General features: G+C 41.1%; 4 protein-coding genes and 1 long non-coding RNA gene across 21 annotated transcripts; 1 reads left to right on the forward strand and 4 right to left on the reverse strand.

Moving 5' to 3' along the window:
* Positions 1-7,223: 7,223 nt before the first annotated feature.
* On the forward strand, positions 7,224-78,902 carry EVA1C (eva-1 homolog C). 2 transcript variants are annotated; one of them, XM_050959710.1, is made up of 8 exons: positions 7,224-7,666; positions 39,258-39,454; positions 43,039-43,162; positions 46,070-46,222; positions 63,173-63,316; positions 72,108-72,179; positions 74,069-74,158; positions 78,412-78,898. In XM_050959710.1, exons 1-8 carry the CDS (start codon positions 7,540-7,542, stop codon positions 78,813-78,815), a joined length of 1,311 nt encoding a protein of 436 aa, XP_050815667.1. In that variant the 5' UTR covers positions 7,224-7,539; the 3' UTR covers positions 78,816-78,898. The 2 variants fall into 2 exon arrangements, with proteins under 2 accessions (XP_050815667.1, XP_050815677.1); XM_050959720.1 differs by lacking the exons at positions 39,258-39,454; positions 43,039-43,162 and having other exon boundaries at positions 78,412-78,902.
* Positions 78,903-94,948: 16,046 nt separating this feature from the next.
* On the reverse strand, positions 94,949-109,376 carry CFAP298 (cilia and flagella associated protein 298). Of its 4 annotated transcripts, none has more exons than XM_050961404.1 (8): positions 109,267-109,376; positions 108,633-108,815; positions 107,210-107,377; positions 105,783-105,850; positions 100,730-100,888; positions 100,016-100,147; positions 96,711-96,806; positions 94,949-96,597 (listed from the first exon to the last, which is right to left on the reverse strand). In XM_050961404.1, the coding sequence occupies exons 2-8, from the start codon at positions 108,769-108,771 to the stop codon at positions 96,487-96,489; spliced, it is 873 nt and encodes a 290-aa protein (XP_050817361.1). In that variant the 5' UTR covers positions 108,772-108,815; positions 109,267-109,376; the 3' UTR covers positions 94,949-96,486. The 4 variants fall into 4 exon arrangements, with proteins under 4 accessions (XP_050817361.1, XP_050817389.1, XP_050817371.1 ...); XM_050961432.1 differs by lacking the exon at positions 109,267-109,376 and adding an exon at positions 109,224-109,245; XM_050961414.1 differs by lacking the exon at positions 109,267-109,376 and adding an exon at positions 109,212-109,235.
* Positions 109,377-112,968: 3,592 nt separating this feature from the next.
* SYNJ1 (synaptojanin 1) lies at positions 112,969-233,094 on the reverse strand. 13 transcript variants are annotated; one of them, XM_050956166.1, is made up of 34 exons: positions 233,029-233,070; positions 231,335-231,480; positions 203,539-203,625; positions 201,860-202,127; positions 199,653-199,878; positions 198,291-198,374; positions 197,500-197,561; positions 196,912-197,008; positions 193,730-193,899; positions 191,869-191,950; positions 188,259-188,411; positions 184,858-185,023; positions 183,575-183,598; positions 176,518-176,709; positions 176,303-176,387; positions 171,572-171,712; positions 170,999-171,191; positions 169,597-169,755; positions 167,238-167,394; positions 166,726-166,843; positions 166,062-166,277; positions 158,615-158,693; positions 156,823-156,982; positions 145,894-146,106; positions 144,722-144,760; positions 144,461-144,598; positions 143,826-143,864; positions 136,422-136,469; positions 134,656-134,694; positions 134,487-134,557; positions 128,845-128,953; positions 126,448-126,671; positions 118,461-118,481; positions 115,957-116,053 (listed from the first exon to the last, which is right to left on the reverse strand). In XM_050956166.1, exons 2-33 carry the CDS (start codon positions 231,456-231,458, stop codon positions 118,464-118,466), a joined length of 3,981 nt encoding a protein of 1,326 aa, XP_050812123.1. In that variant the 5' UTR covers positions 231,459-231,480; positions 233,029-233,070; the 3' UTR covers positions 115,957-116,053; positions 118,461-118,463. The 13 variants fall into 13 exon arrangements, with proteins under 13 accessions (XP_050812039.1, XP_050812058.1, XP_050812049.1 ...); XM_050956158.1 differs by having other exon boundaries at positions 118,461-118,484; XM_050956082.1 differs by lacking the exon at positions 118,461-118,481 and having other exon boundaries at positions 112,969-116,053.
* On the reverse strand, positions 207,913-209,207 carry LOC127055771 (uncharacterized). Its single transcript, XR_007775616.1, has 2 exons — positions 208,296-209,207; positions 207,913-208,187 (listed from the first exon to the last, which is right to left on the reverse strand). It is a non-coding gene; the product is annotated as an uncharacterized LOC127055771 (long non-coding RNA).
* Positions 233,095-242,967: 9,873 nt separating the features above from the next.
* PAXBP1 (PAX3 and PAX7 binding protein 1) lies at positions 242,968-279,531 on the reverse strand. The gene is made up of 18 exons (XM_050957232.1): positions 279,064-279,531; positions 278,087-278,215; positions 275,459-275,635; positions 272,654-272,875; positions 271,907-272,010; positions 270,295-270,515; positions 269,155-269,344; positions 259,015-259,138; positions 255,844-255,943; positions 255,197-255,312; positions 253,056-253,255; positions 251,519-251,663; positions 251,244-251,365; positions 250,346-250,422; positions 249,959-250,025; positions 246,646-246,792; positions 246,034-246,188; positions 242,968-244,416 (listed from the first exon to the last, which is right to left on the reverse strand). Exons 1-18 carry the CDS (start codon positions 279,452-279,454, stop codon positions 244,299-244,301), a joined length of 2,805 nt encoding a protein of 934 aa, XP_050813189.1. The 5' UTR covers positions 279,455-279,531; the 3' UTR covers positions 242,968-244,298.
* Positions 279,532-288,358: the final 8,827 nt, after the last annotated feature.

A 288,358-nucleotide genomic window follows, 5' to 3' on the forward strand; every position in this document is an offset into this window, starting at 1 on the left:
ACCATTCCCATCTGTACTTTTGGGTAAGCTCTCCAGCTCCTGTAGCATACTGGGTGAAATTCACCCCCATGAAGAAGCCCCATACAAGCCCTATGTTAAAGATGATATTTTTAAAAGTGCCCACTAATTTCAGATGCCCACATCAGTCACCTAGGTGCAGATTTTCAGAGGTACTGAGCACCTACAATTCCAAGAAGAGCAGTAGCTGCTCAGCCTTTCTTAGCATCATGCCTGAGATAATTTTAGCCTTGCCCTGCACTCAGAAGTCATTTCTGAAAACATTGGCCTTGACACAGGGCTTAAGAAGTGCATAAGGCCTTGTGTGGGCCCAGGAACTTGGGTAAATCTCACTCTTTGGGAGTGCCAACCTGTAATTACATCCTTATTGTGTCTCCACTGCTGAGCCAATGCAACCAAGCTGCGTTTTCTGTTATTGACAAAGATAAGCAGCTGCAGCAATTTAGGTAAACCACCACTTGGTTTAATCTTAAAAAAAATCAGTCTTTTAGCTGTTTCAAATTGAGCAGCACTTTTCTAAATAGCTAAAGGACTACATTTTAAAATACAACTTATGGGGGTTTATCTTCCTCACTGTCACACTCGAGCTATATCAGTATCAAAGCAACTAACTTTCTGTGGTGTCAGCAGCAGTGGACATGCTAGGCTTTCAAGCCAGGACTCAGAGTGGTTTGGGAATTGGGCTGCTTGCTCAGAAAACAGAAACTGGGGGAAAGATCAGGATAGGGGAGGAAGATGACAGGGGACCAGCAAACAAAGTGAGCAAACCTGGAAGAACGGGGAGCAGTATAAGATGAATCAATTGTAATTACTTGTAATTAATAGAATAAGTCCCTCTGCCCACTGGCATCTTCTGCACTGTAGTTAGGTTACGAAGGAAAAGGAAAAAGGGTAGCTTACACAAATACCAAAATCTCACTCACTTTATTTTAATAGAATAATATTAAATTATCATTAAGCTTTAGCTACTTTGACTTTATAAAGTGATTATTTCCTCCAAATTCATCGTTGAACCCTTGCAGACCAGAGGGAAAGAGCATCAGTACAGGCATCAATACAAGCAATGACAAAATGAGCATCAACATGTAGGCTGATTTTCATTTTCATAGATACTAGCAGCTCCTATTGATGTCCTTCCAGAACTGGTCTTCAAATCACATTCTCTCCCTGCATTCTGATCCCTTCTGAAAGACCACTGCTACTGTGGCACAAGAACTGATTTGACTAATAATGGCTAGACTGAGGAGCAATTGGGGATGATCTACACCAGGGATCAGCAACCTTTGGCACATGGCCCGCCAGGGTAAGCCCCCTGGTGGGCAGGGCTGGTTTGTTTACCTGCCACATCAGCAGGTTCGGCAGATCACAGCTCCCAGTGGCCACAGTTTGCCACTCCAGGCCAATGGGGGCTGCTGGAAGCAGCACAAGCTGAGGGATCTGCTGGCCGCCACTTCCTGCAGCCCCCATTGGCGTGGAGCGGTGAACGTGGCCAGTGGGAGCTGCGATCAGCCGAACCTGCGGATGTGGCAGGTAAACAAACCAGCCCTGCCCACCATGGAGCTTTTGCCTGGCAGGCTGTGTGCCAAAGGTTGCCGATCCCTGATCTATACCATCAATGCTCTGAATTATTGAGATATGGATAATTAAAATGTTGACTTCCCTATGTTTATGTTTTACACCTTTCTTTCTTCCTTTTTGTTTTGCTTTGTTCTTTTAGATTGTAAGCTCTTTGGGACAGTGGTTGTGCCTTTCTTTCTGTTTGTACAGTGCCTTGCATGCTGTGGGTGCTATCAGAAAAAATATCTGATAACAGGAGAGCTGCCAATGACAGTGGCAGCATGATGGGGGGTGGGGAGGTTCCCTACAATGAGGGAGTAAAGATGGAATTTAGAGGGGAACCGAAGAGAAAGTGATTGGTTTAACTAACTGATATGAATGCACACCCTGTTCTGTCTTACTTCTTTCTTACAGAGTGGGCATGGTCATTAGAAAGTTATGTTTAGCTGGGCAAGAAGCTGACGGTGCAGGGAACAGTTTTAACCACAAAGTGCAGAACTTTTTAGATCAGTGGTTTTCAATCTTTTTTCATTTGTGGGCCCCTAAACATTTTTGAATAAAGGTGCAGACCCCTTCGGAAATCTTAGACATAGTTTGCAGATCCCCAGGAGTCTGTGGATCACAGATTGGAAACCACAGTGTTAGATAACTTTGTCTTTTCTATCACATCAGAGATTATTACTTCTGTGAAGGAGGAGTGGCGGTGGGGGTGGTAAGATGTTTCCCCTGCTTTTAAACACCCTGGGCCAAGATCCACTGAAGTCTATCAGAATTTTTCTTGAGTAGAGCATGCAGGATTTGGCCTGTTGTTTTCAAAGTCAAACTGTTGCAGACTTGAAGACCTTGTTAGATCCTACAGTCTTTAGTACTATATGAAAAGTAGAACTTGAGCATTCAGAAAACAGCCACAGATGAAATATACAAGAAAGAGTTCTCCCTTACTGTTTACCTTTTTTATTCTTGTTTCCATAGAATTGGAGGTTGAATCAACAAATATGGGACACGTTATTTTAAATAACCACCATATAGTCATTATTTTCAAGCACTTACTTTATTTTAACTGGTCTGACATTCATTGCCATAGAAACCCAATTGACTATGGCAGTCCAGTTGTTAGAACTCTCTTGTAGATTTCATTTGTGTCAGAGTGCAAGAAAATAAAGTGTTTAAAAATGTCCTAAGTGGTGGGAAAATATTTTTTTTTAATTTTTCAGGCTCAGAATTTTCTAAAATAACCAAACAAAATTTTACTAAACATTTCAAAACCCTCACTTTTGCAGTTGAGAATGAGCATGAAAAGATTTTTTTGAGGGGAGAAGAGTTGTATATGCCTGAAAATAGGGGTTTTAGAACTAAAATATCTCCAGTGCAGTAACTATGGTGTCACTGTCATGGTGCTATAAATCTGCCTGGTTGTGATGTTTTTACTAATAGTCTAATATTTAGTAACTGACTCAAGATTCTTCTATTATTCCACACTGCTGGCTACTTTTCTAACTGACAACACTAATTTTATTTGAGTTTCCATACAGGAAACTGTGATATAAGTTTCAAATTGGCAGAGGTTCAGAGAAAATGAGTAAAACATAGATATAGTATGGTATGTTTCTTGCCTCGCCATTCTGAGACTTCCAATGGTAACTTCATACAAACAGCAAGTTTTCCACATTTCTGACATTATGAAATTATTTCTGTTCTCCTCAGTGCAAAAGAAAGTAAATTGATTTGAGCAGAGTACCCAGCTCAGATGCTAACTTCTGTACTCCGGAATAAATAGACTCAAGTGTTGCTGCTCCTAAGGAATCACTTAGGAAAGCAAAAGATGATGTCATTCCACTTGTATGGGTCTAGATTACAGCATCATGGGTTTGGGAAGTGTGTAAACAAACACATAAGCTGTGTTCTCCCTCTGACTAGTGGATTTTGTCAGCTGGCAAAAACTGCTCTCATAGGCAAAGGGCATACCAGAAGTGAAAGGAGAAAATACATTCTGTAAATATTACATTCTAACTATCTGTGTTAGGGTTTTATATTGCCATCAATGCAGTATCTGAACTCCTCCAACATAATGATGAAGTCCTACTAAAAAGGTTAGAGGTAAACTCTGACAAACTATGGCCCTGATTCAGGAAAGACAGACACTTAAATACATGCTTAACTATAAGCATGTGCTTAAGTCCCATTGACTTCAGGTCCTAAAATGCTTTTCAGAATAGGGATGCTTTCCTGACCTGGGGCTTATATATGTATATTTGTATCTGTCTGTCTATCTAGACAGATAGATTCCCCCAAACACATCTGGTAGTGATATCCATATGATAACTTGCACAGCCATATAACATAGATATGAAGTTATCATACGTCTTTGACTACCTCACCTTGCCCTCTGCCCACTCATCCATCTTCTCTAAGATCACTTGCAATATTCCAAACTCCTAGCAGTTTCAAACAGCTGCAATATTTAAAAAGCAACCTTTCAGAGAATTGTTTCCTTCTCCCTTCATACATAGAATCATAGAATATCAGGGTTGGAAGGGACCTCAGGAGGTCATCTAGTCCAACCCCCTGTTCAAAGCAGGACCAATCCCCAACTAAATCATCCCAGCCAGGGCTTTGTCAACCCTGACCTTAAAAACCTCTAAGGAAGGAGATTCCACCACCTCCCAAGATAACCCATTCCAGTGCTTCACCACCCTCCTAGTGAAAAAGTTTTTCCTAATATCCAACCTAAACCTCCCCCACTGCAACTTGAGACCATTACTCCTTGTTCTGTCATCTGCTACCACTGAGAGCAGTCTAGATCCATCCTCTTTGGAACTCCCTTTCAGGTAGTTGAAAGCAGCTATCAAATCCCTCCTCATTCTTCTCTTCTGCAGATTAAACAAACCCAGTTCCCTCAGCCTCTCCTCATACGTCATGTGCTCCAGCCCCCTAATCATTTTTGTTGCCCTCCGCTGGACTCTTTCCAATTTTTTGACATCCTTCTTGTAGTGTGGGGCCCAAAACTGGACACAGTACTCCAGATGAGGCCTCACCAATGTCGAATAGAGGGGAATGATCACATCCCTCGATCTGCTGGCAATGCCCCTACTTATACAGCCCAAAATGCCGCACACTGTTGACTCATATCCAGCTTCTCGTCCACTGTAACTCCTAGGTCCTTTTCTGCTGAACTGCTGCCTAGCCATTTGATCCCTAGTCTGTAGCAGTGCATGGGATTCTTCCGTTCTAAGTGCAAGACTCTGCACTTGTCCTTGTTGAACCTCATCAGATTTCTTTTGGCCCAATCCTGTAATTTGTCTAGGTCCCTCTGTATTCTTTCCCTACCCTCCAGCATATCTACCACTCTTCTCAGTTTAGTGTCATCTGCAAACTTGCTGAAGGTGCAGTCTATGCCATCCTCCAGATCATTAATGAGGATGTTCTCCCCAAGATCATGTGGATCTTCTCCCAAAAATTTAATCTGCCTGAGGGCTAGTGTGCACCAGATTCAATCCTGAACCACTGATGGATTTAAGGTCCTTTTTCTCATAACTTTATAGGCAGGGCTTACACTCTCAAAGTATTTCCTGAGGCACCCCATACTTTCCCCCAATATGCTATAAAAACTCCAGGTGGGTTGAAAATATTTACTGAAGCTCCACTCCAGACAGCTCCGGCTGAATTTAAGCCCTGCTGATAGGGATAGAAATATAAGCGTTATCTCATAGGAAAGGGAAGATTTCCAGCCCAGGAAGGTCCCTACATATTAAATCATAAAAATGTGAATGGTTAAATATAGAAAAGCTATTTTAGGTCATTTTAGAAGTTTTTATGTCTCCCTCTGAGTGTACATTGGACTCATGATTGCTGAAGCACCTGGCTTAACAGGCAGAGGGATAAAAAAATATGGTACTTAAAACATCAGTGTCTGCTGGTGCCTTGCCTATCTTATCTCTCCCTTCATTGCTAACAGCAGCAGAGCTGAACCAGTGCAACATTTTAGGGAAAAAATCCCAGCATAGACAAGGTTGTTGAGTAAGTCAGTCAACTGAAAGAAAGGTAGGGAGTCAGGCAAATTCCACAACATATTAGGAAAACTGGTTCAGTTGCAAGTAGTTGCTTCAGAACCAACCACCATCAATGCCTTTCATGCATGGCTACCACTAACATATTTTTATCTTATTTATCTGAATTCAGTAAAAATTAGTGGAGTGCTCACAACCACAAACAGGTTAATGCAAAATTTAATTTGCTTTTATCTGCCTAAGACCAGGGAAGCCTGAATATAATGTATGTGGTAATCAACTGGTGTACTCTGTATGTGTGTAAGAAAGAATGAAAGAAGGAAAGAAAGAAAGAATTTTCTGTTAAAGATGGGCCTGAAATTAGGATACTTATTCAGAGCCAAATACAAACTCTGACAAAGTTCAAACTGGTCAGAAAAGATGTTCCAGTTTGGCCCACTTCAGAGAGATGCCAGAGCTGGGAAATTCAATCTGGATCTGGTCTGAACTCCTGCAAATATTGAGGTGTGGGATTGGAATACAATCTGCAGTGCTAGTTTGGTCCCATCTCCTATTACATACTCATCAAAGTCATCTAAGAAATAAGTTGTAGAGTGTGACTGTGCATACTAAGCTACAAACTGTGAAATGCTCATGCCTTCCCACTTTCATATTTATCTTTGAACACAACCTCAGTGCAGAGAGTTGATTGCAGATGCTTCCTTATCATATTTCCAATATTGTTTCTATTCTCCCTCATGGTGGCAAGCCTTAAAGGGGCTGGGGAACTAGTTCCCTAGCTTAATTATTACTTAATTAGTCCCAATAACGTCAAAAGGAGATACACACAGACTAAGCGATTTTCAGCAATTCCCTACTGATGGGCTTAAAAGAACTGGAAAGAACATTTGAAGGTAGTATAGAATATTGTAAGGGCAGTTTTTGGATCCCTTACTGTCCACTAGTTTTTTTTATTCCTGCAAAAGAGACTGCAGTCCCCCTAATATTTTCCCAATGCTCATTTAAAACTTTAATGGGACAAAATGGGGGGGGGGACTCTATCTGCGAAACTGGATATTAAATGAAGCAATACAATATTTGCTAAGAGAAGGATCTAAATTAGCAGAGAAATCAGGGAAACAAGATTGTTTTGATACGTGTGTTTGGTATTGTTTCTTAAAACAAGATACATTTCAGCTGAATTCCTCCCATCCTGAGTTTGGAGGAAATCTGTAGATTGGTTGGGTTTTCCTCAGAGACCCATAGGACAGGCTAAAGAGCAGTGATCTGCTGGGTTAGACCAATGAATCTGGCACATTCTGCTTTGCTAATGATCGTGTCAAAAAGTCTGAAGTAGAGAAGGAAGAAAAGTGTGGTGCCCGCTTCGGTGCCAACTCCAAGGGGGGGTTCTGGGAAGGCTTGATTGAGCTCTGTGAGGTAACGCGTGCGCGGGCAGGGGGGCTCCTGTCAGACACACCGGGACGCCGCGCACGGGAGTTTCCGAGCCCGCAGCTCCGTGGCTAGGAAGCAGCGCTGAGCTCAGCGCGCGAGGAAGAAGCGATGTGTGGGAACCAGGAGGGAGGTGCCGGGCCCTAGAAATGTCCAGCCGGGGGTGGAGAGAAGGGCGGAGGGGGGGCACTTCGGGATTGACTCCCGCAGGCTCTCACGGGAGCCGTGCCCTGGGGAAGGGCTCGTCTCTTCCCCTCACACACAAACACGCACACGCAGCAAAGCGCTGTGCCAGGGACTAGTAATTGCTGGGACTTCCTCTTGGGGGAAACTGCGCGGAGGCGCGGGCTCGGTCACGGCGGCGCTCGGCTCCCTCCCCGCTGGTGCTGTGGGCAGCGCGCTCTAGTCCCGGGAAGGACGGGGCGCTTGCAGGGGAGGTGGCTGCTGGGGAGGACGCGCTGCCAGCTGGGGGCCGGGTTCATCATGTGACTCCCCCGGGCTGCAAAGACCCCCCCCCCCTCCCCGCACCATGAGTGAACTGGATGCTGGGCAGCATCCAAGCCGGAGACAGGTAGAGCCCGGGCTGCTTCTCAATCTCCTGTACTGCGTGTTCCTAGTGGGGACCAAGGAAATCGAGGCTCTGACAGACTTCTCAGGTAAGGCAGCGTGGCCATGCCCTGCCCAGGGCTGGCAGAACCCGCCTGGGGCTGGGAGGAGACAGGGACACTGAGTAACAGGTAGACACCTCACTAGCATGCACTGGGGGGAAGGGACTAGCTTGTCTGCCTGCCCAACAAGCAGGGTGCATGGCCAGGATCGGGGGTGTGACTAGGAGGGGCTCCTCAATACAGTGCGTGCCCAGCACTGGCTCATCAGCAAGGTGCATGTCCAGGATTAGGGTGCCCAGCTCTCAGCTCAGCGGGATATGTGCAAAGGGCTAGGGCAGGGTGTGTGCCCAGCAGGGATGTGTGCATAGGATTAGGGTGCATGTCTAGGAGTAGTTAGGTGAATGTCTGGGAGGGGCTCATGAGTAGAACATGTACCCAGGGCTGTGGTGCACCCTGGAGTGGTTCCTCACTAGGGTGCATGCTGGGGATTAGGGTGCATGCTCTGGTATAGAAGTATAATGATAGATAGATAGATGAGAAGACTGGGACATTTTACTTTGGCTAAATTTCTGATTTTGGAATCAGTGAAGCTTCTGTTATCATTGCTTTGGAAATCACATTTAGGGGTTCAGTTTTAGCCTTTGGGCCTGCATTGGACATAGATGTTAGCTGTACAAAGCTCACATTTAGACACAGAGCAAAGATTAGTCAAAGGGAGAACACTGGCTACCTCTTCAACACAGATCACTTAAAAGGAGAGACCCATTAACTGCAGCATCGAGCAAGATCATGCCCATCCTGACAGGCTGTTAGGCCAACACCACAAAAGTTAATAAGACCATGATTCAGACCTTCTAGTGCTGTAGAATTACTTAAAGAGGAGGACATAGGAAGAGGGAGTTAAGGGTTCCAGGGAAGTGGCATGGGAAGCAGTGTGACAACTTTAACCATTCAGTACGATCAATCTTTTTTCAAATAAAACTATTGAGAACACAATTTGGTAGTGAGTAAAGGCCTGTTCCAAAGTCCATGGGAGTCAATGGAAAGACTCTCACTGACTTCCATGGACTTTGGATCAGGGCCTAAGTGAAGATATCATACAAGGTCAGTTCTGAGACCAGTGGACACACCAGTCCCCCATCAAAATGACATGTGGCTGATAATGCAAGGGAACTATTTCATAATGCAAAATTTAAATAGCTTTGGAAATTGTACTGATGCTGCTGCTTATTTTCAGCAGAAAGAAAGGACAACATTTCTATTGAAGATTACTATTTCTGTTTCATTTCTTTTGTTATATGACAGAGAACATTTCATTGTTGTTATGAAAGTACTTAGAAGATCAGCTGTTTGCCTTTGTATATTTAATAATATGCTTAGTGTTCCCCTCATAGTTGCAGCCTTATCAAACTGTAAGCCAGTGTTTTCTCCTATGGCAGAAGGTAAACGTCACAATTAAAAAGCAGAGTCCAAATCCTAATCAGATGCACTGGGACAAAGTTAATACATCATCAATAATATTAATACATTATTATAAATATTAACATAGTTAATGTTAATTCTCTTTAAAATGCTGGTGGGTGGTTGTGCAGAGGCTGGATGTGTTTATTTTCTCAGATGTAAGAAAAATAGTTGGTACTATTGTTTTAAATTGAATAAAAGTGAAAATCCTTTTCCTGAACAAGCATTCCTAAATTGTAGAGAACAAAATAACAGATTTATATGTTATATTTCTACCCTTAGATTTCTTTCACATGTAAAAGGCTTTTAAATACTTGTTATCTTACTCTTAGCTGTTTTGTGGCTTGACTCCCAGTTATTGGTAGTAGTACTGGAGTTACTAACATAACTGTCTATAAGTAAGAAAAAAAAACAGAGTTCACATTTTCCATTTCTAATAGCAACTGAATGCAAAAATATCCCTAGATCCTCTCACAAAAGACTATTCAAAACTTGAAATTAAGTTATTTAGATAAGGAAATCCAAGATAAATTTCAAAAGTACTTATGTATTCAGTATTTCATTGTTCATAGATCTATCCAAATAAATGAAATTAATCAAGACAATTCCCCCCACCCCAAACCCAGAATCCAGCATTACAAATATGCCATACAGACAACTGTGTAAGTAAAATGTAGATTAGCCTCTTAAATTGCAATCTATTGCCAACAGGAACTGGTGACATTTGTAGGCATTACTATTTGCTCACATTTTTTCTTAATGCAGGGATGTGATCCATAGTGATAAAGAAAAAAATCAAAATGTTAGCGATCCCTTTAAGGGAAAAAAGAATGCTATCCAGAACAATCCAAGCAGGTTTTTCACTAACTCTGAATTAGTGAAACTTACAACAGGTAGTGCAGACCAAAAGCTGTCAGAAAATTCTCAAGAAGTAAGATGAAACCTGTAAATGCCATCCTGAGTCTGCTTAAAACTAATATACCTGTTAAGGAGCTGCAGGCTATGCAACAGCAAAGGCAAGTACTGAGCTTCTAAAGTTGCTGACTTTCCTTATACTTTCCCTTCCTTCCTCAGCAAAAGCACACAGTTGATTTTCTTAAGCCTTGTTGAGTTTGTGAAAACAAATCTACCTCTTTTAAAGAGACAGTACACTATTGGCACAAAGACTTGTAAGAAACAAAACAATCTCTCTCTGGTAGAGGTGACCTGTGCCTGCTGATAGGGCCCCCACCCGGCCCACATGTCCCCTCTGCTCTCAAGGACAGATGTTAAAAGAAGTTGTGCTGATTTACATCAGCTGAGGAGCTGGCGCTCAGTGTTTTGTAATCCACATGCATGTTCACTTTTTGGAGAAGGTGAATCTAACAGCAAAATCTCCATGCGGCCTGGTGTGCATTTCCTTTTGAAAACCATGTCACAGCAAAAGAAACTGAAAGAGTCAAGGGGTCATTTAAGTGTTCCGTACAGCTGGATCCAGTAGTGAGAGATTAGTGATGCACATGGAGTTGGAAGGAAAGTTGCTTAAGCTTTTTCTCCTCTTCACAGATCTTGAGCTTTTATACTCTGATTATCAGGTGGCATACTTTCTTGGTTCACTGATCTTTTCACTCTGTGTGATTCTAGCATCAGATCTCTACCTCAGCAGCCCCAAACTGAGCTGACTCTCTCTCCTCCTTCTCCTGGCATGCTGATGATTTCCTCTAATCACTTCCCAGCCTGCTGTGAAAGCCTGCATGAAACAACAGTACATTTACCCTTTCCTTTTTTAAATACATTAAATTATGCTGTCAGTACTAACCTGGAAATTGTTTAGTCCTTTGTTGGTCACAGGACCTAATTCTCCCAGCACATGCAAAGGTTTGGAGCATAGAGTTAGACTTATACAATGGAGAGATACACAGAAGAACAATAAGAACGAGGAGTACTTATGGCACCCTAGAGCCTAACAAATTTATTTGGGCATAAGCTTTTCTGGGCTACAGCCCACTTCATTGGATGCATGCAGTGGAAAATACTGTAGGAAGATATATATGCACAGAGAACATGAAAAAATGAGTGTTGGCATTCCAACTATAATGAGACTAATCAAAAGGCTCTGGGTGTAGCCAGACAATGGCCCGAGTACACCTAGCCAGGCTGGGAGACAACCTACACACCATCTATCTACAGTATATCCATGGACATATATGCCCATACTCCACTAGGGAAGTGCAGCTCACGATAGGTGAACACTCGAGGAAAGTGTGGGTCGGGGTAGCCTCTGCACTAGCTTACGCAGTGATTCTGGGTCAAGACGTGGAAGATTTTAAGAAGATTATGAAATCCTGGGATAATGACCTGCTGAGGGAAGAAGACCCCCAGGGAGGGACCCCCGAATCCCTGGGGTCAGGAAACCTAGCTTGAGTCAGGGATAAAGAGGACCCCAAAGAGAACCTGTCACAACTGGAACCACCACCAGGGAGGCAAAAGGCCCCTAGTCTCAAGACTGGGATTTGCTGATGACCAAAATAGATTTTATAAGTGTGCAGAAGGAGGACCTGACTCTGAGACGGGCATATGAGCATCTCACAGGCATGAACTGGGAAGTGGCAGACCCATGGCTGCTGCAACTATGTTCTCACTTTGAGCTATGGGAGGAGAGAATGTACTGGATGGCCCAGAATGCCCAAACAGGAGAAATACAGGTGCTAGAGCTGGCACATACAATACCCTGTATGGGTCAGATTCGGCAAGAGAAAACCTTCAACTAGGTAGCCCTTAGGTTTTACTGGCTGGGGATGGAGAAGTGAAGGATTATTGTGTGTCATACCCCGAGTGCCTCCCAGCCAGGTCCACAATACTCCTGAAAGCCCCGTTCGTCACCCTCCCAATGGTTGGGACCAACTTCAAAAGAATCGGCATGGGTCTGGTGGAACCGCTCGAGAAGACAACAGCTGGGTACCAGTACACTGAATGATAATGAACTATGTCAAGGCCATCCCTCTTTGAGCTAGCACAGCCACTCACATCATCCCCGAGCTGCTGAAGCTATTCAACCGGGTCAGGGTACGAAAGGAGATCTTAACCGATCAGGGGAGCAACATGATATCAAAATTGACAAAAGAACTACGTGATCTCTTAAGGATTAAGACCTTAAAGATGTCAGTCTATCACCCTCAGATGGACAGGCTGGTGGAGTGCTTCAATCAATCCCTAAAAGGGATGCTGAGGAAGTTCATCACCTAGGACCCACGACATTGAGATCAGTTGCTCTCCCTCCTTTCTACTATTCATGAGGTGCCTCAAGCTTCCATGGGGTCCTCAACATTTGAGCTTCTGTATGGGAGACTACCCCATGGGGTGCTAGACCTCCTCCAGGGGATGTGAGATGAGCAGCCACCACTTAAACACAGTGTGGTCCAATACATCATCTGCTTGCAAGAGGATTTGGAGAGGTTAGGGGCATTTTCCCTGGGAAAACTTGCTGCAGACCCATGAGGAACAAGAATGAGCCTACAACAGAGGGGTCCAGATGAGAGAGTTCAGGCCCACAGATAGGGTCCTGCTGCTCCTTCTGACTTCAGAGTCGAAACTGATGGCTCAGTGGCAAGACCCATTCAAGATGCTAAGGAAAGTAGGGGCAGTTAATTATGAGATATGTCAGCCCAGAAAATGATGGGAAATACAAATTTAACATGTCAACCTGCTAAAAGCCTGGTGTGAGTGGGAGATCCTCCTCATAGCACCTCTTTGCCCAGGCTGGAACTCGGCTCACGCATGCCCCCAGAACAAGACACTGGACTGATTCCACTGGGAGAAGACTTTCAGCCAGAGCAAGAGCGCCAGCTGCGACAGTTGATGAAAGCCTTCCCCTCGGTGTTCGCTGCGCTGCCAGGGCGTATGCACCTGGCACAACATCACAGACACCAAGCCAGGGGAAAAGGTCCAGGAGAACCCCTGTCTCCTGCCAAGGAAGATGTGTGAGGCAGTCCACTAGGAACTGCTGACAATATTGAAGTTGGGGTAGTCGAGGAGTCCCATATGAGTGGACGAACTCCATTGTGCTGATACTGAAAACCAACTGGTCAATCTGCTCCTGCATCGATTTCTGGAGTATGAATGTTATATCAAAGTATGATGTGTACTCTTTGGCCCGGGTCAATGAGCTACTAGACAGACTGGGGACCCCCAAGTATACATTTACCCTTGACCTAACAGAGAGTTACTGCCAGATTCCCCTAATTGCCTAGTCACAAGAGAACACTGTCCTCTCCACGCTGTTTGGATTATACCAATTTAAGATCATGCCCTTTGGCCTACATGGGCTGCGGCCACCTTTCAGTGCCTAATGGATTAGGTGCTCTGCCTGCACGGGCAGTATGCTACTGCATACGTTGACAAAATTGTCATTTATAGTCAGGACTGGAATGACCATCTAAGCTTAAGGCATGTGATAGTGATATTGCAGGCCCTCCAGGAGGCAGGGTTAACGTCTAACCCAGCCAAGTGCAAGCTGGCCAGCTGGGAGGTGACATATCTGAGCTACCTAGTTGGGGGCCGGCATCTAAGGCAGCTAGTCAGCAAAATGCAGGCCCTAGAGCAATGTGCTATACCATCCACAAAAAAGCAGGTGCATCACTTCCTGGGCCTTGCTGAGAACTACAGATTCTTTGTTCCTAATTTTGCCACCATTGCAGCACCCCAACCGATCTAATAAAGGACACTAGCCTGAAGATGAGGTGGTCTGTGTCCTGAAATAAGGCATTCTGTGAGCTCAAAGAACAGCTAAGCCAAGAGCCAGTGCTCACACACCCTGACTTCACCAAGAGGTTCATGCTTCTAGCTGAGGTAGGGCTAGAAGCAGTTCTTTCCCAGGACATTGATGGAGAGGAGCACCGGCTGTACCTCAGCCAGAAACTGTTCCCACGAGAAACATCCTACTCGGTCATTGAGGCGGCGGCTCTGGCAGTAAAATGGACTGTGGACACCTTAAGATATAATTTGTGGAGAAACCCCTGTCTCTTAGTGATGGACCATGCACTGCTACCGTGGCTGCACTGTGTGAGGGTCGCCAACCCCAGGATCATGCATTGGTACCTCTCCTTACAACCTTCCAGATATGTCACAGGGCTAGGAAGGACCATAAAAACACAGACTTTTTTTTCCAAGAGATGTGTGTGTGTAAGGGGGAGGCCTGCAAGGTCTGCAAGACAATACCCCAGCACCGGATCTGAGGGGGGAGGCTGTGTGACAGTGTGTATAAAACTCTCTCTGGACAGAAAAAGGTTAAAGAGCAGCTCTGAGCTCAGGAGGCCTTTCCCCCTCCGCCTTTGCTGAGAATGCTCCATTGGAGGTGGGGTTTAAAAGAGAGCCGGACAGCTCAATTGGGCATAGACAGGGCAGGGAGAAGGACCCACTCTGTGAGTTGTGGAGGAGGAGGATGTAGCCAGATCCAGACCGGGAGAAGGCATGCTGATGAGTGACAGCTTTTATGGGTCAGAGGTGGGTAGGCAAGCCTTGAGATAGCGCTTGCAGGGACAAACTGCCAAATGCCATGGGAAAGAGGAGGTAAGAAGTGGCCCAGGAAGTCTAACTTAGGGCACGCCAAGGTAAAAAATGCTGGACTGGCCTCACAGGGTCCTGAGTTGACACCTGGTGGAGCAGGAGGGCCTGGGTTCCCCTATCCATCCTATTGCAATCACTAGGTGGGGTGGCAGCCAGTGGCGGTAACCACTAGATGGCAGACAGCGAACCCATTCACCACCCTATTCTCTCGAATTCTGCTCATGTAATATTTTTACTGGATCACCTCACAGTATGAAGGCAATATAATTTACACAGGATTTGTCCCTTTCTTTTTCATAAGAGTCACATTGGCCTCTATGGCTGTGGGTGGAATTTTCAATTTCCACACATTTTGTTACCACAAATCAAGTTTAGACATGGTTTTGCTTTTTCTGTAACCCCTCTAGGGTTACGTAGTCATATATGCTTGTTCCCACACTATTCCTTAGTCTGGCTTTCAAATACAGAAATAGGGTTTCTCTAGGTATCTCTTCATTTTGTGAACAGTGTTATCTGAATAATACATGTTGTGAAAATCCATGCCCCCAATGTCAGGGTTCTAAACCACTTAATTGGGTAGAGAAGGTTGAGTATCAAAAAATTTAATGTCACATTTTGGAAACAGGACATATCTCATGTAGAAATTGTCCATATGGAGATGTCAGATACATTGGTTTAAAGATCTACATAGTCTGTACTTCTTTAACAATTGTTTGATGCAAACATGCTGCATCCTGTATGTAACATGAACTGCAAAATAGAGAATATTTGTTCTGATGTCTGCTATCCTGATGTCATTTTTATTTTAGTGAAATCCCATCCATATATTTAAATACTGGGAACTGAATGCCCAGGCTTGAAAAACAAATGTAGGGTCTGATCCAATGCCCAGTAAATATAACAGGACTCTTTCTTTCCATTGACTTCCACGGGAACCAGATTGGGCCTGTGGCTAGAGAGCTCTTTTCTTCCCTCTTAGCTATTCACCAGAGGAAGTGTAAGGCCCCAGTTCTGTAAAGCATTTAAGCACATACACAAATTCATCCCCATTCAGCAAAACACTTAAACAGGGGTTTATCTTTAAGCCCATGCTTAAATGCTTTGCTGAATAGGGATGGTTTGCTGAATCAGGGCCTAAATCAGAGGTCCCCAAACTTTGGGGCACCTCCCCCTAGGGGGACACGTAGGAATATTTGAGGTGGGACCTGGGCCAGCCTCCATGAGGGGCGGCAAGGGAGCACCACCAGCCCCACTCCGGTCCCAGCTCTGCTTTGCCCCCAGCCCTGTTCCGGCCCTGCATCCAGTCGTAGCCATGCTCCCAGCCCCAGACCTGCCCCCATCTGTGGCCCCAGCCTCGAACCCCTTACACCTGTTGTCCCCCACCATCCCTAGGAGCTACAGCCCTGCTCCTTGTCTGGCTCCCTGTAGGGGGGTGCAGACAGGGATAAGGGGTGTCTGTGTGACTGTGAAGAGTTTGGGGACCATTGGCCTAAATGCCTATTATTTCATCAGTGGTAACGTGCAACTTTCATATCTGAGAATGGGTCAAAATCCACTTAGAAAAGCGAAGACTTCTATTTTGCTAAACCATCCCATTTTTGAGAGCCACCATCACAAACACTTAGTTCTTTGCTCATTAGTGAATGCTGGAATTGTGGTGGGTCACAAGGGTTTCAAGAAGGTTGTGGGCATCTGACCTTTATATACGGAATGATCTCCTTACCCTAGTTCATCAATCAACCACCCTCTCTTCATTCAAATTTATTCTGGAAACCCATTTCTTCTGTGTAGCCTCCAAGAAATAAGTCTGTAATAGAAAACCAAAGGAATCTTAATGGAACCTCAGGATGTGCACACATCGAAAGGGAGTAATCATGGGATCTTCTGTCTGGGTTGGATAATTATTTGGGGGGTGGAAGAGGCAAAAGAAGCAGTCTAGTTTTGCTAGCTCCAACCTTTTTGTCTTAGTTCACTCACAAAGACATCTGTTTTTTCAAGAACAGTTCAGGCAGAAATAATCACTGCTTTAACAAATTAGGCTTGGCCTTCTACTCCAAGAATAGAGAGCAAATGGAGTCAATGAAAAGTAAACAAAAACACTCAAGAAACATCAGCTGACCATGCAATCTTCCTGCACAATAAGTTTCCATTAATTTCCATTAATTAACACAATCCAGATTCTCCAAAACACAAAGAAAGCAAAAAGCGACAAAGAGTCCTGTGGCACCTTATAGACTAACAGACATAGTGGAGCATACACTTTTGTGGGTGAATACCCACTTCGTCAGACGCATGTAGTGGCCTACTGCATGTATCCGATGAAGTGGGTATTCACCCACAAAAGCTTATGCTCCACTATGTCTGTTAGTCTATAAGGTGCCACAGGACTCTTTGTCGCTTTTTACAGATCCAGACTAACACGGCTACCCCTCTGATACTTTACACCAAAGAAAGCAAGTGAATGACATTTTATTTGGTGCTTTTAATAAAGTGCTAAGAATTTCAATGGCCACATTGATGCAGCATTTGTTTTGTTGACTTACCGTGTTAGCAGGAGATAGAATCTTGTATAAATCCACTGAGTAAATTCTGTTGACTCATTGTGGTAAGTGATGCTTGGATCTCAACCAAAATATTAAGAGAGATAGTAAGAGATGTAATTTCTTGATATTGTTTGAAAAGGTTAGGTGCAAATGTTGGTTGCTATATTTAAAGGAAAACATTTGTTCCATGTCAATAAGAAAGGGATGCATACTTCAGAGTTCTGGTCTGAGATGGTCTGAGGTTGTGGGATGTCAGATTTGGTTCTGTGAAACGTGAGGGTTTAGTTAGATGTGGGGGTTTTGTGTCAGGCCCATCTCTATATTTTTTGAGTCTGCGTTTTAGATTGTTAATTCCTTGAGACAGGAACTTGCTTTATTTTTGTGTCTTCTAATGCATTGAGCAGATTGTTGGCACATAACAAATTGTATATTCTGTAAGTCAAAGGAGAAACAAATTTCATAAAACAAATTTGTTGATTAGCTCCTCCTGCCTTTATACTACAATTCAAGCTGATAAACTTCTCAGTGGGATAGGACTTCCAGGTGACCTCAGCTTTATTAAGGAAAGTGGGTACTAATTCCATAGAAATACTAATCCCATTTCTTATGCAATATATTTCACATTTCTCAATAATGTTCTCTAGGTTTATAACCAACCACTGCCCAAGAAAATGCACTTCAATCAGTCACTAACGATCAGACTTTTTTAATCTTCCAGCCAATCAACAATTATAATTAAAATATTTTTCTTTGTCACCAAATAGAGAAAAAATATTATATTGTCTTAGAGAGAACTGGAGAGGCACGGTTGTGCCTTATTTGTTCAGCATTGTGAGTCACTTCATCTGAATTTCTGTGCATTTTAAGAGAGTTGTTTAAAAGATCTATTGTGCAGCTTTTGGCAACAAAAAGAATACTAGCACTGTTTGGACATTAATTTAGAATTAATTTTAAAACATAAGTTGTAACATAAGGCCTGATGCAAAATCCATTGAAGTCAGTGGAACAATTTCCAAGGATTTCAGTGGGCTTTGAATCAGGGCCCTAAAGAACTGTAGAATATTTTTTTAAATTTATATTTGTTTTATTTGTTCACACGCTGGAAGACACAAGTTAGATTTTCAGAATCACTTTGCATTTTTGGACCACAGCAGAATTTTTAGTCTTTCAGTTTATCCAACCTAAAGTTGAATTGAGTAAAAAAATGTGAAGCCAATTGCTATGCTAATGAAAGTAATTCAGCCATGAAGATAGCGTTTCGGCCTTGATCTAGTGTACTGTTAACTGACATCTCCTCTGCTGCGGGGACTGTAGGCCACCCTTGAAAGGGAATGGATTAAGTGATCCCATTCCTCACCTCTAACTCATGTGATCCTATGTCATGTGAATTTTAGAGGGTCAGATATAAACTAGGTCTGTTTAAACCCTGCAGGGTTTCGTTCACAATGGTGTTTGCAAACTGAACCCTGCATTGTGTTTCTTGAGGGATTGATCCCTGCAAGATTGCATGGAGTTTCAAGTTCACAAACCCAAATTTTCAAATAAATATTTTCCTCCAGACTCTAGGATCCACCTACTTAAAATCTTTTGGGGTGTAGTGGTTTCCTGCTATCTCCTGGACATGGTTGCCCCCTTCCTCAATCTTCAGAAGATGATGTCACCAGCTATGTATTTCTTTCATCTTTTATTTACCAGGGTTCTAGCCAGAGCTACTGCCCTCATATACTTGAGGGTAAGATTGAGGTCTTGAGGCAAGTTCATTCCTGATATAACTCCATTGGATCCTCTATTTTGACTTCAGTGGAGTCACACCCATGATGAATTTGGCCATCAAACTTTGACATGTAATCAGAGTTATGATATGTCAGATAATTATGATCCACAAGACATGTTCATGAAATAAAGGAGGAGAAATGTTTTCCTTTAGGAAAATGCACATTGATAAAATATTTTACTGTAGCTAGTGACTATAATCTTTATTGCTAGAGTTGACTTGGATTGCTGCACCTATGGTAAACCACTTATTTTTAATATTTGCTTATGAACAGCCTGCTCCTCCAGCTCTCCTTGAGGTCAATGGCAAAACACTCAGGATCTGGTCCTAACAAAGCAACAGAGTCAGAACGTAAGATCTGGAACTAGCATTTGCTGGTTGCAACTCTGCTGAGTTCTGGACTAGACATCTGAGAACAGAGTATTCTATGGTCACCAGTTTACCATTGTGCTTTCAAAGTGAACATCTGCCTGTTACAAAGGGTTAAGATAACACCAACTGCTGGCACAATGCCTAAAATTAAAAATAAGACGATTATACAAGCATTCTTTCCCTTGCATGACAACACAGCCTCTCATGTTGCCACTGTGGGAATGGGAATCTCCAGCCCACGCAGCTCTGAGGGACTCCATAGGGATTCCAGAAATGTTTACAATCCATGGTGAAAACAAAAAGGATAGCGTTAGCTCCGTGTTGCAAGTTGTGGAGAGGCGGGGGGAAGAATCGTATCTTAAAAACTAAGGACATGGGAAAACTTAAGTAAAGCTAATGAGTATATGCAAAAATAAAATCTAGCAGAGTGGGCACTCTGGCACTATGCTCAGTGCTGTACAGAATGTGGAGTAGACAAGGTCCCTTTCCAAAGAAGATTACCATATTAGACTAATACTTTTTAGGATGACTTGAATTATGCATCCTGGAAAACTGCTTTGGGGAACTTGGGGGAAGAAAGAAGCAAATTATGGAACAGACAAATCGGAGTGCTCTGAATTCCTGGAAGTAATGTTTTTCATGGAGGACTTCCCCCTCTGTCCTAAGCATTAATATTGAAGAGAATCCTCTATATCTATAGAAAGAGCCTAAAGAACCCGTGGGTGATGGACTAATAAGAGTTACATTGACTCTTTACTAGCTGAGAGGTCCCTTTGTGAAGAATATTAGCTAATTTATAGGCAATGAGAAGGAAGGTCCCTTGCTACATACATCACAATCAAAAGAGTTAATGTACATATATAGATCCTGATTCTCCTCTCACTTTTCCACTTATACCAGTGTAAAACTGATCTACACTGGCATAAGTGAGAGATGAAACAGGCCCTTTATGTCTGCCACTACTAATTTTTTTTCCTGGAAACAGAGCTGATGAGAGGAGCATTCCCATTTTACCTGCCAAACCTGTACTAGACAAAGCTTTCTTTTATCACTGGACACACCGCTGCCATCTCCAGCACTCTCTTCTTGCATAAAGCCTACTTCTATAACTGGTTCTTTTTAATTCGGGGGGGAGAGGGAGGAGGTTTTACACTGCACACTCAGTTCCTCTTCGTGCCTGGCTGTTATCTTTCATTATTGTTATTAATATATATTATTTGTATTTGCAGCAGTGCCTACAACATGCTAGGCTATCTAGACCAATATGAAGACATCACCGTTCTTAATGAGAACCTTAACTTTGCTTTGATGGGCAGAAATCTTGAAGCCATCTCTAACCCCAAACTTTCTTTCCCTCTTGCTTTTCAGACCAGGATTGCATGCCAGTTTCAACCTGCTCAATTGCCACCTACTTTGCATATGTACAACAAGCATGTGCATGCACAAAAGCAGGGATTTTCATGCCCACAGAGTTAGATGGCAACTATCCATATAGCTATCCAGTGCACACGCTCAAGTCTTTGATTTACACATGTGTATGTGGTAGTGCCTGCCGTAAACTGTCACGCACTTGAACACGTAATCTCAATCTGAAAATCAGTACTCTAATGTCTTGAGTATGATAGTTCCTTCTTTTACATTCTCCCTAAATGCCTGTTCTTCAAACTTCAGGTGTCCAGAACTCTGCAGCCAAATGACTTTCTCACTCCAGGAAGCAGGAACACTGTAACAATCTAACCCTCTGTCATTTCTAGTGGCTTTGTAGTTTTTTCTAAATCCAATATATATTCTCTCTCCATGGACATGTTTCATGCTACCTCTCTGTTTGCTTGCCTATTTCTTGTCTATTTCACTCATCTCCTCCAATATTGTCTTCCTCTCTCTTACCTCCAGATGTAGGGAATCACTCATTCATTTATGCTGACCTTTTTACGGCCCTTTTCCCCTCATTCATCCCCTGAATTACTTCCCCACTTCAAATTTCACCTTAAATCCTTTGTTTTATTGTAATGAAGATTAACTTTCTCTGAAAATGGTTTTATGACTTCATGAGTGGAGATCACTGTATGCTACAATAGTACTGTCTTGTAGCACAGTGAAACCGAGCCAAGTAAACCTTAGCCACTTTCATTTCAGCACTGCAAAGGGATGAAGCTGCAGCACAAAGTCTGTGGTGTTAGCTAGTTAGAGCCACCAGAAATGGGCAAGCAGCCTGTACAGAAATTATAATTCTTGGAGCAATATTAATCGATTATCTTAACACTGCTAAACAGCCCTGCACAGTGTTCCTTGTGGGGCAGCAGTTGCCACTGCAGACCAGCTGAGAATCAGTCACTTTCTGGTAACTTAGTGGGAAAAATCCTGACCCCTTTGAAGTCAATGGAAGTTTTGCCATTGACTTCAAAACGGGACCAGGATTTCATCCTATCTCTCTGCATATCAATAACGGAAATGTCGCTGGGTAGCTTTTGCTAAAAATTCACCCACGGAATAGCAAGTGTCCAGAGATAATTCTTCAAGAACTCATTAATATTTCAGTTGTAGTAGAGCTTATCAGTGGCTTAGTCATCACTGGGAGAGTTCTCCCCTTCTGAGTCTGTCAATCCTGCCCATACAATTTTTACTGGCTGTTGGCACAATTCTTGGAAAAACTATAGGGTCTGATGGAGATTTATAAAATGGATTAGCTTTTTGGGACTCCAGCAATAATATGTGAGGTATTTCAGTCTATTTTGATCTGAAATGAATTAGCATCTCTTAAAAAATGGAGAACAAATTACTACGCTAATCAAGCTACATTTAACTATGAATTATAACCAATATAATAAACTTACATAAAGGCCTGATTGAGAGAGCTACTAAATGCTGTGGGCCTTTCATATTCAGGCTCTAAAAATAAATGTTTGCAGAATGCATTCTTGATAAAAAGGCATTCTATTAGGAAACAGATTACTTTTAATATGTGCCAGGTATTGTCCTCAGAACTCATGATTATGTTCTGACAGTGCCATTCTTCACTAAGAGGGAAATGCACCCCAGTGCAGTGAGCCTGCACAAAGCTTATGCATCACTTTAACCTTATTTCAAGAGAGAGAGGTGGTGCACAGGTCTTATGCTGGCCACCTACACAGAGGTGAATTAATTCCAAATGGAATGATGTTGTTCTGGATAAGAACAAACTATTGAATTCCAATGCTTTGTATTGTCAATTACAGTATTGGTGCTATTTTATGATGCACTGGATTTGTAAGTGAGTGTTTCCAGACTTTCTGATGTTTACATTTGTAAACTACAACATTCCAATTTCCAGACCTTCAAACTTAAAAATAAAGTTCTCCCTGAATTTCCTGACTTTCAAAGTTTTTTAAATTAACTGCTACAGAAGTCTAAGAATGTTATTTTAAATTGAGAGATCTATTTACAATCTTAATTCTATTTAAGCAAGGTTGGTGGTTTTGGGCTGGTGTTGTCTTTATGGTTGATCAGTGCCATGTCCTCTTTACAATAAGAAGTGACAGGGAGGGGCCAACTTGTCAAATCTCTTCCTAGCTAAAGCTCAGACCCAGTATCTCACCTTCATTCTCCTCGACATGCCAGCCACCTTTGACACTGTGCTCTTCTTGACATCTTGTTCTCTTAGCTTGTATAACTCTGTCCTTTCCTGGTTCTCCTTTCACCTCTCTAGTCACTCATTCAGCATGTCCTTTGGAGGATCCTCCTCATCTACCCTCCAGTTGTCTGTGGGAATTCCACAGGGGCTGATCTTGGTCCTTTTTTCTTCTTCCTCCAAACCTTATCTCTGGTCATTTTATTTGTAAACACAAATTTAACTACCATCTCTATGCTAACTTGTAGATCTACCTCTCTACTCCAGAATTGTCTCCTTCTGTCCAAACTAAAATCTTGGCCTAGTTACGTTCACAGCATACACACAGAAACGCTTAGTTACATTCACAGCATACACACAGAAAAGCCAAACAAAAAAAATACTGCTTACAAAACTATAACACTGCTTTATTTCTTAGAATGCAGGTAACATATGAGAACCCAAAACCAAAGAGTGACAAAGCAGGCTGCTCCCTAAATCAACTCAGCTGTCTGGCTGCAGACTGATTGCTGCTCCCAGATCACACACTTCACTACAGAGTTCCCTAGCCTGCAAGCAGGACCATTCATTCATTCCTCACACTCTTACAGTGATAGATTGCAATTTCAACACAGTTCTCAATACACCAGAGGCCTCTCTCTCAGACATCCCCTCATGGGATGTCTAGCCATCAGATCAAGTTCAACATGGCTCAGGTCAGGTGGAGCTTTGAGACTGCTGGATGTGGACGCAAGAGTGTGACTGGGGGTGCTACAGCAGCTGTTGCAGCACCTGGCCTTGGCCTGGGGAGCAGATAGGAACCGAGGTGATCAGGCCAGGGGTGGGAGCAACTACCCTGGCCCAAATCCCCAAGACCCTTCTTCCCAACCTAGTGCCAGCTGTCTCCCTCCTTCAAATCTTCAGTAGCTCCCTTCACATGCCATGCAGAGCACCACTCTGCTCCCCCTCCTATCCCTGGCACCCCAACTGTCCCCATCTCCCCACATGGGACACCCATCTTAATGTTCCCTGACATCCCAACTTCCTCCCATTCCCTCTGAGTCTCCCTGCTCCCCATGTTGGTACATTTAGGTTTCCATGTGCGTCTCCACCCCTCCCATTCAGAGCGACCTTCTGCCACTTTTAGATGGTTTTCCTAGTCCATTGCTTTGACTATGTCACACATTTCTTTGAATCCCTCCATTGGCTCCCCCTTTGCAATTGCATCAAACATAAGCTGCTTGTTGTCTTTTTCAAGGCTCTTCACAGTCAATCCCCCCTATCCATCATCTCATCCATCATCATGGTGTCGAGCCTTGCCTCCACTCGCCCCATAATAACAGCCTTCACTGCTGACTTGTTACATTGTCAAACAAGCACCTTTGTGCTTTCTCCCATGCTGCCCTTCTTGCTTGGGAGGTGCTCCCCATAAATATTCACAAAGCTACATCATTGTCCCCCTTCAAATCCCTCCCTAAAACTCTCCTTTGCCATGATACCTACAGAAACACTGGACGATGGTTAGGTTGCTGGTGTGCTAGGACCACACCTGTTCATGCTGGCCAATACTGGGTCGTTATTTATTTGTGCTCCCTCATCTATCTGAATCCAGCTGTTGTCTCTAATCGTATACTTAGACTGTAAACGCTATGGAGCACGGATATCTTTTTGTTCTGTTTGTACAGAGCCTAGCATAATGGGGTCATGGTTCATGATTAGAGCTCCTATGGTAAAAATAATTAATAATAATTAATAACAACAACAACATAACAACATAATACTGTAGCTCAATCTGCATGTATTTCATGCTTTATCTGTGTAGTGTAGTGAATTTTAGTCAGAGTTCTTTGTCAATACGGTGGACACTGTAACTAAGCTGGTCAATTCTGGAAGAAAGGATTCAGCTTGGATTTCACATGTGCCTTTTGAGTCCTAGTAAAAAGTTGCATTCAGTTACTGACTTGTGTTACGCAGTAGGTCACACTAGATGATCACAATGGTTCCTTCTGATCTTAAAAATCTTTGCACCTATAAATCAATTTATGATGCTATGTTTCGGGCTTAACTTCTGAGTAGGTTTGTACAGGTTTTTAGGTTACTTTATACACAGTGTAGCCCATATAATGCTTATAACTGTATGCTTTGAGCCAACAGGAAAAGTCATTTTCCTTAAAGCCTAGTTGCTGAAGTCACATTATTACATTGGACTCTCTACTTTCATTTGTGAGAAGGGGGAGGGAGGGAGGGAAAGGAAATTTCTAGCTCTCATGTTTCAGAAAAAAACTTGAAAATATGAACCCTGATGTCTCAAAAACCAGAAGACAAATCAAAAGAACCCAACATTTATTATTTTTAAAAATCTTGATTTTTAAGCATATCTCATGATTTTGAGGGCCTGACGCGTGAGTTTTGTATGCTTGGGTTCTGCAATACTATCCCTGTCAGGCTGGCTATGTCTCCCAGTTTAGATTTGTTTTCAAAATATACTTTTATATAACATACGACCAGCAGAAATACTTCCATCATATTAAACAAAAAAGAGACATCTTATAACACAAATAAACATTCCCCTATAATGTTTGTAATAATTCAGACAACACTGCAGAGCCTGTATCAGAACCCAAAGTGAAACAACTTGACTCTAAAGCAACGTGAAACTAACCAGTTGCCTACGTTCATTGTCCTAGCGCAGAGAACTGCAGAAAAGTAAACAGAGATCATAAAGACTGGCAAGTCCATTTAATTGCTAAAGTGTTCTCTCTCTGAATAATCCCAGCTGTTATTAGTTACAGAGATAAGGACATTTTTTCTAACCTGACATTGCCCTTTGGTTGGAGTAGTTGCCTCTAACAAAATTGGTCTCTGCACAGGATTATGTAAACAATACAGAAGCACATTTTGTCACTGAGGCACAGCCCTGCATTAGAGGTGTCATGAAGTCACACTTCCTGGGGAAGTTGAAGGAAGCAATTGGAAACTGCTACTGTCTGCATGGCCCGCCTGGGAGACAGCAGCTTTCCTGGGAATGTTATTCCGCTCCCTGCAAGTTGCATGGGCCCTTTTTAAAGACACCATAATAGAGGCCCAACTTCAATGTATACCCCAAATTAAGAAACACAGTAAAAGAACTAAAAAAGAGCCACCGTGGCTTAACAACCATGTAAAAGAAGCAGTGAGAGATAAAAAGACTTCCTTTAAAAAATGGAAGTCAAATCCTCGTGAGGCAAATAGAAAGGAGCACAAACACTGCCAGCTTACGTGCAAGAGTGTAATAAGAAAAGCCAAAGAGGAGCCTGAAGAACGGCTAGCCAAAAACTCCAAAAGTAATAAGAAAATGTTTTTTAAGTCCATCAGAAGCAGGAAGCCTGCTAAACAACCAGTGGGGCCCCTTGACGATCGAAATACAAAAGGAGCGCTTAAAGACGATAGTCATTGCGGAGAAACTAAATGGATTCTTTGCTTCAGTCTTCATGGCTGAGGATGTTAGGGAGATTCCCAAACCTGAGCCGGCTTTTGAGGGTGACAAATCTGAGGAACTGTCACAGATTGAAGTGTCACTAGAGGAGGTTTTGGAATTAATTGATAAACTCAACATTAACAAGTCACCGGGACCAGATGGCATTCGCCCAAGAGTTCTGAAAGAACTCAAATGTGAAGTTGTGGAACTATTAACTAAGGTTTGTAACCTGTCCTTTAAATCGGCTTCGGTACCCAATGACTGGAAGTTAGCTAATGTAATGCCAATATTTAAAAAGGGCTCTAGAGGTGATCCCGGCAATTACAGACCGGTAAATCTAACATCAGTACCGGGCAAATTAGTTGAAACAATAGTTAAGAATAAAATTGTCAGACACATTGAAAAACATAAACTGTTGAGCAATAGTCAACATGGTTTCTGTAAAGGGAAATCATGTCTTACTAATCTATAAGAGTTCTTTGAAGTGGTCAACAAACGTGTGGACAAGGGGGATCCAGTGAACATAGTGTACTTAGATCTCCAGAAAGCCTTTGACAAGGTCCCTCACCAAAGGCTCTTACGTAAATTAAGCTGTCATGGGATAAAAGGGAAGGTCCTTTCATGGATTGAGAACTGGTTAAAAGACAGGGAACAAAGGGTAGGAATTAATGGTAAATTCTCAGAATGGAGAAGGGTAACTAGTGGTGTTCCCCAAGGGTCAATCCTAGGACCAATCCTATTCAATTTATTCATAAATGATCTGGAGAAAGGGGTAAACAGTGAGGTGGCAAAGTTTGCAGATGATACTAAACTACTCAAGATAGTTAAGACCAAAGGAGATTGTGAAGAACTTCAAAAAGATCTCACAAAACTAAGTGATTGGGCAACAAAATGGCAAATGAAATTTAATGTGGATAAATGTAAAGTAATGCACATTGGAAAAAATAACCCCAACTATACATACAATATGATGGGGGCTAATTTAGCTACAACGAGTCAGGAAAAAGATCTTAGCGTCATCGTGGATAGTTCTCTGAAGATGTCAACGCAGTGCGCAGAGGCGGTCAAAAAAGCAAACAGGATGTTAGGAATCATTAAAAAGGGGATAGAGAATAAGACTGAGAATATATTATTGCCCTTATATAAATCCATGGTACGCTCACATCTTGAATACTGTGTACAGATGTGGTCTTCTCACCTCAAAAAATATATTCTAGCACTAGAAAAGGTTCAGAAAAGGGCAACTAAAATGATTAGGGGTTTGGAGAGGGTTCCATACGAGAAAAGATTAAAGAGGCTAGGCCTCTTCAGCTTGGAAAAGAGGAGACTAAGGGGGGATATGATAGAGGTATATAAAATCATGAGTGATGTGGAGAAAGTGGATAAGGAAAAGTTATTTACTTATTCATATAATACAAGAACTAGAGGTCACCAAATGAAATTAATAGGTAGCAGGTTTAAAACAAATTAAAGGACGTTCTTCTTCACACAGCGCACAGTCAACTTGTGGAACTGCTTACCTGAGGAGGTTGTGAAGGCTGGGACTATAACAATGTTTAAAAGGGAACTGGATAAATTCATGGTGGCTAAGTCCATAAATGGCTATTAGCCATGAAGGGTAAAGAATGGTGTCCCTAGCCTCTATTCATCAGAGGATGGAGATGGATGGCAGGAGAGAGATCACTTGATCATTGCCTGTTAGCTTCACTCCATCTGGGGCACCTGGCATTGGCCACTGTCAGTTGACAGATACTGGGCTAGATGGACCTTTGGTCTGACCCGGTATGGCTGTTCTTATGTTCTTATGAGCAAGTGGATGGAAAGTGTGCAGAGCCAGGCCCCCCAGGAACAAATCAGTGGAACTGAGTCAGCATGAGGGGGAGGTCTGCTGCACTTTGTAAAGGACTGCAGTGACTTATTTCCTCCTGGAGTTAAGGAGAAGCAGAGAGATAATTGTGGCTTTCTGAGTCACCATCCCTTCCCAGGGTTGCTGTGTGTAGCACCCCTTACACAAGGCGAGACATTCAGTCTCAATATAGCCCTCTAAGAGGTGAAAGGCTGTGTGTGTAGTACTCTGTGTAATAATAAAAATGCACGTCTACATTGTCTACCATGTGAGTAAAACAATCCAGATACCAGTACGTCACCACTTTTCTTATCAAAGGTTAGCAGCCAGTTTCCATGACTATTTTTATCCTTTATTGTGTGCAAATATACAATCATTTTAAATGCCACTTTGAAGGCTGGAGAGCAGGATTTCTTTTTGTGTCAGTCCCTTTAACATTCTTTTCTGAGAGAAATCCACCTGCTTATATAAAATCAGAGCAGATTTTTAAAAAAGCATTTTTAGAACTGAATAGTTGTGGTTGTTGCCGAAAGGTGCTTAGATCCTGGATTAGGAATTTGCAGGATCAAAGTTGCAGTTAAGATGCCAGGGAACTCATCCAAATCACAACATCACTGATATTCTTTAGGGAATACTGGGCTGTTTTGTACACAGCACATTTGGTTCCAAGTAACTTAAAACCTAAAGGATTGAAATGATTACACTATGAGGCCAAATCTTTCATGGTGTTGAGCATCCAGGATGCATGTTGGGCCAGATACTCATTTACACTATCGCTCCTTTACACCACTCTGGTAGTGTAAAAATTCCTTAAAGTAGCAGTAAATTACATTTAAGGCCCCTTTACAATATTAGAGTGGTGCAAAGAAGCCACAGTGTAAATGATAATTTGGCCTATCCTCAGTACAAGCCCAGCACCTCTCAGGTGGCCTCAGCACCTTTTGGCATTGGGCCCACAGAGAAGTGTCTTGAGCAGGGAAGATACTTTATTTTTGTACAATTTGAGTAGAGAAAAGCTCTTGTTTAACGAGAATGTTTTAAAAGAGAATGTAGAGCCTGATCCTGACAACACTTTTTCATGTGAGCAGCCTCGCTGACCTCAAAAGGACAGCTCACACAGGGGAGGGGCTGCAATGATGGGGTGAAATCCTAGGCTCCCTGAAGTAAATGCCTAAGCTCCTGTTGACTTCATAGAATCTTAGGGTTGGAAGGGACCTCAGGAGGTCATCTAGTCCAACCCCCTGCTCCAAGCAGGACCAATCCCCAGATTTTTACCCCAGTTCCCTTAATGGCCCCCTCAAGGATTGAACTCACAACCCTGGGTTTAAGTAGGCCAATGCTCAAACCCCTGAGCTATCCCTCCCCCCAACAGGGTCAACAGGGTCAGGATTTCACCCCATGTCTTTGGTGCTATGGGAGATGCCGGACTGGCAGCCTGGCAGACTCATGCCCTCTGTTTACCTTACAGTAAAGACAGTGCAAACTCCCCCATGCCTCAGACTTTTTCTGGACTTACCAACTCTAGGCATGAGAGGGTAGTTGAGTCTTCATATCCCTACAGCCCTTGGCCAGTATGCTGATTGCCAACAAAGGTGTCACTTCAGATGTTTGTCTTTAGGAATTAGATGAAGAATGCCAAATCATTTCACATAAACCACTACACAGCCAGCGGATAGCAATCGCTTTTGCTGGCTATTAACCTACATTAGATCTGATGCGGTGACCTAGATGTGAAGGGTCTCATATCTCTTCTATAAGCCATCTATTCCCTTATGAAATCTATCCCTAGGGCAATTAAATATAGAGGTTTGATTTGTTTCTAGCCAGGGGTTTTCTACCATACGCTCTGATTCTGCTCTCACTGAAGTCACTGGAGCTTTCAGTGGAAGCAAAATTGGGCTCTTAGTGAGTTCTAAGGGTGAAAAAAAGTCAAAATTAACAAGACTAGGGGAATAAAACTTCAGAAAATACCAAAGCAAAACTGTTGGCTATTTTTAATGAGTAAAGAGATGACAAATCAAGGAAACTTGATGACTTAGAAGTTTTCAGCATATGAGAATATCTATTTTTGAGTGTAACACTCTTTAATATTAGGAGTACTTGTGGCACCATAGAGACTAACAAATTTATTTCAGCATAAGCTTTCGTGGGCTACAGCTCACTTCTTCGGGTGCATATGCATATGTAGCCCACGAAAGCTTATGCTGAAATAAATTTGTTAGTCTCTAAGGTGCCACAAGAACTCCTGTTCTTTTTGCGGATACAGACTAACATGGCTGCTACTCTGAAACCACTCTTTAATATTATAATTCCTGTCTTTCTAGAGGTGCAATTGTTAATCAGTAAGTTTTCTCATGTGTCTCAGGTCTGGCTGCATTTCAGTAGTACGGGGAATCCCTACATAAATATAGGTTAATATTTTCAAAAGCGCTTTTGTGCCTTAGAAACCTAACTCTCATTTACAAAATTGATCAAAGCATTGAAGAGCCTAAAGCTCACTGAAAGTCAGTGGAACTCTCATGGTCATAGTCCCTCCACCGCACCTCCCTGGGATTCGATGGGGTCCTCTACTCAGTCTCTTGTCATCCAAGTCTGGAAATGGAAACTCAGCCCTCTGGTTGGGGTCCGCTGGAGCTTGCGCCTTCCAGGGTTTAGGAGAAAAGGAACAAAGGAAAGGAAAAACAAATGAACAGGCTCAAACATCTCGCAAGCCTCCCTTCCTTAGAGGAGCCTCTGGTGAGCTGCAGTCAGCATTTTTGACAATCAGTTAAACAGGGCTGATTTAAAAAATGTTTTAAAATAATTAATGCAAATTTTGGAAAAATGGTCATGGAAATTAAAAACGTTAATGAAATTTGACACTAAAAAGAATTTGACTGTCTCAGAGTTGGTTGAAAAATACACCAAAAATAATAAAAAATTCCCCCCCCCAATTTTTTCCATTTCAAATTTTGATGAAAAATGACAAAATTAAACTTTGGTAAATGTTGTCCAGCTCCATCTAATATTAAAGTAGAGCCCAGATGCTCAAAGGTATTTAGGCACCTAACTCCCATTTAAATCCTTGGGAGTTAGGCACCTAAATATCTTTGATGATCTGGACCACAGGAGCCTAATTGTAGGTTCCTAGTTTTAAAAATCTTAGAATCATTATGTTTACAATATCATTGATTCTCCGTGACCAACAATCACAGTGGAAGTTTCTCCTTAGCACTCTGACCGACAACATGTCACTGGACCAATCGTTAACAATCATGTTGTCATGTTGCAACCACTATTATATATTTGCAATAAATCTTGTACAAAATGTGGCATGTAAGATATCTATAAAAAGGTTATGATTTTCTGGTTTTGATTATGCTATCTGTATGCATGTATCATTTTTGTATTTGAAGTTATGAATATTAGCTCTATAGTTGGATTTCAAATGTTTGCTCTTGGGGTAATACCCAGGAAGTAGTTAGCCAGCACATCTTGGAGGGACGATTCAAATTGAGTGGCCCATCAAAAGGACACTTAACTCACAATGGACCATGAGAGGCGCCCATCTACACTGTCTGGAATATAGGTAAAGGCTTCCTGCAAGGACTGAGCGAAATTGGGCATGAACATGTAATTTGCCAGGTGACTCCAAATACTATCTGATCTCCTGTGATTCTCAACTAGCTGGGTTGAGGTTTTTGTTTGAAACAATGGGTTTTCCTCCACATGGCAGAGAATATAAATGGCCCTGGAAACCCCTCTATTTTGCTTCTTTCTTGCCCAAACCTCTGGACTATACTAATGGGAACATTCTAACCAATGGACTGAGGTCCTTCCAATTATTTGGAAGCAACCAGAGACTTATTAATTCAGCAGTTTATTCCATAACTGCAATAAGCCTGAGCCAAGAACTTTGCAATTACTGTATGCATTTGGTAGGTTTCAGAGTGGTAGCCATGTTAGTCTGTATCAGCAAGAAGAATGAGGAGTACTTGTGGCACCTTAGAGACTAACAATTTTATTTGGGCATATACTTCCACGGGCTACAACCCACTTCATCAGATGCATGCAGTGGAAAATACAGTAGGAAGATATCTATATATATAGATATATAGATATCTGCATACACATATACACGCAGAGAAAACATGAAAAAATGAGGGTTGCCGTACCAACTCTAACAAGAATAATCAATTAAGATGAGCTATTATCAGCAGGAGAAAAAAAAACTTTTGTAGTGATAATCAGGATGGCCCATTTCAAACAGTTGACAAGAAGGCGTGAGTAACAGTAGGGGAAAAATTAGCATGGGGAAATAGTTTTTACCCATCCACTCCCAGTCTTTATTCAAACCTAATTTAATGGTGTCCAGTTTGCAAATTAATTCCAGTTCTGCAGTTTATCATTGGAGTCTGTTTTTGAAGTTTTTTTTTGTTGAAGAATTGCAGCTTTTAGGTCTCTAAATTGAGTGTCCAGGGAGGCTGAATTGTTCTCCGACTGGTCTTTGAATGTTATAATTCTTGACGTCTGATTTGTGTCCATTTATTCTTTTGCATAGAGACTGTCAAGTTTGGCCAATGTACATGGCAGAGGGGCATTGCTGGCACATGATGGTATATATCACATTGGTAGATGTGCAGATGAACGAGCTCTTGATGGTGTGGCTAATGTGATTAGGTCCTATGATGGTGTCCTTTGAATAGATATGTGGACAGAGTTGGCAACGGGCAAGGATAGGTTCCTGAGTTAGTGTTTTTGTTGTATGATGTGTTGTTGCTGGTGAATATTTGCTTCAGGTTGAGGGCTGTCTGTAAGCGACGACTGGCCTGTCTACCAAGATCTGTGAGAGTGAGAGATGGTCCTTCAGGATAGGTTGTAGATCCTTGAGGATGCCCTGGAGTGGTTTTAGTTGGGGGCTGAAGGTGATGGCTAGTGGCTTTCTGTTACTTTCTTTGTTGGGCCTGTCTTGTAGTAGGTGACTTCTGGGTACTCTTCTGGCTCTGTCAGTCTGTTTCTTCACTTCAGCAAGTGGATATTGTAGTTTTAAGAATGCTTGATAGAGATCTTTTGTTTGTCTCTGTCTGAGGAATTGGAGCAAATGTGGTTGTATCTTAGAGCTTGACTGTAGAGAATGGATTGTGTGATGTAGCCTGGATGAAAGCTGGAGACATGTAGGTAAGTATAACGGTCAGTAGGTTTCTGGTATAGGGTGGTGTTTATGTGATCATTGCTTATTAGCACTGTATGCATTTGATTCTTTTAACCAATTTTATCTCTCACCTTTCTTTCTATGAATAAACCTTTAGATTTTAGATACTAAAGGATTGGCATCAGTGTGATTTTTGGGTAAGATCTAAGTTATATATTGACCTGGGTGTGTGGCTGGTCCTTTGGGATCAGAAAAACCTTTCATTTGATGAGACTGATTGTAAAGAACCACTCATCTCTGAATCCAGTGTTTTTGGTGGTGATATAAGAACTGGAATGCCCAAGAAAACTGCTTTTATGACTTCTTGTTAGCCAGTATGGTGAAACAGAAGTTTACTTTTATGGCTGGTTTGGTATATCCTATGGGGGATTAGACACTAGCCTTGGGGTGTATCTGCCCTATTTCTCAGCAGTTCATCCTGAATTTGGCATTCTCAGTTGTGACCCACTAAGGCACGGTTACAGACGAACTCATATAGAGTACAGAAAATGCAACATGGCTTCAGAGTTCTCACCTTTTAAGAATGTTTTTAAAAAGAAGCAGATTGGTGAGAGTGGGTAGTCTAGGTAACAACATCGTCTGTGTGTCTGATAATCTGCCAGATAAGGACTCATTAGCTGTCCTCAGTCTGCTAGAACTATTTCTGTGCTTCTAGTGAATGGACACATGATAGATAGATGATAGCAGTGGCTGGGATTTTCAAAGACCCTAAGGGAGATCAGCACTGAACTCCTACTGAAAATCTAGGGGAGTTATGAATATTTTAGGGCTCTTTGAAAACCCCAGGCCAGGTGCATATAGTATCATGCTGTTCTATTTACTATAATAATTTGACATTAAACTGTTAAAAATTAGAATAATAAAATCCCATACTAAGTCTCTTTTGTTTCTTGTTCCTTCTAGTCACTTTTTGCCTCTTCTTTACTGTATATCATGGTGTATTATTTTTCCTCTGATTGTTGGTTCTTTCCTTTTCCCCCACTTCCTCTCATTTCTTGCACTGTGTTCTTTCCTTCCTGACCCTATGTTCATTCTCTTTCTCCTCTCTCAAATCTCACTGCACAAGCACATAAATCCTTTTTCTACACATATCCTCTCTTCCCCAAATCTACTCATTGTTTTAACAAACAGACACACATCCAGATCCATCCCTCTGCTTAATTTCCTTAAAGAAGTGTGAGTAAGTTGACTTAGTGCTGGCCTTAGCTGGTGTGTCTGGCTTATAAGGCTATGTCTACCCTACAGTGCTATAATGGTACAGTGCTGTAGTGTATGTAGACTTTTACTACAGCGATGGAAAAATTATTCTGTTGACCTTGCTGCTTCTAAAGCAGGGGTTAAATTGTCCTAATTACATCACACAGGGCATGCAGTTCTTCACAGACCTGTATTATGTAGCTGGGTTGACCTAAGTTTTAGGCATAGACCAGGCCTGATAGTCTGTTCCCCAGCTCCTTCTGTGGAATAGAGGGGACCCAGAAGCAGAAGATGTTTTTCTATCAGTTCTCCCAGAGAGGATGGGGAATCTTCTTTCCATCTTCTCTGGTGCTTCATCTCTCCTTCCACTTCCTCAAAGGGCGGGTCTAGTAGGGCTTTTTCTTCTCTCTTCTCTGCATGGACTAAGATGAGGAGGCCTCCAGAAGCTATGGACACTTGAACAGATTTTTCAAGTTGGGCTTCAGTGTTGGACGTTTAAAATTCCCCATGTTCTTTTTAGTTCACTCTGGAGCACAAATCCCTGGAGCACATGATCTTTGAACTGAGGGCTTGTCTACATGGGAAATTGCCTGGAATAGCTTTTGAGGAATAATTATTCTGCAATAGCTGCTTATATGGTCACTCTTATTTACACTAAAAGTTTCTTTTTATAGTTTAGCTTAATCCACTTCCAAGTCTGTTTTGGAAGTAGATTAAGCTAAACTGCAAAATGGCACTCTTAGTGCAAAGTAAATGTGTCCACATGGATAGTTAGTACAGAGTAGCTGTTGAGCTTTACATTCACATCCTTATTTATTTAGCAATAGCTTCCCCCATGTAGCCAAGCCCTTGCATGCAGATCAACAGAATTAAGGACAGGGAGAGGTGTGAATAAAGACAGAGGGAAGGCATCGGTGCAGGCCTCAGAATGATTATAATCATTGTTTCAATGTGCGTTGCTCCAGATATCTACTCACAACATGTGGGTAAATCAAAAGCAGGGGATCTCAACCTGGGGTTTGTCACCATCTTGCCCTTCTCATGTTGCTAAACAGGAGAGAGGTCTCAGCATGCAGAAGTTGAGAACCACTTATCTACAGTTTTACACCTCAGTGCATGCCTAAAAAAACCAATGGCAAAGTAATATATTGTGCATGTTCAACACATTCTGTTGAGACTTACAATTTGGTTATTCCTAAACCAGACTTCTTTAATCATGTCTTAGGTGTGTGTGTTTATTGATATCTAGAGTCATGACAAATGTGAACTTTTAAAATAAAGCTGTTTTTGAGATATAAGAGCACAGAAAACATCTGAGTAACTTTCTTAATGTGTAAAATCCACCATTAGTTGCACTCTGGTAACTCAAAAATGGCCAAACTGAATTTTACCCAACTTGAAGAAAGAAAGAAAGAAAGAAAGAAAGAAATGCTTTTGAGTTAGTAACGAAGAATGAACATTTTCAACCCAAAGGGTCATTATTTTCAGATTTATAAGCATGTGAAAATGGGCTGATAATTAAACTTTCTTCTTCTCATTCCAAACTTAGTGCTGCAAGTGGAGTTCTATAAGGGCTTAATCCTAAATTCACTGACATCCGTGACAAAGCTCCCACTAACTTTAATGGTGCAAATTCAGAATTGTAATCGGGTTTTTGTAACAGTTACTTTCTGGCATTCTCAAATTTCCCAAGTAGGACAGAACATAAAAAATGGGGCTAGCTGCTAGATGTGGCCTAAACTCACCGAATCTGTACATCATCTATGAACAACCAACCTTAATTTTAACAACAAAAAATCTTAATGTGGAAAGAAATATCAGACTGTACTAACATACAGTATTCAATTGTTATTATGGTAAGGGATTTCCTGTTTTTCCCCTGAAATTTCTTAAAAGTTGTTTGTAGATAATTGAATTGTGTATTGAAGAATTAAAATGACTCTGTTGTGCTATTTAGCTTGATTTTTTTAATTCTATTTCTCCCAGTTTAACACAAATAACTCACTGGAAGTGGTCACTCATTATTAAAAATGTTGCGGATGTTTTTGTCAGGAATATGTACTATTTTGTTGCCATAGGGTTGTAGGTTTTGATTTTTTTAGGGAGCAAATATATAGAATTTCATGTCCATATAAAGATAAAAGTTCAAATGTTAGGCTTACAAACTTCCAAGTGCTCCTTTAAATACCACTGTTGTATACACATTGACATAAGGGTGTTTTAAGACTGGATCATTAAAACAGAAGATAATTGGAAATAATTTTTAAATGTAGCAAATGGGACATTAATCAAACAACTCTTTTTAAAAAAAACAACTGTGGTTCTGATTTCTTGGCCATTTCTTTGAACGATTCCCCTGATTTTATACCATTTTCTTTGTTTAAATTTAAATGTGAGAAGAAAAATACTTAGGGGTGCTGAGTGCTGAACATGCATTAACTTTCAAATGTGTGATGTGGAAGGTTTAAAAATACAGGAGTTTACTGCATTTTAAGACAGTAGGGAATGTGATCATGCATATTATCTGAAATCACATGGTAAATGCAGCTATTATGACTAGGGTTGCCAGGTGTCCAGTTTTTGACCGGAACCCCCAGTCAAAAAGGAAAAAGGAACGCACCGCTGACTGGGCGTTAAAAGTCCAGAGGGCGACGCAGAGGGGCTAAGGCAGGCTCCCTGCCTGCTGTGGCTCTGCACAGCTCCTGGAAGCAGTGGCATGTCTTCCCTCTGGCTCTTACACGTAAGGGCAGGGGCTCCACATGCTGCCCCCACCGCAAGCACTGGCTCCGCAGCTCCCATTGGCTGGGAACCATGGCCAATGAGAGCTGCGGGGTGGTGCCTGTGGATGGGGCAGTGCACGGAGCCTCCCTGGCTGCCCCTGTGTGTAGGAGCCAGATGAGGGACATGCCGCTGCTTCCGGGAGCAGCCTGAGATAAGTGCCCCTGGAGTCTGTACCTCTGACCCCCTCCTGCACTCCTGCACCTCAAACCCCTCATCCCCAGCCCCACCTCAGAGATCATACCCCCATCCAGAGCCCTCACACACGCTCCCCCCCACGTCCCAACCCCCTGCCCTAGCCCTGATCCCCCTCCTGCCATCCAAAGCCCTTGCTCCCAGCCCAGAGCACCCTCCTAAACCCAAATTTCTAATCCTCAGCCCCACCCCAGAGCCCACACCCCTCGCTGGAGCCCTCACAGCCCCACCCCAGCACTGATCTCCCTCCCGCCTGCTGAACACCTTGGCCTCACCCCAGAGCACCCTCCTACACCCAAACTCCTAATTCCCAGCTCCACCCGAGTCTGCATCCCCAGCCGGAGCCCTCACTTCCTCCAGCATCCCAACCCACTTCCTCAGCCCAGATCCCCCTCCCATACTGTGAACCACCCCCCAGCCTGGGAGCCCCCTCCTGCACCTTAAACCCCTCACCCCTGACCCCACCCCAGAGCCCACACCTCCAGCCGGAGCCCTCACCCCCTCCTGCATCTCAACCATTGCCTCAGCCTGGAACCCGCTCCCACACCCTGAACTCCTCATTTCTGTCCCCACCCTGGAGCCTGCACCCCCAGCCGGAGCCCTCACCTCCTCCCGCACCCCAACCCCCTGAGTCAGCCCAGAGAAAATGAGTGAGTGAGGGTGGGGAGAGCAAGTGACAGAGGGAGGGTGGACGGAGTGAGAGGGGGTGGAACCTTGGAAAAGGGGTGGGGCAAGGACGGGGCCTCAGGAGGGGCAGAGAAAGGGTGTTCGGTTTTGTGCGAGTAGAAAGTTGGCAACTGTAGTTCTGACAGCAGCATATGAAATTCTACCTCTTCCTCTGTGTTAGTTATATGCTAGCAAACACAGAACTACATGCACATCAGACTAGTATATCCCACTTTTATTAATAATGTCTGAGAGAACTTAGGTGAGGTAATGTCTTTTAGTGGACCAAGTTCTAATGGTGGAAGGACCTGAAGAAGAGCTCTATGTAGCTTGAAAATGTGTACCTTTCATGAACAAGAGTTGGTCCAATAAGAGATATTGCCTACCTTTGTCTCTCTTATATATTGGGACCAACACAGGTACAACACTGCAAACAATTAATAATGTCTAACAGTTACATAGTATCTCTCATCAGGAAGGATCCTGCACTACTTTAGACTCTGATATGCAAATTGTACAGAGAGAATCACTTTACACATCACTTGGATGAAACACAGCAACCGTTTAACAGTACAGTAAGATTACACCTCAGTTTAGGATGGGAAATAGAGAATATCTTATCCAATTGAGACTGCAGGGGGAAATAGACTGGAAAACTAAGGAATAACACGTTGGACTTTTGAGAAAGTGCCTTGGAATCTTTAATGACCACAAGTTGCCATAATCTAGTATGAGGCCTCATCTGAAAAATGGCATCTCCAGCAGCACAGTGCCCCCTACTGGAGCATTGGTTTAGTACTGACTCAGTGGGAAGGCTGCCACTTACTGGATCACCAACAAGATTGCATGTAGCATCTGGATATTTTTGAGGCCTGATCTTGACTAGGCTGTAAAGGCTGATGTCGTGTGGTATGACCATGCTTACAGTCCTGATTTTATGCCCTTTCCAGAAGATGAACACAGTTTTCATATTACCTAAAGAGTTTATCATTGCCTGTACTAATTGTAACATAGCTAAATATTTTCTAGGTTACCTAACCAAACTTCTGCAAAATCACTCTGTGTATGCCTGTGATGGTGATCGTTTGAGCCTGCAATGTCCTCGACATTCAACAATAAGTGTCCAATCAGCATTTTACGGGCAAGATTACCAAATGTGTAGTACACAGCAGCCTGAAACCACGATGAAAGACCCCTTAAACTGTGTGGCGTCTACCACTCTCCAGGTATCACATATTGTAGATGGTTTTTTAAAAGCAGAATGTTTTTAGATCAGATTTCAGTTATGTGACCCATATTCTATGAAAATGCCAAGTATTCGCAATGCTAAGTGAATTCCACAATGTTTCAACTGTATATAACACAAAATGGCAAACTTGGAAGCACTCATTAAACCAGCAGAGATCTCAGGTGAATAGGTTTTATTATTCCTGTAGGCTTGTAAAAGATTTTCAGGGTTCCTTCTACACTAACCTCCCCATTTTCCCACATTTAACCCCCCATTTTCAAGGCCCTACAGCACCCATCCTTTTAACCAAGCCAATCTGGTCAGAATGGTCTTAATCAGTCTTAAGGACCACTGACATGAGGCACTCCTTACCCCAGCAGCTGAACGTACTGAGCCAAATTAATCACCCAGAATGTCAGATAACAGGACTTGAACCTGGATCACCAGCATGGCAAGGCTGAGAAAACTCTCTGGCCACAGCAACATACTTTATCATAAATTTGACAGGAATACTGAGGTTTACCAGTAATATCCTAAGAGTTGCTTCACATACAGAGTAGAGTATGGCTTACACTGCAGTTCATTACTTGCTGTCATGGGAATTTCTTTACATAAGCTGAGGAAGTCCTCCCTTCGAGTATAGTCAAGAGCTTGTTTCATCACAGTAAAGAAGGTCTCGAGTTCCTCTGTTAGGTTATGCTTCAGCAAAGCACTGTCAATGGGAACTCAATGGGATTTAAATATATGCTTAAAGTAAAGATGTGTTAAAGAGCTCTACCGAACAGGGGTGCTTTGCAGAATCAAGGCCTTAGTGCTTACAGCTGTTCCATTGCTTCATGTCAGCAGAGAATCTCCATTCCATCCATTAATAATCATATTAATAAGTGATTTAGTATAACATCCTTTTATAAAAACAGTGTTGTGACACAGAGTTTTAAAAACATGGCTTGTCCATGCCATACTGCAACTAACATCTAAAGATATTCCATGAATGACCTTGGGGCCATGTGAAAGTACAGCTGTTCACTAAAAAAATGTGGGGCCAAATGCATCCTTGGTGTCATTTCATTGACTTCAGTGGAGTGACACTCATAATTAATTTGAGTTCTTGAGTCTTGAGGGTCTCTGTGAGGTTTCCATGAACAATTTTTCTTGAGTACGCAACAAATCTCAGCTGACAACTGCTTTGTAAAATAATATAAACTTTTACAGATATTTTCCTTTTTCACCTTTCAGAACTACAGATATGAAAGTCAAGTGTCTGGCTTTGCATCCCAGAAAGTTCTGACTCTGTCAAATAGAAAAAACACATACTGTAAACGGAATTCTTGGAAAAGAGCGCTGATGATCTCATTCTATCCCTCTCTGTGGAACAGAGTCTGAGATTTGCATAATCAAGCATAGTATTATCTTACAGAAAGGAGAAAGAATAGCTGGCATTTTATACAGTAGCCTCCTAGTGAAAGGATAAAGGCAAAGTTAGATCTGTCCCAGTAGGTTAATAACCTTATTAATAATGCTATCGAATTATGATACCATAAGGAGCTGGATGTTTTTGCACAGCTGAGTCAGTGCAAAATGTGAGGACTCTTTGTATAAAGAGATACCACTATAAAGAGATTTACAGCGGATGCAATGTTAATTGAACTCAATGGGAGTCACTTATGCCTACTTGTTCAAGAGCTAAATTTCTCCTGGTTTTAACTGACTCTTTCCTAAACAAGTCCAATGAAGGTTTGCCAGGTTGGTAGTGATTATTGATTTGACTTGAAACATTTTAAAAGAAGAATTGAGTGACCAAACTAAGTTCTCAGTCCTTTTGCTTCCCTTTTAAACAATTTAATAGGAATGTAATGCTCATGAAAAATGTTGGATTTAAGCCCTTTTTCGCCACAAAAAGGAACAAAAGGGGCCAGAACTTTATAGGATCATTGTGATGTGCTGTCAATGTGCATCATTTCTGTTCTGGAGGGACTGTGTCATAAGAACATAAGAATGGCCGTACCAGACCAGACCAAAGGTCCATCTAGCCCAGTATCTGTCTACCGATTAGCGCAATTGTTGTGATTTGAACACCTGTTTTAAATTCATCTCTGGGATAAATACATTAAAGTTGGTAGAGCTATGCCAGGGATGAATTTAGCGCCTTCTGACTAGAAACTAGACAGTAATGGCCAACACATCTTACATTGGCACCTACAGCTATCAGAGAATAATGCTTTTCAGTCACTACTGTCTGGATTAAGATTGATGATGTAAGGAGAATATACCAAATATCACAATTTGCTGTGTTATTAAGTATAAGAAAGCATGAAGATAATACAGATGACTGAGAAATAATGTTTAAAAATCCCTGTCTAAATTGGGTTTTTTACCATGTTTTGAAAACTGAGTTTTAAGAATATAAAAATGGTCAAACTGGGTCAGACCAAAGGTCCATCTAGCCCAGTATCCTGTCTTCTGACAGTGGCCAGTGCCAGGTGCCACAGAGGGAATGAACAGAACAGGTAATAATCAAGCGATTCATCCCCTGTTGCACACTCCCAACTTCTGGCAAACAGAGAGTAGGGACACCATCCCTGCCCATCCTGGCTAGCCATTGAGGGACCTATCCTCCATGAATTTATCTAGTTCTTTTTTGAACCCTGTTATAGTCTTGGCCTTCACAACATCCTCTGGCAGAGTTCCACAGGTTGACTGTGTGTTGTGTGAAGAAATACTTCCTTTTGTTTGTTTTAAACAAACTGCCTATTAAACTTGGTTTAAACACAGTTACGCCCAAACGGTTTTCAGACATGATTCGGCGTGGCAGAATTGTATTATTAAAACTGGATTCAAAACCATCTTTGGCAGTGTTTACACTATCCTTTTTTCCTTAAGATTTCCCACCATCGCTTCCACTGATACAGCTCCAACTCCAGCAGCAGTAGCAAAGTGTAAATGCTACTGTAAACAGCTTCTGGCCTGCCGACCACCATGTTCTTTCAGCCTGCTCAGAGCAGGTCTAGTTGGCAACATGATTATAACATTGTAAGCCTTTCTACTCTACTCCTCTCACCCTTACAATTACTGATTACTTGCTGGAGCAGCACAAAAGGAATAGCAAGATATTATTAGAAAAACAAATCGATGTAGATAAAGGTCTGAGTTTTTTAAAAATAGTTTAAAGTAGCTTGGTCACATCTATACTGGCTAACCAAATCATGTCTGAAATGGATTTAGGTCCCGATTGAGGAAGATATTTCAACATGTGCCTAACTCTAAGGACACAAGTAGTCCCTATTGAGTCTATTCATGTGCTTAAAGTTCATCGTGTGCTTAAGTACTTTGCTGCATCAAGTCCTTAGTTTCAACTGTGTTTCAAATGAACTCACCCAGGATTTTCAGCCACCAATCAAAGCCCAGCATGGACATGGTCTTATTCCTGTAATATATCTTTTTTTAAAAAATGCATCTATGACAAAAACTCAGTACCACTGAATAATTTCTTTCATGTATAGAGCAAAATACAGCTAAGAGTTTTGGTTGCTGTATAGCTTCATATCTTGTTTTCAAGACTATCCTTTTTGCCCGTTGTTCTAGAAAGTACTGGATGAATGCCAGAACCAGAGAGCCTGCCAACTCCTTGTCAATAGTCGGGTTTTTGGACCTGATCTATGTCCAGGAACCACTAAATACCTCCTTGTCTCCTTTAAATGCAAACCTAGTAAGTAATTTCTACAACAGGCGAGTTCATTTTTGTGTTTCATTTGTTTTGGTTATAATGCCAGTGCAGAAAGCTTTGCATAAATCTACATGAAGTTTTCAGATTTTAAGATTAATAGCAAATTGTATTTTTATTTTATCTTAGCTTTCCATCTTGTCTGCAATATTCACATGCTTGCTACCAATGTAACTGCTAGTACAGTTTGTCAGAATCTAAGACGTAAAGTTAAAAAAAAAAAGCTGGAAAAGCTCATACTTTAGAGAGGAATATTATGACATTTTTCACAAAAAGTAGTTTGGATTAAAAGCATACAAATGTCAAAAGGCTAGATACCATGGTGATGAGTGTGGGAAAAAATGCCTAAATAGCTGGAACAAAACCTCAGAATCTTTTGAAGTTCAGCCATAACCAGTTTTTGTGCATAACAGATTTGTTTTCAGTGGACATGTAAGAATAAATATACACAGTAAACTATTTATATTTCAGTAGAACCTCAAATATCATGAAAGAATAAATATTCATGATAAACTATTTATATTTCAGTAGAACCTCAGATGCGGGTAGGTTCTTACAACAAATGTAAAGGGACAGTCATTGCCTCAATGGGCACTCATTGTACAAACACAAGGGAAAAATAGGAAGGGTGGAGAACAGGGAAACAACAATCAAGAGTTTGGATTTTTTTTTTAAATTTTATCTTATTAAATATGAGAGTGAATTCCAACTTCCCAGCACCTAGCTATTATTTGCTGCCTAATTTTTTATATAGTGGAAATGGTTCTTCAAGAAGGTATTTGCATTTTCTGAGAGTAGTGACTTTGCCACGCAGAGAAGATATTCCATGTATAGAGGGAGTATCATCAAAGCACAAGGGGGATAGTGGAAGGAGCAAGGAAACAGAGCATCAAGACTGGCAATAAGGAACAGGAGGGAGGAGGGAGGGGGTGACACAAGATACAAATAGGTGGAGAGAGACTGAATTGTGTAGGACCTCAAAGTCAAGGACAGGAAGCTCAGATAAGGAATCACTAACTTTGAAATAGCACCAACACACTGACTCCCATCACTGATATTAATAGGTGAACCTGTCTTCAGAAAAATAAATATGTGCCTGCATACTTACTTTCTAGGATTTCTATCTGTTATATTTGTATATATCCTGGATATTATATTTAGGTCTATGTCATTAAAAAGCTTTTTCGTGTTATGGATCTCAGTGGATTGGGATTTTCTTTGTTTTTTTAAAGTCACTTGATATTTTTCATCTACTGTAGCGCAGATATTTCATATGTATGATTGACTTTGTGATTTCACTTTTACAAAAGCTACCCAAAGTATATTTAATGGAGTTTCCTGTCTGCAGAATTACTTTAAGTAATAGGTTTTAAGGTGAGTGCGAACAATCTATCTCAACATATGATTTATATTTCCCAGTATGATATTAACATTCTTAGTTAGGCCTGATTTTGGAAAACATCTCTATATTCAGGAAAGCTCTTGTGCATATGCATAACATCGAGCCAGTTGCTCTAGACAGGGATAAATAACCTCCATCTAGCCCAGGTCAACTGACTCAGGCACCGGGGCTGCAAAATTGCTGTGAAGCTGTTTGGGCTCAGATTGGAACCCAAGCTCTGGGACACTGCAAGGGTGGAAGGTCCTGGACTTCGGACTCCAGTTCAAGCCTGAATCCGAATGTCTACACAGCACTCTTTAGCCTCGCAGCCCAAGTCAGCTGACCTGGGCCAACTGCAGCCATGCCAGGAATCTTTTATCCCTGTGTAGATGTACCCATTGTCTTAAAGCGTGTGCTTAAGTACTTTTCCAAATTCTTAGATTTCAGCTTCATGTAGTTTTTAGGCTCATTAGGAATGCTATTTTTTCTTTATTAGTATGGTATAGCAACAAAAGTCTTCATTATATTCTTATCCTAGGCAACTGGCTTGGCTTGTCCTGTAGTATAACAGCTTCTGGTTTCTTTATTATTTGTATTGTGGTAGCCTCTAGGAACCCCACTCATGGACCAGAATCCCATTGTGCTAGGTGCTGTACAAACCCAGCACATAGTTTTAGGCTGTTAGCCTCCCAGATCAGAACATTTTTTGTTTGCTTCACACGACTTTCCTGTTGTGCAGCAACATTTGCACGTCTATACAATTAATAATCAGCGAGTCAATACAAAGAATGTTTAAAAGTAACTACTTTCTGTCTGCTCTTGTGTGGGGAACTGGATTATTCCCAAGGAAATCAAAGCTATGTCTCTTGTCTTTCAGATGAAATGTTTAAGTTTGTTTTATGAATAGATATAAAGTTTTCCTCTCTCCAGTCTGATCTTAGTACTTCTTATCAACATCCCCAATAACAATAGGGTTTCCCTTCACCCCTTTTCAGCTGTGTAACCCTCTTTTCCTGTTTTCATGACCCATTTTGAAAGATGTTCAACAGAATGGGCTAACCTCTTCTCTCAGTCAGACCTGTGCAAACCCGTTGCCTTCACTGGAGTTAAATGGCTGTGGCCATTTATACCACAGTGCCTAGAATTCTTTGGTGCTCACTTCAGCTGCATGTGGTGGCACCAAGTGATACAAACCATTTGTATTACTAATGCGTGGGCTGAGCCACTCAGCAACGAAGCAGTGGAGAATGTGGCCATGTCCTTTGGAGAAGCAAAGAGAGATTAGATTTATTATGAGTATTTTTATAGCCAGCCATAGAGGATGAGCCAGTGGGAGAGAAGACTTGGAAAATTATTTTTTAATTAATTTAAAATGAGGGAACAATCTTGGAGAAGTTAACTTTCCCCTCTGCTATTTGGTTGAGTTCCTCCTTGTAGGTATGCCACATTTCATTAATTAACCATTAACAGTCCACCTCATAATATAGCATTGTTATTGGTTTCTATTTTAGCTGAACATAAAACCAAATCAGCGTGTGAAAACGAAGAACTGAAACTCCACTGTAAAGAGTCAAAGTTTCTTAACATCTATTCTGCCACATATGGCAGATCAGCACATGAGAAGGACATCTGCTCTACAGAAGTGGGCCATGCCCCTCAGTTTGGTAAGTTTTAGTGTGTTTATACAGTCTTAAAAGAAATGTGGAAATTTAGAAAACAGATAGAAAAGTTGATATGGAAGATCCACTGTTCTTTGGAATAGCATCTGATCAGCTGTTAATGAGAACTAGTGTTTTTAAAACACAAAGTGTCCAGGCTGAAGAACAAAAATGAGATCAGAAGTGTAGCTGAGATATAACACTTGCAGTCTAGAAAGTGGTCCAGCAATAGTTTTAAAAGTTCTGCTCCTGATGTCTGTTGTGAATGTAATTAACTTGTAGTAAATATCCCTGTTTGCTTTCCCTTTCCCCCTAACCTCTATCTGCTTCTGACAATGGTTAGGCAGCCAATGTGCTGTGACAGCTGCTTATAATGCTTGTCTTATCCTTGCCTTGTGCTCCCTGTCTGTCTGTACTCACTGCTGGCTCTTGTCTTATACTTGGATTGTAATGTCTTTTGGGCATGGTCCGTCTTATTGTTCAGTGTTTGTATAGCTCCTAGCAAAACTGAGTCCGGGTCCATAGTAGGGGGTTATAGATGCTACTGTCATACAAATAAATAATAGTATTTGTCCTTAGACTGTGAAATTCTTTCAGGTAGGGACTATACCCTTTTCAAATGTATAGAAAGAAGGCAAGCTGTCGGTGCTACTATAATTAATAAATAATAACCAGTCAATAACAAATTCATAAACTTAGCAGATGCATGGCAGGAAATAGACCATTTAAAGTATATTTACTGCAGCTGCCTTTATGTTAGATAACCTTAAACTGTAGCTATGTGAGTGCTTAAGCCTAGTACAAATCACTGAATAAATGAAAGATATTCAGTGGATGACATTCAAGATGTTTGGAGAGAATTTCACTCTGAGGACTAGCACAAGATCTGTGCACCAGTCGAGTCCCACTGAAGCCCTGTATTGAGGGGTTCAGTGGGATTTAACTGATGCATAGAATTTGAGCTGACCCTCTACACAGAGGTGTATTTCATCCACTAGTGAGAAATACTTACAACATTAAGAGGGGATCAATAATTATTCTACAAAACCATTTGTCTGCAAGCCAATATTTCTATTTAGTTTTATATATACTATTAAAAAGTGTATTAGCTGAAAATTATATACAAAAACTCAGTAAAAAGATCAGTACCAAAAAAGCAGATAAAAGCTTATGATTATTTTTATGCAAATGGTTCAGATCCTCTGGTGGTACTACAAATCGGCAGTGCATGCAAGGTCATACTGTGTGAAGGATGCCATTTTGCTCTTCAAAATGGCATCGTCTGTGCTGTCTGGGATTCTGGGAGGAAATAAAATAGTGTCATGCCAGCAAAAAGTCTGGGAACCCCTGGTCTACATGCAAACTTGCACCAATGTAATGAAATTGATTTCCTAAAACTGATTTTGTTCTGTCAGTGCACAGCTGTGTGTAACTACACTAATGGCAGAACAAAAAAGGCTACAGTCAATTTAGCTAAAGTCAATAACAAAATGATTTTGGCTCAATTAATTTTTGCTGTTTTTGTTAGAAAATAAGAGTGCCTGCAGATTGACTTGCATCACAATAATTAAATTAGTTTTAATTCACACCTGTTATCTCTGTGCGACTTTGTGTGCAGATCAGCCCTAAGACCTTTGAATCCTACAATCACTTTCTTTGCCTCACAGTGCAGACATGAGAATGTTTTAGTTTACATCAGGGAAGAAATTAGCTGAGGTGAAATGCTGCCCCTCCCCCAAAGTCAATGGCAAAACTTCAGTTGATTCCAATGGAGCCAGGATTTCACCACCGTTCAGTCATTCAGTACTGGGTCAAATTGCCGGTGGTGTTGGGTACTGAATTAATTAGAATCTTTTCTAGGTTTTGGTGACCTTGTATCCCATTGAATAGAGTTGATAAGTAACTCATTACAAGAAGCAGCTTAGAACGGACACTATTATAGAACTATTCTAAATTCTCCCTAAAGTTGTAAAGCCGATTGATTGATTTTCAGAGGCTTGATTCAAATGGGGCCCAGATAAAGTACATAACACTTTAAGAATTAAAAACAGATGCAAAAAATGTATTATCTCATACATAAATACAAGCTAAGAATCCTCTAGGCCATGCTGAATGTTCTGTTATTGTTTAGTTTCCCCAGCCTGGAAGGATGAACATGAGATCTAAAGCTGTTCTTGTTCCAAAGTTTGAGATGTTATTGCCCTGATTCTTTGAGTTGCTGAGCCCCTTTATTGATTCTGCACTGTCACGTCTGCTTCTTGGAATGAGCTGCCCTGAGAGCCAGCTCCAAAGGCACTACTTGAGCAGGAGTGGCAGGTGGTCAGGACCTCTGAGGATTTGGCCCCAGCTGAGTTGATGGGAATGCTCCAAGTCGTGCTTACCAGTCCAGTTTAGCTTCTTGTGCCTTTAACAAGGGAACGTAGGATTGCCATAGGTCAGACCAGTGGTCCTTGAAGGTCATGGTCCCAGTGATTTCAAGAGGAGCAGAGTTAAGTTAGCACTGAGTGCTTTTGAAAATCCTACCCTTCATGTGTTCCAGGAGTAGAGTCGGTTCAGATATGAGGGAGGAAAGCAGTGCTTAATTTGTAATGAAAGAGGTGCCTGGGCTCAAGCAATTTTTTTTATATTCATAACTGATGCAGCAAGCCCAGAAGTGCCAGGGCTACAAACTGCCAAGCCTCGAGGTGCCACACAAATTAGTCACTGGAGGAAAGGGCACAAACTCCAGTAATATTTGAATGTTGTATCAGAAAAAAAAAAAGATTTTCATTTCTAGCAGGACTATTCAAACTCTATATTGACGGCAGTATTTAACTTAGATACCCAAGGAGCATGGTGGATGCATGGTATAAAACCTAGACAGATATTTTGATTTAGAAGTGTGTGTGAATGTCTATATCTTCAGATGAAGACGTGATTCTCTCTCTTGTATCTGCATACATATCAAAGCATGTGAATTGACAGAAGAAAGTTAAATCCTATTTTGTGAAGGGGTGGGGAGTAAGAGTGCATGAATGACCTGCTCCCATTGAAATAAGAGTCCTGCCCTGGATCGTGGGTGGAGCAATATCAGGCCTTTATTTTTTTTTATTTTTATTTTTTTAGAAAAAATGACAAGTCAAAAGATATATAAGACGACAATTACTTAGAACTTGTGGGCCCAATCCTGCATTCCTTGCCACCCCAACATTTCCACTGATTTCAACAGGAGCTTTGGGGATACAAGTAGGGTGAGCAGATGTCCCGATTTTATAGGGACAGTCCCAATTTTTGGATCTTTTTCTTATATAGGCTCCTATTACACCCCACCCCCGTCTCGATTTTTCACATTTGCTGTCTGGTCACCCTAGGTGCAAGGAACATAGAAGTAGACGCTATATATGATGCCCATAACAATGGGGAGGAAGGATGGTCTAGTGGGGTAAGACACAGGGAAATGAGAGATGTGTGTTCAGTCCCTGTCTCAGGTATTGTGTGTGACCATGGGCAAATCACTTAATCTAACCTGTTCCTCAGTTCCCCACCTGTAAAATTAAGCTAATACTTCCCTATATTATAGGGGTGTTCTGACAAGACAATCCATCTGTGACTGTGAGGAGGTAACAGATGACATCATTATCCAGACAGAAAAGAAATGTCTGTGCAAATGTGTTTTAATTGTCTTTAACATGTTTCTACATTGTATGGCAAATATATATTGAAAGTGACTTCCTTTTTGCGCTAAGATTATCAAAAGTATCATAATAGAAATGAGAACTTGTTGAGCTCAATTTAGTGAGGCACAATTTTGCTTAAAAATTCATGGTGCCAGATATTTTTAAGATACTCTAATCGGGCTCAGACAATCTAGACATTTGTAGCAGTTTCTTTCTGTATACAGCATTGTCTTTTCTAACATGTTCTGTTCTTTCTTTTTTTAAAATTCCTAGTAACATGTGAATGGGAACAAGATGTAATAGAGAAAATTTATTAGCCAAAGGAAAATAAAGCATTGTGCCAAAACATAGGTTACCATAGAGAGTGCAAGGAAGCTTCAGGTCAACAAACACTCCTAAATTCATAAATTACTCTTATTAACACATGAAAGTACTTGAAAGAAGGGTTGGTGCATAATAGATAGCCCCTAGCTGAAATGTTCAAGGTAAGATACTAATATGTACTTCTACACAGATTACATCTATTCTCCCTTATTGATCATACACATATATTTCCTGAAGCACCAACAACCTAATTATGACCTTGGATATGTGTGCTCAGTTCCCACTGAGGTAAGTGGGAGTTGTGTGAATGTTGCTAAGGGAAGAACTTGTCCCTAAATCATTTATTCATTAATAATCGTCAAAAAGCTTGTGGCTTACATAGTAAGGGGTATGTTGTCCTCTTGGTGTGAGGGATTTCCACATGTAGCCCTCTGTGCAGTGAGAGGAGAACACACCCTAAAGAAGTAAAAGTACAAATCACTGCAGGCAGCTCAAGGAATACACATACATTGTTGTAATTATACCCATTATTAACTATACACTTTTAATTTCCAGAAATCATGAACAGTTTAATGCAACCAGAATCTAGGAAATTGCTAGGCATTTAAATACCAGCAATTCAGGGATCATTCAATGTATTAAAGGAAATCCTCAACCATTTTGCTGCAAATTCAAAAGCGCTTCTTGTCAAGAGCTGATGTACAGAGCTATGTAAAAGGAAGCAATTTATAGTACACAAGTCTTATTGCTCCTACAAAACCCAGGGACCATGCTACCTATTTCTGAGTGCCATCTACTACTAATTTATATATTAACTAATTATTTGCATACACATAGACTTGGAACACTTCTCACCATGAACAAACTGGGAAAAATACTTAATGCTCAGGGCTTAGTATAGAGACTGCCACGAACTGCTGCATGCCCACAGTCAGATTGTTTCATGGGAAAGCTGTAAAAAGGGAAAGAGATTAAGAAAGTTGTGAGGAGAGAGAGATCCACAGTACTGGAGGGAGATTAGTGGTGTTATTTAAAGGCAGGAAGAGCGCAGTAGCTGTTTTTGAATCCTCTTCCACCCTCTCAGTGCTGGGAGTTGGAGAGGGAAAGAGATGAGGAATTATTAACCAAACTTTTTGAACCTCAAAATCAGTTTGAGAGAGAGGCAAAAATTGGGGGCCAGTTTTCCTTTTATGTGAATCAGTTTGCACATCTCTAGTTCTAAAAGAGATATTGTTTCTTGTTTTCAGTTGGCTATACATGTATTTCAATATGTTTCCCTTCAAAAAATACTGTCATTGCAATCCAAGCAGAACTACTGAGAGAAGGAAATCCAATCCACACTCTTTCCTGTTTATTTTCCAGACAGTTCGTCTTTGATCTGTTCTCCCTCTGAATTTAATTATAAAGTCAGGATTTGCACTTTTTGAGGTGAGAGCACCTGGTTAACTGCTCTTGCTGTAAACCCAGGTTACAAACTTAACTACCGTATATGAATGCTAGCTGTGCAGTAATGTGTTTCATTAATATATCAAGGCTTTCACTAGGAGGAAATCAGCTTGAGATTTTGTGAGGTTACAACAACTTCCTCCAGTGACTACAAATTTAAAGGAGTGATTTCCTTCAGTAGCCTCCTGTACTAGCCTAGGTGTCTTGGTTTATGCCTCCTCCAAGAAGCAGCAGATAGAGATAGGAAAAGAACTTGCTTGCTGCATCAGCACCGTTGTTTGCTGTCTCCAGCAGGTGGAATCAATCTTGATGCTGATTTTGCTGTAGGCAGCCAATGAAGGTTAGGCTTTGGGACTAGCACAAATCTGCACCATGTCTCAAGAGTGCTGGATTTTGCATTTGAATTGCAGCACTCTCCAAGATATATGAGATCAGAAATATGAAAACAGCTTCCTATTGCCTATGCTGTTTTGTGTGGCTCATGTAGTACATTAGATGTGAATTTGCCACCAAAAGGCAGGAGAGACTTTTGATATGGGAAGGAGATAGATCTTCTCTTTCCCTTCCTCTTTTGAGTACTGGAGTTGACTTTACTTTTGGAAGTTGCAGCGAAGGGGAATGTATTGAATTTGTGTCCCTTCCCACCCCAGCAGTCATAGCCTGTCCCACTGCAACTTGCCCAAATGCCTGCTGGTACATTCAACCACTGTGGAGAAGTTTCTGCTGAAATAATTAGCAGTAAAACAGTTAACAATTATAATATTTAAAATGTCTCATTAGGCTTCAGAGTTGACATCCTGTTGAGTTGAATGGGCAGATTGCATCCCTCAGAGCGATTGTTTCAAGTTGTCTACAGACTCAGGCAGACATAGATGTATCAGGTAATGTCCATATCCTTGCAACCATAAAGATTAACAACTTAATGTAGGTTGGTTTGGGTTTTTTTTAATGGAAGCTTAGATTTCAGAACTACTTGAAAATGTATTCTGGGTACTGTAGTTTAAAATAAATTAAGAAATCCCTTTAACCAATCTATGTACATATGGAGCTGAATTCTGAAAATTTTAGTGATAAGCATTTAAGAAGTTTGCAGCAAACAAATTCTAGTTTATCAGTACTCTGTTATCACCCTATAAAGAATGAGGAACTCCACGTGTCTGTCCTGCACACTTGTGCTGGTAAACTTCTGTGTGTCAGATAGATAAAAATTTTGCTAAATCCGTAATGGCTGGATTCTGAACTCGGGTCCACTTAAACATAGGACCAAAATGTTGGAAACTGATGCTGTCTGCACAAGCACATAAACTGTTTCTCTGCAAAGAGAGAGATCAGTCTTTCAGTATTGTACTTACATCCAAGGAATGGTTTGAGTCATAAGTGGTATTTTAACCTGATTTAGTGCTTTGTTTACTCACATTCTTGGATCTGAAGCTGAAAGGTATCAGGAATATGTTTCATGCAGCGGTGGCTCCAGGCCCCAGCAAGCAAGGCATGGGGGGTGCTCTGATGGTCACCGCGAGGGCGGCAGGCAGGCTGCCTTCAGCAGCGTGCCTGTGGAGGGTCCACTGCTCCCGCGGCTTCCTGCGGGAGGTCCACCGAAGCCGCGGGAGCAGCGGACCCTCCACAGGCAAGCCGCCGTGTTTGGGGCGGCAAAATGCCTAGAGCCACCCCTGGTTTCATGAACACATTGTATTCCATGTATTTGCTACAGTTAGCAACCTAACTGAGTGTCTTCTGATGCACAAGCTAGGCCTCATGTAATATGCTCCTGCATAAATTACCATGTAAGTGTCCTTCTTTTTGAATTTCCAGCATTAATGTGATCCTGAATTGCATTGTTTCCCTCAGTCAATTCCTATCCCCAGAGTGACCTTTGGGCTCTGCAAAGCATGAGCCATCCTGATTTGATAAACTGAAAGCAGAGATTTCACACTATTTACAATGCAAGTCCTGACTAGCTTTTTTTATTGAGGAGACAGCCTTGAAAACATAAAGTCATGAAAACCAATGATCAGGGATGAAAGGAACAAGCAGCTGGGCTCTATTTCTGCAGTAGGAAGTTGGCAAGGACCTTCTCTTCCCATACACACATGTATTAATTATTATTATTTGTATTATCATAGCACTTAGCACTCCCTATCATGAACCAGGAACCTATTGTGCTAGGGGCTGTACAAACACAGACCAAAAAAGACAGTCCCTGCCTGCAAAAAGCTTACAATCTAAGTAAAATGGGTGTATGTTTGAGGTGCATCCCAAAAAATCATCTCATTAACCCTCCCCATAATTGTTAGGCCAGCTCTGTGCAAGGCAGTGGGATAGTACTGGACAGCAATTAGTAAGGAGTGACAGAACATTGTTTCACAGGCTTGGCTAGAATTGCTGCTACAGCCAGCTCTGTCCATTCCATTGAATTGCGTTTTTGTGTGCAAGGCAAAAGAGACTACAGGCTGAAATGTGAGAAGCTTTAAGAAATCAGAAGAAGAATTGCCACTAATTAAATCCTGAATAATTTATGGCTACGGCAGCTAGATGTAATTTGCAAGCCAAAACATTTCTGACTGAAGCTAATTACGAGCTGAAAGAGCCCTTCCTCCGAATACAAGACTCTCTAATTCGTTAAATAACTGAGGTCAGAGCTGATATTTTCCTCCCTTTTTGAGGCACCATATTCCTCAGTTCCACTCAACTAAGTGTCCGCTTCACAAAACGCACCACCCAACACTATTGGCACTTAGTTGGCAATCTCAGCAGAGAGGCCTGGAGAATTAACTGTCTTCTCTCTCTTGAGAGGGACCCTTCAGAGAAGAATGAGGTAAACTAGCAGTGTGGGGATGATTATACTGCTACTTTTTATATTGTCTGCGTTCTGTGGATAGAAGACTGCAGCCTCCAGCTTCATCGATCAGCCACCTTTCACAAGCAATTCATTTCAAGCATTTAAGTACCGGTTCAGCAAGCTATGCAAGCATATATCTAATTTAAGCATTAAGACATTCCAGAAAAAAAATAGTATGTGCTTACCTTCAAACCTTAGTGTATGCTTAAATTCAACTCTGTTCAGGAAAGCTCTTACACATATGTTTAGTTTTATGTACACACTTTAGTCCTGTTGAGTTCCTGGGACTATTCACTCGTATGCTTAAAGTTAAGCACTTGTTTAAATTCCTTGCTGAACTAGGTCCTCAAAGAAAAACTCTTTTTAAAGTAATGCTATTTAGCTGGAAAACAGATCCTGTTTGCAGAATACAGTCTACTTACTGTGTTTAAACCATTGTTGCCAGAAATATCATAAGGTTTCACAATCTTGTATTAATCTCTCTCATTTGAAGAGTGCGTTATTCTCTGCTTTCCATTATTGAAGGAAAGTTGATTTATTTTTCTTATTAAATAACATGGACATAGAAATGAATTTTTCAAGTATAATATAATATACAGGTCAGATGAGGCAGAAATATTTTAGACTGTATTTTACTTTATTAAATGTTCCCTTTAAATGACAAGTGGACATATTTATTTATACGCACACCTACCCATCACAGATGTGGTAATATGATAAATTGCATTTATTAAGTATCTTTGACTGACTCACCTGCACTTTGCCCACGAATCCATCTCCCCTAGGAATACTTCTCATATTCCAAACCTCCTTTAAGCTATGCTTGTTCTTCCCCTCCCTTGAGTGGTGCTAGATGAGGGTGATCCCTGTAGTGTTTGTGACAAGAGACATACTGCAAAGAGCCCTGTAGCACTAGTGATTCAGGGAAAGAGAGGACTTGTTTTCACTCCTTAAAAAGGTGTTTTTTACCTCAGGATAGCTAACACTGTGACATTTGGGGGTTCACACAGGCCAATGAGGGGTTCGGTCACCATTTGTCTTGTAACCCTGGGTGCCTTGTGGGACTTACTGGCCATCACTTCCAGCAGCTCTCATTGGCCTGCAGTGGTGAACTGCGGCAAATGGGAGCCGCAATCAGATGGACCTGCGGACAGGGCAAGTACACAAACCAGCCCAGCCCACCAGGGGCTTTCCCTACACAAGCGGCGACCCCAGTTTGAGAAACACTGGTCTAGGACAGAGCAGTTTATCACCTTTTACCTAGGCTAGGCTGTCTGGTCTTAAACATGTTCTAGTAACGTCATGCAGACAGAATTCTTAACTTTACATATAATGTTAACATATGCATTGTAAAATTATATTAATAACCAGCATGTTATTAGGTTTCCTATTGCACCTTACAAGGCATATTTTGCACAAATATTATTGCAGTAGTGTGGAGGGTATGAAAACAAGGGGTATCTAGAGTCACAAATGCATATGATCCAAGGGTTCCCACAACAAATTTTGTGGTGGCCTCAGAGTGTGGCCACCAATTCTTGCTGGTGGCTGCTCTGACAAACTCGTCTCTCTGTCCCTGCCTCCCTTATCCCTTCAGCAAGAGCCTGCCCCAGGGAAGGTGGGTCTGGAACTCACTGGCTGCCTGTGGAATCCCAGACTCCCAATGCCCTGGCCAGGTGGGAGTGGGTGAGCTGCCAAGGGAGTGTCCCAGCAACCAAACACCATAGCCACCTCCTGCGCTGTACACACCAGCCCCACGTGTATGCAGACATGCTACCTGGAGCTCCCAGGGAGGCTGCGTGGTGCAGGGCACCAATCCCTGCTGGTGATGCCAGCACAAACACCAAAGCAACAAATCTCGCTGCCCTTGGTAACAGCGGGGTGCTGCAGGGAGAGGCTGTTGTTTTGTCCCGCCCCTCCAATCTCCACCCAGGCTTTGGAGGCTGTTGTAGCAGCAAAAAAATCTGCAGCTACAGTGGCCTCATTTGAGAAATGCTGATATGAGTTATCCTGTAGTAAATGCACAGTGAAGACCATGAGGTAAACTAGTTGAGGGATATAGAATTAGGGATATAGAATTGACTTCATCAAGTTTACCTCACAGTAAAGCTAAAGTTTCTGGTCTCTGTGCTTTTACTTTAGGATAGTGCCTACAAGTTAGCTACCCTGAGGTAAAAAGTATACCTTTATTAGCAGTGAAATAAGGCCTGAGAGAGAACATATAGCAGTGGCAGCAGAGAGGGAGAGGAAAAATGGCAGACTGAAGTCGGGGAACTTGGAGACAAGAGGAGGACAGAGTGGAATGAAAGGGCTAGCATGAAAAAATGAGGTAAAAGACAAAAACAAAAATGAAGAGTAGAAGACAAAACTACTAGAAATATAGAGGGGGGGAAAGAACACAGAGAGAAAAAGGCTCAGAATGAACAGTGGAGGGAGAGAGAGAGGAAGTAGGTGAGACAAGCAAAATACAGTGTGATAACATGGCAGAAGACGAATAACTAGGCACCAACTCCTACAAGTTGGTGCTTCAGTGAGGAAGAGGGTGGACTCACTCACTTGGGCCAGATTTTCAAAGATACCTCATTCCAGTCCTATAATTTGCACCTGCTATTCCATGTATTCAAAAACCTGAATTTGAATGTGAGAACAGCAACTGCATATTCAGTTCACCTGGTTAGGCATCTCTTTGTTTTTCTGTGTAATTTCTGCTTGAGGAGGTTTGCATAAGCAAAATTGCAGGAGCACATTTTGAGCCTATTCTTGAAAATGTACTCTTTAATATTAAGTATACAGACTTCCTGCCAACTGAACCACATGTTTGCCAGCACCCTAACTGTGGGGAGTTATTGGAAAGATTACAAGCCCACACAAAAAGTATACATGAAGATGTAGAACATTTTGAACTGAATTGTTTAGCTGTTAAACATTGGAGAGCCTATAGGGAGCAATTAAATAGTTTTCTTTAGTCATAACACTGTGCATGTAAGGCGTAGAAAAACTACACCTTCCTGTAAAAGAAAAAAAGGACAAATAATTAGCATGAAAGGTTGGAATGGATCCACCCAACATGAAACCAGGCAGATTCTGGAATTTCCTCCAAAACATTTAGATGCCAAGAGCCTATCAATCTATGTGATGTGCCAAGAATGGCTCAGGTAGAGGAGCCTAACCCAAAGTCAACATGAATATGGACTAAAAGGAGCTATTAACTTGAACAGCAACATGAACCAACACCTAAAAAAACTGAAATAAAACATGTCCTCATTATATCATTGTACTTGAATGAAATAATCAGGCCAACAGCTTGAGCCTTATATAAGACACGATTCATATAAATAAGATTAACAGCAGAGCAAGAAAGGTAGTAGAAAATATAATTAAACTTTCAAGGACAATATTATTATCATGATCAGTTCCTGTATGGATCATCTGATAACTCCTCTACAGAATGTTCTTTAGATTCTTTCTTACTTGCCAAGATAAACTATTTCGCTGCCAAAGAATCCTAAAAATGTCCACCTAATCTACTCAAAGGGTATGTCGGCATTATGAAATTAGATCGAATTTATGGAAGTCGATTTTTTAGGAAGCGATTTTATACAGTCGATTGTGTGTGTCCCCACTAAGTGCATAAAGTCAGCGGAATACGTCCATAGTACTGAGGCTAGCAGCGACTTTCGAAGTGTTTCACTGTGGGTAGCTATCCCACAGTTCCCGCAGTCTCCGCTGCCCATTGGAATTCTGGGTTGAGCTCCCAATGCCTGATCAGGCAAAAACATTGTCGCAGGTGGTTTTGGGTACATGTCATCAGTTGCCCCTCCCTCCGTGAAAGCAAAGGCAGACAATCGTTTCGTGCCTTTTTTCCGTGCAGACGCCATACTGCTTTCAGCAGACGGTGCAGTAGGACTGCTAACCGTCGTCATCCAACCACCACTTCTGCTGCAACTCTGCTCTCCTGCTCTCCTGGTGCCATGAATCCACCTCGCAGGTCTTCCCATCGTTCTTTATAAATATCTATTCTCATGACATCCCGTCATCATCCACTGCTTCTGCTGCAACTCTGCTCTCCTGCTCGTGTATCGATAGTGAATTTCTCCATGTTGTCTGTCATGGGCTCCCAGGAACATGTGTTCTTCCTTGGGAAATGTGCGCAGTGCTAACCGTTGTCCTCCACTGCTTCCTCTGCAACTCTGCTCTTCTGCTCTCCTGGTGCCATGAAGCCACCTTGCGGGACCTCTCATCGTTCGGTATAAATATCTATTCTCGTGGCATCCGTTGTCTTCCACCACTTCCGCTGCAACTCTGCTTTCCTTCAGACGCCATACCACAGCAAGTATGGAGCCTGCTCAGCTCACCACTGCTGTTGTGAGCATTGTAAACACCTCACGCATTATACTGCAGTATGTGCAGAACCAGAACCTGCAAAAGCAGGTGAGGAGGCGACGACAGTGTGATCACGATAGTGATGAGGACATGGACACAGACTTCTCTCAAAGCATGGGCTCTGGCAGTTTGGACATCATGGTGGTAATGGGGCAGGTTCATGCCGTGGAATGCCAATTCTGGGCCCGAGAAACAAGCACAGACTGGTGGGACCGTATGGTGTTGCCGGTCTGGGATGATTCTCAGTGGCTGCAAAACTTTTGCATGCATAATGGCTCTTTCATGGAACGTTGTGATTTGCTTTCCCCTGTCCTGAAGTGCAAGAATACCAAGATGAGAGCAGCCCTCACAGTTGAGAAGTGAATGGCGATAGCCCTCTGGAAGCTTGCAACGTCAGAAAACTACCGGTCAGTCAGGCATCAATTTGGAGTGGGTAAATCTACTGTGGGGGCTGCTGTGATCCAAGTAGCCAACGCAATCACTGAGCTGCTGCTATAAAGGGTAGTGACTCTGGGAAATGTGCAGCTCATAGTGGATGGCTTTGCTGTAATGGGATTCCCTAACTGTGGTGGGGTGACAGACGGAACCCATATCCCTGTCTTGGGACCGGACCACCTTGGCAACCAGTACATAAACTTCAAGGAGTACTTTTCAATGGTGCTGCAAGCACTGGTGGATCACAAGGGACGTTTCACCGACATCGATGTGGGATGGCTGGGAAAGGTACATGACACTCGCATCTTCAGGAACTCTTGTCTGTTTGAACAGCTGCAGGAAGGGACTTACTTCCCAGACCAGAAAATAACTGTTGGGGATGTTGAAATGTCTATAGTTATCCTTGGGACACAGTCTACCCCTTAATGCCATTTCTCATGAAGTCATACACAGGCACCCTGGACAGTAGTTAGGAGCTGTTCAACTATAGACTGAGCAAGTGCAGAATGGTGGTAGAACGTGCATTTGGATGTTTAAAAGCCCGCTGGCACAGTTTACTGACTCGGTTAGACCTCAGTGAAACCAATATCCCAATTGTTATTGCTGCTTGCTGTGTGCTCCACCATCTCTGTGAGAGTAAGGGAGAGACATTTATGAAGGGATGGGAGGTTGAGGCAAATCGCCTGACCATTGATTACGTGCAGCCAGACACCAGGGCGATTAGAAGAGCACAGCAGGGTGCGCGGTGCATCAGAGAAGCTTTGAAAACCAGTTTCATGACTGGCCAGGCTACGGTGTAACAGTTCAATTTGCTTCTCCTTGATGAAAACCCACTCCCTTGGTTCACTCTACTTCCCTGTAAGCCAACTGCCCTCCCCCCTTCAGTCACCGCTTTCAGAGGCAATAAAGTCATTATTGTTTAAAAATCATGCATTCTTTATTAATTCGTCACTCAAATAGGGGGATAACTGCCAATGTTGCCTGGGAGATGTGAGGGAGAAGGGAAGTACCGGCTGGGGTGGTGGATGAGGGGAAGAAGGGAGGACAAGGCCACACTGCACTTCAAAACTTATTGAAAGCCAGCCTTCTGTTGCTTGGGCAGTCCTGTGGGTGGAGTGGCTGGGAGCCCCCCAGTGTTCTTGGGTGTCTGGGTGAGGAGGCTATGGAACTTGGGGAGGGGAGGGTGGGAGGTTACACAGGGGCAGCAGGGGCAGTCTGTGCTCCTGCTGCATTTTCTGCAGCTCCACCAGATGCCAGAGCATATCAGATAGATCCCCAGTAGCCTCAGCACTGCATCCTGCCTCCTCTCATCACACTGCCGCCGTCTCTCATCTTGCTCCCGCCATTTCTTATCTTGTTCGTCCCTCTTGTCCTCGCGTTCATTTTCTGCTTTCCTGGACTCTGACATTGTTTGCCTCCATGCATTCTGCTGAGCTGTTTCAGTGCAAGAGGACTGTATGAGCTTAGAGAACATTTCATTGCGAGTGCAATTTTTTCGCCTTCTAACCTGCACTAGCCTCTGGGACAGAGATGATGGGGGAGCATTGAAACATTTGCAGCTGTGGAAGTTAAAAAAGGGAGAGTAGTATTTAAAAAAAGACATTTTAGAGAACAATGGGTAGGCTCTTTCATGGTGAACCAAGCTGTTAACATTACATAGCACATGTGCTTTCGGTACAAGGTCGCATTTTGCCTCTTATATTGAGGGCCTGCCGGTTTGGAGTGAGAGATCACACACGCAGGGTTGGGCAACAGAATTCGGCTTGCAGACAGCCATGATATGCCACAGTCTTTCGGTTTCTTCAACCTTCATAACAGGTGGGAATGGTTTCAAACAGCAGCACCCTCCTTTCCCATACCAAGCACCTGTTGGATTGGTCATTTAAAAGAAGGAGCTGTACTGGCCGAGAATGCATCCCAAGTCTTCAGGGCAAATTAATCATTAAACATGCTTGCTTTTAAACCATGCATTATATTTACAAAGGTACACTCACCAGAGGTGCCTTCTCTGGCTTCATGGTCCGTGAGCCAGCTTGGGAGGGTTGGGAAGGTATTGGCTCCAGGGTGATAAACAGTTCCTGGCTGTCAGGGAAAATGGTTTCTGCACTTGCGTGCTGTGTGGTATCCTCATCCTCCTCCACCTCATCTTCCTCATCCCCCAAATCCTCATTCCTGTTGCATGAGACTCCCCCCTTGCAGGTGTCCATGGACAGGGGTGGAGTAGTAGTAGGGCCCCCCCATAGAATTGCATGCAGCTCATCACAGAAGTGGCATGTCTGGGGCTCTGACCTGGAGTGGCTGTTTGCCTCTTTGGTTTTTTGGTAGGCTTGCCTGAGTTCCTTAATTTTCAGAGGGCACTGCTGTAGGTCCCTGTTGTAGCCTCTATCCATCATGCCATTGGAGATTTTTTCAAATATTTTGGCATTTCATCTATTGGAACGGAGTTCTGATAGCACATATTCGTCTCCCCAAACAGCGATCAGATCCAGTACCTCCCATTTGGTCTTTTGCGATTCTGGGACTGCATGGTCACCTGTGCTGATGAGCTCGCCATGCTGGTCAAACAGGAAATGAAATTCAAAAGTTCCTGGGGCTTTTATTGTGTACCTGACTAGTGCATCTGAGTTGAAAGTACTGTCCAGAGCGGTCACAATGGAGCACTCTTGAATAGCTCCCAGAGGCCAATACTGTCAAATTGCATCCACACTGTGCCAAATTTGACCCGGCAATGTCGATTTAAGTGCTAATCCCCTCATCAGGGAGAAGTACAAAAATTGATTTTTAAGAGCCCTTTAAGTTGACAAAAATGGCTTTGTCAGTGGATGGGTGCAGGGTTAAATTGATCTAACGCTGCTAAATTCGACCTAAACTCGTGCTGTAGACCAGGGCTAAGTCTTCCAAAGTTCAAGTTCATCAAAGGGAGACTAAAACAGCTGAGTCATTGAATCAAAACTCTTCCTTCTCTTTGTCAGCTTTAAGTTTATAAAATTCCACTATGACAGATATCATATGTAATGTGGTCAGAAGATTTTGAAAACTAAAGTATTTTGTTTCTTATAGTTTTCTGACTCGCATCAAAAATACAGTGCTGGAGTTAAGAGTCACCAGCTTTTTCTTATAGCTAAGAATTGCTTTCCAGGGAATAAGTATCTCAAGATTACCAGTCACTAAGCCATTTGCCAAAACCAAACAAATAATGCAGTATCCTCAGACTGGCTACTCAAGTTTACAAGTAACTCATTTTTGCTCAAGTCTAGTCTGCATTTAAAAGTATTAAATCTATAAATTTACACATTTGTTCTATCTCTGGACTTCACATTTAGAATTTTTATTTTTGTCAATAACCTCAATATGAAATCTCTGTTTTCTTTTCAAAGGTGACTGATTTTTGCCTTGTGTTAAATCTATTGTGAATCCTATTTAAACCCATTGTGATCATTAACATGTTTCTTCTGAAGTAGCACTAGCCAACCCAGATGGAAATGAAGAGGAAGAAGATAATGAGCTGCCTTATTTGTCTGATATTTGTGATCAAAAGGAGTGAAATATATTTCTTAGGTCTTAAAAGTCTCCAGCTGGTGACTTCAAAAAGAAAGCATCCATCATTCATGGAAAGCCATGAATGTTGACCTGCAACAGATGTATACAAATTCCATCTTCTAACAAATGCAAGGCAAATGTAAAAGTTAGCAAGGTAGGTTTATAGTCAATGAACAAACCTAAGACCTAATTCTGCAGTCCTACTCAGGAAATCAATGGGAGTTTTGACTGACTATGGATGACAGGTTCAGGTTCATAAGTACACATGTAGTAGATATTGTCTTTGATAACATAAGTATATGTATATAATCATTACAGATTTTTTTCTTTCAGACTGTTTGTCCTATACAGCTTTAGAAGTATTATCAAAGAAGTGTTATGGGAAACAGAGGTGTAAAATTATTGTCAACAACAACCATTTTGGAAGTCCGTGCCTGCCTGGTGTGAAAAAATATCTTAATGTCAGCTATGCATGTGGTAAGAGCAAATATGTGATAATTTTTAAGATCTCATTCTACTTGCAGAGCATAATAATGCAAAGTTGTGTATACATGTATAACACACACGCCCAGAGCTGGATTCTTAAATGTGGCCTTCCTGTTAGCATCTGTAACCTATTACATTTACATGACAAAATACCTGAGATGTAGGTACAATCACATAGCTAGAGATCTATATAACATAAATTGCAATAATTAAAATATGTGCTTGACAAATGCTCTAGATATTAAATAGTGCTCCACATAATTCATCTATAGCAGAGCTAAGTAAAGAAAATCTATTATTGTATTGTGTTAGCCTCTATAAAGCACTTCAACATAATCAAAGCGCTGTATAAAGGCCTTGATCCTGAAATATGATCCACAGGGGCAAACCTAAGTTCTTCCCTCTACAGAGAATTTCCTTACTCTGGGTAAAATCTCAGGCCAGGTCTACACTACAGACTTATATGGGTATAACTGCGTTGCTCAAGCATGTGAAAAATCCACCCCCTGAGCAACAGTTATACCAATCTAACCCCCAGTGTAGACAGTGCTATGTTGACTAGAGAGCTTCTCCTGCCAACATAGCTACTGTTGCTCTCAGGGGTGGATCAACAAAGCTCTCCTATCGGAGCAGTAGCATCTCCACTAAAGCACTACGGTGAAGCACCAGTGCAGCTACACCCCTACAGCCAGAGGCGGATTAAGATTTAGTGGGGCCCTGGGCATAAAGAACTTTTGGGCCCCCCTACACCTCCCACTGGACCCCACCCCCTGTTCCTCCTCTCCCCCTCAGCTCCCACCCCTTGACCAGGCCAGAAGCCAGAGCCGAGCTGTGGTAAGAACCACCTGGGGGGCTGGGCTGCTGTAGGGAGATGTGGACCCTCCACTTGCCCCAGGGAGTGAGGACTCGGGCCCAGGGCTGCCCAGGGGATTCCGGGGCCTTGGGCCGTCGGCGGCAGGCAGCTCCGGTGGACCTCCCGCAGGCGTGCCTGCGGAGGGTCCGTTGGTCCCGCAGCTCTGGTGGAGCATCCGCAGGCACGCCTGTGGGAGGTCTACCGGAGCTGCGGGACCGGCAAGTGGCAGGGCGCCCCGTGGGCGGCGAAATGTCTAGAGCTGGCCCTGTTTGGCGGTGGAGGGCCCCCGCCGCAGGTCTTCGGGGCACTTCGGCAGTGGGTCCCGGAACGGAAGGGCCCCCCCGTCGCCGAATTACTGCCGAAGACCGGGTTGCACTTCGGCGGTAATTCACTGGTGGGGGGTCCTTCCGCCCTGGAGCGGAAGGACCCCCCCCGCCGGCAAAGACCAGGAGTGGAAGAAGCTCCAGGGCCTGGCCCCGCAAGAGTTTTCCGGGCCCCCTGGAGCGAGTGAAGGACCCCGCTCCAGGGGCCCCGAAAAACTCGTGGGGGCCCCTGCGGAGCCCGGTGCCTGAGGCAAATTGCCCCTCTTGCCCCCCCCTCTGGGCAGCCCTGCTCGGACCAGGGGCTGCTCACAGGCATTGTCTTTCTTACTTCTCCCCTTCACCCTCACAGTATGCAGTAGCAGTTCTGCTGTGGTTGCTGCTCCCTGTTCTGTTGTGGAGATATAGTTTGAATTGTTGAACTGTTTGCCAGGTTATGGGATTAGGAAGGAATTTTTCCCTCAGGGCAAGATTGACAAGGTTCCTGGTGAGTTTTTCCACCTTCTTAGCAGCATCCTGGAGGCCTGGTTTTAGGTAAATAGGGAGAAAAGACAGGATTTAAAAGTTTTAAGTTTATAAATGAGTTTGTAATTTTGACACAGCTTGTGGCCAGTGTCCAGTGTGGATGAGAGGCTCCGAGGGGCCAGCTCCCAAAGGTGAATAAGAGTATGAGACCCATGAGATAACTGGGGGAAATTATTAGGCTGGTGAAAAATGGGGAGACCATAAGTCTTCACAGACAGGTGCCTGTATGTGTACCTTCATTCTCCCTCACAGGGAAGAGAGTCAGAGGATAGGGAGGAGGGCATGAAGCCTAGGGAAGAGGCTAAAGAGGTCCAACCCTGAACATTAGATATTTGGCATAAAGGTCAGTTAACACCACATTGAACCCAAATACATTTTTGGTATTGGGGGCAGAGGGAGTTAGCCCCCTCCATTAAAGTTAAAAATGAATAACGTAACATCCTTCCACTTTAAATTCCATCCCTGTGTCTGTGTTTTCATTCTCCTGTATGTCCTGATCAATAACTGCTTTTGCCCAATAATGGTTTTTTTTAATGGTTCTGCTCACAAAACACCAGAGGCTCCCAACAGTTGGTCGGGGTGCTGGGCAGAAAAGCCCCCAGACCAGAGAGGGAGCATGCTCTGTGCCCCCTTGAAGCCTGCACATGTCATTCCACCTGAGCACCAAATAACTGGGGCTCTGCATTTTTGGCAGCCGGCTAAAGGTGGCATCTAGCCAGAAGGGAGGTAACTAGCTCCTGTAGGCAGCCTACATGTAGTCTGAGCCAAGTCTTTCCAATGACTTCTTCAGAAGGCTTTGGATCAGGCCCCTATTGCTACACTACAGAAACTGCAATAGTATCAATAACTCCTCCTAGGCCTGCTCTTTCTTACCCCCTGGCCTGAGCACTGAGGTAAGACACTAGTATAAATGGTGAAGCCAACAGCAGCAATCTGTGCTGCCAGTCGAAAGGAGGTGTTAACTCTTGGCAATATCACCAGAGATCCTTGCGCTTCATAGGCTTGACAGCTGTGCACCATGCCCGTTCCTCTCTGTGCAGCTACAGTCTCCTCCCCTCCCTGTGAGGAATATGCTGAATTAACTCTATGGGGAAACACGGTGGAGTTTTCTGAATCTACCTCTGGCAGGTCTTTCCATGGGAGTGGCCCAAATAAGCAGTACTTGGAGTTTACTTGCATGGTTGGTAATAAGTAGCCATTTTGGGATTGATTCTTATCTTAGTTGTACGGTGTCATATCTCTGAAGATCAGAGAAAACGATCATCTATGGATTATCTAGAAGGCAGGTTCCTTGTAGGCACAATAGGGGATTTCTCAAGGTATGTTTTAGAACTTTTAAAAATCTACCCTCTTAAAAGAGGGTATGTTAGCCTTTAGGTGAGAGGAATTACTAAGATTGATATTTATTTTTATGAAGAAGTTGCTGGAGGCTTGCCATGGAGCTAATACACAATATGCTTAGACAGTAAATGCTGTATTGTTGGTCCTTTTATAAAAGTGAGTTATTGGAATTCCCTTTAATTACTCTATTAATAATTATGACACCTTGTTCTTTATTTGTGGGTTGAGGGGTATGTATGTGGTAAGATAACTCATACTATTAATCATTGTAGTGGTTTTGCAAAGACACATAAACCAGGTAGTAGATAACATTCTTCTGTGTTACTGGCACATTTTGCAGGTTTTTTCTGCCAAACAATACTAAATTGTTCAATCTGATGCATTAGCAAGTGATTTGCAGCTCTAATTATTTTATAGATCATCTAGCAGCCATGAGAAAAAAAGAGTTTTGGAATTCTTGAAATTCCACACACGGGGTGGGAGCTCCTGTTGATAAAAGACTCCCAGTGGATAGGTACAGTCATACGTTTTTAAAGCAAACCTCTTTGTAGAAATTTCTGATTATGGCAGTAAATCAGTTTTACTTTGCTAAAGCAATTTGCCTCTTGCAGCCAAACTGAACTGAACTGATAGCACATCAGTGATGAGGAATGCCTACGTTCTCAACTGTAAGCCCACTAAGGATGTACTTTGAGAGATGTTCCTGATCTTGCCTCGGAATTTCTTCTCACCTCTTCCTCCTCTATGAGATGGTGGTTTCCCCCACCTGAGATCTGGATTTTAACATAGACAATATCTGTCCCGGTTACAGGGCTAGCTGTACCTCTGTCCTCTTTCAGATCTCTCTGAGAGCACCCACCTCAGGGTTTGGTCCTTTAAGTCTTTCCCTGTCTCAGGGTGGAATCTTGTGATTCTGCCTCTCTTTGGCTGGGACCCAGGTACGCTACTCAGCTTGTACCAACTTCTTATCATGTGACAGGTATGACTGGGCTCTGAGCACCAGGGTTTCCTCCCATTGGGAACCTGTGACCAGTGATAGCGATCAACAGTCTTCTTTAAAAAAGTATTTTTATTTAGCAGTTGTACCTAAGTATCAGAGAAAAAGGATTTTAACACAAGAAATTGCCTATATGCATATACAGGGTTTGTCTTAACTGCATCATTAGTGCAATCTATAATTCAAGTTTTGCACCTATCTTAACTCCTGTCCACACATAAAAATCTCTAACGTGCCTGCCAGGGCTTGGGGTGTCTGAAACTCATGCTAATGGCGCTAGAGCAGTAATGCTGTGGGGGATGCTACAGCCTGAGGTCCAGTTACTTGTCCAATCATTCCGCTAATCCAATCCCTCTGTGTAGCTCAAGTGTTTGTTTGGTTTTTTTGCCTGTGGTCACTCTCACTCAAGATAAGCGATCTCAGGTGGAGTAACTCACGTGTGCTAATTTGAGCCATGGCCATGTCTACACTACAGGGACTATAGTGGCATAGCTATGTCGACATAACTCGATAGTGTAGACGCTGCTTACAGTGACAGTAGTATTTCCATTGCTGTAGGAACACCCCCTCCCCGAGCAATGGAGCTAGGCCAACAGAAGCCAGGTACCTAAGGAATTGGGCAGGCTTGTGCTCAGGTGGCTATCCTGAGCTGTCAGCCATGTTGCCATGGCCACACTGCTGTCTACCCACACTGGCACCCTTCCAGCTGCTTTGTAGACATACACTAATATAGAGGTGAGTTGACATAGGAACAAAAGAAGGAGGTAGTATGAGGGCCCCGTTGTCAGAAAAGAAAGTTGGATATGAGGCTTTTCAGTAGAAGTGACTGTTGTTCAGTTATGTGGGAAACTGAGGTGTTTGCCTCAAGGGCAAGGTGAAGGAGAGAAGTTTTCTGCAGAGGCTTCATGAAGGTTTGAAGCAGTTAGCAGGTTGGTTAGAGAAGAGCTGAGGTTTCATTTTGGAAACTGTTTTGTGGAGACAGGAGATCTGAGACATCCTCGCTCTAGAGCCTGGCCTCTTAGCAAAGTCCAGTGGAGCCAAGACTGAGACCTGATTCTTAAGACAAGTGAGCTGGAGACATTTATGAAACCGTTAAGAAGAAACTTTAGAAGTGCTTTGCTGGATGCTTGGCTAAGCAATGGGAAATTGATGATGGTCTTTATTTTTGGAACTTAAGTGCCGGGTTTACTGGTATTACTGCAACAATGAATAGAACTTTTGGTGTAGCACAGGCTTTGACACTGGTGTGCTTGCACTAACAGAGAAAGATGAGGAAACTGGCTTTTCCTTCATGCACTCTTGTTGTAGTAATAATTAATTTACATTTTATAGCACCTTTGATCCCAAAATCCTTCACAATTTTCCTACTTAAATCACAATACAGCAAAGCACTTATGCACATGCTTAAAGTTAAGCATGCCCATAACGCAGTGCTGAATAAAGACAGACTTAAGCAAGTGCTTATGCACTTTGCTGAATCAGGGCCACACTGCTTATGCTGACAAAAAGGAATGAGACAAAATATTATCCATCTTTCTTCCCCTACTCAGAGTCAACAGAGAGAGAGATGGGACTCGGGCTGTGAATTACTTTGCTTATTTTAGAAAGAGAAAAGTTCCCAAACTAGGAGAAACCAAAGATTGCTGATGGAGAGATCCTTCACTTGTGATTTTTGTTAGATAAGGCATCTCAGCATGATCAAATAGTAGTATACACTGTATTACTTTTACACCTCAGTTCTTTCCAGAGAAACCTAAAACCCATTTTCTGTAAAACCCAAGTTTTACAGAAAATGTAGACCCCCCCTTTTCTGAAAATTTCAAGATAAATGATTTATGCTGTCATAAAATCTTAATAGCTGATCTCTGAAATAAAAATGGAATACAATATGTGATTTTTTTTCTGTCTCAGCAGTGCTGGGTCTTCCCTTTAGAATATGTTCCATATTTCCTTCTTTCTCACCACCTGAGAGTCTCTCTAAAAGAAACATAGAAAAATGCTCCCTACAGATGCATCCTTTGTGGTAATAGACACCACAAGGCCTTTGGCCCCTTTGATCATAAGTGTTATCCCAAGAATATCTTGCCTGATCTCATTTAAAATGCACTTATACTTTGAAAACCTGAATTGATAAAAACAGAAGCATGGTGTTCCTTGTTTAGTGTCTCTCATTATTTCCAGACCAGCTATTACAAATGAATAAGGCTATGTTTCAGTCATGGGTATTGTTGGTAAAAGTCATGAACAGGTCATGGGCAGTAGACAAAAATTCATGCCCTGTGATCTGTCCAAGACTTGTACTATAGACCCCTGACTAAATCTTGGGTGATGGCAGGGGGCTGGCCTGGGTGTGCCACAAGTGCTCTGGGGGTGGCCTGGGGGATCTAGGCACCGCGGGTGCTGGCAGGAGGAAGCGCGTGGCCTGGGACCCCTGTGGGTGCTTGGGGGAGGGCACAGTGGCACGTGGTCCAGGGCACCCACGGGTGTCAGGGTGGGCTGGTGGTGGTAGCCCAGACCCCCACTGCTGCTGCCAGGGGAGGGGGCACAGCGGCCCAAGACTGCCCCAGCAATGGCCAGAAGTCACAGAGATCCTGGAAAGTCACTGAATCCGTGACTTCCGTGATCTCCATGACAGACTCACAGCCTTTCAAATGAACGCACAGATTTTATTTTTTTATTTTATTTTTTTTTTACACGTGCCAGCCCTTCAAATTCAGCCTGGAACCTGAAAAACAAGCTGTTCATTTTCTGGTTCACACATCAATAATAAAAATTCTGCCTCTGGAACTCAGTTAACAAATCTGATAATGCACAAGCCAAAATAGAGGCCAAATTACGCTCCCATATCCATGTTGGCTTTGCAGTATTTACAGGAGTCAAAAGTACTAAAACTTACTTTAAAAACTTTACCAGGAAAGGAAACAGATGTGACTTTGATTCCACACCTATGGAGAATGGCTGGGCAGTAAGAAGTGCTGTTTTTACAGTTATTTTTCAGAGTAAAACTGTACTTCAACCCCTTGGACTGGACCTCCCTCTGTTCCTGTCAATCTTCTTTTACACAGTTTATTGGCAAACATTTGTTTCATACCTGAAATGTCTTCCATTTTCCAAATCTGTGTGAAACTCCATCAGTCTGTCTTTGTATAGTACAGAGAATAGGTGCCAAGATCAGGATAACTGAAGAACCCATTCATCTGACACAGGAATTGTGTGCTCTTAACATGTACACAATGTGCCTTCCTTTTAGATCATTTTAATCCCTGTAAGAAGAGTGTGAAAGCTTCCAAATTAAATCCACTAAAATGCAGCAGAAGAAAAAGAAGTTAATTAAAAGGAAACAGTTCTCTGGCTACTCAGACCAATGCTTAGTCTACACTTAAAATTTCAATCAACCTAGCTGCGTCACTCAGTTGAAAAGTTCACACCCCAGAGGGCTGTAGTTAAACTGAAATTAGGGTAACCAGACAGCACGTGTGAAAAATCGGAACAGGGGCGGGGGGGAAAGGGGAATAGGAGCCTATACAAGAAAAAGCCCCAAATATTGAGACTGTCCCTGTAAAATTGGGACTTCTGGTCACCTTAGCTGAAATAGCTCCCAATGTAACTATGGCTAAGTCAATGAAAGAATTCTTCCTTTGACATAGTTACCAGAACTCAGAGAGGTGGATTAGCTGCAGTGATGGAAAAACCCCTTCTATCGCTGTATGAAGCATCTACACTACAGCAGCACAGTTGTGTAGACATGGCCTAAGAGCTCATTCCATCTGGAACACTCTCCAGTTACTTACCTTGCCGTAACTGGAGTTCTTCAAGTTGTGTGGTCCCTATATTCCACTGTGGGTTCTCTGGCGTATGGCGTGCACACACAGCCACAATGGCATACCCATAGGGTCCACCACTTGAAGTAGAACAAAAACTTCTAGTCATGAAAGTTACAGAGCACATCACACAGGGCTTCAAACATTTCTTTACTGACCGTTACAGACTTGATCTATTCTCCTCAAAAGCAGTGATTGGCACAATTTAAGGTCTATCAAAAGTGTGCCTCATTATTTCCTGTTCATTGGTATTTCCTTTTGGTCCAGAAAGCTGGATGTAGCTATTAGATAGTTATGTCTTATGGAAACTATGCCCTGTGAGACAGATCTCTAGCAGATCCTTGCTCTCACCTGGCACTAAGGGATTTAACAAGGACTTGTTTCTTTTAGCATCTATTACTTTTGACTACAAGTAGGAACATAAGAAGAGGAGCAGAAAAAGCAAGATCTTGCCCCTGAAAGAAAGAAAACTTCTGCTCTCCATTTGATTCATCTTTTGTTAACAAGAGAAATTTCTCTCTTTCGGTACCTGTGGCTCTGGGAGCACAAACTCTGGACCTAGTCCTTCAGTCCAACCCAGAAGAGCAGACCGTAGCACCCTCATGCAGCCACATTGGCTGCACTTGAGCTGCATGCAGGCACAAGGATCTGGCTATGCGAATCCAGCTGCAGAACTGGAGCCTCTGTATGAATGTTCTTTAGTAGACAAGGCCAGCAGAGAATTACAGCCCTGGTCTTTTGTGTTACAATGATCATAAAGGTGTTGCTTGTGCACATTTAAAATGTACTAATAATGGGTTTGATTATTATTCTGGGCCATAGTTTATAGTGAATTTCCCCTATTTGCAGTGTGATTAAGATAACAACTCAGATAGTGTAACAGTCTTAAAATTGACGGTATACAATTTTTCTTTTTTCTTTTTAGTTCCCAAAATCATACTTACAGCAGTTGATCCGATGATTTCTAATCTAAATCCTTCCCTAAAGCAGAACAATGGTAAATATGGTAATTTTTATGGTTTATTACCATCATTTGTCTTTAAGTCAAAATAGAAATATGTATGATCAAAGATGGACATAGTTGTATTAGAATAATTAGAGGGGGAAGTAGTAAAACCGTGTGTTAAAACTGGCTCTGACCCCTGAAAGTTGTAATAAATAAATAAATAAATAAATAAAAAAGGTGTTTTATCATCAACAGAATGAGTTCTGTTAGATGTGTTCAATTAGATTGTGATGATACTGTAATGTGGGAATTTCACAATGAGAAATCCATTCAGGAACAAAGGCAAGATTCTGGGCCTGATATTAAATAAGTTATTGTGGGCCAAATCCAGCAGGTCAAATGCCTGTAAAAATATGAGATGTTGGCTCGAGCAAGGATTGCAAGATTTGGTCCTAAATTTGAGAGGTGAAGCAGGTAAGCTTGCAGCTGAGGTGTTACAGCTTTCTTCCCACACCTGTTCCTGTGGAAGAACCTATTGACTCAGTAGATGCTCAGTGGCTCTGATAAGTGAGGAGCTACTCATTCTCTCCAGGACCTTAGTGTGCCAATCACTGCCTCATTCTGGCCACCTTTTACAGAGGCACAGCCTGGAATTTTGGGTCTACTCCAGAACGCACATGCGCAATGTGCAGTGTAGTTCACTGCCAGCGCTTCTGAATATTTAAAGAGGGTGCCTTAAAGTGTGAAGTCATTTGCCTGAAACTGCATGTTCAAACCAAACAAGCTACACAATGTGGTTGTTTGTATGCAGAGCTAAAGATTTTCTGAAAAAAAGCAATCTTGATCAACACAAGATTTCCTCAAGAATCAGAGTGGCAACACTTGAACTGTTAATTTTCATCGCTGGTCTCCTCAGCTGCTTCTCAGTCTGGCCACTTTCATTCCCTGGGAAGTAGCCATGCACAGTATAATCTTATTGTCTTAGCATATTTCATTCTTGTCTATTAATTTATTAAATTTAGATTGGAATAAGGTGGAGGGGAAACTGCAAATAAAAAACAGATTATCTGCTAACCATCCCCTTACACTACATACTATGAGCTGTGATCTTTAATTAAGTCATTGAAGTCACTTTAAACAGAACTTTAAACGTATTGCATTTTGACATTTTCATTGCTGGGACACTGGCACATTATGGTCATCCGCAACTATTGTACATCTTTCTTAACTGTGGTCAAGAGATGTGAACAGTAACAGTGAGTATATGATTGTTTCAGACTGGATAGCCATGTATGAGTAAGGCTGAAACGTAATTTTGTGAACAGCAGAGAAAGTGAATGGTGTGGCTAGCACACATCCTCTATTGCCACCATTTCTAGGATACTGCAGAGATTGCTTTGGGAAGTGATTTATTTAGGGTCTGATTGAAAGCTCAGTGAAGTCATTGGGAATCCTTGGCCTCTTTGGGCTTTGGTTCAGGCACTAAATGGGATTGATCATAGCTGCTGTTTAATAACAATTTTGTAGTTTTCTAACTATCCATTATGTTTTGTTTGTAGAGCATGGGTTTGGTCTAATGTTTTGCAAAGTCCCTGAAACCATAACACTGGCAGTCCTAAATTTTTCCAGGAGTTCAGTTAGATGACCTGTTCGATTTAAAATTACACCTCTACCCCGATATATTGTGACCTGATATAATACGAATTCGGATAAAATGCGGTAAAGCAGCGCTCGGGGTGGAGGTGGGGGGCTGCATGCTCCAGTGGATCAAAGCAAGTTCAGTATAACGCAGTTTCACCTATAACGCAGTAAGATTTTTTGGCTCCCAAGGACAGCGTTATATCGAGGTAGAGGTGTACTTGAAAGAAAAATTAGAATTTAGTAGCATTATCAAGAATAACATAATCTAATTGCATTTGTCTTGTATTTTCACATTACAGATATAAACATTGACCCCAGGGAATCAAAGCTTCCAAAGAAAGATGGAATTATTATTAGCAACTCTTTGGCTACATTTGCTTACATTAGAGGTAGGAAAATGTTGGTTTTTTTTTTCCTCCTTATATCGTCTTTGGTAATCCTGTTACTTTTAGTAATTGTGCTGATAGAGCATTACCACACAACCAGGAAGATGAGACAATCATAACATAGCAACTGACATCTATGTAATATGTTCCAGCCCGAAGGATCCCAAACTCTTTTAGAGGTTGCAGACAAGATTTTTAAAATGAGTGATTTCAATCGGAGCAGCTGGGTGCTCAGCACTTTTGAAAACTGGGCACTTATGTAGGAGCCTATCTTTAGGAATCCATTTTTTGAAATTTTGGTTTGTGTATATAAGGATCATTGAAGCACAATTAAAAATCAGCCATCTCTGGGATAGCACATGACAGAAATTCTGACCCATTGCCACCACCACCATCAGTCATCAAGGCAAATTCCAAAGGGACGTGGCCTCCTTGCAGATTAAGTGCCACCCAGATCAACCTCTAGCTAGATCTTTAAGATGTCTAGCTGGATGTTCAGTCTGTGTCTACCATTGGCGATGTGGGAATTCTAACCCAACAACACTACAGAGCAGGATTTAGGAAAATTAATATAAGATAATGTTGCCCCTTTTAGACCTGAGTGGCTAGTCAAAGTTTGGGGCCCTATAGATATTCCAGTTAGAAGCAGAAATTGGTGATAGGTGTTTCTTTGGTCCAGTTTTTTTTATTTACAAAGACTGTACAATGTCCTATGTCTCTGAATGCAGAGGGGATCGAATAGCAAGAAACAGCTTCTTTTCCTCCCAGCAACAAGAGCCCTTTTTTAGCCTGCACCCATAACCCAAAAACCTCTTTCCAGGTTTCTTCCAGGGTCAGCCACCTTCAGCTTTCAGCTGCTCCTTTCGGTAGTCTTTCATTCTCAGGGCTGGTCTACACTGAAAAGTTAGGTGACCTAGCTACATCACTCAAAGGTGTGAAAAATCCACAACCTTGAGTGACGTAGTTAAACCTACACTGACCTAAACCCCAGTGTAGACAGTGCTAGGACAGAAGAATTGTTCCGTTGATTTAGCTACTGCCTTTCAGGGAGGTGGATTAACTACAGCGACTCTCTTCTCATACACACACCCCTACCCAAAACAGTATTCCGCCAAAAACTCCTGAGTGGGTTCACACACACTTTTTGCCTTCGGTGGGGCTTATGCTTACAGTTATGTTAAATGATGGATGGAGTTCACACCTACCACTCTCAATGGGCTTTTAACTCAACCCATAACAAGGTATCACCCAGCTCATAACAACAATATCACCAGCTAACCAAAAACTCAGAAAAAGATGTAGGCAGACAGAATATAACACTACGAGTTGAAATTTGAGAGCAGCTCTGGAGCCAACATTTCTACTGTTTCAGAAGAGGTCATGGGATCTGTAACTGAGCACAAGCAATTGTGGCTTTGGTTTTACAACACATTTGAAACATGACATTGCTGCAGCACAGTGTCCCCTAGCACTGTACTGGAAAAGTCATTAAATAGTGAGTCAGACAGAAGAGTGTTCACTATTGAGTCACCATCACACCTTCCTGTAGCACACCTTTGCTTTAGAGGTCTGCCATACAAGTACTGACCTGACGTGATGCTCCTCAAGGGTGCCTGGGTGTGACTGGAGGCCTCAGGGTCCTGCCACACTCCATCCCAAAGAGGAGCAGAAGAGAAGTCCTCCAAGAAGCCAAGAGTGGTTGCAGAGAAAGAGCCAATGAGAGAGGCTGCAGAGAGCAATCAATCAGGGCCCAGCAGGGCATGTAAAAGGAGGTGCAGAACAGAGCAGCAGTCAGTTGCTGCTTGGAGTTGGAGGAGAGAGGACTGTGTTCCTGACTGTCTGAAAGAGATGTTGGACCATGGACAGCTGAGTGTGGGAAGGGACCGGGGGTGCAAGAGAGAGCTCCTGGGTTGCTGCTGGGGACTGAACCCAAGACAGTCTGTGAGTGGGGACCTGGGGAGCAAAGAAGGATCTCCTGGCTGGCTGTTGGGACTGAGTAAGGACTGAGCCCAGTGAGGGCCACAAAAAGTCAGTGTCTCCAGGGAAGAAGCCTTGAGGGTATGGCCCATATCATATCTGGGGCAAGCTAAAGACTGTATACCCTGGAGGTGGTTTGTTCTGTTTCACATACAGACAGTGTGTGTGACTTGGCCGGAGGGCTGAATCACTAATAAACCACCTGAGACACTATTGATGTGTCACCATAAATGGAAAGACTGCAGAAATACTGTCCCAGAAGGGGGCATATGTGAGAGGTGGATGCCAACCCTGTTACGCCAGGGTTGTGAGGCACCTCGCCAGCACTTGCCCTCAATCGTGAAGCAGCGTCTCTGCCTGCTGTGCATCAGCTCTCTGAAACCAACAGCCTCTGGTAGCACAAGCATTACCTTCTAGGCCTCCACAGGCCTTAGTCTCGCTGTACAGATAGGGATGGCACACACTAGCCCCCTGAGTTCTCAGAGCATTCCCAGCAGTGTCCAGCCCCTTATCTGCTGAACACTCACAGAACGATCATACTTGCTGTTCCCAAAGAAACAGCTTGTAAGATTCAACTAAGCACCATCATTTTTCTTTACACTCCAGCACTTAGTTACAGTGAAAATAAGAATGTTTGTTATCAAAGAAACAGAGATTTAAGTGATAATGAGTAATACTAGCAGAAACAAATGGTTACATATAAAACAAAATCATAACACACTTTCTAGAGACAAAACTTAACCTTCTATCTAAAGAAGCTTATCTCACCCCAAGTTCACTCCAGCGTTTTCAACCTAACCCAGTTGAGACCCCTTTTTTTCCATGAAGCAAAAGTGCTATCCTCTTCTTCCTCAGTGAAGGGTGCCCAGGTGTCTTCTTTCCCTCCCAAATATAGTGGGGCAAACATCTGATGTGTACTTGCAGATGGAATTCTCTTTGCTGCCCCCTCCACCCGCCCCACATGCTTTTCCTTCCTGGTTAGTTTCTTTTTAAAATTCTTGTCATCCTTCATTTGCATTCAGGCCAGACTGGTGATAGGAGACCCACTGTGAAACATACCACACTTAATTTACATGAGAACAGTTAGATAGATAAACCTTTCTGGAGAGAACCTGTTTTTCACCTTTGCGGGTGACTAATCTCTAGACACAGACTTAAGAACATATTTTTAGTATCTATGCATAACTCCTTACATATTATCTGTACATTCATTTCACAATGCTATTGCTGACCAATGTGACACAAGCTTTTATTTGAGACCTCACATGACATTCTTTGGTGAACCAGATTGTATATACCAGAATCAGGAGGTTTGGGTAGCCCTTTGCACCCCCTTGTACATTGGCATTCTCAACTCACACTTGGCCTTTACTTATGACATTTGACAAGATCACAGCTGGAGATGGAGTGACTGCTGATTATGGCTTAGATCCTCAGGACTTGCCATTTGGTATGTGACAGCTTGGGGGATGGGAAAGCTGCAGTGAGTAAGATACCTTTGTGTTTCCCTGATACTCAGATTGCATGTATTCGTCTGGTCCTGAGTGGCAGCTTAGAGCAGTCTTAGGACTGCTTTACAAATGCATCTATATTTGAGCTAATGGATGCTATTCTCAGCTGAGGCAGATGTACCCACATTAGTGCTGCTTATGCTAGAGCACTAAAAAGAGCAGGGCCATGGTTCTGGCTATCCCCCAAACATGTATCCAGAGGGGCTGGGCAGATATGTACTCAGGCAGTGAACCAGAGCTGCTGCCCTTGCTATCCTGGCTGCGCTTATATTTTTAGCATGCAAGCTGGAGCAGAGCTAGCATGAGTATGTCTATGCTAGCTAGGAATCCCAGCTCACATGTAGGTGTACCCTTTGTCACGAAGGCAGCAGCAGCCTGGGGGACTATTCTGGCAACCTGAGTTTGCCAGAACCCAGCACCTCTCTGCCCATGCCCCCTTTTCCCCAGGCCATGCCCACTATGGCAAGAGGGCTAGAAAAAGAAGGCATGGCCACCAGCCAGTGGTTAAGAGTGCTAGTAAACTATACATAAAATACAGTGTAACACTTTTAGGGGCAAGTCTTTTTGCACAGTCATTAAAGAAATTGACTAGGCAGGATTCAGATGACAAGTACACAAACTTTTTGTTGCATGGCAGATAATGCCAAAAAAGCACCAAACTTACCCAACATCACATAGGGCTCTTTGGAAACAACCACTGACTTTTATATCTGTTCTCGGCTTTTGTTTACAGATGTTTTAAGTCTGGCTTTTTGTTTTGAATTTTAGATCACCCTGAAAGAGCTGCTCTCCTGTTTGTGTCTAGTGTGTGTGTGGGCTTAGTCTTCACACTGTGTGCTTTGGTGATACATGTGTCATGCACTAACGACTTCCCAAAACTACACAGAATGAAAGACCATTCAGTGCTGGAAAGCGACAAAGCAGATGATCACAGTGGTGATGAAGAAGAGGAAGATTCTTCAGATTCAGACTTGCCAAATGAGCTAACAGGATTTTATAGGACATATCACTCGGGTTATAATTCAACAGAAGCAGCTGAACTGGCTGAAAGGATAGAGCGCCGAGAACAGATAATGCAAGAAATTTGGATGAACAGTGGTTTGGATATGTCTCCTACTAGAAATATCAGTCCGTTTTATATTAATGAACAACAAAGTGTTTATTTTGGATGACACAAGCTTTTTGTTTTTAATGTACCTTCTGTGAAGGGACATGTGTAACTATATATAATTATTTGTAAAGTAAAAAATATATATATGAATAATAAAAGAACTGTTTCAAACCCTTGACTACCTAACCCAGTGTGGAACAAATTCTGCAAGGATTTTTAGTTTGTTTGGCTTTTTAATGGCCTAGTTGAAGATGAATTCCTGTAAATAATTGGAAAACACACACACCTTTGCAGAAAGAAAAGTAATGAAGCAGCATAATAGAGGATTAGGTATTTGTGTTCCATAAGGACATGGCATTTATTAGTTAACAGTTACTTAGGGCAGGCTTCTACAGTACTTTGGAACAACCATGTGCTATAGCACTGTAAAATATTTGTATTATTAATGAAGAAGGCAGGGCTAGACAAAACCATCCGGGGCTCTCTGAGGCCCTTCTGCTAGTGCCCCAACCCAACCCAACCTTGCCCCCCCAGTAAACCACTATATAACTGAACTCAGTATAGCTGGAGCTAAAATCCTGCTAGCGTTAGGCAGGATAACAGGTTTCGTTCTTGAGGGTTGTATGCAAAAGAGGTACAAAATGTGGGAGCCCTTGAAGTTAAGCCACAGTGGAGTCATGTGTTTTCTCAAAAGTGTGTTGTATTCGTTCAGAACCATGGTTAGCCAAACCCTACTTAATGCTCATGCAGAATGCACACAGGCCTGGAGCATGAGTCCCTGATGTATGCTGAAGCTTTACTCCCCTGTGTAGGCCCACTGATTTCAATAGCAAGAGTAAGGTGCTAGTCAATATGAGAAGGATCGTCACAGTTTGGCTTTTTTTTCTGCATGCAGGTAGCAGGCAAAATGCCCTCCCCACTGAAAAAACAGAATCCACTTGCCCAGAAGCTATACATGGGTAAAAAGTGTAAACTGGCATCAGGACCTTTAGTGTCATGTACTGTTGAGAAAAGTGTCACAGAGCACTTACCTGAGGCATATTGAGTTGTTACATTTGTCTGTCCTTGAGTTTAGCAATCTTTTAATTCTGTAAGATCCAAAATAAATCCCTCCTCCCCTTAGGATTGGTAGCATGTTAGACAAATATTTTTGTGAGTCCTATGGCCATTTATTTGACTTCAGTTCATTTTTGCTAATGTATATTTTTAGAGCCTGCTGACTTGATTTCAAGTTATTCTCCATGAGGCTCTTTGATAAAGGTCACAATCTTCACTTCAAAAGTGTTCATGGGCTAATCATGTTTGATTTAGTTCAATCACACAGAAAATTAAATCAGAAATGTATCTACATTGAAAATGCGGCCTTCCTGCCTTTAAGTAGAATGTCTCCAATATTTAAACTACAGTCTGTAGAGACCTAGCAGAACAAAAGGAGGAAAAATGTCACTTCCTAGTGGTAATACTTATGAGGTCACTGTGCTGTCCCTGTTCAGTCCTCATGTACAATGTAGTTATATGAATCCTCTGAAAGAAAAAAATATGGCTTGCTTTAAACTCAACATTGAGTTTGGGGGAAAAGTTATAAAAGAGAAGGAGGACTTACTCAACTGGCTTAGCAGCCATCAAATGCTGAACTGGAAAAGCTGAACGCTGATTAGTGCCCTGTTAAGGGAAGGAGCACAGGTTAAGGAGATGGGACAGGATGACATTAACCCACTTCATTTAGCTAGGCCACTTTTCCAAATTATGCACATTGTGTTAAGCATGCAATACAGGGTAAATTTGAGATTGTACTAGTTTTTTGTTAGCTGGGACTTGAAAGCCCCCTTTCCACAGCAGAGTTATTATGGTTAATGCATTTCTTTAACAGCTTTTAGTTTGGAAAAGATTTAGTGAATTACTTGGTCTTTGCAAGGTGAACTGCAAAGTGGAAGACTTTTTTTATTTTTATTTTAGCCTGAGAAGGCCAGGTTTTTCTGTTGACCCACTCTGTAAGTAGGTGTTAGCCCACAGGGAAGTGCTGACTGATTCCAGCTGACTCAGGGCAGCAGCTGTGGTTCATTAACTTTACCCTGCCTATGAAGAGATGGGAGTAGTTCTTTGACCAGATTAAGGCCTTCTCTGCACTATGCTAGGAAAGATCTGTGGGTACAGCTAGTCTGGTACAGCTACATCAGCAAAACCTCCTAGTGTAGAGGCACACGATGCTGGCAAAAAAAGTGCTTTTGGCGGTATAGCTTATACCAGTTTCTCACACTAAATACGCTGTAAGTATTTGAGTATTACTTGTTGAGTATTATAAAGCATTTTAATGCCAGCATAACTGTGTCTGCCCTGATGGTTTTGCCAGTATAAAAATGTCTCTACATATCGTACCATTAAGAGACAGTACTCAAGCAATAACAGTTTCAAGTGTAGACCTGGCCTAAGAGAGAGATGCATCTGCAGCCAAGTGTAAGGAGAGAGCTTAGACCCGGGTTTATGTTTTCATTGTTGTTAGTTGACTCAGCCCTAAAACCAGTTCCCAGGAACAGCTTGAAGTTTGGACTAAAGACAGGAGGCCAGACCCTCAGCTGCTATATATATCAGTGCCACTTCACTGACATCAGTAGAGCTATGCTGATTTATACCAGCTGCGGATCTGGCCAATGTGCTGTACTGCAATGCATAGACTGCCTCAAAGCAGCCCCAGAGTCCTTTGGAGCCCTTATCCCGCTGAAGCATTTCAGCACCCTGCACTTCCTTTCCACAGCTGTAATTTAGGCTACTTTAGAAATGAAACCCCCTCAGCCCACCACATTTTTCATGACAGTTGAACATTCTTCAAACCTTTTTACTTCCCAAACCTCTCGCTGTCTCTTCCTTTGTTTGGCCCTGTATGTGACTCCATTTGACAGCATTCTAAAGCTCTGGGCTTAGTCCTTCAACCCAGATTTTTAGTTAACATCAGCACAGTTGAAGGAGCCCTGTTGACATGTCTGACTATTGTCCCTCTATTTCTTCCATAAACATTTGACTTTGACCACACGCTTTCCTATTCAAGGATATTTTGTATATTGTACACTAACGAGGCCAGTCTCTCCACAACTCAGCTGGTAGCCATGATCATGCTTGACAAGGTAACATCCAAGGTGGCAGCAGACAAAGGAAAGCCAGTGTGTTACCTGACAAAGCCCATGTGAGTCCAGCAGTGGTCATCTTGAAGTTCCAGTTTGGTTAAGCAAGATCTTAGTTTCATCATCATTGTGCTTAGTTAACCTCTTACCGGAATCAAAATTCAGAGGTGGTTTATTTCTTCCAGGCTGCCAATTCTCTGCTCTGCTAGGGTGAAAATCATCTCTATCAAAATGAAGGTTAGTAATTTCTTCTTCATTCTCCTGAGAGTACTTGCTCCTAATGGATTTAGCAGACCTATTTCTTCCAGAATTTCCAATAAGGAGGTTGAGTTTTCAATTCACACGTTCTTCCCAAGGAGGAATGTGAGAGTTTGGGCCCTTTCAGGTGTTACTCTCAATGTAGTTAATGGTATCAATTACTGCTCAAAAGTTTAGCCAAAACCAATCAATGTATGTTGCAAGTTGCCGGGTAAGGTAAGCTACCTGTGTGACATGGACAAGTTCTTTCTCTTTGTGCCCCAGGTTACCATCAACAAAATGAGGATAATAGCACTTCCCACTCTCAGAAGGAGGTTGTGAGGTGGCTTAGCTCTGACGGTGGCAGGGGCCATATCAGATTTTTAGATCAGCTGTAAATATTTAAATTATGATAACATCCAAAGCCCCAACTGGGTAAAAGCACTTCTATGGATCGGAAAATGGCAGCTGTTTCACAATCCACCGCTGTCTCTGTAGAGCCGCACCCTGAAAAGGTTCTTACATATAAGTATTTAAGTGTGAGTATTTAAATAAAACATTAGAGGGATACATTTGTATTAAGTCAGTGTGACAAGTGATGATGAGAGAAGGAAAAATCAGGCTTGCCTGGTGTAGAAGGGGAGGGTTTTTTTGCATAAAATTGGAAACCATGACTCACTCCTGCTTGAGGGAAGTTTCCTTTTCTTCTTCATAATTTGAGTTCAACTTGCTATTTCATTTTTATTTAAAATCTAAAGCTTCACAGCCAGTAGATTGGGTGAAGTTTCAGTGAGTCTCTCATTTGCTTCCCAGTACTGTACTGATTGTTGTTTTGCATCACAACAGGAGAAAATTAATCAGCTTTGAGTTCATTGCTTTTTCCTGAGCATTTTTGGTAGAACTAAGATGCAGTGGGCAGATCCTTTCAGTTTCATTGATGTTATAGCTCAGGCTGAAAACAAAATTTTGTGTAAGAAACTGAAAATAAATGAGGAACAAGTGTAAGAGATGCTATAACAAATTACTTACAATTTTTATAGTGAATACCAGTGTAGGATAATTAAACATAAAACGGTCTGTACTGAGAGAGCCACTTTCAGTACCATTCCTATTCTGTTCTACCACTGCAGGAGCAATGTGAAAAAGCAACTGACTCGTTAGCTTGCAGAGGGATACACAAGCTGAAACAATAAGTAGAAATATAGCCAAGATCTACTTTGTTTGCAGGCTAAAGGCAGAGACACAATTCACTTGTGTGGCATAGGTCACCAGCATCACTACAGGAGGGATCATCCAGAGTTAAAAACAAGATGAAGTCTCAGCCGTACACTCCATGCTGCTACTCAGTGGAGCTGCATAAGAAGAAAATATTATAAAGGAGAGCTTGCAAGTTAGTTGGCTGACTGTGTGTGTCTTGAAGGCATTACATATTAGGTTTATATTACATGCCTGTCTATGTGAATGACATTTGCATTTGAAAACATTCCATTCAATTACAACAAACATGAAGTATTAAGTTAGCTGGAAGGTTTTGTTCAAAGTTTGCATGGATCTGTTTTAAATTAATAATTTGCTCCTTTGAAATAACTAGGCCACCCAAAGTTAATGATCAGAAATCCCTGTGCCAGGCTTGAAAGAGGTTGAAAATGAATCCTTTTGAAACCCAGGCCTTTCATCAAAATCCACTCAGCTGGTGCGTGTACAACAGTTGTCTGACACTGAAGCCTAAAGCACGAAGGCTGCACTACAGAGGTTTTGCAAGACTCCATTGTGATCAGCCAAGCTGTGCACTACCGCTTGAAAGGTGTCATGAAGACGACAATACAGAAGGCGTGGTGCAGCATTAAAATAGTTTAGAGTTTTTCCTTATTCTCAAGTGAGTACCTGAAGCACTTGAGAAAGCATAAAAATGTATGTGCCTGGGAAGTAGGGAATGAAAACAGGTTTAGAAACCATTCAGCTGACCTGACTTCAGTATAAACATTGTGAAGTTTAAAAATCAAACATGTAGAAACCTTGTGTAACTTCTCTCATAGTCACATGGCTGAGCACAGACAAGCTTGGAAGTGATCAGTTCAACCACACAATGAAAACAATTTTGCAACATTTGTGAAGCAGAGGTCTTGTAGCAGGGATTTTCTAGAGCTCTCACAGGCCCTCCTCCAAAGCTCATTGATGGCAGTGGGAATCAGCCCACTGCCTATAGTGATTTTGGATTGAGCTCTAAGGTTCTTTGTAAACAGTCACATGTCTGCTGGTTTACCACATCAAACACTGTGGGCTTCAATAGCACAACTGCCATAAAGTTGAAATTCTAACCCAGGAGCAAAGAATTTTTTTTTTTTGAGGCTGTGCAAATATTAGCAGCCTAAAGTTAAACCATTAAAACTCCACATAACCCTTACAAGAGCTGGAGTCAGTGTTCTTTGCCATGCACAGAACCCTAGGAGACAAGGTCTGCTACTGTCCCAGTATCCATGACCCCGTTTACAGTGACCTGTTTTGCCCTATGAGAGGGATGCCCTTTATTTTAATTAGGTTTTGGGGGTATTAACTAACCATGCCAGCAACCACTGCTGACTATATTTGATTATACTGCACACACCTACCCCAGGTGTATATATCATAATGGCTGCACCTTCTGATGCACATACCTGTGGCTACAAGAAATGAATGCACATACGTTCAGTTTAACAACCACAGGTGTATGTGAATGATTGCACCTTCTGCTCTGCACACCTCTGGCTATTTGATCTTAATACCTGTACACTCATGAATATCTGAAATATTCTAGCACATGCAAAATGGTTCATTCACACTAGCTTGATTTCAGTTAAGTATGGCAGCTCATATAGTTTTGTTTTGTTTTTTTAAAGGTACATACAACCCACCAAGAATGTGCTGATTCTGTTCTGCTCTGTTTGACTTTGTGCACTCCACCCCAGTGCTAGTTTCCCGGCATGGGCGGAAAGGGTCGGGACGGACAGTGCGTGTGAGCCAGCTTGTACCAGAAGCAAATTCAGAGGAACGAAGGCTTCATAGTGGAGGAGAAAATGTGGGTTGGGGTTCATTCTAAGCAAGTCCTGATCTGGGCCAGACTCTTGGTATCAGCCACCCTCCAACCCCCCAGCATACAGCTCCTGGCAACTCCTCCTTAATCCTTAGGAAAGAAGGAATTCCCCTAAGGATAAAAAAATTGAGATAAGCGCAGAGAGAATGGCAGAATATTGAACTCCTTATAGACTACGAGGCAAATTCTGACTTGAGTTATGGCCCATGCAATCCCCGTGACTCCAGTAGGCTTGTACAGATTATGAAATAGGGTAGAAATAGATCCTAAGAATTCAAGCGGACATTCACTCTACCCCACAAAGCTATGGTTTAAGATCAAATGCACTAGCAAATATCTGTAAACAATTCCTATTACAGAACAAAGGTTATACAGAATTTTTTAAAATCCCAGAGAGTAGGGAGAAACTGACAGTGTTTGTTAGTCACCACCAAAGACTTCTGTTATGTATTTTTTTTTTACCTTGACAGTAAGTGATGGCCCCTCAAAGCTATGATACACTAATGATGAAGATAAACATAAATCATTCACTCTCCAAGATGAAGAGATTTTAGTTAATCACCGCTGCAATTTTTGAAAGCTTTAAGTTCTATCCGTTTCACCCATGTTTCTTTTTTTTCCTTTTTCTTTTTTGCAGTTACTACTGTGAGACAAGCAGAGCATTCTGGAGAAGAAAATAAACATGCCTCAGGTCAGCAGAGGTCTATAAGGAGTTCCCCTTACCCTGTGTTTTTTCCTGCCCTAACAAAATCAGCACTAACTGTATTCAGAACTGATAAATGAAGAGGTAGCAGTTCTTGCTCTGAATGGGAGGCAAAGTAGTACTGAGGAAAGACAGGAAAGCCGAGGATTATCAAAAAGCAAAAGTGATCACTTCAGTATGGAAAAACTGTTGGATTAATTCTTAAATGGTATGGGTTATGTTTCCATACCAATCCAGCATGACACACTGAGGTACCAAACCACTTATCAGAAGAGACAATGCCCTACAAAAGACTCAAAACTAGAAACATGAGTAGCATTTTTGTGTTGATTGAAGAAAACTCATAAACCCCACAAAAATGTTGCAACTAGAAATTTTTAAATGCATAATTATACTTAGCTTTTATTATTCACCTTCTATTGAAAATCTCTCTCACAATCCTTGGAATGAATATATATATATAAAAAAATAACTGCTACTGTTTTTTAAGGAAGTGCCAAATTTCCTATTTTTGCTATATACTTCCTCTAAGTCCAAAACATTTTAACTGTTGCACAGTATGTACTTGTTTCACTACAACACGAGAACAAGTCAAGTCCTTGAAAGAAACAGTTAGGTGTTTTCTGGTAAAAACACAGGAACCCTCCCCACACACTAATTTTGTTTAACTTTACTGAGGAAAGGGTTTTTTTATTATGTTTTAGCCCATTTATGATGTCCTGCAGTATCCTGATGGGGACAGGAAGTGGGAGCTTTAGGAATACAAGTCTTCATTTCTACTCTTGGCGATCCTAGAGAGAGACATATTGCTATTTACAGCTTCTGAAAATATTTCCCGGAGGTGCACGCTCAGAGACTGTGTGCCCAATTCTCTTCTCACTTACACTTAAGTCAGAAATAGTTTCACTGAAGTCAATGGAGTTACATCACTATAAACTAGCATGAGATGAGACTCAGACCCTTTGTTTTCACCCACTTTCTGACTGAACTAATGGCAATTATCTGTCAGTCAATAGAGTGGCAAGTTAAACTGATCCTGAAATCCTGTGTGTAAAACAAAGCAGATAAAACTCCTGCGTTTTGATTCTTCTCGAGTCCCTCATGTCCTTGTAAGGATCCTGATGATCTGCTCATTTCTTACCAACCTTCATGGCCTAACATCATTTCCACAATCTTCTGGGCAAGTAGAACTTGTCAAAGCTCCCTTGAGAGCTTGTCAACCCCATTCAGTAAGTAGAGCCATTGCTCACTAGAAGCCATCTCCTTAGGGGCTGAATTCATCATCTTTGCATGCTTCCAGTTCCTGCTGGCTCAGGGAGCAAGAGACTGGAAATAATCAAATCCAGGTCTCCAAATGGCAGTGCAGAATATAGTTCCATTAAGTCACTAAGCAAACCCACAATTAAATTCAACTATTTGAGAGGGAGAGTGGTTAGAGAAAGCAGCTAAACCAAAAAAATAAACCTAATTTATTTTAATGCACAATTTGGATTAGATTTATTTTTACCAAGACTGACTGTGGTGTAGCCTTCCATTGTGCCAACTGTCCATTTCCCCTGTTGTTTCTGTGGGTTTTGCACACAGCAACAGGGAAAGGTCAGACACACTAACACAACAAAAGAGAAAATGTGCTTGTAAAAGCATAAAAATGAGCAAGGGGATGCAAAGGCAAGTATATGGCCTGAAATCACTTAACTCATTTTAAAAACATCATTAGAGTGCAAGTTGACAGTAACCCTATAGCCCCACCCCCAAATCATTCACACTTTTATTCCATAAGTTCAATGACTGTTGGCTTTTTCTTAAAAAAAAATAAATTATAATATATTGTAAACAGAATCAATGGCATCATTTTGAGCGCTCCTAGCCTGCAATGGTAATTAAATGGTCTCTGTCGGGGTTCCACTGAAGTGACAACTCTCAAGAAGACATGGAACCATAGCAGAGTTTCTTCGACTTCTTTGCTAAGTTTGCCAAGAGTTCTGAGGAGTGTTCTTGGAAAAAAGGAACCTAACAATGCTCATGAAAAACTGCCATCATAAGCAGCCAAAGTAGTTGTACAATCTTCTCGAGTTTAAATGCAGAAATGTGTAGCGGGCAGACACCATTTTACTATACAGTTATTCACATTTTGATTTTTCTGTGATGTTGCCTCTTCCTCTGATATACTTTCACAGTATCATAGAAATTAGTGAAATGGCTATATGCCAACAATGACTTCAGTTATTTATAGGCCTGGAAACTAACAGCACAAACTATTCAAAAGAACGTTAATCTAAGATGAAAGTCCTATTTGTAAAGAATGGAGGCATTTGGCTATTTTCAAGCATCCATTAAGACTGATCCAAAACATTTGTGAAACATCTCGCCGGGGACACTGATCTCAATGCAGTTTTGACAATAAAACTAAAAAAAAGTTCCTTTTAAACTATGAAGCACAGCCAATCCCTTTGAGGAATTATTTTCGAGTAGAGCCGTACTCCCTGGCATTGCCTTTGGGTTATAACGTTCTTTGGGATACATGGTACATTGTGCTTAAAACTTTATAGAACTCTCCAATTACAAAATACTTTAACAGCAGCAACTGTAATGGGATTGCAATTCATGTGTTTTCTGACTCAAAAACAGAAACAAAGATCATTTCAATCCCACCCCCAGTACATTGCATATATCTAAAATATTGTTAGAAAAATAGATCTATTTGCAATGATGGTGAATTATTCATTTGCAAATTCAATTATCTGAATGTTTAGAAAACGTACTTCAGGTTAAAACTATCAAAACAAGGAAAACGACAATCTCATGGAATAACTGATGCTATGGAACATGAATATTCCCAAACCATTGTGGTTTGTGATCCTATTGGCACTAAGGAATCAAATATGGCTACAACTTTTGAACTTCTGGCTTTCCCGGACTATACCCTTGCAAGTAACACCAAGTATGTATTTTATGTTTATAGTATAAAGACTTTTTATGATCTATGTGAATGGTTTATCAAAGATCACAGATGTTCACCTGAAGAAATGAGATTAGCAACTCTTTTATAACTGACTGCATTAGTAGAATAATTCCAAAATTAGTTTTTCTTAAACAATTAAAAGACAATATATTTTTAATTCTGAGACTTAAAGCCCATAGGGTATATATAGTGTCTCTTTGAGACAAACAACTTCCATCAATTGAACTTTATATGTGAGTCTGAAGAATTATTTTTAAAAATACAACTATTGATTGATGGTCAAAGTAGAAAGATCATTAACAATCTATTAAGTAGCACAAGCACTATGTTGTGTTCCAGCTACATGAGCTCAATCAACATTTTGATGTAGCCTGATAATTATACATTATCATTGGGGAAAACACTTAAGCCCCTTCGTTTTCAGCTTAAACTGTTTCTTACCAAAAAACTCCTGAGTTTTACAAAAAGTATTATTCAGTTTTTTCCAATTTTCACCCTGCTTTTGTATAATTCAAATATATGAAAAATAACTTGTTTCATTAGGAAAATACAATACATTGCTGAAGGTGCAATCCATCCCATCATCCAGATCTTTAATGAAGATGTTGAACAAAACCGGCCCAGGACTGACCCCTGGGGCACTCCGCTTGATACTGACTACCAACTAGACATCAAGCCATTGATCACTACTCATTGAGCCTGACCATCTAGCCAGCTTTCTAGCCACCCTATACTCCAATTAATCCAATCCATACTTTTTTAACTTGTTGGCAAGAAAACTGTGGGAGACCGTATCAAAAGGTTTGTTAAAGTCAAGATACATCACGTCCACCACTTTCCCCATGTCCACAGAGCCAATTATCTCATCATAGAAGGTAATCAGGTTGGTCTGGCATGACTTGCCCTTGGTGAATCCATGTTGATTGTTCCTGATCACCTTTCTCTCTTCCAAGTGCTTCAAAATGGATTCCTTGAGGACCTGCTCCATGATTTTTCCAGAGACTGAGGTGAGGCTGACTGGTCTGTAGGTCCCCGGATTCTCCTTCCCTTTTTTAAAGAGGGACACTATATTTGCTGTTTTCCAATCATCCGGGACTTCCCCTGATCACGAGTTTTCAAAGATAATGGCCAATGGCTCTGCAATCACATCAGCCAACTCCCTCAGCACCCTCAGATGCATTAGATCTGGACCCATGGATTTGTGCATGTCCAGGTTTTCTAAATAGTCCTTAACCTGTTCTTTCACCACTGACAGCTGCTCACCTCCTCCCCATACTGCGCTGCCCACAGCAGCAGTCTGGGAGCTGACCTTGTCTGTGAAGACTGAGGCAAAAAAAGCATTGAGTACTTCAGCTTTTCCCACATTATCTCCCCCCTTCACTAACGGTCTCACACTTTCCTTGACCTTCTTCTTGTTGCTAACATACCTGTAGAAGCCCTTCTTGTTACCCTTCACATCCCTTGCTAGCTGCAACTCCAACTGTACTTTGACCTTCCTGATTACACTCCTGCATGCTCAGCAATATTTTTATACTCCTCCCTAGTCATCTGTCCAAGTTTCCACTTCTTGTAAGCTTCCTTTTTGTGTTTAAGCTCACCGAAGATTTCTCTGTTAAGCCAAGCTGGTCGGCTGCCATATTTGCTGTTCTTTCTGCACATTGGGATGATTTGTTCCTGCCCCCTCAATAAGGCTTCTTTAAAATACAGCCAACTCTCCTGGACTCCTCTCCTGTTCATAGTAGCCTCCCAGGGGATCCTGCCCATCAGTTCCAGGGTCCATATTCTGGTGCTCTCCTTTCCACTTCTGCTTCCCCTACCAATTCTTCCTTGTCTGTAAGCAGCAGGTTAAGAGGAGCACAGCCTATCAGGGTTCCCTCCCTACTCTGAATTCTGAAGTACAGATGTGGGGACTCGCATGAAAGACTCTCTAAGCTTATTTCTACCAGCTTAGGTTAAAAACTTCCCCAAGACACAAATCCTTCCTTGTCCTTGGACGGTATCGCTGCCACCACCGAGTTAGACAAAGATTCAGGAAAAGGACCACTTGGAATTCCTGTTTCCCTAAAATATTCCCCCAAGCCCCTTCATCCCCTTTCCTGGGGAGGCTTGAGAATAATATACCAACCAAATAGGTTAACAAGGTGAGCACATACCAGACCCTTGGCTTTTTAGGACACTAAAACTCAGAGTCTTAAAAACATAACTTTATAATAAAGAAAAAAAAGAAAAGCAGCACCTCTGTAAAATCAGGATGGAAGGTAATTTTACAGGGTAATAAGATTTAAAACACAGAGATTCTCCTCTAGGCAAAACTTCAAAGTTACAAAAAACAGGAATAAACCTCCCTCTTAGCATAGGGAAAATTTGGAAACTAAAACAAAATATAAGCTAACATTTCCTTGCTATTACTTACAATTTTTATAATCTTGGATGCTTATTTCAGGCAGGGTTTTGGATGGGTTTTCCTGCCCTTGTCCTTCTCTGTCATGGAGAGAACAATGAGAGCACAAACAAAACCTCCCCCCACAGATTTGAAAGTATCTTCTTCCCTTATTGGTCCTTTTGATCAGGTGCCAACCAGGTTATTTGAGCTTCTTAACACCTGACAGGTAAAGGAGGGATTTTATGCTACCCTTAAACTGTATGTTTATGACACAGCCTCTAGTTGGTTCCTCCAGCACTTGCACCAGGAAGTTGTCCCCAACACTCTTTAAAAACTTCCTGGATTGTCTGTGCACTGCTGTATTGCTCTCCCAGCAGATGTCAGGGAGATTGAAGTCCCCCCTGAGAACCAGGGCCTGTGATCTGGAAACTTCTGTTTGTTGTCTGAAGAAAACCTTGTCTACCTCATCCTCCTGGTCTGGTGGTCTACAGCAGACAGCCACCATGATATTGTCCTTGCTGCTCTCACCTCTAAATTTAACCCAAAGACTCTCAACAGGCTTTTCTCCAGTTTCATACTGGAGCTCTGAGAAATCATACTGCTCTTACATGCAGTGCAATTCCTCCACCTTTTCTCCTCTGCCTGTCCTTCCTGAACAATTTATACCATCCATGACAGTGCTCCAGTCATGTGAGTTACCCCACCAAGTCTCTGTTATTTCAATCACATCATAGTTCCTTGACTGTGCCAGGACTTCCAATTCTTCCTGTTTATTTCCCAGGCTTCTTGTGTTCATGCCCAGATACCTAAGGTAACTAGCTGATTGCCTACTTTCTTGGTATGAATCCCTCCTCCTTGTGTTTCTGCCCAGTATCCCACTTCCCCACTTACCTCAGGGCTTAGGTCACCATTTCCCAGTTAACCTAGTGATGAGGGCTTATAAGTAGGTTTGCAAGCCTGCTGAGAAGATGCTCTTCCTTCTCTTCGTTAGGTGGATCCCATCTCTTCCTGGAATCACATCCCATGGTTGAAGAATCCAAAGCCCTCTCTCCGACACCACCTGTGTAACCATGCATTTATCTCCACAATTTGATGATCCCAACTTGGGCCTTTTCCTTCAACAGGGAGGATGGATGAGAACACGACTTACACCTCAAACTCCTTTATCCTTCTTCCCAGAGCCATGTAGTCTGCAGTGACCCACTCAAGGTCATTCTGAGCAGTATCACTGGTGCCCACGTGGAGAAGTAGGAAGGGGTAGCAGTCTAAGAGCTTGATCAGCCTTGGCAGACACTCCACCACATCCTGAATTCTAGCTCCAGGCAAGCAGCACGCTTCTCGAGTTTCCCAGTCTGGACGGCAGGATGACTCCGTCCCCCTTAGGAGGGAGTCCCCAACCACCACTACCCATCTCTTCCTCTTGTGAGCGGTGGTCATGGAACTCCCACCCCTAGTACAATGCATCCCATGCCTTCCAGTCGATGGGGTCTCCCTCTGATCCCAGATAACTCTTCCAAACTATTCTCTGCCGTAGAACCTGTGCAGAGAGCCTGAAAATGGTTTCTTACCTCTATCTGCACTGGGGTTACATGGGTTCTCCTCTTTCTTCTTCTTCTTCTGGAGGTCACATGCTGCCAATTTTCTTCCCTGTTCTGCACTGCCCTCTCTGATTCTTCAGCATGCTGTGCCTGCAGTACCAAACACTGACTTCTATCCAGAAAATCTTCCTTTCCTCTGATGCAATGCAGGATTCTTAGCTCTCTGGTCCTTTAACCTTCTCTTCCAGTATGGAGACCAGCTTGCACTTCACACAGATGAAGTTGTTTCTATCCTCTGGGAGAAAGGCAAACATGACCTAGCCTGTGCAGGTCACAACAGCTGGTCGCTCCCTATCCATAATGTCTTCCTTCTGTGAGCAGTAAATACAACATTCCAAGAGGCTCTTAGAAGCCTGAAAGGCAAAACAACTCTGTGGGAATTCCCCGCAGTCAAACTCCCCGTTTGCCTGTCTGTTCGTTGCTCCATGTCCATATTCCTAAACCAGTGACACGTACATCATATCATCTGGGGGAGGAGGGAATGTAGAATTTGACAGTGGTAACATATGTTGACTGTGGCCCAATACGTCAAACCTGGGAACACAGACACCTAAATAAAACTGGCCTGATTTTCAAAAGTTGCTGATCAACATTGGCTCCACTTTAAGTCAATACTGTATACACACCAGGCTTAAAAGTGGTAACAGCTTAAAGGTGCGATTTTATACCAATTAATTAAAAACTAGTACAACTGTGTGTGTGGACACTCCTGTCTTTTTCAACCGGGTTTGCAGCAGTTTAGCATGCCTGAGTGAATGCACAGATGCAAGCTAAACTGATATAAGGGCCCATGCACAAGAAGCACAGCGTAACTAACCTCATTTTACTTAATTTGGTGCAACTTTTGTGTGAAGACTCTCCCTTAGGAGGTGCACAAGAGTGGGGGCTCCCTTTCTGGGGACTTTGATGTCTGCAAAATGGCATGCATTGTCCTGCTTTCCTATGGATATATTGACATGCATGAGGGGAAACCTACTCCTTGAGACCTTAGGTTGTGCATACGGAAACAGAGCTCCACCCAAGTAAGTTCAGCAGCCATTTGACAAGTGAGTAGTCTTTTCTGTCTTTGCAATCTGTAAATTATTAACTAGAAGATGCATGACTCCACAACCTCGCAGATTTGGGGATAATTCTTGGAGGGATGCAGCCCCCAACTACTGCAAGTCTTAGGAGACCAGTTAGCCTCCAACAAGCTAAAATGGACACATGAGCATATGCAATCTTGTCAGTCTTCCAGTGCCCCTGTTTAGGCTTGTAAGGGGATTTCTGGGCCTAATAAAGCTCCCAAGCATGTTGAGTGATGAAGAGGAATTTTATTTCCTCAATTCTGAAATAGCCTGAACAACATAAAGATCAGCACATGCTGCAAAGCTCATCCTTTTCCCCAGGCATTTGAAATGAATGGAAAATGGTAAGTATGGGGAATTGATAGAGTTGGGAGGGTAAGCTTGTGTGTTGGTTTGCTGGTACTGGATTATATTTAATTGTACTGCTGCAGTTTAGTTACACCTGAATAATAATTTTGTTGTATTTCTTAAAATATGTCAAGGGCACCTATAGTATATGGAGAGGCCCATTTTTAGTATGCATAAGTCTAAATAAATATTAAAACTTGTGGTGTGTGTGGGGAGAAGGAAATAGGATCTGATGGGGTTGTAAGGATCGTGAAGATGGGGGAACCTCCTGAAGTTTGCAAGAGTGGTGGAATGTCCCCTATTCTGCTGCCCCCATGTCCCTTTTTATATTCCCTCTGCTCTGCTGGAATCCTTTGTGCCTCCAAGCCCTTCCCAGCTGCTCTCCTCCTCTACACACCTCATACAAAACCATTCAGAGCCAGGGGAAATGAACATTTTAGGAAGCTGTGCAACAGAAGAATACTAAGGCTAGCAGGGAAATGGAGAGGGGGAAGACACCATAAAAGGGAGTCATACTTTACCAATTTCCCATTGAGTGGAGTAATCCAATTAACCTGATTTTGTGTCTCATTTTGTTCTAAAGCTAGAAAGTTATGCAATTTTTATTCTGATAGAGAGTGCCTACCAGTAACATGGACTCCATCACTCAAGAATTAAACATTCTAGTTTCATCGGTATATTATTTTGTTTTACAAAAAAAGAACAAGGAATTGAGAATCTATGATAGGATTTTTATTACTACTGTAAAGGAGTACTCTATTCTTTTTGCTGACTTATTTAAATACATACATAAGATTTCTCAATAAAAATTGGTTACTGTGGAGACTACTTTCCTTTAAAGTGGGTTAATTTACAAACAGGTTGTCTTAACTTCAGTCTTGGTGAAAAAAATTCTCCTCCCATTGGTAACCCTCCCTAAATGACTAGAGTTATATATTGAAAGTTAAGAAGGGCTATACTTCCTTTTAAATTTTAGTTAACAAATGAAAGAACAGCTCTCCAGCCATCATTTGACATCCTAAATTTGTCAGAGTCAATGACCCACAGCAATTTTCCTACTGAAAAAATTACATTTTCAAATTTGATTGTAATCAAATAATCTTTGGCACTGTGCATTGGATTTCAGCTAGCAGAATCCAATAACTGGGTTTTATCTTCCTTTTCCACTTGACAACAAGTAAACTCTCGTGAACATCCCTATTTGAAGGGTGCCGTAATTCAGAAGCCCCATGTCCAGTTCATTTTAAATCTGATAAACAACTACAACCCTGTACCTTGAACCCAGACTTACTGCTATGAACTTTGAGAGTGATATAACTACTTGTGGGGATTTCAGAGAGGGGCTAAAATCAAGCTTATAGTGGAAACTCAATTATAACTGGCCACTTTTATAATAAATGTTAAAATAAAAAGTATCTGTTTGAAAGAAAATGTGATATTGATAGCCACTGTAACATTTTCCAAAGCAGAGCTTACTTACAATTCTAAATATTTCACCTTCACATAGACACAACTATTGCATTGTCTCATTCCTATTCAGAGTGATGCTTACCATTTACTATTGGATTTCCTTCAGTCTATACATGAAAATGATGATACATGAAAACAAGATAATATTAACTGGGCTCAGTTCCTTGCTCGCCATTTTAAAAGAAAAATAAGTATCAGTGAAAAATGAGGAAAATGTGGACTGAAACTGAAGCATACAAAAAAGTTTCATTTTATCAGTGTTCAAACAAAACTACTTTGTTTAAAGAATTGCTAACAAAAATCCATTCATTTAAAAACTGACAGCTTAAAATTAACCTTGTTAAGATACAAATAAATAATTACCACCACTGAATTTGCATTGATTCAAGATGGTATACATGAAAACTGATGTTCAAAATAAAGAAGAAAACTTTAAGGCTACCAGCACAACCATCTAGTTATTTTTTTATTAGCTATGAATGCTGTCTGCAAAATAATTTAAGAAATATTCTAGTTACAAACATTTGTAAAAATAGAATTATGAAAATTTATGTGTAATCTACATAAGTACAGAAGAGTCCTGCTATAGACAGTAAATAGAAATGTGAAGTTTTCATTAAAAAACTCAAGCTTAAAATGAACCTCTACTATGAAACTGGAAATTTCAACACTTGTCACAAATACTAACTGAGGTCTACTAATATGCTTGTCATATACATAATAAGGGTGGGTCAATTTTTTATTTATTTCTAAAGGGGCAAAGTCTGTTTGGAGAGCTTCATCTCGGTCCCCACTTAATATCTTTTACACCATGAAACTGTCTTTTCAAAGCATGACTGTCTGCCCATTCTGAATTTAAATAGGAGTCGTCATCATTTTCTTCTAATTTCTGCAAATAAAATTAACAAAGAAGCTTTTATGAAATAATTGAAAAAAGAGACTTAGTAATATTTGCTGCACTCTATTTGTTGTGTCATGTAACACAGTAGAATCATTTGTTACCTTGAGTTCCTCCTGCTTCCGGTGATAATACAGCATCATCTGTTTTTGCTCTTCATTACTTATCACAGGTTCACGTGATGGGGCACCTTGTCCTTTCTGGAAGTAAATTGATAAAATTTATTCATGATGGTATCTTCAGTACAAAAAAAAAGTACACAAGAGTCTTAAGGTGCTAAACAAATATTTCCTCAAACAGTAAGTCTTCTCAAGTTTCATGGCTTTATATAAGGCAGAAGAATCAATGTTAAGGTTTAATTTAACTGAGAAATATTCCTCTACTTCTGGGCCCAATCAGTTACATTAAACTCAAGGGAGTTGTGAGCTTGATGATTAGGTCTGTTTATTTTATTTATGAACTGAAAAATATTGAAATTTCTATAATAGTAATTAACAAGATCTTTCAGAAAGCTTTAGCCTATACTCACTGACATCAATGGCAAAGTTGTCATTAGCTTTAATAGTGTAGGATGAGGGTAGCAATTCTTAAGGTTACAAAAAACCAAACTCAATAATAAAACATTTTTTAAATGTCTTGTTTCAATTCTATTTTTCCACAATTTAAAATTCTTAAAGATGTCTCACTATTGTCCTCATACGCATAAGAATCTTAGTATCTAAACTTGTGAAGCACATGATGTGCTTTCCCCCAAATATGTTGAATTTTAAATTCAAAGGCTAGTTTTATCCATGTTCAACCAGTTTGTCTATGCACACTGTACTCATGACACTGAAATAGTTTAATCCATGAGAAGCAATTAAAATTTACATTTTAACGTAAGTATACTTAGATTTCATCTTTAATCATAGATACGAAGGATGGTACAAATGCTAGTGTAACATTTATGTATGAAATTAAATAGTATTGATAAATATCTCTGCATATCCCAGAAACAGGTCTACATAACAAATGATAAAATAGGCTATTTCAATGACAGCAGATGACTACTCAGCACAAAAGGCAGGTTGCTTACTAAAGTGCCTAAATATGGTTTTATGTGCCTAAATTTAGGTACTCATTTTTGAAAATCTTGGCCCAGGATGTTAATGTGTAGAATACTTAAGGTATAATATCCACACATATGACCAAGAATCTGGGTTTGTTCCTCATTGGAATGAAACCAAATTGCCAACATTTCTTGGTGAATCAAAAATTTCATTCAGGAAACCAAAACATGGTGTTTCCAAAACCAAATATATGAAACTGACATTCTAGTCAGTTTCATTGTGCTGCTGTTCCTAGGGGTCTGCAGCTCTGGGGCAGGCAGCTCCACTATGCAGACTGTCCCAGGGCCAGGAACGTGACTGCTGTATGCACACTGAACAGATCACAGTCTTCAAAAGGGAGATTCTTTATCTTCATTTGGACCTCTGCTGGTAGTCCTGAAGACTGGAGCCATGAAGTCTTGGCAATGGACGCAGCTACTGAGAGTGCAGCCAGATCCTAAGCACTTAATGCAACCTATACTGATGTTCAAGCTACGAACAGTCCTTACGGCAATAAATTTCAGTTCCTCCCTATGTTCTTGAGGGAGTTTCTCTATAAATCGTGTTAACTTGTCCAAATTAAGGTAATCAGATTTTGACAGAAGCTCCTGGTAATTTGAGATACACATCTACAGACTTGATAACGAATGCATCTTTTTGCCAAATAAATCTAGCTTTTTGGGATCTTTGTTTTGCAGTATCATCTTTGTGGGCCTCTGCTGTCTGCTGACATCACTAACAGTGATCAGGATCTGGGTATATGTAAAAAATCATTTAGATCTCTCAGAGGGGACTTGAGCTACCGTATCTGGTGATCTTGAGTTCCCCCCACCACTGGAGCTGAAGAGCTGACTAGTACTGTAGCAGTACTACTAAACAATGAAGCAAAACATGTTCTATTGGCTGAGAAGAGCAATGGTGATTCATGTTCTGTAGTCACTGCAAGATCACTTGGTACTGAGAAGAATGTTAGTATCAAGGAAGCTGGTGCCAGAAGCGTATGCACTACAGGGGTCAGATCCTCAGTCATGGTACCAGGACCCCATGTGCTAACAGTAATACAGTTTAGTACTGAGAAGTTGGTACCAAGTGAACTGTGGACTGCTATATCAGAGGGTACCATGTGTATCTGGTGACCAGATTTTGCTAAAACAGCCGAGGACCCAATCTGGGCTGTAAACTGCCTTTTCGGTGAGTGACCTGAAAAGATCTTTCCCTCATTTTACTAGGCTCTGAGAAAGGTGACCTAGGCCTGTGCTCACTGTGGGAACAAAGTTCCGGCCTGTGACTGGGTGGTGGTGGAGGACTTAGCTGACAGTCTTGGGCACTGAAGGGTTTGATCTCTTTGAAGCGAGGTTGGAGTTGAGCCACAGCTCATAGGAGCATTATCTGAGGAAGAATGTTCAAGCCCTTTTTTGTCTGTTTCCAAGGACGCTCTCACTGAGTACTCTGGAAGAGTTTAAGACAGGCCACTCTCACCTTGTGTGTCCTCTTGGTGAAGGAGCAACACACTGAGCATCTATTAGGGATGATGTGCCCCTCGCCAAGACAAAAAAGGCCGCTTGAGTGACTGTCATTGAACAGAAAAGCCTCATCAAAGGCAAGGTAAGTTTTGAACCCTCCGGGTGTTGTTTCAGCCATAATCCTAGATACATGCTGGTACTGGGGAAGTCCCTAGCACAAATAAAGTGGTTTTTTTTTTTGTTTGTTTTGTTTTGTTTTTAAAGTGAGAGGGCCAATGGGTATAAAAAGAGGAAAAATTTACTTATCTTCTCACACACAGTCACAAAATACACAAGGAAGCAGACACTGCAGGGGTTCTGTCTAGCAGCCACAGTCAGTAAGAAGGAATGGAGGGATGGTTGGGCACACTCCACCCTTTATGACTTCAGGTGTGAGGGGATGCGGGGAGGGCATCCAAGGTGCAGATGCAACCCTAACGGACACTGGTGGCCAAAATAATCCGATATTGCACATGGGATGCACATGTATCAGAAAGAGAATCCATGAGGACAATCTCAACTTCCATCAAATGACATTTTTATTCCATTTTCAGTCTAATGCAAACCTTAATATCTGCAATTTTTGGTTGTTCTTTCAAAAGTATATTCTGTGGTATGGGCAGGATTTCACTGCTGACTAAAGGAATTAATAAAAACAGAAGACTTATAGTATTTGAAACCTTTAAGTCAGTTTTGGTTTTACAACCTTAAGAGACCCAAGCTGAAACTAACCAGATCCATTTTCTAAATCTATTAGAAATTCTCTTTTGTAAAAAAGTCAGTGCTGAATCATAAGTAGAGACTGACAGTAATACTCACTTTCTGTATCTTGACAATGATTTTAGTTTTTTCATTTTTGCCCACAAAGTCTGAAAGTTTGTTTGTTCTTTTTAACTCCTTTGCTGCCCACCACAATTGTGCTTCAGACTCTTCAATAACCTCAAGTCCAGCCTGTGACAATTAAAATTTGAAAGAAAAAAATGACACTAGTAATTTTTGCATAAACAGAGATTCTTGCAGCAACCTTCCAGTCAGTTTATAAAATGATCCCTCTGGGATTAACAACAAAAAGCTCAGTTAATATTTAAAATTCCCTTGGTTTTATACTCTATCATTATTTTAAAAAAAGGTTACTGCTGTATCTTCTTCCTCTGATCTCAATCTGTAGTGTCTTGGTCCCTCCAATACAGTACTGTCCTCCTCAAGTCTGACTCCAGTTTTATCACTCAAAATGTTTAATTCTCACAGGTGGTGTTATAAAGATACCAGCTATTTAAAATGGACAACAAAACAAAACCACACGAACTCACGTTAGTATGGGGAGTTTTAACTGAATATATGTTCATCTTATTTTTAATTAATTTATTGACATTTCATGTACTTTTAAAAACCATTAGAGACAAAAATATTTAGAAACGAACAAGAAATCAAATAATCACTGTCACATAAAAATGAAGAACTTCTTTCTCTTTTCTTTGGAGAGCATAAATTAAACCCAGACACTGTATATAACCCAAAAATGTTACTACATACATGAGTTCCCGACAAGTCTTCTTTATCTTCAAACTCCATTCTAATTGGATCATGTGGAGGCAATCCCATCGGATAAACAATCATTACAGCTCCTCGGAGCTGGTCCAGTGCATCTTTCACCATCTCCATATTAACACATATGTTAGCTTGAACTTGTTTCTGAGATACAGACAGGAGCCATTGTTAAAATTTAAACAAGCTAATTAAGTTAGGAGGAAAGCATCTGTTTTGCAGTCAGTTCATAATGATAAACAGTGTGATATTTAAATGAAGCCAACTGGCTAAACAGAAACGTATGTCAGAGCAAATCACTCTTCGTTCTCTTTATCCTGAGTCATAAAACAGTTGCACATAGCAGTAAACTTTTGTCTTGTTATTCTATTTGCTTTAATTGGCAAAGAAATGAAATCTCAAACATCCATTAAATGCCTGCTATGCAACTTAATAACAAAGTTTCTGCTGTAGGTGTCTATTGAACACAGGCATTCCAATAAGCATGCCAATGACTGTAGAAACTGGAGGGGGAAATCTCTTATTTTGACTATTTGTGATTCAAAAGATAAAAAGTAGTAAAAGTCAAGTGAGGGCTAGAAAGGGAGTCCTACAGACCTGATACTTCAGGTAAAAGAGCACCTGCAAATGAAAGACACGAATGAGCAAAACACAAATGGGATCTGCTCTTAAGGCAATGCTTAGCAGTCTGTGCAGCTCATACAGAGATTTGTAGCAGCATAGACATTTAATTGCCATATGATTGGAAGAGAGACAAGGTAGATGAGGTAGTATCTTTTATTGGACCAACTTCTGTTGGTGACCTGAAGAAGAGCTCTGTGTAAGTGTGTCTCTCTCACCAACAAAAGTTGGTTCAGTAAAAGATATTACTTCACTCACCTTGTCTCTCTAATATCCTGGGACTGACGCAGCTCCAACACTGCACACAACATATGATTGGAATAATCATTGCACAGATGAGAAGAAACAGGAAGCAGCTGAAAGAAACTTTTATAGTTCACTAATGAATTTTGCCTCACCAAAGTTTTCCAATACAGAGAGTTATAAAAAGGAGACTAAAAGAATGATGCCTCCTTGTGGATGTTACCAGCGTCATTTGCTGGTAAGTACAATATATTGCTCCCCAATCTGTAAGACCAAACTTGGCAAGAAAAGTACTGTATGTGTTCATTTTCATCATTATGGACTGATAATTTGAAAACAAATTAATCTCCAAACCCAAGTAAATTGACCATATTTTTAGGCACTTGGCTATAAATAATGTATATGCAAATAAAATAAAAACGTTTTCACCTTTCATCCAAAAGCAACCCAAAACACTTCAAAAAATACAATATATAAACAATTTCAACCCACTACTTACATGCAGCTCCAGGGTGAAATACAGCAATGCTATGTAATAGTTATGGTCAGGAAATGAAAATACAGTATCTAGCTGAAAATTTCATGCAGGCTTTCCTCTAGAGCAGAAACCAAATTTGCAGGATTCAATTTAGCAAGGGACACAAAATTGCATCTCAGCACTATTCTAATAATCTACCTCATATTTAGAAATGATATTGCCAAGAGGCCTCATATATATGAGCTGCTGAGATGTCCAGCGTGACCAGAATGGCCAAATGGCTGTAATCTAAAACCAGATCATCATTCATGGCTCTCGTAAGCAAGGTCACTACAAGGGGATTGCTGAACCCAAACTGGAATGCATGTAAGATGTCACTAGTGCCTAAACCTTAAATGGAATGGTCACTGTTTTTCAAATCACATCACAGAAAATGGGGAGGTAGGAGACTGGACAACAATTGAAAACAATCTATAATCAAGTAGCAACTTCTTGAGGACAAGCACTGCATGTTTGCAAAATGGTCAACATCCTTGCTAAGTGGAACACTGATAAATCCCTATCAGCGATGATATTATAGATACATCACCTGTTTTAAACAACCAAGATGGATCAGAGTCAAGTGATGAAGGCGGGAAACCCAAAACACCAGACACATCAAAATAAGAAACCAAACTGAACGTGACAGGAATTCAGGAACTCCTGACACTCTTAGTCAGACTCAGAGACCAATTCTGAGTTCTAGTTTAATACTACTAATAAAAAAAAAAATCATATCAACTAGCTGAAGGAACAAACATGGAGAGGGATGGGTGAAGAGTCAATCATGATTAATTAAATGGCTCACTAACAAATATTTCAGCTGGAAGGTTCTTTGCAATGTCCATGGACAAGGACAAGTTATATCTCCACCTCAGTCAGTGCAATAGCGTGCCTTCATAAAATCATTGCACAGAAGACAATCAGGTTACAGACGGCTATCCAGCCATCTTCTCTCCAATCTGTGCCCCAAATCCTACAGGTTCCTGAGAAATCATTATGACATGTGGGAACATGATGCAAAGAGTATACAGTAAGGAAGTTGCAAGCATTCCCCAGCACAGTGGTCACTAACCAGTTGATCTTAGAGGCTCTCCTGGTCGATCGCGGTCTCTGATGGCACAGCGTGGCTACCGCTAAGGTAGGGTCCCTGCCTACTCGGCCCCACGCCGCTCCTGGAAGCCACCAGCGATCTCCCTCTGTGTGCTGCTCCTGCCTGCAAGCACTGCTCCCACAGCTCTCATTGGCCTGGAGAGCTCTGCAAGCACTGCCCCCACAGCTCTCATTGGCCTGGAGAGCTGTGGGGGCAGTGCTTGCAGAGAAGGGCAGTGTGCAGAGCCATGTGCCCCCGAACTGGGAGCTGCCAGAGTGAAGGTAAGTGCTGTCCAGTGGGAGGCCACACCCCAACCCCCAGCCCTGAGCTCCCTCCCGGAGCCTGCACCCCATACCCCCTCCTGCACCCCGAACGCCAGCCCTGACCCCCCTCCCAGAGACAGCACCCCTGTACCCCCTCCTGTTTCCCAACACTCTGCTGCAGCCCAGAGCCTCGTCTTGCACTTAAACTCCCTCCCAGAGCTTGCAGCCCTTGCCCCCTCCTGCACCCTAACCCCGTCCCAGGCTCAGCCCAGAGCCCCCTCCCACACTGCGAACCCCTTGGCCCCAGGACAGGGCCACCCGGGGGGGGCAAGAGGGGCAATTTGCCCCAGGCCCCGGGCTCCCCAGGGGCCCCCCACGAGAGTTTTTCGGGGCCCCTGGAGCAGAGTCCTTCACTTGCTCTAGTGGGCCCGGAAAACTCTTGCGGGGCCAGGCCCCAGAGCTGCTTCTGCTCCTGGTCTTTCCTGGCGGGGGGGACCTTCCGCTCCGGGGGGGAAGATCCCCCCGCCAGCGAATTACCACCGAAGCGGGACCTGCCGCTGAAGTGCAACCCGGTCTTCGGCGGTAATTCAACGGTGGGGGGCCCTTCCGTTCCGGGACCCGCCGCCGAAGTGCCCCAAAGACCCACGGCAGGGGTCCCCCGCCACCGAATTACCGCCGAAGAGTGGGCTGCACTTCAACGGCGGGTCCCGCTTCGCTGGTAATTCGCTGGCGGAGGGCCCCGCCACGGGTCTTCGGGGCACTTCGGCGGCGGGTCCCAGAATGGAAGGGCCCCCCGCCGCCGAATAGGGCCGGCTCTAGAATTTCGCCGCACGGGGTGCGCCCTGCCGCTTGCCGGTCCCGTGGCTTCGGTGGACCTCCCACAGGCATGCCTGTGGATGCTCCACCAGAGCCACGGGACCAGCAGACCCTCCGCAGGCACGCCTGCGGGAGGTCCACCGGAGCCGCCTGCCGCCGATGGCCCCAGGCCCCCGGAATCCTCTGGGCGGCCCTGCCCCAGCCCAGAGCCTGCATCCCCTCCTGAACCCCAACTCCCTACCCCAGGCCGGTGGAAGTGAGTGAGGGTTGGGGAGAGCGAGCGATGGAGAGAGAGGGGGGATGGAGTGAGCAGGGCATGGCTTTGGGGAAGGGGCGGGGCAGATCCTGGGTTGCCCTTAGATTCAAACAGTGATCTTGGGCATAAAAAGGTTGGAGACCACTGCTCTAGCAGCAGTTGGTAAGCTGATCAATACCTGTGGCTACCAAGGGGGTGCTATCATATACAACTTTGAACCAGAGACAAAAAAATCCACAGTATTCATTGACACTTAGGTCTGAAGAAATAATGCAGCACTAATGCCACTGTAGATGTAGAAGAGCCCCCAACCTAAAAAAAGGTATCAATTGGCATGTTCATTTTAAACCTAAGGGGACTAAAAAACAGTAATATAAATCCCCATTGTTTGCAACATTTCTGTCAGCTTACGTATTTTAGAAGAATTTCAAAGAGCCATGGTTTACAAGGAAAAGTATATGAATAAAAAGTCATTATTGCATTTGTGCTTCTATGTCATAAACAAGTAGTGTGTCAACATAAAACATGCAGCTATTCTTAAAGTGGAATTGAATAATTTAGGCTTCAATCCTGCAAAGACATAGGCGCACGCCTAGTTCCATTGAACTCAATGTGACTACACGATTACATTTAAGCATGTGGATAAGCTTTGGAAGGATTGGAGCTTAAATCATCTATGGTATGAAAAAGTGATAACATAGGACTGGAAGGAACCCCTGGGTTGTCGAGTTCAATCCTCTGTTATTGCAGACCACCTCATTTCAATTACTTTAATATTTATTCAATTATATGTAAAACTGCAGCATACTACATTAAAATATATTGTTGCTCATTTAATCTACAAATTTCTGAATGTAGTTAATTTTTCACTAGAAAACCTGACAAGCATTCACTCAGAGAATGGATCAACAACAAATAAAAAATGAAGAGCATGTGGGTGGAATGAAATGTGGTTTAATCATTTAATGCAAAATTTGTGATGCCAGCATTCACTCAGAGTTTAATATCTGATCCTGTAACTCACTGAAAAAATCTTGCCACAAGTCATTAAGAAAATGATTAATAGGAGTTCCACAGTTTTTATCAGACTATTCAAATTACTTCACATTGCAACTGGAAATTACTGTCCTTTGCACTCAAATGAAAAATCAATCAGTTATTTTTGAAAAACAGACGAGCTATGTAGCATCCGTAACATTTTTGAAAGATTCAGTGTCACTTTAAAATCTTACCTTAGATATTTGTGCTTTAGCTTCCTCTACTGTCTTTTTTAAAACTTCTTTCATTTTTTCATTTGGAGCTTAAAAACAATAGATGCTTCTTTAATACAATACATGAACATTTCTTGCTATAAAAATCTGCCTAACTATGCCATATATATCTACTGTAAGCAAGTTAATTTAAAAACTACTAAATCACAAACCCAGAAGGCATCCTACTGAGTTTCACTCTACAAATTCATAATCAAGTTTATTGACTGTACTCTAAGCAAGGAACAAAAACATTATTTTACAACGGAGGGTAAGATTTAGGACATGCACTTTGATAGGGCTTTGCCTTTTAAATGGTCTTGTTATACTGAAACATTATGTAAAGCTTGACTCTCCTGTATCAGCTCTGGCTCATATTGTATGTATTATTTTCTGTCATTCTATACTATGTAAAATTCTGAGCTACACTTTTATGGGAACTAGAGCTTTGAATTTCTTGACTTTTAATGTTAAATGTAGTCACATGACTGTAACTTTAAAAAAAATAGAAAAAGAAACAAATAAAAATAAAAATAAAAACAAAAGGGCCATTGCTCCTTCCTTCTGTTAAAGGCCATTATGGTATTGGGCACAGAAACTGAGAACAAGGAAACTGTCTCTTCTGTGATCTGAATGATTACACTGCTGGCACATTGGCAGTGAGAACAAGGAGGAAGCTGCCTGATTTTAATTAAGGTAGATGTGGGAAAAGGAGAGAAAAGAAAGGGAGGGGAAATCTTCATTAAATAAGGCCTAAGGCCATCGAATGAATGAGGAGAAAAAGAAATCTTAAATAACTATCCATTCACTAAATGAGGCTGGGGTCCTGTGGAAAAAATAGTATGTGATCATGTTATTAATAACTGTATCTAGAGGCTGAATAATGGCTGCACAGGTGACCTTAATTCTGAAATTTCCTAATTTTTGAGTACTTGACTTTGCAACCTTATTGTTCTTTTAACAATTTTTTTGTGGATGTTATCTAAAATATATGTTGAGGAAAAGCAGTATAGTGTTATTTATTCTTGATTAATATCAGCATTAAGTCAAGTCTAAATCTAAGACTTGATGTGGCAAGTCCCATTTCTTGTGAGATTTCAGCCAAACAAGTAGTTTCTATGGGTTTAATTGCTGTCCAATACTACTTGAACTGCCTTTATAAATAACTTTGTAATTATGTACTTTACAGGAAATGGACTGGCTGACAGATATTCCAATTGGTATAATTTTAACTATACACTAACATCTACTTGTTTTTCTCCCATTTAAGAGTTTTGAGGTTAAATTAGAGGTTCACTGTTATGAAATTCAACAGTATGTAGTCAAAATATCAAATAATTTTAAGTTCCTCATGAAACTATGTCTTAGTTATGCTCATATAGAGATATGCATGTTTAAGATGAATTTACCATGTCCATTCCTTCGTCCAATTTCATCCTTTTTAAAGACACTTCCACCACTTGGTAAACATTTATCTGCCCATTCATCCTTTAATTTCAAATCTTCAATCTGTTCATCCGTCAGTCCTTGCATATTAGGAGGCAAGAAGACACCATGTTCTGCCAGTTCCTCCATTTCTTAAAAAACAAGGTCAGAATTTAGAAGAAAACAATGTTACAAAGGCACTTATTTGAACGAAAGGCTGAGTTTCAGCTTTTAAAGAGCTGCAAAGAGGAACTTTTGTAAGCACATATACAGTAGTGCCACCTGCTGTTTTGCTGCCACCACCTTTTTCTAATGACAATTCCTAAATCTCCTTTGCTTAATCTCACATTTTTTTGAGTAGCTGAAGGAACGAATTTGAAAAATGGCACAACTATACTTTATTATGATATACAGTTTAATAATATTTTTTTTAAATCTGATGTGGGAAGAGAACCTAAACCACAAAGGATTGAAATTTGGTTTTGACAACTTTTAGACTTTATGCTTCTAGAAAATGTAGTTGCATTATGATATCCTGATTTTTATACTGAAATGCTGTCTCTATGTTAAGTAAGGCCTGAGAAATGTTGAGAATTCTTCTCTTGACTGTAAAGTAATGAGGCATTAAAATAGTATACATTGAAATAAAGAAATATCAAAAAGCAACACAGAACCTATGACTGACAACAGAATTACGTCAGCTAAGAGAAACGCATACAAATGGGTACCAGCGCTGATCCAGAAGCTAGAAGTGAGGACAGCACATGGCTGCTGTTCCCTACTCATTCAGGAGCATGGATAGCAAAGATAAATGAGAGCTGCTTGTTCCTCTGGCCTGGACAAAGTATGATCATCAGCAACTACCACGAGGGTCCCTTTCTGTGGTTAATTAAAAAAACAAAACAAAAACTGCTCTGAATCAGGATGAAACATCAAAAACACAAAAAAATGTCCAGGATGGGTTGACAAAAATTTCATTTCAGGAGAGCCAGGAAGTTCAGGCCTCCCCATATGCTCTGGAGTCAAAGAAGCTGCTTCTCCAGCTCCCAAAGCTGGGGAAGGGGAAGAGAAAAAAAACCCCCTTTTTGATTTTCAGCAAAACCGACATTTTCCTGCCAAAAATTTCAGTTTTACAAAAGCATATTTTTTTGTTTGAAAATCATTCCAATGAAAATTTTTGATCAGCTCTACTCTGTTCCCAGTTCTGCCACTGGCTTCCTGTATGACCTTTGCCAGCTTAGTTATTCTCTCTGTGCCTCAGTTCCCCAACTGTGACATGAGGATAGCAGTACTTGCCTACTGCACATTAATAGCTATGAGGCTTTTAGATACTGTGGTAATGGGGCCACATAAGTACAAGAGATAGAATTAGTGGTCGCTTGTGTGATGTATGAATTTGGCTAGTACCTGAGCAAATACGCTGCACTTTGAGCCTGCTATTGTAGATCCTGGTGACTTGTTGCGTTAAGTCTTCCATGGAGATGCCGCATGTTGTTTCCAGCAGGAATTGGCTCTCGTCACCACGCTTCACATGGAGCTGAACCATTTCTGCGGGACAGGAAGGAGATAGGAGTTCTTGGCTCCAATTTCCTGTCAGATCAAACAGAGAGAGCGAGAGAGATTAGGGCAAAAGCACTGAGAACCAGGTAATGATTTGCTACCAATATTTTAACAAGGGACAAGCCACTTCCCTGTCAGCTGCAGCCAGGAGTGGGAACCACAGACTATCAGGGTTGAAGAGACCCCAGGAGGTATCTAGTCCAACCCCCTCCTCAAAGCAGGACCAATCCCCAGATTGCCCCAGATCCCTAAATGGCCCCCTCAAGGGCTGAGCTCACAACCTGGGTTTAGCAGGTCACACAGCGCTATATGCGCGCGCAGGGAGGGGCGCTGTGTGTAGTATTTGGGGCTCTACGGAGGCCCGTGCGGTGTACGCGTGCGGGCAGCCGGGGGCCCATAGGGGGGCGTGGGGGGAGGGGTGCGCACTTTACGGCGCACCAGATGCGGGTTGCCCCGGCCTGGCTCCTCCCCCGCCTCTCACCCGACCCGGGGCCCGGGATTCGCTCCGCAGCGGCACGAGCCGACCGCGTGTCCGACCCGCCGCTCCCCGGAAGGGCCGGAGCCTCCTGCCTGCTGCTGCAGCCGCCGCGTCCCTAGAAACCACCCGCCAGGAAGGAGGGGGCGGGGCGGGGCTTTGACCCGGGGGTGGGAGGCGGCGCGGCTCGGGAGCCTCCGCGAATGGTCAGGCCAGGCCGGCTCCGCACCTCAGCGCATGCGCCAGGGGAGCGCGCCCGCCCCGGAATCACCGGGTCAAGAGGCGGGGCCGCGTCGCGAGACCGAGCAGAGTCGGTTCTTAAAGGGCCAGTGCCGGCCTAGCAGAAGTCGGCAGCAGCTGGAACCAGCCCCGCCCGCCCGCCCGCCGGGGCGAAGCGGAGCCCCGGCCTAGGACAGGCCCTTCGGGCCCCCGAAATACTCCGGGCCAGATCCCCCAGGCCTGGCACAGCGACCCCAGGCGGGGGGATCTGCTCCCCGCTGTGCCCTGCAGCCCCTCCTGCCCTGGGGCTCCCCGAGCCCCAAACTCCGCTACCCTCGCTGCAGGGGACTAGCCCCAGCGCACCCGGGGACGCTGCCCTAAAGGCCCCGCCCCCGAGCCGGCTCTCCGCTATACCCCGAAGGTAGCAGGCCGCCTCCGGCAACTGCGCTGCCTTTATTGCAGCACTGAGCTGCGCTGCGCAGCGCCCGGCCCTGCCTTGCCCGCGGCAGCCGAGCTCTTGCCCCACGCGCAGGGGGAAGTGGGTCTCACCCTTTCTAGCCTCCTGCACTGTGCCCCTTTCAGAGTGATTGGTGCTGCCTACCCCCAAGTTTCACCTCACTTAGCTACTTGCTTACAAAATCAGACGAACATACAAAAGTCACAGCTCCCTTACTGAAAAACCGCTCACTTCTTCCTTTTTACCATAGAAATTGTAAAATACATTAACTGGAATAAAAATATGGTACTTCCATTTCAGTGTGATACTTGAGCTTGTTTTTCACTTGTGAGCCTGGTCGTTCTGGCAGGCAGTGAAGCAAGAGCAACAAAGTTTTTCTCCACATTGAGTCTATTCCTGTAGCCCAGCGGTTCTCAAACGGGGGTCACGAGCTGTCAGTCTCAGCCCCCAAGCCCCAATTCACCTCTAGCATTTGTAATAGTGTTAAATATTAAAAAGTGTTTTTAATTTAGAAAGGGGGTTGTACTCACAGGCTTGCTGTGTGAAAGGGGTCACCAACACAAAAGTTTGAGAACCACTGCATTTAGCCTGTTGTAAAACGAGGCAAATACTGTATCTAAATCAGTTGCTGTATCCCTGGCAGAGCTCTGCGTACCCCCAGGTTACACACCCCTGGTTCAGAACCACTGCCCTGTGGCACCTGTGCAGATTTGCCTAAGAGGTAGCCAAGCCATGGTGATTGTCAGTGGGGCTTGGGGCGCTGCATTCATGGCCACTGCTCAAGCCACAGCCTGGGCAGGTATCACAGGGGCAGTAGAGGAGGCACCACCTTACTGCTAAATACCACCCAAAAGCAGCACAGCAAATCCCCATGGAGCTACTGTGCTCACGATTGGTATTTAGTGTGTGTAGATATATATATGTATGTTCTTGCATACTTTGAGGGGTGTGATGCCCCAAACACCCCAACAGGACAGGAGTCCCAGCAGCCCAAGCTAGAACAGACACATTGTCCGGAAGTTGCCTCTGTTGGTAACCTTGGCTGCATTACCAACTCTCAGGATTTTATCATGGGTCTTGGGATAGCTGGTGTTTAGCTTAAAGGCCCAGGGACCACAGCAAAGGTTGAAGCAGCAGTGGAGTTGACGAGACTTTGGCTGCACCTACTACCCTGGGAATTGTCAGCATTTTGGCCGCTGCTAGTTTAATAAAAGCAGCAAAGAATCCTATGGCACCTTATAGACTAACAGACGTTTTGGAGCATGAGCTTTCGTGGGTGAATACCCACTTCGTCACATGCATCTGACGAAGTGGGTATTCACCCACGAAAGCTCATGCTCCAAAACGTCTGTTAGTCTATAAGGTGCCACAGGATTCTTTGCTGCTTTTACAGATCCAGACTAACATGGCTACCCCTCTGATACTTGCTAGTTTAATAGCACCACTACCAATAGTGGAATGACTGGTGTAGACCAGACCACTGACATTTTATTTTTCCGTGCAGCATGTGATGGCATGGTGGTGAAGAAACACTAGAGTCTTGGCTACAGTAGCACTTTTACTAGTATAAGACACGTGTGAATATAAAGCCTTGTGATATTTTTTCTTAACTTTTAATAAAAGATGTCAATACATTTTTAAATGGCAGAAGGAAGCCCAGACAACATGGTACTGGAAATAGTCAAGAGCCTAATTTCAGGGGTTTCTCTTTTTCCAGGCATGTATTATAAGGTGAGTTACCCTGCCTATAATAGGTGGCCAGGGATGGGGAGTTGCCTCAAAACATAGAAAGGAATATAACTCTAAAGAAATAGCACATCTCCTAGTGCCCTGAACATATCAGTCATGGCTGCAGCCATCCAAAGTGATTGCACGGCAGCTAGTCTCAGTCCATCTACGACAGCAAAATTTATTTGCTAATAATGCCCATTCACTGTGAATAGACAGTGGATCCTGGTGGGAAAAATATCTACTTCTAATACACTCCACACTAAAATAGCTGCACCTCTAACAATTTACAAAACCTGAGAGAGGATGCCTATCTGATCCAAAATCATTGCAAATTTGGGTACTTATTTTATACTTCCAGATCTGTTAATATGCGTAATGTCAAGCAGTTCCACCACGTTACTGTGAAAATTAATTATCCATGGGTAAAAAGTCTTGTGACTAAGATTCTCAGAAAGTTACTATATGTTTTAAAAGGACCCTACTACTTCAGAAAAGTAGATTTTAAAGTTATATATTCAAGCTGAATAGGAAATGTAAGAGAATGGAAGAATGATTTGATGGTGAAGGGGTCATTTAGTGAGGGCAGTGGCAGTTCCTCCTCATTCAGAAGTAGAGGCAACAGCAGTAATGGAAGCTGCTTTTCCTCTGGCCCAGCTAAAAAGCAGCAGCAGGATGGATTGCTGTGTGGGTCTCTATTTGTGTTCGACATTATCCTTTAATTTAGGAGAGGGAGGACAGTCCTGCGGTTAGGGTTTTAACCCGGGACTTCGGAGACTGGTCTTAATGTACAGCACTACTGCAGTACAGCTGCGCCACAATAGTGCTTTAGTGAAGATGCTACTATGACAATGGGAGAGCTTCTCCCACTGGGGTAGTTAATCCACCTTCCTGAGAGATGGTAGTTATGTCGACAGGAGAAGGTGTCTTGTCAACATACTGCTGTCTACACAGAGGGTTAGGTTGAGATAACGATGACGCTCGGGGTGTGGAATGTTCGCACCTTTGAGAACTGTAGTTATAAGTCAGTGTAGACCTGGTCTGAAATCCAACTCTCTCCTTTGCCTGTGATCTTGGTTCAGTCACTTACTCTCTGTGCCTCTGTTCTCCAATTGTGAAATGGAGATAATAGTCCTTTCCTACCTCACAGGGCTATTGTGAGAATAAATGCATTACAGATCATGAGGCACTCACATATCGTGATAATAGGGGCCATGTAAGTACCTAAAATAAAAGAATAAAGAAACTTCTTAAAGACAAGTGTATTTTCTTCAATAATACATCACTGCATTTCACAAGATAGATACGGAATGTTGTATGCCACTGAGTTTTAATACTGCAGTTTTGTAAAGTATACAGTCATAAATATTGTGTGCCACAAGCAGTAAAATTGTTACACATTAACAGAGCAATTTACTACAGGGAACACAATTCATGAAAATACATTCAGCATTTCTAATTTTACTTCTCAGTATTTTAGTCCTTTTGGTAGTAATTATTTCCATTAATACACATTATAGTGGTTAGCTATTTGTACTATATACTTTAGCATCTTTTTGTGCAGTATTTTGTCAAACTCCTTAATCCCATACAAGTGTTGTGGTGCTGCATATTAAGTACATTTTAGACAGCAGTTTGTAAGCATTGTAATTAAATATTCATCAAGGAACATATTCATCACAAAACTGCAATTTGCACAAGCAAAGTTTCCAAAACAAAATTGTTTCGCTAATGTAAGCCTGTATACCAAAACCACCAATCACATAGATGTTAATAGCCACAGTTAATTCACATATTGAAGCACAAAGTTTATCACAGGTACTGTGTTTAAAATTTACAAGAACTTTTTAATGACTGAACAGAAGAAAAGCACAATATAAAACTCACAACTGTAACTTCTATCCAACAGCATCTCCTAATTTTACTGTTAAAGGAAGAGTGGATTATTTCTGAATGGAATTTTGATTGTATTGGAGAATTTAGAAGTAGTATTGTCATATTCTTTTGCTGCTATAAATGTAATGCTAGTAAACTATGATTCACTTACAAATGTTGCAAAAATAGCATGATTTATTTGCTAATAAGCCAGTAAGTGCAGGTGTGTATGGTGGCTCACCCCTTGATATATCTCAATCAAATTTGATGCATTCCATTTTTGATTAATGTACACAACTTTTTTATATAAGTCATGTTATAAAAGATACTGTGAATGGTAAGGAACATTACCATTTCTTTAGCATACATAAGTGTTGCTAAAGAAATCTGTTATTTTAGATTTCTTCAAGATACCAAAATACCCACATTTTATGTAAATACTGTGAATTTCAGACAACCACAGAAACAGGACCAGTTGCATGTTTACAGTATCCTATGCAAAAAGATGTAGCCTCCACTGACTTCAAAGCAGCACAACAAATGTAGTGTTTACAACCTCTGGGGGAGGGAAGAATGCTGATTTAGCACACGCAGAAGACAGATAGCACGGTACCCTTCAGCTCAGAGGGTTGCTGCTCTCCTGCTTTCTCTGTTGAAGGCAAGGTATTGAAAATATAGCAGTTAGTAGAGAGGGAAGAAACTGGACAAAATGGTGCTCAACACACACTCCTGAAGTCACAGCATAATTGCTTATTTCCTCACCCAGCTCTTAACAGAGAGGAGAAACTCTTCTGGAATGACTGGGACACAAAAATGAGATAGCCAAAGATAAACTAATTGAAATACACCACTCTCTGTTGAGGGAGCCTGTTTTTAACAATCAAAGCAAAAGATGAACAATGTGATTTATTTTTTAAGGGTGAAGAGAAAGACTTTCACAATATCAGTAGTTTCCAATTTCTGGGGGAAAAAAGCCTTTATGAGAGTGATGAATAAATGAATGAAATTGGATACTAAATAGCTACTCTAAGTTTACATCAACAAATGGTGGAAATTACTAGACACAAAAGTCATTAAATTTAATATTTATTATATTAATAGGAGGTCTTGTTTGTATTTTGAAAGTAACTTTTTATTTGTGCCTCAAACTTAAATATAATTAAGCCTTACTAATCTCCATAACCTCTGTTATAAATTACTTTCTAAATAGTACCTGTCCACATTCAATATTTTGATTAAACTTTGGCTGGTCTTTGGTAAATATTTATAAATATCAGTTACCAAATAGTAAAAAGGGACTGGAGGGGTCTAACAGCTGGAAGTCTCTCGAGCATTTTGAAATTCCTCTCTGAGGAGAACAGAAATGAAAGTGCTCCATAAACAAAAACTAATTTCCAAGAGCGTTATACATTCTATTGGGATTAAGTAATCCTTTCAATATGACTACATCTAAATTTATAGTAATTGTGGACAATTCTTTTGTGCACTACCATATACACATATTCAAAATTTGTACACAAACAGTGGTTGCTATGAATATATAGAGTTAAAGTTCAGTGCATTTGACAATGAATATTGCACACAGAATAACCTCAATGCCCAATTATTCTTTTGGATACACCTAGCAACAAACTTAAAATCTCTTGTATTTTAGAATGTCTATCTTTCTGTAAAATCTTGTGTTGGTGACACTTTAGGTGCCAACAAAGCAAAAGGATCTGCAGGGGATATGGTCTGGGTTATTCTTGATGGTACAGGAGGTGCAGGTGGTCTTCTTGCTGGCAGCGTATAGAAGGAATCAGTAGAATTCCAGTCATTATCAAAGGTAAAGTCTGAGCCAGGAAATATATTTGGTTCAGTGCCCACTAAATCTGGAAAACCAGTAGGTTTCCTGGAACTGACTCTCTTGAATTCTGTAACACATTCAGAGGACGTCTTTAGTTTTACACTGGAATCCTCCTCTTCCTCAAATGTTACCCATCCTTTTGGTTTTGCACTTTTCACTATAGAAGATTTACTTTGCAAACAAAACTTGTCTTCAAAAGCACTGACAGAGAACATAGGCTTGCATTTACTAGGATTTGGAGGATTTAGAGAGGGGAAAGGGTTATAAGCAGCAGGTCCTTCTATTAAAAGCTGTGAAGTTACGTCAGGTTCTTGGGTTTCAGTTCTAAATGGGTTTCCAGCATTAACAGTTCTTTCAGTGAAAGGATTTGTGCTGTTCAGTCTGGTAGCCAATGAATTTGGAGAGCTGCATATATGTTCCTGGGATCTGCTATAGGCTGGATTAGGAGGCATTGCTGGCATGCAATTTACAGTATCCAAAGTCTTAACATTGCTTTGTGTTGCAGAAGGCAACCAAGTCAACTCCTTTTGGTTTAAAGTTGGAACAGGTGATATTCGAACAGATGTCTGAACCTTTGACGCTGCAAGCAGATTAAATGACAGATCTTCAAAAGGGTCATTGTTTAACTTTGTTTCAAGTTTAATGCCACAGACTCCATTTGCGTTAATCTGTAAAGAAAACAAGGTGTTCAGAAGTAGCATTTCAGTTTGCTTTTAAAATCCTTACTACCTCCCATTTCTCATTGTTCCTATGGCAAGAGCAGAAGCTTTGGGGCTTAAACAGAAGCTTCAATGCAGTTTAGTTATAATATATGCAATGTACACATAGTAATGATTATTTGTTTTCTAGGCAACGTTTTTTTAAAAATCCCATTTGCTAAGTGCACAAAGACAAATATCTCCTTAGTTCTTGTAAATATAAAACTTTTACTCTTATTTCCTGATGCAACTTGAATACATCTCATGCAACCATCTGAATCAGACAAAGCACTACTGTACACCACATTTAATAAATTATAAAAATTACACTTTACCATTTGAAGAACTGGGGCAAATATGGTATATTCTAAACAACTGATAACACAGCACAGAAAAGGTTTTAAGTGCTGTGGGGTCATTGTTTAGTCACAATTTATAAAAAGGGTAATGTTATTAATATTTAAGTATCATAATGAATGGAAAATTAGTGTTAGTAGTATATATTTTACTTTTAAAAAGCCTAAATTAAGGTACTCATTTCTCCGCACATGAAGTGATGATCACCAGGCTTTTAAAAAAAAACAGAAAATGTATTTTAAATACCAAGTTATCATTGTTTAGAATATGACCAAACGAGAATAATAAAAATTTTCTCCATGCAACTTCCTCATCTTTTAAAAACTTATGAAAAAACATTCCTGCTTTTATAATTTCCTTGGGTGACCAAGTGTGTACAGTAGAACTTTCACATTCTCTCTAACAATATCTTAAAAAAAGCTCAAATCTGAGATTTGTTAAATTAATCATATTGCTTATGATGGATAGTTTTATGCTCCATAATTAACTAAAGTGAAGGAATTATGTTCAAGGTAAAATATTTGTTGAGATTCTCAAATTCATAAGCAACTCAAACTTTTAACATAGCTGTGTCAGCCTTAATTTGGAATTTTCAACCTGAACATTATTTTGTTAGTGAAAGTTTTGTTGAACTAGGACACTAACTGCAACCATCAACTAAAATTTAGCTTACAAAGAATCTACATTTGTTTATCTCACAATCGGAGTGTTATTTATTTATTATAATTACTTTCAGGCTGTTCTGACTCCTGATAATTGTTTTATAAAACAACATACTCAGCAGGCAGCAATGCACAATTATGGGATCATGTGCTTTATAAGTCTAAGGCTTACTCTACTATTAAAACTTTTACCAGCACCAGCAGCTTCTGCCAGGATAGCTTATCCCATTTAGACAAGCAAAAGGAGCTATACCAGCAAAAGCACTTTTAGACTAGAACTTTTGCCAGCACACAAATTCTGCAGACAAATCACACCTCAGCTGACACTGCTCCGCCTGCAAATGTTTCTAGGGTAGATCTGGCCTAATACAGATATCGATCTGTAATTAAAAAATAATGCATCTTTAACTACACTACATAAATTGCAGGAGTAATTTGGGAAAAAATAGCATTTGACTACATACATTTAATAATTTTCATGGAGAATGTAGAAAAAAGGTAAAGCTAACTATAAGATGAATGTAAGTAGTCAGCTACAGTTCAACATAGTCTGCTTGAATCTCATGTTGATCAAGCAAGTAATTTAATTTTATGATGTCCAAAATCAACTACAACACAATTACTCTTTAATTTTAACTAGACATATTTAAGTAATGTTGGTCAGAGGTCTTCAAAACAAATTCTTGTCTTTCATGGATTCACATATAAGGACTGAATTTTTTATATTGAGGCAAGGAGTACATCGCTACCTCGATATAATGCCACCTGATATAACGCAAATGTGGATATAACACGTAAAGCAGTACTCCGGGGGGTGGGGCTGCGCACTCCGGTGGATCAAAGCAAGTTCAATATAACACGGTTTCACCGATAATGCGGTAAGATTTTTTGGCTCTCAAGGACAGCATTATATCGAGGTAGAGGTGTATATTTTACTTCCCAGGATAGCAGCTATTCTGCTGTTTAGACTTTGAAAAGGTAAAATCTGTTTCTCATGAAAAAACACTTTCTTAAAGCTTCATCAAAACTAAATTTGAGGTAATGGTACATTACTTCAAAGATATATTTTGCTCTATAAAATAAACAAGCTGTGTAAGACTTTAATTAGTTCATAAAAGATGATGAAGTCAAATTTTCACTATAGTGCTAGCAAATACAGCTAAGAGACTCCTTCTGTTAATATTCATCTATTAAGAAAGGAAAAAGCAAACTTTATGGGATGACAGTTGTTTTAGTATGTGGACAAGTGGTTTTTAATGTGGATGAGACTGCAGATGTATGAAGCAAAAAAAGACTCATACATCTTTTCTGCTAGAAGAGATGGAGATCACATACAAGATTGGTAAGTAGTCAGGTACCTGTTACCCTGATGGTTGCTCCTGCTTGTGAAAGAAAAAAAGACATCAAAGGAAAAAATTAGAGGAAAAATCCAAGGTACCTCACCAACCTCAATAATCCTTATTATCCAAAATGTTTTAAATACTACAGTTATGTGTGAAGAAAAATATCTCTGATGTTATGTATACAACAGATACAAGATGAGTGTATCAGTGGACTTAATACTCTGTATATTGAATTTTAAAATTTTGTTGAAGTAGAACTGCAACTGGAGCATAAGATTTTATAAATTTGATCATGAAGACTCAACAACATACTTCCTGGTTAATTTAAGTCAGATATTACTTTGACATTAATCACATGCTATGGAGCAGTCTAGGATTATTTTAAAAGACTTTTTCCAAGCACTTAGTCCACGTAGTTCATTTTGCAAGAGAGGGCCTATAGCATTTCAATCTCACATTCTATCAGAAAATGTCACTTTACGTTTAAAACGATCAGTTTTACCTTAGTTTGAAAGGTACTTTTTTATATTGCAATGTTTTGATTACCCTTATAGTTATAGAACCCATGCAATTCATACAGTAGTTTATTTTATAAAAAGACAGCAGGAGTTTCAAGGTTTTCAAATGCACAAAAGTTCAGTAATCTTTAATCAGAGAGTGGGATCTGGACCCATAAACTTTCAAGACTTGAACTTCAACTTAATATTTTCAATCCAAAACTCCTTTCAGAAGTCTATATGTTGATAAATACTAAATAAATGGGATAGCCATGGTTTCCATTCTATAATTAAATTCTACAAAGAGAAGAAAAATGAAAGATGAGAACAATAACTTAAGACATCTGAATTTTTCCTTGTGATTAATACAGATAACTTCAGAATAAGATTCGGTAAGGACATTCCCTGCACATATTTCACAAAGAATTTCAAGTTTTAAACTATATCAGAAAGGTTAAAAATAAGGCTTTTGAAAATGACATTTCAGAATCAATATTTAAAATCAGAACATTTAATACATTCTGCAGTACTTCTTGTGGCAGCTCAGGTGCCTCTATCACAATTTCACATCTACTTCTGAATACAGAATTGCAGAAGCTCTGATGTTCTGATACATTTGTTTAACCATTTAAGTATATTTGTAGAGTCTATACATGCTGTGAAAATGGAGATAAACTGTCATAACTACTATGTTTAAAAAAACCCTCCAAAGTGTGATAATCAAGTTTTGGTTATTTTTAAAACTATTTTTTTTGTTATAAGTTTCCATCAGAAGAAAAAAAATTAGCAGCCAAAGGTGCACAATGCAGGGAGTGATTCAGAGGCAGTGAGAAGGAAGAAGAAAGGTGGTATTTATAGGCTTTCAGATAGAATTTAAAATCTTTAACTCATCAAAGACCCATTCAGCCCTCGTCTTAACCATGAATAGGGATCAATTTAAGCACATGCTTAAATGCTTTTAAGGCTGACACATTCTTTGATGTGAAAAAATAACTAGCGTGTTAGCATAAACGTAAAGCATCAATTTCTTGTTCCATAGAAAATGTCTTCTAAAAAATGTTTCAATGCCTACTTGTTGATTTTCAATCCAAGTAAGCAGTCCAGCAGCTGAGAAGTTCTGTACACCAAATTCATTGCTGGTGTAAGTGGGCACAAGTACACTTATACTTTAAGGCAGTGAAGAATTTGGTTCAATATCTGGTTACCTGGAAGCAAAGTCCCTAATTGCTAACATTGATCTTTAGTATGTTATAGCTTAGGGAAGAATTTCAGCCTTTTGTGCATACATAACATACTGCAAATGTGCTTTTAATTTTTTTTTTTTTTTTTTTTAAGAAATATCTAAAAAGAGAAGGTTACTCACCTTGTGCAATAAACTGAGGTTCTTCGAGATGGTTGTCCCTCTGGGTGCTCAACTTTAGGTGTCTTAGGACCCTGCGCTTCTAGTCAGAGACTTTGGGTAGCAGTGCCCCAGTTGGCTGTGCTCACGCTGCTCCGAGCGGCTACCCCAGTTTTGCAGCCAACTGCCACCCAGTTCCTCTTCTATCCCCAGAGGATCAAGTCGAAACTCCGAAGCAGAGGGGAAGAGGGTGGGTAGTGGAGTACCCACAGGGACAACCATCTCGAAGAACCCCAGTTACTGCACAAGATGAGTAACCTTCTCTTCTTCTTCGAAGAGTGTCCCTGTGGGTGCTCCACTTTAGGTGACTGAAGAGCAGTGCCCCTCAGTGGAGAAGAGGGGCTTCAGAGTTGATTTATGTATGGTGGAGAGCACCGATAGACTGAAATCAGCGTCTGCAGCTGACTGCTGTTCCAAGGCATAATGTTTGGTTAAAGTATGGGGCGATGCCCAGGTAGCTGCTTTACAAATATCAATGATGGATATATGTTTGAGAAAGGCTATGAATGTGGACATAGCTCTAGTGGAGTGTGCGCGAAGTCCAGAAGAAGCTTGCAAATTGTAATATTGGTAACATAGCTTGATACAATTAGAGATCCATTTAGAAAGTCTCTGTTTGGAAATGGTTTGGCCTCTTGATTGTTATGCTGTGGATATGAATATAGCCTGGATGATTTTCTGAATGTTTTTGTTCTCGCTACATATAGCACAAGCGCTCTGTGGATGTCTAGCATGTGAAACGACGCCTCCCTGTTGTCAGTGTGTGGCTTGGGGAAGAATACAGGTAAGTAAATGGGTTCATTGAGCTGGAAGAGGAAGGCACATAGGGGTCGTGTCCCTTAATGTGGGATAAGTGTTCTCAATACCCTTGAGAAAATGCTTAAGGTCAGTAGATGGGTGAAGACCATGAGTCTGTCCACCTTCTCGTGAAAGGCGGTGATGGCTGGTAAGTGCACTATGAGTGAGCTAGTCAAGAGGCCTGATTTTTTGAGTGTCAATATGTACTCAAGGACAGTGGGCAAGGGGGCCAATTGTGGAATGATCTGTTTGTCTCGGCACCAAATGGAGAATCTTTGCCACTTGTGTGTGTATGTTTTTCATGTGAAGAGACGTAGGCTGTTAAGTAGAATGTCTTGGACCTCCTTGGAGCAGCATGTTTCAAGTTCTGTCATCCCTGGATTAGCCATGTTTTGAGACAAAGTGTTGGAATGTTGGGGTGATGGAGGCATCCTTCATCAGTAGGTGAGGCAGGAGGGGAAGGGTTCATGCTCTGACAGACATCTGGGTTAGGTATGAGAACCATGTTTTTCTGGGCCATGTTGGTGTAATCAAGATAACCCTGGCTTTGTCTTGTCTGATCTTGGGTAGGACATTACCCAATGGGGGGATCGGGGAGAAGGCATACAGGAGTGGGGCCTCTCATTTGATGAGGAAGACATCTCCAAGAGATTTGTGTCCTGGTCCCGCTTGGGAGCAGTATTGTGTGCATTTGGCATTGTGGGTCATGGCGAAGAGGTCGATTGAGGGGAATCCCCATTATCAGAATATAGTTCGCAGAATTTGTCGGTCCAGTTCCCACTCATGCATCTGCGAGAAGTTCCTGCTGAGGTTGTCTGCTGTGGCATTCTGGTTTCCAGGTAGTTAGGATGCCGTGATGTCTATGTTGTTGAAAATGCACCATTGCCAGAGGTGGACTGCTTCTGTGCAGAGCAGGTAAGACAGGTCCCCTCCTTGATGACATATATAAGACAGTCACCAAGTTGTCCATGAAAATCTGGACAGTTTCGTTGTAGATCAGGGGAGAAAGTGATGTCAGGTGTTTCAAACTTCTTGGAGCTCCTGTAGGGACCAGTGGCCCTGCATGGTGTTGTCAGCCAAGCGTGCCCCCCATCCTACCAGAGAGGCATCCGTGGTGATAGTGACTGATGGGGTTTCCCTTTAGAAGGGAACGCCTGAGTGGACATTTGTTTCTTTTGTCCACCATATGAGCGAGTCTTTCACTCTCCTGGGAATTGTAAGCCGTCTGTTGATCTAGCGTCTGTGACAAATATATACAGTGCATAGCCAGGTTGTAGACATCTCATATGTAGCCTGGCATGTTGTAGCCGACATGGGTCCTAGAAGTTATAGGCAGGTTCTGGCAGACTTTTGTGGACTGTGTCTTAATGTTGTGATTAGCTTTGTTAAGGCAAGAAACCGTTGTTGGGATAGCCATGCTGATACCGTGACACAGTTGAGGCGTGCCCCTATGAAGTCCAGTTGTTGCGTTGGGGTCAGGGTGGATTTCTGTAGGTTGATTTGTAACCCTATGTTTGTAAATAGGATTAGAGTGGAGTGAACTGCCTTGTTGTATGTTGGTGCTTTTAACAGACAGTTGTCTAGATAGGAGAATATGGTCACACCCGGATTGCGAAGATGTGCAGCTGCCACAGCCAGTACTTTGGAAAAAACCTTTGGAGCCCCAGAGAGGACAAAGGGAAGTACTTTATATTGATAGTGTAGGTTGCCAAGAGTAAATCATAAGAATCTCCTGTGCACCAGGTGTATATTGACGTGAAAGTAAGCATCCTGTAGGTCAAGGGCTGAAAGCCAATTTCCTTTCTCCAGTGCCAGAATTATGGTTGCTTGGGTTACCATCTTGAAGCGCTGTGTTCTCACACACTCGTTCAGTTTGCGTAGGTCTAGAATGGGCCTCCATCCACCTGTTTTCTTTGGAGTGAGAAAGTAATGCGAGAAGAACCCCCAACCCCTGTGCTGAACCAGTACTGGTTCCACAGCACCTAATTGCAGGAGATGGTGTATTTCCTGCTGTAACAGGTGCTTGTGAGATGGGTCCCTGAAGAGGGACGGGAAAGGGGGGTGGGTAGGTAGAATTGAAAGAAAGGGGATGGAAAAGCCCTTCTGCATAATCTCCAGAACCCATTTGTCTGTGGTGTTGGTTCTTCAGACTGGGTAAAAGGGTCCCCAAATGGGCTGGAAATTAGAGGTGACTCTAGAGGGAGAATGTGGGGCTCTCGTGTCCTCAACCAACACTTCAAAACGTTTGCCTAGAAGTGGATGGCTGAGTTGTAGACGACTGGTCCTGCGTCTGACAGCGTGTTGTCTGGTGCTGCTTGCGGAGTTGATCATAATGTTGTTGAAGCTGAGTGTGTGATGGGGGCAGGACGGAATCATTGGTTGTAGAATCTGTCCCGTTTCTTTTTGTTTGCAGGGATATAGACATCAAGCATCTTTAATGTTGCACGGGAGTCCTTCAGGGTGTGAAGGAGATGTCTGTGTTCTCTGCAAACAATTTTTGCCTCTTAAAAGGTAAGTCCTCTACTGTCGCCTGGACCTCTCCAGGGAAGCCAGAGAGATGGAGCCATGAAGTCCTCCACATGACAACGGATGTGCGATGGAGTGAGCCGCCGTGTCAGCAGAATCCAGAGAAGCCTGCAGAGCAGTTCTGGCGATGAGGAAGCCTTCTGCTATATTGGCTTTATATTGTTCTTTTTTGTCAGCTGGGATGTGTTCAATAAAAGTTGACACCTGAGGGGAAAAAAAATGTTGCATGTGTACTTGGCCAGTAATGCAGAGTAGCTTACCATGCGAAACTGGAAGGTCGCTGATGAATAGGCTTTCTTGTCAAAGAGGTCTAGGCCTTTCCAATCTTTATCATAGGGAGTGGTTTTGGGTGGATGTTGCTTCCCCCTTTGATTAACTGTCTCTACTACCAATGAATTTGGAGTAGGGTGGGTAAAGAAGAACTCAGCTCCTCTAGCTGGCATGTAGCACTTATTGTCAGATCATTTACAAGAGGTGGGGCCGTGGCTGGAGTCTGCCCTATGGTTTTTGCTGCGTCGATGATGGTAGCATTAATGGGCAGTGCTATCTTGGCTGACTGAGAAGCTTACAATATATCTGTCCCTTTGTGTTGTGTCTCTGGTAACTCAGTCAGTGGGATGTCTAATGAATCCGCTACTTTTTTTTTAACAAATCATTAAAGGATTTAAAGTCATCTCCCAATGTGGGGGGAAGTGGCATTACTGTGTAATCTGGAGACGAAGTCAGGATGTGAGCAGGTGAGAAGGTGTCATCCTCTGGCCTGTCTGCAGATTCTTCAGCTTCCTCCTCCAGCAGTTCTGGGGAAGCCAGAGCAGATGGTGGAAGCAACTGCTGTGTCCTGAATCTGGATGGATTGGATGGCTGGGTTTTCTGGGCTCTGTTTAATGCTCAGAGGTCCCAGTATGCCCACTGCAGCAGGAAGGTCATGGGAGGGGACACCCATTGTGAGGGTTGCCAACCCATGCTCTGTTGCTGAGTGGGTTTAGGAATGGGGTGGTGAGATGTACCCACTCCTGTCTCCACATCCTCCTCTTCATCACTGGAGAGAGGAGGGGCCAAGCCACCAGGTGTATTGATAACACTTGGCCCTGACATGGCTGGGGTGCCATCGGTGCCAAAGAGTGGAGTTCCTAGGGTGGAAGCAATGAGGAGGTCTGCATGGCTGACAAACTGCTGCAGTACTGGGATACTCAGTGTCGCAGTGCAGGCAAGCTCAGGCTGGGAGGAACCAGTGTTGTTGGTGCCGCAGACCTGTCATATTGTATTGGTGCACTAGGTGGCATCTTAGCGCTGCTCTGTGGCTGAGGTTTCTGTTCCCTCGGTACCAAGCTATAAGGTTTAGTTTTGCTGCTGTGAGAGTGAGACTGCACAGGATCTTTTGCTTCTTGGTACCGGACAGTCCCGCTGCCTCGCGGCCCGGTGCTCTGGGTGCATTCGGGGATGGCTTTCTTTTTAGGTGAATCCCGGTCTGGTGAGGAGTGAGACCGCTTGTTTGTGGCTTTGCTTGGACCATGGTCCTTAGCAGCCATTTTTGAAGAGGACCCCATATCTAAGGCAGCTGCAGGTGAGGCCTGGTAAGATGTCCTGGACTCAGGGTAGGAGGCCGGTCGCAGGGACCTCTACATCATTCAAAGTTTTAATTGGAGGTCCTTGGCCTTTCTTGTCCAGGCTGTGAGTTTCTTGCAGTGGGGACACTTATGAGTAACGTGTTCCCCCCTAGGCAATGGCCACGCTGTGAGTGGCTGTCTGTCACTGGTACCGAGCATCTGCAGGTCAGACAGTGCTTGAAACCTGGCAAGCCAGGCATGTCCAAGCCTAGTTGAATAAAGAATAGGAATAGTCCCAGTCTAATGCCTCTTCAGGGACTATCCGCCTGAGGGGGAGGGGGAGAAAAAAAGGACAGGTTTTTTTTTTAAATGGGAAATGAAAGAAAAATGAAGGGAGATTAGCAATAAGGGAAATTAAACTGAGAAAAGGGCAGAGAATAAAGGAATATGAAAGTAGATAAGGGCGCTGCTGTCATTCCAACTGAAATCAAGGGTGGTAGAGAAGGAACTAGGTGGCGGTTGCCTGTGTGCCTGGGGTAGCCTATGGAGCGGCGCAAGACGGTGGCTGTGCGTGCACAGCCAACCAGCACACTGCTACCAAAAGTCTCCGACAAGAAGCGCAGGGTGCCAAACCACCTAAAGTGGAGCACCCACGGGGACACTCCCCGAAGAACTATTGCTTTTCTTAAACAAAAGGCTTGTTTTTAAACAAACACTTTAGCTAGTACACAGAACAGAGCATTCAGTGTTAATGAATTAAAATGTCAAATTATTTTAGAGCATTGTATATTTTAATGAACACCAGGAAATAAACAGAATAAATGTACGTTAGTTAAAATTAGGACTCAGCATTCCACCCTTGAAATGAATTAGCTCCAGTACGAAGCTCCAAGTATTTCTGTGCAAGATTTAAATAGACACTTTTTCTTAAGAGATCTCTCTCAAGTTGCTCAGTCTATAACTTATGGATTTGTGCTATTGTGAAATGCATTCAATTTTAGAAAACACATTTTTCATATAAGGTACAAGATTATAATTCTATTGTTACATGACACGATGTAAGAACATGTAATTTATATTTTAGGTAACTATCAAAATTAAAAATTCTCAAGAAATATATCCTAAGTTTAATCATTAATGGTACTTTTTTTTGTTCTGGGCCTTTCCTGTGATCTGTGATAACTCAAGGTAGGCTGTGTTAAGGCACAAACTAAAATATTCAGTTGTACACTTACTTGCTGTTGTGAAGGAACCGATTCTGAAGGCAAGCTGTGGGATGACCTGCTCCGGGGAGGTGGTTGCGGTGGCGCTTCCAGAGTCTGTGGAGGAGTTGTCTGAGATGTATGCATCATCATAGGTATAAGAGGCTCTTGCATTTTTTGAACAGATGGTGGCTGAATGGTGGGTTGAAGAGGAACTACGGCCTGAGGTTTTAGTGGTTCAGGAAGCAAAGGCGACCCTACAAATACATTTACAATGCATTTTATTAGAAATATATTCTGGATATTTTCTCCATAAAAATGATTATTAAAATAGGCATCTAGATAACTCAGGTCAAACATAAAATATATTTTGAAAATCACTGTTGTACAGATGCATACGCTGAACAATACGTATTTAAGACAGTTTTATCAGTCAGTTTAGGATGGAAGCTGAAGGTGGTCCCTTTGAAAGTCAATTGGTTGTGTTCTCCTAAATCACTTAGGTGCTTTTGAAAATCCCAAGATAACACTAGCGGTGCAGCCATCATGAGTACCAGGCCACCACAACACACAATTTGTTACATATTCCTCTTGGCACATTAAAAGTTACTTCTGAAATACAACTACGAGGCAGCCCACTCCTGTATTTTCTACTCCATGCATCTGATGAAGTGGGTTCTAGCTCACGAAAGCTTATGCCCAAATAAATTTGTAAGTCTCTATGGTGCCACAAGGACTCCTCATTGTTTTGCTGATACAAACTAACACGGCTACCACTCTGAAACCTGTTACTTCTTAAGTACAGTAACCCCTCACTTAAAGTTGTCCCGGTTAATGTTGTTTTGTTGCTGATCAGTTAGGGAACATGCTCGTTTAAAGTTGTGCAATGCTGCCTTCTAACGTCATTTGGCAGCCGCCTTCTTTGTCCACTGCTTGCAGGAAGAGCAGCCTGTTGCAGCTAGCTGGTGGGGGCTTGGAACCAGGGTGGATTGGCAGCCCCCCCCCTTAGTTCCCCACTTCCCTAAGTTCCCTGTGCAGCAGCTGCCCAGCAGGCTAACAGTTGCAGCTGTCCCTCCCCCCACTGCCATATGCCGCTCCTACCCTCTGCCTTGGAGCTGCTCCCTGAGACTCCTGCTCGCTGGGGGGCAGAGGGAGGAGAGGAAGAGGAGGGCTAATGTCAGTGTGTTCCCCCCCCCCCCCCCGCACCCCACTTACCCCATCTTCCATAGAGCAGGGGGGACACATGACAGGGCTTAGGATGGAGGGAGCTTCTGGTAGCAGCTGCAGTCTCAGCAAGCTGATCTAATTAACAAGGCAGTGGTGGAAATGCCTCTCTCTCTCTCTCTCTCTCTCACACGGTGTGTGTCTCTGTCTCTGAAATGCTGTCTCCCCTCCCTCCATTCCTGCTGCCTTGTAGAGTATGAGAGTTAGCCCTTGAGGGCTCAGCCAATTGCTAGTTCGTCATTTAGCAGTAAGGCATTCCCTGGGAAATATCCCACCCTCTGACTCCTCCACCTCAACCAAGCTTCACAAAGATCATCACTGCATACCAGTATTAAATTGCTTGTTTAAAACGTGTACGTGTGTGTGTGTGTGTGTGTGTGTAAATTCGATTCCCTTAATATCATTTCGTCTACAGTTGCATTTTTCAGGAACATAACTACAAGATTAAGTGAGGAGTTACTGTAGTTTCCCTCTAAAAGCACATTACTCTTGAGGCTCTACACTGGCTGCTAGTTTATTTCTAAGTGCAGTTTAAGGCATTAGCTGCTGACTTAGATTATTCCACGCATTATGGAATAATTAATAAGTCTAAGTTTTAGTCACAGATATTTTTAGTAAATGTCATGGCTGTAGGCACCGCCCCCGCCGCTCCCATTGGCCGCAGTTCCCGGCCAATGGGAGCTGCGAAGCCAGTGCTCTGGGCGGAGGCCTGGCCATGCCTCCACCTAGGATGGAGTTGAGTGAGGGGAATGTCATCACTTGCGGGGAGACCCCCAGGTAAGCGATGCCCAGAGCCCACCTCATCCCATCCTGTGCCCCACCCCCAACCCTTCTGCTGGGGGCGAGGGGAGCACAGTGGCCCAAGACTGCTCCAGCAGCAGCCAGTGTGACTGGCGCAGGGGCTGCCTGAGCTGCCTCTGAGCCATGTGCACCAGCAGCTGCAGAAATCCCAGAAGTCATGGAAAGCCATGGAATCTGTGACTTTCGTGACCTTCATGACAAACTTGCAGCCTTAATTATGAGGAATGGCCATACATTATTACATGCAAGAATCTTCATTTTCAAAAGGAAATGGATGACTTTTTCAGTTGGAAGCAAGTCAAAGGTAAGAGTGGGGTAGGTTTGGATAGGGTAATAAGGCAGCCAACCTAGATTTGTCATTTAACAGTACATTACATTTCTTTTTCTTCTAAAGTATAGTATTACCTCTTGGTGGTTCAGCTGGCTTGGTTTGGGTTTCAGGTGTTGGCCTCCCCACAGATGGTCGGACATGGCTTTGTGGTGCACTAATAACTCCAGCTCGGGGTGGAACAGTCTGAAATAATAATTGGTAAAAATAAAATTTAAGCTACTTGAAGTGATCGCCTTCTGAATGACTGATTTTTTTTTTTTTGGTATTGCAGCAGTGCCAAGGGCCCCCAGTCATAGACTAGAAGCCCTACTGTTCTCAGAACTGTACAAACACATAACAAAAAGACAGTCATTTACCCAGAGAAGTAGGAGTCACATAGGTGGCTTCAAACTTTTGTTCTGTGGTCTCAAGAAATATAGGTTCTGTGATGTGCAGTACAGAAAATGTTATGCATGACATGGGACTTATTCTTTAGAACCCATGTTTGCAAATCTTTCATGTGGGTACACTGTCTCCAGGCAGGATGGAGACATTCTGCCCAACCAAAGAGAGCCAGTAAATATGTTGGCTATTGGATATCCTTTTTTGATGAACTTATAGAGCAGAGCATTAAAGGAGAAATATGAAACTATTACAAAGAGGAATATAATTTGAAAGAACACACATGCCTATAAACTGCGTGTGGTGTGTCATGCTGCCAAGAATGGATATCAGAAGAAAATGAATGATCACATAAAGCAAATGTTTTCTGTCCCCAGTTTATCCGTTGTTGCCAATCCTACTGTGAGATTTAACAGCAGTGAGAACGTCCCAGGGATTTTTTGGAACAAAACTTATACACAATTCCTCATACAAACTGTGTCTTAGAAGAAGAAGAAGAAGAAGAAGAAGAAATCACCCTTGATGTGGCCTAATACATTTACTAGATTTAGAAGACAATGTTGAGAAGACAATGGCCGTGGTCCAGTATACCTGGGTTAAATCCATCTAGTGACTTCTAAATGCTTTACGGTATCAAGCATCAAAAAAAATGTATAGCCTCCTTCCTTCTGACTGCCAAGTGGCAAAAACAACAACAAACACCACCACTACAAATAAAAAAACCTAACCAACCAAGGTAGTTTTTAAGAAACAAGTTTTGTTAGAATAAAATCCATCCCAAGAAACAAGCCCACTTCTGTTCCTTTGGATGTTTAGGAAACGGGTATTTAGGATGATAGGATTATATTCCAAGATCTATAAAAGAAGTTGTTTTCTTTAGGAAACCTGTACAGGCTCCTCCTAATCAGAACAGAATAGAAATAAAGGCTGAAGCAGTCCTCAAAACCACTCAGTGTGCATGGAATAAGCAATAATAGGACACCGTGGCTGTCTGTAACTCTTAAAGTCTTTGAGCAGAAATAACTGCTGCCAGAAAGGCTGTGTAAGGCAAAGAAAATAAGGAAATTGAGCTCTGAGATTTGAATGAGTAGTGGGTTAGGGCTTTAAGAAATCCTTTACATACAGATAGGAAGGGATGAGATTTGGTTTGTTTTACTGAATTATGCCAGCAATTGCCAAGATGTGGACCTTCCAGGAATTGGTTTTTAGCCTCAAATTTAATTATTTTTGAAAAAAGTGGTACAAAATGTTGGTTTTTATCTCATTTATTCATCTAAACAGCAATGGTTGAATTAAAGCCATTTCCTGGAATAGGAACTATTGGTGGAATCTTTGCTGGATGCCAGCCCGTTTTAACAACTTCTTTGGAGTATCCCTTTTTGGTTAGTAATGGCAACAGTTTCATGTCAGCTCCAGAAAAGGGACAGGAAAAGATTTCTCCATGGCTCAAACTGTGTCTGTTTCCTCAGAAATGAAAACAGCCAGTTTAACACTTCTGGTGCAACAGAGAAGGCCAGATTGTTGAAAATTACCTCAAGATCCTTGCATTAGTCAGGTCTGAGGCAGCAGGAAAGTTGATTCAGTAGCAGTTGTCCAGGAACAACAACTGAAGATTGAAAATAACCTCTGCTTTCTCTTGGCAAGATCTTTGCTCTCTCACTAGCTAAGGTGGTATGAAGTGCGTCCACAATGAGGTATCTACATTTCTGGTTTTGTGGAGGATAGAGGACTCAGATTCAACTTTATGGCTAGCAAGGACTTTTTCTCAATGGTTTCTTTCCAACACATCTTCCTCCTGGTCAGCAGCTACGTCATCAAGCCATGTGGATTGAAGAGATCTCGGAACTTATTATCTCCCGCCTAGAACTTGGTGATCTAACCTAAGTGCTGACTTGGCGGTAGCCTATTGAGTTCCTGTGTTTTATTGATAATGGAGGAAAACTTTGGAGCTATTTGCAGGAGAGGCAAAAATTCCCTTCAGAACCTCCTAAGAGGAGATCTATGCAGGCAAAGGTCATGTCTACACAGTACAGTAATGCGCACTACAGGGGTGTGATCTCTAAAGGGCACTAACATATTGAACCTTAATTGGTCCATGTAAACTCTGCTCAAACTGTGTCTGTTTCCTCAGAAATGAAAACAGCCAGTTTAACACTTCTGGTGCAACAGAGAAGGCCAGATTGTTGAAAATTACCTCAAGATCCTTGCATTAGTCAGGTCTGAGGCAGCAGGAAAGTTGATTCAGTAGCAGTTGTCCAGGAACAACAACTGAAGATTGAAAATAACCGCTGCTTTCTCTTGGCAAGATCTTTGCTCTCTCACTAGCTAAGGTGGTATGAAGTGCGTCCACAATGAGGTATCTACATTTCTGGTTTTGTGGAGGATAGAGGACTCAGATTCAACTTTATGGCTAGCAAGGACTTTTTCTCAATGGTTTCTTTCCAACACATCTTCCTCCTGGTCAGCAGCTACGTCATCAAGCCATGTGGATTGAAGAGATCTCGGAACTTATTATCTCCCGCCTAGAACTTGGTGATCTAACCTAAGTGCTGACTTGGCGGTAGCCTATTGAGTTCCTGTGTTTTATTGATAATGGAGGAAAACTTTGGAGCTATTTGCAGGAGAGGCAAAAATTCCCTTCAGAACCTCCTAAGAGGAGATCTATGCAGGCAAAGGTCATGTCTACACAGTACAGTAATGCGCACTACAGGGGTGTGATCTCTAAAGGGCACTAACATATTGAACCTTAATTGGTCCATGTAAACTCTGCAGATATGCACTAATAGTTCTCCAGCGCTCTTTAACATAGTGCTGTTTAAAACAATACTATCTAAAAATTCCCTGGTGCACACCAGCAGAGTCTTGGCGGACCAATTAATGCACAACATATGAGAGTGCTTTAGAAGAAGTCACACTCCCACAGTGTGCATTGTCCTACCATGCAGACATGCCCTAAGCAGTCTCTCAGGACTGTTAGCCTTGGCCTCTGTCTTGTCAGTCATTTTGCGAGCCTATCCAAAGAGGAGCACTGCTGAGGTGCCTTAGAGAAGGGAGACAACATTCTCTAATAGCCAGTGAAAGCCTAAAGAGTCAACTTAGAAATTTAAGTAAATTATCTAAACAAAACAAAAAGCAGCAAACTTGAAAAAAAGTGCTATAAATATCCAAGAAACTAAGGCGACAGAGCTTAACTCCAAAGCCAAAAAGTGATTGGTCTGGATCTGCCTCTCTCCTGTCAGTTCACTAGGAAACAGAATGTATCGGCAGACACCAATACAAAAAAAACAACATCACCTTAACCCCGTATAGCTCCAAGCATTTTGTAAATGTCTCCTCTGATGGAATTCCCTACAACTTCCTTTAGAAGACCAAAATACAGCCTACGTGATTTTTATTTTCAAAAATATTTCCTTATATTTAGCCTAAGTTCCCTTTAACAAGTTTATTCCATAGCTGCTTTCTTTCATAAATTGATGGGCACTTAATGCCTCAAATGCACACAAAAATATTCTGTCTAGAATATGCTACTGCAGGTTCTTTTCCTCTGAAATGGCTATTGTGATTGCAGTGAGGAACAAACAGAAGGAGCTCCTGTTTTTCATGCAAATGTCCTAATACAAGCCTTTCGCAACCCAGTAAATACTTTAAACAATTATCTCCGATATCTGTAGACAGTTATCACATCTTAGTAGTCTTTTTAACAAAATGTATATGTTGTGACAAGGCACCTCCTTTGCCTTCTTGGGCTCAGCATTTTTCCCCTTTGTCAGGGTGGGGGGGGTTGTGGTAGGAGGATCTGGAGTAAATCAGTTCCACTAAGGAAGGTTTTATTCTTCACTTGGGTATTTCCCACCCACCTCCCTTCCCGATATTTACAATGCCTGGGGAGTAGTACTCTTTAGCCAAACCAAAGAAACAAATTCACAACAGAACAAAGGAATACCTTTCCCTGTCGCCTCTCTGGGATGTTGCCTTGTGATGCTGGGTGCCACAGTTCTTCCCCAAACAGGCAATTAGCTTGGTTGCTGGGAGGAGAGAAGCTTTCCACCCAGGAGAAGTCTTTTCTCCCTGCTGCAGGTTCTCTCTCATCTCTCCACCTCTCTCTCACCAGAAGAGGGGTTTTTAAAGGTCACAGGAAGCCCTTAATTGGACTCAGGCATCGCTAGTTGACCTGAGGTAGCCTCTTTTCAGCTCATGGAGAAAAGGGTCTTTACTATTTTAGTATGGATTCCACCACTCTCTTACAGCTGTGCAGTCTGAGTTTGCCACAATATCTAACACCTTTTAATTTTTCCCCATAGGCAACTCTTGGAAAAAAATATTTACCAACTCACTGCTGGTGAATGAGACAGAGCAGACAAGTCCCTCTCACAATTAGGCGGCTTCTGGGGCAGGTGGGAAGATATCAAGAGTTTGCAAGTGTTCATTTTCCCTTCTAGGAACCAGAGATGTGGGTGGCTTCAAATATATCTGAAACCTACTACCCAGCAGTGATATAAATAGTGGAGCCCTGACGACCACCAGCTATGTGCTGAGCTTCACCCCTGAATGTCAGTTGTTGCTCCAACAACAATTTTTCATGTCAGTCTTTGGTTAGCAAGTTTAGTCTTTTGACCAGTAGCTGTCAAGCTTGCCTGCTCATAGGTCATTCCATCCAATTTTGATAATATGAGCTGCCCTTTTCTTGACCCTCTCTCTATTTTTTGATTTCTGACTTGTAGAGAAGTACCCAAACTACTGATAACTGTACACGGCATTTCAATTTGGTCACACTAATACTGCACAAAGAGGAATTAAAGGCTACTGTACATTCAACCGAGTCCTTCACTGTTATACAAAGATCCCAGGCAATGTGTTAAGGTTGATTAAAATCAAGGTACAACCACCATTATATATCAATTAATTGTAAACTTCAGAATGCACATAAGCACTGATAAATCCTATCCTTCCAAATCATCTCATTTTAAACAAGATTATAAAACATACAAAATAACTATAAAAGTGTCTGATTCTGCTTCACACATTGTGTCATTACTTAAAAGTGGCCATAAAGCACAATCACTCTGATTTGATAAAGTTTTATATATACTATGCATGTGTAAATTACTATATAAAGGTCCAAAGCAATACAGAGTCAGCTCAAAATCTTTATTGGTGTATTTACAGTCTGAACGCAGCAGGAATGTGATTTAAAATTGTGTCTCCTCACACAACTTGTAAGATATCGACTCAATTTTACATATCTCTCGTCCATAACACCATTCCTAAGAAAAACTCTCAACTAACTAATACAGTGTAAAAACTTTAAAAGGAAATTTAAAGTTTGAATGCCTACCGGTCTGGCTGCACTATATCCAGCAGTTCCTGTGCTTGTGAATCCAGCTGGAGGTGGAGGCTGACTACGAACTGTAACAAAGCCATTAGAGACCACTGATTTAGGACATATTTGTAAGTTGAAGTTTTCTCTAATATAATTAATACAAAACAAACATTATCTGTATTACCTAAGTTATCTTTTCTTTGTGTTCCAGAGCTTTTTTGAACTTTGAAGCATGAAGAAAAATCAGTCACAAATGAGATTTTCATTGACAGATCAGGTGCAAATTGATATTATGCAATAATGGTATGTTATCACTAACAGAAATGGGAACAATAGGATTGCATTACTGATGAAAAAACCTGTGTGTGAGATCTTTCTGCAGATATTGCCTATGTTATTGATATTAGGGTTAAGACTGCCTCTGTCAGAGGGAAGTTGCTGTACTGTATAGCATATTCTGCAGCAGCTCTGGCAGTTATGTCTTCAAAAAGAGTAAGTTTCAGGAAGAAGAGCTGATTCAAAAACAGTCTCAGTAAAGTCTGTCTAACTGTATATTGTTCAGTGAGTTAAAGAATTTATGTACAGATTCCTGGCTCTAACTTCCTCCTGTTATTGAGCACAACATTTTGACAATGAGGTCAACATTTGAATGATGATTCTGATGATCAGCCTTGAATGCAACATTCAAATGATGAAGTGCAAAATATGTAAAATCATAATTATTATTTCTTCCAACTGACACAAACACACCTCTGAATGTCTCAGGAAGGGAGAGAGGCTCATTAGTGACTGATCTACTGCCTATTAATCATGAAGGTCCCAGGTAGAATGTCAGATATGGTAACTTGAAGGAGGCCGAAAAATGGGTGTGTCTAATCTCAAGACAGGCAGCTCTTAATTGGTTAAATTTGCTCCAATTGGCAGATAATTCTGCTCTCAAAGGCTATGTCTATACTAGCACTTTTGTTGGTAAAACTTATGCTGCTCAGGGGGTTCAAAACCCCCCCTTCTGAACAACGTAAGTGACACCAACAGAGGAGCTAGTGTGGACAGCACTATGTTGGTGGGAGACATGCTACTGCCACTCGTTGGGGGTGCGTTGAATTATGTGGACAGGAAGCTCTCTCCCATCGGCACGGAGTGGCTATACAGGAGATCTGACAGCAGCACAGCTTTAGCGGTACAGCTATGCGGCTGTAAGCTCTCTAACGTAGACATGGCCTTTGGGTATGTCTACATTAGAGCTAGAAGGTGTAATTTCCAGTTGGAGTAGACATACCCATGCTAACTCCAATTAAGCTAGCATGCTAAAGATTGAGCATAGCCATGGCGGTATACGGGAGGGTCTAGCTGTCCCGAGTATGATCCCGTTCGAAACAGGCATGTATGCGGGGTAGCTAGCTCCTCCCACTGTGGCAATACTTCATTTTCAGTGTGCTAAATTATTTTAATGAAAATTACTCCCTTGAAAGTACACGACATTCAGTTCTTTGTTTAAGAGAAAAAAAGAACTTGCTAGAGCCCTGCTTTAGTCGCAGATAAAATATTCTTTATTCCTAAGTCTTCTGCCTAGAACAGATACCTATAAGCACTTATTTAAAAGATTTCACCTTAACCCACCCTTGCACACATACACACACCCTTCTGAATTATTTTAAACAATTCTGAGATTAAATCTTGAAAGTTTTCATTACCATGGTTTAATTTTTTCACTTAATCTTTCATGAGTGAATTTTGACTCAACATAAACTTGCAAGCAACCAATAAATGCAAGTAATTAAATAGAAAACAGTCTGGAAAAAATATACTATAGAAGGATAAAAGTTTAGGAGTTACACAACAAATTGTTGGATTTAAACAGCAAGAATGTCTTTAAGCAGTGAGGACACTAATGTCATTCAGGTATTAATTTAAAGATTCACTTCTACCATGCAAAAATCATTATGTTACCTTCTATTTCTCTCCTAGCTACCCCAGGACTGGGAGGAGCTCCAAGACCTTTTCAGAGAAAGAAGAGAAGCTGTATATTGCATAAGGAAAGCAGCAGACTGAAAAGAGGCAGAAACATACAGGACATAACATACAAAAGAGTTTTCATATTTAAGGTATTTTTAAATGGCCTAATCATATTGCACTCTTACCAACTGCAGCAGCACAAGAAAGTCACACTAATTGGAAATAACTCAACAATTCAGTTAATGTTCAGAAATATTACACGGTTTCAGTTTTATATTTTTGTTAGAGAATTTAAATGTCTGCTATATTCACTGCCTAAAAATTTTGTTAAGGCACAATTAAAGTTGACTGGCAGAGCCTTGCACTCTTCCAAAATATCTTAATTATATTATACTGCTGTAGTTATGTGGGAGTAATTATACCATAATAAAGTCACTTTTACTCTGGAATAAAGTGTCCACATAGAGGTTTAGTTCTGCCCATCAATTTCTCTATGTAGATGAGCCCAATGTTTCAGCCTGGGCTGCCCTATACGAAGCAGACATGAGAAATGACTAAGAACATGTGATATTTTACCAGGTATATGGTGTTCTTCAAAACTGTATTCTTTCATTCATTTGTATGCACACCAACTGCCCTTCACTGTATTAGCGGCAGCTATATCTTGCAGTAGGTTCCCACAGTTCACACTAAAATATGAGGAGAGGTGTGACTGTGCCCAAAGGCATGAGGGACTCTTGTTTCTGTTCTGAGTTATTTGGATTGTGAAAATAGTAGTCTGGTGGCACACAACACCGCACTACAAGACAGACCCAAGTGCAGGGGATGTTCCAGAGGCAATCCTTATGATATTGATAAAGGGACAGTAACATCTGGGACCTATAGAATGATTTGTGCAGAGTAAATATTATATTATTATTACCTCGCTCTTATATAGTCCTTTTCATTAGTAGATCTCGGTGGTCAAGTAGAGGCCAGGCAGAGTCAGCTAGTCTTCACTAAGACTGCCTTAAATGCAACTTTTGCCGTAGTGAAGCCACACATTGATGATTTCTCCTCCATACCCGTATGCTGTATTCCCAGAGTGTTCCATAGCATGTGGAAGGACAGAGTGCTACAAAAATTTGCCAGGAACAGGATGGAGACTCACTCAAAGTGGACATTGTTAATGTTGTGGGTGGGACTGGTGTGTAACTTAATCCTGTATTTCCTGGTTTTCAGAGGTTTAAGTATTGGTGCACTCAGTATTCTGGAAGGGGACAGGGCACTGCTACCAACCATAACTCTGTGTTAAAGAAGTGAATTTCCTTTATTTTTTTGGAGGAAGGTGTGGTTGAGAGGAGGGCATGATTGAGGAGCAAAAGAAGGCTTCCTGGGAACATCTCACTGCCACTCAGCTACCAGTTCTGTTCCTCCTGTATCCCCTCCATGCCTTCAGCAAGGAAGTGAGGAAGGCAGTAACTGATGGGCTCTGAATACATCTACCAGTTGGAGGGAAGCCCAGACTCCATACTCTAACTCAGGGGCTAGTGTAGGAGGAAAGGACTCTGCACAATCTTCCTCACTGCAGAGGTGTGAACTGACTTGTTCATCTACTCGAGTGTTCTCCTCCCCCCCTCTCCCAATGTTCACCTCAGCTCCCAGTGTGGAATACAAGTTTTCAAAAAACTCTCACTGTGCATGCGAGTTTTAGAGCAATTTGAATTAAAATCAGCTCCCTGTGGGAGATCTTATTTGAGAAATTTTGGACTAAATGACACTAAATTTACAGCAAGTATACCCCTGACTCTGTTGTGGCATACCAATAGACACATGGATTTTAAAACACTGAAAATTAAAAGATCATAATGTGGGGAACCATATATTGGGAACCCCTGGATCAAATGATCCCAATGTCCACCACTAATACTACTCTTGATGTTAATAGTTAAGGTTACACCAGGATTTCTATTTTCTGAAACTTAACAAGTAAATCTGTTAATTAGAGTGAAAATTTTTTAAAAAGTGTTCCTTTCAGAAATTTAGAACCCTATGTTAAAAAACCTAAAAAAAAAATTAATGGTCTTTTTTTGCCATTTTTCTTCATTACTGAAAATTTCTTCAGTAAAGGATGCAGAACTTTGTTTTTTGTTTTAAACAGAATTCCACAAAGAATTACCAATTTTCAAAATGGTTGCCAGGTCCTAATGCATCCAGACAACCTTAACTCTGCCCCATAGACATACCAGAAAAAAAAAGGGGGGGGGGGAGGGGGAATGGAATAGGTCTTTGAAATCGGTTTAACCTAATCTGGGAGTACAAAAATATTATGCACTGATCCTTAACTGTCTGGTTATTTCATGACATCACCACAAGGTGGCGTAAAGGTTGTGTGGGTATATAAACTGCATATCTCCATACCTTAATGTTGTATTTCTTTTAAGGTAAACCTTAACTATGAATTTCCTGGTTTTAGAATATTTGTTTTTGGGATAATGACAATGTCCCTGTAATGTATTCACTCTACATTACTAGTACATACCCTCAAACTTAACTCCATCTTAACAATAGTTTTTAAGCTGACAGACAAGTTTTAGCCCTTTGTACAGTTAAACAGAAATATTCTCTGTACAGAACGTGGTATTCTCTGTACAGAACGTGGTATTATTGAAGGAAAAAAATATTATATAATGGTGACAAGTCACAATCATTAACTTTCTTCATATTCTGTAAGAAATTACTTAATGTGTTTCTAAATCATAAATATGTAAGGCACTACAAAATAAGCTAACTGAATCCCCAACTCCAAACAACTGAAAGCTAATCTTATTTATTACATTATTATTATAAGGTGCCCAATGACAATCATAGCTTGAATGATCAGGCAAAAGCATTATTCATTTGCAAATATCTAAAAGCTGAAGACAAAAACCCCCCCTTGAGTTCTAGCCTACTCCTAATACAGATGCAAGACATAATTACACTGTGGGAAAGCTTAGAGTCCCACTAGGAGTCTTCAAAGCATACAGCAGCACAAGGAGACCCTGAAGATGTAAAGTGCCCAAGATAAAAGGTGAAAAAAAATTATGGGCAAAACTATCACATAAGGTGTCTATGTTTAAAAAGATGTGAATGGTTCAACTTACATGCATACCAGTATATCAATTTATAATTAAAGAGGACATGAAAGCTATCCTTAACTCGTGCCAGTGTATATATTGCATGGGTCTATGTACAACATTTGATATTTATTGTATACCACATGCTGCAACATTTTTTACAGTATGCAGTACCACCTACACCATGCATTATAAATACAGATCAGATCCAAACAGCTTACACTCTGAACAAGACGAAAGAAAAAAAATGAAGCACAGGACAACAGTTCAAGGAGAGGTGTCACAGGCTTAATGGAAGAAAGGAGGAATTGCTCAAAGAGATGGCTTTATGAAGGATTGGAAAGAAGATACAGAGAATGTATTCCAAGTATATGGAGCAGCAAGGCAGAAGGCATGAAGCTGCGCGTGGGAAGTAGAGAAGGAACGAGTAAGGTAGAAAGAATGGGATGAATGTACGGACAGGACAGGAAATGAAAGATAGCATAACAATTTTATTTACTAGTTATATAAGAATGAAATAATAATTTGCAATGCTCATTGAGTGACACACTAGTTTTTTCACAGCTTAGGCTGAAGGTAGGATAGACAGGATTCTGTCATTGTACAGAAAAATACTTGGCAAGGACATATGATGCAAACTAATCATATAATAATATGCAGAAAGTGCAACATGTATTAGCTGCTTTCTAAAATTGTAATTATTTTAACCAAAACCAGAATGGTTCATCTTAAACTACGGATTACTAAATGCTGGCAAAACTGAATTTTGACAGTTTGACTGATGCACAATAAACACACTTTCTTATACCTATCTAAACTTGAGAAATTGAGTGAAAGGGTTTGTGTTCTACAATGTTCTAACTTAAAATATACATTTAGAGATAATTGTGAATAACAGATGTGTAAACACACACAGAAGTAATTGTGTGCATATAAAATTATAGCCATGTGATGAATTGCACAGCCATATGCAATTTTAATATGCCTTTAGCCACCTCCATCTGTTCAATAATCCATTGCCTTATTATTTATTCTAACATTCCAAACCCAAGAAAAGTTTCAAACAGCTGCCATTTAAAATAAATAAATAAATAAATCAGACTGCCACAGAAATGTTTCCTCGTCCTCCTCACTCAAATGTATTTAACTGCTACGTACATCTATGGCTCAATACAATAAAAATACGAGTTGTTAACTTAGGTACTGTGTACAACATTTATCCTGTTTTGTAAGACTCACCAAAAGTCTGCAGTTTTATTTTTCTGGAATGTGCTTTCTTGCAAGCAGGTACATGTCAACTTTAACTCTCACTCAAGAATCTCTTGTGGAAGTAACGGGAAATTTGAAAACTAGTGACACACATAGTATGTTCACGCACATATGAATACCCAGAATTATCTTCCAATTCATCTATTTTATACTTGAAGTTCTGAAATCAAGTTTATGTATACACAGCCATCTTCATAAGAACGTAAGAATGGTCATAATGTGTCAGACCAATAGTCCATCTAGCCCAGTATCTTGTCTTCCAACAGTGGCCAGTGTCAGATGCTTCAGAGGGAATTAACAGAACAGAGCATTTATCAAGTGATCCGTCCCTGTCGCTGATTCTCAACTTCTGGTAGTCAGAGACTAGCGACACGCAGAGCACGGGGTTGCGTCCCTGACCCATCCTGCCCATAAGTTCATGGGGGATAGATCCATCACGGCTAATTCTTTTCTGAAACTAGTTATATTTTTGGCCTTCACAACATTCCCTTGCAATGAGTTCCACAGGTTGAATGTGCATTGTGTGAAGAAGTACTTCCTTTTGTTTTAAACCTGCTGCCTATTCATTTCATTGGGTGACCCCTGGTTCTTGTGTTATGTGAAGGGGTAAATAACACTTCCTTATTTGCTTTCTCCACACCATGATCTTATAGACGGCTATCATATCCCCTCTTCGTTGTCTCTTTTCTGAGTTGAACTGTTCCAGTCTTAATCTCCTCACATGGATCCCTCTCTGTACCTTTTCCAACTCTAATATATCTTTTTTTTTAAGATGGAGTGACCAAAACTACACATAGTATTCAAGGTTGTGGGTGTACCATGGATTTATGTAGTGGCATTATGATATTCGCTGTTTTATGACCTCTTTCCTAATGATTCCCAGCATTGTCAGCTTTTTTGACTGCTGCTGCACATTGAGCAAATGTTTTCAGAGAACTATCCAAAATGATTCCAAGATCTCTTTTTTTAATGGTAACAGGTAATTTAGACCTCATCATTTTATATGTATAGTTGGGATTACGTTTTCCAATGTGCATTACTTTGCATTTATCAATAGTGAATTTCATCTACCATTTTGTTGGCCCAGTCATGCTGGTTAGTGAGAACCCTTCGTAATTTTTCACTGTCTGCTTTAGACGTAACTATCTTGAGTAATTTTGCATCATCTGCAAACTTTGCTACCTCAATGTTTACCCATTTTTCCAGATAATTTATAATATATTGAACAGCATTTGTCCCAGTACAGAGGGGGACCCCGCTATTTACCTCTCTGCACTGTGAAAGTTGACCATTTATTCCTGCTCTTTGTTTCCTATCTTTTAACCAGTTACAGATCCATGAGAGGACTTCACTTTTTATCCCAGGATTGCTTACTTTGCTTAAGAGCCTTAGATGAGGGACCTTGTCAGAGAGATTCAGAAAGTTCAAGTATACTAAATCCACTGGCTCATCCTTATCCACATGCTTTTTGACACCCTCAGAGAATTTTAATAGATTGGTGAGGCATGATTTCCATTTACAAAAGCCACGTTGACTCCCCCCCCCCCCCCAACACATCGTGTTCATTTAGGTGTCTGATATTTCTGTTCTTTACCAGAGTTTCCACCAATTTACTTGGTACTGAAGTTAGGCTTATTGACATGTAACTGCCAGGATTAACTTTGGAGCCTATTTTAAAAATTGGCATTACATAAGCTATTCTCCAGTCATCTGGTACAGAGATTGATTTAAGCGACAGGTTACATACCACAGTTAGTAGCACTGCAATTTCATATTTTAGTTCCTTCAGAACTCTTGGGTGAATACCATCTGGTCCTGGTGACTTATTACTGTTTAATTTATCTATTTGTACCAAAACCTCCTCTATTGACAGCTCAGTCTGGGACAGTTCCCTTTTTTTACCAAAAAAGAATGGCTCAGGTGTAGGAATCTCCCTCAATTCCTCTGCAGTGAAGACCGATGCAAAGAATTCATATAGCTTCTCCCCGAAGGCTTTGCTACCTTAAGTGCTCCTTTAGCACCTTGATCATCCAGTGGCTTCACTGATTGCTTGGCAGGCTTCCTGTGTCTGATGTATTTAAAAATATTTTGCTATTAGTTTTTGTGTCTTTTGCTAGTTGCTCTTCAAATTCTTTTTTGGCCTGCCTAATTATCCTTTTTTTACACTTGGCTTGCAAGAGTTTATACCTCCTTCTATTTTCCTCAGTAAGATCTGACTTCCATTTTTTAAAAGATTTTTTTTTCTCTCTCTGCCTCTTTCAGTCTGTTATTTAGCCGTGGTGCCTTTTGTTGGCCCTTGTACTTTTTTTTTCCTTTTATAGTTTGAGCCTTTGTAAGTGTTTTAAAAAAAGTTTTCATGCAATATGCATGCATTTCACTCTTGTGACTGTTCCTTTTAATTTCCATTTTACTTTGTTTTTTATGGTAACATTTTAAAAAATAATAAAAAACTAAACAGTTTTCTCTACTGATTTTTCTACTTTAAAACCACAAGAGAAGGTATTGTGGATGAACTAGTCTTAATCTGTGAAATGTTGCTACCTACTTGCATGACTACCAGTTAACCACAATCCTCCTTTTTATAATGCTCTTCATGGAGAAACACAGCTAGTCTGAAGTTAAGATAGCTTTATATTTTTAAGAACTGTGTTGTGCATATTGACTAAGTTTAAATTATGAAGGTCAGGACCAGTTTTAACTGACATGTCTATAGCATGTAAATAACTGTTGAAAAAATATTGTCATGCTCTTTATTTACTCATCAAGTAGTAGTAGCTGCTGTCCAGAACTTACTGACCCCTAAGATTAAACTGTAATTCTAGAGAGAGGATAGAGTTTAAGAAAAAAAGATATTGCTTTTTAAAGGAATGATTTTTTTTAAAGTAACTGAATATATGCCACAACACATATCAACTTCTGCCTTTGGAAAGCATCAGATTAAATATTCTCAGGATAAATATATGGTTATATTAATAGCCACAGAAGTTTTGCTATTTATTAGTCATGTTTGAAAACACAATTAAATTATTACCTCCAAATTCTTTTCTAGCAGGTGCAGGGCTCCTACCCCCTTATAGTATATAAGAAATGTACGCAGCATTAAAGAAAACAGAATGAGAAAGTTACAAACATCAAGAGTCACTTTGGTTAGCTGTTACATGGCTCATATATACTCTCTCAACATCCAGTTTCTCTTACCACTTCTCCACTGCTTACCACTTACAATTTATCTAAATATACTTTTCCCTAAAGTGATTAATTTTACTATATTAAACATACATATGAAATCTATACTTACTCAAAAGTTAACAGGAATATCATTAACATTTGAATTAAATTAGTGAAAACAAAAGATTAAGAATTAGTTTTTAAGAAACATTAAAATGCAGTAGATAATTAAAATGTTAAATACAAACATCCATAGGAAGCCAACTCAAAAAAATTAGCATAATTGTGTATTAAAAAGTAATCATAAAAAGCTGTGATATGTAAAATCTAGCTGAAACATTCCATTTTTAAAAATTAGTTAAAAGGATCTAACACCTTTTGTAAAGAAAAAGTCAGTAAGTCAACTGGATGAATTGATGGATAAATAAAATCACACAGACTTGAATAAAACTGTACATCAAAAGGTTGCCCATTGTGTGGTATACATCACTGCATTACCTGATGGCGGGGGTGGTCTCTGTGGTGGAGCAGGCCGCGTAGGTGGAGCCACAGGGCGAGGAGGAGGAAGACGTTTAGGCTCTAAACTCTGAGTAGACTCTTTCTGTTGTGTAATTGGTTGAAAATCAACTGGAGAACCTGATCAAGAAAATCAGCACATATTTAATGACCTTGTTTAAAAAAAAAAAATCAAGTAAAGATTTTCTACTGAAAAGTTTTTTGTAAAGGTTTCTGTCAATACCACCAAATGTGGATACGCACACTGTGGTTGTGTTGCACTGTCATGTGGCATCGAAGTTTCTGGGAAGTAAGAATAAGAGAAATTGACTTTGATAAGAGTGTGAATTAATTCACAGGTTGATTAGGAATGATATCTGCCAAAAAGTTTGACCATTAAGTATTTTCTGGGTACCTTAAGGATTCTTATAAACCATATTTCATCAAATACATTTTCATTTTATTTCAACCCAGGCTTTCTTTATTTGCTTATTTCCTTGGAGAAAGGGAAATTTTAAAGGCAATTTGGAGGGTGTTCTGTCAGATAAGTATAATCACTGTAAAAAAACTACTTCCCATTACAGTGACACAAACTGTTTAAAAATGAATTTGTGTGGCAATGTTTTTTAAAGTGCCAAAATATCATTACAGTTCCCTATTCCCATTCTTATCACTAAGATAAAGCTGTTTAAACTGAAAGTCATATACATAAAGCTCCTTTCTCATGGCAGTTGAAGTTAGTCATGCAACAACCTTGCCTTGTATCATAATGGTACAAATTCACTTTTCACTGAAATGAGATGTATCTAATCCACGGATTCTCAACATATCTTTTGGTGGCCTCAGAGTGCTATCACCAACTCTTGCTGGTGGCCCTCTGAGAATTTTTCCTAAAATACTTAAATTAACTTTAGGAAAAACAAATAAATATGCACGTATACATGTCCAGATCATTGTAATTTATGTATGTATGTTTTTTTGCAGACTCAATAATAAAAATAATGTACAGTTGTCTCTATTCTTTACTGGACGAGACAGCGGGGGTTGAGGTGATGGCAGGGGGTGAGTCCAGTGATGGACTCTAAAACCCTATGGCTGGGTGACTCATGCAGGCAGCCCCAGGGGAGGAGCCGCTGCTTTGCTGTCCCCCTCAATCACAGCTAGGAGGCTGTGGCCACATTTGAGAAACGCTTATCTAATCAGTGTGGTTAAAATAAACGAGGATTATATTGCTACACCATGTCACAGGGTTCTTCACTGGAGGTATAAAACAGATTACTTCACTTACTCTAGTTATCTACAACTTGACCTTGAATAATATGTAAGCCTGATAAAATACCTACTAACCAGTTTAATATTTACTATATTCTTCAAGGTCAAATTGTAGGTAACTAGAATGAGATGTAGTTGTCTGACTTATGTAATATGATACATACTCTGTGAGGATATAGGTGGTCCAGGAGTTCTTGTAGGTGCTCGACTTGGTCTAACTGGAAGGGTGGGTAGCGGTCCATCTGACAATGTGGGTGATTGGCAGGGACTAGAACGAGGTGAAGAGCCTGGTGAGGTTCCAAGACCAGAACTTGTACCTGGCTGTAGATGTTGAGGAAAAATTTCTTCCACTTCAGTACTATAGTCATCAATATCACCTAGAAAAAACAGAAAAAAAAACATATAAAGTAAAGGGATCTACAAATGTTTGTCCCATCCAAACTGACTCCAGGCATGGAAGTTATTTATTGTGAGGTCTACTTTTCATAATGAAATCATCAAAATCCTACGTTTCAAAGAATTAACTAACCACTGAAAGATCCTTTCTACATGATTCTTATATGATACAACTGTTCCTATGAAGAGTGTAGGCATACCCAGAGAAGCTGGAAATACTCAAATTCTGCGCATACTGAAAATGCCAAGCACAAAAGGAAAATCACAGTATCTAAAAATCTTGATTTTGTACAAAGCCTATCCTTTCAGATGGCCACCAGAGAGGACCAAGTTTTGCTCATAAAATGCAAATAAAGATTACTTCAATAGACATTTTAATTAGATATGTACTTAAAGGACTCAGAAGCTAATTGTGAAACATATATCTAACTGGGGAATAAGTAATTCTATAGCCCAAAGGTTACTAAAAATAGGAGCCCATGTCCCAAAACAAATGAATAATTCCTACTCAGAAAAATATATCAAATGAGCTGGGAATGAGAAAAATCCAAGCTGGGAATAAGAAAAGCTTGCTGAGTTCTGGGAAATATTTTCACCAGGTATATTAGTCATACCTCAAAGATAAGTAAAATAACTATATAGCTACGATTTTTCCTTTCTGAAGATACTGCTAGATAACCGAGGTCCCTGCAATCCTTCTATTATTTAGGAGAGATTTTGGAGTGCCTTCATGTCCCTGTGGGACATTGCAACAGGTATCTGAGGTCTTATTAATTTTTTTTTTTAAGTGTATGAATCTTTTCAATAGTACGTTCTACATAGAACTTTACAGTAATTAGGAAATTTAAATAGTGTAGAACACAGTTGTCTACTTACAAAGCAGTGCTTCATGCAGAGAACTCATACCAGTACTAGGAGATCTGCACTTGCTCTTCATTAATTTCCAGGTGGAATTTAAGATGGCATTTTTAATCAATAAAAGCTGTAAATGGTTTGGGCACAGTACCATGTGTGATGATACAGCAACTGCAATCTGCCAAGTTGCTTAAATCAACAGTTAACTAGTTTTAAAGGAGGAAACACCAGACAGAGCATTCTCAGTTAGAAGTCCTTGACCCAATTACCTCCTTGGGTTGACAAGACCTGGATTTTTAAAAAATCTTTATAAACTTGCTTTAAGGCTCATCTATCTTTTTAGACGTTTCATAGAAGGGTGAGTGAGGGATTCTGAGGTAGTTGTGGGGGATTATTATTTATGGTGTTTTTCCTGTTAAAGGGACTATGTGATGTTAAATGAAGTGTAATTTGATATGACCTTGGAAAGTACAATCTTCTGTATTGAGGATTGGTAAATATTTTACCTGATCATTTTCTTTCTGCTAGCAGCACCTTGCACAATTCTGATACGTATGGATTATTCCCCTCCTGTTTTCAGAGGCAGTTCCAAACTGCAGCACAATCTGTGCTGGCCACACCCCCTTCTCCATGAAGTCACCACAGATCTTGTGGAATGTGCCTTGATTCCATCTGGAACAAGAGCACTTGATCCATCTGGCCAGGGATAGTCTGGATATACTTTGAGTCCTTAGCACTTTGGATGAAAACAGACTAACAAGGAGCCTAATATTCTTGTCAATTCTGTGTACTTGATATACATCTTCAGTGCTCTTTGAACAGCCAAAGTGTGCCACAGCTCTTCTGTGGGGATCTTTGGCTCTGGACATAACAATGGGATGATGATCTCCTGTGAGGCAGGCTGTATTAACATAGATGGAATAAATAGGCCCAAAGGAGTCAACGGTGTTTACATAACCCAAATCACTGTCCACCATTGAACAGTTTTAAACAAAATTAATCCTTAACATTTTATCAAAGCTACAGGAAAGGAGGAAAACCAGTTAAAGCATTTAACTGAATTGGAACCAGTATGTGATGTTGCATTTGTTCCAGTGAATGGTTCCATACTTTCAAGAGAAAGGCCTGGAGACACTTGACATGAGACCTTGCCCATGTTGTGAATCTTACACATGAGACCAGAAGGCCCATTAATTGGAGAGACTGAGCTATGGCTAGCCTTGTGCACTTGACTAATATGGATATCAGGTTCGTTTTCCTGGAATCTGTCCAGTGATCTCAAAAGGTCTATTTTCACTCCCAGTGAAGTATCAGGGGGTAGGCCATATTAGTTTGTATTCACAAAAACAACAAGGAGACCGGTGGCACATTAAAGACTAACAGATTTATTTGGGCATAAGCTTTCGTGGGTAAAATTCCCACTTCTTCAGATGCATGGAGATTATCCTTGTGGAAAGAATCAAGGACTTTTCCTAGTGTTTACTGTGAAACAATGTGTATGAAGCAGATCTGGTGTTGTGGCTGCGGCATTGTGTGCTGCTGCTTGGGTTCGAGCTCTGATCAAGATATCGTCCAGAAGGAACATAGGTTGAGTGCCCACGACCTGAATTTAGCTATTATCACCACTAGCATCTGGTGAAGACCCTGAGGGCTGATGACAGGCTGAATGGTAGTGTTTGGCACTGGTAATGGGCTGTGCAAATCTCAATAGTCTAAGGTCGCATGGCCCTACGGGGAATGTGCAGCTAGGCATCTACTAGTTCCACAGAAGCAAGGAAGTCCCCTTGATACAAGGATACTACTGCTGAAGCTAGGGTCTCCATTTGGAATCTTGTTTTCTTCATCCATTGTTGTGATCCAGAATGGTTCTGACCTCCATTTCCCACTACCCCGGTACATTTCTGAATAATGAAAATTTGGAGGATAGACCTAGGAACCTCTCTTTTGATGGAACAATTTCTATTGCTTTTATGTCCAGAAGATGCAAGAATTGACATAATACTAATTCAGGTTTGATGGGGTCATTCAAGATGGATTGGATAAAACAGGGATGGGGTAGGGCTTTAGTTCAAGGGAGTACCCGCAACTCACTACTTCTCTCACCCACTGATCCGTGGTGGTAAATTCTGCCTCCTAGATTTAGATCTGGATGGAGACATACTTGCTCATCACAATGGACTCTTTGGGTACGTCTACACTACGGGATTATTCCGACTGTACATAAACCGGTTTTGTAAAACAGATTGTATAAAGTCGAGTGCACGCGGCGGCACTAAGCACATTAATTCAGCGGTGTGCGTCCATGGTCTGAGGCGAGCGTCGATTTCTGGAGCGTTGCACTGTGGGTAGTTATTCTGTAGCTATCCCATAGTTCCCGCAGTCTCCCCTGCTCCTTGGAATTCTGGGTTGAGATCCCAGTGCCTGAGGGCAAAAATCATTTATCATAAACGGATAGTTAAGAGTTAATGGAACAGAAGTACTTCATATCTCTTTTGCCTGTAAAGAGTTAACAAGATCAGTGAGCCAGGCTGTCACCTGACCAGAGGACCAATCAGGGGACAGGATACTTTCAAATCTTGAGGGAGAGAAGTGTGTGTGTGTGCTGTTAGTTTTTGGTTGTTGTTCTCTCTGGGTTCTGAGAGTGACCAGATGTGCAACCAGGTTTCTCTCCAATCTCCCTTATACAGGTTCTTATAGATTCAAAATAGTAAGTACTAGGTGATAAGGCGAGTTAGGCTTGTGTTTGTTTTCTTTATTTGCAAATGTGTATTTGCTGGGAGGAGTTCAAATTTGTATTTTGCTGAAAAGATTTTAAATTTGTACTTGTATACTTAGGCTGGGAGGGTATTTCCAGTGTCTATAGCTGAAAGACCCTGTACCTATTCCATTTTAAATTTACAAAGATAATTTTTACTGTTTTTTTCTTTCTTTAATTAAAAGCTTTTCTTGTTTAAGAACCTGATTGTTTTTTTTTCTGGTGTGAGACCCCAGGGGAAGGGGTCTGGATTCACCAGGGAATTGGTGGGGAGAAAGGAGGAGAGAAAGGTTAATTTTCTCTCTCTGTTAGGATTACCTTCTCTCTCAGGGAGAGTCTGGGAGGGGATTGAGAAGGAGGGGGGAAGGTGAATTTTCCTCTCTGTTTTAAGATTCAAGGAGTTTGAATAACAGTGATCTTCCAGGGTAACCCAGGGAGGGGAAGCCTGGGAGAGGCAACGGTAAGTAAAAGGGTTTACTTTCCTTGAGTTAAGATCCAGAGGGTCTGGGTCTTGGGGGTCCCTGGGCAAGGTTTTGGGGGGACCAGAGTGTACCAGGCACTGGAATTCCTGGTTGGTGGCAGTGCTACAGGTTCTAAGCTGGTAATTAAGCTTAGAGGAATTCATGCTGGTACCCCATCTTTTGGACGCTAAGGTTCAGAGTGGGGAATTATACCATGACATCATTGTTGTGGGTGGTTCTGGGTAAATGTTGTCACTCATTCCTTCCTCTGGGAAAACAATGGCAGACAATCATTTCGCGCCCTTTTTCCCTGAATTGCCCTGGCAGACGCCATAGCACGGCAACCATGGAGCCCGTTCAGCTTTTTTTTTTTTTTTTTTTTTTTTTTTTACTGTCACCGTATGTGTACTGGATGCCGCTAACAGAGGCGTTACTGCAGCGCTACACAGCAGCATTTGTTTGCTTTTGCGTGATAGAGACAGTTATCAGTCGTTCTGTACCATCTGCTGCCATTGTAAATTGGCAGTAAGATGACGGTTATCTGTCGTTCTGTACTGTCTGCTGCTATCATGGGTGCCCCTGGCTGAGGTCAGCCGGGGGCGCAAAGGCAAAACTGGGAATGACTCCCTGAGTCAATCCCTCCTTTATGGTTTCTAAAAATAGAGTCAGTCCTGCCTAGAATATGGGGCAAGTGTACTAGAGAACCAGTGTATCAGAGAGCACAGCTGCTCCGTGTCAGATCCCACAAAAATGATGAGCCGCATGCCATTCACAGGGGGTACCCTTGCAACAACCCCACCCGTTGCTTCTCTCCTCCCCAAACCTTCCTGGGCTACCGTGGCAGTGTCCCCCCCATTTGTGTCATGAAGTTATAAAGAATGCAGGAATAAGAAACAGTGACTTGTTAGTGAGATAGCAGTGGGAGGCTGCCTCCCCCTCATTTTATGACAGTCCAGGCAGGACATTAAGCAGTGTGGGGGAGAGGAGCCCAGCATCCTGCTGCTATGATAGTCCAGGCAGTACAAAATCTTTTCTTTACACAGGAAAGGGAGGGGGCTGATGGAGCTCAGCCCCCAGTTGCTATGATGAGGATGGTTACCAGCCGTTCCATACCATCTACTGGGAATGACCAGGAATCATTCCTATTTTTACCCAGGCGCCCCCGGCCAGCCTCACCTGAGGCCAGCCAGGAGCACTCACGGGCTGATGGTGACGACAGATAGCAGTCATATTGTACCGTCTGCCACCAGGAAGGGGAGAGGAGCGGATACTGCTCTTCATTGCTGCAGCATCGAGTCTACCACCAGCATTCAGTAGACATAGGGTGACACTGAAAAAAAGTCAAGAAACGATTTCTTTCCCTTTTCTTTCATGTGGTGGGGGGAGGGAGTAAATTGATGAGCTATACCCTGAACCACGTCGGACAATGTGTTTGAACCTACAGGCACTGGGAGCTCAGCCAAGAATGCAAATAGTTTTCGGAGACTGCTGTGGACTGTGGGATAGCTGGAGTCCTCAGTACCCCCCTCCCTCCCTCCATGAGCATCCATTTGATTCTTTGGCTTTCCGTTACGCTTGTCACGCAGCACTGTGTCGCCTGGAGATTTTTTCAAACGCTTTGGCATTTCGTCTTCTGTAACGGAGCTCTGATAGAACAGATTTGTCTCCTCATACAGCGATCAGATCCAGTATCTCCCGTACGGTCCATGCTGGAGCTCTTTTTGGATTTGGGATGCATCGCCACCCGTGCTGATCAGAGCTCCACGCTGGGCAAACAGGAAATATGTTAATTCAAAAGTTTCTGAGGCTTTTCCTGTTTACCTGTCCACTGTATCCGAGTTCAGATTGCTGTCCAGAGCGGTCACAATGGTGAACTGTGGGATACCGCCCGGAGGCCAATACTGTCGATTTGCGGCCACACTAACCCTAATCCGATATGGCAATATCGATTTTAGCGCTACTCCTCTCGTTGGGGAGGAGCACAGAAACCAATTTAAAGAGCCCTTTATATCAATATAAAGGGCCTCGTAGTGTGGACGGGTGCGCCGTTAAATCAGTTTAATGCTGCTAAAATCGGTTTAAACGCGTAGCGTAAACCAGGCCTCTGAGGTGATGAAACCACCTCTGGATTTGCCACCTGATCCCTGGTTCCAAGGTTCTCTCAATGGCCTGTTGTCTTTCCTCTGGTACTTTTGTGAGCACTGTTTGGGGAAGAGAAGGACTGTTCATCTGGCAATGCTTTCTGCCACCATTTTATCTAATTTTTCTCCAGAGAGGAGAGAACCTGTGAATTTAGATGACCACAGAATTTCTTTGGAGTGTACTTCAACCTTCCAGAGGTGATGCCAGGTCTGGTGTGTGGATGCTGACCTGGATGCCGTGGCTCACTGAATCCATTTTGGTCTGTGGCACAAAGGCTTTTGCTAGATACGTTTTTTAAACGTAGACTAGAAGTCAAGATGGTCTCTGCCCTTCATGGCCTTATCATCCAGTCAGGAGATTATGGCTCTTGCAAAGCACGTAGTACAGTCTAAGGGTGGCCAACGAAGCTCAAAGTCCCTTCCAAGGTTAGCTTTCACCTTTCTATCAGTGGGTCTTTGGGAAAGAAATCCCCTTCAGATGGGATTACCTTTTTTGGGGGGGGCTATAGATCCTACTGCAGCATCAACCTTAGGTATGTCTGAGACACTTTTTGTTCTTGCAACTTATAATTATGCTTGTCAGGGTTTTCCCATTCCTCTCTGATCACATCCTCAAAGGATCGGTGCTGTGAGATTCCCCACTCAGGCAAAGATTTGGAAGGCAAGTCTGTTATTAGGCTTGTTCTCTATCACCTGCACCAGCTGGGTATGTATTGCTGATGCACCTTTTTGCAGATGGTTTCAAACATCTCAGGGGAAAAAGCAAAACAAAACATTTGCTGCATTTTTTCCAGACCTGGCTCAGAACATAAATCTCAGAACTTCCTTTACTCAGTAGAGGTGGGAGTGTCTGAGGACAAAAGCTTCTCAGGTTTCTTACACATTTTCATTCTTTTTGGATTTTTTGGCCCACTTTGTAAGTGTTGCCCCCTAGCTGTGACCAAGGCATGGTCTTTTGTGGCTCACTTTATGCAGCACCCTGAGCCCTCTGGAGATGGCCCCCTCAATGCCCCAGGACTTACCAGTTGGTTTGGCTGGCTAAAGTCCACCTTGTTCTTGGAGTCTCTCCTTTCTCTGTTCTACATCTCTGGATCAGACTTTTCTGTGGTGAAGTCATGGCTTCTTGGGGTAGGGGCGAGACCCAACATGCCTGTCTAACTCAGCGTAGGGTGACCAGACAGCAAGTGTGAAAAAATGGGATGGGGGAGGGCGGGGAGAGAATAGGAGCCTTTATAAGAAAGACCCAAAAATCGGGACTGCCCCTATAAAATCAGAACAACTGGTCGCCCTAACTCAGCGCCCCAAACCCTAGCAAAGAGAGGACTGGCTGGCTTAGAACAGGCAGGGCTTAATTCGCCCTCCAAAGAACCTGTAAAAGCTGCCTTCTATATAGAACACTATGATTTAGCCTGGTGTTTGCAAGATAGCCCTGTCACAAAAAGTGGGGGTGGGATTCTGGCAGGGGGGGCGCTGCAGTGCTGGATTCTGGTAGCTCAGGCAACCCCACTGCTCTATACCAGATCCAAGAGAGAAAAGAAAAAAGAGAAAAGTTGCTCATTCTGCTCCAAAAAACAAAAACCAAATAAAAAACAATGCTGTCAAAGAAAAAAGTCAAGAGCAAAGTGAACTGCCACTTAATAGCTGCCATGGAGGCAGTGTATCTGGCAGCAAGCCAGAGAAGGGAGCATGGCCAGCACAAGCTGTGCTGCAGCTCTGAACTATCTCTAGAAACAGCCAACAAAGGGAACAGCCCATATTTATCAGAACTGCTGGAGACACTGGGCTGCAGAAATGTATTCTTCTTTGTATTAATACTTAAATAATACCCCCTCACACACCCCCATTTCTCCAGTGTCTAAACTCTGTGGGCGAACCAACTGAGTAGACGTGTGTTCAGGAAACCAGTAATGAGATAAATCCACAAAGACAGTAGAATCTATTAAACTATTTCAAAGGTCTGGAAAGAAAAAATACTGTATTGAAATTGAGAGTCTAAAAAACAAACAGATCAATTAATGAAAGAAAAATGGAGATCAACTCAATTCTACTGTTCAAAACTCATCCAATTCTCTGGTAAAATCTCTTCATTGACCATCATAAACAAAAAGCTGAACACCTCTACCCTGATATAACACTGTCCTTGGGAGTCAAAAAATCTTACTGTGATATAGGTGAAACAGTGTTATATCGAACTTGCTTTGATCCGTTAGAGTGCGTAGCCCCACCCCCCAGAGCGCTGCTTTACTACATTATAGCCGAATTCGTGTTCTATCGGGTCGCGTTATATCAGGGTAGAGGTTTAACAACAACTTTGAGTTGTCAAATAAACAAACTGCAGCCAGAGTATACAACTCACAGTCAGTTAGGGAATATGACTACAGATAATGAAATCGTGTGTTTGGCTCTTTTTGACATACTCAACTTCTTCAGACAGTATAGGGAAGGGCTGGTATGATCTAGCACATTAAAAAATTGCCAATCCTGTTTGACCAATTCTCTTTTGTAGCTTGAGTGAAACCTCATGAAGTCTTCCTCTCCAGTACAGTACCTTCTTAGCCATAACAAATCTTTTCCTCAGCTACCACAATGTGCTCACTGCAACTTAATGCAGTGGATCGTGGTCTGGACAGCAGGAAAGCGAGCCTGGGGTTCCTTTAAATGTCCCTACTGCATTTGGGTTATGAGGGAGGGGAACGTGAACAGACTAACCTGAGCAGCATCAAGGGGAGAACTGGAAATGGCCGAACCTGATGGGGGCACTGACCCACCATATGGACTGGGAGAAGGGAGAGGTATTTATACTTCATGTATTCTGGAAGGAATTCACGGTCTTTCTCCTCAGACACTGATCTGCACCACTCACCCTCCCATCCATGTGACAGAGCAAGACCTGGTTTCAAGACTGGCTGTGGGCTTGTGCTAGTTCACCGTTTTCCTTTTGGGGGCTAGAAAGGAATTCCCCCCCTCTTCCCCCCCCCCCGAACACTAGATTGGTGAATTTGTGGTGGGTTTTTGACTTTCCAGGGAGCCAGGTCAAGGACCTGGTGAAGTAGGTAAAGAGATTAAGTAAAGATGTCACAATTTCATAGGCAGTAGGTGTGGCAGGTAGCCAGTGCAGGTGCTTATTATTTTCAGACATGTTAAGTGAATAAAGTTGTGGCTTAATTAAACCACATCCACTGCATCTTGTCTTTCTTCCAGAGACAATGTGAAGATCAGCAATAATGTACCTATTTTCAAATATATCTACTCTCTGAGCCAGATAACCAGAGGAGGAATCCTATTTTATCAGTAACACATACGTCTATATTCTTCATTTGGCTGATTATTAGATCTCTTTCTTCCTCCAATTAAAAAAAAGACCATTCTGTAAACTATCAAACCTCTTATGGAGGATGCTGATAAAGGGGGTAACTGCTATTTTAAAATCAAAAGAACCTAATTTCCTTCCATAAGTAAGAGCCAACATTTTTTCCTCTTTTGACCCAGGTATAAAATCAGCCACTTTACATACCTAAATTCACTCTGGTCATTTTATCTGGTATTTTCAAAGTGGATTAAGAGAGTTAGGTGCCCCACTAATTGCCTTTCAATGGGAAGCCTAATTTCATTAAAACTAGGGCAGCCAAGCAATTACAAAAATTAATTATGATTAATTGCATTGTTAAACAACAACAGAATATGAAGATTCAGCATATCTGGCACATAGATACCTTGCAACGCCAGCTACAAAAGTGCCATGTGAATGCCTGTTCTCACTTTCACGTGACATTGTAAGTAAGAAGCAGGCAGCAGTATTTCTCGTAAATGTAAACAAGTTTGTTTGTCTTAGCGATTGGCTGAACAAGAAGTAGGACTGAGTGGACTTGTAGGCTCTAAAGTTTTACATTGTTTTGTTTTTGAATGCAGTTATGTAACAAAAAAATCTATAGTACTTCTATGAGGTGAATTGAAAAATACTATTTCTTTTGTTTATCATTTTTACGGTGCAAATATTTGTAATAAAAATAATATAAAGTGAGCACTCTGCACTTTGCATTGTGTGTTGTAATAGAAATCAATATATTTGAAAAATGTAGAAAAGACATCCAAAAATATTTAATAAATTTCAGTGGGTATTCTATTGTTTAACACTGCGATTAATCATGAGTAATTGTTTAATCTCAATTAATTTTTTGGCATTAATCATGTGAGTTAACAGCCCTAATTAAAACCCTTTGAAAATCTCACATTTTATTCCCAGTGCCTCCTATGTCTCTGAACAATACCCAGCAAATCTAGAAAAAAAATGGTGGCAAATTAGAGTGCAAACTGAAACCAAAACTAACATTGCTCTGCAAGCCATGCATATGTTGCTGGAGAGCCTCTGATTTTTAAACTGATCACCTTTGGACTGTTTGGCACGAAGTTAAAATAAATCTATACATCTCAAACAATTTAAGTAATATATCTAGGATGGAAAGAAGTTAATTTGATCCAACAGACCTTCCATATCATAGTCTGCAGAAATTTCAGCATCTTCACAAAGCAAAGTGGAGCTGGTTGATGAAGGCAATCCAACCATCTTCTCTAGATTCATCTCCTCTTCCAAACTTCTGATCCAGTCTGAGTTTTTCAAGTTAATGTTTATGATCCTTCCTAAAAGCTGAATTTCCACATGATAAAAAAAGACATACTCCAAGTACAAAAATTAACAACTAAGCACTAAAAATCAGGGATCTAAAGATATATAAAAAGCACATTCTGCTATACAGAATATTATGAACAAGGCTCTATGTTTTTCAGGATTTCTGTGGCAAAACAATGATTTTTGGGGGCTTTTTATGAAAAGCCATGATCTTTTTCATTCTAATCTTCCTACTATACAGCAAGTGTGTTCCAAAAGTTTTGAGCCATGTGTTTCTTTTTTGACATTTTGACATCTTCACTTGCTTTTTAACTATTAATTACAATTATTTAATACCTTTGTAATAAAAAAATTAAAATATGACTTTTGCATTCTTTACTCTGACAAAAGCATTATTTCCCCTTTTTTGTCAAGACAGTCAGCCTTAATTATGAGCTAAGCAAATCGTGACAATTCTGTAATATGGACTAATACAATGCAATCTGACCCATGAATTGAACTCCTACTCCCTGTGTAGAGCCTCAGTGACTTCAAACTTGTAAGAGTCTACCTGTGAAGATCAGATTACAAGATCAAAGTCTGATTAGGGATCTAGCCAATTCCAAACCTGAAAAGAAGTTACTACATACCACAGGTGAAATCCTTGTCCCAATGAAATCAATGGCAAAATTCCCCGACAACTTTAATAGGGTCAGGATTGCACCACAGGAGCAGGGATGCTGGAACAATTTGTATAGTGGGGGTGCTGACAACCATTGAACCAAACTGTAAACCTTGTATATAATGGAAACCACTTCAAGCCCGGGGGTGTTGCAGCACCCTCCAAACTCCTAGTTCTAGCACCTATGCACAGGAGTGCTAAATTTTGGATTAATAATATACTCTACCATAAAAATTAGAGCCTAGTCACACTATAGTCTCAGGATACTTACATTTGTTTTTTAAGCAAATAAAAGAAAAGTATCATAAACCAGTAAAAAAGAAAAAACAAAAACCCTCTTTTTTTCCATCCTTAGAACTATAAAAAACTGATGTGCAAAAAAATAAATATTAATAGAAGTGAAGATATCATAGATTTTAAGGCCAGAGGGATAATTATGATCATCTAATCTGATCTCCGTAACACAAGCCAAAGAACCTCACCCATTTGGCCTAGGATCTACTTAGATATAGACACTTTTACAACTGGTATAGCAGCTTAAATTACTAAACACGGGTGACAACGACTTCAAATGAGTTCTGCCTGCTTCTGCTAGGACTAAATATGACCCCATATTTACACTAAGGTTCCAGTTCCGAAGAAGAACTTACAGCGGGGCTGAAGTTCATATCTATTAAGCAAAGCATAATGTATGTACTTGAATCCCATAAAAGTAAATGGGATTGAAGTGCATCAATGCTTGGCAGAAGTTGCAGATTAACAAGTTGTTCTCCTGCTAATGCTGCTTATTTGCAAAATGCAGTTTACCATACTTAAATTGCTGAGTGATAATGAAATAAAATTCAAAAGAAGAGAGTATATGTTACAAATCTACATGCCGAGTGTTAATCTGCTGAGAAACATTTATCTAGAAAACCTGAAAACCATACAGTGCTTAAAGAATTACAAATTTAGCATACTACAGATAATTTCAGTAATTTGTACTTTACCTCAGTACCATTCAGATTCAGAGCACTCAAAGCAGAGCTTCCTTCCAAAAATGTTACCCACATTTTGTCTTCTACAAACCTTCAAAGTACATTGACAAATAACGATGAAATGACAAAATACGATTGAACTACTTTGTTATCTATTGACTATCTTATCTTAACTTTGTAAATGAAGCAATAAAAAAAACAAGACAAAAATAAATTAAAATTTTCCATTTTAAAAATAAGCCTATTTATTTGGTTCATAATTTCCATAATCTGTCATTATTTTAAACCAGAAGACAAAAGACAGTAAAATGAAAATCATACAGTACAATTGTTATTTCCCTCTTAGGAAACACTGCAGAGGCACATTATTAGGTATCTGCCTAAAGTACTCAAAGTTAAATCATATTGTGGCATATGTCAAATCTTATTATCTGTCTGTATGAGTACAGTATATTACATGCAATTTTCTTTGCTTTATTTTTATATATAAAGTTTGGTTTTACTATCTACTCATCATCAAAGCCTTTTTCTTACATATATCTTGGGCTTTATGCCATATAAGAACAAATAAGACCCTATAAGAAAGAAGGAAGGGCATAAGTGCTTGAACCTGCAAGGTGTTGAATTCCTTCCACTCCTCTTACTGGATTAATGGAAGGGCTCTCAGCACCTTGCAGGATCTGGCTATAGCTCTGGTCCTACAAGCTACTCCACATGATTTCAACGGGGACTAGGGTGACCAGGTGTCTGGTTTTCGATCGGAACACCCAGTCTCAAAGGGATCCTGGTGACTTCCGTCAGCACTGCTGACCAGGACGTTGACTGTCTGGTTGATGGCGCTGCGCAGTGGGGCTGGCAGGCTCCCTCATAGCTTTCGCACCATGCTGCTCCCAGGAAGGAGCTGCCATGTCCACCCTCTGCCTCCTACCCGTAGGGACAGCCGGGGGGCTACGCACGCTGTCCCTACCCCAAACTGCCCCTGCATCTCTCACTGGCCAATGGGAGCTGCGGAGGCAGCGCCTGTGGACAGGGCAGTGTGCAAAGCCGCCTGGCCACGCCTCCCAATAGATGCTAGAGGGGAGACATGGTGGTTGCTTCCCAGGAGCCGTGTAGTGAGGAGGCTGCTTCTGGGAACTGCTTGAGGTGAGCGCTGCCCAGAGCCTGCACCGTGACCCCCTCCCAGGCTCAGTCCTGATCCCCCTCCCACCCTTCAAACCCCTCGGTCCCTGTCTGGAGCACCCTCCTACACATCCCAAATCTTTCATCCCCATCCCATCCCAGAGTCTGCACCCCCAGCCAGGATCCTCACACTCTAACTCCGTGCCCCAGCCTAGAGCCCCCTCCTGCACCCCAAACCCCTCATCCCCTTGGCCCCACCCCAGAGCCTGCACCCTCAGCTGAAGACCTCACCCCCTCTCACATCCCAATCCACTGCCTGGAGCCCCCTTCCTCAGTCTAGGCTCCCCATTTCTGGCCCCACTCCGGAGCCCGCACCCTAGCCCCGAGCCGCCTGGTAAAAATGAGTGAGTGAGGGAGGGTGGGGAGAGCGAGTGATGGGGGGGATGGAGTGAGCGGGCGGTGGGACCTTAGAGGAGGGGCAGGACACAAGGAGGGTCAAGGTGTTCGGTTTTGTGAGTAGAAATGTGGCAACCCTAATGGGGACACCATCCTAGCCCTAGGACTCAGCTCACTCCGCTGAATCCTTTTAACATCCTTCTCCCACCTCACCCTATAAGGAGAACAGAGGTGTCAAAGCAGGTGCTGGCATTTGAAGGCCACAAGGTCTTCCCCTATCCCATGGGCACAAGGCCCGTCAGCAAAATCCCAAAAGTAAAAAAAAGTTGGAATGATCCCTTTTAGCCTTGAATTACACTGGAATCCAGCTGAAAAGCTGTGATGAACTGACATCCCTACCACGTATTACTAAAATAATGTAACTGTGCTTCCACGATGCTACAAGGAAGGTGAATAAACTCACAAGGCCTCTGCCGCTCTGGCCCCAATGAGAAGAAAAAATTCCTTTCTGAACCTCCAAATGGGAACACCCACAGCACTTGCAGAACACAGTTCCAAAACTACAGTTACGGGGAGTGGAGGTGGGGCCGCTAAAACAGCAAGAAGAGGCTCCACATGGCCTAGGGCTAGGGTTTTAATTAATGAAAGTGAAAAGAGGTGTCACCCCTGCATTTTCCCATACTCCCCACCAACTTATGTTCTCTTCCCCCCACCCTTCTGTTGGGGCTTTCTTAATCACCATCATTCCCATCAAGTTTTCCACCTGTTGAGGCAGGTGGGTGGTAAGTAGGGCTGCTGATTCTGATAAGATCAAGCTTGGGGGGAAAAAGAAAAGTGTACCTTTGTCACCTTGTACTTTTGGTAGTGCATTAGGTTACTATTGGTCAACCCTTATAACTAAGCCAGAAAATGTGTGTAGGGTCTGTGGGGTGGTGTGTGTGTACTATATTTAATATTAATTGGGGAATCTCCTCACCACATTTCAATATACTTTCTTCAATATTTCCATGTACCATTATTGTACGAGTGAGATTTAACCCCACTCTTTCCTAAGAACTAAGCAGAACAAACAAACAATCCTGGCCCCAGTGAGGTTAAGGACAAAACTCATTGGGGCCAGAATTTTGCCCCAGACTTTCACTATATAAAGCCCTGATCCAGGTTCATCTGTGCAAGCAGAATCTTACACCTGGCTGCAGGGTGGATTGATTTAAATCAAAGCAATTTAAATCACTTTTAATCATGATTTCAATTAGCAAGCAGGAGATTGATTTAAATAATTAGTTTTAATCATGCTTTGCGTTGGTACTTTAAATTTTTCTTTAGGAAATTAACTATTCTCATTGGTTGGCAATTAAAACAAGTTGTTTTGCAACTAAATATTGCCTTTACACTAAGTTTCGTGTACATATATTAATTTAAGCAGTTGTATAGTTTAACAATTCACATTCTTAATTTTTACTTTTTTATATTTTTAGAAAATGGTAAATTATGGATTTCTTTAATAGATTATTAATTTTTACCTGATTTGTTATAAGCTGTTTGGATGTAAATTAGAATTTAATTAATAATTCATAAAAATGGCCTTTTAAACTATTTTTTAACTAGTTAAATAAAATTGTCATTAATGTGGTGGAAGAAAAAAAAGCTCTGCATTTTTGTATTTAAAACTTAACTGATTTATTAAACAAAGGAATCTGTAGGTAGTGAATTGAAAAGACGGTTACTCACCTTTGTAACTGTTGTTCTTCGAGATGTGTTGCTCACATCCATTCCAGTTAGGTGTGCGCGCCGCGCGTGCACGTTCGTCGGAAACTTTTTACCCTAGCAACTCCAGTGGGCCGGCAGGTCGCCCCCTGGAGTGGCGCCGCCATGGCGCTCGATATATACCCTTGCCGGCCCACCCGCTCCTCAGTTCCTTCTTGCCGGCTACTCCGACAGTGAGGAAGGAGGGCGGGTGTGGAATGGATGTGAGCAACACATCTCGAAGAACAACAGTTACAAAGGTGAGTAACCGTCTTTTCTTCTTCGAGTGATTGCTCACATCCATTCCAGTTAGGTGAATCCCAAGCCATACCTAGGCGGTGGGGTCGGAGCGAGAAGTCGCGGCATGGAGCACTGCAGATCCGAAGGCCGCATCCTCTCTTGACTGCTGGACCAGGGCGTAGTGGGAAGCAAAGGTGTGGACCGATGACCAGGTCGCTGCCCGACAGATTTCCTGGATGGGCACACGGGCGAGGAAAGCCAGCGACGACGCCTGCGCCCTGGTAGAATGCGCAGTCACACGGCCCGTAGGAACATGGGCCAGCTCATAGCAGGTCCTGATACAGGAAGTTACCCATGAGGATAACCTCTGCGAGGAGACAGGAAGCCCCTTCATGCGGTCCGCTACTGCCACGAAAAGTTGGGGGGATTTGCGGAACGGTTTGGTCCTCTCCACATAGAACGCGAGAGCCCTACGGACATCAAGCGAGTGGAGCTGCTGCTCCCTGCCTGAAGAGTGAGGTTTCGGGAAAAAAAACCGGGAGGAATATCTCTTGGTTGATGTGGAAGGTCGAGACTACCTTGGGGAGAAAGGCAGGGTGTGGCCTCAGCTGCACCTTATCTTTGTGGAAGACTGTATACGGGGGGTCTACCACAAGAGCCCGGAGTTCCGACACCCGCCTAGCTGAGGTGATAGCTACTAAAAAGGCAGTCTTCCAAGAGAGATAGAGTAGGGAGCAGGTAGCTAACGGCTCAAAGGGGGGCCCCATGAGCCGAGACAACACCAGGTTAAGATCCCAGGTTGGAGCAGGGAGTCGGACGTTAGGGTATAAATGTTCCAGCCCCTTAAGGAATCTAGACACTGTTGGGTGCGAAAAAACGGAGCGGCCATCCCCACCCGGGTGAAAGGTGGAGACAGCTGCCAGGTGGACCCGCAATGACGATATCGTCAGACCCTGTTGTTTGAGGGACCAAACATAGTCTAAGATATTGGCCACCGAAACTTCCATAGGGCGGAGACCTTTCTCCACGCACCAAGAGGAGAAACGCTTCCACTTGGCCGAGTATGTCGCTCTCGTGGAAGGCTTCCTGCTGCCCCAAAAGCACCTCCTGTACCGGTGTGGAGCAGCGCAGTTCAGAACCGGTCAGCCACGCAGGAACCACGCCGCTAGGTGCAGCGACTGCAGGTCCGGGTGACAGAGAGTCCCGTGCTCCTGGGTAATCAGGTCCGGGTGAAGGGGCAGGGGAACTGGGTCGGCTATGGCCAGGTCCAGCAGCATGGGGTACCAATGTTGCCTGGGCCACGCCGGGGCTACCATGATCACGCGAGCCCTGTCCCTGCGCACCTTCAGAAGGACCCTGTGGACCAGAGGGAACGGGGGAAACGCGTAGTACAAGTGGGTCGTCCATGGAATAAGGAAGGCATCCGCTATAGACCCGGGCTCCCTGCCCTGACGGTGCCGGCGCCGAGATCACGGCCTGCGAAGCCGCCGGGTCAAGTGCCGCCTCCATGAGGAGAGTCCTGAGTCTTTGGTCTCTCTCCTTTTTTGTCCTGGGCTTAAAAGCCTTGCAGATGCGGCACTTGTCCGATCTGTGCGATTCCCCCAGGCACTTCAGGCACGCGTCGTGGGGGTCGCTGGTAGGCATAGGCTTCTTACAGGCCGCACACTGCTTAAAGCCCGGCGAACCAGGCATGAGCCCGGTGCCGGGAAGGGCTACAGCCCCCGGCGAACAACTATCTACAACACTATTTACACCTAATTACTTAACTAACTACACTTAACGATCTAACTAACAACTATAACAATAACGAGAGTTAACAAGGAGAGCTAGGGACGTGGAGGACAGCTATGCCGCGCTCCACAGTTCCAACGACCGACACGGCGGTAAGAAGGAACTGAGGAGCGGGTGGGCCGGCAAGGGTATATATCGAGCGCCATGGCGGCGCCACTCCAGGGGGCGACCTGCCGGCCCACTGGAGTTGCTAGGGTAAAAAGTTTCCGACGAACGTGCACGCACGGCGCGCACACCTAACTGGAATGGATGTGAGCAATCACTCGAAGAAGAACTGATTGCTTCTAGTCACCTTCAAGATTTTAATACTAATAGATCTCATTCTCATGCCTGTTTTTTATTCATAGATTAGAAAAAGAAAATAAGCTTTCCTGCTTTTTTCAACTCCCAATTTTCAGTGACCTAGACATTGAACTGTACTAACTGAATAAACTGAAATGAAAACACTCTTTGTACTTGCAGAAGAGGCTACTGGTGTCAAAAATAGATCTAAGCTCTTGGTTCCAGATGCTTATCCAGTGACTTCACCAGTTCAGTGGCTTGACTTGCTTTAAAACTTGGGCAACAAACACATTCTGCTTAATAATATTTTAAATTAATTTAAATTATTTTAATAGATTATAGTAAATTGGTCTTAACATCGGTTTTCATAATTTCAGATTTATTTAAAGGTTTATTTTGAAAAAGAAAAATGTATGTAAATAAAATATCTATTAAAATTAAAACAATCATGTATTTTTATCCACCCTGGGGTAGGCTGAAGAGTTTATTCTGAGTTACGGGTTATATGGTAGGTGCTGCTCTAGAACCACTTAAATTTTCTGGTATGTGAAAGTGTGGGTGACAGGGTGGGTAGCAAACCTTCCCAGAGTTGAGATTAATAGAGTTGAGATTAATAAAGTTGCAGCCTCCTGCTTAAAATCCATCCGTGTCTGTCCTCATTCACTGATGTATTCAGATCAATATATACATGGTAAGGCCACAAAAGGAAATGACCATAAGACTAGGTTACGTGAGCCTCATGAATTTCCCTTTTCAGCTGTCTCCACTGATAAAGCATTACTACTAAGATAGACAGCTTCTTTGGCTACTGATAAATTGGTTGCCACTAAAGATGCATCCAGGTTGCCAACAGATAACTGAGCAGGGAACATGACAAATCCACCCTCCACCAGCGGGTAGTGGATGGAAGTGAAAAAGAGGAAGCAAAACAGAAGACAAGAGAAGAGTCAGAAATAGGGACTCCTCTAGATCTTTTAAATCTCACTTCCCTGCCAACAACCATGATTTTGGTTTCCTTCTTCACTTCAGGTTTGTGTCAAGGTTTGTGCCACTTGAAGTCAAACCACCCTGTCTGAGTACTCATTATTTAACAAGATTAAAATTGCAAACTGACTTTTTTCTACTCTGTATCTTCTATTTCCCCTTATACTCAGTTTCGTTAGAATTGATGTTTTTATCATCTGAAACCTGTCCCAGAGACTACAGATGAACTTCGTTGCTTATCAGTTTTCACCACATTTGTCCCCAGTGTCAAATTAGTGACTTTTGCTAGATCCTATTTTAAAATTGGATCTTTTCAACTCTTTGAACACTGAAGATGAATGGAACGGTTCTTAGTATAATGCAATAAAATCATCACAAATCTGTACTCTTTCTTCCATGTCACTCAGCACGAGCTCTTTCTCCTTTCTTAGGTCATTCTATGCAAACCAATGTCCCCATCTATTTTCCTGCACAGAGCCTATCTAGGTGCATATTTAAATTCCACTCTCAAGTCATGATATGGCCCACCCTCCACTGGCCAGATACCAAATAAGTTTCCATGGGAAATGCAACTGGGAATTAGTTTCCAAAAGGTTACTATTTTGAAATTAAGCTTAAGTGAGGGGTAGAAATAGAACCCACCACCAATTTTTTGCTTTACAATTTTTTTCATCTCTTTTGGATGGAGAATGGAATAAGGCCCTTTATTTAATGCGGTCCCCCCTCCCCCAATATTGATTGCTCTTATCACTGGCCACAATTTTAACAGACTGAACTTAGACATTTTTTCATTTCTAACAATGAAGTAAATAAGAACACAAATGCATCCTAAGAAAGTCAGTTCAGAAAGTTGATAAATAATAAAGAGTATTGTTTAAATAGTAAATAGAAGTGTTCTAACCTTATAAGTATAACTTCACCATAGACTGCAAACTTCTGAAGAAGTTCATCAATCAAGTTATCATCAAAATAGTTTTCTTCTGGTGAAGAGCTTTGGATGGAGACCATTACAGTACCATCAGGTGGTCCCTGCACAGCAATCACCTCCTTATAAATTTTCTGTCTCTCTTCTGCCTCAACTTCAAATATATCTATGTCAATCAATGCAACAACAGGCCTTAAAGAAATATACATACATATATACGAGAAGTTAGAAAACATCAGAGTGTCTGAGGAACACAATAATAAAGCAAAAGCATTACATTTTAGATCAGCAGCCAGCAACCTTTCACAAAGGGTGTGCTGAGTCTTCATTTATTCACTCTAATTTAAAGGTTTTGCATGCCAATAACACATTTTAATGTTTTTAGAAGGTCTCTTTCTATAAGTCTATAATATATAACTAAACTACTGTTGTATGTAAAGTAAATAAGGTTTTTAAAATGTTTAAGAAGCTTCATTTAAAATTAAATTAAAATGCAGAGCCCCCCAGACTGGTGGCCAGGACCCGGGCAGTGAGAGTGCCACGGAAAATCAGCTTGCGAGCTGCCTTCAGCACACATGCCATAGGTTGCCTACCCCTGTTTTAGATGGTTAAAGAGTGAAACAGAAAGTAAAGTTTAAACCTATGATCAGATGTTTTCAGCTCTGCTCTTCCATAGTGCAACAAAGTACCAGGATTCCATGTGTAAAGGACATTACTCTCATCCTGAAAACTAGCATTCAGAAGATCCAGGTCTTCAGCTATATTAAGCATAAAAGAAAACAAAAAAACCAAGAATGACTGCATAGACAGGCTGAAAAAAAATAAAAATCTAGATATTAAACCAAACTGAAAACAGGATGGGGAAATTGTAGGCTCTTTTACTTTACACAAATGCCAGTAACTGATACTCAACTCTGGCTACTGCCATGCAACATTACAACATTGCACACAAAAACCAAAGGCAGCATACAAAGGAGAACAAGGGCTATATATATTTTCTTGTTGAAATGATCTAACAAAGTGAGCAATTACTTTTTTCTGGTATGAATTCAGTAGTAATCCTGAAACATTTTAGGAATTATGAATACTGCCAGAAAGCTACAACAAGTAATTTAAATTGATACTGAATTAAACTTCTGTAAACTCTCAAACCTGATCGGTCAAATGGCCATTTTCTTCTTCTCCAAAGAATACGATCTGTCCATGCTGGCGTGCGACATTTTTCACTGGTGTCATAGTCATCAGAAAACAAGTCATATTTGTATGTAGGTGCAAAAGTTATCTTCCCCTCTAAAAATCCCCTAAAGATCTGCATAAACAAAGACATTTTGAGTTATACTAAAAGACAAAGAGGAAATCATTGTGGAAAACTTCCTGAAACTAATCAAAAATTCTGTCTTCCTTCAGTGGTAGGAAAAGACTGAGCCCAAGCCATCTTTCAGAAGAATGTGACTCCATCTTCATATTCTAACTTTTGATTACATCCTGCATCAGCCATCATCTAAGAACTTGTCTATATGGCACAGAAAAGCATACCAGAGGAGTGTGATTCGTAAATCCGCTAATGTGCTGCGCTCTGACCATGTAGACTCTGCTGGTACTGTCTAAAAAGGTACGCAGTTCACACTAATGTGGTCCTGTATGAAACAGAACTACCTCAGTGTGGACTAGGTACCTTTTAGAGTGCGCGAGCAGGGTTGATATGGGACAATTAGAACGCAACATGCTAGCGCATTCTACAAATCACATTCTTGTGGTGCACTTTGCCGGTGCTGTGTGAACATATACTAGGACTAGATACTCGGCTACATAGATTGGTCTATCCCACCCTAGCAACACCTATATTTCTAAGCAGAAATGTTTACACCAGAGGGGCTTGCCTGGACAGAAGATGCTTCCCATCAATGTCTCCCAACAAGTTACTAAAAACAAAAAAAGTGTCTTAAGGGAAGAGAGACGGAAGAGCAGAAGTATAGTAAGTGCAAAAGATGATAAAACTGTTGTATTATTGATCAATGCACAAAAATATGAGAAAAGGAAAATTCTGAGAATTCTGTGAAATCTGTCAAGAATGCCTACAGAATTTAGGAGCATAGGTCCTATTAAACATCATTAAATCCCTTAGGCACTTTTGAAATTCTCCCCAATAACAAGAAAGACCAATTAGTCTGCTTCCCTAAAAGGCAGAGATGCTTTCTCACTGGTGAAATGTATGCTACATAAGCAAGAACTGAGTCAACTGCTACTGTGAACTTGGTTTTGAATTTGGCAGTCTCAATAAAATTAAAGGAACGCTGAGATATGAATCTAACTTTGATCCCCTAGCCAAAGGCTGACCTCATAAATACAGTATTTGCCTGCTTTTCTTGTTTTGAAGGGACACAATCAGGGCCACCGAGAACGGGTTCGGGCCCTGATGAAAAAAATTTCAGCCCCCCCCCCAGCAAGTGCAGACTGGCTAAACAGGGCTGACGAAGCCGGGGAAGCCAGGCCCCGGGCCCCCTTCCGGACTGCCGGGCCCCAGTAATTTGTACCGGCTTTCCCCTCCCGGCCCCCCGTCGGCCCTGGACACAATCAACTTGAAATCTAGTTAATTAAAAAAACCAACAACCTAATTTAAAAGTTTCTGCTACTTTGCTCACCTCTGAAATTCCCTGACAATTTTTGTTTTTATAATAATATTTCTTTATAAAATGTTTCTCTCTCCACTGTTGCTGTGTGAAAGACCTACACACATAAGGGAAAGCTAACTCTGGTAAAGGAGACACTACCTATAAATAAAGTGTTGCCAAGCGCACAAAATAAACTAAAAAAAAATAGAAAAAATATTTGTCTCTATTGTTTCAACTAAAGTATTTGTTGATACTTTAACAACTGGGATAAAATACTTTCAAACAGGGATATGATTTTTACATTGCCAGTGTCCCTTTTACTATGGCATGCTAAAAAAAGTTGAAGTCAGAAGCCTTGCTACAATAAAACCCCTAAAATCTTTTTGTTCCTAAATAAAGCCATAATTTGTTTGAAGCTGCTATCAGTTGTCTATTTGCTCACTACTAAGCAGGTGATAGCAAATATATTCATTCTATTAACATAATTTGAATGCAACAAGTGGTGTTACCAAAAAAAGACCAAAAAAAATAAATCCAGTGCTGTGACAACTGCATTTGATAACCTTTACTGTTTTCTCTTTAATATGCTCCAAACGCTATTCACAGGATGACAATGCAATTTCTCTTTTTTAAGGGACATCAAAAAATCTCATTCTCAAAGCTAGTCACTGTAGTTGCACTACTAACAATTTCTTCAGAGCAACTGATACAAGCATCCTACCTACTGTTTTTCCACTCCACCCTATTCCAGACTGGTGATTAGACAAAAAAGTGACAAGCTAACAATGTAATGCAGAAACAATCTTGCACAAGCACCCACCTCATGAAGTGGCTTTAATAAGAGTTCCAGTATGAAAAATAAAGGTCTCTTAAATGCAACATTTTCTAAAGAGAGTTACCTGTCCAGCATTTTTCTGGTTGACAAGTTGATCTCCTGCAATAAGGGAATCCCAATTCTGCTGGCGAATTAACTCCTTCACTTCCTCATTAGGAAGATCTATACGATAATTAAAATCACCGCACCAAAATATATAGTCATGGGAAAACAGGAGCCTTCCCTGAAAAATAAATACACATGTTGAAATTAAAAACAACCTTGTGACAGAAATCTACATCTAGATGCATGAGTTATACTTTATGAGCCTTTTCAATCTTAAAAATCAATGTAATTTCTATCTGCATATGTGTTTTCTGGTGGGATGGTGAAATACATATTTGTGGATACTGATCATCTAGATGGAGCCATATGATAACCAAAGTCTCAAGGGCAGTACATTAATGAGAGAAAAACATATTTCATGAGATGACAGTCTCATATTTATGCAAGAGTTATGTGAACTGGATTTTGACAGATTTTATCATTCTGTTCTGGTTTCAAAAGGTGCTGTAATGAGAAACCTGAACTCTGCCTCACAAAAGGGTTTTTAGGTTAGGGGTTTGTTATAGAAGTGGATGGGTAGGGTTCTGCGGCCTGCTTCGTGCAGAAGGTCAGACTAGATGATCACATTGGTCCCTTCTGATCCTAAAGTCTATGAGTAAAGAGCCACTTCCCTGGGATCATTTGGCATAGTAAGATGATATGCTGAGAGAAAAAGCAGCTTTGCTGTTCAGGTTAGATTGTAGATATTTCAGCTATGAAAGATCTTTAGGTGTTAAACAACATTTTGTAACAAAGCCAGGGGCCTATCTAGCAAATAATTAAATAGGTGAATCTTTTGTACCTCTCTTTTTGGAGTTTGATTTTCCCACTCTCTCTATATAATTTGCCAATCTAGTCTGCTTTCAATTTAATAGTCTGATTTAGGTCTTGGAAATTGTCAGTGGAGACAATACAATACATGTTTGAGCATCTTACAGAGAAAATGAAATATGACCATCTCATATGGCTGAAATATGAGAAAGCTGAAGGGGAAGGAACCCTCTCTTCGAACAATGCCACAGAAAACTAGCAAAGGCTAATTTGGGCATGATACTAATATTAAAGGTAGTAGGCACAGTTATAAATCTAAACTAAAATTAGTGATCACAGCTTGGATTTTTTTTTAACAGCTTAGAATTCAACAAAACATTTTTCAGTTTGTTAAAATCTCCAAATATTTACTTTATGTTTAAAATTTCTGTAGGATGCAAGGCAGAGTACATCATGTTAAAGTTTTAGGAGTAATGCTCTTGATTGTTAACAGATTATCTTTGTTAGACTCATTTTAAAAATTAAAGTATCACACACTCAGCAGCAGCCCTAATGGCCTTAAGGATTTAATTTTTCTTTTATTATGGAATCTGAACAGCACTGTTGCTTACCATTGGGAAACTGAGTTTTCGGGCTATTTCTATGAAGTCTTCGTTTCTCTCTTTGACTTGTGATTGCCCTGCAGCAAAGTGACTACAGACAAAGCAAAGACTGGACGTATGAAACAACATTCGAATTGCTACTGCACCTTTATTACCAGTAGCTCCTCCCATACCAGTCTTTACAGTATCAACAGCAACATCCCTAAAAAATAATAATGGTCACTGAATGAAAATGGGAGAAGTACAAAATAATGACAGAGTGTTGGATGTTTACATCATTTCATTATCAGTAATATGATTACCACATTGCAATACAATGTTTTAAAGACATCAAGTGTTTTTGAGCAGATAAGACATGGATATATGGATGCTTTCCAAGTCTTGTAGGCAAGGTACAAGATTTCCAAATTTAAGATTACAGAATTTAAGCAACTACTTTTAACAGGAAAAGCAACAGCTTTTCTTAAGTGCTGGTGTCAAGCCATACACACACTTTGCAAACCACTTGTGTTGGGTTTTATTTTGCAGCATAAAGCAGTCTGGTAAGCATACCAATTTTAGTACAGCTGTCTGTTCACTGACCTGATAAAAGGAGCATGCTGCGGTCTGATGAATACAAAGAGACAGACGCCCACCAATTGCTCAGAAGCCAGCAGCACATATTTGTAATCTCTTGAGATGGTCTTTTGCAGTTCAGCAGCCCACAGTTTCTGATTGGTTGTGCTACCAGTGTGATACAGCAGTTAAGAAAAAAAAAGAAAGTGTGTTGCATTTAAATATATATATTTTCAAGGATATTGTATAAAACAATGAAGTAGACAAAAGTGAAATTGTCAATGATCTTGAAGGGCAGGACAAGAAATTTAACTTGATGTGGGAAATAATGAAGGTATTTGAAGACTGATTAGACATTGTTAGAGTGGTGAATAAAGTGGATGACATTTGCAGCTACATTTTGTACAGAATGAGGGGGAGGCAAAGTGCAAGTCCAGTAGGCCAAAGGAGGTTGCAGTTGTCAGCATGAGAAATAAGCATGGCCTGAACAAGGGCTTTCATAGTGGGAACGGAGTGGAATCAACAGATTTTACAGAAGAAAAAAAAATAAGCAAGGTCTAGTGCCTGCCTCCACGGTGGGGGCCAGTCTTATTAATTTAGGGAAGGGATAATAGCAGTCAGCATCACAATACGAAAATTCAACATTCATATGTTCATTCAGATTTCTCCAGTCTGAAGTATTAGAAGACATCCCTCCCCTCACTTTTTTTTTTTTTTAAATAAGGAAGAGATAAAATTATCAAAATAAAATCCCTTTCCCCAGGCAATACTGAGGGATCTCTTTTATTACTCCAAATTCGATGAGAGAAGCAACATCATCTCCATCTCTTTGAAAGCGATCCCTGAAAAAGGAAGGGAGAAAGGAGGTAGCTTGATGTGGAACTGAATCATGTAGTCTCTTCGCTGGTCTCGCCGCAGGAAGAGTCTGAAACATGAAACTGTTTGGGAGGAGCTTTTGGACAGCCTTTTTAATGAGACAGAAACTGTGTAAGTGGAAGCTGCCTTTGCGTGAAGGAAGTTGATCTTTCATTAAAATAGCTAGGAGAAGCCCTAGGATTGGGCAGTTGATTTAGTCTCACTAAAGTTCCTCTTTAGCAGGAAGACCACTGAGATGTTAGAATCACAACTTTTGAAGGGCAGGTCTGTTCTGAACTTCTTGGGAGAGGCCAGAGGCTCTAGGGTCAAAGTGTTACAGTGATTGTCACTGATCAGTCTTGTACAGTAACTCCTCGCTTAACGTTGTAGTTATGTTCCTGAAAAATGCGACTTTAAGCGAAACAATGTTAAGTGAATCCAATTTCCCCATAGGAATCAATGTAAGGGGGGGGGGAGGTTCCAGGGAAATGTTTTTCATCAGACAAAAGACTATCTATCTATACACACACACACACACACACACACACACAATAAGTTTTAAACAAACAATTTAATGCTGTACACAACAATGATGATTGCGAAGCTTTGGTTGTGGTGGTGAAGTCAGAGGGTGGGATATTTCCCAGGGAATGTCTTACTGCTAAATGATGAACCAGTACTTGGCTGAGCCCTCAAGGGTTAACACATTGTTACTGTAGCCTCACACCTCTACAAAGCAGCACAAATGGAGGGAGGGGAGACAGCATGGCAGACACAGAGACAGACAGACAGACATTGCTCCTCTGAGTATGCTGACCCCACTCTTAAGTACATTGCCTTTTTACATAGATCAGCAAGTTGAGACAGCAGTTGCTGTCAGCAAGCTTCCTGTGTCCTGAGCCCTGTTCTTTCCCCATTCTATAGAGACGGGGTAATCAGGGGGCAGGAGACACCCTGACATTAGCCCTCCTCTTCCCACTCCCCCGCTCAGCAAGCAGGAGTCTCTGGAGCAGCTCCAAGGCAGAGGGCAGGAGCAGCACATGGCAGTGGGGGGAGGGACAGCTGAACTCCTGGCAACTGATAGCCTGCTGGGCAGCTGCCGTACAGAGAACTTAGGGGAGCAGGGAGCTGATGGGGAGCTGGTTCCAAGCCCCCACCAGCTAGTTCCAACAGGCTGCTCTTTCTGCAAGCAGTGGACAAAGCAGGCAGCTGCCAAACAACACTGTAATGGAGCATTGCACATCTTTAAACGAGCATATTCTTTAATTGATCAGCAGCGTAGCAGCGTAACAACGAAACAACGTTAACTGGGACAACGGAGTTACTGCATCAAACACACCTCACATTGCCTAAACAGAATGGTAAGGCACATTCTGGACCTGCATAATGTCGCTCTCTTTTTATTTGTCAGCAACCAAATGGTCCAAGAAAGGATCAAACAAATCCCAGACACAGAAATTGTACTGGGTAATCACTGCCTAACAATTTGCATCAGTGAGTACAGAGCACCATGTCCAACTCTGAACTCAGCTACATCAGTGTAAATGTGTGGTTACTCCATTTACTTCAGTTTAACTGCTCTCCCCCTCGAGGTAATGACTGGAAAGCTTTTTCTTTATGCAACCAAAAACCTTGGCTCTCATTCCAGATCTAACAAAACCAATGCTGTAGTAGCCAACTGAACAGAAATAGAGATTATAATGCTTCTAGATGAGATCATGCAGAATCCTCTTTTAAAGCCATGTCCATTGAGGAGGGCGCAATCAGTCACTCTTGCATGGTATCTTACATCAGATACCCTAGTCACACACACCTCATCCCCAAATTGCCTCAGTTCCTTCTCCTGAACCACAAGCAGTGATGACTTGTAGAACTCCAAGCTAGAGGTGAAGATGGGCAGGAAATGTGAATACACAGAGGCAGCTCTCAAAGAGCAGCAGTTACTGGTAAATAACTTTTTTAAACTTCTAGGCTGTGCACTCTCTCATGAACAGCGGGCAAGGAGTTCTTAGTGAAATATGGACTGTAGCACCACTATCCCAAAATGGGCACTGGAGTGTGATATCAAGTCTGTGGAATAATACATGTTAAACTCCAAGTTGCTGCCCTACCAACCTCCAATGTTGGAAGATGTCTAAAAAAGACCTTGGAGGCAGCAGTGGCCATATGCAGTGGACCCTTAATCCTGCAGGCACTGGCACTCTAGTTATATCGTAAAAGAGCTTATGTGCTTCTTAATTCACTAAAATATTTTCTGGATTGATGTAAATTCACCCTAGCATCTTTCCTCACTTGCTAAAAGTAACCTCTTTGACTTTCCAAAGGATTTTGTGTTCTCAGGATAAAAGCTGTGAATGGAGTCTAAGGAAGAACACAGGATGGGAAGGACTTTGATAAAGGTGAAGGGTAGATACCACTTCATCTTTGTAGACTCCTACATACAGTAGACTGGCCATCAGAGCTCTCAACTCACTAACTCTCCTTGCTGAGGTAATGGCACCAAATGAAAGCTGTCTTTAAGGAAAGTTGTTCTTGGAAGGCTCCATCACCTCGTTAGTAGATTCTAGTCCCAGGAAGTGGAATGTTTCTTTGTAGGAGGAAAAGCAATTAATAAATTCCTTTAAGAATCTGACAGCTGTAAGGTGAGAAACTCAATCTTCCTTTTAACATGCTGGTGGCATGCAGATATAGTTGTTTGATGGACTTTCAAAGAACAGGCAGAGGGTCCTTCAAACTTTATCTGCTTCACCTAATCTAGAATCACAGGTGGAAAAAGGAAGACAATCCTCAGAGAATACTGTCCCTGGACTCCCACCAGTTCAACTGCAACAAAACTTGCATCAAGACAGTGAGCCTCCTTTCCAGCCTGTCTCCATTTGGGGCATGGAACTGAGTTACCCAATGCTGAAGTCTCACATGCAGATGGTGATAGAAATGACACGTGTCAATGCCACAAGTTCCAGGAGTCTCTGAAAGAAGCAAGTGGTCTGCTTTGGAAACCTTTTTAGAATGACACGGGCCTGCTGGATGCAGAGGAATCCGTTTCCAGAAGGAATGCTCTGGCTTGTGATAAGGCCAGGATTGCACTAAGAAACATCATCCTCAGAGTGAGTCAAAGGAATTTCTTCCAGTTCACTGGAAGACCTAGAGAAGAGAACGGGCTGTTGAAGAGGGTGGTGATGGCTGCTTCAAATCCCAGTTCTGACTTTACTCATCAACCTATCATGCAATAGAGTGTGACTTCCCCAGGCATCCAAGGCAGTGAACATGTGCAGCTGATTCTGGGATCGAAGGAAAACTATATACAAGAAATGAAATAGCTAAACACAAACTAGGAATAGCCCAGGACACGACCAAGAGTCCCTTCTGCTCTCTGCCGAGGTGAAGAAACAGCTAGGCTGGAGGAATGTGCTTTCTTATATAAAATAGGGCATCTGACATATGTCCTGCCTAGTGTCCTCGCACCCTCTCTGACAGCGCTTCGAAAGAGGGTTCCACATGCTCACATTAGGAGCTGCTGTCCCAGAAGTGGGAAATGTACAAAGCCTCTGAAAGAAGAATAATTTTTCTGGGATAAAACTGCCTCAACAGCACTACAGGAAGAAACAAAGTCTTAGGGCCGGTGAGGGTACAATTCTAGATATGTACTTGTATTGACTATTTGGATCTGTGAGAGCATATTGGATTTGGCCCTAGTGGTCAATGCTTTCCATTTTTTTCCTGGGGAAAAGTACATGTCTTTTGGAAGATTGTCACTGTACCAGTTACCTCTGCCAAAGTTATTTAAATTAATCACAAGTGTTATAAAATGCTGTCATTTTCCTAAAATGTAATATTTACTAAACCTTGAAACTTTATACTTGTACCAGATGAACAGTATTTGTATATAATGATACCACTTACCTTGCATTCACAATGTTTCCTGCATTTAACTCAACCATTTCTTCAAATCCAATAGCAAATATGTCAATAGGTTTGCTTTTTTGATCTGCATTTAAGGATAAAAAAAAATGTTATTTGTTTCTTCACAATTATCTTTATAACTAAGACCTTGTATCCCAATTTTTATTTCTAATGATCAAAAGGTTTCAAGCAAATCAAGAGAATATATATCCTACCTTGGAATTCATGGATACCAGCTAACTTTGGTGCATCTAGAAGCCAGTCAGTGAGTGTTTGATTTTTAAAAGCAATGCTTCGAAATTGCTTCCCACCATTGACATTCCATGTTCCAACACATACTCGAATTTTTTTTGGCTTTGAATACTTATAAAAATTTTCACACATACCCTTTAGTGTTTTTACAGATGCTGTTAAAAAAAAATTAGTTGGCATAAGACAACTTTCACAAAATTCAACAGAACAAGATCCTAGAAGACACATTTCTCTTCTTAAACAAAATGCAACTAATCCATGCACATGCATGCAGAAAATTATCAGCTTTGAAAGCAAACTGCAGTGTATTGAAAAAGAGTGATGTACTTCACAATGAAAAATAAGAATGTTTCTTGTCCGGGCAGGAGGCCAACAAAGAAAACTGGAGTAATTTGTAACGTTTTAGAGTTAAATTCTTAACTTTTCTAAGAAAGAAAATACATTAAGATAGATATTTCTAAAACTGTTCAGAAAAATATCACTGTTGTACTGTCTCTAATCTGAATGATTTGTCTCAGTGGAAAACAACATTTTTAATGATTCATCCCAACATGAAGTGCTCTCTGATTATGTTGATTAATAAATGAAATTCAGTTCCTGTTTAAATGCACACAAAAGACGACTTTCAGGTTTGTTAATTTGTATCACTGAAAAACTACCCTGATTAAATGTGGAGAGTTTAAATAAATAAATCTACACAAATAATTTATCTTACTTATAATTTTAATAGATTTATTTTGGTTAGACACTTATAAATTAATCATACACTGTAATAGAAATTTACTAATCTGATTTTCTGTGTGTGAGAAATGGGAGATGAATTCCCAAAGTCCAACTCTGTATCAGCCAAGGAAAGACTCACTAATGGTTAGGGCACTAACCTAGGACTTGGAGAAACTGGGATCTTCACGCTGTCTGGACTCTGAGGGGCAAAAATTCCTAAACATAAATCAAGAGACCCTCATAGTGTTTGGCACGGGTCAACCGTAAAGGACATATAAAACTGATTACTACAGAAGCTCATATTATCTTTTAAAATCTAAGACTAACATATTTGTGTGTATATGTTTCCTGTTTTAACCTTGTAAATAAGGTATTTCTTTTCCTAGTTAATAAACCTTTACTTAATTTATAACAGGACTGGCTACAGACATTGTCTTTGGGAAGAGATCTGAGAACAAAAAACCTGGGGTAAGCAACTGGTCCTTTGGGACTGGGAGTAACTACAACACTACTATGATTTTTGGTGTAAAGTGACCATCTATAACAGCCCAGCTTGCCTAAGTGGCAAGATATACTCAAATGCCCATGGGGACTCTCTGTGACTCGTTGGTAAGACTGTTTAGGAGTTCATACTTGTTACTAGGTTGGAGGAAATCTAATTATAGAACAACAGAGCCAGTTTCAGGTGTCTACTCTATTTTTTGACAGTCTCCCTGAGATTGGCACTCATGGTCGTGAGCCACTCCTGACAGCGTGACAGTGAGATGCTCTGATACCATGGTATTGGGGGACTAAGTTTCTTACATACACTTTTAGAGTGAACAAATACCTCTCCCTAATTAGATTAAAGAGTCAAATATTTTTATATTAACATTGCAGTTTTCCTTTAACCACAGTGAGGAAAAAATGCAATAGATTAACAGCAAGTCATACGTGCATTACGCTTTACCAACTAATAGTTATTTTACATATTTATAACACCATTATCCAGGTGCATATGTGCTATCAAAATTACAAAAAGCAAACAGCCTGATTGTATTTTTCCCTTAGCCTTGTACTCCACTGAGAAACAGTGGGCAACCGATCACGATATATTTAGAGATCGGACTGGGTCAGCTCATGGCAGTTTGGCGAGCTAGTATTTTTTTTTTTTTTTTTTTTTTTTACTTTTTAAGCTACCATCTTTGTTCCAGAATCTCACCTTTCAAATTGGGAGAGAAACCCCCCCCCCTCAGTAAATTTCTAGCCCTTACAGTTTGGAAGAAAAATCTTCAAAAGGTCAACGGAGTATAAACCAATATAGTTTATCAAGGTGAACTATTTCATTGCTGATTAAAACATTAAGAAAGGAGAGGGATGATCACCATTATGCAAGATGTGCTCATTGTACTTAATGACATCTCCTCTGGGTACCACAAATGGGTGGTATTTGGGAGAATACCACAGATTTCCTTCCCACAACCTGGGCTGTGGGGGCCAACAAACCAGAGGGAGGAATGGAGCCTGAGGTATCTGAGCTCACCTAGGGGGAGCCAAACAGACACTAGTGGAACATTCACACCCCATCAAGGGAAAGCCAAGTCAAGGAGCCCAACAGATGCCAGAGAAGTATCCAAATCCCACTGAAGGGAAGCCAAGTAAAGTATCTGAGACTCTCTGAAGGGAAACCAAGCCCAAGAAGCTTAGCAGAGCCAATGAGAGTATCCAAACCCCAAAGAAGATGAGACAAAAACAAAAAGGAACCCATCAATGTATGCACAGTCATATTCTGAACATCTGCACAACCTACTGCAAGTGGCAACAAGTGGCCATATTTTGGAAAAGTACCACAATTCTCTCATCTATTCAACTCAAATTTGCATCCTTATTTACAGTGGCTATTTTAGATTTTAAAAAAAAGCAGTGCTCTAATACCACATAGGTTTTTAAAAGTGTCACAAAATTAAATATTTGATCACTTAGCCCTTGATTTTGCAAGGAGCCCCTTTTGGCATATCTTCTTACAGGACTGGGGTTTAATTTTTCAGGAGATTGCTAGCAGCATGTTTAATACAGGCATAAAATCAACAATGTTTTAAACCACAAAGATTTCTGAACCACATGACTGTTGTCCTAAATTGAAATATATGAAAATGAAAACAAAAAAAATTTGAGATTGTGCCTCTCATTCTCAAAAAAATTAATGAAACCATTTTCTTTCATAGTTCCCTATCAACATTATCTCCTTTCATTTTTTCTCCTTTCAATAAAAATGTCTTATTCCATCACTCCAAAAACCCAGTAGCTACCTTTCAAATTATATTTCAGAACAGAAAAAGTAATTTAACTGCAGTGTACGTTCTGGAGACATTTTAGACTTTTTTTTTTTTTAAAACACAATTTTAAAAAAATTGTATTTAAGATATACTTCAAATATCTTGCTACACAGTAAAATTAGTGTGCATGTTTATTTTCAATATGCATGTTTAAGAGATTATATATACTTATATACAACGCTAGTGAACTGTTAAGTCAATAGTTTAAAGAGTAATTGACATTTATGTCACCCTCAGTGAATTAGGGAAATCAGACTGCTGTTGTTCAAGTGGGTGAGATCACAAATACAATCACTAACATTTAATGTAATAAAAATATTTAAAATGCTTTTAAAACTGCAAAATGATAGCCTATCCATTAATTTGAATAATACATTACCAATGACTCTTTAGACTTCATATTTTAAAAGGTTAGTAAAAAAGAGTTTTAGTGGTCTCATTTAGACATACTAAATAAAAAGTTAAGTGGCTGCAATGAACACTAATAAAAAACCTCCCAAAGCTAATAGGAAGTCTGGGGGTGGGGCACAGGGGGAAACCTACATGTTTAAAGCTTCAATTGTAGTCTATTTACATGCTTAACTATAAGTTACCAGCAAAAAGCTTTTAACATTTAAGTACTGTTTAAATAATTTACTCTATAGAGCAATAAATTCTTGATTAAGTTCTCTTTAGGGTTATCCTGGGTTCCTTCCAAAAATCCTATCCCTGTAATCCTCATTATTTTAAAGCCTCAGGCACAGCCACCATCCTCTAGGCAAAGTGTTCAATAGGATGTCTTGCAGAATCTGACAAGAGATCTATGTGAATAACAAACGTTTTTGGTTTGTTGGCAATTACGAAAAATCAAAAAATAATTTTTGGTCAAACTAAACTTTCCCTTGGACAAAATTGAAAAACCATTTTAAAACTGACTTTAAAAAAGTCCCAATAGTAAAAACGTTTTGTGTTTACTTTTTGTAAATAAAATGTTTCCGTTTTTTGGTTCAAAATGACTTTTTAATTAGCTAAAATAAAATTAAAGGCTTTTTTGAAATTCTCCTCACCCCCCAACCAAAACAATTTGACAAAACCAACTGGAACCTTCAAAATGTTTTGGTATCACCCAAATCTATATTTTTTACACATTTGATAAAAAAAAATTTGCCCAGCTCTACCTATCAATGCCCCCCAGGTGGCCAAAGGGTCTCTGCTGAATAATACTAAGGACTCTCCCACTGGTTAAGTCTACAATCTCTCCTCACGAGCATGTGGAGCTGGATACTCCACTGAAGACACTGACTTCAACTGGTGTTGAATCAAGCCCTGTAAGATTAAGGTCCAGAAATTGTTATACAAAATAAATGTTCAAAAAAAGTTTAACACTTCTGTGAGTGAGTAATTTATTTTAAAGAAGAGTTTCTGGAAGAGGGAGATTGTGCACTGCACAAGAGGCAGATAACAAGTGGTCTGAATTGGCTCATAATATATACAACAGATTAAGAATGGCACAACTTGATTATATTTATATTGCTTGCACAATAATAGAAAGTGGCTTTCAGATAAAAATGAGTATACTCGCAAATCATTCAAAACAACTACAATCTAAAGATTTAAAGAAAAATTGAAGAATCCAACCTTTTTATTCCCTGCACCTACCCAGTCAAATATACTATTATTCATTCCCTCTTCCTTCTCCTCAGAATGCTGCAAAAGTGTCTTACTTTCACAATCCACAAGGACATTTTTAAAGTATTATGATCTGTTAATTTACAGGCCAACCATCACACTCATGAGTCAAGGTATTTTGGTGATTTAAATTATAAGACATGGGCTTGATTATGTAGTTCTCTCTCAGGCCAAGTCAGTGGGAGTTTTGACAATATAACGGCTGCAAGTATGAGGTCTTTATTCAGTACTTTACATATAGTAGCATTTTGCATTACTGTCCATTAATTCTTGCATTTCCTAAATGCTGAGTGCTTGATTTTGCAACCTTAACATTCTTTTAATGTGGATTTTTTAAATTTAATTTCTGAGTTCTTAAAAAAAGAGAAACAAATTCATGTGCAACTGTAATGACCCTTGTCATGCATTATCAGTGCAAATGAGCTACAGGATGGGATAGCTCAGTGGTTTGAACACTGGCCTCCCAAACCCAGGATTGTGTGTTCAGTCCTTGAGGGGGCCACTTAGGGATCTGGGGCAAAATCAGTACTTGGCCCTGCTAGTGAAGGCAGGGGGCTGGACTCAATGACCTTTGAGGGTCCGTTCCAACTCTATGAGATAGGTAGATCACCATATATTAGGAGTAGCTAGATTAGCTCTGGAACAGTACTAGGCCATATTCTGTGTATCAATACTGACTGCTACTAAACATTAAGAGTATGTCTACACTGCAATAAAATACCCATAGCTGGCCAGTGTCAGGTGACTTGGGCTCATGGGGTTCAGGCTGCAGGGCTACAAAATTGCAGAGTGGACAATTGGGCTTGGGCTGGAACCTTACCACCTTATAGTGTCCCAGAGCCCAGGCTCCAACCCAAGCCTGAACATTTACACTGCAATTTTATAGCCCAAGTCTCATGAGCTAGAGTCAGCTGACACAGGCCAGCCACAGGTGTTTTACTGAAGTACAGACTTCACCTGATTACATATTCATGAGTAGCCCATTTCAGAGGCTGCATACCCAAGTGAATTCACAATATTTCTTCCATGCAGAAACAGTACTGTGATACAAATAAGTAAGCACTTTATATGATAATCTTACCAGTCAACAACATGTCTTGTACAACATACTAATATGATGACTGCATTTAGATAGTTAATGAACAAGATGACTGCACGTACACTTCCACCTCCAGGGTCAGGTTCTTGAGGCTGGGAAGAGTTACAAGACCCATCGGAACTTTCAGTTCCCATAACATATTTTCTGCCTCTCTCTTATATTCTGCAAATGATTCACTGTGTAAAACTATGTAAGTCACGTAGGGCTCGTCCACACGAGACTCAGTGTAAAGCCAGCTAGGGTATGAAGTTACATCGCACTAGCCTGCTGCGCATTACAGGCCACGTGAACACTAATACTCTGCACTAAAAGTTCCATAGGTGCTTTGACCTACAGTTGCTTCAATAAGTCAAATTGCACCGGGGAACTTTTAGTGCATGATAGCAAGGTCCACATGGCAACAGGATCCACAGCAGGCTAGCATGCTCTAGGTTTACCTCCCAGCTTTCTGTACACTAAGTCTCTGTATGGACATGCTGAATGTCTCTGTGCCTCTGATTTCCCATCTGTAAAACAAGAATACTACTTTAGGGAGTTGTGAGACTTAATGTTTGTAAAATGTAATTAATGTTGGTAAAATGTGTTGTGTTTTATCCTCAGATAAAACACATCATATATCTAAGTACAATATATTATTGTTAAAACAGTAGGGTTCTAAGCTTTAGTGTAATGTATAACTGAAAGTTGTGCCTGACATAGTGGAGAGACTGGGTAACCAATTAGATCTTTACCTATGACACATTCCGAACTTAAGTTAATTGTGTGCAAGAACACAAAACCAGTAAGAAGAGAGATTCTCTAAAATCAAGTTAGCCTAAGTTACAGTACTTAAAACTGTGACTGGTCTAAAGATATTGCTATTGTACATTACTCCTTATCCTAGCTGAAATATTGGTTTTGATTAAAAACAAAAAGTATTTCCTTTGCGACTTGAAAGAAACAGTCTCTGAAAAAATATCCATTAAATTTGTCATCACACTCCCAAACAAATTAAATATGTTTTATTTCCCCTCTCCCCATATTACACAACCACCCCCAACTTTGAGGTAGGTACAGAAGTGCAGAGTCCAAAAAATCTGAAGGCAAAGCAGACTTGGTCTCTTGCTTAAATTATGCAAACAGAAAATAAATGATTTCTTAAGCAGAAACCCAAAAGAAAGCTAGGGAAGAACAATAATTACTCAGATGTTTCTGGCTTAATTTACTATACTATACCTGATTGCAATGACTGCTCTGAAACTATGGATGCAGCAAGAAGAAAACAAGAAGAAATTAGTAAACAATTATGCTTTAAAAACTGTAGTGCTATGAGAATATGTATTGAAATATAACTTGTGTTACATCATTTTTTGGCTTTTTCAGTTCAAGCATATCTTTACGTGTGCTACAAAATCCTGACACTCGCATCTAGATGTTTAAAAAACTCCAAGATGGTCATAAACTAAGGTTCCTATTCCTGGTGAACTCTAATTTAAAATGATTTGCATGATGGCCACATAATCCTATTGTTACTAGGCCACATGATTATGCAAAAAAATCCACATTTAATGAACAGGGACTCTCCTGTTCCTTGGGCTAATAGCATCTGTATGCACTGAACAAACAGTTTGCATTCAGCAATGGGATTGAGAAGAAAAGAGCAGAGTCAATCCAGAACAACATTCAGTCAGTTTCAGAGTGACACGGAATTGCTCTATGAGACTCATCTGACACTCCTCAGCTGCATGGAAGATTGCAATGATACGGAGTCTTGTGTGTCAACCAGGGCAAAAATGAGGGGGCTGACGGATGAAGACTTGCAGGGCTTCAAGCAGTAAATAAACCATCCAGAGTTATAACTTTAATTTTCCCCTAATGACTGCATTATTTTAATTGTTCAATGAAATGCCTTAGAAAACTGACATTGCGATAAACACTAGTATTCTGAAATAAAACTTGACTGTAAAAAGAGGTGTTTTCCAAACCCTTTAACAAAATTTATTGGGAATATATTTTCATACTGGGAATTCCCTTCACTATGAATATGACATGACAGATGACGACATCCAGCTCGCAACCAAGAAAAAAAAAAAAAAAAAAAAAAAAAAAAAGGGTAGAAAGTTTTACTACCAGGAATTTTGGTTTCTCAAATTAGATATGTAATTACTTGGGTTTCTAATTGCTATAAAACACAGTTTGAGAAAAACAATTACATCTATAAGCTGTCTATTAAAAGTACAGTACTTCTCTGACAAAGCTAGTTATTTTCTAAAAATGTAGTTTATAGATATTTATCCCTTGTACCATCCAACCTCTTCAACTAGCCACACCATATAAATAGCACAGAAACCATCACAACAGGGTAGCCTGGCAATATTAGTAAAGCATAAGAATCTATATTTTTAAATAAGCAGATTAACTGACATTTATACTTTAAAATAATGCTTAGAAAAAGAATCTGCGTAATTTTATTAGCATCAAGAGTTATCAGATAGAGTAAAATCCTGAAATACACATACCGCGTAAACTGCTGCTGGTTAAGAGAGCCCGTGCTTTATCTGCTAAATCACTATTTAGGGTGTTCCCCAATAACAAAACATCAATGGCCTCCTGCTTGGAACTATCAAAAAAGTTATTCTGAATTGTTCTGGTCACAGAACGAGCACCATCCTTCAGCTTTCCAGCCTGTTAGAGAGGAAGATTATAAAATATTTTACATTGGAAATAACTCACAAAACACTGGAAACACTCATTCACATATTCTGAAATTTCAATTTCTAATTTTTACAATCAATGACTGATTTACTTTAAATGCTAAAATAACTCCAACTTCTGAGTTTACTGTAATATGTCTGTATTATGTCATTTTTTTCCTTCCGCAAAAGTCACAAGACAATTCTGAGATGTCAAGGTACATTTAAAAACCAAATTATTACAGTAAAAGAGGGGAGAAGAACATTAGTCTTACCTAAGTTCTTGGTCTTAAAAAAAAATTCACACAGTGCAATGTTTAGACCATGCTATGGAATATATTTACACATGAATATATGCATTCATAGTTAACATTATGAAATATCTATATTTAACTATGGGGCCGTTTAATTGCAGCAGAGACATTTGGGCTTAGCCTGGAGCCTGAGCCTGAACATCTACATCACAATTAAACAGCCCAAGCCTGAGTTAGCTGACATAAGAGGATGATATAAATCACATCATGCATGCTTGACATTTCATTCAGTGGTATACGCACAGTCAGTACTGCATGTAGACTATATTCCTTCATGGATGTTGCATGGGATTATATTCTCTACAGAATTGTACATTTATGGCTTGAATTGTTTGCAAAGGACACTTCGGTGCATACTATCGTTAAAAACAAAGCTTTAAGAAAGCTCAAAATCATCCCACTATTTAGGTCTGTTGAGCATAATACAAAATAGTAAAAGAAGTTACACTGTTGTCAAGGTTAGAAGGAAGTTAACCAGAATCATGGTTTTTAAAAACTTATAGATGAAGTGTTCTTGTGGTAAAGTTGTTTCACTATTTTACCATAATTTTTTTTTTAAATAAGAGGCTGTTTCCTTTCTATCAGACAATGTACAGAATGTACGACATGATCTAAAACACACACTCACCGTTTATATTTCAGGCAATTAATTGAAAGGAACCCAGAGAAAGCAAAAGAAAGAGTAGTTAAGGTGTTAGATGTAAATGAATATAATAGTCCTTAAAGCTAGATTCTTCTATATATAAATACACTGTCTATTTATATATTTCAATTTAAAGGTAGAATCTTTTCATATCTTAAATGTGATTTTTAAAAAAAAAAACTTAAGCACTCTTGGATCTTGAAGAATCAAAATTACATATAAATGACAATTATACAGATTACAAACAAACTTTGAGAAATTAGGATAGAAACCTACCAGCAATATTTTTAGGTATGTTAACAACACACCCCTGAAGCAGATGATAGTTCATGCGGGATCTAGATGTGTTACCAAAAAGAATGTCATATATTGCAGAGCTTTGTGAGTATTACTGATTCTTTTAGAACAGATGGACTTTTTCCAGGTAGAATGAGTTATACCTGACCAAACAGTGCTTTTGAACCAGCAAAGAAGGTTAACAGGTGTACAAGGAATATTTACAGCTTGCAAACAGGAACAAGATATAGTGTGCCTAAATAGAAACCAGTAAAGTGAATGAAATGCTAAATAATCAGAAGCATGACAGGGAAGCATTAATGTAATTGAACAAACATACATATAAGGCCTAAGGAGAAACCCTTAAGTTTCCAGGTTCCGGGTCACACTGTTAGCACAGAAAATAGAATTAAAAATATTGGGCCAAATTCTACCTTCAGAGGAACACAATTCCCAAACCAATGGGACTTGTATGTACTAATCTAAAGGCAGAATCTGATCCATCAGTTAACTAATTTTTATGGAGCCTATCGCCATTGACACCTACATGTGCACAGGATTTCTGACATTATGGATTAACTGAAGTATTGTGGAAAAACAAAATAGTTAAATAAGGTCTAAATATTAATGACACAATGAAGATGAAAATGGAGATCTGAAAGACTGCAAAGAAGAGTATTCTTGTACATGAGGAATTGCATGAGAGTGAAAAAGGACACACTGGAGGAATTAAGAGAGGGATATAATTTTTATGGTGCAACATCTGCTATAGATCATCTGATAAGAAAAAGATAGCATTAAGTGATTTGAACAACTTGTGTATTAACTGGGACAAAATAGGCTGAAGAAATAAACTGAACAATATGCTGGGAAACAGCACAGAATTGCATATTACAAGACATAGGAAACTAGAAAAGGAATTGTTTGGTTGGTTTTTTCCTCCCAGTAACCAGAAAACTAGAAAGGTACAGCTGAAGGAACATGAACTAGGATCTAGCCCAGGGAACTGAAACTCAAATCACCACTAGGGCCACGTGAGGACTAGCACAGTGACCGAAGGGCCACATCACTGCCACCTTTTCATATAAAGGTACAAAAGCCCTCCCCTACCCTACCACCACTCCATCCCTTTCATGAGGCCCCGCCCCCATCCCAATCCCTTCCCCAAAGTCCCCACCCCAACTCCACCCACTCCCTTCCCCTATTCCAGCCGCTTCCCCAAATCCTCGCCCCTGCCCAGCCTCTTCTACGTCTCCTCCCCTGTCCCCACTCCTCCCCACTCCCTCCTGGAAAGCGCTAAGCGCTGCCAAACACTTGTTTGGTGGCAGGAAGTGCCTGGAGGTAGGCAGAGGAGCGGGGACATGGCGCACTGGGGGGTAAGGGGGTTAGTGGAGGAGGGGAGCTTGGCGGCTGCAGGAAATAACTCCAGGGAGGCAAGGGGGGTGGAGAGCTTGGCAGACCGCAGCAAACAACTCTGCAGGCAGCCACGTGTTTGAGACCCCTGATCTAGCCAAATTAACATGGTAAATAGAAGAGATAGGACAAGACCAACCAGAGTAAACACGAATTATTACTTTCTTTCACAATATGTTCAACTGAAAGTTGATATGTTAGATGAAATTAATGCAATTGAAGGAAAGGGCCCAGAGAGGAAACAAACTATGCAAAGAAACTAGTGTGGATTGAACATAGATCTTCTGATGCTGCAGTGTGAATTGACCAGTGGGTCTTCTCTGAGCCTCTCCATACTCTGAAGAGGGTACTAACCAGGAATAGGGGGAAATTCAAATTGGGAAAGATGTTACTGAAATACTGTTTGTTAATTAGGACTTCTTTTTTATTTTAATTCAATTTTATCTTTTTTTGATTACACCATTATCAAATGTACTTTTGTAAAAAGTAAAAGGAAAACCCTCACAGTAATTGCATTTATGGTAAAATAAAACACTCACTTCAAATACTGCTAAATGTTTATTATTAAAAAGTGCTTTTACCTTAGCCTTTCCTTCAAGAGCTCCTGTTCCTGCATATATTTTACTGACAGAATCACCATTCAATGACCACATGGACCGGAAAACTTCCTGGAAGCGAGTAACCAACTGAGGCTTCTCAGCTAAACCTAAAACCTCCAGTTGCTTTGTTAGCATCTGCAACAGTTCAAGAGAAGGCTCATGAAGTGAATACAGTGAAATATATATTGTCAAATTCTCCCTTCCAAAAAAAAAGAAAAAAAAAAAAAGAATTTACTTTAACTCTACATTCTGGAGAAAATGACACTATCACGTTAAACTCTTTCACAGCAGCATAACATTAAAACATTGAAAGACCACCTATATCAAATTAGCTATTTCTGGTTTGACTTTTTTTAATATCTAACCTTATTTTTTATTTCCAGGTCTTTAATTTTGCATTAGTATTCAAATAGAGTTTACTCTACATTCTTCCTACCAGAGCCTCAGCTATGTCTCAGAGTATCACTGACCTTTCCCAACAGAATGCAGTGGATGTAGAGCTCTGTGATACTCAAATGACTCAGACAGCAATGTCTTTTGTGGTTCACTTTATCTTCCCTCAAAATTCTACTAATAGAGTCAAGAAACAATTTTCAAATCACTATTCTTATAGTCACTGTAGGCAGGATGTTAATTTATCAAGTAAGCGTTATAAGTTACAATTGCACGAGTTTAAAACTGGAGGTGTCAGACATATATGTCCCACAGGCAGATCTAGCTCCTAGGATCTTTCCTTCCAGACAGCCTTCTCAGAAGCATCTATCTGCCAGGTGTAGCTGAAAAGGTCTTGAAAGGAGCTGGAGATAAAGTGGGAGGAGATCTGCCTGACTTGGCCCTAGCAGCAATTTTTATAGTCACCATTGCCACCTTCACAATGCCACACATAAAAGGCTCAGGGGAACAGAGATTTCCCTTGCTCTCCAGTCCCTGATGTAGTCACTGAACCTTACTGCAACAGACTCAGCTGGACATCTACTTCCTCTTGTACCAGTTGCTGATACCCAAACCCAGGCTTGGGAAATCAGCTCCTTTTATGTTCTCTCTCCTCACTCACTGCCCATTCCAAAAAGGAGGAGGGGGAAAATTTTCCAAATTGTGGGGGAGAAAGAACTCCTGGTGATAACAAAAGGGTGTAGCGAAAGGAGGTTGAGAAAAAGAGAAAAATTCCCGAAGAAGCAGGGAGAGCAACAAATGGGGTAGGACAAATCCCCAGGAGAAGGGAGAGGAAGAATCTTCAAAGGAACAGAACTATGCCAACTCTTGCAATTTTATCATGAGTCCCACGACATCTGGTATTTTTTTTTAAAAGTCCAAGTTTCTGGAGTCATACAATCACATGGGAATTTCTTTCTTTTCTTTTTTTTTTAATTATTCTAACCCTTATGGTTATGGATATAAGCTTGAAAACAAACATTAAATGTTCAAAAAACAGAAGGCAAATAAGATTTTTTTTTTTTTCAAATTTCATGATTTTGGGGCCTTACTTGTGATTTTTTAATACCTAGTGTTGGCAATGCTATGAAGGATGCAAGGAGAAAAAGAGATTTGGGGAAGAATCCTAAAGTGGTATGGTTAGGCTGAAGGGAGAAGAGAAATGTCCAAACTGGGGCAGGGGTTGGAGAAAAGGGAGGGGAAAAAAATAACAAAAAACTACAATGCGGCTATAGAAACAGAGGGAACTAGAGATAAGCTAACTGGAAGAGAAAAAATAGCCTTCCTACATGCATTATTTTTTTTTTTAAGTATTTCATTTAAATACAATTAAAGGAGCTCATTCAACAGTTGGAGACTACTGAAAAAATTGCCTCTTGCTGGTGAGCTTTATATTCACAACTCATGAATTTTAACTGAAATGGTAATGTGGCCCTCACCACAGAATGAGTCGGACATTCCTGCTGTAATGAAATTAGTTACTTTACTCCAGATTTACACTGGTATAAGAGAACAAAATATAGACCTGTAAATGGAAAATTGCTATATATTTTGATTCATGTGAGCATCAGGTGTCTGCTTGCTACAAAACAATTGAAATGCACATAAAACGCGAGAAATGATTATTCAATACAGGTCATCCTAGCTCACTCAACTGGACTACTCCAGAACCTGAGTATCAGTCTACCATGAACTGTCAAGCTCAAAACTATGATGGATACAGATTTAGGATCAAAAGGATCTTCCTTAAGGTTACAATCTCTGTATCTTTTCCATGACAAGATCAATATGGGATAGATATATGGATGAACAAATACGTAATCAAATTCTTTTTTACAGTACACTCAGTGCATTAAGTCATACAGAAAGAGGAAGAATTCCTAAACCAACCAAGACCCTAGCTGGCATGTTTTTCCCTTTATTTCTCTGAGTTCTACAAGATGAAAATTATAATTCCCTGCAGTACAGGCAGCTGAAACACTACAAAACTTTAGATCTTTCAAGCTTTGGTTAGATCCACCATTTACCTATGGATGAGACAGGTTAACAGTGAAGAAAACAAAAAATCAGATAAAGTTTCAATTCAGTGATTATCTGACTACAAGATCATTGTACAGGCAAACTATTATAATCAAAGCTCTATGTATTTGGCAGATAATTTGACACAAATTTTGCTTCAAAGTCACTGGATTCTACAGCTTTCCATTGAAAAGTCTGCAGAATTTTTATACAAATGTTAAAATTGGAGGGTTTTATTGAATTAGAAGAAAAATAAACATCTTAAGTAAAGTAGTCTTGTTTATTTTTCTATTAATTTAGTTTTAGTGTCCATCTATTTCTATTTTTAAATATGTTGCAGGCTTTCATGTTTAGGTTTCAGAATTAATAATTTATTAAGGTGAGTGGAGCATGCCAAATCTCTCAAAGATATTGTTTCAGGCTCACAGACATCACTACATCAGTTTACATTCAGTTCATCTTTTCAAGCTTTGCTTTATAACCTTGAGTACTAGAAACATTTTTTTTTTAAATATTAAAGCTGATATCCTGGAGCACAATTTTACAGAAAAGACTGAATTCTAGAGTGAATTCATAGCCACAGATTTGGGGCATAGCTGGGGGCCCAACTGTAACATTCTCTATGTAATCCAAAACTCATGGACTAATGAGGTTTCCTAGACAGCAGTACAGGTAACCATTTAGGACAGTAGCATGTGCACCAAAGACCTTTATCCACAGTGCTTACTGTAAGTTCAATTTGAGGAATCTTAGTTGAACTCTCAGCAAGTGCTATGGGTAAAGTGCTTTTGTGCGGGACTGTTACACTACTCCTCCTTTGGAATTGCGAGCCTGAAACTGAAAGGAAAAACAGATGGACATACAAAGAAAGGGAAATACATCAGTAATAGTGCTTCAAAATATACTTTCCTTAAAACTGGTGTACCACAATTTTTGTACTAAGAATTGTGACCTATCAAGATATGTTAGCTCACTGAATTACAGGGCCATGCTACAAATCAGATTCTAATTCATAACTTGAGCATATTGTAATTAATCTTGCCTATTGACAATTATGGTAATGTCATTCAAGTATTACAGAAGCATCAGAATCAATCAGTGGTTGTAAGTTCTACATCAAGAATCTACATTATTTTCCTACCTCTAAGCCAAAGAAAGCCTGCACACTGTTTGTTCTATCCAGACAGTCCAAGCAGTTTGTCCTGATAGTACCACTTTGATATCTGTGCCAAGTATAACAAAATAAAGAGAACCACTGAAATAACTCAGTAAGACAAAGAACATCAACAAAGGACACCAAGATCTTAAAGAGACTAGTAAATCAAGGCACTGTAATTGCAATGTTATTGTTATAAAAATACATTTATAATGTTGGCAGTTATAGATCCACCAATAGCAACAAGACTGGCATCTCTTTACACAAGAGCAATTTATCTCCAGCAAATAAAACAAAGTGTTCCTTCAATTTTTTGGTGTGGTCCTTGTTTTCTGAAGTGTAATGCTGGAATGAACTCTCTTTCTAGACAACCCAGGAAATTCAACATGCATTTTCTAAGTATTTCAGGCGTACTCACTTCTAGTTAAAACAAACTACTTATGAAACAAAACAAATGTTAGAAAACAAAGCATTAGGAAAGTGCCCTGATACGTTGAAATTAAAGTAAGACTGTAGTAAACTGTGAATGTAATAAAACTGCATCCAGTACATTATTTCAACACTATCTTTGGGAAAAAACAACTATAGGTTGATACAATAAAAGAATAAAGAAAAATGAAATGACTAGATTAACAATTTACCTATGGAGAAGAGAGAAAACAAATAGGATGAATAGATTTTAAAAAGTTATAGCAAAACTTAAAAAAAAATGTATACCTACTGCAAGTTATAACTTAATATGTGTTATCTCTGTTGTACTCCCTTACCTTCTATATTTGTCAGCTTCTTAATAGTTATTGAAAAAAATAATTTGTCCTGTCAATTTTGTTTATCTTTAATAAAAGTTAAAACTAAAACAATATTTGGGTAAAACTGGAAAAATGTATCTTAGGAGCCAATTGAATACCTATAATCCTCCAAGAACAAACATCTCTAAATTGTGTTTTATTTTATTTTCCATCTCCTAATTATGATAGAATGGACGTTTATTGTGACAATACATATTTACTTCTAGTGCAGTAAACAAAAAAGATTGCACTGGTCAAAATAAAGAGGGTATTAGTAAATCTAATTTGCCAAGACAGAGGGGGGACAAGGGACGGGACAAAAGAGCTGTTTGTTTTTCCAAGAGGACAACCTAATAAAACCATTTTTACCCACACATCACAATTAAGACAGATGTCTAATTCTAGTTCTCTCAATGGCAAAAATTATAGTTTTTAAAAAAGAAACTCTCAAACTGATATGGCTAATAAGATATTAAAATATGATCATGTGTTGGAGTAGATTTTAGGATATTTTATTGTTGAGTAAAAAAAAAAAAAGTCCATTTTTGTGGACAGCCCTCTACCACCACATGGGAAACTCAGGCTCAGAAATAATTCAAGGGAATCAGACCCATTGGCTGACAGCATTTGCCATTCAGTCCAAGCACTAAATAAGATAATTTAGACAGTGTTAGTAACAGCAACAGGGAAAACAAGTTCTGCTTTCCCTGTCAAAAGTTACTTCCTTATTCTAATAAGGTACAAGGAAGATTGCATTAAATATGACAAAACGGTGAGTTCAAAACAAAGACTTGAATCTAATACCAGTATAAATTTAGTATCACCCTAGACTTTTAGAGACTATTCAGAAACAAGAGAACATGGCATACATTTATATATAAACACAAAATAATTGGTTCGTATTTCAGTCTCAGGTCACCATCCTAGATAAATGAAAAACAGTGTCTTCACACAAACAACCAGAAATATTTTTCTTCTATATTTATGGCTAAGAGTGAAAAAATAAATTACGATCATATTCTGATTGTAGGAAAGTTACAGAAGTTATATAGTCAAACCTTTGAACTTCCTTTCCATCGAAATAAAAAAATCCACATTCTAAGAATTTTTGGACTTGAGGTTTAAGCACGCTGTGTAGTTTTTCTGCCTTTCCGCCTTTAACCATTTGATGATAGTCAAAGTTCACCATTTTGATATCAATAGCATGTTCAGAGGCTTTCAAGTGGCTCTGATATCAGGAAAGAGAGAGGAAAAAGTATAAATATACCAAGCAACAAACAGGGTGTTAGATTAGTATAAGCCAAATATGCCACCAATGTTAAGAAAGTTATTAACTCCATTTGTTCAGTAACTTTATCATTATCACTTTTTCTACTAAAATGAGACATACTTTTATTATATACTAATCCAAATCATTGTAATAAAATATAAACCAAGGCTCTAAATTATTACAACTGAATTTTTGTTTTTTAATTGCCAAAACCAGAAGTAGATTTATATTCTACCTTAACATCATTAAAGCAATGTAAGTATTACAATTTTCTTCCACAGTTTAAGGAGTTAGTAAGCTCATCAACCATGGCAGGAAAAAAAACGTATTGCGCATGGACCAGTGACCGTCTGTGGGGAGCTGATTGGTCACACGATGCCTACTTTCCTTGTTTTCAGCTGTTAAATTACATTTAAAAAATCCAGCTAAAGTACATTAACTGATCTCCTAATATTATTTTTGCATGTAAACAGTTGCTGTAGTTGCCACATGTTATGTGATCACAAAAAGATGGGGAGGAAGCCTGTAGGATTGCAAACGTGAGAGTATGAGTCCAAGAGATGCACTCTACTAAGATGTGACCCATACTGAAGTTTGAGATCCCCTGCCACAGACTGTTTATTTGCAGCTTAATTCTATACATAGCTTATTTGTCATCTTAAATGGCCAATCTGCTCTGAAAAGTGACTTTGTATAAGTGGCACTGAGGGGGAATTGCATGTTTTTATCTCAATGCCTTCTGAGCAAATTTGCTCTCTTTACATGTAAAACAATGTCTTTTTTTTTTTTTAAATGTACCAGCCTGAAAATTCATCATAAACTCTGAAAGTCATCCTGGGTTCTTTCCTGCCCACACATCACCACTAAAGAATAAAGAATCTGCAAACCAAATTGTGATCTCAGTTACATTAGGACAACTTTACTGTTCTAATGGAGTTTAGAAGCTTAACCAAGGCAAAGTTAAATTTTGCTCATTGGAACTTAGTTAATAATATTAGCCAAGAACATGCAGTGGCAGTCAAAAAAGAAAATAGAATGTTAGGAACCATTAGGAAAGGGATAGATAATAAGACAGAAAACATCATAATGCTACTCTATAAATCCAGGGCAGACCCACCCTTTGTATACTGTGTGTAGTTCTGGTCACCTCATCTCAAAAATAATATATTAGAATTGGAACAAGTACAGAGAGGGGCAACAAAAATCATTAGGAGTAAGGAACAGCTTCTATATGAGGAGAAAGTAAAGGGACTGGGATTGTTCAGCCTGGAAGAGAGACTACTAAATTATCTGTGTGAAGTTGTTCAGAAGTTTGGAATGTTAAAAGTCGTGCTCATAAAGCAGTCAAAAGATAAATGCAATTTTTTCAGAAGTGAAAATATACTTGGTACAATTTTAATTTAAAATGTCCATTTTGAGATCACAGCTGGTGACAGTATACCAATTAAATCATTTCCAGCAGTGTTAATATGCAAGTCCAGTGGTAGAAGTAGTGAATGAATACTAGAGTTGCCATCTTACGTAAATGATGGCTTTTATCAGAAGAAAATTTGTTTCTCCTTTTTAAACTTATTCAAAATTCAGTGCCCAGGACTCTTAAATCAATATAAACATATTCTGGTAATACTGGGGAACCAAAAAAAAAAAAAAAAAAAGGAAACAATAGACATTTAAATGAAGAGCATCTGTAGCCAGGAGAAACCTAAGTAGAATAAAAACAGAGACTAGCAAAATTCTTCTTATGTAAGGTATCTACACAACACCAATACAGTACAAGAACATTGCCCCACAGCACACTACTGAGGTAGATTTCACAGTTTTATGCTGCTCCCTGAAACATGGCATTGATACTGTTAAATATCAGACTAGACTGATCATTTGTCTGTTCCACCAAGGCAGCTCCTACATTTCTTACAATTCTCTCTAAGAGTACTATGTAAAAAAGAATGACGAAAATAAACTTTATACTGCGTTACAGCATCTTATATTAAAATTAGACTAAAAAAATAACTCAAGTGACATTTACAATGAAATAAAATTTTCTGTACCCCAGACACACAATATTGTCATCTTCAGCTTAGTCTTCTTTTTACTGGAATTTCTACCTTGGTATTATTTTAAGGTTAGATATATTTTATAAGTATAACTGAGCATCTTACAGGTGATTTCACAGTCTAAATTGGTAATACAATTAATCTGTAAATAAATTATTTTATAAGTAATTAGAAAATGATCTTGGCTGCGAAGAAAAGATAATATGAGAGAAATTAGACTGATATTACAGGCTATTCTCTAATTAGAACCCAGGAGAATCTTTATTCAACTATATAACTCAGTAGCAAGAAATCTTGAGACTGGTCAGTTACAATCAAAATGCTGGTCTTCTGAATAAGTTTTAAAAGTTTAAATTTCAATTAAACTATTAAATTATTTTAAACCTCAAGTGATGTATTCATTTGAAGTTCAAGAAGTCCTTTTCTCTACAGTCTAAAAATACACCCAGGAATTCCTAGAGCAGTATTTTGGAGAAAAAAAAAATAGTTTACCTGAAGCACACTCAGTATTAAATACCAAAACATCTGTTGCCTAAGTACTAACATTAGAATGCAGAAGATATTTCCTTTAGACATAAACAAGTATTAAGGGAATATAATTTACAATTTATTATCAACAGCCTGCCATATTGCAGTTATAATTTTTAAAAAGAATGCTTATTTTGGCTAACATACTCAGACATATTGATTGTCATTAAAAATATTTAAAATCCATTTCATTGTATATATCCTAAGAAATGCCTCTGTGATCTTTAAGGATCCTATATTGAGCAAAATGGGTACAGATTTATTTTAACAACAAGCAGTTACTCTAGTGTATAACATATGTTTCATTCTCTAAAGACTATTTAACACCCACCTAAGGCATAAGCCAATTCTGAAAACATACAGGGCATGAGATAATCATAATACTTACCTGGAAGGCTTTGCTAAGCATGTGCTCCCCTTCTTTTGCCCCAAGTAAATTTACAATAATTTGCTTGCCATATACATTTTTAAGTGTTCGGAAATGCCTGTTAACAGACGAAAAAAAGCCTCACTCACCTTTTGATTAGTAACAAGGAAATATAGTCAGCATCTTCTCTTAATCAACCCCATCTGAATGAAGTACTAGAGTGCAGTGTACATTTATTATGGCATCCATTTTTATTGAAATGCATCCCAAGGAAGTGATCTAGCCCAGTGATATCAAGTGACAATTGACTTATTTATTTAGGTCAATGGTAGCAAAAATTCTACTTAAGAGGAAACATTTGGCTAATTACCAAGAAGTTACATGGAGTTTAACCAAGCATTGGTATACACAGTATGAAATGAAATTCTGAACTCCAATTTTAATAAAGAAGTTGCCAAATAAATATTACAAGATGAAATATTAAGCACAGGAGTAGCCCACTGAATTTCAAAAGGACTATTCACATGGTTTGCTGAATTAGAGCTTTAAAATCAGTAAAACTACTTCATCAGAACATCATATTAAGAAAAATGCAAGCCACTATTTCACCTGTCAAAAGCTGGTGCATTTGCTTCAAATCCCCTTGACATTCTGACACGATGGGATCCTACCTTTGACAAGAAGAGTACATTTAGTTATATACTTGAACTTTTTGTTTGTTTGTGTGTTTGGTTAATCTGCTCTCCAAAATCCGTTTAAATCCTACTTCTGTCATACATTATTCCTTCCATAATATGTGCTTCTTTCTATTGGTTTCATTAATGCTAGTTTTCTGAAGAACATCTTTTTGACACAACCTCTTGAATCTCATCATATAACTGCACTTTTAGCTTTTTTGTTTATGGATACATGAGCCTTCTGTGACTCTTATGGTACGCTTATACAGCTGCCATGCTACATCTAAGAATTTTTAAAATGTCCTCATTTTTTATTTTAGTGTCACAGTACTAAATTTTCATACAATTCCTCTCCCAAGGATGTTGAACTTAATTATACTGTAGTCACTATTACTTAGTGTCTCATGCATAGTTACTCCTCGCATAGACTCCTTTGTATTATTTATGACTAAATCAAGAGTAGCGCCTCTCCGCTTGTGTGCTCCAGAACAACCTGTTTCAAGAAGCAATCGTTAAAAGTCAGATAATTCTAAACTTCTAGGCCAAAAGAAACTAAGCATTAGAGATAGTGTACTCAGGTCCCATAGAAAGTAGTGTCTTCAACAGCAATACCTCCAGTCTGTTAAGAAGCAAAAGTCTCTCTCCCAAACAAGAATTTCATCCAGAGCTCAGCCAAAAAGATAACAGTGCAACAGGGCCTCAACCTTTATCTTAACTACTTACCTGCAGACCAGGTTGCTCCCAAAATAATGGAACAGATCCACGAATTTGTATGAAGGAAGACACACAGTCATCTAGGAATATCACCTGTTGAGAAAAAGCAGTACTGTAATTTTACTGGGGAATTGTAGAAACAAAGCAGTCTTTTTTGCATTACCTAACACAGTGAATAAAATACAACTATGTCATAGTATAAGCAGGAATAACATATTTGTTATTTTAAAAAATTCATATTAAATGACCTGTGTGTCTCATGCCTCAGAATGCACAACTTGAATAAATAAATATTCAATAGTAAGAAGATACAATATACCACAGGGACAAGTTTATTGTGGTTTTAGAAAGAGAGTATTTTTCTTTTTAAATTAAGTCCTGCTCCAAATTCTCATAAAAAGTGTTTCCCTAAAAAGATTTCTTTAAGACGGCAAGGCAGAGTATATTTACAACTTTTTAATTTCACATCCACTTTTTAATATATATTTTGGTAACATTTAGACAAAAAACAGAGAATACTTAAGTTTTCCATTTTATTTCTCTTACACAAAATCCCATATAAGAATCCTGTAAAACAGACAAAAATATATAACCTGATTCTCTTAATTTAGTTTCTAGGAACCCTTTCACGTTTATCTTTAAAACTTTCCATAAGGCTCTTTCAAAGATTGCATTGAAGCTTTGATTTCTCTTTCAGTATTTAATATTCACTCTTCTTACATAACTGTTTTTTTTCCTTTTGTAAGTTCTTAGCTCACAAGAGTTAAATTTGGGACTTATAATGGAAATAAAGTAACTAAACCATCCTGAGATGCATGTTTTTAAAATATATTAACTCATTACTTGACAATGTCAACTCCAAGATTTCCTCAAAGTGCTAATATTTAGCCTTAGGTTAAAAATAATAAACTTCAAATGTTATAAAAATAAACTGCAATTTATCATCTAATAAGTAGTTTACTGGAAAAATATGGTTCAAGAACCTTTACGGTATGCTGATGCCACTCCTGCATCTGGGTGAAACTATAAAACTTAATGGGACTCTGAACAAGTGCAGAGATTCACATAGATATGACCTACCCACATGTATACAACTGCAGGATCAGGCTCTTCATAATAATGCAATCAAAAGTACCTACCACAGAATAATCTATAATTTCATGCATTACAGCATAGTAATAGTTCCAAATATAGGACAAAATCCTCAGTGTAAATTGACTTAGCTTCACTGACTTCAAAAGAAGAACACCAACCTACATTAGCTATGGATCTGGCCCACAATCTTTTGACCTGGAGCAAAAAGCCATAAATTGTTTACTATCATTATACTGAGTACAGACAGATGGGTAATATAGTTATAATACAGCATACCTGTTCTGTTTCAACAAAATTAGCAACATGACCATCATCATTCGTTCCCCGTACGTTAAACCTAGTTCCAGCTCGTTCACAGCTTAGTCGTGAAATGAGGCAAGCCTTTGCTTGTTTGTGAGCTGCATAAATTGTTCTAATCTCTACTCCTCCACACATGAGACGCAATAACCAGTCATCACAGTTCACACCATAGTGTTTAAGATGCAAATGCAGTGATTGGTTCCTATCAGAAAGAGAAGGGACTCAAATTAATGACAATGAGAGAGAAATAAAATGGCTCATTTTGTTTAGGCAACTGCTGTCTGAAACTCCACACTCAATATAAGGAATGTCAAGAGGAAAGCTTTCCATAACATGCATAGTTTCATCCACAACTCCTATTTAAACAAACCTGACATAACACAACCTTCCAGATAGTAGCTTAGATGTCTGTAGGACAAAAATTGTCTGTAGTGAATTTTAATGGACATAAAAACTGACAACCTAGAATCTTCTGTTAATACTGCAGATACTCCTATCCTTTCCTACTAATGTGAAAACCATGGATTCAAGCAGTGGTTCCCAAACTTTTTCTGCTCCATGTGCAGGGAAAGACCCTGGCAGGCTAGGCAGGTTTGTTTACCTGCCGCGTCCGCAGGTTCGGCCAATCACGGCTCCCAGTGGCTGCGGTTCGCTGCTCCAGGCCAATGGTAGCTGCTGGAAGTGGTGCTGAGGGACATATTGACTGCTACTTCCAGCGGCTCCTATTGGCCTGGAGCAGCGAACCACGGCCAACTGGAGCCGCAATCAGCCGAACCTGTGGATGTGGCAGGTAAACAAACCAGCCCGGCCCACCAGGGGCTTTCCCTGCACAAGCGGCGGAACAAGTTTGGGAACCACTGGATTAGAGAGTAGAAGTTTTCACGGTCAGTCAGCCTCAGAGAAAATAAAACCAGAATGCCAATGGTGGGGCTATTTTGTGTGTCATGTGTGACCCACTAACTCATTTCATATAGGCCACCCAATAATCAATTGGAACACTGCTAACCAGGACAGAATTTGGACTGGCTACAAACTGAAAAAAATCTGTGTACACACATTTAATAATTTCCCAAGACAGTTTCCCTCCCCTCAAAAGCTTATTTTAAAACCACGGAACATGTTACCATGTCAGAGATCCTGTAGTGCAAGAATAATTCAACAGGCTTCTAGGGCTGCCATCAGTATTTGGGGCATCTCAGTTTTGTTCAAAAGATGTTTGCTTATGCTAACAGTGCTTGTTTTCTTTGAAGCACTCCATGACCAGTGTGAGTTTACTGCAAATTAGTCAACACTAAAGCCTAATGATGAAACTCGTTGATCCAAACAATGGGATTAGGTGATCATGAAGTGTAATCCACCTTGTTAAACTACTGGTTATGGGATTTTGTAATAGGTATACAAGTCAAAAATTATAACTTTGGTGTTATTACTGTGTAATGTATGAAGTATAAAACTAAGTGAATTCAGTTTTTGTTACTCCTTTAGCATACTTCAGGTAATGTCTAGTGTTAACTACAGGTAACAAAAACAATGTAATTACAGCCCCAGCAGTGCTTTAACATGGCTTGTGTGGTCGCGGTACTGGGAGAGAGCACGCCCAGCACTCAAAAACCCCCACCTCCATGAGGGGCATAGTGCCCAGCGCTGGTGCACGGTCTACAGTGACACATTACAGTGCTGAAACTTGCTGTGCTCAGTGGGGTGTTTTTTCATACCCCTGAGAAAGAAAGTTGCAGCGCTTTAAAGTACCAGTGTAGACAAGCTCTTAGAAAGAACAGTGCTCAGAAGCAAGAAATGCCCTTTGGAATCTCCCATCCAATACCAGTTTTCTATAGAAAAGCAATGATACATTTTACAGAGGTTCAATCAGTTTCTTCAGGCAACACAAAAAGCAGAATGTTACATTGTTGTGACAAGCATTTTGATCAAAGTACAGTATTGTCTGTTTTCACAACTTGATCTTTTAGTGAAGACGATACCCCGAACTATGTCTGATTGTTGTTATAGAAAATGTTCAAACTCACTTTTATAGGAGTCTGAAATAAAACAACATGGAATTATACATGAGTGCAATTTTAACAATCAAGATTTGCAGGATAGAGTCAATGATCAAAACTTGCCATAGATCAATATGTACACACATTACATTATGTCAGGCCTGGCAAAATGTATTATCAACTCACCAGAAAAATCTGTTGTCAGTGGTGTGTTCTTGCATGCTACGGTGAGCATTAAGACTAAGATCTAAACTGACCCCAGTAGCAGACCATGCAAAATAAAAATTTCCTGAGTTCAAAACTTTGCGCACTTCTGAAATACGATCTTCATCTGAAGGGTCACTTCGTAATGATATGAATTCAGTGGAAGTAACCCGAAAAACTTCAGATTCTTGAATCTTTCCCACAGACATACATCCTGTGACTAGAACCAGATAATGTAACAAAGCGTCTCCTGTAAAACCAGAAATATAGTTGAGTAATGAATTCTAATTACAAATATTTTAAAAACAACAAGCGAGATCAGTGATTTTCAGCCTTCCCCCCCGTCCTAAACCCAGTTTGCCATTTCAATAAAGCCAATGGTTACATCCACCAAGCTTAGTTCTACAGCTCTGGAAAATGTACTTACCCTATATACTCGTTCATAAGCCAAATTTTTTTAGTAAAAAAGGGAATCACCAGAGAAGGGGGTCGGCTTATGAACGGGTATAGAGGTGGGACACAGCCCCTCTCCGCAACAGAAGGAGCAAGAAGAGGCAGCAGAGCCAGAAGGGAAGAGGTGGGACCAGAGTTTGTCCCTCTTCTGGCCACGCTGTTCTCCCCACAGCCTCCAAAGCAGCTGCAGCTCCAGGACTGGAAAGCTGTGGCTGCGCTGCCCGGCCCAGCCCGCAGGAACATGCTGTGGCCATGCCGCCCAGCCTGCTAGGGAAGCTCCAGACAAGTCAGAGACTTCCTCCCCTGACCCTCCCTAGATAAGGTGGGGTGGGATGGGGAGCGTGTAGTGGTCCCAGGCTAGGGGTGGGGTAATGTGGGGGGTGGTCACAGGGGTTACTCCCCTGACTCCTAGCTTCTCCCTCGCAAAAAAATTCCCCCACCAGTTGCTGTCCCGGCCTGTCAGGGTAAGCAGCTGGCACGCCAGGATACTTTGTTTACTTAGGTTTACCTCCATGCCTGTGGACGCTCGAGGTAAACAAACCATCTCAGCCCGCCAGCGGCTTATCCTGATGGCCCAGGAGCCAAAGTCTGCTGACCCCTGAATTAGAGGGTTGGCTTACGAACAGGTTATAAAAATTTTCCATTTTTACTTATCCATCTTGGGGAGGGATCAGCTTATAAATGAACCAGCTTATGATCGAGTATATACGGTACTCTTAATTTTTAACCAAGGCAATTCCTTTTGGTATTCTATTTTGCATGAATATTTTGACATAGCAATACAATAATTTTACAAGTCATAAAACAACTATATGTTAGATCTAGTTTTGGGTTAAGCATTAACTTTGTTCATTAAACAGTGAAAATCGAATTCAGAGGCAGTATAGTGAACCTTGCTTGGTGGGTGATCTTGGAAGATATTGGTGTTCTCTTCTTGAACAAGTATACACATACACCCCTAATTTGTGAGCTCTCAACTTCTCCTAAGGGATTGGAAACACAGGAAGTATATTATTGAAAGCAAGAGGGGTTGTGAAAGTGGAAGTTGTTTGTGTTTACTCTTTGTTTCTGGTAATACTCACAACATGCTAGGCATAGTACAAACACTTGTCCTGAAGATGTTAGACTGAGGTTTCTTACAAGGACAGAGAGGCTCTCTCCAATTAATAAAAAGTCATCTTTTTTCATTTTTTTTTTTAAAAACTCACCCAGATTTAACCTTAATACACCTAAAAGTCCATATGCATCCATTACTTTGGAGTATGTGCTCTTGATTGCCTCTTTCTCTGCAGATGCTATAAAAAAAGAAGATAAAGTCACTTTTCTAAAAAAACCCAACCCTTTTGACTTAACAGTGTAGCTCTGAAAATAGTTTCAGTCTGAACTAGAAATTTAAGAAAATACAACAATAATGCTTAAGGTATCTGAAGCTCTTAGAAAGTTACATTAATTCAATTATGTCACTATTCCTAAGGACTCCTAGCAGCATTAGTGACATTTTAAAATAGTAGCCACTCTGTCTTCTGGGGACTACAATAGATTTTACTTGTGTTGCTATGTGAAGATGAACAACATGCCTCCTATCTTTGCTAAGCTTTAGCAAGTCAGTGCTTAAAATAGTGAACACTGCCAAATGTTAAGACTTACTTATAGAAAAGTCATCCTTGAACCAAGACACAAAAGGGGGATAAAAATAGAATTAGTGAAGTACTACAGTTACTGCTGTTACTCAAGCACCAGACCAAATCACCCTGTCCCATCCTATCACCTAGACAAATTGCTTCTGTTTTCTGATGACCTACAATGGAAAAAGCGGGAAGAAACAGAACTAGCACCACTGGCAGAAAAAACAGGCCAGTAGACTCACGACAACAAATTTCTTGAAAAATACACCACCGACACTTCGCTGCCATCGAAGCAGCAGTCACACTCTTAAGAAGTTTCAAACTCAACTGCATAATCATAGACTTACAGAACCGAAGGCATGGAAGGGACCTTGAGAAGTCATCCAGTTCAGCCCCTTTCCCTGCTCTCCCCCCACCCCAAGACAGGACAAAGTATACCTACACCATCTCTGACAGATGTCTAACCTGTTCTTTAAAGATCTCCAATGACAGGGATTCCACAATCTCCCTTGATAAGCTATTCCGGTACTTAACTGTAGTTAGAATTTTTTTCCTAATTGTAGCCTGATTTAGGGCGTACTAATAATATTAATTTGGATAATATGGGAATTTAATTTATTAATTTTATTTTATTAATAGTAATAATTAATTGTTAATATTAATAGTATGGGTTTTAGGCTTGTTAATTTGTTTACTTAGAAGACAAACGTTTTCGTTCCAAATTAGGCTTTACAGAATTTACAAAGGACCCTTGTGGGTATGACAGGAAGCTTCCACTGACACAGATATATCCTTAAAGACTTTTTATTAAAATTAATAATAGTAAGTAAATGGTAAAATATTTAGAGTTACAAAGTTACAACTGCATTACTGCTATTTAAAAGATATGTATGCTAATATAGTATTATATGCAACAAAGCTTTGGTTAATATATTTACACCCTTTTTTGATAACCTGGTGGTAAGAGACACAGGATCAGCCTTGCAGTTTAGGTTTTTAATTTTTGAGTGAGGGATGCAGTGCTTAGAAAAATTTAACGGTAAGAGCCATTAAAACTAAATTAGGGTTTACTTGACTAACTTAAACTTAAAATTAAAACCTAATAAACAAAACTAAGAATAAATCTTAGGGAACCCAAGCTTAGCATAGCTTTTTGAAACAAAGTTTAAGAAGAACAAGTATAGCCTACTAATACTAGTAATTATTGTAAATAGATACAATAGAGAGAGAGAGAGTAGAAACAGAATGTAAGTGAGAATGATAGAGCAGAGTGCTTTAGCGAGGTGTGTTACCTTTTTTATAGGGCACAAGTGACTAAACATTTTTTTTATGCCCAGATTTTATTTCTTACCCACAAAATGTTAAGGTACACTTACTGTATAGGTTCGTATGTATGTGCATATTGATGACATGTACATATGCACATAAGTTTTTTTGTGATGTACCTGTTAAGTTTGTGGATATAACATTGAAAAAACCCCAAGGCCATACTTTATTGTTTATTGGTTTAGACAAAAGGTTATAGACATAAGCATAAGTAGTTATTTATTTAGGTAACAAGCTACAGGTTAACTTTGCTTTTTGAGTAAAAGGTTTTAATATAGATATGCTAAATTTGCCTTAGCTTAACATACAGGATATAGCCCAGGGATAGGCAACCTATGGCACGCGTGCCAAAGATGGCACATGGCTGCCTGCTGGGACTCCACGTGCCATTAAAAGTCCTGCCGACGCGGCAAGCCGCAGGGTCCGCGCTTCCGGGCCAGAGAGTCTGGCCGAGCACAGCAAGCCACCGGCCCCTCCTCCGCCTTCCCCTGGAGCCCTGCCGCCGCGTGCACAGCGCTCTGGGGACTGGGGCTGCACGCTCCCACGGGGCAGCATTTGGCTCCGTGAGGAGGGAAAGATACTCCGCGCTCATCCGGAGCCCTGCCGCCTCACGTGCAGCGCTCTGAAGGGAGGGGCGGGGTGGCAACAGGGTTCCAGATAAGCAGGGAGCCTCATAGTAAGGGGTCCGGGGCCAGGGGTTGGGGCAGTCAAGGGACAGGGAGCAGGGTGGGTGGAATTCCGGGGGAGTGGTTAGGGCAGGGGTCTCTGGAGGGGGCAGTCAGGGAGCATGGAAGGTTGGATGGGGCATGGGAGGCCCGGGGTCTGTTAGGGGGTGGATAGGGGTCAGGGCAGTCAGGGGACAGGAGCAAGGAGGGTCCTGGGGAGGCAGTTAGGGTGGGGGGGTCTCTGGAGGGGGTGGTCAGGAGACAAGGAGCTCGGGGGTTTGGATGAGTTGGGGGTTTGGAGAGGCTGTCAGGAGGCAGGGGTATGGAGAGGGGTTGGGGCAGGCAGGGAGAGGTTGTATGGGTCCAGAGTTCTGGGGGTCCTGTCAGGGGACGAGGAGCAGTTAGATACGCATGGGAGTCCAGGGCGTTCTGTCTGGGTGCAGGGGTGTGGATAAGGGTTGGGCCAGTCAGGGGACAGGTAGGGGGTAGGGTGCTAGGGGGGCAGTCAGGGGACAAGGGGCAGGTAGGCTTAGATAGGGGGTGGGGTCCCAGGAGGGGGTAGTCGGGACAAAGTTTGGGGGTTCGGGGGAGCAGTCACCCAGCCCTCTGCCCTGAGCCCTGCACCCCCCCCACACACCCCAGGCCCCTGCCCTGAGCCCTGTACCTCCCAGCCCTCTGTTGACTCCTTCACACACCCCCCATGACCCCAGCCCTGACTCTGGCACCCCTCCACATCCCCACCTCCACCCTGAGCACCAAACAGGAGCTCCTGCACCCCTACTCACATTCCCACCTGCACAGGTAAGTGCCCCCACACCCAAACCTCCTGCCTCAACCCTGAGCCCCCTCCTTCATTTTAGCTCCTGGCCAGGCCCTTCACCCCCAGCTCTGTGCTCGGTTCTCTCCCAACCTCAGCTCAGTGCAGAGAGAAGAAAAGAATGGGCCAGAACAGGGAGACGGTAGGTACCCACTGTATGTGGGCAGGGCTGGAACCCCAGACTGGCAGAGGGCTGAGTGGGTCCGGCAGCCGAGATCCCGGCTGCCAATAGCCGGCAGATGGAAGCCCTGAGCAGCAGTGGACTGAGCTGCTCAGCCCACTGCCGGTCTCGGGTCCCGGCTGCTGGCCCCACACAGTCTGTGGCTGGTCTGGGGTTCTGGCTGCCGGACCCTTGCCATCTGGGGTCCCGGCCGCAGGCCCCACTCAGCCCACTGCCGGCCTAGATGAACAGAACCTCAGACCAGCAGCGGGCTGAGAGGGCCAGTGGTGTAAGATCAACAATTTAATTTTAAATGAAGCTTCTTAAACATTTTGAAAACCTTGTTTATTTTACAATACAACACTGTGTTAGCTATATAACATATAGACTTGTAGAGAGAGATCTTCTAAAAAACATTAAAACGTATGACCAGCACGCGAAACCTTAAATTAGAGTGAATAAATGAAGACTCGGCACACCTCTTCTGAAAGGTTGCTGACTCCTGATATAGCCTGTGGGTCTTTTGCATTACAGCCAAACTTACTTTAATATAAATTTATAAGCCTATTACAATAAACTAAATACTTAAACAATAAGAAAAGATATATTATATATGCAAGCAAGCAGGTTAGTTCGATAGGCTACATGCTTCCCTTTGACGGGGCGGTTTGCACCAATGAACCCTGTCACGCAGGTAGGATGTAGGTGGTTAAGTATTTATGGGGACTGTTTTAACCTCATTTTTAATAAAGATGATAGGCAGGGTTAGCCTAAATAATAGCAATGTTTTTAAAAGTGGGAATAGGTGAAATAACTTAATCTTTTATTAAAGTAGGTTGCTTTGGAGTAAAACAAAAATTTGGTTTTGTAACAGGTGTTTAAGGGACTATATTGGTACATTTTTGGTTGGTAACAACTGGTTATTTTTAGCATAGGTTACCCTTTTAATTGGAGTTTTTTATTTGGTTAGCCTTACCAGGCACGATGACGACGAATTTTGTACCTTTTTTTTTTTTTTTTTTGGTAGTTTACACAGAACAGTGTTTGTTTTAAACACATTACAAATACAGATGTACTGAGGCTTTTTTTTTTTTTTTTTAATTAAAAAGAGCAACATTTGTGGCACTTTTCAAGTTTGAGTTGGAATGTGACAGACCACCAGGAGAGGTGCATTAATGCGTTTTTTTATAGATGATGTTTTTGAGGTGACCTATAGAATGTACAGCAGCCAATTGCCTGTACACATTTTTGTTTGGATTAAATACTGGTAACAAGATCGTACATGAGACAAAGATTGTGTCATTATACTTTTTTTTTTTTTTTTTTTTTTTTAAAGAAAACAACAACTGTTTTGGTTGAGGTGAGGTGTTACAGATTTTATTTTTTTTTATAGCACCCGCTGCCAAATGCTGGCATGAATTTAAACATGTGGATTAGGATTTTTTTTAGATTTTGAAAACACGTGGGGATAGTACCAACTTAATAGTTGCTTATTTTTAATTAAGTTGGGAACCTTTGTTAATTTTAAGGGTTGTAATACATTAGTGATTGCATTTATGAAATTTTTCATATGCAGAACATATCTTTTTTTAAAATGAATTTTGTGCTGATTGTTTAAAATGATTAGCTGATTAATTTTACATTGGGTTTTATTAAACAGTTGGGTTATGTTATGCATATTATAAACAGTAAATTGCTTTTTTTTGTGTAGGTTTGTTTTATTTTACGTGCTCTGGCAATTGAGCACGACCATGTTGTTTGGTTTTATGGGGCGGTAACAGTTTAGTTTTAAATTTGTGATTTTGGCTTAGTTTTACCCTTAGAGCAACGATAATGTAGTAAAATTAGAAATATTAATGTTTATTTTATGGTTGCAATTTGCTGGGCTTTAGTTGTTGCGATTTTGTTGGATGCTGTTTACTTATGTTTTGAGCAGGAAACTGCTGATTAGTATAATAGATTGTGTTTTTATTACACTTGCCTTTTGTTATTTTAATTTTATACACTGCTGAATTGAGTTTATCGATGATTCGTAAGGGTTCGATTTATTGGTTACACAGCCCATGTTTCGGTGATTTATACAATAACAACGCTAATTTTTTAACTTAAGATTTTTTTTTGTTTTTTGTTTTGGTTTTTGTTAAAGTAAGCCTTTGCCTTTTGTTTGGATTTTTCAATTTGGCTGCTACCTGCAAGTGTATTTAATTTAAATGTTTTTGCAGATTTTGCAAGTAGGTAATTATTTTTATGTTTTTTTTTTAATTGCGTGCCACTGGTGTGCCCAATTAAAATGTTTTGGTAATTGCATTGGTTGGCCTGTTATTACTTTAAAGAGAGTTTTATTAGTAGATGCAGCCAGTGTTGTTTTTAATGCCATTAAAATTAGAGGTATGAAAGTGTTTTAGTTACATTAACCAGTTTTTTTAACATTACTTTTATTATTTGATTGGTTTGTTTTACCATTTTAAATGACTGTGGCTTGTATGGGATGGGTAGTTTTTGCAGGGCTTATTAATTTATAGTTCCTAAAGAACTCTTCAATTAAATGTGATTTTTGGTTTGATTTTACCTTTGCAGGATTTATTTTATTGAGAGAAGACTTGCTTTATTAGCACCTTGGCAGTGGCTTTTGCAGTACTGGCCTTAAGAGGAAATGCCTTTACCCACTTTGAAAAAGGATTGATCACTAGATATTGATTACCTCTGAGTTCTTGGCAAAGGACCTACAAAATTAATCTGCAAAGCCATTTAAGGACCTTTATACATGTGAGATTTTAATGTCGCATATTTTTTGTACAAAGGATTTACTGTTAGCGACCCTTTTTTTTGTTGTTTTGGAAATCTTTAGGATTACTTTTACTATGTTTTTATTTGATTTTTGCATTTATTAAATTTGGTATGAGGTTTACCTTGATGGCAATGACTAGAACCATTAACAAAGAAATGATACTTATTAACAGAAACTGTTTTTTGGATTAATGGTTGGAGGGTTTTTTTTTTGTTTTTTTTTAGATTTAATTGATTAAGATTGGAACACATACGTGGCTTCCCTTGATATAGTAGAGCAGTTAGTAACAAAGATGGTGTTTTAATAGGTTTACTGCAATATATATATATTTTGGCAGCAGTAATGCCCAGTGGACTAGGCAAGCATTTGAGACTTGCCCATTTTTTACCCTATTGGACAGTAAGAACTGAAGGGGAGTGTGCAATGAGTGTAATATGATTGGGCTGAGACCAATTAGAAAATAAAGGTGTTGTATGGTCCAACTGGTTGCCAATAGGTACTTTATAAAACTGTTATAGGTAAGTTCAATTGATTACATTAAACTTGAGGCATAAGACACAGATTTGATTTTTTTGCACCTTTTTTGGTGAAACCGCAGCTGCTAACACATTAATGCTTACCGCTAACTTTGGATAATAGGGTATTTTAGGATTTGGAGTGATTAACACTGGAGCCTTGACAATGGCCTGTTTTAGCTGGGATACTGCTTTTGTGTGTTAGTAAATTTTATTGGATAATTTTATTTTTATTTTTTTTAAATAGTTGGTTTAAGGGACCTTCAATGGAAGCAAAATTGGGAATGAAATTTTTGTGGTACCCAGTTAAACTCAAAAAGGATCTTAAAGGGTTTTGTGGTAAAGGCAATGTTTGGATTGCATTTACTTTTTGTTGTGCTGGGGTTCTACCTCATTTTGTTAGGATGAGACCCCAGAAAGAGGCACAGTTGGCCATTAGCTGTGACTTCGCAAGATTGCACTTTAACCCTGCTTTTTTTAGGATTTGTAGGAGCTTAAGCTTTTTTAGATTTTTTTTTGTCTGTGTTGCTAAACACAGGTTATTTACATATTGAAATGAAACAGTTGGTCTGGAAAATTGCAACATTACCTGCCTTATTTGCACATGGAATAAAGCTGGAGAATTTTTATACCCCTGGCGTAAATGTGTTTGGGAATATTGGACTTTTAGAAACTAAATGCAAAACGGTACTGTGAAAGGTGTACCAATGATAATGTTTAAAAGCTGTTTACTGATGTTAAGGACAGTAAACCACACAGCCTTTGGATTAAAGGACTTGATTAGATTTGGCATTTTGGCCACTGTAGGGGCACAAGTGGGTATGACCTGATTTAGATGTTTATAATTAATCGAGAGACGCCAAGAACCATTTGGTTTTTTTACGGGTCAAATAGGTGAACTGGCAGCGGAAGTACATTTACAAGTCTTTATTCCTATGTTAATAAAGACTTGATAGGGTTTTTTTTATGTATGGGTTTGCCTGTTTTGGGTAAGGATATTGTTTTTGGGCTGATTATTGTTGTTTAAAAAAACAGTGACTGCCATACATTTACAATTGTTTGTGTTTAGCAAAGGCATTTACATGCTTGCAAAGCAACGCCCATAACTTAGTAGCTAATCATGCAAACCAAGCTATTTTGTTTAAATTACACTCCTTAGGCTGAGAGTTCTTTACTGGAGATACTATGCCACACTTAGGTATGATTATTGTTGAGTAATTTTTTCCTATTTTACAGTAAGACACAACAATTGGTTACCCAAATTAAGAACACATTTTTGTTTGTACAGGAAATTAGTTTTTAAATAGTCAGTTTTCTGGGTTTGCTAATTTTAATAACACAAAGGTATAAACATTTTTTAGGTGACCTATTTGTACCTTAATGGGTATAAGAAGTGTGGTAACAACCTGATTACTTGCAAAAGTTGCAAGTGTTTTTGTATACTCTGATGACAGAGACGAGGATTTAGGATTTTTGACAGAGATAATACTAATTGCTCCCACACGATTTATAATAAATTTTTTGTGGTGGCCCCCTACCACTGCAGATGCTGTGGGTTTTTTGCTTGCATTTTTGCCTAAAGCGGCTATGACTATACTTGGGGCCTATTGGTGTTATGCTGAGTAATTTGCAGAGTATGCAGACAAATGTACAGGGTTTGGTTTTTTTGGAGGCTGTTTATCAGAAAAAGGAAATGGGTTAATGGAGGCCACCGGATGGTTTGAGGGTGCCAGGCCCTTAGCCTTTTATAATTAGTTTATTTATATGGGCTTGGAGTTTTTGAATATTTTATTGTTGAGACTTAAGCGTTTGCTTAAACATTATTACAACTGAGTTTTTATTATTGACTTGGGTTTTTGCAGGAGTGAATTGTTTTGTGCAGAACTTGAAAAGAAAGGAACACGGTTTTGGGCCCCCATATGGGGATTTAAACGCATAAACCTGTCGAGGGGCATGCCCACTCCAAGGTACAGGGTTACTACGTGGGTTAGGGATATTTTGCCAATGCTGGTACGTAGGGAATTTAGGAACACCTTGGCCTAACCCTGGGGGTTTCTTAATTTTTACAGTGGTATTAGTTTGTAGGTTTTGAAGTATTGCACTGGAGATAGTTTTGGATGAGTAGGGTTACTTTTTATAAAACCTTTACGTTTTACACTTAAGGCAGTTTTACACTGACACGGGACATTTTTTGTTTGTTTGTTTAAGATCTGGTGTAGTGGGGTGTTTTACCAGTACACCAGATGATACCAGCATACACCAAAGGGGCTTAAAGGGTTTACGAAATTTTAGAGACCTAGGTAATGTGAATGATTGCCCAAATGCCAGTAAGTGTTAACACAAAAGGGGCTCAATTTTTCTTTTTTTTTTTTTATTTATACGCCAATGCATTTTTTAGTTGTAGTATTTTTTTTTGTTGTATCCTACATTACAGGCACTAGCTATCCATATCACTTGTGACATCACATTTTTTAGTTTTTGAACAATTACATTTTTTAAAGGCACTTTGTTTTTACTATTGGGGTAGATGCTAACAGAGGAGAGGATTTTTTCCCCCCTTTGTTTATTTTTTTACATTACTAGTTAATTTTACCTTTTGTGGTACCACCCTGAGACTTTTTTATTATTATTTGCAGACTGCTGGTAGCTTTTGCACTGCAAACTTTTTTTTGTGGCTTTTTAGACTTAATTTTTTAATTTTGCTTTTAAAGATACTGTTTTAGCCTGAGCTAATTTTTTTGCCCTACTTTCAGTAACTGGCCCTGCAGATTTGTGTGTGTGTGTGTGTGTGTGTGTGTGTGTGTGTGTGTGTGTGTGTGTGTGTGTGTGTGTGTGTGTGTGTGTGTGTGTGTGTGTGTGTGTGTGTCAGTTCCACCATGCCAATAGGGATGGGAAAATTTTTTTTTTTTAACTTTCTTATTTTTTTTAAAAGCCGACCACAGTTTGATTTATAGCCATCCAGCGATTTTAAGCTGGCATTTAAAGTTTGCTGGGCTTTTTTGAGTTACTTTAATTTTTTTAAGCGAACTACAAGCTATGAGCAGACATGTAACAGCTTTTTTTTTTTTAAACCAGTTTAGCCTTTTTTTTGGGCTTTGTTTTTACATTAAATACATTACTTACAAAACCCCATGGGTTACAATGCTTAGAGATTATTTTTATCAACAGCTATTTTTAGCTATTCTAAACCTTTATGTTTTTAAATTTTTTTTGGCAAAGTTTTTTAAAGCCATACTGCTGGTAACTTTAACAGACTTCACTTTTGCCCTTACTTTACTTACCTTAACATATAACATAGAACTTATTTGAATTTTAACACTTTACTAGCTTATGTAATAAATTATAATGAACTCTTTGCTGTTTTACTTTGTAACTGAAGGCGTTTCTTTACAGAAACAAGAGGAAACAATACCCTAAACTAGTTTTACAGTTTAATACGTTTTAAGTAAATGATGGAGGGGTGGTGGTGTGGTTCCCTTTTTTTGATCCCTCAGTGACCTGTAGCTGATTGAGAGGGGTTTTTTTTGGTTGGGACCTGCCAAACAGTTGGCGAACTGAGGCAGACAGATTAGAGGTATAGCCTGGGAGAGTCGTGGGGACTGAAGAACTGTACAAGTTCTGAGTTATTGCAATCTTTTGGCAGCAATTAATACATAGATTTATTAACTTCCCCACCACCACATAGTGTGGGTTATTGGGCCTGATGTTACTGCTTATATTTTATTGGTACCATTCGTTACAACTTCAACAAAGCCCCTTAAATGTGTATATAACATTAAACAAACACTATTACTTTTTATTTTGCAAGATTAAATTTTAAACCTTAAAGTAAAAAACTTTAAGTTAAACCACTATACAGAACAGGAAATACTGGGCTTTCTGCCAAACCGCAGGCACCGGACATTAGGTTTTTGCATTCTTAAGAGTGAGTAAGACACACAATCTTGTTCTTCAACTCTCTGTAGCTTTAACTTTTTACTTACGTTTTAGGTAAGATTCTCAGGGGTTTAAGGATGCCTGGAATCCCTAAAAATTTCTGTCACACACTTTTTGAGACTCCTGGCTGACCCATCAGTCTGTAGCCTGATTTAGGGTGTACTAATAATATTAATGTGGATAATATGGGAATTTAATTTATTAAGTTATTATTATTAATTAAATAAATAAAATAAAATAAATTAATTATAATATTAATAGTATGGGTTTTAGGATCACCAATTTGTTTGATTAGAAGATAAGTTTTTGTCCCAAATTTGGCTTCACAAAATTTACAAATATAAATTTATAAACCTATTACAATAAACCAAATACAGTACTTAAACTATATATATATATATATATACATATATACATATATATATATATACATATATACATATATATATATATATATATATATATACACACACACACACATATACATATACACACACACACATAGACGCGCACACACACACGCAAGCAAGCAGGTTAGTTCTATAGGCTACGTAATAGGTAACCTAAATCTCCCATGCTGCAGATTAATCTGATTACTTCTTATCCTGCCTTCAGTGGATATGGAGAACAATTCATCACTGTCCTCCTTATAACGTATTTGAAGACTTACCGCACCCCATCGTTGTTCTTTTTACTATGTTCAAGACTAAACATACTCAGTTTTTTTAACATGTCCTCATAGGTCAGGTTTTCTAAACCTTTTATTTCTGTTGCTCTCCTTTGGACTCTCTCCAATTTGACCACATCTTTCTTAAAGGGTGGTGCCCAAAATTGGACAATACTCCAGCTGAGGCCTCACCAGCACCAAGTAGTGCGGAACAATTACCTCTCATGTCTCCTGTTAATACACCCCAGAATATTACCTTTTTTGCAACTGCTTCAAATTACTGACTTGGTTAATTTGTGATCCACTATCACCCTCAGATTCTTTTCAGCTAGACTGCTGCCTAACCAGTTATTCCTGATTTTGTATTTGTATATTTGATTTTTCCTTCCCAAGGGTAGTAATTAGCACTCGTCTTTAGTGAATTTCATCTTGTTGATTTCAGATTTGTCAAGGTTGTTTTGAATTTTAATCTTGTGCTCCAAAGTGTTTGCAATCCCCTCCCAGCATTGTGTCATTTGCAGGTTACACAAGCATACTTTCTACACCACTATCCACGTTATTAACAAAAAAGTTGACTCATACCAGATCCAGGACATGCTCCTGTGGGACCCCATTAGACATTTCCTCTCAGTTTGACAGCAAGCCATTGATAGCTACACTTTGAGTATGGTCTTTCACCCAGTTATGCACGCACTTTATATTAATTTAATCTAGACCACATTCTCCTAGATTATTTATGAGAATGTCATGTGGGACTGTGTCAAATTCAAATCTTACAAAATCAAGATATATCATATCTACTGCTTCCCCTCATCCACTAGGAAAGTAACCCTGTCAAACAAGAAAATTAAGTTGGTTTGGCATTATTTGTTCTTGACAAATCCATGCCGGTTATCACTTATTACCCTATTATCCTCTAGTTACTTACAAATTGATTGTTTAATAATTTGTTCCAGTACCATTCCAGGTACCAACCAGGTCTGAATGGTCTATAATTCCCCAGGTCCTCATTGTTCTGCTTTTTAAAGCTAGGTACTAAGTTCGCCCTTTATCCTGCCATGAGTTCTCTAACATACCTGCTAACAGTTCCAAGATTGCTTCAGCAAGTTCCTTACGTACTAGGGTGAATGCTACAGGGCCCTAATGACCTGAATTAATATAACTTTAACCTATTCTTTCCCTGTCCTGGTTTGTGTTCCTTCCCCCTTGTTAATATTAATTGTGTTAAGCATCTGGTCACAATTAACTTTTTTAGTGAAGACTGAAGCAAAAAGGACATTAAACACCTCTGCCTTTTTGACATTTTTTTGTTAGCGCTCCTTTTCTCATTAAGTAGTGGAGTACACGTTCATTATTTTTTCCTCTTGCTCCTAATGTGGTTACAGAACCTCTTTTTGCCTTTTTATGTCCCTTTCTGGATGCAACTCATTCTCTGTTAGCTTTTCTGATTTTGTCCCTACATGCTTGCACTATTCTTTTGTACTCTTCCTTAACAATTTGTCTATGTTTCCAATTTTTGTGGGATTCCCTTTTGATTTTCCCGCCATTAAAGAGCTTCAGATGGAGCCATACTGGCCTGTTACTATTCCTCTTATCTTTCCTATGAATCAGGAGTTTGCTGCTGTACCTTTAATATTGTCTTTCTGAGAAACTGCTAGCTGTCCTAAACTTCTTTTTGCCTTAGATTTTCTCCCATTGAATCTTACCTACCAGTTCTTTGAGCTTCTTAAAATCTGCCTTAAAAAAAAAAAAGTTTATTGTCCTTATTTTGCTGCTCTCACATTTTCCTTTCCTTAGAATCATGAAATCCATCATTTTCATCCAAATTGCATCCTATGTTCAGTTCTGCAATCAATTCCTCTCTGTTAGCCGGAATCAAGTATAAAATGACTGGCCTCCAGTTATTCCTCTACCTTCTGACACAAGTTTCAGAGTGGTAGCCGTGTTAGTCTGTATCAGCAATAGCAACAAGGAGTCCTTGTGGTACACCTTAGAGACTAACGGATTTATTTGGGCATAAGCTTTGCCGCAAGGACGCCTCACTGTTTCTTCTGACACAAAAAGTTGTCCGGAGACTTTGCGTTTTGCGGTATTACCTAACAAACTAGGGCCGTGGTCCACAACCTTTTCTGTGGGGCGGGCACTTCACGACTAGCTGCCAAGGACCGTGGCTGCCAGACAAACAGCCGCTAAAATGCTACCGTGAAGCGGCAACATCAAGAGGCGCCGCCGCTGAAATCCCACCGTGAAGCAGCAACAAGAGGCGTTGCCGCCGAAATGCTGTCGAAACTTGGCAGGATTTCAGCGGTAGCACTTCTTGATGTTGCCGCTTCTTGGTGGCATTTCGGCAGCTGCTTGTCCGGAGGCAGTAGGCAGGTGCACATGGCACCCGCGGCCACTGCGTTGGGGACCCTGGAACTAGGGTGACCAGATGGCGGGTGTAAAAAAAAATTTGGAGGGGGGGAGGATAATAGGTGCCTATATAAGAAATGCCCCCAAAATTTGGACTGTCCCTATAAAAATCGGGACATCTGGTCACCCTATGACCAACAGATTTCTGGGTTGTTAGAGTCACCCATCGCTACCAGGTCTCTTATTTGGGATATTTCTATTTGTTTTAGAAATGCCTCATCCACCTCCTTCTCCTGATCTGGTGGGTTGTAGCAGACCCTTACCATCATGCCACCTCTGTTTCCAACCCTCATCTGCCTTTCATCTTCACCCAGAGACTTTCAACTGGTTTGCCTCACCTCCTTCTAGACCTCAAAACAAGTTTATATAATTCTACAGACTGTATGGACTACCCCAAACTGAAGGGACATAAGTAGGAAATAGTTGGGGCAGTAAACTTCGACTGTGCTGGAAGGACCTTGCCGTAGTTGCTTCACACAGGGTATTGGGCTGGAACACACTAGAGAGTGAGGGCCGCGGTCCCCTTACCATTTCCCCTTAAGAGCTGAAGCCCAGATACAAGTGGATGCTAGAAGATTCCTGGCCAAAGATCAGGAACCAAGAACCACAAATACCTGGTCAGGGAACCAAGGAGCTGGATATCATGTGTGCTAAGCGATAGGCACCTGGGCCCACAGAGCAGCCTACGGTAACTCCTCACTTAAAGTCATCCCGGCTAACGTTGTTTCGTTGCTGATCAATTAGGGAACATGCTTAAAGTTGTGCAATGCTCCCACATAATGTTGTTTGGCAGCCGCTTGTTTTGTCCACTGCTTGCAGAAAGAGCAACTCGTTGGAGCTAGTGGTGGGGGCTTAGAATCAGGGTGGACCAGCAGCCCCCTAATCAGCTTCCTGTTCCCTTAAGTTCCCTGTGCAGCAGCTGCACAGCAGGCAATCAATTGCCAGCAGTTCAGCTGTCCCTCCCACCCACTGCCATGTGCTGCTCCCGCCCTCTGCCTTGGAGCTACTCCCGAGAGCCTCCTGCTTGCTGGGAGGGGGGGAGTGAGGGGAAAAAAGGAGAAAAAGAGGGGGGCTAATAGCAGGGTGTCCACCTTCCCCTTGCTTACCCCATTTCCACAGAACGGGGGCGGGGGGAGGGATGACACACGACAGGGCTCTGGATGGGAGCATGCTGGCAGCAGGGGCTGTCTCATCTTGTGATCTACTTAGAGTGGAGTTAGCATACTTAAAGGGGCAATGCGCAACTCTCTCTCTCACACACACACACGCAGAATGTGTGTGTCTGTCTGTCATGCTGTCTCCCCTCCCTCCATTTGTGCTGCCTTGTAGATTGTGAGGCTATATTAACAATGTGTTAACCCTTGAGGGCTGAGCTGTTCTAGTTCATCGTTTAGCAGTAAGGCATTTCCTGGGAAATATCCCACTCTCTGACTTCACCACCTCAACCAAGCTTCACAATCATCGTTGTGTACAGTATTACATTGTTAAAAACTTATACCGTGTGTTTAATATATATACATAAAGTATAGTTTTTGTCTGGTGAAAAAAATTTCCCTGGAACCTAACTCTTTCCCCCCCCCCCGCCATTTACATTAATATTAAGGGGAAATTGGATTCGCTTAACATCATTTTGCCTAAAGTCACATTTTTCAGGAACATAACTACAACGTTAAGTGAGGAGTTACTGTATTACAGTTTATAAATATACAACTTATTTCCATGCAATTTGTTGGACGTGGAGAGTGCGACACTGCACTTTATATGATTTTATGAAAATATGCTAGAGTGTGAATATAATGTAACTGGAATATGCTTCATGCAAAAGGTTTTTCTTAAGTGATTATTACAAAGTTTATAATCTACTGAGTGTGTTCATCCTATTTATATGTATGTATCAGAAACTAGAAATATGAAATAACTCTGAGGGCCTATTGTATTTATGCAAAGTGTGGGCCACTAATGGTGGTTTGGAATTCTGATGACTTCCATTAACCAGGACAACTGACTGTAGATGGCTCTGTTTACTTGTAAGTCTCCCTGTATAGGAGTGTGCTCACAAGTGGGTAATGAAATCTTACAGTGACATGTGATCATGTCACCTGAACTGGAATCCATCTTCAACCTGGTGCTTTTCCATTTAGAAGGAGGGACGGGAACCCAGAGAGGGACAAAGGATTCCTGCCTTGTACAAAAGATATATAAGGGGGTGGAACAGAACAAAGGAGGCTGTGGTCACGAGAAATCCCCTAGCTACCAGCTGAGCTGGAACGGGATAGGATTGTGCCCAGACTAGGAAGGTGTCCTGTCTGTGATAGAAGCTTATTGAAATATCTGAAGGTGAGATTTTATCTGTATTCAGTTTTCTTACTGTATTAGGCTTAGACTTGCATGTTTTATTTTATTTTGCTTGGTAATTCACTTTGTTCTGTCTGTTATTACTTGGAACCACTTCAATCCTACTTTTTGTATTTAATAAAAATCACCCTTTACTTCTTAATTAACCCAGAGTATGTATTAATACCTGGGGGGCGGGGTGTGCAAACAGCTGTGCATACCTCTCTATCAGTGTTATAGAGGGCAAACAATTTTTGATTTTACTCTGTATAAATCTTAAACAGGGTAAAACTGATTTACTTTGGGTTTGGAGCCCATTGGGAGTTGGGTATCTGAGTGTTGGAGACAGGAACACTTCTTAAGCTGTTTTCGGTTAAGCCTGAAGCTTTTGGGAGATGTGGTTCAGACCTGGGTCTGTGTTTGTAGCAGCCTAGCATGTCTAGCCCAACCAGGCAGGGCACTGGAGCCCCAAGCTGCCAGGGAAAATGGGCTTAGAGGTAGTCTCGGCACATCAGGTGGCAGTTCCCAAGGGGGTTTCTGTGATCCAACCTGTCACAAAGAAGATGAAGGAGGTCTATAGTAAATCAGGTAAGCAGTATTACATTTATGTAGCAAGAGGCTACCACTTTCTGAAGACAGATACTTTGGGAGCCTTAAAAAGTGTAACTCTGACCCTTGCATCTAGTTTATTTAGGACCAAGTACTGTTACTGTTTAAAATCAATGGCAAAATTCATAGTATTACCACCTCAAAAGGTTCAAAAAATTGTGTGTCGGACTATCAAAAAAAAAAAAAACCGCCTTGAGAGCTTTAATAATTTTAGGGTTCATTTTGTGCATCTTCAGGTTTTTGAGCCTTTAGGATTTATGTTTTCAAGTTTGTCTTTGTAATTACGAGGACCGAAAACACTTTTGTTTTTGAATTACAGCTGAAGTTCTTACATAATTAAGTAACTCAAGGAGCTGAGGCCTTAGGAAAAAATATCACTAGAGTTGGCAACACTGCTCCTCTTCAATGGGAGCAGGATGGGTTTAATTAAGGAATACAACTGCAGATTATCTTTATGCTTTGCTTAAAAGAGTGAAATAAACAGATTGAGCAATTTTGAGCATAGCTTGTATCTTCAGGCGTGATTTTTAGTTTCACTTTCACAGTTCAGTACATTGTGGTGATATAATTATTCATTGCTGAGACATTTAAAGAACAGCCCACACACATTTCAAGATTGTGGGGAGGAGGAGTGAATCAAAAAGCAAAGATCTCAATGAAGTAATAAAATAAAACAAAAACAAAACAGATTTTTCAGATCCTAGCCATTACATTTTAATACTGAAAACCAGTAAAAACATTGAGTTCTGAATAAAGATATATCAGAGATAAGTGCATAAAAAGATACCTGTCTGAATAATACCACTTCAAGTTTACAGTTCATTAATCTGGAAAATTTAAATTCTTTCAACTACTGCCACTCTAGTGGAAACAAAACCACAATCAGACAAGTGAATATTTAGATCAACCACATGATTTTTACATTATATTATCACAATCAACAATCTCTTCAACAATTTTGATTTTTTGGTCTAATTGTCAGATTACATGATGAAACATACAGACCACCAAAATTACTTTTATTGTTAAATGCCTTATCCTCTGCATTGTACCGAAGCAAATTTGAATGGCTGGTTGAAAAGTGTATATTACATGGATGCTTATGAAGTCAGAACACATACCTTAAATAAAAAGGAATTTACATCAAATATTTAAGATAATACAGACACACTGAAACATTATGACGAATATAATCCAAGTAGAAAAACCATAAGAAAATATTAAAAGATGATGCACATTTGTATCTAAGGAATTATAACAATACAAAAGTTTGTTTATTTCAAACCTAACACAGGCTCATGTGATACTGCACCATAATCAGGTTTAGAAGGGATTAGATTTTAATTGGTAAGTGTCAGTTTCACGGTACACATACAAACCAATGAAAAAATATTTCCACCAATGATAATCAAAATTTACAGATAGGCAAAGTAAGAAAAATGCTGTTTGAGAATTCAGAGTTTGATTTAATGTTGTTTATTTTGTATATTCTGACATGACAATTCATGTTTCAGTTATAAAGTTTTAACTTTAACATCTACGATCATTAGTCTGACCCCCCCATAGTTTTGCACACCTGTGAAAATTTAAATTGATAATTGAAAAAAAATGCTTAAAAACATTGATATCTATCAAAATTATGAAAAAAAATTCAATTCTGCCAAACCTAACCATAATGAATCCACACAAGGGGCAAGATTGAAGCTCAGTATACAACCTTAACTATCATTTTCTGACTGGGAGTTTAGCCATAACTCTTAATATATTTTCCATCCCTCTGTATTTTAGTGTCTTTCATACAGCCTGTATTTAAAATGCTTTGTACAAGTAAAAAGGCTAGTAATTAATAGAGATGGTCACTAAAGTTGCTGGATCAAAAACTTTTGAAGCTTTGGAGGTGAGGATCTGGCCTTCAACTGAAAACAGAAGAGAACTAGAATCCAATTCCAGACCTAACCCTTCATTTTTTATTCTCTCTTTTGAAGCCTCCTTCTTATCCACATGTCAGCAGTTCCTCAAAATGTGGAAATAGCAGCAATTGTGCTCTCCTTTTCTTTGAGGGAAGTTATGCAATGCACTACTGCTCCAAATCTCCAATCACAAGGAAGGAATAAGCAAAAGCTCTCCATTCCAACCCAGAAGCCTCCAGATGTTCCACACACAGTGCAAGCAAGGGAAACAGAAGAAAGAACAGTCTCTTTCATTGCAAGTGTGCCTGCAGAAAAGCTGCCTAAATAGCTGCAAAGTGTAACCGAAACAACTAGCAGATGTAGCCAAATCAAAAGCACATTCCCATTTAAATCCAGTACAGCATCGTCTCAAACTACAGAAAGCACACACTATACTTTTGCTGGATGCTGCAGACAAAGTAACTTTTTGTAGAATTCATAGCATGCAGCACTGCAGAATAAATTGTAAGAAAAGTATTTTTCCCTCATAATCCCAATTTATGATACATTAAACATGAATAAATGGTTGTGGCTTGGATGCACAAAAGTAGGAAATGCAGTTTTATGTTCTCCACAACTCCATTAACAACCGTAACTCTTGGGTATATGTAGTGTCAATGATATACTACACATTCAAATGAAATGTACTGAGTCTTAGAAGACATTTACCAGCTTCAGTACTGCCAGCCTCACAGTACATTGCACCTTCCAGAACACACAGGTTTTGAAATTTGAACTTGGACCAGAAGAAAGGTGTGCAAACCTACGGGACCCCCTTAAATGTCATCTTAGCAGAAACCCATCCCCCTCCCATTTGGAAAGGAAGGGATAAAAGTATTAACCTTAAAAAGCTCAGAGGCTTTTCAGTTGGGTGCTCTGTGCTAGCATTAAAATTTCATACACTGACCACGTAGTGTTCAGTGCAAGTTGTATCTGCACTGAATGTGTGATTTAAGACAACACATTCAAACAAACAGTCGAGGGGAAAATGTAAAAGGGGAAACGGGTAATGGGAATGGTTCGGAACAGTTATTGTTGAACAACGAAAGGAATGCAGTTCAAGACTCATATGTCTAAAGTGTTTAACTTTATGTATTACTTGTAACAAGGAAAGTTATCATCATTGAAAGGTTAGAGGAAACATATTTCCTTTGTCCATTCAAAGGTACTGTGTGTCTAGTCAGTTTCACTTTCTAGTCATTCATTACTATGAAGCTATCACACTCTCTTATACTGCTCTGCAGGGAGCCCACAAACATGCTTTCTCTAAGGTTTCCCAAGATAGGGGTTCTCAACCTTTTTATCTGAGACACCCCCTCCCCAACATACTATTAAAACTCCAGAGCCCAGCAGAGTGAGCACTGTCTTAGAGCAGCGGCTCTCATCCAGGAGTCTTGTGGACTCCTGGTTGAGAGCCGCTGCTCTAAGACAGTGCTTTCAAGCTTTTTTTCATTTGGGAACCCCTAAAAAATTTCAAATGGAGGTGCAGACCCTTTGGAAATCCTAGACAGTCTGCAGACCCCCAGAGGTCTGTGAACCACAGCTTGAAAACCACTGGTCTCGGAGCTTTAGCAGTAAATGTCAGCGTATCTACAGCTCCTGTGTTTAGAGTTTTGTTGGAGGCTGCTATACAATTATATCCCATTTAGTAAACAAAAGTACTTATACATTTTAATATTTTAAAAATAAGCGTTGTCATGAAATATTTATGCACTATAGAGAGAGCAGCAGTTATCTGGTCAGGAAAATGACTTCCCTCCCAGCACCTCCATAGTGAATTAACAAGGGGAGTGAGTGGGATGCTCTCTCCACTCTTAGTTGCCTGCAATGAGCAAAAAAGGAGTTTCTACCATGGTAGGGCTCTATGAAATCCACAACAACAAGAACACGGATGGAATCGCAGAATCAAAAACAACAACATTAAATCCAGGCTCTCTCCAGCACTAGGATTGCAGTGGCGGGTGGTCAGGGCAGGCTGCATGACAGGGTACATCTACACTACGAGATTATTCCAATTTTACATAAACCGGTTTTGTAAAACAGATTGTATAATGTGCACACGGCCACACTAAGCACATTAATTTGGTGGTGTGCATCCATGTACCGAGGCTAGCGTCGATTTCTGGAGCATTGCAGTGTGGGTAGCTATCCCGTAGCTACCCCATAGCTCCCGCAGTCTCCCCTGCCCATTGGAATTCTGGGTTGAGATCCCAATGCATGATGGTGCAAAAATAGTGTTGCGGGTGATTCTGGGTAAATGTCGTCATTCAATCCTTCCTCTGTGAAAGCAACGGCAGACAATCATTTTGCGCCCTTTTTCCCTGGATTGCCCTGGCCGATGCCATAGCATGGCAACCATGGAGCCCGTTTTGCCTTTTGTCACTGTATGTGTACTGGATGCCGCTGACAGAGGCGGTACTGCAGCGCTACACAGCAGCATTCATTTGTCTTTGCAAGATAGCAGAGACGGTTATCAGTTGTTCTGTACCATCTGCCATGCCATTGTAAATTGGCGATGAGATGACAGTTATCAGTCGTTCTGTACCGTCTGCTGCTGTCATGGGTGCTCCTGGCTGACCTTCGCTGAGGTCAGCCAGGGGCGCAAAGACAAAAATGGGAATGACTCCCCAGGTAATTCCCTCCTTTATGTTGTATCTAAAAATAGAGTCAGTCCTGCCTAGAATATGGGGAAAGTGTACTAGAGAACCAGTGTACCAGAGAGCACAGCCGCTCCATGTCAAATCCCGCAGAAATGATTAACTGCATGCCATTCTAGGGGGTGCCCCTGCAACAACCCCACTCGTTGATTCCCTCCTCCCACAACCCTCCTGGGCTACCGTTGCAGTGTCCCCCAATTTGTGTGATGAAGTAATAAAGAATGCAGGAATAAAGAAACACTGACTTTTTAGTGAGACAAAATGAGGGGGAAGAAGCCTCCAGCTGCTATGATAGTCCAGGCAGTACAGAATCTTTTCTTTACACAGGAAAGGGGGGCGGGGCTGATGGAGCTCAGCCCCCAGTTGCTATGATGAGGACGGTTACCAGCCGTTCTGTACCATCTGCCGGGAATGACCGGGAGTCATTCCTATTTTTACCCAGGCACCCTCGGCCGACCTCACCTGAGGCCAGCCAGGAGCAGTCACAGGATGACGATGAGGACGGCTACCAGTCCTTCTGCACTGTACCGTCTGCCACTGGGGAAGGGAGGGGAGAGGATGCTGCTGTTCAGTGCCGCAGCACCGCGTCTACCAGCAGCATGCACTAGACATATTAAAAAAAGTCAAGGAACGCTTTTTTTCCCTTTTCTTTCATGGGGGGTGGGGGGTGGAGGGGTAAATTGACAAGATATACCCTGAACCACCCCGGACAATGTGTTTGACCCCACAGGCACTGGGAGCTCAGCCAAGAATGCAAATGCTTTTCGGAGACTGCGGGGACTGTGGGATAGCTGGAGTCCTCGGTACCCCCCCCCCTCCCTCCAGGAGCGTCCATTTGATTCTTTGGCTTTCCGTCCGTTACGCTTGTCACACAGCACTGTGCTGTGGACTCTGTATCATAGCCTGGAGATTTTTTTCAAATGCTTTGGCATTTCATCCTCTGTAACGGAGCTCTGATAGAACAGATTTGTTTCCCCATACAGCGATCAGATCCAGTATCTCCTGTACGGTCCATGCTGGAGCTCTTTTTGGATTTGGGACTGCATCGCCACCTGTGCTGGGCACACAGGAAATGAAATTCAAAAGTTTGCGGGGCTTTTCCTGTCTACCTGGCCAGTGCATCCGAGTTCAGATTGCTTTCCAGAGCCGTCACAGTGGTGCACTATGGGATACCGCCCGGAGGCCAATACCGTCGATTTGCAGCCACACTAACCCTAATCCGACACGGCAATACCGATTTCAGCGCTACTCCTCTCGTCGGGGAGGAGTATAGAAACCGGTTTAAAGAGCCTTTTATATCGATATAAAGGGCCTCGTTGTGTGGACGGGTGCAGGGTTAAATCAGTTTAACGTTGCTAAATTCGGTTTAAACGCATAGTGTAGACCAGGCCTGAGCTACATGCAGCTGCTGGAGGTAAGAGAGCAACAGTCATGGGGAGGAGGTTTCAGGGGGCTAGGGCCACGAGGGAATGCAGGCGTTCAGGGAGAAGGGTCAGCATCTGTGATTTAAGGGCAGCTTCCGAGAACTCAGTTCTTTGTGGTGTCAGTTTCACGCCAGGAGTTGCAGGTCCCAGGCAGACTCCAGACACACAACAAAACACTGATCAGCACAGCAAGCGACCACCTCTCATCCCTCACCAGATCTGTGTGAACAATGGTTGGTGTTTCTGCGCAGCGCTCAACATAAGCCCACTGGATCTTTACGCTTACTGGAATGTTATGAGGGGACGAGTGCCTGAAGTGGCAGAGCTTGCCCTACCGTTATGTCTTCTCTCAGTGTCTACAGAGCTGACAGGGAAGAAGCTCAGTAAATATAAAACAACTACTTACAAACAAGAGGGAATCACTTGCTGAGAAAAGCACTACAAGGCTAACCACATTGTACCACAATGGAGATGTCTGCCAGAAATGGCAAAAATAATGACATTTTAAGTTTGTGAATTTGTAATGCTACTCAGCAATAAACTACTGATTTGATAGTTTAATTTCAGATTTGATTAAATTTGAATTTAAGCATTTCTTCAGAATATCAGAAGCTTGAAAGTACTGAGTTTAATTTAAAAAGGCAACAAGGACTACTGCAAGGATGAATTATTTTATGTTTAGTGCATTTTTTTTAACTATTCAAATATGAACACAGTTAAATTAGACACTGTAAGAGGCTGGTGCACAGTGGCCTCAACCACCTCTGCAGAACGCACCAAACTCTGCTGTGGTTATGGGCAATTTTAATAGTCACCACACGCAATGGGGCTATGCAGCAAAGAGCATGGCAAGTGAAGAACTGACACACTAGGCATCGGCAAATGATATGCACCTCCTTTTTGATGCAAAACAGTGCGTCATTTTCCCCTCTGCAAGATGGGGTACACAATATTGCCCTGACCTGTCATTAACCTCTGAAGATGATACAGGCACACCAATACCTGCATCGCAGATGGTCTTCAGTGAATTCCAGAACAGCCAGCCCAGACCAATACTGAATCATATTGGCATTCAAATCCCAGTTCTCTACTCAAATCCAGCACTGCGCTGGAACATCAAAGAAGAGGACTGGGCCACTTTTACTGTGATCGTGGACAACACAATCTCCGACAGTTCCCCAACGCCAAAGACTTTTGACCATTTCATTGCACTCTTAATCTCCACCACAAAGAAGAACATCCCCCAGGGACTCAAATCATCGTACACTCCTTGCTGGACTACAGGGAGCCAAGAGCTATGTGACGTTCCCCTGGTGTTATCTGGATCAGTGATCTGCTAGGTCACCCCAATCCTCGACTCTGGGAGCCAGTCTTACCCTGCTCTGCTGTGAACACCCACTCCCAGGCTGTTCACACACAGCCTCTAGCATGTAAGCTGCTCCCAGCTACATGAGTGGGCACTCTTGACCAGCTGCTGCTTGGATTGTGCAACCGAATGATATTAGCCATTATCTCCGGTCCCAGACACAACCCTAGGAACTGCTGTCTTGCAGCGTTCAGTTATGCCCGCTGGACCCTGCAAGTTTATATGAGTTTGTCAAATTAACAAAGAAATGGATATGTACCAGGCTTGTTATCCCAAGGGGAGTCTGACAGCTTCAAACCAAATGCACTGCTTTAGGCAGAACAAGCAAGCAAAGCTATTAACTACAAAGATAGATTTTAAGTGTTAATAAGTCAAAACACAACAAGTCAGATTTCGGCAAATGAAATAAAAGCAAAACGCATTCTAAGCTGATCTTAACAGTTTCAGTGCCCTTAAACTTAGATGCTTCTCACCACAGGCTAGCTGGGCTCAGCTAGGCTCTCTCCTTTGATCAGTGCTTCAGTCACGTGGTGGTGGTGTCTGTAGATGGACGTGAGAGAGAGTGAGCGCACATGGCAAACGTCTCTCCCTTTTATCATGTCCTTTCTTCCCTCTTGGCTTTGCTCCTAAACCCCCTTGCAGACTCAGGTGAGCATTACCTTGTTGTAGCCCCAAACTAACTAAGGGAAAGGGGGTGACTCACTCAAAAGTCCAACAGATCCTTTGTTGCTGCCTAGGCCAGTGTCCTTTGTTCCTGTGAGGCTGGGCTGGGCTTGTCCCATACATGGCCCTGATTAGGCATGAACTGCCCCTCTGCTCCTGGAGAGTTTTTGCCTGGGCATGTTTTAAGCAATAAGGACATATTTTCAGTCTCATAACTATATACATAAAATCACAACCTATAACATTACTATAACAACTGGACTCAGTGCATCATGAGCCTTCCAAAGACACCCAACATGACAAACTTTACACTGGATACCACATAACCATATAGGGATGAACATGGGGGTACAGGGTGTTCCCCGGAGGTACAGAGCAACACAAGCTCCTCCACAAATATGATGATTCTAGAGATCTAGAAATTGGAAAGGTACTCCTGGCATCACTGAATCCAGCAAGGCAGAAACAATGGCTTGAACGTGTAGGTCTAAACTTCATACACTTGAGCAGACATGCCAAGAACTTGCTGTGACACCTGGGGGCTGCAAATCCTCACATGCCACTAGGCTGCAGATGAATGTCAATGCTCTCACTGCTAAAGTTTTGTGGACATCAAAACAGCCAGTGAACAAAAACAGTATCGCAAACAAGTCCAGCACTGACTTTGGCAGGTGACATCCACATGCCCTCCAGCATTCCAATGGTCTGGACCATTCACAGGTAAGGAGATTGATGCAAGAAATTAGGAAAAGCAGCAGGAAAAGATGGTGTCCATCCTGAGTTCACTGGCATGGAAATAGATGATGCAACTTTTTACCAACATCCTGAAGACCAGTGAAATCCCCACGTGTGCAGAAAAGCCAAGGTTATTGCACTCCTAAAGCCTAGAAGACCTGCAGATCATCCTTCTAGTTACAGGTTAATCTCTTTCTTGAGGACCACCTACATGGTGATGGAGCATATGATTCTAAACCAAATAAGGCCCAAGCAGTTGCACACCAACCCAAGCAGCAAGCTGGAATCCACAGAAGTTGCTGTGACCAGGTCCTGGCCCTCAATATAAACATCAAAGCTATATTCCAATGAAAACTCAAGAACAGTACTGCTTTCATCAATCTGTTAGGATATGACAGTCTGGAACGGCTGTCTGCTACTGAAGCTGGCCAAAGAGATCCCCTGTGTGCAGATTTTCAGACTCCTGAACACCATGAGCATATACTGTACCTCAGAAGTCAAGCCAGCAAGATGCTCACTTTGAATAATGGGTTACCACAAGGCTCTGTACTTGCTCCAACACTCTTCAATGTATACATGAGCGATATGCCTGAAATGATAGCGCAGAAGTTTGTGTATTCTGATGATCTGGCACTCGCAATTCAGGCCCATAGCTTTAAAGAATTTGAAGTGACCTTTACATCTGACCTTAAGATCATGGAGGCAAGTTGCAGCTGAGACCAAATAGGTAGTCTCTACTTTCCACCTTGACAACAGCATCACACAAAACACTAATTGTTGAGTTTTGTGGTGAAACTGTGCATTATGACGCAAAGCAAACATATCTCAATGTCATTCTTGACCACACACTCACCTTTCATGACTAACTTTAAAAAGTAGCCTCTAAAGCAAAGATTCACGTCAACATTATTCAGAAGTTAGTGGGAACAAGCTGGGGATCAACTGCTACAAAAACTGGCTTTGGCCCTGGCATACTAAGTTGCAGAGTACTGCGCACCGGCGTGGACAAAAAAGTTTCCATGCCTAACTTGTGGATGGGCAGCTGAATCATCACAGGAACTCTACACCTCTACCATGGCTTTCTATTTAGCAAACATCAAATCTCCAGGTATCCACAGAGATATAGCCACAGCACAAGAACTTAAATGCACCAAAAACTACCCAGACCATCCATCTCACAGATTATGGATAACATACCCCAACAATGCCTGAAATCATGAAAACTCATGACCACCTCATGTCTATGAATGCAGCCTGGGAATGGCAAAGCATCTGGACCCCATCTATCATTCCAACAAGACCCAACAAGCCGCCCTCACAATTTCAACCTGCCATGCAGACTTTCGACCACATTGAGCTGCATCTGAACAAACCATGGAAGATACAACTACTTGATGCACAAGTGTAAACTCAAGACTCATTTTCAGGCAACTGCGGTGATAACATCCAAACCATCAAACACATCGTAATTCAGTACTCCAAACATGGATTCAAAGGTGAATTGGATGATATCCACCACATCACAGAAGAGGCCTTGAAATGGCTTATAGACCTACAACTGCATCTATTGAATGTCACTCTGCAGATGCCAAATGCTTGTGAGCAATTAAGTGAATCAAAAACAGTAAATATTTTCATGTGAAAATTACACTGATCATTTTATATAGTCTTCACTGAATATTTATAAAAAAGTGATTGCTATGTAAAAATACCTTTCTTCAAAAAATTTTTACTTACTAGTAATCTAAGATGTACTGCATATATGCACATTTGTGATTTCTTAACAGGCCTCAGGAATAGAAATGGACAATATATTGTTATAGAAAGTAACAAGACAAAGCAATAATACAAACAAAACTGAAGATTAAGAAATGAAAGCCTTCAGAGATCAGAGAGAACAAACAAATTTAGATAATAAACAGAAATGAGAAATATGGAATTTTTGTGAGGAAATAGTTGACTAGTTGGAAAAATAACTTCATGGCACATACAGAGGAGGAGGAGTTTATATTATGATGAACAAAATATAATTAGGAGTAACAGAATTAAATAAATACAGAAAAAATGTAGGATAAACGTCAACATAAACTTTGACAGTAAAGTCATTTAAACTGTAGAATTCTCTCTTAAGCAGGTAGAAAAGCCTTGCCATTTTACTCATTTTAAAGCAGACTGAACACTAGTTACTGTATAAAAGAGAATAATCTAACACTGGGAAAAGAACAGACTAAGTGATGTAACAAGTCATCTTCATCTTCTGTAAGTTAAGTAAATATAAATAAAAATATAGTTGATAGAATGCATTTTCATGTCAGTCAACTTTTCACATTGTACTAAATAAAACATATTGACTTACAGAGGACAGCCACAGCTCCAGACTCAAACAGGAGGCACTCTTCCTTATTTCTGGTTTCCACTATCACACTGAATGGAGGTGGATCCAGTTTGTGGTAGACCCGATATCCTTTGCTGAAAGCCATTTCTCCTTTATCAGAGGCAGCCCTGTCCAATACAAGACCACGTTAGTGAAAGCTTGTGTACCTTCAGGGTTCTCACTGCAAAGCAGTCCCAATTCTTATCCTCACTCAGGTATTTTAAGAGAGTATTAATTGGGAGTGGGGTGGAGAAGAAGGGTGAAGACATGAAATATGAAGAACACAGACAGAACTCACACAAGGGCTGAATGATTTAGGACAAAGCTCAGTTTGCTCAGAAAAATGTATTGAAGGGATATTTATAGACAAGCATTACATGAATTGTTTTTTAGAACATAAGCACCTAAATAAGCAACTTTTAAAAGAGCTCATTTGCAAATTTCACCAAGTTAACAAAACCATTTCACAAACATTATTTAACAGACTATGATTTATTGGATGAGAGGAGCAAAGAGTCCTGTGGCACCTTATAGACTAACAGACGTTTTGGAGCATGAGCTTTTCTGGGTGAATATCCACTTCCTTGGATGTGGATGAGAGGGAGTCCTTGACAACACGAGCAAAGAGTGACAACTACCTAATGATGAAAGTAGGTGACTGGGAGCTCAGATAGAGCTAAAAATGGAACCTATTAGTGACTCTGAGGAAAGGGACACTGTCAATAGTTTAAGCCCCAAAGCGGTTTATTTTTACAAAACCTAGTGGTGACAGAAGAGTTTTTGGTACTACTGTCATTTTAATGGACGCAGAATGTTGTTGTTTGTTTGGATTTAAACCTTCCTCTATAATATTTACTATGACTCAATCATTAGCACACTGGGCTAGTGAAATTGTCTAGAAACCTGAAGATGAAACTCGCTAAAAAGAGAGACTATAAATAAAAGGGAACTCAGTCATTAGGCTAATTTTAATCACACAAAACAAAAAGGAAAGGGGAAAGTACAAAAGGGGAAAAGTAAACTAAAGAACACTATTCTAGCAAGCTAACGTGCCTTTTTAAAACATCTGGGTTACCTTTTATCCTAGCAGTACCGCCTGAGCCTCTCCATGTCTCAATTCCCTTCTCTAGAAAGGGCCCGATATCTACCTGCCTCCTCACGGGGGCGGGGGCGCAGCGGGCACAGAGCCCTCTGCCGTGCTCGGATTAGGCCCCCCTGCCCCCGGGCCAGAGGCGTCGCGGAGGACGAACGGCAGCGGCGGGGAGGGGAAGGGACGAGACACGGGAGAGGTCACCCTGAGCGCGGCCCCCTCGGGGCTCCCTGGGATAATGCCCAGGGGCCGTGCGCGGTGAACAGCTCGCGCGGGAGGAGAATGCAGAGCCGCCCCCCCCCAGGGCAGAGACAGGCAAACCCGCGAGCTGAGAGACAAGCGGCCCGGCCCGGCCCGCCACTCCCCCGGGGACGGACGGACGGACGGACAGACAGACCAAACACCTCCCCCACCAGACAGACAGACCGGCCGTGTGGCCTGAAGCTCAAGGATCCACCATCTTGTGCAGCTGCTGCGGCGCCGCTTCTCTCAGCTCCGCGCCGGCCGCACCCGGGGCTGAGCCACGCAGCCTCCCTCTGCCCCAGGCCCCAGTGACAGCGCAGCGTCCAACGCCCCGGCCCCTCACCGGCTTCGCCGCCACTTCCAGGGGCGCCTCCTGCCGCAGCTGCTGCTGGCAACAGCGCTGACCTCACTTCCGCTCTGGTCCGACCGCTTCTTCCGCATTGCGCCGCCCGGGACCGGAAGTTGGAGGGGGCGAAGCGGGAGAGCTGCACTGCGCGTGGGGCTGGGTGCGCGAGGTAGTAAAACGGGGCCGTTGCTGTCACCTGTATAAGTGCTCACGAGCCTCCAAGCGGAGGGGCGCGCGAGATACCCCCCCCCCCGCGCCTCAGCCTGCAGGCCTGGCTGGGGGTGGAGTATCGGCTCCGCCCCATGCCTCGCGCTGGGGCAGTCAGGGGGCCAGGGTGGTCGCCCCGGGCGGACACGGGGAGAGGAATATGAGTTAAATGTGTGTCTAAAATGAGCGAGCGGGCCGGGAACCCGCCTCCGGGGGCCGGCTGAGCCCGGGGTGAGTGGGAGCGGGCAGGGCTGGGCAGTGTTTCGCCCAGCCTTGGGTTGGGGGTTGAGGCCTGGGAAACCAGCCTGACCAAGGGGAGCCTGCTGCAGGCTTGACAGCGCTTCGGATTTTAAAACCTCATGGCCTGGAGGCCTGGGATCAGGGGAGAACCGGCTTTTCTTTAAATAAAACATCAGCTACATGGCTCTCTCTAGGATGCGTTTGGGGGTTACTTGCTGTCTGCTGAGCTTATTTGTGTGTGTTTGTTTGAAGAACCCTGTGCTGGCAGTTGGAGGTCTCTGTTTTGGCTGAGCCTCAGTCAGGGGGTGGGGCTGTCAGAAAGGCCAGGGCTTTATAAAGCCATGAGCAAGTGACCAGGGGCTACTAACAGGGAGTTTTGAGAGGGAGTTTGGAAGGGTTGAGGTACACTTGACATTCTTTAAACCAAACTATAATCAAAACTTCTTGATTTAAACAAAAACTCTTTCATTAACCTAGGTAACTGGGACAGAATGTAGGTAAAAGCTCAGCGGCAAAGTGGGGGCTATCCTGTTCCTGTGCTTAGTGTAACATGTATAATTGCCTGACCTATGGGTGGGTGGCATATGTGTGAATTCAGTGCAAGGAGCTCCTGGCCCTCAGAGACCACATATGGCCTTTGGAGGCCAGGGTGGTGGAACTGGAGGAGCTAAGGGAGGCAAAGAGGTATATTGATGAGGCTTTCTGGGACACTGTAGATTTGTCCCACTTCTGGTCAGACAGACCCTGTGCTGTTAAGGAGGGTGAAAGGCCCAGGGAAGGGGAGTAGTCAATGGGAGTAGAGGGAAACCTTCCCATAGTTGGGACCCTCCTTCCAGATGATGTTGGGGTATCCTCTCACACTGAGGTTACCTCTGTGTGGGAGAGAACTCCAGTCATTAGGAGAAGACAGGTGCTAAGGAGCACTTAAAGATGATAGTCATTGCAGAGAAACTAAATGAATTCTTTGCTTCAGTCTTCATGGCCGAGGATGTTAGGGAGATTCCCAAACCTGAGCTGTCCTTTCTAAGTGACAGATCTGAGGAATTGAAGTGTCACTAAAGGAGGTTTTGGACTTAAGTTTATCAATTAACAGTAACGAGTCACTGGGACCAGATGGTATTCACCCAACAAATGTGAAATTGCAGAACTATTAACTGTGGTTTGTAACCTGTCCTTTAAATCAGCTTCTGTACCCAATGACCAATATTTAAAAAGGACTCTAGAGGTGATCTCAGCAATTACAGACTGGTAAGTCTAATGTCAGTACCAGGCAAATTAGTTGAAACAATAGTAAAGAATAAAATTGTCAGACATGTAGAACAACATAAATTGTTTGGCAAGTCAATGTGGCTTCTGTAAAGGGAAATTGTGTCTTACTAATCTATTAGAGTTCTGTGAAGGGGTCATTAAGCATGTGGACAAGGGGCATCCAGTGGACATAGTGTATTTAGATTTCCAGAAAGCCTTTGACAAGGTTCCCTTGCTAAAGGCTCTTATGTAAATTAAGTTGTCATGGAATAAGAGGGAAGATCCTTTCATAGAATATCAGAGTTGGAAGGGGCCTCAGGAGGTCATCTAGTCCAACCCCCTGCTCAAAGCAGGACCACTTCCCAGACAGATTTATGCCCCAGATCCTTAAATAGCCCCCTCAAGGATTGAACTCACAAGCCTGGATTTAGCAGGCCAGTGCTCAAACCCCTGAGCTATCCTTCCCCCCATTTCATGGGCTGAGAACTGGTTAAAAGACAGGGGACAAAGGATAGGCATAAATGGTAAATTTTCAGAATGGAGAGGGGTTATTAGTCTTGTTCCCCAAGGGTCAGTCCTAGGACCAATCCTATTCAGCTTATTCAGAAATGATCTGGAGAAAGGGGTAAAAAATGAGGTGGCAAAGTTTGCAGATGCTACTAAACTGTTCAAGATAGTTGAGACCAAAGCAGACTGTGAAGACTTCAAAAAGAGCTCACAAAACTAAGTGATTGGGCAACAACATGGCAAATGAAATTTAATGTGGATAAATGTAAAGTAATGCACATTGGGAAAAAAACCCAACTATACATACAATATGATGGGGGTTAATTTAGCTACAGCTAATCAGGAAAGAGATCTTGGAGTCATCGTGGATAGTTCTCTAAAGACGTCCGCGCAGTGTGCAGCAGCAGTCAAAAAAGCAAACAGGATGTTAGGAATCATTAAAAAAAGGGATAGAGAATAAGATGGAGACTATCTTATTGCCCTTATATAAATCCAGGGTATGCTCACATCTTGAATACTGCAGACAGATGTGGTCTCATCTCAAAAAAGATATACTGGCATTAGAAAAGGTTCAGCAAAGGGCAACTAAAATGATAGGGGTTTGGAATGGGTTCCATATGAGAAGAGATTAAGGAGGCTAGGACTTTTCAGCTTAGAAAAAAGGAGACTTGGGGGGGATATGATAGAGGTATATAAAATCATGAGTGGTGTGGAGAAAGTGAATAAGGAAAAGTTATTTACTTGTTCCCCTAATATCAGAACTAGAGGCCACCAAATGAAATTAATGGGCAGGAGGTCTAAAACAAATAAAAGGAAGTTCTTCAAATGGCGCATAGTCAACCTGTGGAACTCCTTGCCTGAGGAGGTTATGAAGGCTAGGACTATATCTAGTTCTCTTTTAAACTGATAAATTCATGGAGGTTAAGTCCATTAATGGCTATTAGCCAGGATGGGTAAGGAATGGTGTCCCTAGCCTCTGTTTGTCAGAGGGTGGAGATGGATGGCAGGAGAGAGATCGCTTGATCATTACCTGTTAGGTTCACTCCATCTGGGGAACCTGGCATTGGCCACTGTTGGGGAACAGGATACTGGGCTGGATAGACCTTTGGTCTGACCCAGTATGGCCATTCTTGTGTTCTTAACTGACTGGCAGGGTGGTTGCTGAGAAAACTTGCATGGTAATTTTTTAGTAAAAGTCAAGGACAGGATGGGTCGTGGGCAATAAAACAAGAATTCTGGGAAGCCCATGACCTGTCCATGACTTTTACTAAAAATAACTGGCAAAATGGAGATGCAGGCTGAGGGTTCCTCAGTTGCAAACTCTTCAGGGCAGGGACCATGTCTGCATTTTGTGTTTGAACTGCCATTGAGCTGGCTGGCGCATCTCTGTGCAGCTCTGGTAATACATCAAACACTAGTCAAAATGGAGAGTGCCCTACCAGATTTCACAGGCCAGGATCCAGCAAAGCACCTAAGCACATATTTGTAAGAAGATGAGTAGTCCTACTGAAGTCAGAGTATATTCTATGTGATTTGTTGGATTGGGTTTTTAATTTGTCAAACTTTTTATTATTATTCATTTCGCCTCTCTTATTATTCTACTTTGATTAATGTATTTTGTACATCTTTACTCTAAATGAAAGGTTTAAAATTATAAATACATAAATGTTTAAATGCCATTAAACAATCTAATGGAAACACGCTAATGTGACTAACACAGCTAATGCCACTGCAGAATTTATTTCTGAGGTATGCTGGATGCAGAAAGATGTTCAACTCTCGTAACAAAACATCCATTTTACTAGACTAGCATGAGGTTCAGTTTCAGGTAAAACATGACTGTCCCTCTACCTGCAGCTACAAATTTATGGAGCTTCCTAGTTATAGTTCCCATTTCTCTCAGGCTCGTATCTCTCACCTATTAACTCTAAAATAGAATAATTAATTTGTGCACTTAAATTTAAAACCAGATTGTCATCTTAGACACTGGATTTAGTCCCCATTTTTTAGAAACATGATCATGGGATATTTAATTTCCACTTGGGTAACTATCAAATGAACAGATAGGATTGTCACATTTGTTTGCCTTTCAAGAAAAAAAATATAACTTCATAATTTGTATCATGCAGTAATGGTGCCCTGCAACATTAGGTAGCTAAATGAGGTTAAAGACTTCATATAAAAGCATTGTTACATCATAGCCGCATGTTTCCATGCAGGTTTCCTAAAATAATTTTGAGGCTCTAACATTCTGAAAGATTAGTGGAATAAGTTTTGAGGTAAATAAGAGAGAAATCTCAGATTAAGAATTCATGCAAAGATTGGTACCTGAAGGAGAGAAAAGATCAGATGCTAAATTCTCTCTCCCTCCCACCCCCAACTTTTCAATGTCAAATTTCACTTCCCTTTATGTTATTTGGGTGCTAGGTCCTTTTCTTATTGCTAATGATTTTGCTCTTATCTTACAAAAAGTCTCCTTTTCAGAATAATCCAGTAATCACTCAAGTGTTGCCAATGGAGGAGATTAGTAATTAATTTAGTAAAACATCGTCTGCCCCAAATCATTATTGATTTAATAGCCCAGTAACCCTGACGTTCCTCCAGTGAATTTAAAATTGAGGGTCTAATGACCTATGGCCACTAGAGACCCAATAAAACTTACTGGAAAATTTAGGGAGTGCAGGTTTTTCTGGCCAAATGCCAATTTGGTATTTATTTACTAGGGACTTTCTTAACTCCAGCTAGCAATTTTAATTGACAACTGTCCTATTTCATGTCCTAAATTATGGTGCTGTGGAATTATATCCCACTCTGGAGATAGCTGTATAGCAGGCCTGCACAACTCGTAAAGCAGCGAGGGCCACATTACTCCAAAGAAAACAGCTGAGGGCCGAAACACCCCCCCACCCGGCCCAGCGGAAACACTCCACCTCAGCACCGCCCAGCCCTGCAGAAACAAATGCTCCTTACCCAGTGCCACCCCACCAAAACAGCTGTGGGCCAAAAAGGAAGGTTGGGGGTGGGGAGGTGATACTTGATTTTAAATCAACCAGGGGCTCCCAGCTGGAGAGATGGCTGGGAGCCCTCAGGGTCAAATTAAAGGGCCCGGGGCTCCGGGAACCCGGAGCTTTGTGGGCCTGGGGCAGGGATTTAAAGGGCCCAGAGCTCCTGCTGCTGAGGTGAGCCCGAGCCCTTTAAATCCCAGCCCCAGCGCATCCGCTGGAGCCGCCGCCGGGATTCAAAGGGCTCTGGGCTGCCCATGGTGGCAGGGAGCCCTGAGCCCTTTAAATCTCAGCCACGGCCAAGAATCTCTGCGGGCAGCTCAGAGCCCTTTGAATTCCAGCCACGGCTGAGATTTAAAGGGCTCTGGGCTCCCCACGGCTGTGGGCAGCCCAGAGCCTTTGAATCCCATCCGCAGCTGGCAGGGCCGGCTTTAGGAAGTGCGGGGCCCACTTCGAACATTTTCAGTGGGGCCCCAGCAGGGATGACTAAAAAAAAAAAAAAAGAAATGTAAAAAAAAAAGCCTTTCATTTCTTAGTAACCGGTTCCCTATAAAAAGTTCTGCCACAGTATGTATTTTTTGTACCAATAGGGTTACCATACATCGGTATTTTCCTCCTGGATGGCGCTTTAAGATCCAAAAAGCCTGACATGTCCAGGAAAGTACCGATGTATGTTAACCCTACCTAAAGTTCTTTTTTAAAAAGATGGGTCTGAACTAGAAATGAGCTCCGCCACTCCCTGAGGATGTGCTAGGGTGCAGGTGTGGGTCCCAGCTGCTCCCTGCCCACCTCATTGAAGCAGGTGTGCAGGGTTACTTCCCTGGGAACTACAGGGCACCAGTGCACATGGGGGTGGCTGGAGGTAGGGGTTGGCTGCAGGCTGGGCAAGGGGTGTGGGGCAGGCTGGAGACAGCATGTGGGATCGGCTGGCTGGCTTCAGGCAGGGCCACAGGGGAGGTGCGACATGGGTTGGCAGGGCTGGAGACAAAGGAGTGCAGTACTGGCTGGCTTCAGGCAGGGAGGTGCGGCAGGGGTTGGCTGCGGGCAACTGGTGCAGATACAGGGGGTACAAGCCTGTTGGCTGGAGACAGAGAAGGGGGTGTAGGGCTGGCACAAGGCTGAAGGCAAGGTAGGGGGTGAAGGGCTGGCTGGAGATGGGCTGGCTGTGGGCAGCGGGTGCAGGGCTGGCTGCAGACAGGAACTGGTGCAGGCAGTACAGGAGGTGCGGCAGGAGTTGGCTGCGGGCAACTGGTGCAGATACAGGGGGTACAGCCCATCCTGTATGGTGAGTGCCCCCTCCTCCTCCCTCCCCCACCAGGGTAGCAGCAGCAGCTGGTGGCTCAGAAGCTATTTAAAGGGCCTGGGGCTCCCCTGCTTCTACTGCCCCAGCCCTGTAAATAGCTGCAGGAGCCCTGGGGAAGTGGTGGGGCTCTGGGGGCTATTTAAAGGACCAGGGCAGCAAAGGCATCTGGAGACACCCCCCCCCCCGCTACCCCAGGGCTCTGGGAGCTATTTAAAGAGCCCACGGCTCCCCTGCTTCTACCACCCCAGCCCTGGGGAAGCGGTGTGGCTTCAGCGGCTATTTAAGGACCGGGGCAGCAGGGACAGCTGGAGCCCCGGCCCTTTAAATAGCCCCCAGGGCTCCCCTTCTTCTACTGCCCCAGTCCTTTAAATAGCCACGGGAACCCTGGGGAAGTGGTGGGGCTCCCGTGGCTATTTAAAGGGCCGGGGCAGTAGAAGCGACGGGAATCCCAGACTTTTTGAATAGCCCCTCGAACCCCACAGCCCTACCCCAGGGCTCCAGCAGTGGTGCTCTGGTGGCAATTTAAAGGGCCTGGGAGCCACAGGCCTTTTAAATTGCCCCCTGGGGAAGCTGGGCCACCCCGCTACAGCGCACTGGCTTTTGCCGGTACACCGTACTGGGGCTTGGGCATGTGGCCCTCTTAGGGGCGGGCTGATTCAGGGGAATTGGATGAATTGGCCTAAAGCTGGCCTTGGCGGCTGAGATTTAAAGGGCTCTGAGCTTGCGGGTGCCTGCAGCTCAGAGCCTTTTGAATCCCGGCCACGGCTGAGATTTAAATGGCTCTGGGCTCCCTACCGCTGCGGGCAGCCCAGAGCCTTTTGAATCCTGGCCGCAGCTGAGATTTAAAGAGCTCTGAGCTCCCCGCCGCTGCAGGCACCTCAGAGCCTTTTGAATCCCGGCCACGGCTGGGTTTTAAATAGCTCTGGGCTCCCAGCTGCTGCGGGCAGCTCAGAGCCTTTTGAATCCTGGCCGCGGGCCGCACAGTGAGCCTCTGCGGGCCGCATGTTGTGCAGGCCTGCTGTATAGCATTGCTCCGTGAATGATTCTTGCATATATAGTTTATAAAAAGTGCTTTGCAATAAATGCTACATTAATGAAATTGTCACTAGAGTTGCAACACTTTTAAACAAATAAGATTCTCTCTCTAGCTGAATTGTGTGTTCAAGTATTTATAAAGCTCAAAATCTCTTGTAGTTCTGTAAAGGTGACTGCAGTACAAAATTTAAATTCCTTATTTGTCAACAGAAATTTAGCACTATAGGAGCTTCTGCACTTATCCTCTAGATACAGCAACTTTAATCTCAAAAGGTCCTCCAAGATACAAAAAACTTCCATCTCCATCTGCATTCAGTCCTTGCTCTCTCTGCTGCAACAATGAAGATGGCAAGTATAATATGGATAACAGGAAACTGGAATGAGACCCTAGAATTCATTTCCTATAGGTCGTTAGCTGGCAGTGAAAACCATCAGAATGTAGCAACTTGATCACTACCAACATGGGGCAGATGGATAATCTTGTTATCAAGTAGCCCTTTCAATGATAAATAGCTGGATTTCAGTGTTTTGCATTTGGCAATAAATTCTGTGATTTTCTTTAAATGGCCACAAATTATGGAAAAAAGTATACAGTTATTTCACTGTATCCTCCAGCAACAGAAATTGAACATAGTACTTGTTTCTACACCTTTCATTAACTAAACTTAAAAGTTTGGCATAGTTTTAAATATTTCATTCCTACATGCATCTTAAGAAATTAGGTTAGAATTACCTTTACTCCTTTTGTTTTGCCTTTTTAGCATGCCACCTCACACTGGTGTTCATTAAAAATGTAAATTAGCTATAGTTAACTATATTGTTAAACATTTTCTTTGAGAAAAATAAATACATATTGATAAACTGCAATTTTATAATCTAACAATCTATTAAGAAAAATCACTCTACTGTAATGAAAAAGCAGGGGTGTGTGTGTTGTACTCAACAGGTCTGTAAATATGACTTGTTTGACAACACAAATTGATGTAAGATGCCATAACTTGAAGCTTTGTAAGTACCAGCAGCTTTCTAATAACGTGGTCTTGAAAATGTCCAGCCTAATATAGTACACAGATTTAATCAGTGAAATAATGTGGTCAACTGCAAGCTGGCATTTTTATTTTTTAAGGGGCATGACACCTCCTACTGCTACTTGGTACAGAGAAGAGCAAGTGGGTGGAAAGAAGGGGCCACTCCCTCCATAGAAACTTAGCTCCAGGGACAGTAAAGACAACCAGGTGGTTAGAGTTTGGGAGAATAGTTGCTCTGTGAAGTATGTGCCCTCTCAGGGAAAGTTAAGTGCAAAGAGCATAGTGAGATACTTGCTACCCTTATGAGTCAAAATTCCCCTCTGCATGGAGTGGACACAATTGGACAACAGAGCAAGGCCAAAACAGTGTTCAGCTTCATAGGGCATAATAGAATCAGCTGTTCCTACAGATCTGGTCTTCCATTAGAAGTACCAGTCAGAGACACTGGTGGGGTTCTAATCTGCTTCTCACTGCCTCTTCCACAAGATACTATGGAAGTGCATCAGCCATGGCTCATACAGCAATTTGGGTTTGTGGGTTTTTTTTATTATATGCATGGAAGCCATATCAAATGATTGTTTACATTTCCCCACACTTACCCCTGCCATAGTACATTCTAGCCCACAGTGGAGGTGTTTGAATTTGCCAGAATTCCTTTTCCAGATAAGGTATTAGATTGCAGCCATTGTTCAGGCTACAGAAAATTGAACATTTATATAATGCCTGTTAAACCCCACAATTCAATTATCGAGGAAGTCTTGCTCCAGGGGATAAGGGCTCTACCTCAACTGGAGCTGACTGAGTACTTAACAGTTTTATCCTATTATATATTATAAAAACAATATACACTTACACTGGTACAGTCTTTAAACCCCTTTGATTAAAACTGCATTTGAAGGCACTCAATTTTGTAAGATTTTGAAAGGAGTCAAGTATGTTTTCTGCAGTTGCAGTAATGAAAAATGTTAACTATTTACACTCAATAACAAATAAAGTACCATTGAATATTCAGGGCTGTTGCTTTTAGCTAGCAACCACTGTAGTCATAAAAAACTCTGAATTTAGGAACTGCAGGACCAGAGTTCTTGCTGCAGCTCTGCAGGTGTGTGTAATTAAGAGGTATAGTCTCTCCATAACTAAGACTGCAACCAAAATTCCACTATAAAAGGTGGATTTTGATCCTAATAACGTAATGAGATCTCATCCGAAGACAATGTGGCTTTGGTATATTTCAAAATCCTCCTTCCAATTCAAGTTTTTCCTTCATTATTTGTTTAAAAAATTAGTCAACAAGCATGCAGATTTCTTCCTTTACCTCTCTCCCAAGGAACGAGCAAAATAAGCTTCACAGGTTTCACTGAGACAGTTCCATGACAGACAAGTTTATTGGAAGGATTCTTAAAAGCAGATACTCTGAATGTGCTCCAACAGCCCAAGTTCAGAAAACAATTGTTTGGTTTCCAAATGATGTGTGCATGTTACAAATTGTACATTTTGAATATCCTAATTTATACCACATGACATGAGCATAAAATACAATGATTTTAATGTTACTCAGTATGCCAATTTATTGCTACAATTCCCAACTAACATAGGGCACACCTGGAAATAGCTTGTCCAAGACAGTGACTGCACGTTAGTGTTCCTGGGACTCCAAGATATCACTAGTCTTGTGACAAAAAACAGCTCTTATACCTAAACGGCCATTTTGTTTTGTAAGCTAGTCCATTTTTTAAAATGGTCTTACTTGACAGGAAGTGTTAAATTTAAAGTTGTTTGACTATTCACTGTGTGATATTTATATTGACTCAAATATTTGTTTCCTTTGTTTGGTTTTTACACCTCTAGAAATACCCATGTTTGAGCAAATATATTTCCCATCTAAATCAAAGATATAAGTTGTGCAACAGAACACAAATAGTAGATTTAGAGGAGCTGTTCAAAGGATTAGGGTCCAGGATCCATGAGTGAAAATGCTGCCCCCTTCAAGATGAGTAATTGAGTGGAGGGGGGGCACACAGCATCACACAGTGTTGCCATTTAACTTAAACATGTGGTAACTTACGCTTTAAGTCAGACTACTGTTTGCATCAAAAAACGATGCTAATGATGATTTTAAAAACAGTCTGAAGAAAGATCAATATTAACTCTGAATAGAAGATGTAAAGGTTAAGCTATTTCAGTCCGAGTGAAGCACAGCGGCTTTGTAATGTTAGGTGCTATGTGAAAGCTTTGATTCTCATATATTTTGCCAGCCCTTTTGACCAATAATGCAGTCAGTTTATTGAAGTAAATTTCAGCAACTGAAACACTTATTTCAACAGCAGAAGACCACTATATCCAGTGTGAAAGTAACAGGGTGGTATAAATATAAGCATACTGTATATTACACATTATATATTACACATACTCCAGTTAATCATGGGACAATTAACTGAGTAGATGACTAGTTATGGGGTACAAAATATTTTTGTAAACAATACGTTGAGAGATTTTAAGGGAAGTCTGACTGCTGGAAAGATGGTCTTCCTGGATTCCTTTATTCTTTTTAAAGAAATCAATGCTTATTAAGGATGATGTATGTAACAATGCACTTTGTATTAAAACAAGGATATTTTACAGTTTAAGAAACTTTACATATGTACATAAATTACACATCAGGAATGGTTTTAAAGCTCAAAATGAGTCACCTAAAAGTTATTTCCCTTCGATTAAAACCTTTAACTCTTTCACATTATGTTCATTTGCAACTGTCACAGCATGGTCCAGCGCTCGAATACTTGCTAGAAGCTTTACTGTCTGTTTTATGTGTTCCCTAAATGATGGGGAAAAATAAGTTAATACAACTAGAAATCAAAATCTTGCACAAGTCAAATAGTATTTTAGAAATGTTTTACTGCTTATTCTTTTTTCTCACAGCAAGTGAGCCAGCTTCTGGATTTTTTATATATATTTTAAATCCGGCTCATTGAAATTAGCGTGTTTCTGGATATGAAAACAAAAAAAGTCTTTTGGGGACAGCAATCCTAGAAACAAAGGGAAGACAAGCTGCATATGTATGGCTTATTTGGACATCGCATAGTCTCAGGACAAATTATTGGGTCACATGCGATGTTAGAAAGTCAGTCACAGCTCCATTTAAACACACACACACTGCTTGAACCAAAAAAATGTAAAAAAAATGAGCAGTTTTTGTGCATGCCACAAGAGATAAAAACGGTTACACATTTGTAATAGATTGACCTGGATTGGGCAGTAACAACAGATTCACAGTAAACAAACTCCTAGCAATCTAGGACATACAAGCCTGGTAGGAAAATTTTTAAAAGTCCCACAAAAGGAACAAGATTCAGACATGAAATTTAACTAATACAGAAATTCAAAATCTACCATAAATGGGACTATCAAATTGAACTATGAAGTGCTGCCCAGCACTCAGAGAAACAAACAGATGCAAACATGGGTTATGATGTTTTGTTTCCCTTTCGGCACAAGTAATTGATGGCTGTTTTTGCTTTGAAATAGAATGTAGTAGAGTAATATTTCCCCAGTTACTATGGGACGAAGGAGCCTAGATGAATAGCTGTGTTGCAAAGGGAAATAAGGACATTTATGTAATTTGGTAAGATGAAGTCAATATAGATCAGTGGCCAATTGCACAACTGTTACCAGGAAAGTTTGGGATTTATTGTATATTTCCATATACTTAATAAAAAGTTATCAGCACATAGCAAAGATGACTAAATTAATTGGAACTAGAATATCAGAAAAATCTTTTTGGCTCAATATCCATCTACCCTTTCAGTATTAATCCACAGTTCCAGTGTGAGTTTGCCAGACAAACAGCTAGTGTAGAAAGAAAATACCAGTTTATAAACTAAGACGACTATCGAAAGACTTTCATTTTCTACTAGAATCTCTCTCCTCACCTTCTCCAGTTTACCTCTAGTAGTCACATATGAGCATTTAATTCCATTTATGCTTTTAGGTATGGTGATTCTCATGAGCAGAGTTAAACAATGTTATCTGAGAATGTCCAGGTGTGTTTAAGACAAGAACACAATTTGGATTACAGAAATCTGTATTGCTGACAGTGGCGGGAATTTGCTTGGCAAACAGTTAGCTCCAACATCAGCAAATTTGTAAAGAAACCATCAAAACCAATCCCAAAATGCTACTTTTCAAGTAATTTTTTAAAGCAGAACTACACAATGGGAGCAGATTAAACATAAACCTTTATACAATACACTAGCCATTCCCAAAAGCCATTGATACTGTATTAAGGATCCTATTTAAAAACTTTAAAAAAAAAAAAAATAGGAGGGGAACTCCTCCCAAAGGGGAAAAATATATATGATAGCACATGTGCTTTTGTGTTGTGTATATCAGAAGCATGAGATGCCATTGCATTAAATGATTCAAAATAAATTACCTTGCATTTCTTTTCTCCACATCAGAGCATCCAATACTGTTTCTGTAAATTGTATCAGCCAGATGAACAAGGTATCTACACAAATTTTCTAACTGGGAAATAGTCTTGTCCCCTTTTAGGTTAGTGAACCACTGTTTAGGAAAGCAAGCAATTACCTAGAGATGAGGGAAGAAGAAAATGTGTTAACAGCAAAAAGGCAAGAAAGATGACTAATACCTATGGTCTGATAACCAGTATTGGCACTGATAAGGCCTAAAACAATAAGGTTAACATATTAAAGACCAATGTGAGAAATAAGATGCTAGCAACACATACTAATCAATCTCTTAAAAATATCACCAACAATACTGAGGACAGCAATAAACAGAATTCTAATTTCATATAATATATCTTCTATTAAAAACAGTTGTCTGCTATGAAAACATAGTAACTGTTTTATTTGTAAAAAGAGATATGGGCAACAACATTGGAAATCTTAAGCTAAACACACAAAACTGAATAGTCTCCCACTAGGGCTCCAAATATACATTTTATTTGACTGGAAATTCAAGGAGTTAGAAAATACCATACATAAAAACATTTTCTAAGTATATTTTGTTCCATTTTACTTACACTTTGAGCTTTTTTAATGCTGTCATCTCCATACTCAGAATTCTGAAAAGCCATAAGGATATATCTATTTAGCAGGCCATCTATCGATAACTCCTGTAGAGTTTTGTTTGAAAGGATTCCATACCACTGGAGAAAGTTTCCTAGCAACTAAAGACACCAGAGACAATGGAAGTGTTGAATATTTGAAGGCAAAACATGAGCAACTATTGATAAACTAAAAAAAAAATAAATTTAAGCAGGTAAAAAGACATGTTTAAATGTACTGATCAGGGTGAGATAAAGAAAAACTTCTTAGTCAGTTTCATGACTAAATAGAACCAGTGAGATGTCATTCTTCCCAATGTTATAACACTGGATTTGTACAAAAATGATTACAGAGCATTCTATGGAAAATATATACAAAGAAACTACAAGAGCAAATCAAAGTTTTTACAGCCAAACTTTGTTCTATAAAGTCTATTAAGTGTAGTCTAGTGCAGTGACATCCAAACTTTTCAGCCTGAGGCTGAAAAAATGTAAACAAAACAAAAACACAATCAGTGCTTTGGGGCAGACACTGCCCTGTTCTTGCTTTCTCTGTACCACCTGCAAACAATTCTGGCACAGGAAAAATCCCATTATCATACAGACAGCATGGGTAGTGCCTATACTTGACTCCCAACAGCCATTTGTACAGAAGGCATGTTGTACAGGGGAGAGTGGCTAAGTGTTTTATCTCCAACTGGAATATGGACCATAGGGAACCAATGCCAACTGGTACAAATTAAAGCATCTTGCAGACCAGTGCAGAGGCAGAGAATAAGGGAGCTGTTGGTTCTCAGCTTCAACTTGATCTCCATTCTCCTGTGCTGCAGTCAGTGGCTATGTGGGGTTTAAGAGACTTTTTTGATAGGTGCTCCCCTAAGCAAAATCAGAGCTAGTGGAACTCCAGATCCTTTTTTCTGGAGCTTCCATAGTCTGGCAGGAAAGCAGTCACCCTAACCTGCAAAGTGAAAGCAGCAGTTCAGAGCACTCCCAATTCACACAAAAGCTCCAGCTGGGTCTTCAAAGAAAGTAGTGGAAGGCAGTTTGGAAGGATGTGCCTGCTCCTACTTCCTCCCTGGAGCAGCAGGGATGATGCGAAATATTTCATTAAAAAGTTACAGGGAGCAACGTTTTAAATGAAATAAATACCAGTTTTCTTAACAGCATAGCTGTCGAATTGCACTGCTCAGTGTGAAACATTTTACACAAATTTAATAGGCTATTTTGCATGTTTGCAGACCTGAACATAACCAGACACTTCAGCTTACAGTCAATACAATGTCCCAAACAGTGAAAGGGGAGGACATGCAGCTGCACTAAACATGATTGCTGTTGCTGTGGGGAGGTATGTTGGAGCGTGTTTGGGAGCATGGGATGGTTTCAGTGGTAGATGACTTGGGGCTGTCTGGGTAGAAAGGTCTGCAGGAGTACCTGGGGGAAAGCTGGTACAGATAGCTGTTAGAGCTTGGGATTAGTACTAGGCCCCTCATCTTCTCTCTGTTGCCTCAGTGTGCTACCATTGCTGCCACTGCTATGCTCCTTCCCTAGTCTGATCCAGCAGGGGTGGCAGTGAGGCCTTGCTGCCTGCTCAGCAGGTGCCACAGCAACTCCTGGCAATTTGCTAAGATGTCTCACAGGTTGTAAAGAATAAGTAACAGGGCTGTCAAATGGAAGTGTCATGTAAGATGTGTGACACTTTACAGTCCTGACTGACAATCTTGACAATGTAGAGCCTCAGAGCCCCTAAACCAGTGTTTTTCAAAGTTCAGGTTGTGATCCAGTACTGGGTCGCGGCATGTAAGGCACTCTGTTGCCTTGCTCAGCACCCAGGGACCCGAGCGGCTCTGGTCAGCACTGCTGACCAGGACATTAGAAGTCCAGTAGGCGGTGCTGCCCAGCTAAGGCAGGCTAGTGCCTATTTGTTCCGACACTGTGCTGTGCCCCAGAAGCAGCCAGCAATGGGTCCAGTTTCTAGGCAGGGGGCCACGAGGCACTATGTACTGCCTCTGCCCCAAGCACCAGCTCCATAATCCCATTCGCCAGGAACCAGCCAATGAGGGAGGGGTGGAAGAGGTGCCTGCACATGAGAGCCACACCTGTTGCTGGCTCTCTTCTGGGGCACAGCACAGTCTGTGATGCCAGGACAGGCAGGAAGCCTGTCTCTGCATCCCACCTGCACTGCTGAGCGGGAGCTGCCAGAGGTAAGTCTGTGCCCCAATCTCCTGCCCCAGCCGTGAGCCCCCCCAAACCCCTCATCCCTAGCCCCACCCCAGAGCCTGTACCCCCAGCACAGAGCCCTGATCCCCTTCTGGACTCCAACCTGCTGCTCCAGCCCTGAGCCACCTCCACACCCCAAACCCCTCATCCCCAGATCCGTTGGGTCACGGGCATCAATAATTTTCTTCAACTGGGTCCCCAGAAAAAAAAAGTTTGAAAACCACTGCCCTAGACCACAGGTTGGACACCACTGGTCTCATGGTTTAGCACAGAACTGGAAAGGCCAGGAACTCAATACTAATCCTGCCTCTCGCAGACTTCTATGGCTTTGTCAAGTCACAATTATTCTGTGCCACTTTCCCCATCTATAAAATGACATTTTGCTACCACATCATAGTGAAGTGAGGGGGATATTGATGAAAACTGCTTTCAAGATGTGGCTAAATTTACTTTAAAAAAAGGCAGCAAGATCATGAACATGTGACCAATTTTGGTCTTCTACAAATCACTTTCATTTTAGCGTTTGAGAACTGAGACCCATGCCCAGTTTTTCCTTTAGAACACACACACTCAGACACATGAAAAAAAGTAAAAAAGAAAGAAAAGTTTAAAGGTGACAAACTCTATACTTTTAAATTGAAATGTTTGTTGCCAAAATGTTACAAGTATTATGTATATGAACAGATTTTCAAACATATCTAGAAGTTGGAGAAACAATCCCATTTCTTCCCAATTCAGTCCCTACTCCCACTGTGGAGTTTAAGACAAAACTTAAATCTATGCATCCACTCCTTTGGTTCATTTGTTGAGTTCATATACTTTATTTCAAATGAAAGTGCAAGCAACCATTGTCTCAAATTTCAACTGTCGCTGGAGGGGGAGGGGGAGAGAAGGGGCCCATCTTCTGACTATGCATTTGTGAAGATAGGGTGTTTTCTTCATCTTCTCTCTATCCCACTGCCACCTCCCTTCCACCATATGCATTTTTAAGTAATTCTCTAAAATATTTAAGTGTATTTTAATGGTAGCAGTACCTGGCCTGAGGCCTCATCAGATATTTTTGTTGGCTTACCTTCACTGAGGACCAAAACTGGCGTTGGAAAAACAAATAAGGACCAGAGTTCTTGTTTTCTAAGATGCTGGAAAATAAAAGATTTCTCTAAACTTGTTTAATAAGTAACCATAAAAATTTCAGTCTGAAGGTTGTGGACTACTCTTATTTTCAAGAATGGAAGGCAGACTATAGTAAAAATTCCAAAGCTTCAAATAATTTTCTCATCATTTTCACCTTACATTCTTACATTATGTTATTAAACCTGAAAAAAAAAATTATAACCCAAAACTAAGAATCAGCCCAGAGCTATGAAAAAGCCTCAGCTACCATATGCAAGACAAAAGGCAACTGGTATTGCCAATCAAGATGTTTATGGCTGTTTTGCACATTAAACAAGCAACTTACTTTTTAGGGTACAATGGCATGAATACATCGTCATCTAGCGTTCTTCTCATTCTAAGTAACAGGGCCTTCAAAAGTGTCTGAAAAAGTTGAGATGAAAATGCTAAAAATGTTTGCACTCCTGCTTTGATTGTCAGCTAAATTAAAGACCCCTTTAGAAGTTAATAAAGCAAAGTGCTTTAATCCCCAATTCAGCAAAATACATAAAAATGCTTAACTTCAAGTATGTAAGTAGTCCTATTGAAGTCAAATACTGGAAATATCTACAATTAACAAGTCATTAAAAATACTGGACTTCAATTTAAAGGGAAAATAAGTCAATGTGGCTACTCCTGTGCTTAAACTTTAAACAAATTCTTAACAATTTGCAGGATTAGGGTTTTACACAGTCTTAATCTATCAACTCTGCTGGGAGTTCTCTCTTATTATTCTAAGGTTTGCATTCACACTCCATTAACTCCTATACTGTAAGCATACAGCTATGACACTGCAAAATATCACTAAGTTGTTAAACTTCTGTTATCATATAAGACAAGAAAATGCAGCACTCAATCTAGAGAAGGTTCTATCAATACAATATGCTATGAAAACAGAAGCAATGGTGTTTCCAACTGAACCTTAAAGTGAAATTATAGCCCCATAACTAAGTTTGGTACATTTTGAATCACCCTGTTCAAATCCTATTGTACATTTTGTACAGACTCAAATGGCTTAGCGCCCTTCCTTGTTTACTGCCCTCAGCTACTGTACTGGATCTTTAATGCTATGGAATTGGGTACTGACACATCCATTAGTTGTAAGACTCTGCTCCTTGCTTCAGTGTGTATAATGTGTCTCATTATGCTGCATAGATCCTATAACAGATTCCCAAACAAGTTTGACTGAGAAAAAAAAAAGTTACCTGTGTGTTTTTGTTTTCTGCGTTTACCACTGAAGGGTATCCATTTACTAGTTTCTGTGTAACTGCTACCATCCTAGATGTCTGTGTTGTAGAAAAAGGGTCCCATATACTTTCAGCAAGTACTAGTAAAAATAATTAAGAATTACTACACAGTTTTCTTTGCAGGTGCTCAAAAAGTAGGTATTAAGACAGTTAAATCATACGAAAGTTGTTTTCTCCTGAATTTACTATGGTTTAATATTTGTAGAAGTTATAAAATAGCATTTAAATTATACCTGTTAGTTTAGGGAGAACAACTCTTTCCACAATGGTAGGTAATAACGAAATATCAACATCATCCTTCTCTTGCTCCTGTTCTTCACAGCCATAAAATAGCAATGATTCAAACCACAACATACTCTCAAAATCTTGACTCTTGCCCTATTAAAATTAATTAGGCAGACGTTAATCTCATACGTTTAAACATTTGAGGCCAACAGTAGTTTTAAAGAGCCTGAACAACTTATTTAGCCATCCTAAAACATCAGCATAATACACCTGAAGATCTACATTTTTTTCTCCTTTTAAAAAGAAAAAAATAGCTTTGGAATTATGTGCCAAGTATACTAGATATCCTAAAAGTATTAAGCACATTAGCCATTAGACAAAGGGCCAGATTTTTAAGAGGTGTTTAGGCACCTAATGAGATTTTCAAAGGCACCTAACTCACATGGAATTCAATGCAGACTTTTATCTGGCCCAAAATACCTTAGTTAAGCACGAAACACTTAGGTTCTATTAATTTCTGCAAACGGCTCTGCGTGACTGAGGGTAAGCCACTCTGCCTTAATTTCCCCATTAACAAAATGGGGAGGGTATTCACTTACTTCAGAGAGATGTAAAGTATTTTGTTTTCTTATGTTCGTTGCATACAAATCATTGGTTACCACTCTGTACAAAACCCCAGTACGGAACACGCTAGTGATACCACACTAACTACAGAATCCTGAAGAAAAAGGCCTCTCTTATATTAAAAAACACATTTATGTGTCCATTTTGTAGCCTATGGAACATAAATGGTTAAACCTGCAAGCACCAAAATGTCTCCTGTAACCACACACTGTTAGATTTGTGATTCTACTCCACATGGACAGATATTGGGGTACATCTATTAACATTATTTATAACATCCTATCCCCTTCCTAGTATCAGCCCTGTTTCTATATTCCCACATAAGTGAAATGAATAGCCAAATCATTAAGTGGAAAGCCATCTGGCATGTTTTCAACATAGCTTTATATCTTACCTGGGAAATAAAATAGCTCATTTTATTCAGAAGGTACACTCAACAGTAAACAAGTTTAAAATGTTTTAAGATCTGTTTTCTCTTAAGTGCTTTTGTTCTAAATAAATACTTTGCTTTAAGAAGGCTATTTGGTTACTGGATACCACTGTCATTGCTCCCAAAGGAAAAAGAACTGCAGGTGTTGAACTTAGGTCAGACCTGCTGTGGTAACCACAGGGGACAACAGCCTGAGAGGCCTGAGCATGGAAAAATCATATGATTCCATTAAAAAAAAAAAAAAAGGTTATTAATTATATTTCAATACCTCTTGGGAGACCTAACCATGGACTAGGACCACACTGTGCTAGATGTGATAGATACAGAACAAAAACAAGGTGCCTGCCCTAAAGAGCTTATACCCTTATAAACTTGAGGCCCAAGACCTGAGAGTGGCATAGCAGAAAAAACCTGGAGGGTAGTTCACCTTGTTTTGAAAAAGTGACACTTACTGCACAACAGTTCACTTAATTTGAATAACAATATCTTACCTCCAAAGGAGTCCAGGTAAGGAGCTGAAGTCTTATTAAAGGATTAAACAGCTTTGGTAAACAGAGGCCAATATAAGCATCCTTGTAAGAAGAGAAATACTTGGAACGCCAGGCTTCAAACTGTGATTTAATGCAGTCAATTGAGTAGAAACTTTCTAGTACATCTTCAAAAACTTTGCTGGACTCCTTCAAAATGCGATCTAGGGGAAAGAAGTGTAGAGAACTAGGTAACAAACTGATGTTCTATTGTCTGCAAGAGCTCCCATAAGGTAGTTTAATCAAGCAAATTAAAGGAGATTCAGCTTAGAAACTGACAAAAGCAACAAAAAAAATTCAGTTTTCTAGTTTCTGCTTCTCTATTCTTCCCACACACTGCAACACAAACAGTGCCCGAAAGCTGTAAGAGTCTATATGTTTTATATTAAGATCTAGTAAGCTTTTGTAGCACCGCCAGTTTTGTTTCAGTAGTAGCCAGAAGTGGGACTGTATCAATAATGATAAATAAATAAGGGTGAAAATGAAGAACTATGTGCCACGTTCTAAGTGTGATGGGACATCCTTAATACTAGACAGTCAAATGAGGGTTCCAGAAAGCGTGGAATCAGATGTGTGGATCTTGGAGTGTATTGAACTGTTGATAATGTTAATATACATGTATCACATTTAGTGAACACTATAATTCCCAGGAACTTTTTTGTATCTTTACTGTACTAATAGTTTGCTAGCCTAGCAGTTGTCCAAGTTCCTGCTTTATCCTTTTACTCTCTCTCATCCCTTGTCTTACACGATTACTTTCTCTTCATTTTAGCCATTCCTTCTTCCTGCAGCTCTAGTTCTCTTTGTTGCAAACAATGTTTAGAGTTAGAGCATCAAGAATATAAAGGAGAAAAACTTCAAAGGGCCCTTCCTGTAGCTCTTCAGTTCCAAAAGGGAAACCAATGAGAGGTGTTACACACTGCAGCACCATATAGCTGTATCTTTTACACTGGGCTCCCACAACAGTGATACCTAAACTAAGAACCTATTAAGTTGTCTCAGAGATCTTTAACTGCCCTTATGTCCCAGTTATATGTGTGCCATTTGTGCATCTTGCAGTCCAAAATCAATCTATGGTGTGTGTCATATGAATATACTAAAAGTCTTTAATAGATACTGAGCAGGCATAGTATCTGTTTCTAAATCTCATATATATGCACAAGAAGCCAAGTTAAAACAGCAGTTCAGACACGAAGTTTTAAACTAGATAGTTAAGGTTAATATTGTTTTTAATGAAGTTTTATTGTACCTGCAAAAAACCTAAACAGACACTCCACTTTACAAAACTCAAACAGATTACTCTTCTGCACCGATAACAGTTTTCGTGAAAACACAGCCAATTAAAGCAATGGAAATTTTAGGGTTATAGGCTTACAGGGCTTAGTCACTACACAGCCCATTTAGTTACACGTATGCAAGGAAAAAAATATTAAAATTTCAACTTGTGCAACACAGCTCCATAAAAATTGTGAATAAGCTTATAGATGCTTAAGCAGAACTTCAGAAAAGACATTGTCCTTCACCTACCAAGGTCCGCAATTTCAGAATTTTAAGGGATAATACAATAGCATGCCAAAAATCACCCAAAAAGTTTTTTTAGAAGATAGAGTTCAAGTGTACCCTATTGAACAACGAATTGCCAAAGCCCACACAAATGTAAACGTTTAACTCTGTCATTAGAGGGAGCATATGTTTCATAATACAATGGAAACCACTCAGACTTGCAAAGAAATAGTGCAGTGAATTTGTGCAAAACTATATGGTGGTGTGGGGAAGGAGGCATGTTACCCTTTACTATGCAAGCTTGTTCAGCAAGAAGGGAGGAAGAGCAATTCTTCTATTTTAGCTAGAATATCTCCACAGAATAAATTGAGTTTGTAGATGATTTTACAACAGGTCTGTTAAACTTGGTTTTAAGAGTTGATATTGTCCCCATCAAGTTCCATATTCTTATTAAATGCTTTTTTTAAAAAACAACTTCAAGTCACTGTTGTGATTCTGTTATCCTGCCATTCTGAGTCTAGAAAAAAATCCATATTGTGTAACATTTTTATTTTTCTTTTATGATTTCCATGTTCCGTTAATAAGTGGGTGGCTTTTCTAACCTCGTTCCATGTTGAAATTAGTAATATCTGTTGAAGTTTCTTCATCATCGCTAGAAAGGCCTTCAAAGTGATCTGCCATCTTCCCAGTTTGTTCTCTTGCTTGCCTACGACGGGCTCTATAAGGCAGCAATACAATTACAGTATAAACCAATCATTAAGATCTTTGTACAAATGAACAACAGTTTTAACCATGCAGGTCCTGCTCCTGACCCCAGGAGAGCCAAAATAAAGACAGTCTCTCGATCCTTCACCATGGGAGCTAGGGAAAAGCAGTAAGGACTGCAGCAAGACTGGAGTGGCTTATAGGCATTTTCGGTAACTTTAGCAAGCACCCTCTGATTGGCTGCTTCCACATACTAAGCCTGAGTATTTCTTTGAGGATATCCTTGGCAAGCACATGGGCTGAGGCATGAGGCGCCTGGACAGAGGGATTAGGATGAAAGGGGAACTGTAACTAACCAGATATGTACTTTTGTCATTTAACTGAAATGTTCTCTCCATTACTACACAAAGCAAATAGTCTCTAAGTTGTCCAGGGTGGGGACAGTGCTTTCTTACATGTTATTACATCATGCAGGGACTTCCATAATACTGCATGGAGCCTTTGGGTGCAACCCCAATAGAGTCAGGAAATCTCACTATTGTACCTTCTAGCCTCCCTTTCTGCAGTCCGCCGTTTTACGTGCTCTTGATAGAGTGCTCTGTCTCGTCCAAAAGAATCAAGATTTGGTGCCATCAGTGCTTTACCTGCAAGATTACATTGATTGAAATTAAAACACTCACCTACAGTAACAGGGAAAAATGTGTTGTCCAGCTATATTTTGAAGCAGCTGAAAACAGACAAACCCAAAATGTTTGAATCTGTAGCTACTAGAGGTTGAGAGAAGTAGTGATGGAAGTTGGAATCTCAAATTGAAGATACTCCAAATTTATTCAAATACAAATCTGGTTTCATCACACTTAGTCTTCCCCTCTAATACTGGTGCTCACAAGTTATCAACACTCTGTGGCCTAAAGCAGCAAATACTTAAACTGCTTGACACAACAAAAATGGAAAAACTGTACTGCTGCTATAAATATAGCATTCAGCATGCAACATTTTAAAAACACTGAGTAAGAGAAGAGAAGAGGGGGAGGGAAGAGAAAGGCAGCCCTGTAACAAAGATTCAGTATCTCAGACTCCTATTCATCTAGTCTTTCTCCTTGAAATAAAATCAAGTTCACTAAGTTACGTGTAGGTTTTGATATATACCTCTACCTCGATAAAACGTGACCTGATATAACACAAATTTGGATATAACGCAGTAAAGCGGTGCGGGGAGGAGGGGAGGGAAGGCTGCACACTCTGGTGGATCAAAGCAAGTTTGATATAACGCGATTTCACCTATAACATGGTAAGATTTTTTTGGCTCCCAAGGACAGCATTATATCGAGGTAGAGGTGTGTATCTGAAACTAGGAAATAAAGCTTAAATTTTTTTCCATTTTTTTTTTTAACAATTCAATGATAGATCATTTGATTAGCTACATTAAATTCTGCTCTTCATCAGTGAAGCCAGGGATAAGCCATTGACTGAAATTAACACGAGAGTCTCCAGCTTGTCTAACCTTTGGGATAAATTCTCACAAATATTACTTGATACCAGATCCACCCTCTAGAATATAAACATCACAGGATTTCAACAATAGCCTCAAACTACACAAATAAAGTTATGCATTCTTACCAAACCAGATTATCAAAGCATTCATCATTTAAGAATGTTAATGATGATTTGTCTTAGTGTTCCTATTTAAGAAAGGCTAAATCCTTTCAGAAAACAAGAGATTTAGAGCAAGGGTTCTTAAACTTCATTTCACTGCAACCCCTTTTTGACAATAAAAATTACTTCATGACTGCAGAAGCAGGGACAAAGCCCAAGCTCCACTGCCCCGGGGGGGGGGGGGAAGGGAAGGGAGAGGAGACAGGGTTCAAAGTGGAAGCACAAAGGCTTCAGCCCCAGGCAAGGGGCCTGTAACCTAAGCCCTGCCACCCAGGACTGGAGTCCTCAGGCTTCAGCCCCAGTGCTGAGATTAGGGCTTTGGCCCTGGGCCCCGGAAAGTCCAAGCCAGCCCTGGCGACTCCCGTAAGACAGGGTTGCGACCCACTCTGGGGTCCTGACCCACAGTTTGAGAACAGCTGCTTTAGAGCATGGGTGAAGTTGTAATTTGTTCAATACGTTACATCTGTCAAGATTATGTTACCGATTGTAACAAGACAGAGTAAAGTAACCATTTGGGGAACCTGTTTAAGTCTATTCCAAAGGTAACAACGTTTTGGTTTAAGAAGTAAAGTGAGCTGGTTGTCAAGTTGATGCGTTTGCGCACCTCTGATTGAGAAACTGACTGACACTTGTTACCAGTCCTGGTGGAGAGGACAGGACTGAAACATTTCAGGAATATATCCATGTATATCTATTTACCAAAATATATCCTCAGGGCTCCCATGCTTCAGACAAGGCTTCCCCTTTATGATAGTATCCAAACTTCCCCCATTCCCCAAAAAATCACATTCTAATCCAACATGCCCCGCGGTAGGTTCCCTAAGTAATTTGCTCAGAGCATACTTGGCATATCACAGGCCTCAAAGCAATGCACCCAGGGTAAATGGGAGAGCCAGCACGAGGCCCATGTTCAACTGAGCTCTCAAAAGAGGGCAAGTGATTTTAACTTTCGAGTTAAAAAGGCTTTGTATACATGCTGAATATTATTTCAAAAGGGACTTGCAGTGGGCATGAGAATGTAGTTTTGTAACGAGGTACAAAATCCATTTTCTATTGTTCTTAAATAGATGGATGGGTAATGGGTATAGATGTGGATACCAGAAAGTGGGGACCAAGGTGAATTTTGATTGCCCAGAGGATGTGTTTTCTACATATATTAAAAAAAACCCTCCAGACAACCGAGGACAAAAACACTTTTTAAATGGAAATCTCCTTAAAAGCAGGAAACCAGATCTACCAATTTCAGGGAAAGTTTTCAAAAGCACCTGAGTGAAATTTTACTTGATATCATTAGTATGTAGAATAAAATATTCTCAAGGAAATGGTAGACAAAACGAGCATCTGGGTTTTTTTGCAGAACTTATTTTATGCATTTAACAGTCATCACCAGAACGGAGATACTGACCAATTTTTTAAAAATTGATTTCCACTTCTGGAGCAGTGGTCTCAAAAGGAGGCTCTCTGTTGTGTATAAAGTATTTGTAATATTACAAAGTTAGTATCTGAATACTACAACTTCATTTGGCCAAGAGAAGAAAGGAACTATCCTCCAGCCTCCTTAGCTCTGAAGCGCTTTTTCTTTTCTTTTTAAGAGTCTGAAACTTACACTGTTGAACCATAACACTTATTGCTAACAGAATAAACTGTACTTTTTTAAAGTCTTCAGATTAACAACATTTAAAAAATCCTGTTTGGACATCAATGGTAGATATATCATGAATTTTGTATCTACATTAATTTAAGTAGTCAAAAAAGAGCCTGACATAAGGAAAAAGTTTCATTCCAAAAATCACTACTCTCAAATATCCTGAATGCTAGGAAAGAGGAAAAAAATATATATATAGTTAAGACTAGCAGATGAGAGAAAGTCTCAAGAGTAAGAATGATTCAGTATTTAAACAAAACTGATCAGAATACTTTAAAATCTAAATTTGCTTCTAGTAGTCACAAAAGATAAGTTTTAAGTCAATCATGCTCTACAGTATTTATTTTTACATTCAATCATACTAAGTAAACAAGGTTGTTTAATGAATAATAAAAACCTTCAAGATGGACTGACTTGAATGGCTTGAAAACTCCGAAGATTCATCTTTAATATCATCTTGTCGTCTTTGGACAAGGCGGGAAGCTCGCTGTTTGTACAGCTGATGCATTGCTGACTCGAGTTCATTAATCAGGGGCACCTGTAAAAATATAACACACTACGTAATATCAAACTCTTCAGGTGCCTAATTGTTTGGGGTACCATACTATTCCAAGATGCAATGTAGGCTGTTGCAGTTTTTAGATACATCAGTTGTTTTCTTTTACCAGCTGATATCTTTGGAGCCAATACATGCATTTGACAGAGTTTATAATGGCTTTCAGTTATAATACAAAAGTTGTACAAGTAGTTTTCATTGACTGAGCAGCAGTGTGAAAAGCCTCAACAGTAAGTTAATGCTGATTTAAAGAGATGCAGAACTAGAGTATAAATGCCACAAATGTATTCCATGAGATTGTCTTCACTGTACGTACTTGTAAACAGTATTTTGTGCTAATGTTTACAATTAGCAGAACTCATTTTTACAACAGCAGATACTAAATACTGATTCAAAATTAGTTTACTGAGAAAGTACGCTATTGACAATAAGCGCTACAGAACTAAAATACACACCGAACTTACTAAATGAATGCCAATGATTGATATGAGCGCATTTACTATTACAGAATTTTATCACTGAAACATCAGCCACATGCTATTGTGTATGACAACGGATGCTCCAAACCTGAAAAAATTTACTCAAGAGCATAATTTTCACTTCAATGGTACCAGTCATGTAAGGAAAGCTATTCACTTGTGTAAATTTTTGCAGAACTGGAGTCTAAGTCAGTGATGATCTGCTACTCACTTTTGAATACAACTAATGTATTTCAGTTGTACCTTTACTTCTAAAGTAATTGTATATTACAGCAATTAGAATTTCCTGTGTTGAACAGCAGCCTCATCGCTTATGTTGGGTGATCCCAGTTCCTGGCACCAAGGAATTAAAACTGGCCATATTTCTATTTAAATACAATAAACAGTAATTCTCAGTTTATTTGGCAAGATACCTCCTGTAATGTATTCATATCTGGCATTAAACACTTATGGTATGGCCTCCTTACCTCTGAGATATGGCTAGTTCAAAATCTTTTAGCTCTTTAGATCAAGCATTGTACTGCTACCTAAAATTCAATTTTTATTTTTTTTTTTATAAAGAAAGGCTTCAGAAAAATGTTTTCTGAACAAACCTAGCACTGGAGTCAGAATTTGGAAAACACCTTCAACAAAGCTTAACACTAAAAGGTACTGTAGCTCAAATGGCCACTGCAGGTTCCCAAAGGAACTACAAGTCAGGTTTTCCTTGATAGCAAAGGAAAAAAGAAAAAAGTGTCAGCTCTTCACATTAGCATTCTTGGACTGAGAACATCAGCACCAACAGGTCAGAACAGCTTCTTGAACTAATTGCAAATGGATACAAAAAAGTTTAAAAATTTTCTAGAGTTAAATAAATTCTGAACTCAGATTTACAAGACTTTTCAAAAACAGATGCAACCAAACAGTAATGTTAACTGAAGGGTGAAGTACATATACTAGCTTTATTGTGGATTGTGTTCATAAAGAAAATAGCTTCTTCCTGTGAGCAGTTTATTCTATAAATTTTAACTGAAGAGTTGAAAGAATGTTTAAAAATGTCCCCAGAGGTTTCCTCCAATCAGTGTCTGAACTTCAAAAGACAAACTAAACTTATGCATGAGTGTTTGAATACATTCAAAACAGATTCCCTCTGGGGGATCAAATAAATTGAGGAGTCAGTACTCTTCACATCCACATTATTGCAGCTGATGATCAACCCTGATGGCTCACACTACGTATTACATTGTTATAGTTTTAAAATTCATATGTATTTAATCCTTTAATCCATTAATAGTTGGTTGTTCCCTTCTTTTCTCAAAAAAATAAAACAAGGAAAAAAATCAATGTGCAGAGATTTGTGCACAGTATCTCATTCCATTTGCATCAGTTTTTATTTACAATTATTTCCAAAGTGTGCTTTGGTGATATATCAATACTGTGATTATTAAGATTACAATACAATTTAACTAACTATACAGTTGGACGTCCACAAATAGTCTCACCCTCCCACATCTTTTCCATTTCTATACCATAAAAGCAAGGGCCAATATCTTTACCTTCTAAGAGAGCCAAAAACAGTGTTGTGTTAATTGTGGTGGTAGGATGGTTGAAAGCCATTCCTTGTTTTGTGACCCTCTAACATCTCACAAACTAAGCAGCATGAAGGCAAAAGTCTTGGAATAAGAGACCACCTAGCTCCTGCAAGAAGTGATTGCACCATATCAGCAGGCGGCACTCTTCAACCCAACTTAAGTCAGTTAAATCCCAATGACAGCATGGCATTGTGGGGCACTCTGCTGCGGGAGTTGCCATCACTTGGATGAGATGCAGTCAGGATTCTGATCATCTGTGATCATTCCAGATCTTATAGCACTGCAGGTAATGCAAGAAGTGTTAACTTGAACTGAAGTTTAGCCAGGACAAGGAATTGTTACATTCTGCCTAAAATTCTCCCTGCGCTTTAAACTAAAATAGTATTAAGGCATGATTCTGCAAACTTTTAGCTGTGTGAGCACTAGTCATGCAAGTAGTTTCAGCAAAATTAATGGAATTATCCATGGAAGATAATGCAGAATTTGGCCCTTAACATTGACTTAACCAGGAGATCTTCAATGATCAGAAATTTTAAGAAGTCCAACAAAAAGTAGAAACGAGGTCAAATTACAAAGGATTAATATAAACAAATAACACAAGTATGTAGGGACAAAATTAGAAAGGACAAGGCACAAAACTGAGATTAAACTAGCTAGAGACATAAAGGGTAACAAGAAAACAGTCTACATATACATTAGAAGCAAGACAATGACCAAGGACAGGGTAGGCCAATCGGGGGGAAGGAGAGGGGGAGAGACAACAGAAAATGTGGAAATGGCAGAGGTGCTAAATGACTTTTTTGTTTCAGTTTTCATCAAAAAGGCTATTACCAATTGGACATCTAACATACTGAATGCTAGGGGAAACGAAGCAGAAGGAGAGGCTAAAATAGGGAACAAGTTAAACATTACTTAGACAAACTAGATGTCTTCAAGACAATAAGGCCTGATTAAATACAACCTAGAATGCTCAAGGAGCTGTCTGAGGAGATATCTGAACCATTAGCGATTATCTTTGAAAAATTATGGAAGACAGGAGAGATTCCAGAGGACTGGAAAAAGGCAAATATAGCGCTAATCTATAAAAAAGAAAAAAGGACAACCTGGGAATTACAGACCAGTCAGTTTAACTTCAGCACCCGGAAAGATAATGGAACAAATAATTAAGCAATCAACTTGCAAACACCTAGAATATAACAAGGTGATAGGTAACAGTCAGCATGGATTTGTCCAGAACAAATCATGTCAAACCAACCTAATAGCTATCTTTGACAGGGTAACAAGCCTGGTGGATAAGGAGGAAGTAGTAGATGTGGTATAGCTTGAATTCAGTAAGGCTTTTGATACAGTCTTGCATGACCTTTTCATAAACAAACTTGGTAGATACAACCTAGATGAAGCTCCTATAAGGTGTGTGCATAACTGGCTGGAAAACTGTCAAGAGTAGTTTTCAGTGGTTCACAGTCAAGCTGGAAAGGCAGATTGAGTGGGTCCCGCGAGGATCAGTTCTGGATCCAGTTCTGATCAATATCTTTATCAATGATTTAGATAACGGCACAGAGAGTACACTTACAAAGTTTGCGAACAATACCAAGCTGGGAAGGGTTGCAAGTGCTCTGGAGGATAGGATTAAAATTCAAAATGATCCGGACAAACTGGAGAAATGGTGTGAAGTAAACAGAATTAAACTCGATAAGTACCAATGTAAAGTACTCCACTTAGGAAGGAACAATACAAAATGGGAAATGACTGCCTAGGAAGGAGTACAGCAGAAAGGGATCTAGGGGTCATAGTGGATCACAATCCAAATGTGTCAGTGTAACACTCTTGCAAAAAAAAAAAAGGCAAATATAATTCTGGAGTGTATTAGCAGAAGTGCTGTAAGCAAGACATGAGAAATAGTTCTTCTGCTTTATTCTGCACTGATAAGGCCTCAACTGGAGTACTGTGTACAGTTCTGGGTGCTACATTTCAGGAAAGATGTGGACAAACAGGAGAGAGGCCAGAGAAAAGCAACTAAAATTATTAAAGATCTAGAAAACATGACCTATTGGGGAAGATTGAAAAAACTGGGTTTATTTAGTCTGGAGAAGAGAAGATAGAGGGGCCATGATAACAGTTTTCAAGTACATAAAAGACTGTTACTAGGGAAAGGGAGAAAAATTGTTCTCCTTAACCTCTGAGGATAGGACAAGAAGCAATGGGCTTAAATTGCAGCAAGGGTGATTTAGGTTGGACATCAGGGAAAACACTTCCTGTCAGAGAGGTTAAGCCAGTGGTTCTCAAACTTCTGTACTGGTGACCCCTTTCACACAGCAAGCCTCTGAATGCGACCCCCCAATAAATTAAAAACAAACACCTTTTTATATATTTAACACCATTATAAATGCTGGAGGCAAAGCAGAGTTTAGGGTGGAGGCTGACCGCTTGCGACCCCCCCAGTAATAACCTCACGACCCCCTTAGGGGTCCCAACTCCCAGTTTGAGAAACCTGGGTTTAAGTGCCAGAATAAACTGCCTCGGGAGGCTATGGAATCTCCATTGAGATTTTTAAGAACAGGTTAGATCAGGGGTCGGCAACCTTTCAGAAACGGTGTGCCGAGTCTTCATTTATTCACTCTAATTCATGGTTTTGCATGCCAGTAATACATTTTAATGTTTTTTAGAAGGTGTCTCTCTATAAGCTATATATTATATAACTAAACTAGTGTTGTATTGTAAAATAAACAAGGCTTTCAAAATGTTTAAGAAGCTTCATTTAAAATGGAATTAAAATATTGATCTTATGCTGCCGGCCCGCTCAGCCCACTGCTGGTCTGGGGTTCTGTTCACCTAGGCTGGCAGAGGGCTGAGCGAGGCCTGCGGCCGAGACCCTGGCTGGCAAGCGTCCATCAGCCAGACCCCAAGACCAGCAGCAGGCTGTGCAAGGCTGGGGTCAGAGGACTGGATATGGGTATGTGGGGGGGTATAGGTGTTAGGGCAGAGGGGGGGGGCTGGGTATTGGTTGGGGTGCCGGTGTCAGGGCTAGGGTTTGGGGGGGGGGGAATGAAGGAGTCAAGCAGAGGGCTGGGTGTGTATGAGGGGAGGTACAGGGCTCAGGGCAGGGGTGTGTGCGGGGCTCAGGGCAGAGGGTTGGGTGACTGCCCCCCTAAGAACTCCCAACCCTGCTGCTCCTTGCCCCCTGACTAACCTGTCCTGGGACCCCACCCCCATCTAAGCCTCCCTGTTCTTTGTCCTCGGACTGAACCCTATCCCCTACCTGTCCTGACCCTTATCAACACCCCTGTCCCCAGCCAGACCCCCAGGACTCCCATGCCCCATCCAACCGCTCCCCGCCCCCTGACAGGACCCCCAGAACTCTGGATCTATACAACACCCCCTGCTCCCTGCCTGCGCCAACCCTTCTCCACACTCGTGCCTCGACCCCCAGAATCCCAAGTCATACAATGCCCCCAGCTACTTGTCCCCTGACCACCCCGTCCAAAGACCCCCTACCCTAACTGCCCCCCCCCCCAGGACCCTCCTTGCTCCTGGTTCCCTTACCGCCCTGACCCCTATCCACCGCCTGCCCCCTCCCAAACCCCAGGACTCCCATGCCCCATCCACGCCCCCCCCCCCGTTCCCTGACTGCCCCCTCCAGAGATCCCTGCCTCTACCCCCCCCCCCCGGGACCCCACCTCCCCATCCAACCCACCCTGCTCCCTGTCCCCTGACTGTCCCCACCCCTTAACCAACCCTCCCAGCCCTGGGCCCTTTACCATGAGGCTCCATGAAGAGCCAGACATGCTGCCCCGCAGGAGGGCATAGCCCCAGCCCTCAGAGCGCTGCGCGCGGCTGCTGCACAGCTTCAGTTGAGCAGGGAGCATGTCTGCCTCCCCACGGAGCCAAATGCTGCTCCGCGGGAGCGCGAAGCCCCAACCCCTAAAGCACTGCACATGACAGCAGGGCTCCAGGGGAGGGGCCAGCAGCTTGCTTCGCTCAGCCAGCGCTCCGGCCCCAGAGCGCGGACCCCGCAGCTTGCCGTGCCGGGAGAGTGAGGCCATTTGCCCATCTCGTGCGCATGACTATGCTTCTGCTCCCTGCCCCCGCAGGGGGAGCAGAGAGCAGAGGAGAGCGGGCTGGGCTGGGCAGGATTTTTAATGGCATGCTGGAGTCCGGGCAGGCTCCAGCGTGCCACTAAAAATTGGCTCGTGTGCCGTCTTTGGCACACATGCCATAGGTTGTCGACCCCTGCATTAGATAAACACCTGTCATGGACAGTCTAGGTCAGGGGTCAGCAACCTTTCAGAAGTGGTGTGCCAAGTCTTCCTTTATTCACTCTAATTTAAGGTTTCACGTGCCAGTCATACATTTGAACGTTTTTAGAAGGTCTCTTTCTATAAGTCTATAATATATAACTAAACTATTGCTGTACGTAAAGTAAATAAGGTTTTTTAAATGTTTAAGAAGCTTCATTTAAAATTAAATTAAAATGCAAAGCCCCCCACCCCGGACCGGTGGCCAGGACCTGGGTAGTGTGAGTGCTACTGAAAATCAGCTCCTGTGCTGCTTCGGCACACATGCCATAGGTTGCCTACCCCTGGTCTAGGTAATACTTAGTCCTGCCATGAGTGCCAGGGACTGGACTAGATCTTTCAAGGTCCCTTTGAGTCCTATGACTCTACTTTATCCTAAAACTTATGTAACAGTTACTACAGTATAGGTTTCACCTCAGTATTCTGTGAAATGCAATTTTTTCATATCTAAAACTGCTTGATACTTGGCATATTTAAGTAAAAAAAAAAAATAATTCATAAAGATTTCTCCCCCCCCCGGGGGGGCGGGAGGTAAAAGGATAGCAGGGAGATGAGATCAATTTTATAGAACTAGAACGTTCTCATTATTGTAGAAGTAAGTCTATACACCACTAGAACTTCCACATCTCTGCTCAATCTCTTTGTGAAGAAAAAATGTATTGTCATGAACCCATATGTGCTCATTCATGCAAAAAGTTTCCCTGTAGCGCCAGCATTAATGTGAAAATGACTAACCACAATCCGCACCAGTTTCAATGTTCTAGAACAAGATACATCAATAGTAAACCTACCCTAAAATTCTCAATTACTATAAGACAATCTTCACTCATTGATATATTTTACTTTCCACAACTATCTCTCTGTAAAACTTTTCATGAGTGATGTACCTGAGTATTCGGATTCTAATATCTAAACTGTATTGTTAAATTTATTCACCTAAATTTGAGTTATTGCTGATTATGCATTACATGTATCTTACAACTCTTAAAACAAACTTTGTATTTGTGGATATCTAAGCACTATGCCCAGATGTACAGACACTATTTTCTTAACCTGCGTATTAATTTTTTTAACATTAGCTTTAATAAAAAATTTATTCTGTGAAGTTTTCTACAGTGGTAAATGAACTGCAATACTACAAAATTTAAAACAAATTAAAGCCAACATGAGATACTCAAGGCCCAGAGCAACCTGAATCTAAAATTCTGCATCTCTAAATTCAGACTGGAAATTTTACTGCTGCAGTTTTATTTAAATAAAATGAAAGGTTTTAACGACCTAATATGAAAATTCTGCAGTGTGGCTGCCTCCATGTTATTTCCCCCCCCCGTTTTACCTTTTCATGGGTTACAGATCTTTGTAATAACACATTACAGATTCATGAAAGACGGGCGGTGGATTTCAGTGCAAATTCTGTGGCCACAGAATTAGGGAATACATAGAACTTTGAGCATACTTAATACCAATTGGTATTTCATGCTATAGTTAAATATTAGTCAAATTGTCTGCATTAGGCCCCAATTTTACAGCTCATTTTGTGTATGTATCTCTGTGGACTTCAACTGAAGCCAAATTTGCTCTGTATGGATGCAGGAGTATGCTTGGGTGCAGTCAATTGTAGAATCAAGGGCTTAGTTTACATGTAATTTTTTTGGCAACTTATTGAAAGTATTGCTTTATATAGGCACAAGGTTTAGCAAATATTAAAGTTAAGGCCTTTTTTTTACCCTAACAAGTCATCTATAGAACATCCAGAGAGAGAACAGAACAGACAATGGCATACTAAAGAAAGGTAGATTTAACAAATTCGAGTCTCAAATACCTCCATCTATAGCAGGAAATTGACCAGTTTTTGCCCATGTTTGTCAGCAACTGATCCCGTGAACCAATGTTGAAAATAACCGAACTGTTAGTATTAGAACTGGTTTTGGTCCATTACTGGTCAGTTAGTTTTTTAGTGTAGACTAATGTCTTGTACATATTCGGAACTGCACCAATGTAAAGGTATGATTTTTAAGACGGATTTAAACTGCAAACTAGTGTGGACACTTTTTTTAAAAAATAAACCTAGTTTAAAACAAATTAAATGTCCACACTGTTTTGCAGTTGTTTAAAAAAGTCACCTTTCAACTGGTGCAATTCTGAATAAAGACAAGGTCTGAGAAGAGAAACCAAGTCCATAATTTATCTGGATTGTACTTTAGACACAAAAAAACAAAATGAGGCAGTAATAAGTTGTCGACTTCATTATCTATAGTCAGCTAACAATGCTACAGGTTCAAAAATTTTGCTTCTTCAGTTAAGCAGCATATAGCATAGCTAGTGGATCAAATGAAATAAACACAGTCCATCTTCCACACAGCTCAGTTTTGAGGACCAAGGTAGTTACTTATTCCCAATTTTTTCCCCCTAAATGGTTGATCACTGGTTTAACTGTTAACATTAAAAAGATTAGATGAAGTCTCAACTGGCATTGTTCTGTTCAGAGAAAAAGTTAGAGAGAAATGTGTTTCAAGCGCTTACACAGCGGTTGTTCAGAGGCATTCTGCTTGATACGTAGTGGTGAAGATTCAGAGTACAGATGGGGGATTTTCTGAAGAGCTCCACCAGCAACAGACAGCGGCTAATCTCACTATAGTAAGAATCAATTACTTTATCAACCTGAATGTTTAGTAGGTGTGAAGGGAAGCCTACAGACAGAAAAGTAAAAGCTGCCACTTTTCCCATCTTAAACACTCAGTTCTGTTAGCTTATGTAATTTATGTAATAAACAGCTTCCTATTGCATATAACAGAAATCATTTTCAGGAAAAGAGGAGTGATAAAGTCTATGTCTATGCTCTCTCCTCTGTATTGCAATTCACTTGTGTAACACACATGACCCATAAGATCATTAGCATGTAATCTTTTCACCAAATTTAACTACGGTAAATTAGATTAGATTTCCATAAAATTAACTATACTAATGTTTACAGAATTTAAATATAATGGATATTTCCATTATCTTACATGGGAGATTAACTTGGAAGAATTAATTTTCGAGTATACAACAGAATAGCCTTTAAAAAAAAAAAAAAAAGCTAAAAAATTCTGAAATCTTCAGCTAGGTATGCTGATTCTAAAACTTTTCCAGCCAAACAGATTGTCGAATATTTTAAGCTGTCTACTAGCAGAACATTTACAGCAAAAAGCAGAAATGGCACTCATTAATGCTTCCAGAAAGTGTCAGTGTTGCACCTCAACCCCGTTTTACCTCAATCCAATCTAACAATTCACCAATAATGGATACTAACTTTATCCGTTAACATGACGTCCAATCTGTGTATATGGAAGTGTTTGAGTAAATAAAAAAATAGAATGTTTAAGAAATCGATTTTAACAAAACCACATTTCAGTCAAGTCGGCACTTACATTCCAACTGGAAGAACCCTAGAGATCTGTTATACTGTAAAAGTGAGACTTCTCTTTACAAGCTTAGTGTGATGAAAAAGTGACTTTTCATCACCTCTAAAACCAAACCTTCTGTTGAGTATGCTCAGATTTTTTTATTTGGGAGGTGTGTGTGTGTAAGTACAAAGAGGCATGTGTTTGGCCCGTACTAAGCTTCCCTATTTCTGTTTTATTGAAAAGAGATTAATGTTTTTGCATCCTTACCTTTTCACTGAAACACTCAAGCAAGTCTTGGACATACCCTCGCATTTCTTGCAAAAATTTATACCGTTCACCAATACCCCCAGAAGACCCTTCTAATCGTTCAATTGCCTTGGTAGAGTCCTCTCTGCTTTGCTGATGTTTCTCATGTTGCTGCTGATTGGCTTTGTTCAATTCTTTCATTGAGTCCAACCTGAGGGACAATGGATAGATAAATTTACATCAAAAAGTCTAGATAACGAAAACTGTTGAGATACTAATCTGTTTCAGCGTAAGAGAGCACAAGTACCAAATTTCTACAAGGAAAATATTTTCAAGACACATTCACTGCCTGTGATTTGTCAATGCCTTCTCCCTTCTCCAGTTCTTACCAGCAAGGAGAGTAGTTTAAGTTACAATGGGAGAGATTCCGTGAGGTACTGAGTACAGTCAACTCTTGTTAATCTCAACAGGAGTTGAAGGCACTAAGAATCTTGCAAGACTGAGCCTTAAGAAATTAAATTAGAAGCAAAGGCATTATGCTATATCTAGCACGAAACATCATCTATAACACAGCCTTTATTATACTGCACTGACTAGACTCACTTCAGCTAATGGAAAGTTTTTAAGACAAGAGGCATACAAACCAGTTTTGAAGATATTAGAAAAAGTGTGGGCTGTTCATTCTAAAATATTTCTCATTGCAATTGGATTGTTCATGCAGTAGGATCTTTGATACCTAACAAGGAGGTTACAATGTTTAAGCCCTAAAAAACCCTCAGATTTTAGCCTAAAATGTAAAATTGATATGTATTCAGGAAAAAAAAATCTGATTTACACACTTTATAAAAATGTTACTTCATAAGCTAAATATCTCACTGTCCTTTCAATTCTTGACAAGATTTTTCAGTGTCCCGAAGATGCAACTCAGATCTGTCTTCAGAAAGATCAAATTGCCACATTTTAAAAGAGTCACTTCCACAGAAGAAATCCAAGCAAACTTTAGAACAAAGTTTCAATGTCATCTTCATTTTTTTTTAAATGTGCCACGTCAGCGGTTTTCCAGCGATGAAATTCTGCATTTGCTCAAGATTAAAGGGTGCCTGAGGGAATAGAAAGCTAGAGGACAAGTCTTTTAAGTCTAAAAAAGATGGTCTGCCCTACCTGTCTTTAAGCTGTTTCTTTACCAAATCAATAGTAACAGGAGTCATCTCATTACTGGGAGTTTTGAAAGGAAGTGTATTATCTGTTTTTTGAGACTTGGTCTCTGATGATCCATAAGCAGCATAAGTGTAAGGAATGCCATACGATGAACCATAAGACATTGTCTGATAAGAGTTGTGGTAGTACAAATTATTCATTTCAGTAGGCTGACTTGCTTGAACCTATAGAAACAAGACATGTAATACTCAAAATGCTTATGTTACTCATTTAAAAACATTTTGTAATTTAGATTTGACATTTTATATGCGGAGGTAGAAGTTACTCAAATCACAATGGTTATTAAAAATTTTCATAACCTCCTAATGAAAAAGATAGATGGGAACAAACAGAGCCAAGATGGTCACAGAATTATGGTGTACAGTAATTAACAGATGCAATCTCTTCCATGGAGAATTTCTTAGCATGGTTATCCTTATTTGTAGTAATAGCTCATGGCATACTACTGAAAGAGTTCTACTTTCAGCAAGCCTGCAACACCCAATTACTAAATATCCTAGGCTGTACTAATCTCTGCTGTTAATACAGCATAACAACCCTTACAAACCATAAAGCCCTTACAAACAATTTCAGAAAACAGCTTTCAAGGCCAACTATGCCCCCTTCCAACTCTGGGCCAGCTACTTCACCATTTCTGCAAAGCCACGAATCACAGCTACCACAAGGCATAATCCTACACAGGTACTGAGTCTTCCCAAGAGGTCATAGGTAGAGCTGTACAAGTGAGTTTTCAGTTTGCTGACCATACTAATAAAAAAAAAAAATTAATTTTGAGTCAAAGTTTTTGTTGAATCCAAAATGAAATGTCATAAAAATAAATAGTAAATTTTGAAACAAAATGTTGATTTGAATATACAAAAATCAAAATGTTTTGTTTTAAAAAAAGTGTCAAAATTGAACCTTTTGAGGTTTCTGGGAGTTTTTTTTTTTTTTTTATTTAAACAAGAAGTTTTTCACATTCCCCTCCCCACACTCCCACCAAACCAGTTTGGTAAATCCAACATGAATTCACAAATTTTTTCATTCAACCCAAATCTGCATTTTTTGGCCAAAATATTTCTCCCAGCTCGAGTCAAAACTAGGCTCAGGCACTGGTACATCTGGGATGAACACGTATGTTTATTAAGGCTTTAGAGTTTATTATAATATCTTGCCAGCGTGACTTGATATTGCTCCCACTGAAATCAGTGCCAGAACTCCCATTGACTTTAGTTGCAGCAGTATCTGGCCATGCATTCCTAACATTCTGGACAGGAAGAATAGAAAGAAAACCCACTTCAAAGCTTCGTTACTTACTGGCCCTAGTGAGCTAGTAAGTGCTGGTCAATGCTACAACAATGCTCATTACTCTTCCATAATGAATAGAAAGCAGGAGCAAGACATCTCCTACTTCCATATGAGAGGACTTTAATTTATAAAGTTACACCACTAATCTCATCAGATCAAATTATACCAGCCAGCCCAATACTGGTTTGAGTTTGGGGAAGTTTTAGTCAATATATGCACTGAAATGTTCAACATCCTTTTCCAAAAAATATACCATCTGAATACATGCCTGAGGTATGTTAATTCCTTTTCGTATCTGTTCCTGTTCCCATCGACTGAGTTCTTCATCCTGTTCCCCAGTTACGAGAGCTTCGTCATCACTTCCCTCAATACCTGAGCACACAGGGAAAACGAACAGACAAGATGAAAATGGAGATAATGGATTTATACCGAGAATATTTCATTCCAAATTCCAATAGTTAAATTTATGTAAACAGAGTAAGAAAAAACATCTAATGTTTATTACAAGCCTATGCAGTAGAACTTTGCTAATCTTTCATGACCAGATCTGCCATAAATTCATTTTACACATTAGCTAGTAAATAATCAAAAGAATAATATGGCATGATACATTTTGTTCATTTGACAAGCATAGCTTTAATTAGTTTTATACCTAAGAGTTCACCACAAATATTTTGTATAATTAAGTTTTCATGAAGCTTCAGAAAAGCACTGTGCTATCAAAGCTTTGCTCAAAAGCAAAAAAGGGCCATTTTCATGTGCAAATTGAGGGTGTTTATTAGCTAGATTCTACTTTACCATAATTCTTTAAAATGGATCATTAAAGTTTTATGACACTGAGTTCAAATAAAATATTCTATACCAAAGTACAACGTGGATTATGGGAAACCAGAACTGCTATTAGCTATGAAGAACATTTTGTTTAAGGGCTTGTAAAGGTCAGGGTGAGTAACATACAATGAAAATAGTTTCTATATTTATTAGATATGTTCCCTTCCTTCAAAAAACACGTTACCTATTTCCTCTGCAATCTTTTGCCTTTGGGATTTTTCCTTCACTGAGAATACTATTCTTCTCTTCTCATCATCATCTTCATCATCACTGGCATCATTTTCATCTTCTCGAACAAGGCGGCCTTTGCCCGGCTCATTGTCAATAGGCGTAAAGTCCCCAAGTTCCCGAGCCATTTGACGCTTTTTTCTAGCGGCATGAATAAAAGCAGCATCTGGAATTTCTCCTGGAAACATATGTTTACAAGGTTAAACAGCCAATCACTGCTCCAAACTCACTGTGAGACTCTTTGCTACTTGTCTACTGCCACACCAGCTGAGAAAAATGGTACTGCAGACACATGAACTCATCAGAATTTGTTATCAGTAAGAAAACAGATGAATCCAAGCAGAGAAGATTTGTAATGGGTAAAGCACTCTCACCCCTTTCCACTGAGGTCTAACAAAGCTCTCTCTTCTGCTCTTAAGAACTTAAGAGTCCTCCAGCAAAGACAGGGAAGACAAGATATTCAACAAGAAAAACAGAAGACAATTTAAAAATATGTATGTTTCAGGCCTTCTTTAATACATTCCAGGGGCAAGAAGGGCAAACATTTTTTCTCCCTGTTCAGGAAACCAGAGAAAAAATCCAAAAGAAACTATTCTGATAGGCAAGCCCTGAAAGATATTTCACAGGCTTTCAGAAAATGCAGCAGTATATACAAGCTGCATACGTACAGCATAATGTCACCTGTTGCACATAGTTGCTACAGCCAAGTGAATAGTTTTCCAGATTCAATTTTTTCTTGAAATTTTCTAAGTTTAGACACAAACTATTGTTGGTGGCAGCTCTTTTCCCTTGCTCATGTGTTCCTGATGACTAGGGGAGCCAAAATAGTACTAACCTTCCAATAAATCACCAAACCAAGGTTCATCAGTCTAGAATTCCTGTTATTAGTATTACAGTAGTGCTAAACAAGATTGGGATTCTGGAGGCTGGATCCACTCCAATAGGAAGTTCTGTTCTGCTTCCATCAGCCTCTGTGGTAAGCACTTGGGAGTTTCCTCCTGGAGTCACTGGCATGGAATAGGAAGTCCTGGTTGGGCATCTCTCTCCCAGTAACAGCCAGACGCAGCAGTGGAACAAAGTCCCTGCTCTGCTTCCCTCAGCCCATTAGGCAGGGAGGGAGGGTGATTCCCCTAGGAAGGTGCTCCCAGAGAAAGGATAGCTTCTTAATAAAAGTCTGGAGCTTTGTGAGGAGGTAAACACAGAGAGCAGCTCTCCTCTCATTTTGCTCAAGGTTTAGTCTCTTCAGAAAGAGATTACCATAGAAAGAGTAGTTCTCAAACTTTTGTACTGGTGACCCCTTTCAAATAGCAAGCCTCTGAGTATGACCCCCCTTATAAATTAAACACATGTTATATTTAACATCATTATAAATGCTGGATGAAAAGCGGGATTTGGGGTGGAGGCTGACAGCTTGTGACCTCCTCATGTAATAACCTCATGACCCCCAAGGGGTCCCAACCCCCAGTTTGAGAACTTCTGCCATAGAATTCGACAGAGTAGGACAAAGATATAAGGAAAGTTGGGTGAATAAGGGAAACAAGGCAGAAAACATGCCTGAAAACTCTGTACAAGCTGTCTTAGTTTGCTGTGTGTACCCAAGATACATTATTTTGAGAGGGAATTTCTGTTTGGAAAGTTAACCTACCTATTTTCAGTAAAAACACTTAAAACATTAATTCCAGTTCTCAAGAATACAGATTAAAATATTCCCTTCACTTAAAAGGAGGAATATGCTAGAACCGGTAATATATTTAGACGTGAAGTTACCTGAAGTGTACCCGCTGTATCAGTTTGCTATTTCTTCTAAAAGCAAAACAGATTAGTCTGGTAGGTTGACTGGAGAAATCTCTCCCCCTCCCCCCCAACTAGGCACAAGTATAAAAGATCTTTTCCTTCTACTTCATGTTTATGGCTGTCTGTGGATTCTGAACATGCAGGCATCAACCTTATTCCCCCAGTCAAAAAAAAGTTTCCTTATGTGCAAACTTTCTAGTTATTAAATCCATGAAGAATAATGTTTTAAACTGATTTCTTTGGCCCTTAGGGTCTCAAGAAAATGTTTCTTATTCTATTTAATCAAGTTAACAGCAGTCAACATACTCAAATACGGGGTCAAAAGTTTAACAACATTATCTGGTGCTAAGGATAATGCCAACCTGCGCCACAAGATAATTCTCAAACCAATCTATCAGAATATCAAAAATAGAGGTGGATTTTGAGGATGTTCAATATTTCAAAGTTTTAGAAAAACCAAATGCTGTAACTAGTAGGGGTGTTTATTTAGTTTTTTAAAGACCAGAGACTCCAGTTTGAGCTATGCTTCATTTTGATTTATTTTGAAATACTGCCCCACGAACTTGGCACCTGAAGGAATTCTTATAAATACCTAACAAAAAAAAAACAAAAAAACCACAAAACATTGTTACAGCCTTTGTTTTCAATACATTAAACTCGCTATTTGATACTGCGGAAATTAAATGATCCTACTTTAGTTCTTAAATCAATCAGTTCAGTTTTCATAATTCTTCAAAAACAGTGGGCAATTATATTCTTCCACAGGACCAGCAGAATACTGATGAACGTTGGAAAGTGGACACTTCCATTTACCTTTAAATTTTCATTTCTAGTATCTGTTCGAGGGTGTGTAGATATTGAGCTTGGGAAGAGTGCATACAGCTGACTGGATATCAGTTATTACATTCCAAGTGTTAGAGACAGCATTTCCAAACCCACTAAACTAGATTTACTATAAAGTACAAACCTGGACGGAGAACATTCAGAGATGATAAAGCACTTGAAAAAGCTCCCCCAGTTTTAGGCTTTTCTTCTTCCTTCTCACTTTCAACTTCCATCTCTTCTTCACCTTGTTCACTGTTTGCAGTCCCATCTTCTTGGTTTGCATCCTTAACCTGTCCTGTTCTCTCTATGGCCTGTTCAGCTATAAAAGAGAAAAGCCTATAGCTCAGTTTCTTTTTGTGAAGATTTTTTTAAAAGCACTTTTAAAGAATACCACCAGATATGCTAACGTTGAAGCCAGCAATCTAAAGCAAGATACAGACAAACACATTAATTTTTAACTACTGAACTTACAAGGGGAAGAACACACGTTGTGGCTTCAATAAAAAATAATGACATCTTCTCAAGTTCACACTATACAGTCTGACCAGTCTCAGATAGGAAGACACCCAAGAAAACATTAAGTATTAAGTTCACATAGTCAAGAATTTGAGAGCCAGGAAGTGTCAGAATTAAGGCTGCCTGTGCATACATATGCATTATCACAGTCTTCAATTACTGAACACACTTTTTTTGCACAGGAACCCTGCCTCACTCACTGCACAAGATGGACAGTATCCACTGAATGCGCAGCAGTCCAATATTTTATTTTATTCTCATTAATCAGTGTGTGGCCCCAGACCTGATTTACTGCACACCATTCAAATACTGCTTTGAAGACAATTATTCATTTCAGAGGCTTTTCTATGACACACTCCATTTTAACATCTGAGTGCTTCACAAACATACATTCGTCTTCACAATACCCCTGTGAGGTAAGGTAACATTATTTTCATTCTACAAAAGGGGAACAGCCACAGAGGCATTGTCAAAAATGCATACTAATTTTGGGTTCCCAATGTGAGATGCCTATGGCCTGAATTTTCAGAGAATTTAACATTTCATAGCTCTTTATTTGTTCAGAGCACAGATCTCATTGACTTCAGTTGCAGTTGAACACACTCAGCATTTCTGCAAATCCAACCCCAACTGCCACAAGATAGGCACCAAAAAACACAAAATAATAATAATGAGAAACACACAGTAGCCATCTGTAAAAAATTTGGTTTAGATGACTTGCCCAACATCATATAGGTACTCTATGGCAGAGGTAGGGATAGAATCCAGCTCTTCAGTTCCATTCAACTGAGTAAAACTACAAAACCATCCCTTTACTTTCTGCAGCCCTCTGCCTCATTCTCTACATGCCATCCCTAGGCAGGCCTAGATTTTCTGCCACAAGTGATGCAGAGGTCCTAAAGACAACAGGCTTATTAACTACACAACCATGATTGACTCCCTGAGCAACATACATTTTGTGCACTGACTGAGGCAGGGATCCCAGGGGGCAAAGTTAGTCTTTAATTACATGATCATAAACTATGATAACAACATACACACAGTGGCAAATGAAGGTTGCAAATGCAATCTTCATTCTGGCATTTCCTCACTTTTGAGTGCTTGACTTTATAATTAACATTCCCTTAAAGGATTTTTTTTATATAAATTTCCTAGGGTTTTTTTTAAAATAGCAAACTGAAAAATAGAAATTCCATCATTTGAAACCATACTGAGTTTCACATAATTCATCAGCAGGCCATGAACCTTCACAGCACAGACTCTCCGCCTAAGCTAATAGTAACTGATAGCAGTAGTAGGTTGCCATCCTCTATGTGGGCCAGTTGTTAGAGGGAGGTGAAGCACACACTTTGCCAGTAAGCTTCGGTTATTAGCTGACAGCAGGAATGGTGAAACTCAGGAACCCTATATTATATTCCAGGTTCTAAGGGTGTTACTCTAATGGTTAGAGAGCTTTTTGCCCAACCACTCCTCCAGCCTGTTCTCACAGAATATCAGGATTGGAAGGGACCTTAGGAGGTCATCTAGTCCAACCTCCTGCTCAAAGCAGGACCAATCCCCAGACAGATTTTTGCCCCAGATCCCTACATATCCCCCTCAAGGATAGAACTCACAACCCTGGGTTTAGCAGGCCAATGCTCAAATCACTGAGCTATCCCTCCCCCCATCTCAGTCTCTGCCTCCCCTCCCCATGCTCACTGTTCCAGTTCTTAGTTTGGAATACACAGATACAGGTCACTTCTTCTAACATAGGATCTCAACATAAGGAATTCCACTCTGCCAACCTCTCAATTTTCTATTTCACTTCAATGCTCTCCTTTTAGCACCTGTGTTGAGAGGACACATCCTGGCAGAGGAGTGTGCTAGGTGCAGCTCCAAAGTCTAGCTGTTAGAAAACAGAAATACGGAGTGATTTAAAGAAATGAGCATAGGCTTGAGAGTCAAGAACTACACGGTTTTAATCCCAGCTCTAATGAGGATTCACTGTGTAGCTTTCTAGTAAGAGCCCTCACCTCTTAACAACTATTTCCACATCAACAAAATGGGGATAAATTTCATCTACGCCAAAAGGGTGCTTATGAGGATTAATTTAATGTTTATACAGACTGCTCTGAATATGCAGAGCACTCTAGGTATTAAAATGCTCAATTCCCCTACAGAATTGACACTGCATCTTTAACACAACTCATTTTTAGGAATAGTATTTAATCTTTCAGCTAATACAAGTTACTACTAGTAGTAATTTTGCAATTACCATCTGCTGGAGAATTGACTTCTGGTTTAACCTTCGATTTTTCAAGATCTTCTTTGTATTCTTTCTTCAGCAGTTTTACTATCTTTTTGCTGTAACTTGATTTTTTCACTTTAAAAACTTCTTCAGCTTCTTTAACAAAGAAAATCAGAAAACATTAAGTGACCTGGGAACAGATTGGTCAGCTACAACTCACAAAAATATTTACTATCTATCAAGTCTTTTCACGTGGTGCATAGCACAGCCTCATAGTAGAGTTACTAACAAAAGTATCTCACAAATCTAAATTCAAAGTTTAAATACAGGAACTATAAAAGTTTTGACATGCAGGCCCTGCAATTACATATATTTTCAGTGCTATAAACTCTCATGATTTCATCATAAGCCTTGTGATAACAGGTGTTGTTCTTGAAGCCAAAACTCCTGGAATCACATCAATACATGAGAATCTCATTAAAAACATTCGTAACTATGTCAGCTGCAGATTAAAACATAAAAATAAGCCCCCTCATTGCATCTTAAAGGCTCAAAAACAGAAGGCAAACGAAAAAACCCACATGTGCACTTTTTATATCAAAAACTGAAGACATCTTATCACTTATGTTATTAGCCAAACATACTGTGAATCACTATGATGCGCCCCTCGCCCCCCCTTTAAGTGCTAGTTTTCCTTTCCACTTAGTCCTTAGTGTGGGAACCACACGTTCAACATTTTGCCTTAATATAAAACCGCAGTAGGTAAATTCAGAGTCACACGTGGCCCGGGGAAGGAAGAACTAGGGCCTATACCGGCGGGGGGGGGGGGGGGATTGGCCTAATGGACCGACAGGCCGTTTCCCCTCCCCTGTAGCACGGCGGGGGCACAAGCCATCATGCGGACGGCAGGTTTGTAGCTACGAGCCCCCGACGGGACACGGCCTCCCCGGGCTGGCTACGTGCAGCCGGGGCGACCCGCCCGCCCGCGGCCCGTTCCCACTCACCCTCCTCCTCGTCCTGGAAGCTGAGCAGACTGGCCCGCGGCGCCACCTCTTTGTTCTCCCGCAGCCGCTTCCGCTCCTTGGCCCGCCCGGCCCCCGGCAGCCCGTTCCCCTGCTGTGGCGGCGGCGGCAGCAGCGCGGCCAGGCCGGGGCCGAAGCCCGGGCCTAGGCCGCTCCCCGCCCCGTAGCCCGTAGTCAGGCCGGGGACGGCGAGCGGGACGCAGCCGGTGGGAAGCGGCAGGAGTGGGGCCGCCTGGGCCATGGCGGCTTCGCCGGGCCCGTCCGCCCCTAGCGGCTCCTGCGGCTCCTCGTCCCGCTCTCGCTCCTCGTCCTCCTCCTCCTCCTCCGAGTCGTTCCGCTTCCGCACGTTCACCCGCCGCGCCTTGCGGAACATCCCGCCGGGCCCGGCACCGCGCAGCCCAGACACTCGCCCCGCAGCAGCGCGCCGCGGCCCAGCCCCGGCTCCCCCTCCCCGGAGCATGATAACCGGCCCGTTACAGCGCCCCCTGCCGGCCCGCCCAGCCAGCCCCAGCGGTTGCAAGGGGAAGCGACCGCGCGCCGCACCATAGAGTGCCGCACCGGGCTAGCGTGCCTCGCGCAACCATAGAGTACAGGGGACTAGAGCGCCTACCCTCACCCGCACAGCCGCCGCCATCTTGTGTGAGCGGGGAAAGAAGGGAGGGGGAGCGATCACGTGACTGCAGTGGCGGCCTTCGGTGGAAGGGCGGAGCCAAGGAAGCGCTATTGAGGACGGTGGAAACTTGACTCCCATTGGCTGCAGCGACGCTCGGCGCGGCCCGTGGCTCGCCTAGGGCACCGGGGGACTTACCTCTGCGGGTTTGTGTCGCTGCCGGGCCGGCGAGTCTCGCACCGCTCCCCCATGACTGGTTACCGGAGACGTGCTGGGAACCAGTGTGTGTGGCCCCTGCCGGGGCTGACCTGTAACCAGGCGTGATCGAGCGGCAGTGTGCTGCAGGCGTGTTCTCACTCCTGAGGCTGGGCCGGGCCGGGCCAAACGCACACAAACGTTCTGCACACAAATTGTCAAAGACATGTGGAGGCTCCAGCATGGCATTGGGGAGCACAGAGGCAGTGGCAGCACAGAGATCGCTGTGCATTCCCTAGTCCCGGGACACAGACTCAGCAGTGAGGCTGCACCCAGCCCTGACACAATGCAAGGACCGGGCCTGTCCTACAAACGCTGCAGGGGCCCTGACCCTCAGTGCAAGATGCGTGCAGGCAGGCTCAGCAAGCCAGGATCCAAGGGTGGAGGGGCTTAGTGCAGGGGGGATCCAGCTGTGGGTTGAGAGGGTTCTGTGTGGGGCAATCTGGGTGCAGGCAGCTCAGTGGGGGATCTGGGTGCAGGGGGGAATCTGGCTGCACAGGAGCTTGGGGGGTTCTGGGTGCAATGGTAATGTGACTGCAGGGGTTCATATGAAACTGGGTTAGGGCTCAGCGGGGAGGGTCTGGGTGTGGGGGGGATAGAGCTTAGCAGGGGAATTTGAGTGGGGAGGGGGGATTCAGATGCAACTGGTTGGGCTCAGTGGGGTGGAGATCTGGGTGCGGGTGACTCAGGGTGGTGCAGCGGGAGTGGGACTCATGGGGGGAGGAGTTCTGAGTGCAGGGAGTGAGGCTTGGTGGGAGGGTGTGGATATGGGGGGGTGGCATCTGGATGCATGGGGGTTGGGCTGATGGGGGAGCAGCTTTCTGTACAGGGATCCCTTCCCCTGCAGTTGAGGAGTGATAAGTGCAGGAAACAGAGGAGGGTGGGGTGGGAGTTTGCAGACCATCCTTCAGCCAGGGGAGAAATCTAGGGGTGTGTCATGCAAGAGAAGAAGTCCTGTCCTCCCCAGCCCATCTGGGACTAGCAACTGAGCCAATGCAGGGTGGGTCTTCCCCATTCACACCTCCTGCCCCACAGTGATTTCTCTCTCTGCTAGGCCCCCGAAACATATTGCTGGGGAGGGCTGCATGACAGCTTTTGTGACTTCCCTTTGCTTCCCCATAAGAAAGTCATTTTTAGGCAAGGATGCAAAGAAACCTGCAGGGGACATAAATTCTGTGCATATGCAGTGGCACAGAATTTCCCCAGGAGTTTTTTTTTTTTTTTTTGTTCTGTTTCCAGTTTCTGGGTCTCAGCCTCTCCCACCAGCGAGGGAGGTTAATTCCCTGTTATAGTTTAAATTTCAAAATAAAAGTGTCCCACTAATAAAGTTATCAGGACAAGGTCATATATTTATCATACACAAGTCTTATCAAAGTTCAAATTCAGTACGTCTTAAAACATCCCAGGGGTCAACTATAATTGCACAGGATGTACTTGTGCTCATTTCCCTGCATCTCCCTCAGTTTCCTTTTCTGCTTCAACCCCGTAACCCTCCGAGACTTCTTTCTCCTATTCCCTAGTGCTCCCTCCTCAATCTCCCTGCAGCCTCCCTTCCCATGTTTACTCACCGTTCATCAGCTATAAGCACTAAGAGTAGCTATCCTCCCTGAGGACAACCTGGCTTCTATCTTATTAGAAAAAATGGAAGTTGGGAGCCATCTTTGTTAGGGGTAGTAGTCAGTAAATGGTTTAATCAAAACTGAGGGCAGCCCGGTCAGTCCCTCCCACTGGAAGTAATAAGAGATGGCAGTCATTTTAACTAAGCAAAATTCATGAGTTTGCTGGCAGAAATCAGAAAATAATACAATTTGAAACAAAGCATCTAAAATTGGAAGAGTTAGCAACTCACATGACATTGTTTAACAGCTCCCAAGGCATCCCTGCAACCCTCCTAGGATATCAGGTATCTAGCAAGATTTCAGGAACTCCCCAACTGATCCTCTTTCCAACCAAAGTTCGCTTCTATAGTAGATTTCAGGAACTCCCCAACTGATCCTCTTTCCAACCAAAGTTCGCTTCTATAGTAGAGAAATTGCAGGCGAACTACCTCCATCTCCCTTTGCTCTCACAGCCCCCTCTTTTGGATCCAAGTAAACCCAGGGTAGCTGGGAGGAGGCAGAGGTACCTCTGGCTAGCTGCCCTGGTGTGTTCTGCTGGCAAGGGAGTTGAGAATACTAGAAAAGGAGGGCAGAAACTTTGGGCAATTGAGGTGGTGGGGAGAGAAGGGGTACGGGGAATGGCAGAAGTAGGGAACAGAATCAGTGGGAGAGACTGAAAGATGATGGACAGCATGGAGAGCTAAAGGGGCTGAAATGGGAAGCAGAAGCAGACAAGATCACTCAGAAGAGCAGGTTCCTCCAGAGTCCCCTTGCTTACACAGTCAGTGTATTGCCAGCATCTAACTCATCACTTTGTAAACCCTGTTGAATAGGAAAGGTGCTATATAACTAATTTCTGTGCTGTTCTAAATTTATAGATTATATCTGAACTACTGAGTGACAGAAAACCATTCCATAGCCCTTGCACTAGTGTCCATTTTTTTATATATTTAATTCATTGATGTTCCCACTAATGAGAAGCACACATTAATTTGAAAGACTTTATGGCAGCCACTTTCCTTACATGCTGCAAACTGAGCCAGATAGAGAATCATATCTAAACATTAACCTTTTCAGAAAGTACACTGTTAAACACTACAGGTCTTCATCGAATTGTTCAACCAATATTAAAGAATGGAAAGTCGTTTACAATTTCTTAGGCATCTTTCCTGGACCCCGATACTTGTTGCACAAAGATATATTATTTGCTTCAAGACAGAGCCAGAAACAGTGATGCTTATGCATGGTCCAAATCCTCCCTTTCACCTGCAGATGAGAAGGATCCTAAACAGTGGCAGTTTGCAGCTCACATGATGTCTACAGTAATTCCTCACTTAAAGTCATCCCAGTTAACATTGTTTCATTATTACGTTGCTGATCAATTAGGGAACATGCTCATATAAAGTTGCACAATGCTCCCTTATAACACTGTTTGGCAGCCACCTTCTTTGTCCACTGATTCCAGAAAGAGCAGCCTGCTGGAGCTAGCTGGTGGGGGATTGGAACCAGGGTGGACCAGCAGCCCCACATCAGTTCCCTTAAGTTCCCTGTGCGGCAGCCACCCAGCAGGCTATCAATTGCCGGCCAGTTCAGCTGTCCCTCCCCCCACTGCCATGTGCTGCTCCTGCCCTCTGCCTTGGAGCTGCTCCCGGGAGCTTCCTGCTTGCTGTGCAAGGGGGAGAGGAGTGCTAATGTCAGGGTGTCCCACTCCCCAGTGTTCCTTTACCCCTTTGGGCCAGCTCCACAGAGCAGGGGGGGACACGACAGGACTCAAGATGGTGGGAATTTGCTGGCAGTAGCTGCTGTCTCAACTTGCTGATCTAAAAAGGCAATGTACTTAAAGTGCAGTCAGTGTACTTAAAGAGGCAATGCATGTATCTCTCACACACAGGGTGTGTGTCTCTGTCTCTCTCTGCCATGTTGTCTCCCCTCCCTCCATTCGTGCTGTCTTGTAGAGTGTGAAGCTACATTAACAACGTGTTAACCCTCGAGGGCTCAGCTGAGTGCTAGTTCATCATTTAGCAGTAAGGCATTCCCTGGGAAATATCCCACCCTCTGACTCCACCACCTCAACCAAGCTTCACTATCATCATTGCTGTGTACAGTATTAAATGGTTTAAAACTTATATTGTGTATATATATATAATATAGTCTTTTGTCTGGCAAAAAAAATTTCCGTGGACCCTAACCCCCCCTTCACCCCTATTTACATTAATTCTTATGGGGAATTTGGATTCGCTTAACATTGTTTTGCTTAAAGTCGCATTTTTCAGGAACATAACTACAACGTTAAGTGAGGAGTTACTGTACATGAGCAACATTGGAGGCCAGCTATGTGGCATCTCCTAAGGCAGCAGCCTTTTTAGAGCACAGCAGAAACAGGGCAGGGTAAGGAGCAGGTTGATTGACCACTGCACAGACTTTCAAGTCTTTGGAGTCTGCAGAAGAGGGGCATGAGGACTCCAGAGGGTACCCCAGCAATTAAGCTGAAATAGTAGCCACTTTGCAGCTCATTTCCCCCTCATAGGCTGGAGGAAGGATTCCTCCCTACTTCCCGATCAGAGTTCTTTTGTGCTCAGCTGGGCATAGGGTTGAAGATTATATTCTGAGACCTTTATTCAGAACATTATTCTGAGCAAAACTACGTGCAGTTTTCTTTTAAGTTACAGTATCTGGAAGACTTATGCGCTTTCCTATTTCCATACTAGCCTTCCCATCAAAGCCAAAGTACTGCATGCTTCCATTTTAAAAGATGTTGTAATGGTAATACTTAATTACTTTGCTATTCAGTGCCTTTTTACTAGAGGGCAGCAGATCCTCACAGTATAGTCACTAATAATCTATTAGACTTTCTTGATTATATCAGTTTTTATATATGACCACAAATTAGTTAATTTGTATAAACCAGTTCTGAGAATTTTTAAGACAGGAGTGTCCTGCCTCAGGATTATTAATCAGCCAAAAACAATTTGTGCTTTCAAGCTTAATAAGCTTGCTTAGAGAAGTGGTGGCTGGAGTTCCTAGAAAACCAATCTGAATTAGTCTCTCTTGCTTGCTCATGAAGAACTATGTCTCTCTCAACTCAGCCACAGTTCAGAACTGAGCCCTTAGCATTTATGAAGCAACACCAAAGGCTCCATATCATGAGTAAAACCTCAGCATCATGAAATCGGGTGAAAATAAATGAGATGAAAATTAATAATACGTTTTAGGTTCTTTTTATTTATTTGCTTTCTGGTTTGTGAGCCTTTAAAATACACTGGGGACATTTTTCCATGCTGTTCTCAGTAATCAGGACAGCTAGAAATTTGGTTTTGTTTATAAAAGCTGGAATTCTCATGTAGACATATGACTCTAGGATCTGCAGTTTTAAGAAAAACATCAATTATTTCAATACTCATGATAAAATCATGAGAGTTGGCAAAATCAACAAAAAAGCTGTTTGTAACTGGTTCACTGTCTGGCTGAGTTGAGTTAGGTTCCAATCCATTAAACACGCACATTCTTAACTTTACTACCATGAGTAGTACGATTGAAATCAATGGGATTTCATGGTAGTAAAGTTAAGCATGGTTGTAAGTGTTTGCAGGATTGGGTGCTTCCTTTTTTCCTCTTGAATCTTTGTTTTTTGAATGCTGCTGGATATTATAGAAACTGTGAAACAGGCATCCACTGGAACTGCCGGCATAACACCCAAACTTAGCAGGTGTGCCATAGAGCCCATAAGCGTAGCATTATACCAACCTTTTGTCCAGGCTTGAACTACTGTAAAGGTACCAGTAGAGTGAAAGGAAGGGATCAGCAACCCACTTTATAAGGAGAAAGTCCTGCACTGAGTGCAGCAGCTACAGGTCAATAACTCTGCTTAATGTTCCTGGAAAAGTTTTTACATGTGTCCTACTTGCCCAGCTCCAGCCTTTCCTTGTAAAACATCATTGCTCAGAGCAATCAGGCTTCGCTGCTGGGTGATCTACAATGGACACTACACTTCCTCTTCACCTTTTATCTGACATCAGTTACGAATTCAGTTGTCCTTTGGCAGCAGCATACATAGACCTAAAGGCAGCCTTCAGTTCTGTCGATAGATCTGACCTGTGGAAGGCCCTGTGAGGCAATGGTGTTCCCAACATCTTCCTGAGATTAATTCAAGATCTACATAATGACTCACGGGCATGGATGCAATGAGGGACCCATAGGTCTGACAGGTTTTACATTAGATCTGGAGTGAAGCAGGGATATGTCCAGTGGTGCAAGTAGAAATCATTTCTTGCCAGTACGCTGCACTCATGGGAGGGAGATGTGGGGGGGGGCACGTGACCTCCCCACATGACTCTGCCCCACCTCCAGCCTGGGGCCCCTGTGCTCTCCTTGTCCTCCCTCCATGATCCACATCTATCCCATGTTACCTGTCGGGGGGTGGGGGTTTCTGTCCTCCTACCGCTGTGCCAGAGACTTCTGCTGTACAGACCCCAGGCAGGAGGACTCAGGAGACACAGCTGTGTGGAAGGGCTGGGGGCGGTACAGCCGCACCAGAGGAGCTGCCGGCGTGGGGCCACCTGGCGGCCCCACATTCTGCTCCTTTTGCTATTGCGGTTCCTCGGAGATCAGGGCTCTCTGGAACTGCAGTGGCGAAAGGAGCAGAAGAACACGGGGCTGCCAGGCTGCCCCACGCCTGCAGCTCCTCCAGCATGGCTGCTGTATGACTCCCAGCACCCCAAGCCCCAGCCCAGGCAGGGTAGACCCCAAGCGGAGGACTCAGGAGATGCAGCTGCGTGGAAGGACTGGGGGTGGGCTCCTCTTGTGTCTTTCCGGTATACCATACCAACTATAAATATCTTACTGGTTTGGCATACTGGACCATATCACTGTACTTGTACCACTCGATATGTCCTGCCCCCAGCCCTGTTCTGCCATCCAGTGGATTGGCTCCTTGAATATGTCTTCACAAATACTGGTATAACTTGGATCAACTTCTTTTACCAAACTGGATTATGCAGGTGATATCATCCTCTTCAGCCAGGGCACAAATGACCTTAAAGACACACTAGAGAGCTTCCTGCATGTGGCAGCTGCCCTGGGACTAAGGATTTCTTGGGCAAAAACAAAAATCCAGAATGTCAGTGCAAAAGTTGTAATACAAAATAGCTGTGCTGCTAGACAAACTGTGGAAATAATGAACGATTTCATCTGTCCAGACAGTAAGTTGTCATGAAATGGTTGTAGACAGCTGGACATCCTAAGGAGAATCGGTTTAGTAGCCTCAACGAAGGACCTGCACACGCCCTGGAGCCAAAAGAAGGTGAAACTATATACAAAAGTATGCATTTATCAAACCTGTGTACTTCTGAGCCTCTTATATGGATCTGATTCTGAAACATAGATGTTGCTTAAACAAGACATCAGGAGGCTGGAGGCATTTCATATGCATTGTCAGTGGTGACTACTGGGTATAAGATGGTTTGATTTAATCAATAATAGGGATGCATTATTGAGAACTGTCCATGAGAGTACTGAAGTCACCCTCACTGATGGCTGGCACTTTTTGGTCATATAGTCTGCAGTTGAGAAAAAGTCCTTGCACATAGCACCCTGAAGATTGGACTTGAGGTCAAGAGGGGACATTGCCCAGCCAAGGACTGCCAGTAGCCATGCAATCGTCTGCAATTAACCTTGTTTCTCCAGATCAGTAATAATTAGGGCTGTCAAATGATTAAAAAATTCAATGCAGTTTTAATCAAACTCTTAATCATAGAATCATAGGCATGCGCAGCACATTTCATTAGAGTGTGCACCCAGGGAATATAATTTTTAATTTTTTTTTAAAGGCAAACATTTATTGAATACTCAGTCATAAAGGACAATATTTTTATTCATCAAACAAACTAAAGAAACTAAAACTTAACTAAACTTAATTTTTTTAAATTAACAACTAAACTTTACTTAAAAAATAAAAACTTAAAAAGGAGACACAAAATACCAAATCTTTGCTGTAGTGATAACCAGGTATATACAAAGATACAGTAAATTTTCATGATCTTTATCTTTAACCAGATAATGAGCTAACCCAAATTGACCAAAACAGATTAAGGTTTCTTCATCTTCCTGTCCTAGAGAATGAGACGTCGCTCATCAGGTGTTACGGGCTTAAATTCCTCAATCACATCACTATAATTAACTGACGAAGCCAATTCTTGTTCAATGTACAAAATCATGAGTATGTCGAGGTGCTGTTGGGACATTGTACTTCTTAGAGTTTGGCTACACTTGCAGGTGTGCAGCGCTGGGAGTTAAAGCTGTCTTTGTACAGCTGTGTAGGGAAAACGCTTCAATGTGGCCACACTGACAGCTACCAGCGCTGCAGTGTGGCCACATTTGCAGCATTTGCAGTGGTGTTGGGAGTGGTGCATTATTGGCAGCTATCCCACAGAGCACCTCTTCCCATTCTGGCACCGTGGGTTGTGAGAAGGGGACGGAGGGGGCGGGTCATTCTGCTTCCTGTCCCAACGCCCCGTGATGCATCGCTTCACATCCCTGCAATCCCTGTTTTTCCGTCCACGTTTGGCGCCATCTTGACTTTCTCAAAAGTTTCTGTGCAGCGCGATTTCTTTGGAAAATGGAGCCCAAACTGCTGAGGAATATGCTGACAAGTCTCCCAGCACATCACGTTTGGCAGTTGAGCTATTCCTTAAGATACAAAGTGATGAGGAGTCCAACAATGATAGCAAGTCACGTGACGCGTACGACACGAAATTGCTCGTGGCATTCACGGAAATGCTCAGCACTGTGGAACGCCACTTTTTGGCTTGGGAAACAA

Source organism: Gopherus flavomarginatus, chromosome 1 (assembly GCF_025201925.1).
Source record: "Gopherus flavomarginatus isolate rGopFla2 chromosome 1, rGopFla2.mat.asm, whole genome shotgun sequence".
NCBI classification, from domain to species: Eukaryota; Metazoa; Chordata; order Testudines; family Testudinidae; genus Gopherus; species Gopherus flavomarginatus.

What these genes read in the sequence shown, in the direction of transcription:
- EVA1C (XM_050959710.1), top strand. Translation starts at nt 7,540, where the DNA reads ATGAGTGAACTGGATGCTGGGCAGCATCCAAGCCGGAGACAGGTAGAG. An exon ending in GGCTCTGACAGACTTCTCAG is followed by an intron (nt 7,667 to 39,257) that starts GTAAGGCAGCGT and finishes AATATTTTCTAG; the next exon opens with GTTACCTAACCAAACTTCTG. An exon ending in TTCCCTAAAGCAGAACAATG is followed by an intron (nt 72,180 to 74,068) that starts GTAAATATGGTA and finishes TTCACATTACAG; the next exon opens with ATATAAACATTGACCCCAGG.
- CFAP298 (XM_050961404.1), bottom strand. Translation starts at nt 108,771, where the DNA reads ATGGTTCAGCTCCATGTGAAGCGTGGTGACGAGAGCCAATTCCTGCTG. An exon ending in TCATTGTCAAGATACAGAAA is followed by an intron (nt 96,807 to 100,015) that starts GTGAGTATTACT and finishes ATTTACTTCCAG; the next exon opens with AAAGGACAAGGTGCCCCATC. An exon ending in GGAAGCAGGAGGAACTCAAG is followed by an intron (nt 96,598 to 96,710) that starts GTAACAAATGAT and finishes TTTTATTTGCAG; the next exon opens with AAATTAGAAGAAAATGATGA.
- SYNJ1 (XM_050956082.1), bottom strand. Translation starts at nt 231,458, where the DNA reads ATGGCTTTCAGCAAAGGATATCGGGTCTACCACAAACTGGATCCACCT. An exon ending in TGGAGCTGTGGCTGTCCTCT is followed by an intron (nt 203,626 to 231,334) that starts GTAAGTCAATAT and finishes CTTTTTTTATAG; the next exon opens with CATCTGCAGAGAAAGAGGCA. An exon ending in CGGTTCCTTCACAACAGCAA is followed by an intron (nt 116,054 to 126,447) that starts GTAAGTGTACAA and finishes TTTTCTTTACAG; the next exon opens with ATTAACGCAAATGGAGTCTG.
- PAXBP1 (XM_050957232.1), bottom strand. Translation starts at nt 279,454, where the DNA reads ATGTTCCGCAAGGCGCGGCGGGTGAACGTGCGGAAGCGGAACGACTCG. An exon ending in TGTTCTCCCTAAACTAACAG is followed by an intron (nt 251,366 to 251,518) that starts GTATAATTTAAA and finishes TATTTTTACTAG; the next exon opens with TACTTGCTGAAAGTATATGG. An exon ending in AGTTTTGGTCCTCAGTGAAG is followed by an intron (nt 246,793 to 249,958) that starts GTAAGCCAACAA and finishes TGGTGTCTTTAG; the next exon opens with TTGCTAGGAAACTTTCTCCA.